This window comes from Heterodontus francisci, chromosome 8, assembly GCF_036365525.1.
Source record: "Heterodontus francisci isolate sHetFra1 chromosome 8, sHetFra1.hap1, whole genome shotgun sequence".
NCBI classification, from domain to species: domain Eukaryota; kingdom Metazoa; phylum Chordata; class Chondrichthyes; order Heterodontiformes; family Heterodontidae; genus Heterodontus; species Heterodontus francisci.
In genome coordinates, this window is record NC_090378.1 from 24953859 (window position 1) to 25242216 (window position 288358).

At 42.8% G+C, this 288358-nt stretch overlaps 3 protein-coding genes across 7 annotated transcripts in view; 2 read left to right on the forward strand and 1 right to left on the reverse strand.

The window, feature by feature from the left end:
* Positions 1-1431: 1431 nt before the first annotated feature.
* On the reverse strand, positions 1432-123600 carry LOC137372706 (rho GTPase-activating protein 29-like). Of its 5 annotated transcripts, none has more exons than XM_068036823.1 (23): positions 123476-123600; positions 121258-121606; positions 90681-90821; positions 76980-77073; positions 75212-75284; positions 74175-74235; positions 68206-68343; positions 61021-61085; positions 60466-60576; positions 59716-59796; positions 59376-59564; positions 58803-58940; positions 58426-58616; positions 57135-57310; positions 41723-41848; positions 36485-36583; positions 27658-27821; positions 14364-14552; positions 11639-11776; positions 11315-11547; positions 7367-7676; positions 4274-4382; positions 1432-3810 (listed from the first exon to the last, which is right to left on the reverse strand). In XM_068036823.1, the coding sequence occupies exons 2-23, from the start codon at positions 121517-121519 to the stop codon at positions 2906-2908; spliced, it is 3993 nt and encodes a 1330-aa protein (XP_067892924.1). In that variant the 5' UTR covers positions 121520-121606; positions 123476-123600; the 3' UTR covers positions 1432-2905. The 5 variants fall into 5 exon arrangements, with proteins under 5 accessions (XP_067892924.1, XP_067892922.1, XP_067892923.1 ...); XM_068036821.1 differs by having other exon boundaries at positions 123419-123600; XM_068036822.1 differs by lacking the exon at positions 123476-123600 and adding an exon at positions 122871-122956.
* Positions 123601-184892: 61292 nt separating this feature from the next.
* Positions 184893-286886, forward strand: abcd3a (ATP-binding cassette, sub-family D (ALD), member 3a). Its single transcript, XM_068036827.1, has 23 exons — positions 184893-185046; positions 198233-198266; positions 198376-198474; positions 226137-226225; positions 230024-230093; positions 230349-230446; positions 238527-238650; positions 240133-240189; positions 240545-240687; positions 241725-241794; positions 243954-244023; positions 247468-247565; positions 247727-247818; positions 260516-260607; positions 261201-261264; positions 261594-261657; positions 262285-262362; positions 262457-262522; positions 272163-272252; positions 276499-276618; positions 278260-278364; positions 281723-281779; positions 286394-286886. The coding sequence occupies exons 1-23, from the start codon at positions 184937-184939 to the stop codon at positions 286469-286471; spliced, it is 1968 nt and encodes a 655-aa protein (XP_067892928.1). The 5' UTR covers positions 184893-184936; the 3' UTR covers positions 286472-286886.
* Positions 286887-287622: 736 nt separating this feature from the next.
* The window catches only part of acp5b (acid phosphatase 5b, tartrate resistant), a 24423-nt gene continuing 23687 nt past the window's right edge, over positions 287623-288358 (forward strand). Inside the window, exon 1 of the mRNA XM_068036828.1 lies at positions 287623-288026. Within this exon, the coding sequence (XP_067892929.1) occupies positions 287957-288026 (70 nt within the window). The 5' untranslated portion in view covers positions 287623-287956. The remainder of the gene's footprint in view (positions 288027-288358) is intronic.

The window sequence follows — 288358 nt, forward strand, 5'->3', positions numbered from 1 at the left end:
CAGATTCCTTAACCAACCGAGGATTCTCCCTTCAATCACACAGGACACATTTATAACCTATTGTTTGGCACCTTGGTGAAAGCTTTTTGAAAAATAATCAAGATATACAATGTGTACAGGACTAACTGCAGGATAACAAAGATAGAATACCCCAGCAAAATATACAGGCAGCCTGAACAATTAGGCAACAGATTGGCTTTACAAACTTGATTACATTTAACTGCAACCAAGCAGCTTTCACCTCAAAAATGTTTCCATTCAGAGCCCCTCCGAACTCTCCAAAAGAAAATCCAAAAGAATTGTCATCAGACTGCGAGTTCCACATTAAGAGATATCCTCTGAACAAATTTTTGAAGTGATTTTACCTCCCAAATATTGAATTTAATAATTTATGCAGTTACCTTTTCTTAGGTAATTGTTTAACAGATAATCAAATCTATGTGTATTTACTGCATTCTCTGATGACCTTTCTCTTAACAAAACTATGTCAAATGGTTGAATCTACTTGCAAACTCCAAAGGCAACACTCTGCTCCTTTCAGTTATTACTAATCAGCGTTGGGAGTTGACCTGATACTATCATGAAGCCAGAGTTAATTATTTTGGATAACTGAATTCAGTACTGATGGAGACAATATTGACACCTGAGTAATTGCTGGGGAGCTGGAATTGTCCAGTGCTCCTAAAATGTACCTGAAGATTGGAGCTAATTTGTGGCCAAATGTTGGAGGATGTTGTTGGAACTAAAAAGTAAAAAGTCTTGCATTTATATAGCGCCTTTCACAACAACATCCCAAAGTGCTTTACAGCCAATTAAGTAGTTTTGAAGTGTAGTCACTGTTGTAATGCAGGAATTACAATAGCTAATGTCCACAGTCAGCTTCCACAAACAGCACTGTGATAATTATCACTTTAAAAAAAGTTAATCGAGGGATAAATATTGGCCAGGACACTGGGGATAACTCCCCTACTCTTCTTCATAATAGTGCCTTGTGATCTTTTACATCCATTCAAGGGGGCAACACTCCTCAGTACTGCACTGGAGTGTCAGCCTAGATTTCTGCACTCAAGTAGTGCAGTGGGACTTGAACCCACAACCTTCTGACTCACTGAGCCACAGCTAATACTAGCTAGGCACAAAACTAACACACTCATCCTAGCTCTAATAACAGATAATGAATAAATTTCTTTTGGCAAGAAGGAGGGATCATCTACAGATGAAGAAATGTTCTCCATTACATCCAAGTTGGGAGACCAGTGCAGTAAGAACTAAATTCAGCGACAGCAACTAGGACCCAAGTATGGCATTCAAGTAATTCTACCTATTATTTTTAAAAACTGGCTTTTCTTGTTGGAAGGTGTGGTAGTGGTGTGAAAGTGTTCAAAGAATATGGCAATCTCTATTATTGAGATGTGTTTTCACCAATAAGCATTCTAGGAAATAAAAACATTTATTGTAATCTAGTGCCATACAAGGAGGCTAGGATTCAGAATTTCAAATACTGCAATATAGTTGAATGATTAGGACAGAAAAGAGCAATCTGACTTAATTCACCAGCATTTTCACTGTCCAAAGATAGCTTGTGTCAACTGTAAAACGCAAGAGACTACATTTTAATACATACACCACACTAAAATGCTCACATAATGTCTAAGTGACCATGTTTCACCCTTCCTTCTTTCATTTGAGACCTTCATAAGATTTCAGGTCTCCCAGCTGAAGGAATATGGAGGACAGTGCATCTCTGTTAAAACTTCCTATAAAACACTGCAACACACAAATGCAAGGCAGAAAAGTAGACACATTCTTGGAGTAGTCATTACAAACATTGATGTGAAGCACTGTCATTTACATCTCAGTGAACTTTCATAAGGCTCAAGTAATCCACCTAAAAGCATTACCAGTACAAAAAACCCCAGAAAAAAAAATCATAACTGGCTTACATGACTGTATCCAGTTAGTTTACACAAATGTAACATTTATAGAATATACATATATAAAACCTAAATTTTAATAAATTACATAAGTCAACTTTCCAAAGGTCAAGACATTTTTCAACTCTACACTTCATAAACAAGAATTAATATATTTGCTTTAAGAAACATAGCTTAGTGTGACTTGTGTACAAAGTTATGTAAACAAACATACATGCAACAAAATGAAAAAGATATAAATAATAAACTGAAGCACAAATTAAAAAAGGTAATGCTATTCCAATTCATATTTCAAGACAGAGTTCCTAATGAGCACATCATTCTGGTCACCAACTATACTATATACATCAATATAAAATGAAGACTACAAGTTTTGCACTTTAAAAGTCTCTGTTTATAATATATGGCTAAAACAATATGGAAAAAATTCAGGGTTTTGCACATTAAAAACATGCCTTGTGGCTTGTTTATGCAGTTTTTAAAGATTGCTATAGTAAGTTATGATTGCACAATTAAGAATGGCAGAGGATGCAAAGCTTGTAAGACTTTGGATGAATACAGAAAATTCAACAAGTATCATATTACTACTGCCATTAAGTATGGCTATTCGTTATACTGTGCCACATATTTAGTCACTTTTATTGGGTAAACATACACTTCAACTTGTATATTACGTTAGGATTTAAAATCAACTCATTTAAAACTCAATATTAGTATTTCACACTAACTGCTTCAGCTTTCGGTAGAAAGCTAGGGTAGTTTCAGAAATATGAAAGTTGTAACTTTATGTTGCTATAGCTACCTAGAAGAACTTGAACTTCACTTCAAGGTGCATCTTCACAGTCAAAAGGTTTGTATTCCAGATTGCATTTATGGCACTGTTTTCTCAATTTAGAAAAATAAAACATTTCAAAATTGTATGAAAAAGTAACTTGATCGATTAACATTTCAAGAGTTCAGGTAATTGGCCTTTAAACAAAATGGGCTTCTCTGTATTCAAAGTCTGGTGGAATGCGTTTTGATCGCAGTCTTTGAAATGTCAGTTTAGGTTCTCCTTGGGCTTCTTTGGCTGTACTTGGTGAATTCTCCATTTCCTTAGCTACACCATTTTCATTATCCTCTACAGAATTAAATGTTCCATTGCCACCTTGTACCGAATCAGAGCAATCAGTTAATGCTGCGATAGGTTTGGGTAAAGAGTCTCCAGTATGCTTGATTGTATTAGAGGGAGGTTTGTAAAAAGTGCCAGGTGGAGGCTGCAAGGTTCTTGGAGGACGAAATACATAAAGGGAGGGAGATGCTAATGAGTTTCCATCAGTCTTTGTGGTCCTTATTGGTTTAACTGTCACCGTATATGGCTTATTAGGAAGTAAACTACTTGCAAAGCTATTGCCAGCACTATTGGCTAGGGGTGGTGAGAAAGAATTGTCATTGGTTTTGTTTTCTGGAGCAACATTTGCCATAATCATAGCTGTTTTTTGAGTTATATCGTAACATTTATACTGTCTGTCCCAAGTTCTACGTAATGACTGGCTATCATAGTATGAATGTCTGCAGCATGCAGGTGTACGTGATGAAATTTTCATCTCTGGTACTTCTTCAATAATAGGACTCCTTTCATTGTTTGTATTGCTGGATCCTTTTGAATTTTTGTCATTCAGGGAGTAAGAAATCCTGGTTTCAGAAACAGGTAAGCTTGCAGGTCTGGGAATAACTGGTTTCAACCTGGGTGGTCGCATATTAACTTTAACAAGCTGTTGACTAGTTTTGTCAATTAATGTCGACTTGCTGGTCTTGTGCACATCTGATGCTGGTGGATTTTGTAGGCCTTTCAGCAATTCAACAGGTTTTTCTACATTGACACACACATCTGGACCTGAAAAGTTATATAATTAATACTGTTATAAGTACTCAAAGTAGTGATTTAATAAAAGCTCAAGCTAAATAAATATTTGCATGATTTTAATGATTAACAATCATGAATCAGAGTCTACATTTTTTGATGACAAGCAAAGCATTGCTTCCTCATTACTGCATTAGGAGTGTCAAAATGTACTCAAATCTCAAGTGAGAACCTCTGATTGATGTGAGAATGCTACTGAGTCAAGGCCAACACTTATTTAGTGTATGGCTTACTTTCATGAAGTATTGCATCATAATTGTGAAACAATCTTATTGCAAACATGGTAGTAATATTACTGTGGCCTCATGCCACTGTCCCCTACTTAAAATCTTTTCTATCATCAAATTAATTTGAAAAAAAGTGGTTTTCTTTTACTCGACTCTTGAAATCTCAAAAACAATCACGATGTTTATAAATATATATTCTAGCTACAAACCGGATTCATTGTCTTTTCTGTTCCATTTGCGATCCTTCCCCCCATTTAGGGTCTTATTGGAAGATGCCATTTCTGAAGATCCTCTTTCACTTCCTGACAACCCAAAATCCTGTCAACATAAAGTATATTATTGTTACATTTGTAAGTTAGGGCAGTACTAATGCATTAAATAAAAGCATTGCATCTCCATTTCACGTCAATTTCATACAAAAAGTCAAGTTGTTATGGAAAATTTTTGAAACATTGAGGTATCACAGTGCTTACTATAGTATCCTGTACAACACTCAGGGATTTATGCAAATGCTTTTTTAATCTTATTCAAGCTTTAAAGACGGCTGTATATTAATAGAGTGCAGTTAACTGCACATGTGGAGTACTCATATAGCTAATGATATACATTACTTCTGGTGACCCATATTTTCATGGATTGTGCATGCTGCGGTCAAGTTTCACAGCTCCCATTTAGCAATGGGAATTGTTTTTCCAACTTGATTAGAAATCAGTGGCAGGACAAAGAGTAATTAAGGAAGATCGTTGTCCTCACTTGCCTCCACAGCTTCATTTCACCGTACTTGACCGATTTTCTCCAGCTTTACGTCTATCACGTACTCGACATTAATTCAGTTACAGATTATTCCACATTTTCTGTTTTAGTCATGGCAGTTACTCTGTTGATTTTGCCACCTCCATTCGAGCTTTTAAATAGTTTCTCTCCCTCTTGGCTTGCTCTTCAATATTGCTTTTGTCAATTCTCTTTCTTCCTGTTCATTCATCACCCCCAGCCCCATCTTAAGTGCTCTGAATTATATTTTAAAATATATTTGAAGTATTATAGGCAGAGGAAAAAGGCAAATTCTCAGAAGTACAACTTTCTTTCTTTAGCTGTAATTGGAGAGCCTGGATGAGTAGCCGGTGAGTTATTTTTCTGTCCAGATCAGGGTTAACCCCTTTTTCTGTTAATTTTAGCTAGTCATTTTAATAAATAGATGCATGACAGGGCACCTCAGTCCCTTCGAATGCACATCCTGTGCCATTTAGGAACTTCAAGACTCTTCTTGTGTCTTGGTCTATCACATGCACAGGAAGTATTATCAGCCGGCAGAGCTCAAGCTCTGGGCTTTGGAGCTTCAGCAGCAGCTGACACCACTGCAGTGCATCTGCGAGGCTGAGAGCTACATGGATAGCACGTTTCTGGAGGTGGCCACCTTGCAGCTCAAGTGTGTGTGGGCAGAGAGGGAATAGAGAACAGCCAGACAGACCAGGAGGACCAGTCAGGTAGTGCAGGAGTCCCCCAAGTAGATCTTTCTTTTTGATATTGCGTTTTGAATAGCAGCGAGGGAGATGGTTCCTCTGGATATACAGCCAAAGCCGTCCACAGCACAATCGGTGGCTCAGCTGTTTGGGGGGGGCGAGGGGGTAGGTAGGTGGGTGCTGGCACGGGAAGCAGATGGAGAAGATATGTCAGAAAGGCAGTAGTGTTACAGGATTCAATATTCAGGAGAACAAACGTGTTTCTGCAGTTGCAGACATGACTCCAGGATGATATATTGCCTCCCTGGTGCTAGGGTCAAGGTCATTATCCATATTAGTCCTAATGATATAGGTAGAAAGAGGGATCAGGTCCTGCAGGCAGATCTTAGGGACCTAGGAAAGAAATTAAAAAGTAGGATCTCAAAGGTTAGTAATTTCTGGATTACTCCTGATTCTACATGTTAATGAGTACAGAAATAGGTGGATAATGCAGATGCCTGCATGGCAGAGAGATGGTGCAAGAAGGAGGGCTTCAGATTTTGAGATTCCTGTATTGAAACTGGTTCTGGGGGAGATTGGATCTGTAACAAGGCAGACGAGTTGCACCCCAACAGGGCTGGGACCAATATCATGACAGGGAGATTTGCTTATGAGTTGGGAAGTGTTTAAACTCAAGTGGTAGGGTATGGGAACTTGAACATAGATTCAGAAGAGAAGCAAAGCTGGAAATGGAAGGCAGGAAATGAGTGAGTGAGTATGGAGGGCAGAGAAAGTAAGGGTTAAAATAAAAAGGAGTTGTTCAGGTGATTAGTTTTATTTACTTCAATACAAAGTGTCTAGTGAATAAGGTAGATGAGCTGAGGGCACAGATAGACACTTCGAAGTCTGATATCATAACTATTTCTGAAGTATGGCTAAAAGGACACAAATGGTAGCTCAAAATTCCATGTTACAGGGTTTTCAGATGGGATAGAGAAGGAAATAAAAGAGGGGTTTGGGGGGGTGGAGGAAAGTGTCATAATATTGGTAAAAGAAACAATTAATAAAAGCCGCCGCGAGGAGTGATGTGCTAGAAGGATCATCAAATGACATAATTTGATGAGTTGAACAGAGAAACAAAAAAGGGGCAATCACAGTGCTGCGAGTATACTCTAGACTCTCCCACCCCCCAAAACTGTCAAGAGGGAGATAGAAGAGCAAATATGTAAGAATATTGCTGAGAAGTGCAGTAATAGTAAGGGATTTCATAACCCTAACATTAAATGTGATAAAAATCAGTGTAAAAGGTAGAGGGCACAGAATTCTTAATATGCGTTCAGGAGAATTTTTCTTTGCAAGTAGATAGCCAGGAATGGAGAATTTTAGTTAAGAAGAAAGATTGGATAGTCTGGAGTTGTTTTCTTTAGAACAGAGGAGGCTGAGGGGAGATTTAATTGAGATGTACAAAGTCAGGATAGGCCTTGATAGAGTGGAAGGACTTATTTCCCTTAGCAGAGAGAGTTGAATAACCATTGGGCACAGATTTAAGTAACTGGTAGAAGGATTAGAGGGGAGTTGATGAGAAACTTTTTCCACCCACAGGGTGATGGGGGTCTGAAACTCACTGCCTGAAAAAGTGTGGTAGAGGCGGAAACCCTCATTGCATTTTTAAAAAAAACACTTGGATATGCACATGAAGTGCTGTAACCTATAGGGCTACGGATCAAGAGCTGGAAAGTGGGATTAATCTGGATGGTTCTTTTCAGGCTGGCATGGACATGATGTGCCAAATGGCCCCCTACTACACCATAAATTTTTTATGTTTCACTTGCAATTATTTTTCTAGTACTAACTAGCACTTACCTCTTTGTTAGTTATTAGATGATTTTTTTTTTGTGTGAAACCTTCCTCCTGTGATAAAGACATAATCTTGTCTTTTTCATCAATTAATACATTTTCAGTTTCTGATACCAATGATGGAATCAGTGAAGAAATAAATATTTTGCCATAGTAGGTTATGAATAGCTCCACCATTTGAGCCTGATATGGATAATCAACAAGAGAAGATAATGATGCAGTAGCATCTGTCTGCCTTGGTCGTAGGAGAGTGGGCCCAAAGATAATTCCAAGGTTGCTGGCTGACATTTTATTTTCTTCTTCCTTCTCTGCCACCCTATTGAGGAAAAATGTAAATGTACAATATTTAAACCATGCAGCTGGCTGTTTATCCATTCTACAGTTAACAAAAAGAGAGATTCACTTTTGTTAACTCTGCTTACAAACTATCCTTGATACACCACAGGATTGTCTTAGTTGCTCAACTCTTTTTTTTGTAAGGGATGGGAATTTCAGAATGATAGAAAATCAGACAGTTAGTTTAATCTAGTAACTATATCTTTAAGGTAAACTCACAGCTCTTTTCAGCCAATTAAATATTTAAAACTTCAGTATGCAAATACAATTTAAAAAATGTTAAGAGCAGATTTGATATAGGTTTTGAAAGAGTAAATGAGGAAAAATTGATTCCAGTGGCAGAAGGGACAGTAACCAGAGGACACAGATTTAAGGTAATTGACAAAAGAACTAGAGGTGATACAAGGGAAACAAATTCGGCAAGTTGTCATGATCTGGAATGCACTGCCCGAAAGGGTGGTGAAAGCAGATTCAACTGTAACTTTCATAAGGGAATTGGGTAAATACTTGAAAAAGAAAAAAAAATCCTGGGCTATGGGGAAAGAGCAGACGAGTGAGATTATTTGCATAGCTTTTGAAGAGCTGGCACAGGCATGATGGGCTAAATGGCCTCATCTGCTATATCATTCTATTACCAAAAAATGCCTATCAAAGAACTATTGACAGAGGATAATTTACAATCAAATTAAATTAAATTCAAGCCCCTCCTCATTTACTTATATTAGTTATATTGGAAAAAAAAACCCAGCAGGAAATATTCTAATAATGACGACAGAATGGTTGGCAAGAGAAGTTGATGAGGTGGACAACCAATAAGTAAGATCTTAATAAACAGAAGACCAGCACTGCTAGGAATGTAATTCATCTTTATTCTTTCATTCACCATATACTATACCAACCGAGGAAGAATAAAGAGGCCCCCTCTTGGATGACAGAAAACCTCTGCCATGGTCAGTTTCAATTGATAGGCCTGAAAAATATTTTTGAGATGTACGGATTAATTTATGTCACTATTCTGCCTACTGAAATTAGACCAAGGGGTTATGTTCAGCCTGGTGAACGTCCCTTAAATCAGCCTGAAAATTCCCTGCCTGACGAACTGTAGAAACGGACGATCCAACCCACCAACTATTTTGCCACACTTTGTTTGAAATGGCATCAGCTGTCGTTTAAGACCATACAACATGACATTGACAATATTTTAAAATATTGGCTGAAATTTTTCCTTGGCGGGCGGCAGCCATCCATCGACCGAAAAGTCGGTGGTGATCCTGCCCCCGCTGGGCCTGGAGATCCAGTCCGGATTTTATGGTTCCCAGGCCCTTAATTGGGCTTAGGCAGGACTTCCACCAAATTGAGGCAGGAAGCCCTGCCTAATGGAGCTGCCAGCCATTTAGTGGGCTGGCAACTCTTAGTCGCAGCAGCGCCACTGGGAGCAGTGGCCACTGCTGGGACTGCAATCCAGCTTCCCCAAGAAGAGGAAGGATGGGCCCAATTCGAAGGAGAGTTTTTGGGGCCTCGCCAGGGGTGATCGGTTGGGCCCCGGCAAGACAAGGGGGTGGGGGGGTCGATTGGGGGGGACAGCGGGCGTGCTGTGCTTTGGGGTTGGCCCTCCGTCAGGCGGCTTTTCTCAGGCCTGGGCCGCCCAACCGGCCAAGGGTAAAATCCCTGTGGCGGCGGGCAAAGGCCCTTAAACGGCCGTTAATTAGCCACTTAAGGGCCTTGATTGGCCTGGGGCAGGCTGGCAATTTCTCGCCACTGCCGCCCAGCGTAAAATGGCAGCGGAGGCGGGAGCAGGTCGGGAAGGGGGTCCCCCCCAACCTAGCCTCCCATTCTGTTTTATGCAACCCCCCGCCCCCATGCCGTTCTTTGGGGGGTGGGGCGTAAAATTCCGATCATTGTCAATCTATGTAAAAAAAAAAGAGCTCAGCTTGTATCGATAGAGTGGAAATTACTGCAATTCCAACAAATGAGGCAGAAAATATAAATGAACGTATAACAATGTAATGAAAAAGATAAAAATCCAAAAGCATCAATAAAAAAAACTTGGAAGTTTCAAGTGCTTTTAATTTCTGCATACCAAATAGGATTAATTTGATTGAACACCACAGCTTGTAATTTATTTTTGGCAGAAAAAATCATCAAGCAGGGTCTCCAGAGCTAAGCTATTTAAAAATTAGATCACGGAGGTCAAACACATTAAAAGTCAAAGTTACAATTTGATATGGATTCAAGGTAGCAATGAGGGCCCGTTCTGTTCAGATACCAATTGCCAGCTCTGGTTGCATTGCAGGAAAAAAAAGCCACCAGAAATCTTTGAAGGAGATTCCTCCAAAAAGAAAAAAAGTGGCCATGAAATTAACTCTCAGGCCTGTAGTAACAAGATAATCACTAATATTGGTTCATCAGGAGGCTTTCAACAGTTGCTGCTAGCACAGAAACTGAAATATCCCGCAAAATTGAAAATGCATAAATAGATGTCAGGGAGTCCTTCCACAGTCACAAGTAATTAAGATGTTCAAATGACTTCTGGAACTAAGGTGGAATCTGGGTTGCATAGCAGCTACCTATGACTAGCACTAATGCTGAGCAAACTGGAACAGGAAAATGAGAGATGTTGATTCTACCTTGAACCTGTAATGTAGTTAGCCTCAGATGGAAAAAATTACAAGTCCCATGCTGCTCACCTCCGGATTGGGACCATTTTCAGCAAGAGATGTTCTCTCCAAGCAGTGAGAAAAATCATAGGGTACCGGCACTCCTAAAAAGCTCCTTGCAGCTGATTACAAAAGGCACAAGTGAAAGGTAGATGTAGACTACACACAAATCGATCGGGATTTTACGTCAGGGCAGAGGACCCGCCCACCGGCTTAAATCATGCATGAGCCCGCTTCCGTCAGGCCTGGGAGCCACGCAGAAATTTTACGGGCCCTGGCCCTTAATTGGCCTTGGTTGGACTTCTCCCCCTTTGAGGCAGGAAGTCCGGCCTCCAGGAGGTGCCAGCCAATCAGGTGGCCACTGCTGGAACTATGGCCAGCTTCAGGAGGATTGTGGATGCCGGTGCCGAAAAAGTAAGTGGGGTCTTGGGCCTCACCAGGGAAAATCGGCTGGGTCCTGGTGAAGGGGGATTGGGGGTCAATCAGGAGAGCGGTGGGAGGTGCATGAGCTGCTGGGGGGGGGGAAACCTCCTCCACACACCTGCAAGGAGGCTGCCTGGTATTGCTGGGTGGCCTCCACAGCGGGCAAAGCGCCTGCCTGCCGCTGGTAATATATTTATATATTATTGTATACGGCAATTAATTGGCCACTTCAGGGCCTCAATTGGCCTGGGTCGGGTGGGCCATTTGTCACCTCTCCCACTGCTCATAAAATTGCAGTAAGGGCGGGAAGGCAACGGGAGCGGCACCCACACCCCCACCCCCCGCTCCTGCGGGTGGTGTAAAATTCCGGCCATCAACTCACAGCAAGATTTTTAAAGCCAGATGTATGAATGTAAATGAGAGACATGATTGGGGGGGTGGGAGAGGGAGAAGAGGAAGGGGAGGAACAGCAATGATTAAAAAGATCTCGACAATATAACAAATTGTAAAATGTCCAAATAGTTTTAGTCTTATATACCTGTGAAGATGGCTTATGAGGTACTGCAAAGTGTTGTAATTGGTTGGCGGTAGCTGCCGGAGTAGATCTTTGACCTTAAAAAGGATTCTCTTCATTCCTATGTTGGTTGACCATTTTGTGTGATCTGTCAGGCTGTTTGGTTTCTCATCATTTTCATTACTAATATTATGGCTTTCCTTGGCTAAGCCAATAAATTCATTGTAAAGGCGGAATGATATCAATGGCTCTGGGAGCTATTGGACAACAAACAGGTGATTACATTCCAAAAAGAAGGATTAGATTATAAATGAATGCTTTGCAGAGTCTTATCCTACATGGGTTTACCTGACGGAGGAACAGTTTTAGCACATTGCTGATATCATGAGCATATAAATCGGAGAGTTCCACTAAATCCTTCCCATTTTCGAAAGCTTGGCACAGCTTTTCAACTCGTGACTTTGCTCCATTCACCCGATAAATACCCTTGAACAGATAACAATCCCTTAGCAAATGAATTAACATTTTTCTTCATTAGTTTCATGCATGTAGGAAGTATAACTGAAGTAGACTATGGGTATTGCATTAGATAATGCAAATTTAATAAGATTGGTGTGAAGGCCAATCCTCGAGAAGCAGGTTCTGCCATAAGTGCCGCATGTGAAACTGCCAAGTGATGCTGTGAGTTGTTGTTTTTGACGTTGGCACCTGTTGCCAAGCTGCTGTAGCAACAGGTTGTTGTGGTAGTGCACACCAGTCCACAGGATGTGTCGCAGTTTCCCTCTTTCACCAGGTGTGATAGCTAACATTTAGGGCCTTCATGTCACGCTTGGAAGCATCCTTGATGGGGAGCTTTGGGTGCCTCGCTGGCCCCGGCTACCTCACCATACAGAAGTTCCTTGAGTATGCGATTGTCTTCTATCCAGTGGACGTGTCCAACTCACCGAAGCCAACACTAATCTCTTGGGGAGATAGTAGCACAGTGGTAATGTTACTGGGCGGCACAGTGGTTAGCACCGCAGCCTCACAGCTCCAGGGACCCAGGTTCGATTCTGGGTACTGCCTGTGCGGAGTTTGTAAGTTCTCCCTGTGACCGCGTGGGTTTCCGCCAGGTGCTCCGGTTTCCTCCCAAAGCCAAAGACTTGCAGGTTTATAGGTAAATTGGCCATTGTAAATTGCCCCTAGTGTAGGGAGGTGGTAGGGAATATGGGATTACTGTAGTCTTTTGGGCCTCCTTATCTCGAGAGACAATGGATACGCGCCTGGAGGTGGTCAGTGGTTTGTGAAGCAGCGCCTGGAGTGGCTATAAAGGCCAATTCTAGAGTGACAGGCTTTTCCACAGGTGCTGCAGAGAAATTTGTTTGTCGGGGCTGTTGCACAGTTGGCTCTCCCCTTTCGCCTCAGTCTTTTTTCCTGCCAACTACTAAGTCTCTTCGACTCGCCACATTTTAGCCCCGTCTTTATGGCTGCCCGCCAGCTCTGGCGAACGCTGGCAACTGACTCCCACGACTTGTGATCAATGTCACAGGATTTCATGTCGCGTTTGCAGACGTCTTTATAGCGGAGAAATGGACGGCCGGTGGGTCTGATACCAGTGGCGAGCTCGCTGTACAATGTGTCTTTGGGGATCCTGCCATCTTCCATGCGGCTCACATGGCCAAGGGATTACTGTAGGATTAGTATAAATGGGTGGTTGTTGGTCGGCACAGACTCGGTGGGCCGAAGGGCCTATTTCAGTGCTGTATGTCTATGACTATGACTAATAAACCAGAGGCCCAGGCTAATGCCCTGGGGACATGGGTTCCAATCCCACCATGGGAACTGGTGGAGCTTAAATTCAATAAGTTAATAAATTCAAATGAATTGAAAGCAAATGAAACTATCAATTGTTGCACAAAACCCATCTGGTTCACTAATGTCCTTTCGGGAATGAAATCTGCTGTCCTTACCAAGTCTGGCCTATGTGACTCCAGACCCACAGCAATGTGGTTGACTCTTAATTGCCCTCTGAAATGGCCAGTTGCCAAGGGCAATTAGGGATGGGCAACAAATGTTGGCCTTGATAGCATCACCCACATCCCATGAAAGAATTAAAGAAGAAAGCAACTTGGGAGCTCTGCCTTGATTTTGTGATTGTGTTCTCCCAGGATATACTCAAATGCGCCACTGACAGCAAAGATGAAAATTATTGAGCTTCTTTTCCTGGTAGCTGGAAGTCACTTTATGGCTGTGAAACATGGGCAAGGGCTGAGAACACAGGCCTTATAAACCATTAGCTTGGTCCTAAGGCTCAGCTTAGTTTTATCCCATGCACGTTTTGAAAGTTGGCCAAAGGTGGTAACTGCTTTCTCTATCTGTGTATTGAGCTCTGCATCACTGTCTCTCACCCAAGGTAGCAGAATTTGCTATTCACTACCAGTTGGTAATAGCCACAATACATATAGTGTTACCAGTGAAATTACTAACATTCCTATACTACTCTAAAAACAAATGCAATTTTGACAACTTAATTTAGTTGGTAATATATAGACACCAGCTGGTTGTTTCACATGGGAATTATATCTTTCTTGGTAAAATCCTAAGCTCAACTAGTTGGGAGCTCAAGATTTTATCAAAGTAAACAATTCCAATGTGAAAATATCACGGAATAATAGAATGGTTATAGCACAGAAGGAGTCCATTTGGCTCGAATAGCAAAATATCAAAAATTGCAGAGTAAATTCCATAGTTAGCCACGTGAAGAACTAACATCATTTCTAAGTAATAATACAAGATTTCTATCTACCACGCCACTAATATACTATATTTTTCTCAAGTTATCTGTAGTTTTCACGTAGGAAGTACATACTTTCATATTCCCACATCACTGGAAGGTATTATTGACAAAGCATGTGCTTAATTGAAAGTGTGTATATATTTTTAAGAAAGCAATTGAACTGGATTTAAAAAGGCTTCCATTTAAACAAAAATTTTCAAATGCAATTAACAGTCCAAATCTAATGATATGCAACCAATTAAAAATAAAAATAATGGCATGCGTGCAGGGCATATGCTTGGTGAATTATAATCTTACCTTTATATTTAAAGCTCGGCTTTCAATCTCAGAAGTGCACTTTTTAATAATGAAGGGAATTCCGTCCGAACAATTTTTTGCAGCTTGAGTGAAATCCACCCCAAACAGGTGCAGTCGACCATGAAGCTTCTTATGGCCACACTGTATAGCCAGAGTCTCAAGGCACTTTTTGTGGCATGCCAAAGTACACTGTCGAGAAAAATTCAAAGCAAATGTTAACTCAACGCTAATCTCAGTTTAAGACTTGAGCACGTAGGAGCCAAGTTTTCACTTTTTTGTTTTAAATAAGTCAGTGCAATCTGGACAGAAAATCGACCAAACCAGTGCAGACATTTTAAAAACAAATGATGGCCTAAACCACTTCTGATTGTGTTTTTCATTATCTTTTATGCCGGTTCAAGATTCAATTGCCCTAGATCAGACCCTGCCCACAAAACTGGCCATGAGCCTAGATCAAAACTGGGAGATTCTGCTGGTTGGGGAATGCGCTTCCAATTGCACTCATTTTCTTAGGTGCACTGGCACTATTAGTCATATTTTAAAAGTATTTTTATATCAAGAAATATTTAATTTACTAAGAATCTGCCTAATGTACACCAATGGAAATATTAAATGGTTCAGTATAGTTTTTTCCCCCCCATCATGTTCAGTGATTTTAAATCAGGCTACTCAGAGGTGGAGAAATGGGAACTCATTAAAAATACTTATTTTTGGTGATAAGCCCATTTTCAGCTGCATTAATAAAATTGCACTGTTAGTGGAATTCCATGATTATGGTCACACCAAAAGGGTTGTTAGTCCTGCAACAACAGCTTTGAGAGATTCTGGCCAGAGTTGTTTTAAACCATTATGTCTAAACGATACTATTCTTACACAAAAACAAGAAATGCTGGAATCACTCAGCAGGTCTGGCAGCATCTGTGGAAAGAGAAGCAGAGTTAACGTTTCGGGTCAGTGACCCTTCTTCGGAACTGACAAATATTAGAAAAGTCACAAATTATAAACAAGTGAGGTGGGGGTGGGGCAAGAGATAACAAAGGAGAAGGTGCAGATTGGACCAGCCCACATAGCTGACCAAAAGGTCACGGAGCAAAGGCAAACAATATGTTAATGGTGTATTGAAAGACAAAGCATTAGTACAGATTAGGTGTGAATACACTGAATATTGAACAGCAGCAAGTGCAAACCTGAAGAAAAACAACCTGAAAAAAACAGTGGGTAAGCAAACTGAACAAACTAAGATGAAATGAAATAAATGCAAAAAAAATTGTAAAAAATGTAAGAAGGAATGTAAAAAAAAGGAAAAAAAAAAAACTAAAAATGAAAGTAAAATGGGGGGGGGGGCTGTCATGCTCTGAAATTATTGAACTCAATGTTCAGTCCGGCAGGCTGTAGTGTGCCTAATCGGTAGATGAGATGCTGTTCCTCGAGCTTGCATTGATGTTCACTGGAACACTGCAGCAATCCCAGGACAGAGATGTGAGCATTAGAGCAGGGGGAAGTGTTGAAATGGCAAGCAACCGGAAGCTCAGGGTCCTGCTTGCGGACTGAACGGAGATGTTCCGCAAAGCTGTCACCCAGTCTGCGCTTGGTCTCCCCAATGTAGAGGAGACCACACTGTGAGCAGCGAATACAGTATACTACATTGAAAGAAGTACAAGTAAATCGCTGCTTCACCTGAAAGGAGTGTTTGGGGCCTGGGATAGTGAGGAGAGAGGAGGTAAATGGGCAGGTATTACACCTCCTGCGATTGCAGGGGAAGGTGCCCTGGGACGGGGACGAGGTGGTGGGGGTAATGGAGGAGTGGACCAGGGTGTCGCAGATGGAACGATCCCTTCGGAATGCTGACAGGGGAAGGGAGATTCTTACACAACTGTTCTACAGGATTACATTAAACGACAAGCAATTTATACAGCAACACACCAAGGCTCCTGTGACAGAAATCACACCTGCCAAATGGAAACATATTAATTTCGTCATATGGAACACTATTTGAACTTTTACTGGACATTGAATATAACTTGTTTAAAAAGACCACAGAGTGGAATGACTGAAAACATGGCTGTACATTTGCATTCTGAAAGACAGTTGCATAGAAAGACAATGGGAGTGCTCCCTGATTCAATTAGCCAGATGGGTTTTGTCAATAGTGATGATCAAAAGACATTGAGAGTCATTGGCTGTGTAAGAGCCATCACTCCACACCCCAACCAAGTGTGTGCAGTAAGCTTTGAAGAATCAACAATCCTCACAGGCGATACTGTTTCAAACAAAGAGCTGGTGACATGACTAACCTGCTGGCCAACCTGGGAACTAATTGAATTGTGCCTCACAGAAAAGTTTGGGGCAGACTGCAATTTTGAAGACCAAAGAGAAGCAAGGTCTCTCTCTCTCACACAAAGTTCCAGGGACTCACAGAAGCCACTTAAACCTCAAGACAGAAGACCCCTGCAGCCTTCTGGTACCAGCGAAACAAGTTTAAAAGTATGCACTGGGCCCCAACGAGAACTGCAAGACTTAACTTCAATCAAGGTCTTTACATCCAAACCAAAAAAACAGCAACTAAATTCCATCTACTACTTCAAACCTTCCCCCCTTTGATTCTTTCTCCTCCTCTGTATCTATTCGTGTGCATGTTTATCGCGTATGCATGCTAGCATGGTTGCGTCGTGTATTTTTTAGGAGTTTTAATTGAGTTAGAGTGTTAAGGTTAATAAACTTACACCTTTCTTGTTTAAACCAGAGAAAGCCTGTCTGATTGGTTCATTTACAATTACAATTAGAAAGCAGTTAGGACTCACTTAAGTGAAGCTGAATACACGGTTTTTAAAAAGTTAAACCCGGTTGTGGCCAAACCAGGAAAGGGGCGAGAGGGGAGCCAGAGACCCCTTCCTCACCCGGTCCTAACACTTTTTAGACAGCACCTTCCAAACTCGTGACCTCTATCATCTAGAAGGACAAGGGCAGCAGATGCATGGGAACACCACCTGCAAGTTCCCCTCCAAGCCACACCATCCTGACGTGGAACTATATTGTCGTTCCTTCACTGTCGCTGGGTCAAAATCCTGGAACTCCCTTCCTAACAGCACTGTAGGTGTACCTACATCCAAAGGTCTGCAGCGGTTCAAGGCAGCAGCTCACCACCACCTTCTCAAGAGCAATTAGGATGGGCAATAAATGCTGGCCTCGCCAGTGACACCCACATCCCAGGAACGAATAAAAAAAACCTGACAACTGTTTCCATAAGCAGACGTTCTTCTATGAACAGAAACCGGTGACCTTTATTCTTTTTCACAATTAGCGTAACTCGTAACAATTAATTCAATTACTGTAAATTGCTAATTGGAGAACAACTGGGATGCCCACTAGGTCTCGTCAAAACAAAGACTGAAAATACTGAATCTATATCATTTTGTAGACTAAAAACAGATTTACAATTAAAATGTGTAAGCAGAAGCAACGGAAAATATAGGCAAAGATAATACACTGCACAATACTTGTATAAGAACCGGAAATGGTGCAAGAGAGACCAAGCTATCTTTCCCAGAATGCTGCCATCAACTTTTAGTTTCTTGGAATGAAACAATTTTTTCAAATGAATTAGATGAACCTTCATTTATTAATTGGCAAGGAATATGCTGTCTTCATGTGTACCTTCTACATAAGAAATAGCAAGAGTAGGCCATTTGGCCCCTCGAGTTTCTTCCGCCATTTAATAAGATCATGGCGGATCTGATTGTGACTTTAACTCCACTTTCCTGCCTGCCTCCCATAACCCTAGACTCCCTTGTAGATCAAAAATCTAACACAGCCTTGAATATATTCAATCACCTAGCCTCCACCGCTCTCTAGGGAAGAGAATTCCAAAGATTAACGACTCTCAGAAGAAATTCCTCATCTCGGTCTTAAAAGGGAGACCCCTTATTTTTAAACTATGCCCACTGGTTCTAAATACCCCCACGAGGGGAAACCCTCTCAGCATCTTCCCTGTCAAGCCCCCTCAGAAACTTATGGCACTGTGGAACAGGAAGCCAATCAAGTAGGGGGAGCAAAAAGGAATGTAGTGGTAGTAGGGGATAGGAAAGTGAGGGGGATTGACACTGTTCTGTGCAGTCGAGAGCGTGAGTCCAGAAGGATGTGTTGCCTCCTCGGTGCCAGGGTTCGGGACATCTGCTCAGGGCTGGATAGTAACTTGAAGTGGGAGGGGGAGGATCCAGTTGTCGTGGTCCATGTAGGTACCAATAACATAGGAGGACTAGGAAAGAGGCTCTGCTTAGACAGACAGTATGAGGAGCTCGGCACCAAATTGAAGAGCAGGACCTCAAGGGTAATAATTGGCAGAGGGCACATAAGATTATTGAAATGAATCCATGGCTCAAAAACTTGTGTGGGAGAAGTGGGTTTCGGTTTGTGGGGCACTGGCACCAGTACTGGGGAATGTGGGGAGCTATACAGTTGGGACAGTCTGCACCTGAACCGTGCTGGAACCAGTCTTCTAGCAAACCGTAGAACTAGGGAAGTATAGAGGGCTTTAAACTTAACAAAAGGGGTGGGGGGAAGGGGGGGGAAAGAGGGATCAAGCTTGGGTCGATGTAGCAAGTCAAGGGGTAGGAGAGCAGAATAGTAATATGGGAAATGTAGGCCAGAGAATGACAGGAAGGGAGAGAGAGAAAAAAACTAAGAATACACCAACAGTCAAGACTAGGGGTCACAAAGATAACAAAAAGACAAAACTAAAGGCTCTGTATCTGAACGCATCTAGCATTCAGAACAAAGTAGACAAACTGATAGCGCACATTGAAGTAAATAAATATGATCTAATAGCCATTACAGAGATGTGGCTGCAGGAAGGCAAGGATTGGGTCCTCAATATTGAGGGGTATATAACATTCAATAAGAATAGGAAGCTAGGTAAAGGTGGAGGGGTAGCACTGTTAATCAAGGATGGCATTGGTGCAATAGTCAGAGATGACCTTGGTTCAGGAGATCAGGATGTCGAATTGGTTTGGGTGGAGCTGAGGAATAGTAGGGGAAAGAGGTCACTAGTGGGAGTGGTCTACAGGCCCCTGAACAGTAATCACAATGTAGGATGAAGTATACAAGAAACATTGGGTGCTTGTGATAAAGGGATGGCAATAATCACGCATAATTTTAATCTACATATAAACTTGAAAAATCAGACTGGCAACAGTAGCCTGGATGAGGAGTTCATGGAATGCTTTTGAGATAGTTTCTTAGCAGCACATTCTGAAACCAACCAGAGAGCAGGTTATATTAGACTTGGTATAGTATAACATTACAGGATTAATTAATGACCTCACAGTAAAGGCACCTCGAGGTATCAGTGATCACAATGAGTGAATTTAACATCCAGTTTGAAAGAGAGGAGTGGGTCTAAGCCTAGTATTTTAAACTTAAATAAGGGCAACTATATGGGCATGAAAGCTGAGCTAGCTGAAGTGAACTAGGTTACTAGGCTAGGAGACAGATCAATGGCGAAGTAGTGGCAGACATTTAAGGAGATATTTCAGAATAAATATATTCCTACTGTAAAGAAAAATTCTAAAAGGAGGACCCACCGTCCGTGGTTAACTAAAGAAGTTAAGGAAAGCATTAAACTTAAAGAAAAAAGCACATCATCGTGCAAAGATGAGGAGCAGGTCAGATGATTGGTCAGAATATAAAGAACTGCAGAGAATGACTAAAAGGTTAATCAGGAGAAATAAAGTGAGAGGAAGCTAGCTAGAAATGTAAAAACAGATAGCAAGAGTTTCTACTGGTATTTAAAGAGGAAAAGAGTAAGTAAGTGAATGTTGGTCCTCTAGAGAAAGGGAATAGGGAGTTAATAGTAGATAAAAAGGAAATGGCAGATGAAATGAATATTTTGCTTCTGCCTTCACTATAGAGGATACAAAAAACATTGCAGTAATAGCTGTAAATCAGAAGGTGGAAGGAACAGAGGAACTTGGTGAAATTATAATCACCAGGGAAGCGGTACTGACCAAACTGATGCTGCTGCGGGCTGACAAGTCTCCGGGTCCTGATGAGCTTCATTCTAACGTCTGAAAAGAGGTGGCTAATGAGGTAGTAGACACGTTGGTGTTAATTCTTCAAAATTCGCTAGATTCTGGAAAGGTTCCATCTGACTGGTAAGTAGCAAAAATGACTCCTCTATTCAAGGAGGTGGGGTGAGGGGGACGGGAGAAAACAGGTAACTACTATAAGCCAGTTAGCTTGACATCTGTCATGGGGGAAGGTGTTAGAATCGATCATTAAGGAGGCTATAGCTGGGCACTTAGAAAAACTCAAGGTAATCGAGAATAGTCAGCATGGTTTTGTGAAAGGGAAATCATGTTTAACCAATTTATTGGAGCTCTTTGAAGGAGTAATATGTACTGTGGATAAAGGGGAGCCCGTTGACCTACTGTACTTGGATTGCCAGAAGGCATTTGACAAGGTGCCACATAAAAGGTTACTGTGCAAAGTAGGAGCTCATGGTGTAGGGGGTAACATATTAGCATGGATAGAAGATTGGCTGGCTGGCAGAAAACAGAGTATATGCATAAATGGGCCCTTTTCTGATTGGCAGGATGCGACGAGTGGAGTCCCACAGGGTCTGTGCTGGGGACTCAACTTTTTACAATTTATATCAATGACTTAGATGAGGGGAGTGATGCCATGATAGCTAAATTTGCAGACGACACAAAGATAGGTTGAGTGGGCAAAAATCTGGCAGATGGAGTATAATGTGGGAAAATTTGAAGTTGTTCGCTTTGGCAGGAAGAACAAAAAAGAGCAGAGTATTACTTAAATGGAGAATGACTGCAGAACTCCGAAGTGCAGAGGGTGCATGAGTCACAAAAAGTTAGTATACCGGTACAGCAAGTAATAAAGGCGGCGAATGGAATGCTATCCTTTATTAAGAGAGGAATTGAAAATAAAAGTAAGGATGTTATGCTTCAGTGATACAAGGCATTGGTGAGACTACATCTCGGATACGGTGTGCAGTTTTGGTCTCCTTATTATGCGTTGGAGGCGGTTCAGAGAAGGTTTACTAGATTGATACCTGGAATGAGCGGGTTGTCTTCTGAGGAAAGGTTGGACAGACTGGGCTTGTTTTCACTGGAGTTTAGAAGAGGAGACTTGATTGAAGTATACAAGATCCTGAACGGTCTTGACGAGGTGTATGTGGAAAGGATGTTTCCTTTTGTAGCAGTGTCCAGAACTAGGGGGCACTGTTTTAAAATTAGGGGTCACCCTTTTAGGACAGAGGTGAGGAGAAATATTTTCTCAGAGGGTTGTGCAACTTTGGCATTCTGTGCCTCAAAAGGTGGTGGAGGCGGGGGTCATTGAATATTTTTAAGGGGGAGGTAGATTGATTCCTTTGCCTAACCAGAATCTAAGATTAATCGAAGGTAGATGAGAGTGTGGAATTCGAGTCAGAAACAGATCAGCCATGATCTTATAGAGTGGCGGAGCAGGCTTCAAGGGGCTGAATGACCTACTTTTGTTCCTAATTTGTATGGTTTCAATAAGATCACATATCATTCTTCTAAACTCCAATGAGTAAAGGCCCAACCTGCTCAACCTTTCCTGGGATGAAAGGGTTATCTTATGAGGAATCAGCCTAGTGAATCTTCTCTGAACTGCCTCCAATACAACTATATTCCTCCTTAAATAAGGAGATATAAACTGTATACAGTACCTTAGATGTAGTCTCATCAATGCTCTGTACAGTTGTAGCAAGACATCCCTACTTTTATACTTCATCCCCTTGCAACAAAAGTCAACATTCCATTTGTCTTTCTAATTACTTGGTGTACCTGCATACAACTTTGTGATTCATGTACAAGGACACCCAAATCCCTCTGTACCGCAGCATTCTGCAGTCTCTCTCCATTTAAATAATATTCTGCTTTTCTATTCTTCCCGACAAAGCGGGCAACCTCATATTTTCCCATACCTACCAAATTTTTGCCCACTCACAATCTATCTATATCACTTTGCAGACATTGTGTCCTCCTCACAATTTGCTTTCCTATCCATCTTTGTATCGTCTCTGAAACACTTGGTCGATTCATCCAAGTCATTAACAGAGATCATAAATAGTTGAAGCCCCAGCACGGATTCCTGTGGCACGCTCTAGTTACAGTTTGCCAACCTGAAAATGTCCCATTTATCCAGAGACTCTGGTTTCTGTTAGTTAGCCAATCCTCTATCCATGCTAATAAATGACCATGAGCTTTTATCTTGTGTAGGACGAGATGTTAAAGGTGGAATACAAAAGCTTTAAATGTTCAGAACTAAAAAAAAAAACCCAGCTGGACCTGGGTTATTTATTTCACTGGGCTTTGAAAAAACAAAACAAAGAATCTTTAAAGAAGTCAAAACAAAATTCTTCTCACCTGCATGAATAATAGCCTATAAAAGTTGTACTCACTTTCCTGCATTACAATAAGACTGGGTCAGCAATGGACAACTGGAAGTTACATATTAATCAGACAATTTTTTTATTCATTCATGGGATGTGAACATTGCTGGCAAGGCAGGATTTGTTGCCAATCCCCAATTGCCCTTCAGCAGGTGGTGGTAAGCTGCCTTCTTGAACTACCGCAGTCCGCTGTGGTGCAGGTATACCCACAGTGCTGTTAGGAAGGAAGTTCCAGAGTTTTGACCCAGTAACAGTGAAGGAACAGCAATATAGTTCCAAGTCAGGAGAATGTGTAGCTAGGAGGGGAGTTTGCAGGTGGTGTTCAGTGTGTCTAGCCACCCTTATTCGTCTATGTGGTACTGGTCGTGGGTTTGGAATATGCTGTTGAAGAATATTTAGCGAGTTTCTGAAGTGCTTCATGTAGAGATACACACCGCTCCACTGTGTACTGGTGGTGGAAGAAGTGAATTTTTTTTTAAATTCATTCATGGGATGTGGGCATCACTGGCTAGGACAGCATTTATTGCCCATCCCTAATTGCCCTTCAGAAAGTGGTGGTGAGCCACCTTCTTGAACCACTGCAGTCCATGTGGGATAGGTACCCCCAGGGTGCTGTTGGGAAGGGAGTTCCAGGACTTTGAACCAGCGACAGTGAAGGAACGGCGATATAGTTTCAAGTCAGGATGGTGTATGGCTTGCAATGGAACTTGCAGGTGGTGTTCCATGCATCTGCTGCCCTTGTCCTTCTAGGTGGTAGAGGTCACGGGTTTGGAAAGTGCTGTTTAAGGAGCCTTGGTGCGTTGCTGCAGATGGTACACACTGCTGCCACTGTGCGTCGGTGGTGGTGTGAATGTTTGTGGATGGGGCGCCAATCAAGCGGGTTGCTTTGTCCTGGATGGTATAGAGCTTCTGAAGTGTTGTTGGAGCTGTACCCATCCATGCAAGTGGAGAGTATTCCATCATACTCCTGACTTGTGCCTTGTAGATGGTGGACAGGCTTTGGGGAGTCAGGAGAGTTACTCGCTGCAGGATTCCTAGCCTCTGACCTGCTCTTGTAGCCACGGTATTTATATGGCTACTTCACTTCTTTCTGGTCAATGGTAACCCCCAGGATGTTGATAATGGGGGAATTCAGCCATCAGCAAGCATCCCCATTACTAACCTGATGACCGAAGGAAGGTCATTGATGAAGCAGCTGAAAATGGTTGGGCCTAGGACATGACCCTGAGGAACTCCTGCAGTGATGTCCTGGAGCTGAGATGCTTGACCAACAACCACAACCATCTTCCTTTGCACGAGGTATGACTCCAACCAGAGGAGAGTTTTCTGCCAGATTCCCATTGACTCCAGTTTTGCTAGGGCTCCTTGATGCCATACTTGATCAAATGCTGCCTTGATGTCAAGGGTGGTCACACTCCCCTCACTTCTGGAGATCAGCTCTTCTGTCCATGTTTGAACCAAGGCTGTAATGAGGTCAGGAGCTGAGTGTCCCTTTACTGATGATCAAGAGTACACGGATGGGGCAGTAATTGGCCGGGTCGTATTTTTCCTGCTTTTTGTGTACAGGACATACCTGGGCAATTTTCCACATGGCTGGGTAGATGCCAGTGTCGTTGCTGTACTGGAACAGCTTGGCTAAGAACACGACTAGTTCTGGAGCACAGGTCTTCAGTACTATTGCCGGAAGGTTGTCAGGGCCCATAGCCTTTACAGTATCCAGTGCCGTCAGTCGTTTCTTGATATCATGCGAGTGAATCAAATTAGCTGAAGACTGGCATCTGTGGTGCTGGGGACCTCAGGAGGAGGCAGAGATGGATCATCCACTCAGCACTTTTGGCTGAAGATTGTTGCAAATACATCTACCTTATCTTTTGCACTGATGTGCTCGCCTCCCCCATCATTGAGGATGGGGATATTTGTGGAGCCACCTCCTCCAGTTAGTTGTTTAATTGTCCACCACCATTCACGACTGGATGTGGCAGGACTGCATAACTTAGATCTGATTCGTTGGCTGTGGGATCGCTTAGCTCTGTCTATCGCATGCTGCTTACGCTGTTTGGCATGCAAGTAGTCTGGTGTTGTAGCTTCACCAAGTTGACACCTCATTTTGAGGTGCACCTGGTGCTGATCCTGGCATGCCCTCCTGCACTCTTCATTGAACCAGGGTTGATCCCTTAGCTTTATGGTAATGGCTGAGTGGGGGATATGCCAGGCCATGAGGTTACAGATTGTGGTCGAGTACAATTCTGCTGCTGATGACCACAGCATCTTATGGATGCCCAGTTTTGAGCTGCTAGATCTGTTTGAAATCTATCCCATTTTGCATGGAGGTAGTTCCACACAACACGATGGAGGGTATCCTCAATGTGAAGACAGGACTTTGTCTCCACCAGGACCGTGCAGTGGTCACTCCTACCAATACTGTCATGGAAAGACGCATCTGCGACAGGCAGATTAGTGAGGACGAGGTCAAGTATGTTTTTCCCTCATCACCTGTCGCAGACCCAGTCTAGCAGCCATGTCCTTTAGGACTCTGCCAGCTCGGTCAGTAATGGTGCTACTGAGCCACTCTTGGTGATGGACACTGAAGTCCCCCAGAGTACATTCTGCGCCCTTGCCACCCTCAGTGCTTCCTCCAAGTGGAGGAGTACTGATTCATCAGCTAAGGGTGGTGGTAGGTGGTACTCAGCAAGAGGTTTCCTTGCCCATGTCTGATCTGATGCTATGAGACTTCATGGGGCCTGGAGTAAATCTTGAGGACTCCCAGGGCAACTCCCTCCCAACTGTATACCACTATGCCGCCACCTCTTATGGGTTTGTCCTACCGATGGGACAGGACATACCAGGGGATGGTGATGTCAGTGTCTGGGACATTGTAAGGTATAATTCTGCGAGTATGACTGTCAGGCTGCTACTTGACTAGTCTGTGGGATAGCTCTCCCAACTTTGGCACAAGTCCCCAGATGTTAGTAAGGAGGACTTTGCAGGGTGGACTGGGTTGGGTTTGCCATTGAGTGAATTTTTAAGGATGAGGTGCTGATCAAGTGGCTGTTTTACCCTGATGGCATCGAGCTTCTTGAATGTTGTTGGAGCTACATTAATCCGGGCAAGTGGACAGTATTCCATCACAATCCTGACTTGTGCCTTATAGATTGTGTACATGCTTTGGGGAGTCAAATGGTGAGTTAGTCACCACAGAATTCCCAGCCTCTGACCTGCTCTTGTAGCCACAGTATTTATATGGCTGGTCCAGTTAAGATCCTGGTCAATGGTAACCCGAAGGATGTTGATGGCGGATGATTCAGCGATAGTAATGCTGTTCAAACATCAAGGGGGAGATGGTTAGATTCATGTTGGAGATGGTCATTTATTGGCACTTGTGTGCCGCAAATGTTACTTTCCACTTATCAGCCTAAGCCTGAATGTTGTCTAGGTCTAGCTGCGTGCAAACATGGACGGCTTCAGTATCTGAGGAGTTGCAAATGGTACTGTACACTGTGCAATCAGCGAACATCCCCACTTCTGACTTTTATGATGGAGGGAAGGTCATCAATGAAGCAGCTGAAGATGGCTGGGCCTAGGACACTACCCTGAGGAACTCCTGCAGTGATGTCCTGGGGCGGAGATGATTGGCCTTCAACAACCACACCATCTTCCTTTGTGCTATGTATGATTCCAACAGGTGGAGAATTTTTCCCTCCGATTCCCACTGACTTGAATTTTGCTAGGACTCCCTGATGCCCAAATCAATTGCTGCCTTGATGTCAAGGGCAGTCACTCTCACCTCACCTCACCTCTTGAATTCAGCTCTTCTGGCCAAGGCTGTAATGAGGTCTGGAGCAGAGAGGTCCTGGTAGAACTCAAACTGAACATCGTTGAGTCGGTTATTGTTGAGTAAGTGCCACTTGATGGAAGGTGTCGTTGACAGTGCTATCACTTTGCTGGTGATTGAGAGTAGACTGAGTGGACGGTAATTGGCCAGATTGAATCTGTCCTGCTTTGTGCGGACAGGACATACTTGGGCACTTTTTCACATTGTCGGGTTGATGCCAGTGTTGTGGCTGCACTGGAACAGCTTGGCTAAAGGTGCAACTAGATCTGGAGGACATCTTCAGTAGTACAGCCAGAATGTTGTCAGAACCCACAGCCTTTGCCGCATCCAGTACCATCTAATATCCCATGCAGCGAATTGGATTGGCTGAAGTCTGGAATCTGTGATGCCGGGGACTCGGGAGGAAGCAAAGATCAGCACTTCTAGCTGAAGAACGTTGCAAATGCTTCAGCCTCGTCTTTTGCACTGGCATTCTGGGCTCCCCCATCATTTGAGGATAGAGATGTTTGTGGAGCCTCCTCCTTCTGTTAGTTGTTTAATTGTCCACTACCATTCATGACTGGATATGGCAGGACTGCAGAGCTTTGATCTGCTCCATTGGTTGTGGGATCGCTTTGCTCTATCACATGCTGCTTTCACTGTTCAGCATGCATGTAGTCCTGTGTTGTAGCTTCACCAGACTGGTATCTCATATGCTGCATACATTAACATTCTTAAAAATTTATTTTACCCACTCTCTCAAATCAAAGGAACCTTCAATCAAGAGTCTCAGGTTCCCCACTTTGCAATTAGTAAGGCAGCAACTACTACTTTAAATCATAGTTATATAAAATATAAAACCAAGGATAAAAATTCCTACTGGGTCATAATACCATTGTAATTCTAGATATGAATTATTCTATATACACAAAATAAAATGCTGGTCTTTATAAATAGGTCCTTCCCTTCAATCATCGGAAATGCTAATTTCTTTTGTCTTTCTGAAATGTCAACATGGGAAATAACTATCCCATCAGTCAAAGATAATTTACCTCTTCACACTCAGCTCCATGAAACACAACAAGGCTGTCACATTCTCTACACTTCGATGGGGCTCGCAATTTTCGCAGCTTGTGCGTTTGTGCTGCCTTTGACATAACAGTATTGCGGAAGGGCCCTGGAGAACTTGTCATCTCTGCCACAATCTCATTTAAGCCTATGTTACAAAGAAAGGAGCAGAGCATAAATTAGCTTGTTATGGTGTTTCAATATTTTAAACTTGTAACATAGTACATCATATAAATAAGAGGGCCATGAAATTTGGATGTGTCCACTTTTGGATGATCTCGGTACTTGAATGGTGAGGTTTGAGAAGTCCTCAATTTGGGTTTTGACCCTTATTAACATCAAGGCAGGGTGGTGGATGGAGCTCGTTGAGAAGAGTGAACCAAGATTCGCTGCTGCTAACATTCAGCAGACCTCAAAAAAGTGAAGGTCAGATTCGGGAGCACGCCTGCTCATCTAAGCTCCACATACAGGTAAGGATAGGGGCCTTCCTGCTGGATACTGTCACATTATGCTGTGTGAGTTCAGTACGTAGTGAGCGAGCACTGTTGTGTTCAGAAATCGGAAATAGGCCCTGCATGAACTATTCTGCACTTAAAATGTTCATGGTGTGCTCTCCTACCACAAATGCATCCATCTTATCCAATATCTCTGGTCAGAACTGTGAGCATGTTTTCAGCCTGCCATATTGGGGCTTAGGAGACTATTTAGTACTTTTTTTTATTCATTCATGGGATGTGGGCGTCGCTGGCCAGGCCAGCATTTATTGCCCTTCCCTAATTGCCCTTGAGAAGGTGGTGGTGAGCTGCCTTCTTGAACCGCTGCAGTCCATTTGGGGTATGAGAAATGGGAACTGCACAGCTGAATTTCCAGGCCAACAAATCAAACAAGGTAACCATTAGCTTTTTCTTTTTAAAAACTAACTTCTCGGCGTGGAACACAACAGGAGAATAATATAAACTGAGAGCCAGCTCTCTGTATACATTTTTTTTTCGATTGCGGAGATGTGGGCATCGCTGGCTAAGCCAGCATTTATTGATCATCCCTAATGGCCCTCGAGAAGGTGGTGGTGAGCCGCCGCCTTGAACCACTGCAGTTCTTGGGGTGTAGGTACACCAACAGTGCTGCAAGGGAGTTCCAGGATTTTGACCCAGCCACAGCAAAAGAACAGCAATACAGTTTCAAGTCAGGATGGTGTGTGTTTTGGAGGGGTACTTGCAAGTGGTGGTGTTCCCATGCATCTGCTGCCCTTGTCCGTCTAGGTGGAAGAGATAGCAGGTTTGGGAGGTGCTGTCAAAGGAGGCTTGGCGAGTTGCTGCAGAGCATCTTGTATATGGTATACACTACAGCCACTGCACGTTGGTGATGGAGGGTGTAAATGTTGAAGGTGGTGGATGGTGTGCCAATCAAGCGGGCTGCTTTGTCCTGAATGGTGTCGAGCTTAGAGTGTTGTCGGAGCTGCACTCATCCAGGCAAGTGGAAAGTAGTCCATCACACTCCTGATTTGTGCCTTGTAGGTGGTGGACAGGCATTGGGGAGTCAGGAGGTGAGTTACTCGCTGCAGAACTCCCAGTCTATGGCTTACTTTTGTAGCCACAGCATTTATGTGGCTGGTCCAGTTCAGTTTCTGGTCAATGGTGACCCCCAGGATGTTGATGTTGGGGGATTCAGCAATGGTAATGCCATTGAACGTCAAGGGGAGATGGTTAGGTTCTCTTTTACTTGAGATGGTCATTGCCGGGCATGTGCGTGGAGCAAATGTTACTTGCCACTTAATAGCCCAAACCTGGATGTTGTTCATATGCAGTAAGATCTGGACATGGGCTGCTTCAGTATCTGAGGAGTTGTGAATGGTGCTGAACATTATGCAACCATCAGCAAACATACCCACTTCTGACCTTATGATGGAGGGAAGGTCATTGATGAAGCAGCTGAAGATGGTTGGGCCTAGGGTACTACCCTGCAACTTCTGCAGTAAATGTCCTGCGACTAAGATGATTGACCTCCAACAACCACAACCATCTTCCTTTGTGCTAGGTATGACTCCAGCCAACAGAGTTTTCCCCGATTCCCATTGACTGCACTTTTGCTAGGGCTCCTTGATGCCACACTTGGTCAAATTCCACCTTGATGTCAAGGGCAGTCACTCTCACCTCACCTCTGGAGTTCAGTTCTTTTGTCCAAGACAGCAATGTGGTCAGGAGTAGAGTGGCCCTGGTGGAACCCAAACTGAGCATCAGTGAACAGGTTACTGCTGAGCAAGTGCCGCTTGATAGGACAGTCCATGACCACTTCCATCACTTTGCTAATGATCGGAAGTAGACTGTTAGGGTGGTAATTGGCCGGGTTGGTTTTGTCTTGCTTTTTGTGCACAGGACATACCATCAGCAAATCTGGCTGTAGATGGATGCAAATGCTTCAGCCTTGTCTTTTGCATGGATGTGCTGGGCTTCCCCATCATTGAGGATGGGGCTATTTGTGCAGCCAACTCCTCCAGTTAGTTGTTTAATTGTCCACCACCATTCACGACTGGATGTGGCAGGACTGCAGAGCTTAGATCTGATCCGTTGGTTATGGGATCGCTTAGCCCTGTGTATTGCATGCTGCTTCCGCCGTTTGGCATGCCCTCCTACACTCTTCATTGAACCAGGGTTGGTCCCCTGGCTTGATGGTAATGGTAGAGTGGGGGATATGCCGGGCCATGAGATTACAGATGGTGGTTGAATACAATTCTGATGCTGCTGATGGCCCAGAGTGCCTCATGGATGCCCTTTTTAAGGTGCTAGATCTGTTTGAAATTTGCAGATACAAATTTGAATATTACTGTTTTTGCTAATGCGAATTATACAGCAGAATGTAGTTTTAACTGTGAATTTCCAGTGTATCTTTAATACTTGAACTTTAGAAAGATGAGTAGTTAATTGACAAATATATAATTTAGAAAAGACAAACAGAATAATACAATGCAGAACCTATCATCTACTTTTGGCTTAAAAATACAGGAATCAAGCATGTAAACAAACAGCAACTGGAAAACAAAATTACTAATTTATTTATGTTATTGCTGATCAACACAAGTATCCTTCAATCCATTTTAAAAATGAAAAATATTTATAAATGAAAGATTGCTGTCAAGTTAACTTTTCTGAACATTTTTCATGTCATATCAAGAGGGCTTGAATATACAGATCTGAGCTACATAAATGGATTTGTTAAATTAGTTACTTGGAAAACAATTTTAGTACAGTTTTTCTGCTGCAGGAATACAATATATATATATTCATAGAATCATACAACACTGAAGGACTCCATTCAGTCCATCATGCATGTGCTGGCTCTTCGAAAGCTGTCCAATGTAGTTCCACACCCCAGCCTTTTCACCATAATCCTGCAAATTAGTCCTCTTTAAATGCATGTCTAATTACATTTTGAAAGTTACTATGGAATCTGATTTCATCAGAATTTCAGATAGTGCTTTCCAGATCTTAGCAAGAAGAAATTGCTCATTTCCCCTGCACTTCTTTTACCAATTATTTTAAATCTATAACCTCTAGTTACTGAACCATTTGCTAGAGGAAATAGTTTCTCCCTACTTGCTCTATTCGAACCCCTCAGTTTTGAATACCTTTATTTGGCCTCCCCTTAACCTTCTATGTTCAAAGAAAAACAATTCCAGTTTCTCAAATAAAAACAAGAAATGCTGGAACCACTCAACAGGTCTGGCAGCATCTGTGAAAAGAGAAGCAGAGTTAACGTTTCGGGTCAGTGACCCTTCCGAAGAAGGGTGACTGACCCGAAAAGTTAACTCTGCTTCTCTTTTCACAGATGCTGCCAGACCTGCTGAGTGGTTCCAGCATTTCTCATTTTTATTTCAGATTTCCAGCATCCGCAGTATTTTGCTTTTATTCCAGTTTCTCAATCTCTGCCCATAAAATGAACTCTCTCATCCCTGGTAATTGCCCTCCGTATCCTCTCTCCAGAACGTTGAAATCCTTCCTAAAATGTGTGGTGCCCAGAGTTGTACACAATACTCCAGCTGAGGCCTAACTAATGATTTGCAACGGTTTGGCACAAATTCCTTGTTTTGTTTTCAATGCCCCTATTTAGAAAGCAAAGCATCCCATATACTTTCTTAACTGTCTTATCAACTTGCCCTGGGACCTTCAAGGATCTGGGAATATGCACTCCAAGCCCCTTTTATCTTGCACCTTCCTCAAAATACCATTTAGATTATAAAAACAAGAAACGCTGGGATTACTCAGCAGGTCTGGCAGCATCTGTGGAGAGAGAAGCAGAGTTAACGTTTCAGGTCAGTGATCTTTCATCACAACTTCTGACGTTAACTCTGCTTCTCTTTCCACAGATGCTGCCAGACCTGCTGAGTACTCCCAACGTTTCTTGTTTTTATTTCATATTTACAGCATCTGCAGTATTTTGCTTTTATTTTACCATTTAGATTATACTGTGTCTCCATGATGTTTCTCTCAAAATGCATCACTACACACTTAGCTGCATTAAATTGCATATATTTCATCAATCTATCTATACCCTTCTAAAGTCTGCTACTATCTTATTTACTATGCTATCAAGTTTTGTATCAACCACAAACTTCAAAATTGTACTCTCTATACCCAAGTCCGGATCTTTTACACAAAGGAAAAGCAATGGTCCTAATTCTGACCTTGTGGGACCCCACTGCATATTTCCCTCCAGTCAGAAAACATTTTGTTCACCACTAGTCCCTGCCTCCTATTCCTTTTAGACAATTTCACACTCAAATTACCACTGTCCCTTTCATACCATTCTCTATTTTCTGATTAAGTCTGTAATGTGGTACATTATCAAATGTCTTTTGAACATCCATATATACATCTAATGCACTAAACATTAACCTATTACTACAAAGAATTCAGTCAGGTTAGTCAGGCACAATTTGCTTTAAATAATTGTTCTGGCTAACCCCCATTAACCCATGCTTCTCCAAGTGAGAATTAATTTTGTCATCCACAATGATCTCCAACAGTTTTTCCACCACGGACGTTGGACTGATTGGCCTGTAGTTACCAGGTTTATATTGCTCCCCCTTTTTAGAACAGATGTGCAACATATGGAATCCTCCAATTCTCTGGCACCAGTCTAAAATCCAAGGAGGATTGAAAGATTGTGGTCTGGGCTTCTGCCATCTTCACCCTAGCTTCCTTCAGCACCCTAACATGCATTCCATCTGGACAGGGCAACATATTAACTTTTGAGTGATGCCAACCTCCTTTCTTTCTATTTTTAATCCTATTCAATATGTCTATGCCCCCCCACTCCTCTACTGTAACCCTAACTTCATCCTCTCGTAAAGGTACAATGTACCCATTCAGTACCTCAGTCATGCGTTCTCCCTTCACAAGATGATTTCCTTTTTTGTCCCTAATTAGCCCCTCCATTCCTTTAACTGTTCTTTTACTTTTTATACATTGATAAAAGACCTTTGGGCCCCCTTTTGTTACCCTTTAATGTTTTCTCATACTCTCTCTGCCATTCTTACATCTTTTTAAAATTTCCCCATTTTGCAATCAGCCTGGCTTACTACTCTATTTCATACCTGACATTTGTCATAACTTCCTTTCTCTGTTTCATTTTAATCTCCATTTCCTTTGTCATTCAGGGAGCTCTAACTTTAGATGCATTATCTTTCCTCCTTCCTACTTGGTTTGTACCCAAAATATTACCACCGTGAAGGTCTGACTGCTTATTATCTGTTTTGCAGGTCACTGTTCCAGTCCACCTGTGCTACATCCCTCCTCAGATCGCTGAAATTGCCTCCCTTGTTGGTTAATTTCAGTTGATTTTTTTGTTCATTTCCATAACTGTTTTAAACCTGATTATATTATAATCCCAATTATCCAGATGTTCTCCCACACATGCCACTTGCCTTACTTCATTCCCTAGAACTAGATCCAGCCCTGCTTCCTTCCTCATTGGGCTAGATATATACTGATTAAGGAAGTTCTCCTGTACACAGGTTATGAATTCTTCACTCTCCTTGTCGTCTCTGAAATTTGCTTACAGATTTTCTCCCATATCTCCTTCAAACTGTTTGGTCTACAAAAATCACCAGAAATGCAACAGCTACCAAATAGATTCAGTCTTGAAATTGCATCTAGATTGTCCCACTATAGAACTGCAATATTATCCTTGATCAATACTGCCATTCCCCTTCTTGTCTTTTTTCCTTCCATATCCCTCCTGAATGCATTGTAGTCAGGAACGTTTAATTCCCACTCCTGTCCATGTTTAAGCCAGGTTTAGTGAGAGGGAGGAACTGAAGGAAATCAGTATTAGTAGAGAAATGATGTTGGGGAAATTGATGAGATTGAAGGCTGATAAATCCCCAGGGCCTGATAATCTATATCCCAGAGTATTTAAGGAAGTGGCCCTAGAAATAGTGGATGCATTGGTGGTCATCTTCCAAGATTCTACAGACTCTGGAACAGTTCCTACAGATTGGAGGGTAGCTAATGTAACCCCACTATTTAAAAAGGGAGGTAGAGAGAAAGCAGGGAATTATAGACCAGTCAGCCTGACTTCGGTAGTGGGGAAAATTCTAGAGTCCATCATCAAAGATTTTACAGCAGAGCACTTGGAGAACAGTGGTAGAATCGGACAGAGTCAGCATGGATTTACGAAAGGGAAATCATGCTTCACAAATCTACTAGAATTCTTCGAGGATGTAACTAGTAGAGTTGATGAGGGGGAGCCATTGGATGTGGTTTATTTGGACTTTCAGAAGGCTTTCGACAAGTCCCACATAAGAGATTAGCGTGTAAAATTAAAGCGCATGGGATTGGAGGTAGTGTATTGTGATGGATAGAAAATTGGCTGGCAGACAGGAAACAAAGAGTAGGAATAAACGGGGCTTTTTCCGAACGGCAGGCAGTGACTAGTGGGGTACCGCAGGGATCGGTGCTAGGATCCCAGCTATTTACAATATATATTAATGATTTAGATGAGGGAACTAAATGTAATATCTCCAAATTTGCAGATGACACAAAACTGGGTGGGAGGGTGAGTTGTGAGGAGGATACAGAGAAGTTTCAGTGTGATTTGGACAAGTTGAGTGAGTGGGCAAATGCATGGAAGATGTAGTATAATGTGGATAAATGTGAGGTTATCCAGTTTGGTAGCAAAAACAGAACGGCTATAAACAGAGAGGGGAATATGCAACGAGACCTGGGTGTTCTTGTACACAAGTCGCTGAAGGTAAGCATGCAGGTGCAACAGGCGGTAAAAAAGGCAAATAGTATGTTGGCCTTCATAGAGAGGATTCGAGTACAGGAGCAGAGATGTCTTGCTGCAATTATACAGGGCCTTGGTGAGGCCACATCTAGAATATTTTGAGCAGTTTTGATCTTCTTATCTGAGGAAGGATCTTCTTGCTATAGAGGGAGTGCAGCGAAGGTTTACCAGACTGATTCCTGGGATGGTGGGACTGACGTATGAGGAGAGATCGAGTCAGTTAGGATTATATTCGCTGGAGTTCAGAAAAGTGAGAGGGGATCTCATAGAAACCTATAAAATTCTAACATTGCTTGACAGGGTAGATGCAGGAAGGGTGTTCCCGATGGTGGGGGAGTCCAGAACCAGGGGTCATAGTCTAAGGATACGGGGTAAACCTTTCAGGACTGAGATGAGGAGGAATTTCTTTACCCAGAGTGTGGTGAGCCTGTGGAATTCGCTACCAACAGAAAGCAGTTGAGGCCAAAACATTGTATGTTTTCAAGGAGTTAGATATAGCTCTTGGGGAGAAAGGGATCAAAGGATATGGGGGGAAAGCAGTAACAGGTTACTGAGTTGGATGATCAGCCATGATCATAATGAATGGCAGAGCAGGTTCAAAGGGCCTACTCCTGCTCCTATTTTCGACGTTACTATGTTTCAGTTCACCTTCTCTGTTTTTGTCTCAGTTATAGCCACTGTAACATAACCCCATGTGGCAACTTGCACCTGTAACTAGCCAACTTTATTTGTAATACCCCTCTCATTAACACATATGTATTCCACACCATGCTAGTCAGCTTTGCTTTTTCCTCATCTCATTCCTGCTCTTTCTACACTACTTTTTATCATGTTGCTGTTTGTCCCTCCTAGTTTTCAATGCACCTTATCTCGCTGCTGCTACTAAATTAGTTAAACCTCTCTCACAGCACGAGTGAACTTCCCTACAGAGCCATTGGCCCCAGCCCAGTTTAGGTACAATCCATCCAGTTTGTAGAGGTCCCTCTTGCCTCAGAAATGGTCCCAATTTGACATTCCCACACCATGCAGATGTAATTCCCCCCCCACTCCACCCCGCAATATGCTTAACCTGAACTAAGCAGTGTTCACAAAAATACACCAAATTCAGAAGGCTCCAAGTAATCTCAAAAATATACTACGAGCGCCATGTGAGAAGTAAATTAAGATTAAAAAGGGTCAGTTTTAGATTTATTTTAGGTTTTGGTCACTGAAGTGGATTATAAACACGTGAACATTTTGTTCTCCAAAAGGCAGGCTGTTACTTATGAGAGAAAGAGATGCAAAGTTTTATGAAATAGAAACCACTCATGAACATATTCCACTACAAAATTTGCTGATGAGTGGAACAGCAGCAGATCTCTCCCACAGATGCTGCCATACTTTTCAGCACTGTTTTTATATAAAATAAAAATTATTTTGCATTTCACACGATGACAAAATTTGTGATAGCAAACTGGGAAAATATTATCCTTCATCACACCTCACACCTACCAGAATAATGTAAATATGGAGTAACTTAATACACACCAATGTCTGATGGCGATGGTGGTTCTCTTTCATCTAAGTCATCTGCTGAAGACATGGTGCCTGTTGAGGGTGTTCGGGGCAGCCTTCGTTTGAAATCACCTGGATCAGCCAATAAAATAACCATATTTATTACTATGTGTTGCTCATGTAGCTCGGTACAAAACCTGTTCGGATTACGATGGAACATATTTGAAGCTTGAATGGATGTATCAAGAGAGTAGGTTATGCCACTAACTTCAGACACAACAGGCTAAGTAGACTGCACCAGATGCAATTAGGGGTAACTCTTCCTAGATTGCAATAGTGCATGGATGTATGTCCAAAATATGATCAGAATTTTATTTTTTTTCTTCAGCATTGCCAATGCATTAGTGTAGATAGTACAGTTGTGTCACCATACCACTGAAATATAGCAGGGCAGAAACTTTGTCCACCCATCTGGTCCTGCATAACCCCATTGCAGACCCAGGAATGGGATATTTAAATAGGAGTGGATGTGCTGCTCGTACAGGCACTACTGGGGCATTTTCAAGTGTTGCTTTGTGACAGAGGGATGGAAGTACCCTAGGCCAATCATCTTCAGCTGCTTCATCAATAACCTTCCCTCGACTATAAAGGTCAAAAGTGGGGATGTTTACTAATGACTGCAGTGTTCACAAGAACAGAAACAGGAGCAGGAGTAGCCCCTGCAAGCCTGTTCCACCACTATTCAATAAGATCATGGCTGTTCCTCTACCACAGCTACATCTTCCCGCGTTATTCTCATATCCCAATTCCTTTAGTAACCAAAAATCTTTCAATCTCAGACTTGAATATACTTAACAACTGAGTATCCACAGCTCTCTGGAGTAGAGAATTCTAAAGGCTCACAACTCTTTGCATGGAGAAATTTCCCCACCTCAGTCCTAAATGGCCAAACTCAATATGTCGTTAAAAAACTAGCTACACCTCATTGAACAAGGCTTAAAAAAAACATTATCTGAGGTTTTTAAAACAGCGATATTACAGTGTGTAAGGGGAAGTTCTCATCAGTTCAGTGATTTTAACTTGAATGCTGGCTGTTGGGACTTCAACAGCACAGCCTACGGAGGAGCAAGGAATGACTGACAGCAGCTTCAGAATTTTCACGTGTAACTGCAAATATGCAGATACCAGTTTTAGAGTTTATAATGATAGTGAACTCTGACAGCTCTGTTGTCGTTACAACTGCAAATTTTGGCTGTTTCAATGAGATCATCTCATCCTTTAAACTCTAGGGAATATAGGACTAGTTTATTCATAGGACAATCCCTCATCCTCGCAATTAGTCCAGTGAACCTTTGTTGCACTCCCTCTCTAAGCCTTAGGTTACGAGACCAAAACAATGCACAGTACTCCAGGTGTGGTCTCATGAAAGCTCAATACAACTGCAGTAAGACTTCTTCACTCTTAAGATGCTAATCACTTTGTTATAAAGGCTAACATACCATTTGCTTTCCCAATTGCTTGCTGTACCTGCATGTTAACTTTGTGGTGTGTACAAGGACACCTAGATTTCCCTGAATACTAACATTTCCCAGTCTCACCGTTTGAAAAAAAATTCTGCTTTTCTATTTTTTCCCCTAGTGAAGTGGACAGCTTCACATTATGTTCATCTGCCACGTGCTTGCGTACTCACTTAACCTGTCTATATAGTTTTTCAGCCTCTGTTTCCTCCTCAGTTTATTTTTCGACCTAACGTTGTATCGTCAGCAAACCTGCTCTCATTTAAGTCACTGATATAGATTGTAAATAGCTGTGGCCCAAGTACTGATCCTTGTGGTACCTCGCTAGTTATAACCTTCCAACCCAAAAATGACCAATTTATTCCTACTCTGTTTTCTGTCCGTTAATCAATCCTCAAGCCACACTAATATTATCTCAAATCCCATGAGCTCTAATTTTGTGTAATAACCTCTTGTGCGGCCCTTATCGAATGCCTTTTAAAAATCCAAATACACTACATCCACTTATTCCCCTTGTCCAGCCTGCTAGTTATAATCTCAAAAAAGCTAACAGATTTGTCAAACATGATTTCCCTTTCATAAATCAGTGTTAACTCTGCCCAACCATATTATAAATTTTCTCAGTGCCCCATTATCATGTCCCTAATAATAAATGTTAGCATTTTCCCTACTACTGATGTCAGGCTACCTGGCCTATACTTCCCAGATTTCTCTTTGCCCACTCCCTTTTTTGAATAGTGGGATAACGTTTGCTACCTTCGAATCCATGGGGACAGTTCTAGAATCTAGGGAATTCTGGAAGATCAAAACCAACGCATTCACCATCTCTGTAGCTACTTCTTTTAAAAGCAGTTCCATTCCATTTGCAAATCCTCAGATAATGAAGCAGGTCGTGCTTAAATGCAGCAAGACAACATCTGCTAAGTGACAAGTAGCATTCGCACCACACAAGTGCCAGGCAATGACCATCTCCGAAAAGAGTGTCTAACCACCTCTACTTGACATTCAATAGCATCATCATCATTGAATCCCGCACCATCAACTGCAGTTGTTGGATGTGGGGGCGAGGGGTGGGGGGGCGGTGTGGTGGGGGGGAGGTGGTGGTGGGCACCATTCACCTGGAACTGAACTGCACCAACCATATAAATGCTGTGGCTACAGGTACAGGTCAGAGATTGGGTATTCTACAGGAGTGACTCACCTCTTGACTCCAAAGACTTCCTACCATCTAGTCAGAAGTGTGATGGAATACTCTCCACTTGCCTGGATGAGTGCAGCTCCAACACCACCCAAGGCGCTCAACACCATCGAGGAAAAATCTGCCCACTTATCAGGATCCAATCCACCAACTTAAAACATTCACTCCCATCACCACCAGTGCAAAGTGTTTGCACTGTGCATCATTTACAAGGTGCAGCAACGACCAAGGCTTCTTTGACAGCATCTCCCAAACGACTTGCAGGTGATAGGTAAATTGCCCCTAGTGTAGGTAGGTGGTAGGGAATATGGGATTACTGTAGTGTTAGTATAAATGGGTGGCTGTTGGTCGGCACAGACTCGGTGGGCCGAAGGGCCTGTTTCAGTGCTGTATCTCTAAATAAAAATAAATAAATAAAAAAACCTTTACCATTAGAAGGACAAGGACACTAGGTGCATGGCAACACTACCATCTCCAAGTTCCCCTCCCTTGGACTTGGAAATATATTGCCGTTTCTTCGTAGTCACTTTGTCACAATCCCAGAACTCCCTACCTAACAGCACTGGGGGAGTATCTTCACAACACGGACTGCAACAGTCCAAGGTGATGGCTCACTACCAGCTTCGAGAGCAATTAGGGATCGGCAATAAATTCTGGCCTTGCCAGCAACGCTCATATCCCATGAATGAAAAGAGAGAGACAGGGCAACTTGGAGTTGATTCTGCTCTTTTGTTGATGGGGCCCAATCAGCAATTTCTTGAATTAACAGTTACTTGAATGCAGCACTGTGGGGCCCACATGTTCTTCTCTAATTCTTTTGCCTCTCCACACCCAGTGTGCAGGATTTACACTTTGTAATAGTGCAGAATTTCTAAGTTATTTTCTCTAGATGGTTGAGTGTTAAGAGTATGCTGCACAACACACAGTATTAGCAAAAAACAGGTGTAGGTTTGTAGCAGAAATCCTTCCCTTAAAGAGCTCATTAACAAATGTAAGAGACAAAGGGCTCTATAAATTTCCTTTATAAAATAAACAAATACCATGGATGCTGGAAATCTGAAATAAAAACAAAGTGCTGGAAATACTCAGCAGGTCTGGCAGCATCTGTGAAGAGAGAAACAGAGTTAAAGTTTCAGGTCGATAACCTTTCATCAGAATTGGCAAAAGGTTAGAAATGTAATGGATTCTGAGTAAGTGAAAGGGGTTGGGTTGAGAAGGACAAAAGGGAAGCTCTGCGATAGGGCAGAGGGCAGGAGACATTAAATGACAAAAATGTCATGGAACAAAAGGCAAAGGAAGTGGTCATAGTTGTAGTAAAAGACAAAGCATCTGTCCAGCGAGTGTTAATGGCAGAATAATGACTAGCTACTGAAAGCAACAACGTGAAAAACAAGTTTAAGACTGGGTCATGGCCTGAAATTGTTGGACTCAATATTGAGTCCAGAGGCTGTAAAGTGCCTAATCGGAAGATAAGGTGCTATTCCTCGATTTCATAGCTCTCCTCATAAGTCATTGATGGAAAAATGTCAATGGCTACTCCAGCAACTGCGGACACACACCAGTTCCACAGCTGACAAACTACACAAAGTGAACTAAGTGTTCCTGATGTCTGGAAGTATGCTGCAAGGCAGGACAGGACAACTGGCCTAAATATCCTTGGGTTAGAGAAATTTAAAGAAAATTCAGACACATTACCTGATTATGGGTGGGGGTGGGGGAAACGGGGACAGAATATGAGAAGTGATGATGATTTGGGGTGCGGTGGGGGCTGCAGGGAAAGAACAGAAAATCATACCGTTGCCTGAACCGGATTCACACGAGGCATCTTTTGTCATTTAATCTCTCCTGCCCTCTACCCTTTCACACACCTTCCCTTTTGTTCTCTTCCTCCCTTCACTTGCTTAAAACCCATGACATTTCTAACCTTTGCCAGTTCTGATGAAAGATCAGAGACCTGAAACATTAACTCCGCTGCTCTCCCCACAGATGTTGCCAGACCTGCTGAGTATTTCCAGCACTTCGTTTTTATTTCACCAAATATACTTGACTGCAATTCTAGCAAGAACTCCAGATAGTGATCATATGCAGAATACCTGCTGATATTTTTTAAACTTCTCTACCCAAAGGGTACTAATGCCAAGTGTACCATCCTATTAGTGCCCTGGTTAAGACTAACTGAGCACAGATCGAAATTAAACCCAATACTTTTGTCTGTACTGTACTTAATAACTGAATATTGAGGAAGAACTTCCTTCCAAATATTTTGAGACCAATAACTATGGAAATGATCCATGACCAAGTTGTTGTATTAGCATTATTTCCCCATATACTAGCAGAGATGTAACCACTCCACCTACTCAGTTTTTGTAACAACGTCCAAGTCTTCCTATCATTTGAAATAAACCGATAAAATTGGAGTTAAAGAATAACAGACTCTTTACTAGTCAGTGGGTAACACTAATTGATTAAACTAGTTACCCGAAGAATTATCTAAAACCAAACATCTCAAGGTCACCCAGAATACAGTAATTACAATAAAAGCTTTTGGTTACACACCTGGACTAGCAGAGGGTGAATCCATGGATCGCGACTCACTGCTTCCTCCTCCACTTTCTGAATCACTACACATACCACTCCCCTGGCTGCCCAAGGGCCAAGCTCTAAATGGCCCATGACTCCGGACTGTTGCAACAAAAACAGGGAAGGATTGGTAATGACATACAACTGATAATATTGCCTGATGAAGCCATATCTGTGACACAATAGACCATTTCATACCAGCAGGCAGTAAAATTATAAACCAAAGAACAAATATTTCCCATGAAATGGCAAAACTGAAAAGGGATATGCAGTAGCAATGGGCTGTAAATACTCAGTACCACACCATAGAATGATACACAATTGATCTTTCTGCTCAATCTGATTGGAGAGCTGTTAATCAGACCTTGAGTGGAAAGGAAATGTCCGATATGGAATTCCATCTTGGGCACTTCATGTCCCTAAGTGACTAACCAAAGGGGTACTGGAAGCGGTGTGAGACCAAGTCACCTCTTCAGTACCTAAGAAGAGGTTTGAGCCCATATGGATCAAAGAAACTCAGGGGTTAATTCAGTCAGGAAATTTTCAAAACAGGATTACTTATATGGTTTTAGGTGTAACAGTTTTCATTCTACAAATAAAATTATAATCTATACAAGTTAAATCTGGCAATTTAGTGGAATTTCATTTGATATATTTATCTCTTATAAGGAGATTCTGCATCAAGCACGTTTACATCAATGAAATGGATTTTAACTATCCAGTGACTAACCACTGGGAGCACACCTGTTATGACCCAGTAAGAAAGGTGTCTAGGAGTCCCTCTCAGCCTTCACCTGGTCTTACCATAACAGGGCTTAACTTTAAACACATTGTGTTTTTAGCTCCCCCTTGGTGAATCCTTGTTCACCGCTTTCCAATTATTAGGCAAAGAAACCAGCACAAACAAGCTTTCTTAGGTTAAAGGAAGAAAAGTTGACATTTATTGAACTTCCACTCTAATTCGGTGGATGCGTACGGATACACGAAGCGCCCAGGCTAGTACGCATACGTGATACACACATACAAATAGAGACAGAAAAGAAAAAAAAGTGAAAAGTTTGAGGCAATATTTGAAGAGTTTTTGTTATGGTTCTTTGAGCTCACTGTAGAGTCCTTGATTGTAGGTAGATCTTGCTTTTCAGTGGGGCCCAGTATTATTCTTAAACCTTGTTCGCTGTAGGAGACTTTTCTCTCTTGGGGTTAATGTGTCTTCAGTGGATTCAGAGGCTTGTGAAAAAGAGATGGGAGCAGACAGGAGATCTTCTCAGTCAGGAGCAAACAGACTTACTGTTCAAACTGTTCGTACAATTCAGAAAAACCCAGGTTGCCCAGCAGGTTAGTCATGTGACTGGTCTAGACACCTCTTGGATTGTATCACCTTAGCAGTCTCTGGAATGCTCCTCTTACACACAATACCTGATCAAGGTCCATTGTGGGTTGAATGTGTCAGGGAATGATCCTTTGTCCTTCCAGTCACCATTTGTTAAAATGCAAATGTCTTTTCCAGCCACAGCTGATCTGTTTAACAAGTCCTTTCTTCACTCTAGTAACAGTTTAAAATCAATGTTCATAACAAAATGAATGTGCCTCATTCTTGGCAGGTGGGGGCCTAGCGTGACAACACCCCATTGAGAGGTATGTGACAATCTGCAAACTGTTACGACCGAGGCAGGAGGAGTGCTATCTTTTCTAGTTCCACTTCTCTACAGGTCACAACATATATTTAAATGTTGACCCAGTTACTGGTACAGCCAATCATACACTATTCTTTATATCCCAGGATAAAATACACCAAACAGATTTCTTTAACAAACAAAACTATCAGTTTATTATAAAACAAGACTTAACCAGAAACAAAGCAAAGCATCAACACAGATTGAAATATGGAAGTTCCCTTTTAAAAATTCCCCCATTACATACACACAGGGGAAAAAAACAGAAATTCTCTGCAGAGGTCTGTTACAAAAAAAAAAGACAAAAAAAAAAAAACTACTTTGGCCAAATACTTGCTAATTCTTGATGGGAAAAGATATGGAATGATGTCAGTTGTCTCTTTTTTGGTATGGCATCCAGGTATATGGAGATGGGTCACTGGGATTGTGTCAGAAACAGTTCGTTCTGGAGATGTCGAGAATTATTCTAGTAGGCTTTCCAGGAGAAATGTGGCAAAGTTTTCCGCCAGCATACACTTAAATCGCAGGATTTTTTTTTCAACTTCTCAGGAGCTATGCAGCATCAGGGAATTTAGTTCTACCACACTGGGGGCTGAATTTTACCGGCCCTTCGACGGCATGGGTCGCGGCGCGGGGGCCGAAAAAATTCTGCGGGGAGAGGACCGCATCAACCTGTGACGTCAAGAAGGGCCTGCCGCAAATTACTGGCGGTGGGGGACCTTGGTGTGGCCACCGCACCCCCCCCACACATGGTAGCGGCACCCCAATTAGAATATGTTAAACGGTACTTACCTCTGCAGATTATGCAGCCCACCACCTCTCCATGGACATTTCCTGATCTTACTTTGAATGGGCGACCGTCACGTGCCGTCCCGTTCACTATTGGAAAAGCCGGCAGGTCATCGGTAGCAGGTTTCGTGACAGAAGGCAAGTTCCTTTTTCAGGGGTCCCACTCTGGATACTGGAAAGGAGGAGGTGGGGGGGGGGGGGGGGGGGGGTTGGGAGATACTCAGGGGTCTCACTCTGCTTACTGGGAGGTACTGTGTACTCTCCCTCTGTAAACGGTGTACCCTCTGCATTTGTTTGTGTTTGTACAGGATAAACTGCACTCTAGTCACCCAGTGTTTGGGGAGGGTGCCAGAAAGGGTAGGAGCGTTAAAGGTTATAAGGATGGTGGGGGCAATCGACACAGCTGGTAGGATCTTGATATGGTCATGCTGTGCCTCTGAGTGTTGGTCAAGATGGGCAATGCCATGCCAGGCCACATAGTTGATCCATGCTAGCACCTGATGTACCCGTCAACACCTTCGCATTAATGAAGGATACAACTTCATTTATCATATGGTAATGGGTCTGGCTCATCCTACAGCATGCAAGCCACTTCTGAGGATGTATATGCGCCAAACGCAAGGTCAACAGGCAGGTACAGTCCATGTAGAGGCCTCCAGTCGTGAGCTCCAGCCCCCAAAGGGAGCTCGCCATTACGGTGCATCTACAGGCCCCACATGACATGCCATCGGATGTCAGGGCACCAGTTTCAGAGATTGCACATGTAGAGAGGGTGGTGACACATCTCTGTGCCCTGCTTGATGACCTGCAGTGCATGGGCTTCAGTCGACATCCTATGCCTGCAGTCCTCATAGTGGCAACAGCTCTTAAGCTTGACGCCTATGCAGCATTTCAGAGGCCCACCAGAGACCACTGTGGGGTCACACAGTCAGCAGTGCACCACTGCATCAAGGAGGACACCATTGCCTGCACTGGAGGGTCAGTGAGTATGTCCGTTTCAGGACGGACCCTCATAGCCAGGCCAAGTGGGCCATCGTTCTCGGCACCATTGTTGGAGAACCATAGTCAGCACCCATGTGGCCAAAAGGCCTCCCGCCAGGATAACACCTGCAGACATTGCAATTAAAAGAATCCTCTCAATCTAGGTGCAGCTGGTATTTCATCACTGGAAATGCTTCATGCAAATCTGTGACCGCTTCTCAAGCAGCTGCCATGACACCTGCGTCCTACGCCAGTCCCAGCTGCCACTGCTGTTCACTGAACTGGCTCAGATAGAAGGCTGGCTTCTTGGAGACAAGGGCTATCCCTTGCAGACATGGCTCCTGACACCAGTGAGAGACCCCACTACTGCTGCAGAGGGAAAAAAAATGCCATCCAGAGCTGAAAGATCTGCCATTGAGCAGGCGATCTGCATGTTCTAAATGCGCTCCAGAGGCCTGGATAGATAGGGTGGTGTCCTGTACAACAGGCCAAAAATGGCATGACCTTTCTTTCCTGCTCGCAGTGGTCTGCACAAATACGCACCCAATAGGGGACACGCCTGGAATTATGAGGAGAGATGTCAACTGCATTCATCCTCAGTCTGAGGACAATGAGGACCTATAACAGGAAGAACATTAGAACTAGGCACAGGAGTAGGCAATTCAGCCCCTCGAGCTTGCCCCGCCATTCAATGCAATCATGGCTGATCTCATCTCAGTCTCAACTCCACTTTCCTGTCCGTTCTCCATAACCCTTCAATCCATTACTAATTAAAAATTTGTCTATCGCCTCCTTAAATTTACTCAATATCGCGGCATCTATTGCACTCTGGGGTAGTGAATTCCACAGATTCACGACCCTTTGAGAGAAGTAATTTCTCCTCATTTCTGTTTTAAATCTGCTACCCCTTATCCTAAAACAATGACCTCTTGTTCTAGATTGCCCTACAAGAGGAAACATCCTCTCTACGTCTACTTTGTCAATCCCCTTAATCATCTTATATACCTCAATTAGATCCCCCCTCATTCTTCGAAATTCTAGAGAGTAAAGACCTAAACTGCTCAATCTCTTTTCATAAGACAAACCCCTCATCCCTGGAATCAATCTAGTGAACCTCCTCTGAACTGCCTCCAACGCAACTACATCCCTCCTCAAGTAAGGGGACCAAAACTGTACGCAATACTCCAGGTGCAGTCTCACTAATGCCTTGTACAGTTGCAGCAACACTTCTCTACTTTTATATTCTATTCCTTTAGCAATAAATGCCAAAATTTCATTTGCCTTCCTTATTACCTTCTGTACCTGCATACTAACTTTCTGTGATTCATACACGAGGACACCCAGATCCCCCTGCACCGAAGCACTCTGAAGTTTCTCTCCATTTAGATAATAATTTTCCTTTCTATTCTTCCGACCAAAATGGAAAATCTCACACTTATCCATGTTAAACTCCATCTGCCAAATTTTGGCCCATTCACCTAACCTATCCAATATTCATTTGTAAATTTCTTATTTCTTTATTGCAACTTACTATCCCACCTATTTTAGTGCCACCCAGGCTCCACATGCAGGGCTAGCAGCGATCTAGAGATGAACGGCAGTGCCTGAGCAAAGGCTCCTTCCACCATATGAGCAGACATGAGCTCTGGAAGCTACACATCGGCCTCGCTCACCTGCTGTGCAACAGTCCACATCTGCTGCATGTCAGTGTAAACCCCATAGAGCCAGCAGCTGACTGAGCCAATTTCCATGTCACCGCATCCGTTGAGAGGCTGATGAGTTATGTGGCATGGCAATGAGTCAACTGCATACATTAGCGTCCCTGGAGGGCCAACGGAGCAAGGGATGCGACATTGGCACACACCATGCACACAAAAAAACAGGACATATGTTGGTGAATAAGATTTAGTGCAACGATTATTTACATTGCTGTGATACCCGTGCATTCCCATTTGTGTTAGTGTGTCCTCTGTAAACACTTGCGAGTGCCCCTTCTCGGTGCAACCTCTGTGCTAGCAGCCTGACTGGAAGGCGGCTGCTGATCGGATTGCCCTTTGGCTGTGGATGAGTTTGGTGCTCGTACCCTGTGCGCACGAGGCCTAGAGGGCCCCGGCTGGCTGGAGGAGTACTCGTTCATCCCTTTCCGGCATTGGACCCTTTGATACTGGATGACCCCATGGCTACTCACCTTGTCTGCCCTCTCCAGCCAGACTACCTTGTTCAGGTGGGAGGGCCTCTTACCATAGCTGGTGAAAAGAACCTCCCACTTTGCTCCCACAGCCTGGAGGAGAGTGAGCAGGGAGGATTCGCTGCACTGTGGGGCCACCCTAGAGCACCCCTCTGCCATCCTCAGCTTTTGGTGTGGTCCTTTAAATGCAAAGGCGACTCCACCATGTAACTGCTCTAACTTCTGGCTGCAAGGTTTGTCTTGCATATGTTTGAAAACCAATGCAGGACTAGTGAGGAAATCTGTGCTGTTGTCATGGTTTTTCAACTATTACACAACGACGCATGTTCCCGAACACTTTGCTTCTGTAGCAGCTGATCATATTTATTGGTGTAATATTTCTAGTTGGCAATGCAGTTAGAATATGAACATATTTTCCTGTTTTTTTAAACAAACATCACTTAATTGCAGTTACATGTATTTTCATATAACAGTTGGCAGAGAAATGAATACAGATTCCAAATGCATATTAGTCTGCAGCTTTTCACAGACCTGAAAGTTAACTCTGCTTCTCTCTCCGCAGATGCTGCCTGACCTGCTGAGTTTCTGCAGCACTTTCTGCTTTGCTGCCAGATTGACAGTAGCGCCACTCTTCAGCAGTCAGGTATTTCCTTTGACAGCTGTCAGGAAGCAGGTGCTGGGGCACTTTAAAGAGGGCCCCAGCACCTGCTGCACAGCTGTCAATAGGTCTCTCACTGCGCCGAATGTCCTGCCTCTCCCCATGTAATATGGGGGGGGGGGGGCTGGCTCAGCACAGTGAGGCTAATGAGCCCCCTCTCGAAATATTGCGGGGGCTCTGCTGCAGAGGCCGCTGAATGCGGGCACCCCACAGAGTTTAAAGGGCACCGCTGTGCAGTGCGGCACCAGAATAAAATTCAGGCCTGGATCTTGGCAGGATTTCTTCAAAGAGGTAGAGAAGGAGGTGAGCTGGGTGGTTTTTTTACCTTGGCAGGAAAACACCAACTGTCTCCAAACAGTTCACATCCCAACTAAACTGAAAACAATGTCCAAACCCCAAATAGAGAGTCGACCTCCTGACCTCCATAAACCTTGACATGTGGCTTCTCTGTAACCATTTTTCCCCAGGTCACCAAGGGTTCTCTTGTTTACTGAGCCCAAAGCACAGGTATTCCAGCACAGGCAGCTTTCAAACTATATCTCGTGTCCTTTCGGTGAACTTGATTTAAAAAAAACACATCCATGGAATCTTTTCAGTTTTAACACAAGTCCTCAAAAAGAATTTTTAAAAAAAATGGAAGCACATTTGTAACACCTCCATTCTTGGAGGAATGAAATGCCATTTCTAAAATGTGCTCCATCACAGAGTAAAAAAAAACAGATGAAAAACATTAAAACATATTTATACACTTGTTCTCATTCACTCTTTATCTGTAGCTAAGAACGTTAGCCTTCGTACCATCTTTGCACTCAGATAACTCAAAACAAAGTTAGATTCTAGACAAAGCATCTGCAATCACATAATTTTTTCCCGCAATGTGGATGCTCTTTAAGTGATAAAAGTTGCAACAGTAAACTCCATCGGAATAGTCTGGCATTCGCGTTTTTGAATTTTTCCACAAAGGCTAGGGGATTATGGTCAGTATATACCAGAGTCTCTCTGTAGTCAAGGCAGACATAGACTTCAAAATGCTTAAGAACTAGTAATAAGCCCAGGGTTTCCACAGTTGAATATCATTTTTTGGTGTCGAATAAGCTTTTTGGAAAAGTAACCTACTGGCCTTTCTATGCCTGACTCATCGTTTGTAACAGGACTGCACCGATTTCCAGGTCACCAGCATCAATTGCCATCTTTAAGGGCTTAGTGAAATTTGGAGCACCCAACACTAGTTCATTCATCAAAATGGCTTTCAGCCTCTCAAAAAAAATGCTTGGCACTCCCCTGAACACACTACCTTGGTTTTCTTTTTATGTAGCAAATCGGTCAATGGAGCAGCTATAGTACTAAAATTTGGTACAAACTTGCAGTAGAAACCACACATCCCCAAAAACTTCATGATTTTTAATTTAGTCTTAAGGGTAGGGAACTCCACCAACACTTGTCCTTGTCCTACTATATGCCCAAGGTAGGTTACTCTGGCTTTGCAAATTCACTTTTGGCAAGGTTTATCACTAAAATCAACCAATTCCAATTTTCGAAACAGAGCTTCTAGTTATTCTAAGTGGTCCTTCCAAGTGTCACTGTAAAGTGCCACTCGTCAAGGTAAACCACAGTTAGGACCACTGGCTACTACTTGGTTCATTAGTCTCTGAAAAGTGGCTGGGGCATTTTTTAGCCCGAATGGCATCACCTTGGCATTGGAAAAGACCATCTCGTGTGACAACAGACAATATTTCTTTAGCTAGGGGTGTTAAAGGAACCTGGCAGTACCCCTTTAACAAATCTATTTATGTAAGAAACGTGGCACTGCCCACTCTGTCAATAGTCTTCCAAGCGAGGAATTGGGTAGGAGTCGGCCTTTGTTACTGCATTATCCTTTCTTGTAGTCTATGCAGAATCTAGTTGAACCATCAGGTTTAGGCTCGAACACCACTGGGGAACTCCAACTGCTTTGACTGGGTTCAATTAAGTGGTTTTCCAACATGTATTGGATTTCTGCTTTCACCTGGCCTGTTTCTCCAGACTTAAGCGATAAGGATGCTGTTTTATAGGAAAGGATTCCCCTACATCCCCATCATGTATAGCTAAGTTGTACATCCTGGCTTGTCCCTACAGACTCCTTTAATTGCTGTGAGTAGCCTTGTTAGATGCAGAACGAGTACACCAAAGTATGAAAGCATAGTGTCCAATCTCCCTAACAATTCAGTATTAGCTAACTGGATAGTAGGAGTTTCAATTTGAGAATCGTCGAGGCCTCCTTCTGCCTCATCCTCACTACACCTTTCATCCTTCATTGTCCTTACTCCCTGACATACCTGTGCTTGCTTATCTTCCTCCCAGCGATAATACGGTTTCAACATATTGATATAATATAGCAGATTCTTTTTCCAGCAATCTGGGGTGTCAATCAAATAATTTACTTTACCAATTCTTCTGACCACTTTATATGGACTACTGAACTGTGCTTTCAGCAGTTCACCCTGTAATTCAGTAATACTAACAACCTCATCCCCTGGCTGAAGTGTTCAGGTCTTGGCATGCTTGACTGCCCATTTCTTCATAGTTGTTTGGGAAGCTTTCAGGTGTTCCTGAGTCACTTTACAGGCTCTCGTGAGCCACTCCTGGAACACATACATAATCTAACACAGAAGATTTGTCCTTCAGTTCAAAAAACTTTTCTTTGATTAGTTTTAGAGGACCTCTTACCTCATGTCCATAAACTAATTCAAAAGGACTAAAACCTGTAGACTCATTAGGTGGATCCCTAGTGGCAAACAGAAGAAATTCTAGCCCTTTCACCCAATCATGGGAATATTCATGACAGAACGACTGATCATCGTTTTGAGGTTCTGATGGTCGTGTTCTAAAGCTCCTGGTGTCTGTGAGTGGTAGGCTGAAGCCTTTAACCGTGTTATACCCAATTGCCCTTCAGCCCACTGAGTCTATGCCAACCATCAACCGCCCATTTATACTAATCCTACATTAATCCCATATTCCCTACCACATCCCCACCTTCCCTCAATTCTCCAACCACCTACCTACACTAGGGGCAATTTACAATGGCCAATTTACCTATCAACCTGCAAGTCTTTTGGCTGCGGGAGGAAACCGGAGCACCTGGCGGAAACCCATGCGGTCACAGGGAGAACTTGCAAACTCCGCACAGGCAGTACCCAGTCGCTGGAGCAGTGAGGCGGCGGTGCTAACCACTGCGCCGCTACCTTAGTGGAAACAGTTCTCAAGGGAATGACCTCTTGGAACCAAGTAGCCATATCCATGATAGTGAGTATACGTTTGTTTTCAGTAAAGGTCCAAGACAGTCTACCAACACCCTACTAAATGGTTCCCCAAAAACTGGTATGGGAATTAGAGATGCCAGTTTTAGGGCAAATTGCAGTTTTCCCACAATCTGACATACATGGCATGTTTCACAAAACTGCACCGCGACCTTGGAAAGACCTGGCCAGTAAAAATGTCAACCTATACGTGATGTTGGGATCTGGAAGACCCACATGTCCTGCAATAGAAATTTCACAGGCTATCCTTAATTCCCGGCGATATGACTATCTGCTGAACAAATGCCCATTCTTCGTCCGCAGGGCTGTGAGGAGGTCTCTACTTTCGCATCAGAATCCCATTTTTAAAAATAGTAGCCTTCTGGATCTCCCTTTTCTTCAGCCTCAGTTAGAACCGCTTGTGCCACTTTATGTAATTCTGGATCGGCTTGCTGAGCCTTGATCAGAGAAGACTTAAACATTTCCTTCGGATTATCCAGATCCCCAAAAGAAGTTTCAGATATTCGGCTATCTGTCTGTGGTGCCAATTTGACCTCTGACAATGGAACTTGTTTCGCCATTGCTCGGGTCACTACACAAGAAGGAAAAATACCTGGAACCTTTTCCTGCAACTGTTCTGTCTCTTAGACTTCAATTGGTCTTTCCGTGACTACTGGAGAAGCTACTACCTTCGCTCCAGCCAAATCATTCCCCAGGAGTAGGTCAACTCCGTCTACAGGCAAACTACGGACAACTTATACAGTTACCATTCCAGACATTAGGTCACACAAAGGTACAGGTATATACTCCCCGCCGGGATCATTCACGAAAACCTCGGCATTCAATGCACTCTCTGGTGGAAAAGTTCTGCTTTTCACCAGCATAAGAGTTTGGATTGCTCCTGTATCCCCAAGTAGAACTACAGGTTTACCTGCCTCACTTGAGGGATAAGGAATTACTTTTCCTTTTGACAAGAATTCCCTGTAACTCTCAGGTATCTTGTTCACATCCCCTGCACTCAACCGTTTTTGTACTTGGCCTTATAGCTGCAGTTAGATCTGGCGCACTCTCGGTCAGGGCCCCTTTTTCTGCATTGGCTTTGTGCACCCCAATAAATCCCATGGGTTTACCCCTCAACTTCCAGTGTTCTGCACAAAGGTGTTCCACATTGTGACAATGGTAACACTTAGGCTTGCAGACCTCATTTACACCCTCAGCACCTTCCTTTTTGGCCTGAAGAGGAGATCCCAGGGTGTTCCCAGCTGTCCTTTCTTGTCCCCGGCTACATTCCTTCCCTTCACCCTCCTACCTTCTATCTTTCTTGGTTTGTGGGGGGTGATGGACAAAGAGTTTGGGCTTGTAAACAAGCTTGCAATCATCAGCAATCTTAGCTGCCTGTCTGGCTGTTAAACTTTCTGGTTTTCTACATGGGTTCTTACTAACGGAGGGAGCGAATTTTTAAATTCTTCCAGGAGAATTATTTCCCCAAGGTTCTCCTACATGGCCTCGACATTTAGTGCCCACATCCAACCATCAAAATTAATTTGCTTTACCCTGTCAAATTCTATACAAGTCTGCCCAGGCTGTTTCCAGAGGTTCCAAAATCTCTGCCTGTATGCTTCAGGGACTAACGCATAAGCAGCAAGAATAGCCTTTTTTGCCATCTCAATTTGCAGAAGCCGCGTCAGAAAGCATGGCATAAACTTCATGCCTTCTGCCCATCAACATGCTTTGCATAAGCAGCACCAGATTTCCTTCAGCCACTTCATCTGTCTGACTATCTTTTCAAAAGAAATGAAAAATGTGTCCCTTTCCTCAATCCTCTGAGGGCTTGCACAAATTTAAACAGCTCTTCATGGGTCCTGGGCTGGAGTCAGATCTTTCCTCACCAATATTTTCCCTGGAGTCAAAACCACCCCTTTGTTTTAGTTCCATCTTTTTAAATTTGAATCCCGTTCCTTCTCTTTTACTTTCTCTTTGAAATTCTAGTTCAAGTTTTTTTCATTGTCAATTCTCTTTCCTGTTCAAGCTTAAGTTTTTCCAATTGCAACTGAATCCTAGCTGATTCAACTGCACTACTATCTGGTTCGCCTTTTTCTTCTTCCAATTTCAAAGGGTGTGCTATTACCACAACTATATTTGCTTTCTTAGCTCCTGGCTTTAACACAAACGCCAACTTTTCTGCCAATTCTTTTAGTCTAACCTTAACCAAGATTCTTAAATCACTCAGGGCTACATCCTCCTTCCCCAGAAAGGTCGTCATAACTGACAGACATTCCGGTAGCGTGCTTTACTTGAATGTACAAGAAACCTTTTTTTTTTACTTTTCCTCTTTTCAATTAGCATTACCCCATTTACAGCTGGACGTCGTCAGCTTTGGGTATGCCGGATGATGAGCCCCCCGATTATATGACTGAGGCGGGAAGAGTGCACTGTCTTTTCCAGGTCCACTTCTCCACAGATAACAATATTTAAATGTTGACCCTGTTACCGACAGTCATTCATACCCGCTATTTTTTATAGCCCCAGGATAAAATACACCAAACTAGGTTTCTTAATAAACAACAAAATTATCAGTTTATTATAAAACAAGACTTAACCAGTAAGTAAAGCATCACCACGCAGATTGAAATATGAAAGTTCCCTTTTTAAAATTCCCAATTACATTCACACAGACATACTGGAAAAAAAAAAGAAATTCTCTCTGCAGAGGTCACAACAAATATTTGCTCATTCTTGGTGAAAAAAAAATGAAAGGATGTCAGTTGTCCCTTTTTTGTCGGACATCTGGGTATACGGTGATGGGTCACTGGGATCATTTCAAAAGCAGTCAGTTCTGGAGATGTTGAGAATTATTCTAATAGGCTTTCCAGGGGAAATGTGGCAACAGGGTTTTCCGCTAGCACACACTTGAATCCCAGGATTTTAAAAAACTTTTCAGGAGCTATGCAGCACCAGAGATTTTAGCTCTCCCACACTGGATCTTTGCAGGATTTCTTCAAAGAGGCAGAGAAGGTGGTGATCTGGGTAGTTTCTTTTCTCCTTGGCAGGAAAACATCAACTGTCTTCAAACAGTTCCCATCCCAACTAAACTGAAAACAATGTCCAACCCTCAAACAGAAAGTCGATCTCCTGACTGCCATAAACCTTAACATGTGCCTTCTCTGTAACCATTTTTCCCCAGGCATCTGAGGGTTCTGTTGTTAACAGAGTCCAAAGCACATGACTTCCAGCACAGGTGGCTTTCGAACTTGGTTTAAAAGAAAACACATCCATGGAATATTTTCAGTTTTAACACAAGTCCTCAAAAAATATAGTAAAAAAAAAAGGAAGCACTTTTGTAACAAAATCTCAAATGGGCATCCACATGGAGCTCATTGGCTCCGATCCGAAGGCCAACCTGGCCATGAGAGACATAGGAAATATAGGACAGGGTAGGAGAGAGAAGAGTCCAGGGCTAGAGTAGCCCATATATTCTTGTGGAGTTCAGAGAAGCACTGGCGTTCCTCTTTGTTAAAATTATTTTATGGAACGTTTACCTTTCTCAGGCCTCTTCTGCTGTGTTGCTTATTATTAACCAAGCAGATGTGTCCACGGTGGACCCTCCACTCAGACACTGGGGTCTTATGGATGCATTAGGAGGCTGATTTAAATGGAACAACAAGGCGCTTGAATAATTGAGGTCAGCACCCAGTGGCAGAGCAGGAACTGAGCAGTAAGTATTTTTAATTTTTTTCTCGGAAGTTCATGAGTCTGTGGAAGACTCTTCCCCGGAGAGTACTGGAGGCAGTGTCATTGAATGTTTTTAAGGCAGAGGTAGACAGATTCTTGTCAAACAAGAGAGTCGAGGTGAATTGGGGGTAGGCAGGAAAGTGGAGTTGTGCCCACAAACAGATCAGCCATGAATGGCGGAGCAGGCTCGAGGGGCCGAATAGCCCATTCCTGCTCCTAGTTCCTATGTCCCTATGTATGCATGTTCCATTTTAACTCTGCTACTGCCCATTTCTGTTGGCATAGGGAGTTAAAATCTCCATCAATGATTTGGTTTCAGAGGTCCAATGCAAACTGATCAAATTTCCCGATGATATTAAACTACAAAGAGCAGTAAAATTAGCAGAGGCAGCTCAGAAGTTACAGAATGTGTGAGACAAAAATGTACAAGGGGGAGGAACAAATGAAAGTTTCTATTTCTTTGAAATTTGTATTGTGAATCAATGAGGAAAAGAAACCAGCCTTCTGGACTTTAATTGTAGTTTGGATACTCCATTCACAAGGATAACTTAACATAAATTATCATTCCCTGTGATAGAAGCATGAATGTACAAGACAAGAAAAGCATACTACACAAGGACAGACCTGCATTTGTGAAAGATATAAGGGAGATGTCAAAAGTTTCTTAGACCCAGGAATTCTATTATTTTTCCAACAAATTTTACAAGTTACTCTAGTTTCTGGAGGGCAAGCAAAGAAGAAATTCAAATTACAGGTAATGAAACCCAATAGCATCACATCGCTGACAGCATCTCAACTTATAGGGATCACTAACCTTTCCCCTAAATGTAGTTCTAAATTTCTGCCTTCTACCATCTTGTTTACTTAGCAACAATCGCCCAGATTTGTAGACACAGGGGGATGGGGCAGCGCATTGCTTTCGCCAAACACTTTAAGCTCTAAAGATGGCCAAGATGGGGTCTTAAGCTGCAATGTTTGTTTAGCCCACATTTCATACAAGACACCATCTTAGTAAAGGAGTTGGAGTCAACGCTAATAACGGCCACCTCAAGGATCAGTAAGGGACTGACTGACAATTAAATTGCCTGCTAGTGCTCATTAAAGAGGCCCCACATCATTTTGGTGGATATTGCTTCATTTAACGACCTCCCCTAACCAACGTTCCCTCTAAGCCACGCAACTGCACAGCAACATGAAACTTCCCGTGCAAGTCACATACAGGTCTGCTCCTTTAAGCTACGGCGTATGCACATGCATAAAAAATTTAAAAAGGACCTGCATACTTCAACAAATCAACTGCGCATTACAAACAGGATGTGCTTGGACGCTGGCATCTTACTAGTGGTCCCTCTTGGTCTGCAAGAGGAATGGAAGGAGACCAGGCATAGCAGCGGGGGACAGAAGGATGATGTAGACTGTTTTATTTGTTCATGGAATGGGAAAAAAAGAAAAAAAATCCAATCAAATCTCTGGCAAGGCAGGGATTTATTGCCCATCCCTATTTGTCCTCGAATAGGTGGCGGCAAGCCAACTTCTTGAACTACTGCTGTGTTAGGTACACACGCAGTGCTGTTAGTGTTTCCCCATTGCAGGTGCAGGACAGCCATTCTCCTCAACTGCGTCGGCCAGCTCACTCCACACCTTCAGTGGAAGTGACTGCATGGAGACACATAGACTGCGCCTTTGAAAATTGCATCTAATAAGCACTTGAATGCTAAACCCACAGGCGTTTGATTTAGTACCTCCAGGCAAGTTCAAATAATGGTAATCAGCAATTAGGACCAAAATGGTGCACTAAAACCAGACTCTCAAACAGGTGTGTCCGATTAGTAGAGCACCCCCTACACCAAAATAACTCCTGGATATTTAAATCAATCAGATAAAAACATTTAGCTGGAGAATTTATTTTCTGCAAATCTCCAAGCAATGAAAGGTGTTGAAAACCTAGTAACACATCATTGGGGCAGGATGAAATCTAGACACCAGAGATATAATTGAACCTGTAAGACTGAATGTAAAGCAATTCAGTATTCTAAAGTTATAAGGCACTGAACATATTGCACGCGAGGAAAAAAAAGTTCCTTTTGATTACCGTGCAGATCGGTGCTGCTATTTGACTGCTTCTCTCCAGTATTATTGGACCTAATGTGAAGAGGACTTTCAACATCAGTTGACTGAAGAGGAAGATCAGCTGAGGTACCTGAAGTCAATGACAAATTTCCTTGTGATGAATGAGGGCTGTTTGTTGCTCTTTTAATAAATGGAAGCCTACAGAGGAAAGAAAGCCACTGTGAAAAGGTATAATTTACACAGTTTTCTTGCAACCAATTTATTAGAAGTTTGGGAGGTGAGGAAGGTGGTGGGTGGGGTGGGGCGGGCGGAGGGAGAAAACACTGTAGGGAAGCCTCAGTTCATCCTTGATAAGCAAGGCTGAAATTAAGAACTGAGTGAGGGGTGGGGCAAAAGAATACAAGCAGAAACCTACATTGTGTATCTTTGTGCCCCAGAAGACGGCACAGTGGCGCAGTGGTTAGCACCGCAGCCTCACAGCTCCAGCGACCCGGGTTCAATTCTGGGTACTGCCTGTGTAGAGTTTGCAAGTTCTCCCCCTGTGTCTGCGTGGGTTTCCTCCGGGTGCTCCGGTTTCCTCCCACAGCCAAAACGACTTGCAGGTTGATAGGTAAATTGGCCATTATAAATTGCCCCTAGTATAGGTAGGTGGTAGAGGAATATAGGGACAGGTGAGGATGTGGTAGGAATATGGGATTAGTGTAGGATTAGTATAAATGGGTGGTTAATGGTCGGCACAGACTCGGTGGGCCGAAGGGCCTGTTTCAGTGCTGTATCTCTAAAAAAAAAATCTACTGATTAAAACATATCAACCTATTATCACAGGGCCTACCTGACAGAGTAAGACAATGATGACAGGCTGAGTAAATTGGGTCTATATTCTCTGGAGATTAGATGATCATTGAAACATACAAGATTCTGAAGGGGCTTGATAGATTTCCTCAGCCAGGGGAAACAACCTAACAAGACCAGGGGGAGGTGAGAAACAGTCCCAGGATGAGGGGCACAACATTTAGGACTGAGATGAGGAGAAATTTCTTCACTCAAAGGGTTGTGAATCTTGGGAATTCTCTACCCCAGAGGGTTGTGGATGCGCCATCATTGAATATATTTAAGGCTGTGATAGAGAGGTTTTTAGTCTCTCAGGGAATCAAGGGATATGGGGAATGGACAGGAAAGAGGACTTGAAGCCAAAGAACAGCCAGGATTGTATTGAATGGCAGAGCAGCTTCGATGGGCCATATGGTCTACCTCTGCTCCTGTTTATATTATGTTCTTCCCTCAACTTTAAGACTAGCACCCAATGCACTTACCCTCCATTTGCTGAAACCGAAAAGTGAAATAAGTATGGCTCCATAGGAACTTCCTCCTTTGGCAAACTTTTGACGAATTCTGAATACTGTTGCCCAGGCTCATATAACTTGGTATTTTCACAAAGAGATTGATAGTTAACAGGAAGGGAGACCACTTGGGCATGCTGCATCTGAAACAAGTTGACTGTCACCTGAAAAAGAGTCAATTATTTTTATTGAAGTATTTCCTGAAAAATATAGTAGTATGGCAACCTAAATTTCCATGTTTATAAATGTAACCAAATGATTTATATAAACTTAGCAATTCTAGTCTCTTAAGCTGAAACTATTTCATATGTTATAACTATGCAAGCATGACTTGCAGAACACAGTCTTACTGATTTTAAGGTGAGATCACACTGGTAGACTAGCTCACGTAGTTGTGTCAGTATATCACTCTTGATGTTTTCCATATTGCTTCGTTTTTCATTGGCATCCAATATAGAAGCTTTGAAATGTTCTTCTGCTTCTTCAGCCTGCAAAACAGATATTTTAAAAGTTGTAAATTCTGCATGGATCCAGCCATTATTGTCCTAATGTTAAAGTAATTGAACCATTAAAGGTAAAAATCACCCTACAGACAATTTTAACACTAGGATATTTAAATTATGGACATTTGGATGAAATCTTCATTCTACACCTTAACGACTGTGCATGTACTATTACTGTACAGAATGATGGATCAGTTAACATTTTAATCATCAAACTGGTGGCAACACATTATATGTTTGGCACAGTGCTGTTTATGCAGCTGGGTTAGTTAAATTTTGAAGCACATAATTCAAATCTTCAGTCTACATCCTTAAATTGTGTTAAAACATGCAGCATTCTTAAAACGAGCTACAAAAAAGTGGTTGCTTTTACTCTGGGAGAAAACATCCTGTAGGTTTTAAAATAGCTTAAAAAGTTACTTTTTGTGAAGCATCTTCTTCCAGTTTTCTTTTTTTTTCAAGGTGTCTGTTGTAATTTCCAGTTAGCCCACTACTTAAAGTCAAATGTTCCTCTTCTGCTCGAATTGTAGAAGACCTTGCCTTCTCATATTCTTCTTGGCGCTGGATATACAATAGATTTGCTTTCCTATGGGATGTTTCTGCCTCATGCTGTCAAGTACATAAAAGGATCTTAATATTTACAGGAAGTGCATTTTTTCAAAAAAAATTAATGGTGAATAAGTACAGCAGATTTAAGTTTTAAAATCTGTAGTTCTAGACAGGTTAAAGCTCATCTTAAAGAGCGTGTAGAACATAGTACCATTTTTCTTTGCTCTCGCTGCCACTGCTCTTTAATTTCTTTACGCTGCTTATCCAGTTCATTTCTTCGCAACAAAAGTGGCTGCAAACACATTCAATAACAAAAGTGCCATTTTATACAATAGTTGACAACCCTTTTGATTTATAAAAAAATGTTAACACCACAACGGATTTGGATGATCATATTTCAAGAGTCAAACTGCAATTTCAAATGATATATGCATCTGAAATAATCCCACATTCAAGGCTATACAAGCCAAGATGATAATTTTGCACACGTAATTCTCCTATAGAATACATGCTTAATCTTAATTAAACTACATGGATGAGGTGGTAAACAGGAAGGAGGGGAAAAAGAAACTGCTCACTTCCCATACTATTACTGTACGCCTTTGGGCAGATCACTTGGCTGCATACTCAAGGAATGGCATGTGGATGCCAAAAAGTACAGAAAGAAAGGGGAGACAAAAATAAAACAAAAATCATACATTCCCAAAATTACAGAGAATACGCAATGGTTTGATAAGCCCAGGAAGAACCAACAAGGTAATTAGGAAACAAACTCAAAACAAAACTTATGAGTCAGTATTCAGTGACTGCAAACTCCCCATGAGTTTGTATTTCAAGGCAACTGGTATCATGAAATACAAGTAAATTTGTATTTGCAGTAGTGAAATTATATCCGTTCTCTGCAGTGAGATTAGGCAAAAAGGATTTGGCAAAAGAAATACAAAACATACAAAAATCGCACCTGAATAAATTTATTTGATTGGAGGCCTGCTCCAGTTTGAAGAAGAGCCTGACTATACTCAACATCATATTCAAAAGCAGACACGTACACTGATTGAAATGGCATGTGTACCTGTTAAAAAAAAATAAAAATATTAACATATTTTGGTCAGAAGACCATTAACCCATCTAGCCTCCTCACCCAATTATATTTTTTCCTAGGAGGTAGCTTTATCAATTATAAAATTTAATAACCATAAATCTGTATTAATGCAAGAACTGATCTATTTTCCTTTTGACGCCACTTAAAAATCTCCTGTTCAACTGCCCCTCCTAGTCCAGTAATTTCTTGCATGTATTTATCGGCTGCCCATTCACTCAAGAAATTTGATCTGAATTGCTATTTATTTACCTTATCGTGAATCTATGCCCTCCTCCCCACCCCCACTTTTGTCTGTAAATGGCAGGCAAATGCTTCAGGATAAAATGGAAGTTGATAACTTGCTAAAACAGCTCATTTTGCAACAATACTTGAAGAAATAATACATTCCCTAACATTAGATGTTATGATATTTACCTGTTGTCCTATATATGTCTTAGCTGACTCTGCCAATTTTGAAAAGCTTCTTGCATATTCCATATCTGGATAAGTTTAAAAAAAAATTGGTTAGAAATATATTTCTTACATAAATAGTAATAGGACAGTCAAAGGAAGGGTGGGGTCAATTAGGGACCAAAAAGATCTTCTTGAAGAGGCAGAGAGCATGACTGAGGTACTAAATGAGTGCTTTGCAAGGATGCTGCCAGTGTCGCAATAAAAAGAATGTAGTACAGAAACCAGACAAGATAAAAATATATATAAAAAAAAAGCTGGTAGCACTCAAATGAAGGAATGTCATTCAGTCCAGATGGGATGCATCCTTGGTGGTGCAGGGAAACAAGAGTGAAAATTTCAGAGGCTCTGGTCAAAATCTTCCAATTCTCAGATATGAGAGAGGACTGCAGGATTGCAAATGTCACAAAAATGTTTTTAAAAAAAAGGCAGAGGGATTAGATAAAATATACAGTACAGAAACAGGCCATTCAGCCCAACTAGTCCATGCAGGTATTTATGCTCCATTCGAACCTCCTTCCATTTTTCCTCATTTAATGCCAACAGCACACCCCACTGTTCGCTTCTCCCTCACATGCTTACCTAACCTCCCTTTAAATACACCTATACTAGTCACTTCAACCACACCCTGTAGTAGCGAGTTTCACCTTCTCACCACTCTCTGGGTAAAGACATTTCTTCTGAATTCCCCATGAGATTTCTTGGTCTCTAGTTTTGCTCTTCCCCACAAGTGGAAACATAATCTCTGCATCTACTCTATCAAAACTGTTAATAATTTTAAAGCCCTGTGTATTAAGTTACCCCTCAGCCCCAGCTTTTCAAGAGAAAAGAGACACAGTCTGTTCATCATCTCCTGATAGGTATACCCCTGAATTTCTGGTTTCATAACTATTTTTTTTAAAAAATTAAACACCCTTCTAGTGCCCCTCTGAATTCAGCACTCCACACCTAAACTCAACAACTACAGTTCAGTCTGTCTAATGTCAGAGGTGAGGAAGCTATCAGAACAATCCAGGACAAAATTAATTAGCACTTGGAAAAGCATGGACTAATAAATGAAAGCCAGCACTTTGTTTTTATTTCAGATTTCCAACATCCGCAGGGGAGGCGGTGGCCTAGTAGTAATGTCACTGGACTAGTAATCTAGAGGCCCACGCTAATATTCTGGGGACATGGGCTTGAATCCCACCATGGCAGATGATGGCATTTGAATTTAATTAATAAATCTGGAATTAAAAGCTAGTCTAGTGGCAACCATGAAACCCTGCCCTGTTGACCCTGCAAAGTCCTCCTTAATAACATCTGGAGGCTTGTGCCAAAATTGGGAGGGCTGTCCCACAAACTAGTCAAGCAACAGCCTGACAGTCATATTTACAGAATCATACATTGCAGACAAGGTCCCAGACATCACCATCCCTGGTATGTCCTGTCCCACCGGCAGGACAGACCCACCAGAGGTGTCAGCACAGTGGTATACAGTTAGGAGGGAGTTGCCCTGGGAGTCCTCAACATTGACTCCACACCCCATGAAGTCTCATGGCATCAGGTCAAACACGGGCAAGGAAACCTCCTACTGATTACCACCTACTGCCCCGCCTTAGCTGAAAAATCAGTGCTTCTCCATGTTGAACACCTACTGGAAATAGCACTGAGGGTAGCAAGAGCACAAAATGTACTCTGGGTGGGTCCACCAGGAGTGGCACAGTAGCACCACTACTGACCGAGCCCTAAAGGATACAGCTGCTAGACTGGGTCTGCAGCAAGTGGTGAGGGAACCAATAAGAGGGAAAAACCTACTTAACCGTCCTCATCAATCTACCTGTCGCAGATGCATCTCTTCAGTATAGGCAGGAGTCACCACCGCACAGTCCTTGTGGAAACTTCACACTGAGGGTACCCTCCTTCATGTTGTGCAGCACTACCACCGTGCTGAATGGGACAGATTTCGAACAGATTTCTAGCAATGCAAAACTGGGCATCCATGAGGCGCTATGGGCCATCAGCAGCAGCAGAACTGTATTCAACAATAATCTGTAACCTTTATGGCCCGGCATATCCCCTGCTCTAACATTACCATCAAGAGGGGCACCAACTCTGGTTCAACAAAGAGTGCAGGAGGGCATGCCAGGAGCAGCACCAGGCATACCTCAAAATGAGGTGTCAGCCTGGTGAAGCTACAGCACATGACTACTTGCATGTCAAACGGCAGAAGCAGCATGTTAAGCGATCCCAGAACCACTGGATCAGATCGAAGCTCTGCAGTCCTGCCACACCCAATCGTGAATGGTGGTCGACAATTAAAACAGCTGGCAGGAGGAGGAGGCTCCACAAATATCTTCATCCTCAATGATGAGGGAGCCCAGCACATTAGTGCATAAGACAAGGCTGAAGCATTTACATCCGTCTTCAGCCAGAAGTGCAGAGCGCATGATCCATCTCGGCCTCCTCTTGAGATCCCAGCATCACAGATGCCAGTCTTCAGCCAATTTGATTTACTCCACTTGATATCAAGGAACAGCTGAAGGCACTAGATACTGCAAAGACTACGGGCCCTGACAACATTCCGCAATAGTACTGAAGCTTTGTGCTCCAGAACTAGCCCTGCCCATGACCAAGCTGCTCCAGTACAGCTACAACACTGGCATCTACCCAGCAATGTGGAAAATTGCCCAGGTATGTCCTGTGCACAAAAGGCAGGACAAATCCGACCCGGCCAATTACCGCCCCATCAGTCTATTCCCAATCACCTGCAAAGTGACGTAGGGGTCACAACAGTGCTATCAAGCGGCACTTGCTCAGCAATAACCTGCTCTCTGACGCTCAGTTTGGGTTCTGCCAGGGCCACTCAAATCCTGACAGCCTAAGTCCAAACATGGACAAAAGAGCTGAACTCGAGAGGTGAGGTGAGGTGAGAGTGACTGCCCTTGACATCAAGGCAGCATTTGAACGAGTATGGCATCAAGGAGCCCGAGCAAAACAGGAGTCAATGGGAATCGGGAGAAAACTCTCCGCTGGTTGGAGTCATACCTAGTACAAAGATGATGGTTGTGGTTGTTGGAGGTCAATAATCTCAATCCCAGGACATCACTTCAGGAGTTCCTCAGGGTAGTGTCCTAGGCACAACACCTTCAGCTGCTTCATCAATGACCTTCCCTCCATCATAAAGTCAGAAGTGGGGATGTTCGCTGATGATTGCACAATGCTCAGCATCATTTGTGACTCCTCAGTTGCTGAAGCAGCCCATGTCCATATGCAGCAAGAACTGAACAACATCCAGGCATGGGATGATAAGTGGCAAGTAACATTCGCACCACACAAGTGGTGGGCAATGACCATCTCAATCAAGAGAGAACCTAACCATCTCCCTTTGACATTCAATGGCATTACCATCGCTGAATCCCGCACTATCAACATCCTAGGGGCTACCATTGACCAGAAACTGAACTGGGGTAGGCATATAAATACAGTGGCTACAAGAGCAGTCAGAGGCTAGGAATCCTGAGGCGAGTAACTCGCCTCCTGACTCCCCAAAGCCTGTCCACCATCTACAAGGCACAAGTCAGGAGTGTGATGGAATACTCTCCACTTGCCTGGATGGGTGCAGCTCCAACAACACTGAAGAAGCTCGACACCATCCAAGACAAAGCAGCCCGCTTGATTGGCACCCCATTTACAAACATTCACTCCCTGTACCACCGACGCACAGTGGCAGCAGTGTGTACCATCTAAAAGATGCACTGCAACAACGCACCAAGGCTCTGTAGACAGCACCTTCCAAACCCGCGACCTCTACCAACTAGAAGGACAAGGGCAGCAAATGCATGGGAACACCTCCACCTGCAAGTTCCCCTCCAAGTCACACACCATCTTGACTGGGAACTATATCGCCGTTCCTTCACTGTCGCTGGGTCAAAATCCTGGAACTCCCTTCCTAACAGCACTGTGGGTGTACCTACCTCACATGGACTGCAGTGATTCAAGGCAGCAGCGCACCACCACCTTCTCAAGGACAATTAGGGATGGGCAATAAATGCTGGCCTGGCTAGCATCGCCCACATCCCCCAAACGAACAAAAAAAAAATTTTGCTTTTATTTTAGAGAGGGTGAGGGGTTTAGAAAGGAAATTCCTGAACTTACAGCCCAGGCAGTGGACAGCTCAGCCACCGATGGTGGAACAATTAAAAATCGAGAATGCTCAAGGGACCAGAATTAGAGGAATACAGGTATCTCGAAGGGTTGTGGTCTGGAGGCAATTACAGAGATAGGGAGGGGTGAGGTTATGAAGAGAATTGAAATTAAGCATGAGAATTTTAAAATTGAGGTGTTGCTTAATTGTGATTCAGTCAATGTAGATCAGCAAGCACAGGGATAATGGGCGAACGGGAACTGGTGCGAGTCAGGGCACGCGCCGCAGAGTTTTGGATGATGCCAGGTTTAAGGAGGGTAGAGTGCAGACGGCCGGCCAGGAGTCATTGAAATAGTTAAGTCTAGAGGTAGCAAAGGCATGGATGAGGGTTTCAACAGCACATGAGCTGAGGCAGGGGCGGACTCTGTCAAGGTTACAGAGGGGGAAACAGGCATTCTTGAGTGATGGCACTGGCATGTGGTTGGAAGCTCATGTCAGGGTCAAATATGACACCAAAGCTGCGAATAGTCTGGTATGGCCTCAAGATAATTGTTAGGGAGAGGGATGTAGTCAGTAGCTCAATATCAGAGTTTGCAGCAGGGACCAAAGACTACTGGGAAGATTGAAGCAGTTATTAGTTGGACGAAATTTCTGCTCACCTGGTACTGGATGTCAGACAAGCTGTCTGCCAATTTACATACAATGGTGGGGTTCAGAGAAGTGATGATGAGGTACAGCTGCATGTAGACAAAGTACATGTGGAAAATAATGTACCTTTTTGGATGATGTCGCTGAGAGGCTCCACATAGAAAAAATGGAGGGGGCCAAGGACAGATTTTGCAGGAGCAGGAAGAGAAGCTATTGCAGGTGATTCTCTGGCTACAATTAGATCGAGAAGGAACCAGGCGAGTGCAGTCCCATCCAGCTGGATGACGATGGAGAAGCGTTGGAGCAGGATCATCTGTTCAACCATGTCAAAGGTTTAAGAGGTCGAGAAGGATGAAGGGGAGATTATGTACCTTTGTCACAGTCACATAGTCTGTTAAGAGCTGTTCCAGTAGTGTGACAGGGATGGAACCTGGATTGGAAGGATTCAAATATGGAGTTCTGGGAAAAACAGGCACAGATTTGGATGGGGAGGGGGGAGATGGGGTGCAGGGAACAGTGACATGTTCAAGGACTTGAGAATAAAGAGTGGTTGGAAATGGGATGGTAGTTTACAAGGACGGAGGTGTCAAGGGATGGTTTTTCTTGAGAGGTGATGGCAGATTTGAAGGAGAGGAGTCAATAACTGAGGAAAGAGAACCATTATCAGATAGTTCAGGAAGGGAAGCTGGGTGGTCAGCAGTTTAGTGGGAAAAGAGTCAAGATAGCAGGAGGTGGGTCTCATGGATAAGATGAGGATGAAAGGGCATGAAAGGAATAGAAGAGAATCTAAAGAAAGATACAAGTTCAGGGCCAGGGCAGCAGGGAACCTTAGAGGAAATTTGTCCCTGCGAGAATGGAGGAGACAGAGGAGAAGAGTTTAAAAAGATGGTTTGCAGTAGGGAAAAGCAACCAGGAGTTAGTTTTGCATTCCAGCATCATTTTAGCAGACAAGAGCAGGACCAACTTTATGTTGTCCAAAATGAGGAAAAACACCTTTCATGCAGTGAGTTACAATGATCTAGAATATGCTACCTGAAATGATGGAGGAAGCAGATTCAATAATAACTTTCAAAAGGGATGGGATAAATACTTGAAGTACAAATTGTTCAGGGCTATGGAGAAAAAGCAGGGAGTGGGACTAATTGGACAGCCTTCTCAAAGAGCCAGATCAGGTATGATGGGCCTCATGTCCTTCTGTTTTGCATCATTCTATGATTTTTGATAAACAATTACATCACCTCATGAATAATTTTGTAGCCTGAGTAACTCGAATGCAGAAGGTTAAACAATTAGCCAGTATTATACAAAAGCAATGAAGTTCTAAAATGGCACCAAATATAAACAACCATGCACATGTACAAATTAGGTAAGCTGCCATTTATTTCTGCAATAAAGTTACTGAATGTGTAAGTGACATTAGGAACATTGATACTGTAGCATAATTCAGGCAAAAGATTTACAATTGGTCATAGAATCAGTTTTACAGCACAGAAACCGGCCCTTCGGCCCACTGTGTCCGTGCTGGCCATCGAGCACTTATCTATTCTGATCCCATTTTCCAGCACTTGGCCCGTAGCCTTGGTGTTTCAAGTGCTCATCTAAATACTTCTTAAATGTTGTGAGGGTTGCCACCTCTACCACCCCTTCAGGCAATGTGTTCCAGATTCCAACCACCCTCTGGGTGAAAATTTTTTCCTCAAATCCCCTCTAAACCTCCTGCCCATTACCTTTGTATACCTTTATCAGGTCTCCCCTTAGCCTTCTCCACTTCAAGGAAGACAACCCTAGTCTTTTCAGTATCTCTTCATAGCCGAAATGCTCCAGCCCAGGCAACATCCTGGTGAATCTCCTCTGCACCCTCTCCACTGCAATCACATCCTTCTTATAGTGTGGCAACCAGAACTGTACACAGTACTCCAGCTGTGGAGTAACTAGCGTCTTATACAGCTCCATCATAACCTCCCTGCTCTTATATTCTATGCCTCGGTGAATAAAGGCAAGTATCCCATATGCCTTCCTAACCACCTTATCTACCTGTGCTGCTGCCTTCTGTGATCTATGGACAAATACACCAAGGTCCCTCCAACCCTCTGTACTTTCTAAGGTCTTACCACCCATTATATATTCCCTTGCCTTGTTCGTCCTCCCAAAATGCATCACCTCACACTTCTCGGGATTAAATTCCATGTGCCACTGCTCTGCCCATCTTACCAGCCCATCTATATTGTCCTGTAATCTAAGGCTTTCCTCCTCACTATTTATGACACCACCAATTTTCGTGTCATCTGTGAACTTACTGATCATACCTCCTATATTCATGTCTGAATCATTGTACATTCATTTTGATAATTAAGGCAGTACAGTGAAGAACTTACCCAGATTGAGCCGTTTTTCCAGCCAGGCTAGAATATCTTTGGTATATTTTGACCAAGTTTTTGCATACATTAGAGCCGACTCTATCCCACTGTCATTTTTAAGCAACATGTTGTCAACCTCTTCTGCTCGGAGAGCCCCTGAAAAAAGAAAGTGAAATATAATGTAATGAGGATGAGAAATTAATCAAGTTTTTCAAAATATTGAGGGGAACAGATGGTTTCTATCTACCCTATTTCCACTGGTTTTAGAGTCCAGGACTAGGGGAAAATTGTCAAAAAATCAGAGCTAGGTTTTTCAGAAATGAAATTTGGAAACACTTCTACATACAAAGCTTGGAGCCCTTCTGCAATTGATGCTCCATGAATTGTTATTTTTAAGCCTGAGACACAAATCTTTGGGATCAAAGGTATTCAGGAATATGGGGCAAAGGCATGAATACGGAGCTCAGTCATCGATCAGCCATGATCTCACTGAATGACAGTATAGACTTGAGGGACTAAATGGCCTACTTCCGTCACTAGGTTCCAGCAACAAATCACAATGTCTGGACTGAAAAGCTACTGTGACCTTGAAATATGCCTTAATGCAAGGTGACACTAAATAATATGTTGGTACTGTAGAGATGGGGCAGGAAAGAGAATGGAGTAGGAAGGAAAATACCTGCAAATTAATCTTCTGCATTACTGGCAGTGTAAAATATTTTACACTCATTGGGCTGGATATTGTTTTCCTGCTGCTGGCAGCGGACAAAAGAAATGGTGGCCCGGATGCCACCATGATCTTCAACGTGGCGATTCATTTAAACATACAGACTGGCAGCCCTCTCTCCCCGCTCCCAAACCCCCCCCCAACCAAATCACATAGTGGGGGCAGCCTCAGCAATACCATGAATGGAGATAGCGGTTTCTGCGCGGGCGCTAGCGCCATTTTTAAAGGGCTACCAACCCTGCTCAGAGAATGCAGAGTTGCCCCCCCCCCCCCACCAAAAATAAATGTTTGGACTTTCCCCCCACCACCAAAACTAAATGTTTGGACTTTCCCCCCCCACCACTAAAAATAAATGTTTGGACTTTCCCCCCCCAATACACTGAAATTGCCCTCTTCTCCCCCACAAATGCACAAAGTGCAGAGGTCACCCCTTCTGCACCCCCCCCCCCCCCACCACATTAAAAATGCTCTGATCCCCCCTTCCCCACCTTGGTGGCATTCGCTTTCCCTGGACGGGAAAGTGAAGGCGTGCAAGGGCTGCCTGTCGCACTAAAGATCCGGATCAGACGGTAAAATAGTGTGGAATTAGATTGAAAATGTATGCATAAAATTAATTTCAGTATTTAAAGCTGGATCCTGTCGCCGAGGCTGCCACAGAGTCTTGCTGTCGCCAGGAAGATCGGGCCTAGCAATCCAGGCGTCGGGCTCCGTGGCAGGCCTCTGTTGTTGCGATCTTCCGGCCCCCTCCCTACCCCACTCCCACCATGGAGCCAGACATCAGGAGCTCAACAAAATCCAGCCCATTGGCTGCTCAGCCTGCAAAATAAGGCAATTATATAGTTAAGTTCCTAGATGATAGTCATCTCCTTATGTAAAGCTTGCATTTCATTAAGGCATGCAATGTATATACTATTTATACATTAACTGTTTTCTCTATGTATAATATATATTTGTCATGTATATGTTTTCTGTCCTTAAGTCAATTTTTTATCCAAGCTGACACTGATCCTTCTATTCCATGATTTTGTTAACCAGCCTTTTATGTGATACTTTGTCTTGCGCTTTGTTAAACAGAAAACATCCATTGCTTTCACTTCATCAACCTTTTGTTACTTCATTAAAAAATTAGTCAAGCAAGATCTGTTTTTTACAAATCTGTGCTTGCTCTCCTTAATTAATTCAAACTTCAAGTGCCTGCTGATTTTTTTTCCCCATTATTGTTTCTAAATCCTTTCCTACTACGGATGCTAAACTGACCGGCCTGTAGTTACGAAGAATGTCCTCACACCCTTTCTTGAATAAGGGGGTCACATTTGCCATTCTCCAATCCTTTGGCACCTCTCCTATATCTAGGGAAGATTGTAAGATTATGGCACGCCCTTCTGCTATCTCCACTCCCACTCCCTTCAGTATTCTGGGATGCCAGCCATCCAGACCAGGTGACTTATCCACTAAGCATAGCCAGCCTTTCCAGTACATCCTGCCTATCAATTCTCACCCCATCCATTACCTCTACCAATATTTTGTCAGCACCCTCCTCCTTAATAAACACCGATACAAAGTACTCATTAAGTATTCTAAGCCTTGTCCTGCACCTCGAAGCATATATTACCCTCTTTGTCCCCAATAGGCACCACGCAGCCTCTTATTACTGACTTACTATACATGCGGATAGAACATTTTTGGGTTCCCTTTTATGTTAACTGCCATTCTACTCCCATATTCTCTCTTTGCCAGTCTTATTTTCCTCTTCATTTCCCTTCTCAACTTATTATATTTGGCCTGGCCCGGTTCTTGCTTGAAGAATTCACCCGGCATACATCATACACCCTCTTGTTTTTTCATCATATTCATCATCTCCCTCATCATCCAAGGAGCCCTGCCTTTGGTTCCCCTACCTTTCACCCTCGTTGGAATGTACCTAGCCTGTACATGAAACATATCCTCAAAGTTCATCCGTTGTTCCATTACTGTTTTTCCTGTCAGTCTTTGGTTCAATTTTACCCTAGCTAGATCCCCTCTCATCCCATTGAAGTTAGCCCTTTTCCAATTTAGAAGTTCTACTTTAGATTGTTCCTTGCTGTTCTTCATGCCTTATCTAAACCTCATGATATGATCATTCTTAGTCCACCTCATTTCCCAGCACCAGGTCAAGCAATGCCTCCTTCCTTGCTGGAACAAAATATACTGACCAAGGAAGTTCTCCTTAACACATTTCAGAAATTCCTCCTACTCTTTACCCTTTACTATAACATTATCCCAATCGCTATTTGGGTAATAAAAGTCCAATATCATCACTCTATTGTTCTTGCATATCTGATTTCCCTGCAGATTTGCTCCTCCATCTCTCTCACGATTTAGAATAGAATACCCGGAACATGATCATCCCCTTTTTGCTTCTCAACTCGAACCAAATTGATTTTGTCCTTGCCCCCTCAAGGATATCCTCTCTTTCTAACACTACAATGTATTCCCTAATCAGTACTGCCACCCCACCTCTTTTTTTCCTTCCCCATCTTTTCTGAACACTTTGTATCCCTGAATATTAAACACCCACTCTTCATTTTTAAGCTACCTTTCTGATATTGCCACTTCATCATATTCCCACAAAGCTATTTGTGCTTGTAGCTCACCAACCTTATTCACCATACTTTGTGCATTTACATTCATACATTCTTGTCCTTGTATTCCTCGTAGTCTTTCTTAGTCTGCTCCTATCTAATATGGTACTCTTACCTTCTCTAGTATTAACCAACACTCACTTCTTTATGCACTTTATTCTTCAACTTCTATATGCTGGTGCCCATCCCCTTGCCAATTTAGTATAAACCCTCCCCAATCACAATAGTGAACCTCTCTGTGAGGACATTGGTCCTATTGACACCCAAATCCCTTGGCTCTACCACAGCTCCTAGGCTCTTGCTGTTCAGAAAATATTCCAATTTACCTTTCTCAAATCCAAAGTAGATAACCACACTTTTCCTCACACTGAATTCCACTGCCATAGTTTTCTTTACTGTCACCTGGTCTGTATGTGTCCCTTTGTAATTTCCTGCTCCCATCTACACGACTTACTGTGCCTCCAACCTTTTGCACCTCAGACAGCAAATCTATTCATATAGAATTCTAACCTTATACTTCACTATTCTGTCTGCCAACAGCGCATTATTTTAATAGCCTCATGATGATCTGAGCTAACTGATTTGGTATTCCAAAGTTTCTCATTTGTTTTAGCTGAACCTATCTAACCAACTCAAATTAGTTTGTTTTCAGGCAAGTCATCACTTAGAAAATTATAGAACTGCATACTGGCTGACACCTGGTGGCAGTTGGAGGAAGAAAACGGTATCTAGTGTATCTTGCTGTGATTGGGTCCCCGATACACCAGTGATGCATATCAAATCATTGTACATCTTAAAACGAAAGAACTTGAATTTATATGGCGCCTTTCACAATCTCAAAATTTCCCGTACAGCCAATATAGTACTTTAGTGTAGTCGCTATAAAAATATAGGGAACTATGGCCAATTTGCACACAGCAAAAGTGACAGATAAATGACCAATTAATTTTAATGGTGCTAGTTGAGGGATAAGTTGAGTGGTCAGGATGTGAAAAGTACCATAGAATCTTTTATGTCTACCCAGGGGTCAGGTTCAAGCTCAGCGTGCTTAAATAAATGTTAATCTCAGAACATACCATGTGCAGTCTTCTCTTACTATTCGTCCTGTCCATCCAAAGAAATGAACATTTACTCTCCGTGGAATGATCAAATATGGCTCTTCACTTGCATCCAAGGGGTGAAATGAAATTAAATCACTGGGGCGGGGGTAGAGGGAACAGCAGGTTTCCTCATTCTGTCTTCTTACTCATAAAATCCTTGGAGGGGATGTTTTGTAACCTGACCAAACTGTTGAAAGAGAAAATAACCATCCATCTATGGGCCCTTGAAATCCAGGTCCAGTTAAAGGGAGTGTCAATACAGGGAATGCTTTAAAATTATGATATGTAAGCAAATAAAATCTGCTTTAATATTTTCTTGCCTGCAAACAGCAACCCCACCGTTCTCCATTGCCAGTCTGGGGAAAACCTAAAAGAGGTCCCAAGACACATGAAGCAACATTTGGATAATTGTCCTAACATGTGGCTGAAGATCACCATGATAGACTAATGCACAATGTTTTCAACAGCCAATAATATATTATACAGTGCCTTTAAGATGTCCATCAAGAAAAGGAATCTGAGCAAATTAATTTTGGTGGAGAGTAAACAAATTAATACTTGAACCCGACAGGAAACTATCCACATCTAGGATGGAATCGTGCATACAACTTCTTGATCCAAGCACTGCTTAAGCTTTGACTTCTTGGTAGATGCTGAGTGATTTCATTGAAGTGTATGCTTGCACCTAAACCACCACCAGGAGTGGCTAAATGGGGCCTATCCAAAATCCTGCTGCATCCAGTATGGCTCACATGTTCTGGATGAGATTGCTATGGGTTGCAATATAGTAATTGTCCGATATGAATTTTTCGGCCAACTGCATGGTGGGGAAAGAGCAGGCTAGAAAGAGAGGATGGCAGATAGCAAAATCCATTTGATCCAGGATGTCACTCCTGGATTGCAGCCAATGGACTCAAGATGAGATATGATGAAGGCGCTGTTATTGCAAGATGCACATACGGAATCTATATTGTGCTCAGGATAATCTCAGTGACAGATAGTGGCCATATGGTCCTGATCCAGGCACTGGAGCCATGGGTCACGATTAGGTAACCAAAACTTGCAGAAGGTTCCAAGGCAACAACTCCATCAGCCAATTTAGCTCCGAATGAACATGTGTTTTACTGCACTCAACTCCTCCTCACGCGATCGATAAAGATGGTCTAATTGAACTGAATTCTGAAGAGGTGTGAATAGGAGGAAAAAAAATAAATTGGAACCATCTCAAGCACCAAGCACTTGGTAGACCCCAAACTTATAAGTGCTTTTTTTTTTTCTTTATCACAGGATCATAACAGTGAAGTGAAAATTTCTAATAGATTTGCAAGAACAGATATTGTGGGGGTGAAAGAAAGAAAACTAGTATTTATGTACTGCCTTTCACAGCCACAGGACATTCCAAATGGTCAATTAAATATCTTTTAAAGTGTATTCACTATTGTAATGTAGGAAATGTGGTAGCCAATTTGTACATGGAAAATAAAACTTCTTGGAATATTAGATTTTAAAAGTTTTTAAAAAAAAAAAACTAATTGGTACCTTGTAGGTCATCCTTTTCCTGAATTGATCCTCCAGATCCCACAGACAGATTTTCATAAGACTTTTAAATTAAAAAGAAAGAAATTAGTCATCATCACTAATTTTACAGAGCTGAGAAGAAGCACTTCATATTTGAACAGTCAAAGTCCAAATTAACAGAACCATCTGTCAGCAGGCAAGTTTTAAATAGTTTTTCATTTAACAGCTAAAGCTCCTTTAACAAGTGTTCCTTAAGCCTGTAATAGATGTATGACATATAAACAGTATGAAAATAAGTATGCAAAAACAATACCAAGCCATCAAGTTGAATCAAATTTTAGTTTCTGCATCAGGTATGATGTAAACAATGGACATGGGTTATCTAATAAATGCTCAAGCAACAATTACACATTCAGCATACACATTACGTACATACGTATCTTTTGGGCTGAAGTATGCTAACCAAACTTCATAGAAAGTGGCGTGTATATGCCAGTACAGTGCAATAAACACAGTCAATATCTGAAAGTGCTTTCTGATCATGCTCCAATCAGGACAGGTCTGTTGCCTAGAGAAATTGGAATGGTTCTCCTTTGAGCAGAGGTGGTCAAGGGGAGATTTAATAGAAGCATTGTATTTGATAGAGTAAATAAGGAGAAACTGTTTCCAGTGGCAGGTAACCAGCAGAGACCGCTATAAAAGTAATTGGCAAAGGAGCCAGAGGTGAGATGATGAGTTAAAACAAAACACACAGCAAGTTATGATCTGGAATTCACTACCTGGAAAGGTGGTGAAAACAGATTTAACAGTAACTTTCAAAGAGAACTGGATATATACTTGAAGGGGAGAAAATTGCAGGACTAAAAGGGAATGAGCAGTGAAGTCAGACTAATTAGGTAGCTCTTTCAAAAGTAGTATGATGGACCAAGAGGCTGCCTTTGGTGCTTTAAGATTCTATAATCCTATAAACATGCCACTTTTGATTTAGCAAACGAATGTCAGCATCACGTCCTATATCAACTGTGGATCACAACTGCTTCTAGTTATTGTGAACTTACGCGGCTTCTCCCATTCAGCGGGAGTCCCATAGATGAACTATAGTCCACGTCCCCCATGAGAAAGTCTGAAATGCTGCAAGTTAAAATTGTTTGATTAAAAGATTTGAGTTATATTTTCCTTAGTTCTTTAAGCAGACTTTCAATTTTCTTCATTCCCTTGCTTCTGAAAAAGTCAGTAACTTATACAACTACATAATATATCTTGCAAAGCAGTACACAACAAAGTGCGAGACAAAATTTTAATCATGCTCCCTTTTAGAGTTTTATACAGCACCCTCAAGTATTCCCTTTTATATTTTCAGCTAAACTGCTCAGCGTCAGTTATACTTTTCAAATACTTTGGACACCTCCACAATTCCAAATTTCACTTCTCTAATCAGTGATGCTGAAAGAATTAAAAGAAAGGTGTGCATGTGTATGGCATGATGTAATATTTTCATATTACACTCTTTAAAGTGAAGATTCATTATGAATATAGTTTTGGGCATTCTAAAGTTGGGATGCCAGAGAGCAATTTGAGCAATATAATACTAGGGTGAGATAAAGTATGTCCCTGGTAGAGACAGTTTTGGAAACATTGAATTAAGAGTGGCACAATAGCACTAATACATTACACAAACCAAGTGCCAACAATGGTAATCTACAGCCTACGTTTGGAACTAAATACATTTACAAAACCAGAGTGCTTTTTTCAGTAATTGGAAATTTTAAAATTAGACTGCTCACATTCTGTGTGGTTTAACTACAGCTCTAAGCTACCAGAGGATTTGTTGCATGACCCAGCCATTTTAAATTTGCAGCTATAAACAGGATATGGTAAAGCAACAACCCTAAGGCAGTTACAAAATGCAGATATAAAATCAAAATGAAAGTGAGGATATTCTTGCAAAAAAATCCTTTGAGCTTTGATGCTCTGGTTATAACATTTGCTTTACTATTCACGTTAAGCACAAATTGTGTTTCATAAAAGAGACTGAAAAAACAAATTTATTCTCATAGTAGCTCATGAAAAAGGTACTTCAAAAGGTTCTAGTAATCCTAGAAAACAAAAAGTACACAAAATGTCACCTTTAACATTGAAGCATCAATTTCACCTGATGCTCATTTGCAATTTCCATGTCTAAACCCTCTTAAAAACACAGAAATGCAGTTGCCTTAATAGTTTAGTGGATAAAAGCGCCACGCACAGCATTAAATCTTACAGGACATAAGGCTCCAGGTTCATTTTGCAGTCTGTGCTGAATTGGTTTTATGTTTTAACCTCGATAGTGATTAGGCTACTACAATTGACGAGACATAAGGATGGGTTGAAAAAAAAAAAACAGTTGGGGTTTACATTGCTAATCACTAACCAGTGACTAGTTGTAAAGTGCTCATAAGCAGATGTAGCCTGAGCACAGGATTGGGTTTGACTGCAGTAGCTGAATAGCCTGCTGAGATTCACAGTATAAGTTCACATTATACTTCGGGAAATGACTGCAGGGCTATTAATGCTCGTGGACCTACATTCTAACAAGAACTGACAGAACAAAAAAAATGGAAGTAGGAGATGAGAAGCAGCGGAAAAACACAACTGCTAACCTGAACAGTTAAATGAGACAACTGATGCAATGAGATTTTTCATTTTAATTATTTTTTTTTTTAAAAAACATACTTTCAGACATTATTTCAGCTTTATCAACATTATTTGAGCCTAAAATATCCATAAATAGGTACACACAGGTTAGAAAAGGAAAGTCAAACCTACACTAAAGGTTGTTTTACTTACACATTACCAAATGTGAATGCCAAAGTGTCAATAGAAGCAAATATTTCACTGAAATGCTCTCTTTTGTCTTCATTTACTTCATTGTAGTTTGCACCTGAGGGGAAATATAGTTCATTATAACAGTACAAGGTAACTATTAACATTCATTCCATGAATATACAGTAAAGACTAACCAATCAACCTCACTGAACATACACCAATTAAATAAGCACTGAAGCATTTTCAACTTTAAATATGCATCTACAAAATTAGCTTACTGTAACTTCATGGAGAGTCTCAACAAAAAAACCTATCAAAAAGAGAATATATAACTAAGTGGATCATACCAACACAGTTATAACAAAATCCACTGATAAAATGCACAAATCATTCTTCCTCCAAGAATAAGTAAAATGCTCAGATCCACTCGGAACTTCTGTCATACTGAAATTAGGACTGCAATCTTGTCAAGGCACCAGTTTCCTGTGTCACTGAACACACTAATGGGTGAACAGTAATGTAAATAAGCACAACCAAGTACTCTTTAATTAACTTCCTCTGAAGGATCTACAATGCAATCATTACTGAACAAAAGGCAATGCTGTAGGGAAAGAAAGATTCTTCAGGTCTATAAACCTGTATAAAAATTTACTGTAAAGACCTCACATCCACAGGAGCTGGCTACTACAATCTAATGCTTACTTCCTTCCTCTCCCCCTACTACCCCACAGGAAGAGCAAACTTTGAAGTTTGGAATAAAACTCAAAAATGTACCACAAATTGCCTGAATACTCACTCGCCTTCATAAATCACTTACCCTTAGTAAACTACACAAGAGCTTATTTGCTCAATCTCATTTCATTAATAATTATGCAATAATGGTTCACTGTAAAGAGCTCAGGTGGATCGTAAAAGCTGTTGCCAAAACTCCTAATTTGGCACCTCACTTACAAATGTTACCAGTCAAACTGCAGAATAAGTAAACTGGGAGACTTTTTTTTCCTGCAGCAGGAAGGCTTCTGTTAGAAGTTTTTGCTTTTAGTCCTTTGATCTCAACAAGTTTTGCTTTAAGGAAACAAACTTCCTGCAGTTTTTATTCAGATGTGTGCAATCTAAGCTACAAGCATAAGCATTACGCCTGAAAAACAACTTCAATTTGAATTTTTTTTTTTTAAAGGGAAAACTGTAATTTGTGGTTAGATATTTTGTCACATCTTCACAACTGCCAAAACTTATTTAGCAGACATCCAAAGCTTCCAGCAACTCCCTGCAAATTTTTCCATAACTTCCTGAGTAGCATAGAATCTTTGGCCAAATTCATAAACATAACCACACCCAGTTTTCTTTTAAAATATATTTAGAGTACACACAAAATTACCAGCAGTGGTTTATGGATTTCAGATACCACTTCTGGAACATCATTCACCAAGTCTGCCCTATTCTTGGCCTATTCCCACTTTGCTTTGTTCCATGTTTCTGGTGTAAATGGAGGAGCATGACTGCAATGGATTACAGACCTATTACATTAATACAAACAGTACTTTTTTTTAAAAAAAAAAAAGAGGCTTTTAGAAATCATATCTTCTATCTACATACAAATTCAAAAAATCTTGCATCAAGTGCTTTGTCCAATGCATCACACTTTTCTAATGATCTCAGAAGCTTCACACCTAAAGTGTCACATTTTGGGTATCATACCTGAAAAAGTTTGCCTGTATGCAGAGCAGAAAACACAACTGGCTCAAATGACTGATTATCTGCTGTTACCCATATCTGATTGTTGGCTAAGTGCAAGTAAATCAAAGTTGCAAAAATACTATTGAGAAATGATCAAGTCTTATTTCTTTACCTCAAACCTAAAATCGCTCATTTACCAGCAAGACAGACAATATCAACTTTGCCAAAATGAGGGCACAGGAATACAAACATTTAAAAATGTAGCACACAAAAAAGGACAGAATTCTTAAAGTCACTAAACTTTGAAGCAAGTTAGTAATAAAAATGTATGCAAGTTTCATCCACGTAGAGGCCAAAGGCTTGATTTTGGTTTATAACTTCCAACAGACACAGACATGGAGTGCAGATAGAATGAAAATCATAGTCAAACCAAAGTTCTCACTGAACAAACATAGGTGTCCTCAAACAATGGTTTGAGTGTGTGGAAAGATCCATGCAGTATAGCCGTGAGCAAGTCTCCAGATTTGTAGTGGTTTGCTGCATGCTACACAACTATGCCACTCACAGGGGTGAAGCACCACAGGAGGAAATAGTGCAGGAGCAAGATGAATAGGGGATGAGGAAGACCAAGGTAAGCAGCACCATCAGCTGCCAGAGCTACAACCCAAGTTATTTTAGAGATTTTCCTCTGCAAACCAGTACACCAACAGTCTCAACATTTGACCCACTCTTGTTACCAATCTTCTGAATACCTCAACACTTCTACTTCATTGGTCTTCCTCTCTCAGAACTATGATTATGAAGACAAATATCAGTACAAAGCAAATATAATCTCTTCAAATTGCACATATTGTAGATTTACAACTTCTTCCTCCTCTTAATATTGAAGTAAAATTGCCCTAGCACAATCCCATAGTGCCTGGCCTTTGTGCTTGCTTACATTTTTTAGGGTTCCTTGCAGATAGTTCCCCTGTCGCAGGAGCCTGGGAGGTGAAAGGCTGATAATCATTCACTGGAGGCACTTAATTTGGCCACAGTAAGTGGCATCGCAGCTCTGGGCCTTGAGAGTCAGCTACAGACTGCTGTGTTGGTATGTCCAGGGCAGTCTGGGCCAACTAGCTATGTGGAAGCAACAAAGGCACGGGGTCAAACTCTAACAGAGGAGCAGTCAGGCTATCATCCGGAGAAGGGACAGCATGAGCCTCTCATTACGGGGCTGCATCTCTACACTCCAAATGCTCAGTCAGTGTGAGAACAGAGCGTCTGTCTGTAGTGATGCTCTGGAAGCCCACTATCTATGCTCTACTTCATGGAGTGAAAGTTGAGGAGATGTTAGACCCCAGAGCCAAAATGGTAGCAGTCTGAGCTCCCAACAAAACTGCCACTGGTGACTCCATCATTCACTTCCTACAATCGTCTGCATGGTCTGAATGCATGCTGGACAATCCCACATAATCCAGAGCTGAACTCCTCCAAGCTCTGTGCACACTCTCTCTGGCAGGTTGCCCAGTGCACTCGAGTAGGAATTATTGAGTCTGTAGGCTTTGCCCTCGAGATCTTCAACTGTGCTTCTGCAGCAGTGCTAAGATACAAATTCTCTCTTCGACAAGCTGCCTGGATGGATTGGCCCACACCCTCTGCCCATGCTCCAGTGTTTGGTGAATCGCCCAGTGCAAAACCCTCTAAGCTTGTCCTTTAATGTATATGTAGTACCAGTCTCTGAGCTGGTGCTTGCTAATGTAAGGTTGAGTGATGCTGTACCAGCTTGACTGATTCTTTTTATCTCCTCCACTGCCTCTGGCTGTTCTATATTTCGTTAAACTGCAAATGAAGAGAAGGGCAATGATTAGCTTTTAGTGCTAAGGATAAGCAGATACAGGGGAGCGGCTGCTGGAGGGAGTTACACTTGGTCATGCATTGTGTCCTGTTATTTCAGGACAGCGTAGGACGCATTCTTTCAGCTTTGCCACTTGCAAAACCCCTGATGCGACCTGCCCCCACAATCTGCATTACTTCCTCCTTGATTGGGGAAAGAGGACCTGAATAGATGCTTTTTCTCCTCCTGCCCTCCACTAGTATTCACTAGCTTTGCCTGCAAGAAATAAAAAAAGGTTAGTAGTAGCTAAGCAATACGACAAGGGCAATTAGGGATGGGCAACAAATGTGCGAGATCGAGCAAAAGAGCTTGCAGGAGAGCGAGAGAAGATGCTTTAAAAGGTTGTTTCAAAGTTGAATAATGGTTCTGCTGTATGAAGGGAGGCAGAGTTGAGAGGAAGGCATAATAGTGAAGAGATGTGTGAAGCATAATGTGCTTCAGTGAACGGAGAAGAGTGCTGGTAATGGGGGAAGGGAAAGTTAGTATTTTAGATATTACAGGGTTATGAGAGATAGGAGTCAGGAGTTTTACCTTAGTATCCCTGGGCAAGGTCATTAAACTTCTTTTAGCATTGCAGTCAGACCCATGGTGCGATACTCATGGCACGGATGTCCCCTGGCAGTTGGCTCACTGCTGCCAAGAGGTTGGGCAGGATATCTTCCTGCTGCTCGATAGGAAGAGCACATTATTTCTCCTGTTGACCTCCTCAATCAGGGCCTTCATTGCAATCCATAACACATGGGGTCCTTGAAGCATCATTCTGCTATCTCCGGAGTTGCCTTCCAGTTGCCTGTAGGCAAAGTGCATCTCCCTTTAAGAGATGCTGGATGTCTTTAACATCATTAGGAATGCTGGATAATCAAGCCCCAGATTGGACAAATTGCCAGTTGATAATGGAAGCAGCACTGGCAGCTTGCCTATTTCATGATAACGAAGGCCTCTGGCCAATTTCACTTCCTAGTTCCACTTATGTGATCAGATGTGTGCACTGCCAATTCTTGGTCTGGCAACTAACCCACAGGAATTGCTACTACAAGAAACCTGAACACAACTTGAAAACAACTACCCTAATATCAACTGGGATACAAACTGTGTGAAGAGCACAGAGTGCACAAAATTCTTGAACTGTATTCAAGAGAACTATTTTAGCCAGCATGTAACAAGCCCAACGAGATGGGGCGCAATTCTAGATTTAGCCTTCGGTAATGAAGCTGGGCAAGAAGATGAAGTAGCAGCGGGTGACCATTTTGGAGACAGTGACCATAATACAGCTAGTTTTAGCATAATCATGGAAAAGGACAAAGATAAAACAGGAGTAAAAGTTCTAAATTGGGGGAAGGCAAATTTTATGAAACTGAGGGGTGATCTGGCAAAAGTAGACTGGATACAGCTACTTGAAGGAAAATCAGTGGCAAGCCAGTGGGAGGCATTCAAAAGTGAGATTCTACAGGTATAGGCATGTCCCCACAAAGATAAAGGGTAGTACTGCCAAATCTAGAGCCCCCTGGTTATCTAGAGGCTTACAGGGCAAGTTAAAGCAGAAAAAGAAAGCTTATGACGATCACAAAATAACTTAATACTTGAGAAAGCTTAGAGGAGTATAGAAAGTGCAGGGGTGAAGTAAAAAAGGAAATTAGAAAAGCAAAGAGAGGACATGAAAAATTGGCAGGCAAAAATCAAGGAAAACCCAAAGATATTTTATCAATACATTCAGAGCAAGAGGATAACTAAGGAAAGGGTAGGGCTCATCAGCAATATACAAGGGAACTTCTGCGTGGATACAGAAGATGTGGGCAGGGTTCTTAATGTGTTTTTTGTCTCTGTCTTCATAAAAGGAGAGGGTTGATGTAGACATTGTAGTAAAAGAGGAGTGTGAAATATTAGATACGATTAGCATGATCAGAGTGGAAGTATTAGAGGGTCTGACATCCTTGAAAGTGGATAAATTGCCAGAGCCGGATGGATTGCATCCCAGGTTGTTAAAGGAAGCCAGGGAGGAAACAGCGGATGTGTTGAGTATCATCTTCAAATCCTCACTGGATACGGGCGAGGTGCCAGAGGATTGGAGGTCTGCGAACGTTATACCATTGTTTAAAATGGGTACGAGGGATAGGCTAAATAATTATAGGCCGGTCAGTCTAACCTCAGTGGTGGGTAAATTATTAGAATCAATTCTGAGGGACAGGATAAACTGTTACTTAGAAAGGCACAGATTAATCAGGGATAGTCAGCATAGATTTGTTAAGGGACGCTCATGTCTTACTAACTTAATTGAGTTTTTTGAGGAAGGAACAAGGAAGATTGATTAGGGTAGTGCAGTGGATGTGGTCTACATGGATTTTAGTAAGGCATTTGACAAGGTCCCACATGGCAGACTGGTCAGAGAAATGAAAGCCCAAGGGATACAAGGGAATGTGGCAGGATGGATCCAAAATTGGATCAGTGACCGGAAACAAAGGGTAGTAGTTGATGGATGTATCTGCAAATGGAAAGCGGCTTCCAGTGCCGTTCCACAGGGCTCAGTGTTGGGTCCCTTGCTGTTTGTGGTATATATTAATGATTTGGACTTAAATGTGGGAGCCAGGATTGGGAAATTTGCTGATGACACAAAAATTAGTCATGTAGTTGATAGTGAAGACGATAGCTGCAGGCTCCAGAATATCAATGGTTTGGTTGAGTGGGTGGAAAAGCAGCAAATGGAATTCAATCCAGAGAAGTGTGAGGTAATGCATTTGGGGAGGGCAAACAAAGTGAGGCAATACACAATAAACAGGAGGGTATTGAGAGGGGTAGAAGAAGAAGTGAGACACCTTGGAGTGCATGTCCACAGGTCCCTGAAGTTGGCAGGACATTTAGATAGAGTGAAGAAGGCATATGGAATGTTTTCTTTTATTGGTTGAAGTATAGAATACAAAAGCAGGGATATAATACTGCAACTGTATAAAACGCTGGTTATGCCACAGCTGGAGTATTGCATACAGTTCTGGTCACCACATTACAGGAAGGACATAATTGTTCTGGAGAGAATACAGAGGAGATTTACAAGAATGTTGCCAGGGCTTGAAAGTAGCTGCAATGAGGAAAGCTTGGCTCGGATAGGGTTGTTTTCCTTGGAACAGAGAAGGCTGAGGAGTGACTTAATTGAGGTGCACAAAATTATGAGGGGCCTAGATAGAGTAGACAGGAAAGAGCTGTTTCCCCTGGCGGAGAGGTCAATTACCAGGGGGACAGATTTAAGGTTATTGGTAAAAGGATTAGAGGGGACATGAGGAAAAACCTTTTCACCCAGAAGGTTGTGGGTGTCTGGAATTCACCGCCAGGAATAGTGGTGGAGCCAGAACCCCTCAACTCATTTAAAAAGGTACCACGACATGCACCAGAAGTGGTGTAACCTGCAAGGCCTATGGACCAGGTGCTAGAAGGTGGGATTGGATTGGGCGGCGAGATTTTTCAGCCGGCGCAGACACAACAGGCTGAATGGCCTCCTTCTGTGCCTTAACATTTCTACAATTCTATAATCTGGGCTGAAAGTTCAGTGCATTACTAATCATACCATTGGAAATACCATCTTTTGGATGAGATATCTGATCTCTCAGGTGAATGTAAAAGATACCATGCACTATTTGACATTTAGTCTTCAACCAACACCAGCAAAAATATATTATCTGGCTATTCCCTCACTGCTGCTTGTGGGGCCTCACTGTGCACAAACTAGCTGCCATTGTTTGGTATAGTACAATACAGATTGCGCTTCAAAAGTACTTTATTGGCTACTAGTATTTTAGGGCAGCCTGATGACATTTTTATTCTTTCATGGGATGAGAGCATCATTGGCAAGAGCAGCATTTGTTGCCCACCCCCAACTGCCTTAGAAAAAGGTGGTGGCGAGCAGCCTTCTTGAACTGCTGCAGTCCATCTGGTGTAGGTACACCCACAGTGCTCTTAGGGAGGGAGTTCCAGGTTTTTGACCCAGCGACAGTGAAGGAATTGCAATACAGTTCCAAGTCAGGATGATGTATGACTTGTTGCTGCAGTGCAGCTTGTAGAGGTACACCCTGCTGCCACTGTGCACCGGTGGTGAAGGGAGTGAATGCTGAAGATGGTGAATGAGGCAATCAAGCGGGCTGCTTTGTCCTGGATGGTGTTGAGCTTCTTGAGTGTTGTTGGAACTGCACTCATCCAGGCAAATGGAGTATTCCATCACACTCCTGATTTGTGCATTGTGGACAGGCTTTGGGGAGTCACTTGCCACAGAATTCCCAGCCTCTGACCTGCTCTTGTAGCCACAGTATTTATATTGCTCATCCAGTTCAGTTTGGTAACCCCCAGGATGTTGCTGTGGGAATTCAGTGTTGGTCATGCCATTGAATGTCAGGGAAAATGGTTAGATTCTCTCTTATTGGAGATGGTCACTTCCTGGCACTTGTGTGGTGCAAATGTTAATTGTCACTTCTCAGCCCAAGTTTCACTGCATGTGGAGAGGGACTGCTTCAGTATCTGAAGAGTCGCAAATGCACAGTTTTCAGAATCAGTGAACATCCCCACTTCTGACTTTATGATGGAGGGAGGGTCACTGATGAAGCAGCTGAGGTTAGTTGGGTCTAGGACACTACCCCAAGAAACTCCTTCAGCAATGTCCTAGGGTTTAAATGTATAGCTACCAACAACCACAAACACCTTGCTTTGCAATAGGCATGACTCCAACCAGTGGAGAGTTTTCCTTCTGATTCCCATCAATTTATATTTCACTAGGGCTCCTTGATGCCATACTCTGTCAAATGCTGCCTTGATGTCAAGGGCTGTCACTCTCACTTCGCCTCTTTAATTCAGTTCTTTTGTCCATGTTTGAGCCAAGGCTGTGATGAGGTCTGGAGCTGAGTGGCCCTGGCAGAACCCAAACTGAGCATTGGAGAGCAGGTTATTGCTGTATAATGCGACTTGACAGCATTGCTGAAGATAGCTTCAATCACTTTGATGATCAAGAGTAGTCTGATGGGGCAGTAATTGGCCAGATTGGATTTGACCTGCTTTTTGTGGACATGGAAGACACCATGTAAATGCAAGTCCTTTCCTTTCCCCAAGTGCTGCTGTGAAGCCTCAGACTAGATTATGTCACAGAATCACAGAATAATAGTGAAGAGGCCCTTCGGCCCATCGAGTCTGCACCGATGCATTAAAAACACCTGACCTGTCTACCTAATCCCATTTGCCAGCACTTGGCCCATAGCCTTGAATGTTATGATGTGCCAAGTGCTCATCCAGGTACTTTTTAAAAGGATGTGAGGCAACCTGCATCTACCACCCTCCCAGGCAAGGCATTCCAGACAGTCACCACCCTCTGGGTAAAAAAGTTCTTCCTCAAGTCCCCCTTAAACCTCCCGTCCCTCACCTTAAACGTGACCTCTCGTAACTGACCCTTCAACTAAGGGGAACAGCTGCTCCCTATCCACCCTGTCCATGCCCCTCATAATCTTGTACACCTCGATCAGGTCACCCTGGCGTGTGACTTGAACATGCAACCTTCTGAACTAAAGGCAAGAATGCTATTCCACTGACATATATAATTGTTGATTGAAGGGTAAAAATAGCAGCTGAAAAGCTGATCTTGCAATCAAATCACTTAAAATATTATTTGCATGATTGCCTCAAATTTAAAAACAAAATCAAAGCAATTTAGAAGTGCAGTATTCGAGCACACTTCCTGTCGAAATATTAAGCCAAGTCAGTATTTTGTCAACATTTATAATGCAAATTCCTTACCCCCCACCCGACCAATAATGGACATCAGGATTTGACACCAATCCACTAGGTGGTGCTATTTTAGCTCAACTACACTTCTTAGTTGACTACCTCGAACCACACAAACCACCTTTTGTAGCTTTCCCAAACAGACGCATTCCACTGTTTTACAACATTAACAGGAAATAGATTGTCATCTATCTTTACAGAAATAAAAAAATTAAATCTGCTTGCACTTTGTCACCTTTCTCAATTCTAAATTCCTATATTTACACATTTATAATAGAAACTTCCTATATAACTTGTCAGGTTACAACTGCAGCCACTTGCCAGCATTGGTGCTGCACTCCATTATAAATGCAGACATAAGAATTTAGAATATAAAAACAGAATCTATGATTTAAGAATGGGTACCAAAATGCACACATGGTTCTGTCTGCTTGTGCATCAATCTTTCAGAACAAGTCATCTGTAAACTCTACAGCCTTGAAATTGCAAAAGACAAAGGGTGGTTGCAGCATGAGCAAGGGGGTGTGGGCATGGGAGGGAGCATTGCAGCACGAGACGCACAGCATGAGAGAGAGGGGGCTAGGTGAATGGAAAGCAGCTCAGCTAGAATTTTACAGGAATGTATACTGTGCTTTCAAATAAATCAATGCTCTTGTGACGTATGCACAAGGTATACTTCAAGCATTTAACAGAACCTCAAAAGTAGTAATCTCCGAATTACTCCCAGTACCACACACAAGTGAGTATAGAAATAGGAGGATAGTGCAGATGAATGCGTGGCTGGAAAGGTGGTGCAGGAGGGAAGGTCTTTAGATTTCTGGGACACCGGGTCCTGTTCTGGAGAAGGTGGGACCTGTACAGGCTAGACAGGTTGCACCTGAACAGAGCTGGGACAAATTTCCTTGCGCTAATGGGGAGGATTTAAACTAACTTGGCGGGGTGTGGAAACCAGGAGGAAATATCAGAGAGGAATACCATGGTGCACAGAATACTGGGAGACAGATAGCAGTAGAGTAGAGAATAGTAAGTTATTAGGTGGGTCAGAGTAAGGGAGAAAGTAATAAAGTCTAAATCAGGAATAATGTGCATGTAGGTGAATGCACGGAGTGTTGTTAATAAGATTGGTCAGTTACAAGCGCAGATTGAAGTGTGGAAATATGATGTTGCGGTTATAATAGAGACCTGGCTCAAAGAATGGCTGGACTGGGTATTGAATATTCCTGGATACAAAATGTTCAGGAAAGGTAGGAAAGGGAAAAAAAAAAGGGGGAGGGGTGACAGTATTGATTAAGGGGTGCATTGCAGTGCTGGAGAAAAAGGATATCCCAGAGGGGTTGAGGACAGAAATCAATTTGGCTGGAGCTAAGGAACAAAAAAAAAAAGTGTAGTTACATTACTCGGTGTTGTCTATAGGCCACCAACTAGTGGGAAGGACGTGGAGGAACAAATTTGCAAGGAAATTACAGAAATGCGCAAAAATTATAAGGTAGTTATAATGGGGACCTTAAATATTCAAACACAGACTGGGACAGTAGTAGTGTAAAGAGCAGTGAGGGGCAAGAGTTAATAGACTGTGTTCAGGAAAATTTTCTACAGCAGTATGTTTCTAGTCCAACGAGAAAGGAGGCACTGCTAGATCTGGTTCTTGGGAATGAAGTGGGCCAAGTGGATCAAGTATCAAGATCATTTAGGGGACAGTGATCATTGCATCGTAAAGTTTAGGCTGACTATGGAAAAGGACAAAGAACAATCCAGAGTAAGAATAATTAACGGGGGGAAAACCAACTTCAATGGGGTAAGAATGGAGCTGGGGCGAATAAATTGGAGTCAAAGGTTGGCAGGAAAAACAATAGCTGAACACTTCAAAGGAGATAGTTCAGGCACAGTCAAGGTATGTTCCCTCAAAGGGGAAAGGTAGGGTAAACAAATCCAGAGCTCCCTGGATTAAGATAAAGAAGAAAACATGTGCACATGCCAGGTAGAAAATACTATTGAGAACCAAGCTGAATATAGAAGGTCCAGAGGGGAAGTGAAAAAGTAAGACAAGCAAAGAGAGAGCATGAAAAGAAACTGGCAGCTAACAGAGGTAATTCAGACACTAGAAAGGTTTAAACTTGATGAGGAGAACATATTAGATAGGCGGTCAGTACTTAAAGTGAATAAAGCACCAGGACCAGATGAGATGCATCCAAGGATACTGAAGGTGGAAATCGCAGAGGCACTGCCCATAATTTTTCAGTCTTCCTTAGAGTCGGGGATGATGCCAGAGGACTGGAGAATTGCAAACATTAAACCCTTGTACAAAAAAAGGTGTAAAGATAAGCCTAGCAACTATAGGCCAGTCAGTTTAACTTTGGTGGTGGGGAAACTTCTGGAAAAGAATAATTCAGGACAAAATCAAATCACATGAACAAATGTGGGTTAATTAAAGAAAGGCAGCATAGATTTCTCAAGGGAAAAATCATGTTTAGCTTGCTGGAGTTTTTTTGAGGAGGTTGATGAGGTCAATGTTGGTGTGGTGTACGTGGACTTTCAAAAGGCATTTGATACAGTGCCACACAACAGACTTGTGAGCAAAGTTATAGCTCATGGAATAAAAAGGGACAGTAGCAACATGGATATGGAATTGGCTGAGTGACAGGAAACAAAGAGTAGTGGTTAATGGATGTTTTTCAGGCTGGAGGAAGGTTTGTAGTGTAGTTCCCCAAAGGTCAGAGTTGGGACCCTTGCTTTTCCTGATATATCTCAATGACCTTGGCTTTGGTGTACAGGGCACAATTTCAAAGTTCGCGGATGATACGAAACTTGGAAGCATTGTGAACTGTGAGGATAATGTAGAACTGCAAAAGAATATAAACAAGTTAGTGGAATGGACAGACAGGTGGCAGATGAAGTTCACTGCAGAGAAATGTGAAGTGATTCATTCTGGTAGGAGGAACATGGAGAGACAAGAAAAATAAAGGGTACAATTCTAAAGGGGGTGCAGGAGCAGAAGGACCTGGGTGTATATGCACATAAGTCATTGAAGGTGGCAGGACAAGTTGACAGAGCAGTTAATAAAGCATACAGGAGTAAAGAAATCTTGCTGCAATTGTATAAGAGCTTTGGTGAGACTGCACCTGCAGTATTGTGTACAGTTTTGATCTCCTTACCTAAGGAAGGATATAATTGCCATAGGAGGAGCGCAATGGTGGTTCACCAGATTAATCCCTGGGATGGCAGGATTGTCTTATGAAGAGAGATTACAGAAACTGGGTCTGTATTCTCTACAGTTTCAAAGAATGAGAGGTGATCTCATTGAAACTTACAAGATTCTTACAGGATGTGACAGGGTGGATGCAGATAGGATGTTTCCCCTGGCTGATGATTCTAGAACCAGGGGCCGTAGTCGCAGAATAAGGGGTAGGCCATTTAAGACTAAGAAGAAGAGTAATTTCTACACTCCGAGGGTGGTGAATCTTTGGCATTCTCTACCCGAGAGGGCTATGGAAGCTCAATCACTGAGCACGTTCAAGACAGAAATTGATAGCTATCTGGATACAAAATGACCTCAAGGGATATGGGGATAATGCAGGAAAGTGGTTTTGAGGTAGTTAAATCAGCCATGATCGAATTGAATGATGGAGCAGGCTGGACAGACTGAATGGCCTACTCCTGCGCCCATGTTCATTACAATATCCTGGGCTTTATTAATAGGGGCATAGAGTACAAGAGTAAGGAAGTTATGTTGAACTTATAAAAGACACTAGTTCGGCCTCAGCTGGAGTATTGTGTCCAGTTCTGGACGCCGCACTTTAGGGAAGATGTGAGGGCATTGGAGAGTGTACAGAAAAAATTCACGAGAATGGTTCCAGGAATGAGGAACTCAGTTACGAAGATAGATTGGAGAAGTTAGGGATGTTTTCCTTAGAGAAGAAGGCCGAGAAGTGATTTGATAGAGGTATTCAAAATCATGAGCGGTCTGAACAGAGTAGATAGGGAGAAACTGTTCACACTCGTGAAAGGATCGAGAACGAGAGGGCACAGATTTAAAGTAATGGGTAAGAGAAGCAAAAGCAACATGTGTGAAAAAGTTTTTCCTCAGAATGTGGTTAAGGTCTGGAATGCGCTGCCTGAGAGAGTGAGTGTGATGAAGTCAGGTTCAATTAAAGCATTCAAAAGGAAGAATATGCAGGGGAGAAGGCGGGGAATGGCACAAAGCTGAATTGTTCTTTCGGAGAGGCAGTGCAGATACGATGGGCCGAATGGCCTCCTTCTGCAATGTAACAATTCTGCAAAATCTATTCCTGGAACCATCCTCGTGAATTTTTTCTGTACATTCTCCAATGCCCTCACATCTTCCCTTTCGACAGTTTAAGTTAAATCATTTGCTATACTGTTTTACATACTTCGGTGCAGTTAAAAAAACTGTTCGATCTTACCTTTTACTTTAGAAATGACTGTCCCTGTTGCACTTAGAATGTCCACTGAATTTAACGACTGATGCTTGTTAATCACTACCTTTAACACTCTTAACAGCTCTCCGAGACGTTCATGGGCCATATGATGTAAGCTTTTATTATCTGAAAGAAAAACATTAATACTTCAACAGTTAAGTTTGCTTCCTTAAAAAGTTATGCCATTCAATATCATAGCTGATCTTCTGCCTCAACTCCATCTTCACATCTGCTTCCCATATCCGATTTCCAAATGACCAAAAATCTGTCCATCTCAGCCTCAAATATATTCAATGACGGAGCATTCGCAACCCTCTGGGGGAGATAATTCCAAAAATTCACAACCCTTTGAGTGAAGAAATTCACTTCATTTCAGTCCTAAATGATCAGCACCTTATCCTGAGACTGTGCCCCCATGTCCTAGATTCCCCAAGCAGGGGAACCACCTATCAAGCCCCTTCAGAATCTTATATGTTTCAATGAGATCACATCTCATTCTACAAAACCCCAGAGAGTACAGCTAATATACTTATTTACTCATACTATAATCAATCATAGGTCAACCCTCTCATCCCAGGAACCAATCTAGCGAATCTTCTCTGTACTGCCTCCAAGGCGAGTATATCTTTCCTTACAAATGGAGACCAAAATTACTCCAGGTGTAGTCTCACCAAAGTCCTGTATAATTGTAAAAGCAAAATACTGCGGATGCTGGAAATCTGAAACAAAAACAAGAAATGCTGGATTCACTCAGCAGGTCTGGCAGCATCTGTGGAAAGAGAAGCAGAGTTAACGTTTCGGGTCAGTGACCGAAGAAGGGTCACTGACCCGAAACGTTAACTCTGCTTCTCTTTCCACAGATGCTGCCAGACCTGCTGAGTGAATCCAGCATTTCTTGTTTTTGTTCCTGTATAATTGTAGCAAGGCTTCCTTGTTCTTGTATTCCAGACCCTTACTATAAAGCTAACACACCATTTACCGTCCAAATTGCTTTTTTTCATATTTGTTCATGGGATATGGGTGTCACTGGCTAGGCCAGCATTTATTGCCCATCCCTAATTGCTCGAGAAGGTGGTGGTGAGCTGCCTTCTTGAATCGCTGCAGTGCTTAAGGTGTAGGTACACCAACAGGAAGGGAGTTCCTGGATTTTGACCCAGCAACAGTGAAGGAATGGTGATATAGTTCCAAGTCTGGATGGTATGTGGCTTGGAGGGGAACTTGCAGGTGGTGGTGTTCCCATGCATCTGCGGCCCTTGTCCTTCTAGGTGGTAAAGGTCATGGGTTTGGAAGATGCTGCCTAAAGGAGCCTTGGTGCGTTGTTGCAGTGCATCTTGTTGACGGTACACACTGCTGCCACTGTGCGTCGGTGGTAAAGGGAGCGAATATTGGTGGATGACGTGCCAATCAAGTGGGCTGCTTTGTCCTGGATGGTGTCGAGCTTCTTGAGTGTTGTTGGAGTTGCACCCATCCAGGCAAGTAGAGAGTATTCCATCACATTCTTGACTTGTGCCTTGTAGGTGTTGGACAGGCATTGGGGAATCAGGAGGGGAGTTACCCACTGCAGAATTTCCAGCCCCTGATTTGTAGCCACAGTATTCATGTGGCTTGTTCAGTTCAGTTTCTGGTCAATGGCAATCACCAGGATGTTGATAGTGGGGGATTCAATGTATGCAATGCCACTCATCAGTCTAAGCCATGGATGTAGTCCAGGTCTTCCTGCATCTGGACACTAGCTGCTTCAGTCTCTGAGGAGTTACGAATGGTATTGAACATTGTGCTATCATTGCTCCTTGTACAATGTACCCAAGTGTCTCTGAACATCAACATTTAAAAGTTTCATGCCTTTGAAATAAATATCCTGCTTTTCTATTCTTATTACTAGGAAAAAGGTGGAGGAGTGGCTCTATCAATTAACGATGGTATTAGCACAATAGAGAGGGATGACCCACGTTCAGGAAACCAGGATGTAGAAGTAATTTGGGTTGAGATGAGAAATGATAAAGGCAAGAAGTCACTTGTGGGTGTGGTGTACAGGCACCCCAACAGTAACTACATGGTCGGACGGGGTAATAAAGCAAGAAATAATGGGTGCTTGTCAGAAAAATAGGAACATAATCATGGGGGATTTTAATCTACACAGTTTGGAAAAATCAGATGGGCAAAGATAGTCTAGATAAGAAGTTCATAGAATGTTTTTCAGGATAGTTTCTGAGAACAGCACATTCTGGAGCCAACCAGAGAGCAGGCTATACTAGACCTGGTATTGTGCAAGAGATAGGATTAATTAATGACCTCATAGTGAAGGCACCCCTAGGCAGCAGTGATCATATGATGATTGAATTTTACATTCAATTTGAGGGAGGGAAGAGTGGATCTAAAACTAGTATTTTAAAACTTAAAATAAAGGCAATTATGAGGGCATGAGCTAGCAAAAGTGAACTGGCAAAGGAGATTAAGGAATAGGTCAATAGAGATGCAGTGGCAGACATTTAAGGGGATATTTCAGAATACACATTCCAACAAGAAAGTTAAAAATGGGTGGCAGGTCAGAAGTTTGGACAGAACATAAAAAGCAGCAAAGGATGACTAAAAGATTAATAATGAGGGAAAATTAGAGTGAGAGAGAAAGCTGTTAAGAAATATAAAGACAGATAGTAAGAGTTTCTATAGATATTTTTTAAAAAGTGAGTGTTGGTCCTATAGAAAGTGAGTCTGGGGAATTAATAAGGGAAAATAAGGAGATGGCAGATGAATTGAACAGATGTTCTGCATTGGTCTTCACTATAGAGGTTACAAGTAACATCCCAGAAATAGCTGTTAAATCAGGAAACGGAAGGGAGGGAGGAACTCCCAAGAAAATTACCATCACCAGGGAAGTAGTATTGAGCAAATTGTTGGAGCTGCAGGCTGACAGGTTCCCGGGTCCTGATGGACTTCTTCCTAGGGTGTTAAAAGAAGTGGCTAGTGAGATAGTTGGTTTTGATTTTCCAAAATTCCCTGGATTTGGGGAAGGTTCCATTAGATTGGAAAATAGCAAATGTAACTCCTTTATTCAAAAAGAGGGGGAGGCAGAAAGCAGGAAACTTCAGGCCAGTTAGCTTAACATCTGTCATAGGAAAAATGTTAGAAGCTATTATTAAAGATGTTATAGCAGGGCACTTAGAAAAATTCAAAGTAATCAGGCAGAGTCAACAGGGTTTTGTGAAAGGGAAATCATGTTTAACCAATTTATTGGAGTTCTTTGAAGAAGTAACGTGCTGTAGATAAAGGGGAACCAGTGTATGTACTGTACTTAGATTTCCAGAAGCCATTTGATAAGGTGCCACTTCAAAGGTTATTGCAGAAAATAAAAGCTCATGGTGTAGGGTGGGGCAACATTTTGGCATGGATAGAGGATCAGTTAGCTAACAGGAAACGGAGAGTAGGTATAAATGGGTCATTTTCTGGTTGGCAAGATATAATGAGTGGTGTGCCACAGGGATCAGTGCTGGGGCCTCAATTTTTTATGATTGATATAACTGACTTAGATGAAAGGACCGAAGGTATGGTTGCTAAATTTGCTGATGACACAAAGATAGGTAGGAAAGTAAGTTGTGCAGAGGACATAAGAGTCTACAAAGGGATATAGACAAAGATCTGGCAAATAGAGTATAATGTGGAAAAATGTGAAATTGTCCACTTTGGCAGGAAGAATAAAAAAGCATATTATCTAAACGGTGAGAGATTGCAGAGCTCGAAGATGCAGAGGGATCTGGTTGTCCTAGTGCATGAATCATAAAAGGTTAATATGCAGGTTCAGCAAGTAATGAGGCAAGCTAATAGAATGTTATCATTTATTGAGAGGGGAAATGAATACAAAATTAGGAAGGTTATGCTTCAGCTATACAGGATATTGGTGAGATCATATCTGGAGTACTGTGTACAGCATTGGTCTCCTTATTTAAGAATGTAAATGCAGTGGAAGCAGTTCAGGGAAGGTTTACCAGACTAATACCTGGAATGGGCTTATTGTCTTAGGAGGAAAGTTTGGACAGGCTAGGCTTGTATCCACTGGAATTTACAAGAGTAAGAGGCGACTTGATTGAAACACAAGATTCTGAGGGGTCTTGATAGGGTAGATGTCGAAAGAATGTTTCCTCTTGTGGGAGAATCTAGAATTGGTTATCATTGTTTAAAAATAAGGGTCGCCCATTTAAGACAGGAGATGAGGAGAAATTTTTTCTCAGAGGGTCATGAGTCTTTGGAACTCTCTTCCTCAAAAGGCGGTGCAAGCGGTGTCTTTGAATATTTTTAAGGCAGAAGGAGATAAATTCTTGATAAGGTTTTCAGGGTAGGTGGCAATGTGAAGTCAAGGTTACAATCAGAGCAGCAATGATCTTATTGAATGGTGGAGCAGGCTCGAGGGGCCAAGTGGCCTAGTCCTGCTCCTAATTCATATGTTCGTACCAAATTAATAACCTCACACCTCCCCACATTATACTCCATCTGCCACCTTGTTGCCTAATCACTTAACCTATCTATATCTCTTTGCATTGTTCTCACATTTTGCATATCCACCTAGCTTTGTATGGTCAGCAAACTTAGATACATTACTTTGTCCAAGTCATTAATATAGGTTATAACTAGCTGAGGCCCCAGCAGTGATCCTTGTGACACTTCACTAGTCACGGTCTGCCAACTTGAAAATTCCCTGTTTATCCCTACTCTCTGCTTCCTGTCAGTTAACCAATCCTCTATTCATGCTAATATATCATCTCCAACTCCATGAGCCCTTATCTTAACCTTTATTAACCTTTTGTGTGGCACCATAAAGGCCTTTTGGAAATCCAAGTATACTACAGTTTCTGGTTCCCCTTTTACCCTACCAGTTACATCTAGAAAAAAAACTCTAAAATTTGTCACAGGATTTCCCTTTCGTAAAACCACGAGACCACACTTGGAATACTGTGTGCAATTTTGGTATCCATCTTCAAGAACTTGCTTTGGAGGCAGTAAAAGTTTACTAGATTGACACCCAAGATGAGGGATGAGAGCGTTGTCCCATGATTAGAATCTGAGTAAATTGGGTTGATATTCTAGAGAGTTTAGAAGAATGAGAGGTGATATCATTGAAACATTCAAGATTATGAAGGGGCTTGATAGGTTAGATACTGAGACGTTGCCACTGGCTGGGGAATCTAGAACAAGAGGGAAGCAGTTTCATAATAAAGGGATAATCATTTAGTACTGAGATGAGGAGAAATTTCTTCACTCAAAGGGTTGTAAATCTTTGGAATTCTCTACCCCAGAGTGTTATGGATGCTCCATTGTTCAATATATTTAAGGCCAAGATAGACAGATTTTTGGTCTCTCAGGAAATCAAGGAATATAGAGAGAGTGGGCGAGAAAGTGAGTTGAAGCCCAAGATCAGCTATGATCATATTGAATGGTGGAGCAGGTTTGATAAACAATCGGAGCATATGGCCTATCAGATGTTCACAATGTTACCAATAGCTTACAAAAATTTAACTAGAGACATTTAAAAAAAAAAATCATTCTTGGGATATGGGCGTTGCTAGCGAGGCCACATTTATGGTCCACCCTGATGTACCCTTCAGAAAGTGGGGGTGAGCTTTCTGCTTAAACTGTTGCAGGCCATGTAGTTAAGAATTCTTCTACAAAACTGCTAGATAGGGAGTTCCAGGATTTTCATCCAACGACAATGATAGAACACCAACGTATCAACAAATCAGGATGGCGTGAAAGGAACTTTCAGATGTTGTTGTTCCCATGCACCTACTGACTTCAAGGTGGCAAAGGCCACAGGTTTGGGATGTGATGTCGCAGAAACCTCAACAAGTTGCTGGGGAGGCAGTGGCACAGTGGTAATGTCAGTGGACTAGTAACCCAGAGCCCCAGGCTAATGCTCTGGGGACATGGGCGCGAAACCCACCACAGCAGATGGTGGAATTTGAGTTCAATGAATAAATATGGAATTAAAAAGCTAGTCTAGTGGTGGCCATGAAACCACTGTCAATTGTAAAAACTTATCTGGTTCACTAATGTCCTTGAGGGAAAAAAACCTGCCTTCCTTACCTGGTCTGGCCTACATGTGACTCCAGACCCACAGCAACATGGTTGATTCTTAACTACCCTCTGAAATGGCCTAGCAAGCCACTCAGACTTTGTAGCTGTTTGATACAACTAAGAACAGGAATGAAACTGGACAGACCACCCAGCATTGACCTAGGCAAACCCAACCCTGTCGACCCTGCAATGTCCTCCTCACTAAAATCTAGGGGCTTGTGCCAAAATTGGGCGAGCTGTCCCACAGGCTGTTGCTGGACTAGTCTGACAGTCATACTTACAGAATCATACTTTGCAGACAATGTCCCAGACACCACCATCACCATCACAGGACAAACCCACTAGAGGAGGTGGTGGCACAGTGGTATACAATTGGGCGGGAGTTGCCTTGGTAGTCCTCAACGTTGACTCTGGACCCCATGAAGTCTCATGGCATCAGGTCAAACATGGGCTAATAAACATCCTGCTGATTACCACCTACCGCCACACCTCCCCACCCCGCCCCCCACCCCACCTTGGCTGATGAATCAGTGCTTCTCCATGTTGAGCACTAATTGGAAGAAGCAGAGGGTAGCAAGGACGCAGAACGTACTCTGGGTTGCGGACTTCAATGACTTGGTAGCGCCACTACTGACCGAGCCCTAAAAGGACATAGCTGCTAGACTGAGTCTACGGTAGGTGGTGAGGGAAACAGCAAGGAGGGAAAACACCTACTTGACTTCCTCCTCACCAATCTACCGGTCAAAGGTGCATCTGTCCATGACAGTCTTGGTAAGAGTGACCACTGCACAGTCCTTAAGCAAAGTCCTGTCATCGTGTTGTGTGGCATTACCACTGTGCTAAATGGGATAGATTTTGAACAGATCTAGCAACTCAAGGTCTAGCATTCAGGAGGCGCGTGGGCCATCAACAATGCAGCAGAAATTGTATTCAACCACAATTTGTAACCTCATAGCCCAGCATATCCCCCGCTCTACCATTACCATCAAGCTGGGGACCAACATTGGTTCAATGAAGAGTGCAGGAGAGCATGCCAGCAGCAGCACCAGGCATATCTAAAAATGAAGTGTCAGTCTGGTGAAGCTACAGCACAGGACTACATGTATTCCAAACAGTGGAAACCACATGCAACAGACAAGGCTAAGCAATCCCACAGCCAACGGATTAGGTCTGAGCTCTGCAATCCTGCCACATTCAATCATGAATGGTGATGGACAATTAAACAACTGACAGGAGGAGGAGGAGGAGGAGACTCTACAAATGTCCCCATTCTCAATGATGGGGGAGCCCAGCACGTTAATGCAAAAGACAAGGCTGAAGCATTTGCAGCCAGAACTGTCAAGTGTATGATCCATTGCAGCCTCCTCCTGAGGTCCCCAGCATCACAGAAAGAAGTCTTCAGCCAATCTGATTCACTCACAGGATATCAACAAACAGCTGAAGGCACTGAAGACTGCAAAGGCTATGGGCCCTGACGACATTCGGCAATAGTACTTAAGACTTGTGCTCCAGAACTAGCTGCACCCCTAGCCAAGCTGTTCCAGTACAGCTACAACACTAGCATCTACCCGGTAACATGGAAAATTTCCCAGGTACATCCTGTGCACAAAAAGCAGGACAAATCCAGCTCGGTTAATTACCGCCCTATCAGTAAAGTCCCGATCATCAGCAGTGATGGAAGGGGTCGTCGACAATGCTATTAAGCAGCTCTTGCTCAGCAATAACCTGCTCAGATGCTCAGTTTGGCTTCTGCCAGAGCCACTCAGCTCCTGACCTCATTACAGCCTTGGTCCAAACATGGACCAAAGAGCTGAACAGAGGAGAGGTGAGAGTGACTGTCAAATGCTGCCTTTGATGTCAAGGGCCGAGTATGGCATCAAGAAGCCCTAGCAAAACTGGAATCGATGGGAATCAGGGGGAAAACTCTGTTGGTTGGAGTCATACCTAGCACAAAAAAAAAAGGATAGTTGTGGTTGTTGGGGGTCAATCATCTCAGTCCCAGGACATCACTGCAGGAGTTCCTCAGGGCAGTGTCCTAGGCCCAACCATCTTCAGCTGCTTCATCAATGACCTTCCCTCCATCATAAAAGGTCAGAAGTGGGGATGTTTGCTGATGATTGCACAATGTTCAGCACCATTCACGACTCCTCAGATAATGAAGCAGCCTGTATCCAGATAATGAAGCAAGACCTTGAAAATATCTAGGTTTGGGCTGATATGTGGCCAGTAACATTCACGCCACACAAGTACCAGGCAATGACCATCTCAAACAAGAGAGAACCTAACCATCTCCCTTTGATATTCAATGGCATTACCATTGCTGAATCTCCCACTATCAACATCCTGGGGGCTACCATTGACCAGAAACTGAACTGGAGTAGCCACATAAAGGGTGTGGCTACAAGAGCAAGTCAGAGGCTGGGAACTCTGTGGCGGACCACTCACTTGTCCCCCCAATGCATGTCCACCATCTACAAGGCACGTCAGGAGTGTGATGGAATACTCTCCACTTGCCTGGATGAGTGTAGTCCGAACACTCAAGAAGCTCGACACCATCCAGGACAAAGCAGCCGCTTGATTGGCGATCCAGCACCTTCAACATTCGCTCCCTTCACCACTGACGCACAGTGGCTGCAGTGTGTACCATCAACAAGATGCACTTCAGCAACTCACCAAGGCTCCTTAGACAGCACCTTCCAAACCCACGACCTCTACCACCTAGAAGGATAAGGGCAGGAGAAGAGGCATAGGACAAACACCACCTGAAAGTTCCTCTCCAAGCCACACACCATCCTGACTTGGAACTATATCGCCGTTCCTTCACTGTCGCTGGGTCAAATTCCTGCAATTCCCTTCCTAACAGCACTGTGGGCGTACCTACATCCTAACGACTGCAGTGATTCAAGAAGGCAGCTCACCACCACCTTCTCAAGGACAATTAGGGATAGGCCTAGCCAATGACACTCACATCCCCCGAATGATTAAAAAAAACAAATTCCTGTAGATAGTGCACACTGCAGCCATAGTGCATAGGTGGTGGAGGAAGTGGTTATTTAAAGTGATGATTGGCAGCCTATCAAGTGGACTGCTTTGATTTGGATGGTGTTGAGCTTCCTGACAGTTGCTGCAGCTGCACTCATCCATCACACTCCTGAATTATGCCTCATAGGTGCTGGACAGGCTTTGGGGAGTCAAGGACATTGATGGTGGGAAATTGGCAATAGTATTACTGGAATGTCAAAAGAGGAGGTAGTCAAGACCCTTTCTTGATGGAGATGATCAATGCCTGGTACAATTGGCATGAATATTACTTGGTACTCATCAGCTTAAGTCTGGATGTGGCCAAGGACTGTTTCATTATTAGGAATTTCAACTGTGCAATCAACAGCCCCAATTCTGATCATATGATAGGAGCAAAGATCATCAATGAAGCAGCTGAAGACAATTGGGCCTAGGACACTACCCTGAGGGAAGTCCTGCAGCTATGCTCTGGGGCTCAGGTGATCAGCCCCCAACAACCACACCCATCTTCCTTTGTGCTAAGTACGACACTAGCTGCTCAAGAGTTCTCCCCCTATCTAACTGACCATTTTACTAGCGCTCCTTGATGTCAGAATCATTTGTATGCTGCCTTGCTATCAAAAGCAAGCACTCTCACCTTACCATTGGAATTACTCCATTTGCACGAGAACAAGAGCAGCATGGCCCTGACAGAACCCCAAACTGAGCAGAAAGCAGGCTATACTGTTTGATAGTACTGCTGACGATACCTTCCATCACTATGCTGGAGGGGTAATTGGGTAGATTGGATTTGACCTGCTTTTTGTGGACAGCACATCAGGGCAATTTCCCACTTTGTCAGGTAGCTGCCAGTGTTGTAAGAGTACAGCCACAGCTTGGCTAGAGACAGATATTTCTGGAGTACAAGTCTTCAACAATACAGCCAGGATGTTATCAGGGTCTATAACCTTTGCTGTATCCAGTGCATTAGTTTCCTGACATCATGTGGAGTGAATCAAATTTGAGACTGACTTCTGCAATGGTGGGGATGTCAGGAGGAGTCACGAGAAAGGTCAGCTACTCGCTTCCTAGGTGAAGATGGTTGGAAATGCTTCTGCCTTGTCTTTTGCACTCACATGCTGGGCTCTGCCGTCATTGAGAACAGCAATGTTCATGGAGCCTCCTCCAACTATTAGTTGTTTATTTGTCCACCACTATTCATGACTGGATGCAACAGGACAACAGAGTTTTAATATGATCATTCGTTGTGGGACTGCTTAGCTCCATCGACTACATGCTCCTTTTGCTGCTAAATATGCATGTAGTCCTATATTGTAGCTTCACCAGGTTGGTACCTCATTTTAAGGCATACTTGGTGCTGCTCCTGGCATGCTCTTCTACACTTATTCAACCAGGGTTGAATCCCTGTGATGATAATTAATAGCAGTGAGGAACGTGCCAGGCCACGAGATTACAGACTGCGGTGAATACAATTTTGCTGTTAGATTTGTTGCATCAATCCCATTTGGTGTGGTGGTAGTGCGTAGACGGGATTTCATCTCCACAAGGACTGTGCAGAGATCACTTCAACAAATACGGTCATGGACAGATGCATCTGCAACAGGTAGATTGGCAAGGATGAGGTCAAATGGGTTTTTCCATCATGTTGGTTTTCTTATCACAGGCCAGTGTGGCAGCTGTGTCCCTCAGGTTTGGCCAGCTCCGTCAGTAGTAGTGTGTCACTCTTGGTGGTGGACTGAAGTCCACTACCTAGAGTACATTCCGTGCCCTTACTATCCTCAGTGCTTCTTCCAAGTAGTGCTCAACAAGGAGGAGTACTGATTTATCAGTTGAGAGTGTGCTGAAGGTGGCAATCAGCAGTAAGTTTCCTTGCCCACATTTGACCTGATGTCAGGAGACTTCCCAGAGTACAGTAGCATAGCGATTATTTTACTGGGCTAGTAATCCAGAAGCCAGAGATGTGAATTCCAATCACACCACAGCTGGAGCATTTAAAATTTAGTTTAATAAATCGGGAATTAAAAGCTAGTATCAGTAATAGTGACCATAAAACTATCAGATTGTCATTTAAAAAACTCATCTAGTTCACCCAGTTGTATCAAAACTGCTACAAAAATATTAGATTTTGATGTAGAGGACTCCTATTGCCACTTCCTCCCAGCTGGTCTATCCTGCAGCTGGAACAGGACATAACCAGGAATGGTGAAGCAGGAGTTTGGAATGTTGGCTGAAAGATATGATTCTATGAATATCATTACATCAGGCTACTACTGGACTTGTCTGTGGGACAGCTCTCAAACTTTGGCACAAGCGTCCAGATGTTAATGAGGAGGACTTTGCAGGATAGACCCACCAGAGGTGGCACCACAATGGTATCCAGCTGGGAGGAAGTGGCAATAGGAGTCCTCAACATCAAAATCTAATATTTTTGTAGCAGTTTTGATACAACGGAGTGAACTAGATGAGTTTTTAAATGACAATCTGATAGTGACCATAAAAATATGACTGATACTAGCTTTTAATTCCTGATTTATTTGACTGAATTTTAAATGCTCCAGCTGTGGTGTGATTGGAATTCATGTCTCTGGATCATTGGTCCAGGCTTATGGATTACTAGCCCAGTAAAATAATCACTATGCTATTGTATTCCTCCTTGCACAATGCATTTTAGTTGCGTAAAAGGGCAATTGGGAAAAAGTGCGTTGTACAGCATAATCAGAGGACCTGGATTCAATTTGAACTTGCTACAGGAAATAGAACAGTCACTGAATAAATGTGTGCCTTAAGCTAAAGACAACTTTAGCAAAGCATCATAAGCTTTTTGCCTTAGAGATGATGCCTGTTATGTACAAAGACACTAAGCTAACCTTCCTCTCAAGCCTCAAAGCAGTATTATCTCTCTGCTGTCAGTGTGTGCAGCAATCCAATATTAGCCTATGCCCTTTGAAAGAGCAGCTAGATATGGTTATGATTTCAAAAGCAAGATCAACTTTAACAGGAAGCATTTAATAATTAAGGACAATGGCAACTAGTTTAGAAAAAAAAAGACAGGAGCATGCATGTTGGTCTTAAAGCTCTCAAAAATAGACCTTAATCCTTGCCAGACTATCAAGAGGATACTAGGGATAAAAGTTCTGAGTTACAAAGGAAAAGCAAGAGCAACTAGGGCTGTGTTCTTCCAAACAGATTAAGGAATAGGGAATTTGATAGACCTGTTCAAAAGGACAAAAGCAATAGATAAAAAGGTAAACAAAAGATAATTTCCATTGGTAGATAAATTAAAGATATGGGGCCAAGATCTGAAGAGATGCACTATATGCAGAGCGAGTAAGAGAGCAAGAAAAACTTTTATGCACAATTATCAGAATGTATAATGTTTTAGCACAAGTGATTTCTTCTAAAATCAATTATAGCTTTCATGAAGGTACAGAAAATTACTCAATGTATAAAAGGGTATAGGGGAAAATAGCAGGAAAATGAGACTGTGTAAAACCAGTGCAAAAGGAGCCTAATGCAGGCAAGAATGGCCAAACAGCCTCATGCTAAAACTTTCAATGCTGAAAAAGGGAAGGGAAAAAAAATCCTAAAGTTCAATGCAAGTGCTTAGATAGACTTAGTACAGTTGCTGTACAGAATACTGAAACTCATTTCTCTCTACATTATTGCAGCAACATTTCAAAAATACTTCATTAGCTGTGAAGAGCTTTCAGACGTCTTGAGGTTGTGAAATGCACTATATGAATGCAAGTTCTTTCTTTTCATGCATTTAATCCAGATCAACAGACACCTTGTTCTTAAACTTTGGTACAGGTCAGCTATTCACTTCCACCTTCTTAAATCCATACTGTGCAGGTTACCAAATCATATTAGCTCAACATGTTATTGTATTTTATAAAACATCTATACCAGTGGCACACCAGGCCCTCTGGAGTCATATGCTGTGCTACGGCAACATCCTCATTCCCGATCAGCTGATAGCAAACATAGTTGATAAATAAGTTACCAGTTTTTCAATTAAAAATTAGCTTCGTTTCAATAGGAACACATATGGAAGAACTGGCAGCAAGATTTGCTAGCACAATTAACAGACTGTCCTGCATTTTGACACGTCAACTAAAATGTTCACGGTGCTTGTAAGGGTATGAATAAGCAGATTTTGCAATGAAACAAAATTGGTCCTATGGGGGTATTGCTCAGTAAGATCTTGTACATTTCCTCCGGTTGGATGCAAACTATTAAGCAACTTTTAACCTAAAAACCTACACACACAGACACACACATACACACCACCATTCTGTGGCATTGCTTGTATCAAGTTGAAAGATATGCCGTTTTGCAAGGATGGTACGCGTGCATTGAACTGCTGCATGCAGAAGGCACTTACATAATAAGATGGTGTTGTATCACATTGTTCATGGCAAAAAAAATGTGTAGTGGGTGGGATGGAAGTGAAGAAAGAAGAAGTTGGTATTTGGCATTGTTGGAGGAGAAGTGAAGGCAGAAAAGGCGCACTTACCAAAATGAATCCTTCAATAGTAATGTTATGCAGTTCATGCAATACATGGTTGTGCTACCCATACCCACACAAACAGCTTAGATGAAGCTTGCGACTTATCCACTAATCACTGTGATGTTATACAGGTTGGTCGTTCCAACATCATGAATATTTACAATCCACCAAGCAAAACCTGGAAAAACAACCTCTTCCCATCTCTTTCTCATCCAGCCATCTTTTTTTTTATTCATTCATGGGATATGGGCGACGCTGGCCAAGCCAGCATTTATTGCCCATCCCTAATTGCCCTCAAGGTGGTGGTGGTGAGCTGCCTTCTTGAACCGCTGCGGTCCATTTGGGGTAGGTATACCCACAGTGCTGTTAAGAAGGGAGTTCCAGGATTTTGACCCAGCGACAGTGAAGGAATGGCGATATAGTTCCAAGTCAGGATGGTGTGTGACTGGGAGGGGAACTTGCAGGTGGTGGTGTTCCCATGCATTTGCTGCCCTTGTCCTTCTAGTTGGTAGAGGTCACGGGTTTGGAAGGTGCGGTCTAAGGAGCCTTGGTGCGTTGCTGTAGTGCATCTTGTAGATGGTACACACTGCTGCCACAGTGCATCGGTGGTGGAGGGAGTGAATGTTTGTAGATGGGGTGCCAATCAAGCGGGCTGCTTTGTCCTGGATGGTGTTGAGCTTCTGGGGTGTTGTTGGAGCTGCACCCATCCAGGCAAATGGAGAGTATTCCATCACAATCTTCACTTGTGCCTTGTTGATGGTGGATAGGCTTCGGAGAGTCAGGAGGCGAGTTACTTGCCTCAGGATTCCTAGTCTCTGACCTGCTCTTGTAGCCACGGTACTTATATGGCTACGCCAGTTCAGTTTCTGGTCAATGGTAGCCCTTTGGATGTTGATAGAGGGGGAATTCAGTGATGGTAATGCCATTGAATATCAAGGGGAGATGGTTAGATTCTCTCTTGTTGGAGATGGTCATTGACTAGCACTCGTGTGGCACGAATGTTACTTGCCACTTATCAGCCAAAGCCTGGACATTGTCCAGGTCTTGCTGCATTTCTACACAGACTGCTTCAGTACCTGAGGAATCACAAATGGTGCTGAACATTGTGCAATCATAAGCTAGCATCCCCACTTCTGACTTTATGATTGAAGGAAGGTCATTGATGAAGCAGCTGAAGATGGTTGGGTCTAGGACACTATCCCAAGGAACTCCTGCAGTGATGTCCTGGAGCTCAGATGATTGACCTCCAACCACAACCATCTTCCTTTGCGCTAGGTATGACTCCAACCAGCGGAGGGTTTCCTCCGATTCCCATTGACCTCAGTTTTGCTCAGGCTCCTTGATGCCATACTCGATCAAATGCTGCCTTGATGTCAAGGGCAGTCACTCTCACCTCACCTCTTGAGTTCAGCTCTTTTGTCCATGTTTGAACCAAAGCTATAATGAGGTCAAGAGCTGAGTGGCCCTGGCAGAACCCAATTTAAGCGTCACTGTGCAGGTTATTGCTAAGCAAGTGCCGCTTGATGGCACTGTTGATGACGCCTTCCATTACTTTACTGATGATTGAGAGTAGCTGTACTGGAACAGTTTGGCTCGGGGCGCGGCATGTTCTGGAGCACAGGTCTTCAGTACTATTGCCAGGACCCTTAGCTTTTGCAGTATCCAGTGCCTTCAGTCATTTCTTGATGGCACGCGGAGTGAATCGAATTGGCTGAAGTCTGGCATCTGTGGATGCTGGGGACTTCAGGAGGAGGCGGAGATGGATCATCAGCCAGAAGTGCCGAGTTGAAGATTGTTGCGAATGCTTCAGCCTTATCTTTCACACTGATGTGCTGGGCTCCATCATTGAGGATGGGGATATTTGTGGAACCACCTCCTCCAGTTGGTTGTTTAATTGTCCACCACCATTCACGGCTGGATGTGGCAGGACTGCAGAGCTTAGATCTGATCAGTTTGTTATGGGATTGCTTAGCTCTGTCTACCGCATGCTGCTTACGCAGTTTGGCACGCAGATAGTCCTGTGTTGTAGCTGCACCAGGTTGACACCTCATTTTGAGGTATGCCTGGTGCTGCTCCTGGCATGCCCTCCTGCACTCTTCATTCAAGCCAGGAGACCAACCCTGGTTCATGGTAACGGTAGAGTGGGGGATAAGCCGGGCCATGAGGTCACAGATTGTGGTCGAGTACAATTCTGCTGCTGCTGATGGCCCACAGTGCCTCATGGATGCCCAGTTTTGCATTGAGAGATCTGTTCCATTTAGCACAGTGGTAGTGCCACACTAAATGATGGAGGGTATCCTCAATGTGAAGGCAGGACTTTGTCTCCACAAGGACTGTGCGGTGGTCACTCCTACCAATACTGTCATGGACAGATGCATCTGCGGGAGGCAGATTGGTGAGGACGAGGTCAAGTATGTTTTTCCCTCTTGTTGGTTCCCTCACCACCTGCCGCATACCCAGTCTAGCAGATATGTCCTTTAGGACTCAGCCAGCTCGGTCAGTAGTGGTGCTACCGAGCCACTCTTGGTAATGGACATTGAAGTCCCCTACCCAGAGTACATTTTGTGCCCTCGTCACCCTCAGTGCTTCCTCCAAGTGCTGTTCAACATGGAGGAGCACTGAGTCATCAGCTGAGGAAGGGCAGTAGGTGGTAATCAGTAGGAGGTTACCTTGCCCATGTTTGATCTGATGCCATGAGACCTCATGGGGTCCAGAGTCGATGTTGAGGACTCCCAGGGCAACTCCCTCCCTACTATAGACCACTGTGCCACCACCTCTGGTGGGTCTGTCCTGCTGGTGGGACAGGACATACCCGGCGATGGTGATGGCAGTGTCTGGGACATTGTCTGTAAGGTATGATTCAGTGAGTATGACTGTCAGGCTGTTGCTTGACTTGTCTGTGGGACAGCTCTTCCAACTTTGGCACAAGCCCCCAGATGTTACGAAGGAGGACTTTGCAGGGGTGACAGGGCTGGGTTTGCTGTTGTTTCCGGTGCCTAGGTCGATGCCAGGTGGTCCAGCCGGTTTCAATCTACATTGGTCAGTTTAATAACTATTCTTTAAACTTGGATTACTCACAACCCAATAAAGAGGGTGATCGGTTACATAGTTGGGTCCCTAGTAATGACCTTGTGCCGATCAATGATTCTAAACAATGTGACCAGGGAAGGAAAAAAAATCCTAAAAACAGTGAGAGAGCTATTTACTAATCGTATTGTGGGTGGATTAAAACCTTTAACATTTATGTAGTCTGGAAATTTATCAACTTTGCCCTAGCTTTCCAGGCTAAAGAACTTCAGGATATTGAGAACAAAGTGATTCCTGACAACACAGTGGCCTGCTGACCACATCAGAGCGTTCCAAGCTGCGCACATGTGCAAACGGTCTCTTACTTGGAGAGAGATGCTGCGCATGCGCAGCCTACCATCTCAGCCCTTGCCAGGACTAGGTGGCGCATGCGCAGGAAAGCAATCCCCGTCACTCACTTCCCCCAACTCAGCTACTTGCTCCCGCCCCACTGGTCACTCTTCCCCCTCAGCAACACGTTCCAGGCCTCGACGCTTCCCTTCCCCACCCCACCACCCACTCCCTTCTATCAGCAGGCAGCACTACCTGGCACAGGCAATCAGTGCCATGCCCTCTGTGCCTACTTTCAGATGTTAACCGATTTCTATAACCTTGTATTTATGTTCAGGAGAACTGCAATTTGTATGCTCAGAGGTTGATTTTCATTGAAGATGTCCTTTCTAAGACCAAAGATTTCAAGAACAAAGTAATACTGGAAAAATCTTCTTTGAAACTGCATTGGAGTATGGCGAATTAGGAAAATATTGTTCCCACCTGGAGATAAAACGAACTGCTACTCCAACATACACTTAGTACTCTTGTACTGCAGAATAATATGCATCCTATGAGGTCTGACATAATTTGCATCATATGCTGATATCAAAAGCATCATGGAGGTAAGCGACATAAATTTAGATTCCTCAGAATATGCATTTAGGCTGCCTTACTCCCGTGGTGGCTTACTCCATGGCTTAGTTGGTTAAAGCACCCATTTAGTAAACAGTAGATCCTGTGTTTGAATCTCAGTGGTGCCTCAGCACAGCTGGCATTTTAATGGAACTAACTCAGACACATAACCCTCACTGGTGAGCTAAGATGACCTCCTTTAAAGGGAAGGTGGCGGCATAGTGGTAATGTTGTTAAGCTAGTAATCCACCGGATTGGATTGGAAAATCCTTGAAAAACTTGGATGCCCACCCAGGTTCCTGGCCATGGTGAAGCAGTTTCATGAAAAACAGTACGGACAAATCAAGCAGAACAGCGACCTCTTGATCCCTTCCAAATCTCCAATGGAGTGAAGCAGGGATGTGTGCTGGCCCGACCTTATTCACCATCTTTTTCAACATGATGCTGCAACAGGCAACAGAAGATCTTAAGGAGGGAGTTTACGTACGCTTCTGGACCGATGGAGGCTTTTTCAACTTCAGGCATCTCAGGCTCACAAAAAGATACAAGAAAAATTCATCCGTGAACTTCTTTTCGCCAATGACTGTGCTCTCCTGGCTCACAGTCAGCCAGACCTACAACATATAACACATTTTTCCAAAAGCAGCACAACTCCTCAGATTAAAAATCAGTTTAAAGAAAACTGAAGTCCTGCATCAGCCTGCACCCAAAGAATATAGACCACGAAACAGTCATCGAGGGAACCAAGCTGAATGCAGTCAGGCAATTTACTTATTTGGGGAATGTCACCTCGGTTGATGCCTCCATAGACAAGCAAGTGGACAAAGGGCTCTCAAAAGAAAACAGTACATTCGGCAGACTCTACAAACGAGCATGGAGCAACCACAGCCTCATAGCACAGACCAAACTCAATTGTACAAAGCTGTAGTCCTCACCATCCTTCTGTATGGCACCGAGTCATGGGTCCTATACCGCCGTCACGTACGCCTTCGAGAGCACTTCCATCAGAGCTACCTCGGCAGCATCCTCAAGATCCGCTGGTAGGACCGCATCACAAACACTCAAGTTCTCGAAACAGCCAACATCACCAGCATCGAGGCCATCCTTCTGCAAAGCCAACTGCGTTGGGTGGGTCACGTTGCCCAGATGGACGACAGTCGCCAGCCCAAGCTAGTGTTGTATGGAGAGCTAACCACTGGTAAAAGGAACAGAGGGGCCCAATGCAAACATTTCAAGGACTCCCTGAAGAAGTCCCTCTCTGTGTGCCACATTGACCATCATCAGTGGGAAGCACCGGCTATACATAGTGATGCCTGAAGATGCTACATCAGGAGGGCTACAGACAACTTTGAGATGAGCTAAGAACCAGCATGAAAAAGAGAAAAAGAGCAGAAGGATAGCTCCAATTGCTCCCAGCAGCAACTACACCTTCACTTGTAACCGCTATGGGAGAATCTGCCGGTCACAGATAGGTCTGACTAGCCACCAGCGGACCTGCAACCGATGAGTACAACCATCCCAAAATCTTCGTCCACAAAGACATGACAAGAAAAGAGAAAAATCCACAGGCCCTGGGGACATGGGTTCAAATCCCACCATGGCAACTAGTGGAATTTAAATTCCACTAATTAATAAAAATTTGGAATTGAAAGTCAATTTCAGTAATAGTACAATGAAACAATCAATTGTCACAAAAACCTATCTGGTTCACCGATGTCCTTTAGGGAAGGAAGTCTGCTGTCCTTACCTGGTCTGGCCCACACGTGACTCCAGACCCACATTGCTATTATTTAAAAGAATGCCAGGGCTTGAAAATTGCAACAATAAAGCAAGATTGGATCGGCTAGGGTTGTTTTCCTTAGAACACAGGAGGCTGAGGGGTGACTTAATTGAGGTGTAAAAAATTATGAGGGGCCTAGGCACAGTAGACAGGAAGGGCCGGTTTCCCCTAACGGAGAGGTTAATTACCGGGGGGGCACAGATTTAAGGTGACTGGTAGAAGGATTAGAGTGGACATGAGGAAAAACCTTTTCACCTAAAGGGTGGTGGGTGTCTGGAATTCGCTGCCTGGATCAGTGGTGGAGGCAGAAACGCTCAACTCATTTAAAAAAGGTAGCTGGACCTGCACCTGAAGTGCTGTACCCTGCAAGGCTACGGACCAGGTGCTGGAAGGTGGGATTAGACTGGGCAGCCAGTATTTTCAGCCGTGCAGACACAATGGGTTGGATGGCTTCTCTCTGTGCTGTAACCTAAGGTTCTATGGTGTGGAGGATACCGTCTGAAGCAAAAACAAAAAAAAAAAAAATGCCTATCATGTCCAGCCATTACTGATCTATATCAACAGATCCATTTCAAAGTGACTGATAAAAGGTTTCCAATTTCAAACATGCTATGACTTGCCAAAAAAATCAGATTCATCATTGAATAATAACTGCAATATGCATTAGTGTCAGTTTAAAAACTCTGCGCATCAGGCATATTTTTCCTTGAAGGACGAGATTTATTTTTTAATTTGTACCAGTTACCACATTTCAAAACGAAGTGTTGGCTTAAATGATTGGAAATCACCACAAACAGGGTGAGCTCCATATCCTGAGTTGAGATTTTAAATGAAAATTGTTTAAAAGGTCTACACTCAAAACAAGGATTATTATATGCTGAAAACCAAATGTGAAACTATATTTAATGCAAATGAACCAAATTGTTGTGTGTTTAGAAAAAATGTCAAAGCAGAAACATGAAACCCAAGATACAAATGTCAAGTTAATGACTAAAATATCACTATAGTAATAAAACCTGAACACCCACTGAATCCTTATAGTGCGTCAGAATAAATCTTAGAATGATGAGTATTAGACAATATGAAATGCAATATAAACGGCATAATTTACCACAAAAGGAGTACTACTCATTGGGATGGGGAAAGAGAATTTCTCTCTCCTTTCAGTGTTTGTCCAGTGACTTCATTTCCCCACAATACATCTTGTGTTGTTCCCTGTCATAATCATTCATTCTCTCTCACACTTCTCATTGAGATGGAAATGATAAAAATGAAAATGGAAATGATATACTCAATTCTCCAATAATTTCCAATGTCTTAAGGCACAATGTTTCATAGTCAGATAGAAAGCAACACACACCAGGTAGGAAGCTGGGGCATTGAGGTGCTACAATGAGGCTGGTTGGGAAAGGAGGTTGTGGGGAGGGGGGGTGGGGGGGAAAAAAAGAGAGGAGGACGACTTGGATTGTGGCAGTATTAAATTTACTCGAGAGGCAACTGGAAATGCTAACGGTGGGTCAGAAATGACACACACATACACAAGGCAGCTCACATACATTTTGTAGTAGCTGATTACAAAGGGAATCCAAGTGATCACAGCTTGCCCTTCATTTCGCAAAACAATGTGCATTATGCGAGGAGCAGGGAGTGTTTTTTTTTAAAAAAGCAAAGTCTGCCACACCCTCCATTTTGACCAAATCTGTGTAGATTAAAGGTGCCATGGATTCCAAATTCCCTTGTACACAGTGTCCCCTGCCGCATCACTTTTGTAGGGTGCCTTGCACTGTCAGACACTTCCTGCACAATGTTTTTAAGGGTGCATGTAGGGGCATCCCCAGCGTACTCCGGAAGGCCTCACAATTATGCTATCCTGACCTCACCGCCCAACCAATGTGATGCCAGATATCAAATTTGGACTAGGCAACAAATATGTAGATCACTTAGCAATCAACAAGCATTCTGTTGCAGACAGACCCTTGTTATTTAAAAGGGCAGGCATCCAACTTGCAGGCAAAATAATTTTTAAATAATTTTTCCTATTGTAAAATGTCTGAAAGTACTCAAATGTTTGTGGAGATGTTGTGGCGAGTTACTAGATTTGCCCGGGTGTGTTGCTGTATCCTGTCAGGGAGAGCACAGGAGTAAGTGACCTGTCCACACAAAGGCTGCAACAAGTATGGGGGCAACAGTGGCAGTGCCTCTGGGTTGCACTGTGCTTGCCACAAATAAATAGCTGGAGGTATCTGGAGGCAATGAGAGGCAAGCGTGAGGTTAGTAGCACTGGAAGGTGTGCAAGGGCAAGGGAGTATCTAGATACGAGTCTGAGTGCCAGGGACAAGCGCTGGGTGAGAGTGATGGGGTGTGGTGCATTGAAGTGAGAGAGATGTTGATTGTGTTGTTACGGTCACGTGGTGAGGGGCGTGGGTGTCTCCCACTGTTCAACTCCCACTTGACTGCAGCAAGTATTTCTTATTATTAGGGTTTAACCCCTTTGTGGTTTATTTGTTAAATAAACAGAGAGTGATATTTTCCTGTAGGTTTAAAACAAAAAGTTTATTTATTTATTGAGCAATATGCCTTATCCTGAGATTAATCGCAACCATGCATGCACACGCACGACAGACAGAGGAAAAGGGGGTAAATGGTTTTCAGTGAAGTAGGGTATTGGGGTTCACGATAAACCGGTTGAATTTTCTCAGAAGTCAAGTTCTCAATGGTTGCAGGCCTGAGGTGTTTTCAGATTTCTCTCTTGGTTGAAAGTTCAGTTTGAAGACAGAGAATCACTTCCAATTTCACTGCTGCACAAGTTAAAAATTTAGAGTTTTCAGCAGGGAGCCCCCCTTATGGTTTGCTGGTTTTTTCTCCCAGCCCTTAGTTGGGCAAGCTGTTTGGTAATGTTTCTTTCTGGGTCTCTCTCTCTTTCCAAGGGCTGCCTTTTTGAGGTAAAAAGTTTGACATAATCTTCTGGTAGGAAACACTTTGGTCTCTCCCCCATGGTGATCACACAATGGCCCAGGACGAGATTAATCCGGTTATGATGTTTTCACTTCATACCTTCTTTGTTTCAGTAGAACCCATTCAATTCAGGAATGTTTCAGGATGACTTTAGGATGGGCGCAATTAACACCTCTTAGCTTTGTTTAAACAGAGAGTGTTGCAATATTCCAATACACATGCGGCCATCTTTTGCAGCACTGTCCATTTTCTTGCAAGTGACAAAGTCAATTTTTATAACGCTTCAATTTTAGTCTGTAATTTTTCATCATCGCACTTCTTGTATGTGGGACTGTGTGGTGAGTAGACGTCATGAAGATACATTGACTGACCTTGACCACCCGCATGAGATTATTCGATTTCTTGGGTGCACTGCTGCCAAGTCCTCAGGGCCAGACTCCAGATGTTGACCCCCCTGGCCACCTGCTCCTATTCCCTTCTGAAGGTGGTCTTTGAGGGCCTCCTGCACCCCCCCCCCACAAAACCATGATATCACTCCTCCTGTCTACCTCCACCACTAGTGCCTGAAGCATCGCATCAGTCACCCTGCAACCCTCTCTCTATCCTGGTGTTCATTTTGTCATCAATTAAATTGCAGCAATATTCTTCAGTGCAGCTTCCCTTTAAGAGGAAAAGTCTGCCTTTAAAGAGCAGGCTGGCTGCACCATGGTGATTTCTAAACACTACTGGGCTCCCCCACGAGTGCAGAGGGAGCATTAAGATGGCAACAGCCATGCAGCACCCGCTCAGCCAATGCTCCATTTATGCAGATGAGGTGGATGCACCAAATTGAAGTGCAGCCCACCTCGATCTGAACAGGGCCAGGCAACTCGTGAATCATGACTCCTGCACCCAAAAATCAGGGTAACCAAGTTTCTAACCCTATATGTCTGAACTTTTAATCATTATTTCAATTTCTCAACAGTTTCAGGATACAAATAGTTGTTTAGTAGTACAGAACTTGAGTATTGCTGAAAATAGACACATGTTGTCAAAGTTTTTCGTCTTGCACTCATCAGGACAATCGCAAGAATAACCAACAGAAGGGAAAACAACAACTTATACTGCAGGAGAAGAGAGAGTGCTGATTGGTTGGCAAGTGAACTCTGATTGGTAGAGACGTTGCGTGACAAATGCACTAGTTCACAGTGACTGACCGTTAACTGCCAAGCTTTGTTTAAAATTTAAACCAGGCAGTTTGACTGATTCCTCTGGGCTTTGCCTTGACCAATGAATCAGCAAATGACCATCACTTATTTTGTTCCACTGAAACATGCGACATGAGTGTACATATTCTTTCTGTCTGCAAAGAACAGGGCCCAGTGTATTAATAGATTTAGCCAAATGCACCACACTGTAAACCCTACTGAATCTTAAATTGGTTGTCAGCGTAATTCTTAGCACACTGTGAATTTAGCAAATGTTGTCCAATTATGGAATCACATCCAATGTTGGACACCATGTTTTGGGTTTTGCAAGCATGGGCTGGTTGAGTACGGCCCGTACCTTGCCCGTTGCGAACAGCAGAAGGGACATGTTGTTTGATACGATCCGCCAGTCTTTGGGACGTACAGCCTACATACCTATCATATTGGGCATTGAAATTCATATATCACATTACTCATTTGTGTGATAGGCAGAACGTCTTTTTGGCTTCACAGCAACATCCTGTTAGTGGCGAACACCACACATGTTGCTACTGCATAGTAGCAGCGTGAAACAGCTAGCTTTACCTGCTGCTCAGATTTTTGGGATATAATACCCTTCCAAGGTAATTTGTGGGAGACTGGGCAAGGGCCAAAGAAGATGGCCTTAAGAGGGTGGGGAAAAAAGACAGTGCTAGAGTTGGGTTAGATGTCTGACCAGAGCAGCTTTTGTATTCTTTATTTTTGTAATTACACAACAGATGTTGTAAGTAATCCCTATCAATCTCATTGTTCGGTTTTACTCCATGTGGAATAAAGCAGCTTGCGATGCAAACCAAAAGAAAATGTTGTCACGCTGCGTTGATAGACCCACCTTCAGATAGACTGAAGGAAGGAGTACGCAAGCATAATACAGGAAAATCCGATTCAGATCACAAGGCAGTTTCATACTCCTAAGCTCACACATTACCCAGTGCTTGCTGACCTACAATGGCTCCCAGTCAAGCAATGCTTCAATTTTAAAACTTTCAACTGTTTTCAAATTCTTCCATGGACTTGCCCCCCCCAACATCTCTAATCTCCTCTAGGTGCACAATCCTCTGATAACTCTGGGCTCCTCTAATTCTGTCCTCCTGAGCATCCCCGATTTTAGTCGCTCCACCATTAGTGGCTGCGCCTTCAGCTGCCTAGGCCCCAAGCTCTGGAATTCCCCCTGCAAATCTCTCCACCTCTTTCTTCCTTTAAGGCCCTTCTTAAAATCTAACTCTGACCAAATCATTGGCCATCTGCTACCCTAATGTCTTGTGGCTTACTGTCTAATTTTGCTTTACAGTGCTTCTGTGAAGTGCCTTGGGATGTTTTAGGACTTAAGGCGCTACATAAATAAGTTGCTTTTGTTGTACTAGTACCGCACAAGTAGATATATGAAGTTAACCTGCATAAAAAAGTAGATGCTCAGATGGCTTTAAAAAGGACGAGATAAAATATTGACAGCATTTACATGATGCTCTCTTAAAAATAACACTGAGCTCATCAGCAGGCTTTGCATTCCTCAGAATGCCCCTACTTGAACTTCGTAACCATCAGATAAATTCAGTTTGGGACACTGAATATTAATTATTACATAGAATGGAGGAAGAGCATGAAGGATATAAAAGTCTCAGCAACGAAGTTAGTAAGCTACACATGATTCTACATTTCAGGAAATGGTATAAATATAGAATTGTGCATTTACCCAATGTGTTGGGAGGATGAAAGCAAAAGGTAAAAAAAAAACCTTGAAATGAAGTGATCGTGGATTTTCACGTGGATTTTCACGTGCATCTAGTTCAACATCAATTCATACATTCCAAACTGACATTTCAATGCTAGCTACGTAGGCAATGAACTAAGACACCTATGTTGCAATTGGTGTAGAAGCAAAAAGCATTTCAAAATATCAAGAGCTAATCCTACTAGGTTACTCAACACTATTTTCTTTTTGAATACTTATGCTTAACATTAACAGTACCAAGGAATTAATTCAGTCTTAAATAGTTACGCGACCCCCGAGCAACTCTGCTTCTCTCTGCACGGAATGCTGCCAGACCTGCTGAGTATTTCCAGTATTTCTTGTTTTTATTTCAGATTTCCAGTATCTGCAGTATTTTGCTTTTATTTTAATTAATTCTGTCTCCCTCGTCATACCCAACACACATACATTTTACAACTGGTGAGAATATCATACATTGGCCTAGGTCAGCTTTAACCCATTCAGTGCTACAGACAAATTTACTGGTCTGTAGCACTGAGGTTCTGGGGCGAGTAAACCAGTGTACTTCATCAACAGGTTTTTTGCTGAGAGTAGCAAAACCCAAATATTGATTTTTTTTTTTTACCCAGTCTTGGAAATTGACAGTTTTTCATCAATAAAATTCAGTTTTTAAACAAACCTCCAAAATGACTCAAAAGCAATAGGCAAAAATATGGCAGGCAGTTTTAAACTTGATGGGAAAAAAAAAGTGTACGCATGCAAAAGGTCTGAAAGATAAAAAGAAAAAGGGTAAATGGAGACTGATGTTCAAACAAAATTGAAGTAGTTCAGCTTACTTTTGGTTAAATTGTTTCCCGATCACAAGTTGCTCATGACTCAGAATACTATTACATATAATTACAACACAAAAACAGGCCATTCTGGTCTTTATCCTCCACATGGGCAATAATCCTAATCCCTTTTATTCCCTGTTCCCATATCCTTTTCTTCTCTTCTTCAAGCAGCTAACAAAAATCTTAAAATTTTGACAATCACCTATAGAGAGCTGTGAAGCTGTTGATTCCACAACTTCGCAAACGTCTGTGCAAAAAAAAAAATAGCCTATCCTCTACTTTAAATCTTATACTTAGTCTTATATCTATATTCTCTTGTCCTAAATCCCTCAACCATTGAAAACAGTTTGTTTATACGGTTTTTCAACCAAAGCTCAGGAATATACAGGTTGACATGATTAAATCAGCTCCTGAAGCAACTTTGAACCCAAAACACTTGACAACCTCATCATCTGCAGCCCTGACAACATAAGTATACCCCAATAAGATGACACATCAGTTCCAATCCAAAGATTAGCATCTAACTTTAGGAGTACATCCTACTGCAATATACTATTTTCATTATTTTGCAATCATTCATGTGGCCTAAGTAAGGTCAATTTTAATAGAAATATGTTGCATTTTGTCTCAATTAATGCAAGAAGGGTCACGAGCATCTCACTTTGAATATTTACTGATTTCCATTCACATAGCTGAAAATTGACTAAGGCAGAAATGTACTGAGTTCTGGAATGATAGCTGAATGGTTATGGCACTAGGCTTGCAACCCAGAGATCATGAATTCAAATCCCATCATGGCAAATTATGAAATTAAATTCTCTGGTAATTTTCAGGCTAATACTAGAAAAACAACCACGAAGTAGAACTGTCATAAAATCCCAACTACAAGCTACAAAGTTCAATAATTTCTCACCCAACACTGTTGTGGGACCATAACAAAGACTGCAACACTTCAAGAAAGCTCAATAGCCACTTCTCAGGGAAACTAGGAATGGACAATAATTGCGGCCTTGCAGGCTACATCAAAAAAGCAATCTGTCCTTTAATAATCAATATCCAGCCTGGGTTAGAGGAGGAAGGGAAAGATGGACTTAATACAACATGTCACTGACGACTGTCAAGCATCCTGAGAGGGCTCGACAGGGTAGATGCTGAAAGGCTCTTTTCCCCTGGCTGGAGATTCTAGGAGTAGGGAATCATAGTCTCAGGGTAAGGGATTGGCAGATGAGGAGAAATTTCTTCACTCAAAAGGATTGTGAATCATTGTAATCTGTGGACGTTCAGTCGCTGGAGTACATTCAAGACTGAGATCTATAGATTTTTGGGCACTAAAGGTATCAAGGGAGATGGGGATAGGATGGGAAAGTAGAGTTCAGCCATGATTTTAATTGAATGGTGGAGCAGGCTCAAGAAGCTGTATGGCCTAATCCTTCTATTTCTTATGCTATGTTACATGCCTGGGTTATGCTATTGTACAAGTGGATAAACTTTCTAAAAGTAAGTGGAGAAAATTATGCCACTAAACCCAAGAAGGTATGTTAAAAGTAAAAGTGAGGTTACACCACTGGTTGCCTCTGGAGCTTAAACCAGTAGGAGCAATCATTATCTTCTCTGGTCACAGACAGAGCCTTAGCCAATTTGTGATAACTTGTTTTTAAAATTGATATGTGTACTCTTCAACCAACAGAGCAGGTTCAGTGAGCAAAATTATTGAAAACTATGACTTATGCAGTTGTTTGTTTTTTGCTCCTATGCAATGGAATTTCCCCCTCACCCACAATAGAAAAGAGCGCCTTGGTAAAAGTCACCCAAGCAATTCTGTAATATAAAGTGGGTAGCAGAGGAAAGATCTGTAAATGTAATCAGCTTTGTCTTTTGACTTGTTGATTCTACTATGCTGAAACACACCAACATCTTTTTTCAATTATGAAGACTTGCAGTCAGCTTTAGTCTCGTCATTCAATCACAAGGTTCTGCTACTATAAACCACTGCATCTTTGTTCTTGTGGCTTATGACTTCAGAATGTGTTGAACCAGGACAGTTATTTGCTCAGCAAGGGAAAAAATAGGAAGATGTGTTCTCCCTGCCAAAAACATGGACACTCAAAAGTTTTAACACAGCTGACTAATTTTCCCTACACAAGGAACAGTTGTCATCCAATTTGTTTCTGATAAGCTGCAGGTATTAAGTGATGTTTTTATTGAACAAAAAGCTAAAGTTGTAGATTGATCACATGATAGACTGCTTTATAAAGTGGCCTATAAAATGGCAATGAACTTCATCCAGCCACCCACTTGGACAGAGTTCTGCATGGAAGAGCAAGATGCTTCCATTATTTTGGATGCATGTGAAGTTTTCAGTAAGCATTCAGCAACTTTCAGGTTCAACAAAGTTCAATTACCAATAGACTGTGGAGGTTGAAGTCCACAAATAATGGGTATATGATACTACAACAAAGTGTCAATTCTTATGGGGGTGGGGAAGGAAGAAAGGGAGAGAAGGGAGGTCAGTGATATCAGTCAGATGGTATGGTATACATTAATCCATGGATACAGTTTACAAAAATACATGCTGAGAAAGGGAAGCAAAGAATTTTGTATACATATGAAAATGACACTATTACAGATGGTTAGTGTCAAAAATTGACGACACTACTCAACTGTGAACTAGTATCAGACTTAATTTATGTTCATAGCAGAACACCTACCATAATTTCTAGCATTCTCACACAAGAAGTTTACTAGATTTAAATCTGAACTTGGCAATGATCAATGCTCATGTACTAATTAAAGATGTCAGGCAAGGACCCTTACTACAAATACCATCTCCAGAAATTTTAAAATCCAAGTAGTGCAAAATTTCATCTCAAAATATAAATTTCTCAGTACTGGGGTAAAATACCCAAGATGCAAATAACAAAAAAAAAGGAGCATGAGTAGGCCACTTGAGCCAATCAAAAAGATCATGGCTGATCTGATCATGGTCTCAACTCCACTTTTGTGCCTGTCCCCCCCATAACCCTCGACTCTCTTGTAGATCAAAAATCTGTCCAACTCAACCTTGAATATATTCAATGACCCAGCCTCCACTGTGCTCTGGGGGTAGAGAATTCCAAAGATTAAAACAACTCTCAGAAGAAATTCCTCCTCATTTCAGTCTTCAATGGGAAACCCCCTGTTCTGAAACTATGCCCCCTAGTTCTGGATTCCCCCATGAGGGGAACATCCTCTCAGCCTCAACCCTATCAAGACCTCATGCACTTCGTTCAGTGTGCTGAAATGCCACCTTGTCCACAGCCTACCTGTCACCAACATACACTATGCCAATTCCTATTTCTGTAGGCTAAACAGTACATTTGAATTTTATTTGTGTTTATGCTAAATGGGGCAGCTAGGAAAATCCATGCTGAAATATTGCACTCAGGAGCTCAGATTTGGGGGTGACACAAGCAGTTTAGCTTTAGGAATTAAGACATTAATCCCAAACCTTGACACCAAATTTCAACTCAAACATTTTTCACAGTTCTAGGGCACGTATGCAAGCACAGGCACAAAAACAAATAAACATTATACAACTGCCATTCTCATCATTGAACTGATTGTGATCAAGAACACACAAGAAACAAGTATCACACAAACTTTTTAAATCACCAAATAATTCTGCAATAATGTTTGAGTTCTCAAGCCATTTGCTTTCGCAGTTTATCATCTGAACTGCTCACTTAAGATACACTGCAGAAACCACAGCTTTGTCAGCAGTACCTAACATGCTGGTAAGTATTAAAAAAAAACTTAACTGAACTGGAAGTCCGGACGAAACTGAGTCTGCGCAGTAAGCGAGTGACGTCACTATGATGTCTTGCGCATGCGCTGCAGCTTCTTGCAGGTTCGACGTCAGGAAGGCAAGTAAATGGATGGTCGGATCAGGCTCGGGTCAGGCCGAGTAGTGGCGGGTTCAGGTTGGGTCAGGCTCGGTGCAAAATCAGAGGGACTCGGGCCGGGTCAGGCTCAGGCCCGATGTGGTTCGGTCGGGTTCTTTTTCCTGACCTAAAGCAGGTCTCTACTTGGAACTTCCTACAGAACAGCATTCAATCACATAGACTGCAGCTCGACAAGGCAGCCCACCATCTAGGCCAACTAGGAATAGATAATAAATTCTGGTCTTGCCAGCAATACCCACATTCAGAGGGTGAAAAAAAACTCTTCACTTCCAAGTGTTTTTTATATTTCTAATCAACATTAGATGGGTTTTATTATTGAGCATTCTATGTGAAAGATTAAGACATATAGCAGCCCAGCACCAATACATGATGCTTTAGAACAGAAAGGATCTTCTGTACAACAAAAATGTAACACTAATCCTTTATTCAGGCTATAGGCAGAGTCAAAACTTCCAAAAATTTGTCATGGCCACTATTCTTATTTCAAATTACTAAATGAAGTTGATACTTAGGAAATTAAGAGATAAACATTAAGCAAATGACACACCTTCTGAAAGAAAGGCTTCTTTTAAATGTTCCAGTACATCTGCAAACTTCCTGACATCATTCACCAACTGCATTATGTATTCTGGGTCCACAACTGGACTGTCATAACAATCCGAGTTAGAGCTGATGCTGGTGACAGAGTCACTTTTGGTACTTCGGCCCATACTCCAGTTTCCTGAGCTGGGCAAGGCAAAGAAATTTGAACTGGAGAAACGGGCAAAACCCAAACCACGTTTATTACTTCCGACAGTCTGCCGCAACATCCCAGCTGTTGCACTGCTTGCGAACTTCTCAGGACAATCTGTTGATAAGGCTAAAAGACCATCTACAAAAGTTTAGGATGACAGATCCTGGAACAAGAACAGAAAACAAAGATTTAGTTAACACATTCAAGATAACTTCAATACTTTTTTTGCTTTTACTGAATGTTAAAATAATCCTTTCCAACAATAACTTGCACTTACGTAGCACCTTCATTTACAGAAAAGTGCAATTCACAGAGGAATAAAAACATTTTGGCGAGCAATGAAGAGCAGTCATTTCCCTCATCCCACAACTCCAATCTTGCTTCATAAAAGAAAAATTATTCCAATCGTTTCCTTTGGGTACAATGCCTCCCTAATTTACTGTGCAAGGCTCAATCACTTGTCTACTGCAATATCAGCAGTGTACTGGAGTGGTTAGCACTGAGGCACTTGCCACATCTCAAGCTTTTAGTTCTAGTTTTGCAGCAGAGTAATACTTCAAATCTCACAACTAAAGCACTGTATGGTAGTTTTGTTCTCTATTGCAAAATACTTCAAAAATATAACCCTAGTTCTAATGTATCAGATTCATCATAATATTAACACAAAGAATTTACATATCAAAGATTATAAAAAAGGCATTTACAATGAGCCGAGTGCACAGCCTAGGGTGGCTGGGAATGTCAGCACATTACAAGAGATGTCAAGAGGTCAAATAAAACAGATTACAAACTCATTATATAGCACTAATTGACACATTAGGATAGGACAATAGTTAAAAAAAAACATTCCTGTGGTAAATTCGGAACATAGGAGCAGGACGAGGCCATTCAGCCCATCGAACCTGCTCCGCCATTCAATTAGATCATGGCTGATCATCTACCTCAACGCCATTTGCCCACACCATCCCCATAATCCGTTGATGTCATTAATATCCAAATATCTATTGATTTCTGTCTTGAACATTAAACAATTTTTATTTTTCTAATTTGATAATCCACAACATCAATACCGCAACTTCTGTCGCAACAGACTTTCCTGTTTACTTCTGAGAACAGTAACATTATGAGCAAGTTTCATTTTCAAGAGGGCGTTCTACCAGTATTTCACCACACGTTTATACTGTTCAGCAGGAAACAGTACCGATAGATAATAAAACGCAGTATTGCTCATTTACATATATTGATCACTGGGGTTCGAGTCACACTTCGATTCAAAAGGCCAAGCACATCTCCGAACCATATAAACTTTGTTTTTCTGGTTTTGCTAATCTCCCACAGAGTACACGCACTGGTGCTCAGCTGAAACAAGTGCAGACGTGGTGGTTTTCAGTTTTGAAAAAAACAGATCCATGACTGATAACCCTTACTTGTGACGTGCGGTGCTCTCTTATCGTGCAGTGAATTTCTTGCATTCCTTTAAGTTAAACAGCTCCACACCCATCCACGACCCCCGCGGCCCCCCTCCCAAACCAACCCGACCGTCGAACCCAGCCCTTCCTCAATAGGGTATGTAGTTCAGTTTGAAAAGCCACTCTGAGCAGAGTAGGCAGTCTGAACCCCGCGTGCTCTCAGGGTCTGGGTGGGGGGGGGGAGGCCCCCCCCCGGTGGGGGTGGGGGGAGGGGCATCAAAAGCCCGCCGCGAGCTCACCCGGAATGGGTGCGCGCGCCACTCGGCAGAGAGCGAGCCCCGGAACCCAAGTAACGGTCACTGTTTAAAAGGATAGAACGGGGCAAGCGGCCGTCGGAGTAACGCCCTCAGAAGTTTCAGAAAGAAAACCCTCAAAAATTCCGACTGAACTCTTAAAAAACGCCGATCTGTTTTCTTCACGTTTCTTTTTGGGAAGCAGGTTGTGGGGGGTCATTTCCTTTTGCAACTGAGCGAATAGAGCATCAAGAGAAATCAAAGTGAACGCACCCGCCTGAAGGTATCGCAGTCAGATTTCGTTAATCGTCTTACGATCATTGTTTTTACCGGTTTTGCTTCCCACACGCTAGCGCAGCCGCTTAGAAGCACACTTTAACGCCTTTCCCTCCTCCGTCGCTGCTCGATATGAAAAGCCTATCCGCCACCGTTTACCTTCACACTTAGCCAGTGTCCGCCCCGCACCACGTGAGCAAAAGGCTGGCAGCCAATTGGCCAAGTGCCGCGAAGAGCCCCGCCTCCTCCCCACCCCCTGCCCCCAACCCAAGAATCTGGCTCCAGTAGCAACGACAGGTGAAGCTTCAGGGAAAACGATCAGGTTGCAATGGTGGGGTAGGGAGCTGGTGGGCACATTTTTGGGTTTTAAGTGGAAGTTGTGAGTGCCTCCACGTCTGAGGGGAGCAATCCAATCAACATGCAACCATTTAGTAAAACTGCACTACCGAAGCCGTGCACAATCTCATTCAGTGCAAATAAATGAATTGTTCATCTCCCTGCACCATGTACTTTTAATGGATTTAAAACTTAAAACACCTATCAGGAAAGGTGCAGTCGCGATCAAAGACTTGGCTGTTGGTTTACACTAGTAATAAATAATATTGTGATCGTACCTGCCACATTTCATCCCAAAATATGCCATTCGTAATGGTCTAGACGTTCTGAAGCAAAAAACTAGTTGTCATTTATATGTCTATAAAGAATAGCACAATGGTATTACCGTAGAATGAGGCATAGATTTGTGCTTGCGAACCTTCATGCTGTTAAGGGTGGGGATAGAAGGTAAAACTAGACAGAAAGTAATCACTGGAAAATTCTCGCGCGCGTTGCTGACTACTCAAGAGCGGCTTTGGTGAAGGTCTACAAACGAATGCTAGCTAATGCCGTCCTCTTGTCCTGAACTGAAGCATATCCTAGGGTAGACCAGAAAAAAGTGAGAAAACATGATAATCTGTAGAACATCTCAGTATAAAATGCAAACACATCTTTTGAAGAAACGGAGCCGTTTTCGTCTGATATTTAGTGATGGGGTATTATGCATTTTTTCACTGTAAAATAGAGATCACTAACAAACAGTAATTTTCCGACAGTGTTTCTCTTTACCTGTGTCAGGCGATTCGACTTTTGAAATGAAAGATTAACTTTTAACTAATTTGTTGGACCAATAGAGCATTCCATCTGTCCTGAAACGTAAGATGAAATTCTATGTGCAAACCACGTACTTGAGGTAAGCCGCGCAGTCTATGAAACACTAATTTACTGTTCTGCAAGATGACAGGAATGTAAAGGCCCTTTGATACGTTTTTGGTTCCAAGAGGAAGAAAATGTTGATGTCTTATAAACATATTTATCAATAGCTTATTCATAATTTATGTTATAAAATATTCACAGAAGTAATGTCACTGAAAAATATCTTCCTCTGACGCTGTGCAGATAGCAGTCTTGTAAATAGCAACAGACGTAAATGAATTTGCTATTTGGAAAAAGCACTTAAAATATTGCCATGTTAAAAATCTAGCAGCAGGTTTATCATAAAATATAAATAATCGAGATGTGATAATCAACCAAAACAAATAATTTCAAAGTGATTTAAATTAAGAGTATGTTCCAGGGTTTATTTTTTATTTAGAGATACAGCACTGAAACAGGCCCCAGAGCCCACCGAGTCTGTGCCGACCAAGAACCACCCATTTATACTAACCCTACAGTAATCCCATATTCCCTACCACCTAGGGGCAATTTACAATGGCCAATTTACCTATCACCTGCAAGTCTTTGGCAGTGGGAGGAAACCAGAGCACCCAGCGAAAACCCACACAGTCACAGGGAGAACTTGCAAACTCCACACAGGCAGTACCCAGAATTGAACCCAGGTCCCTGGAGCTGTGAGGCTGCGGTGCTAACCACTGTGCCGCCCCAGGTTGACTACACCTCCAAACATTGTTTTGTTTTTAAATAATGTACAAAAACTTTGAGTAGTTTTCTGTTGCATTTTAAAAGCCTTTTTTGGAATTGTCTTAGTTGCCTATTTTTTTCACTTGTGTGGCACTTCATTGTGTGCCTGGAAATGTGAATTTTATTGAACATGATGCTACACCAGGCTTATGCAACAGAAATAGGAGAGAGTTTTATTGAGAAATAATGTACCCTGGATATCTGTGGTCTGGAAGTGGGAACTGGGTTCAAATCCAGCTCTGACTGATGGGATGAATGGAACCTATGCAAAATGAATTTGTGTCATCTTAATCCAGTTCCTGTCAGGCCACAGCACCTATTATAGCCATTAAATTGGCAGGCTCACTCATAGACGTGAGAAATGGAAAAACATCACACTGGTGCAATTTGTGGTGTTCTGAGGTTGAGACACATTTTTGAGGCAGAGTGGAGGAAACTAACCCTGCAACACCTGACCTGAGAGTGCTTTCTGCTGCCCTCTGTTTGAAATGAGAAATGTTCCATTGCCTGCAGTAACATCCCTCGACTTTATGAGCACAGAAGCAAACCTCAATTGAAATGAATGTTCTCCTTTTCCAGAGCTGTATGGTTCTATATATATATATATATGCCAACTGTGCAACAGCCCCAACAAACAAATTTCTCTGCAGCACCTGTGGAAGAGCCTGTCACTCCAGAATTGGCCTTTATAGCCACTCCAGGCGCTGCTTCACAAACCACTGACCACCTCCAGGCGCGTATCCATTGTCTCTCGAGATAAGGAGGCCCAAAAGATATATATATATATAGTACACGGATTATGGACTTGAATTAGTGGCACTATTTAGTCTTATCTGAGGGAATTGCAATGTTAATCGATCACTTAACCAAATAACTTCATTCATTTTGTGATGTCACAGTATATAAGAGATGACTTCCATTCATGAGTAGTCATGTTATTTAAACTTAGTAAAACATTTGAACAAAAATTGTATGATTTTTATATAATTATATCTTTTATCATATATTGAAAATCTTATATTTGCATACACATGCTGTCTACAAAACCTTAATTCTTGTTGTCACATTTTTGATCAGCTGTTCCCCTAAATTCCTATGTGCACATTTAGAATGGAAACTGCCTGTGTAAACTATTGTACCCTCCTGTTAGTGGTGACTGAAGCACTTTAGTTTTGCATCTCCCAATTCCTCATCCTGTACTGCAGAGAAACTGTTGACAAAAAACCAAGACACTGGGGAGGAGGTAAATTTTGAATTGGTTAGAAGTGAGATGAGTGAGATAATAAATAAAAGGAAAGTATTAGAGAAGTTAATTAAGTTAAAGGACAAAACATTGCCAGGACCTGACAACATACATGAATATCCCAAGGGAAATGGTGGAATTATATTTTGGAGTTTTATTGAGAGTCAATGTGTGCCAGAGGATAGCAGAGTGGCCATTGTAGTACCCATTTTCAAAAGGGACAGAGCTAACCTGAGTAATTACAGGACAGTTTGTTCAACATTAGTGGTAGGGTAAATTTTTGAATCTTTCATTAAAGATAAAACGCTATATATCTGATTTATATCTGATAAAGATGAAGAAAAATTAATTAGATGCATCCAACATGGAATTTCAGAAAGGAAGTTAATGCTTGCTGAATTGGTAGAGTTCTTTGAGAGGTCATGGACATGGTGGATGGGGAAATGTAGTGAATATGCTGTAAATGGACTTACAAATAGGCTTTGATAAGATACCACACAGGAGATTTGGAAAAGATTAAATTAGGAGGGAAACAGAGTAGTAATTATGGGCAGTTTCTTAGAGTGGTTCAAAGTGGACAGTTGTGCCCCACAGTGCTTTGTTCTGGGATCACTTCTATTCACTGTACATGTTAATAATTTGAATATAGGGCTTGAGAACGTGCTGCCCACATTTTCAAATGATACTAAAATAAGAGCCATAGTAAATCTTTCTGAGTGTCAAGGAGTACAGCACAGAATTACTAAGATGCTGAGGGGTCTTGATGGGGTGGATGTGGAATGGATGTTTCTTCTTGTGGGAGAATCTAGAGCTAGGGGTCACTATTTAAAAATAAGGGGTTACCCATTTAAGACCGAGATGAGAATTTTTTTCTCTCAAGAGGGTTTTGAGTCTTTGAAACTCTTGTCCTTAAAAGGTGGTGGAAGCAGAGTCTTTGAATATTTTTAAGGCAGAGATAGATAGATAGATTCTTGATAAGCAAGGGGGTGAAAGGGTATTGGGGGTAGAGTTGAGGTTACAATCAGATCTTGTTGAATGGCAGAGCAGGCTCGAGGAGTCAAGTGGCCTACTCCTGCTCCTAATTCATATGTTTATATGTATGCTGCCTGGTATAAGGAAATACAAATATGAGAAAAGGCTAGAAAAATTTGGTCCATTTTTTATTAGAACATGTGAGCAAAATGGATTATGATATTTAGGACAGAGCAGAAGAAACATTTTTATGCGGAGGGTTGAGATTGTGAAATGCACAATTAGTGATTGAAGCAGAGACCATATCAAAATTCAAGAATGGGTTAGTTAGGTGGTTACAGGAAAAGAGAATGAAGGGATATCGGAAAAGGAAATAAATGATCATGGATTAGAACTACTGATCGTGGAGAGGATTGCCTGCGTGAACTTGTCTGGCTTAGGTTACAACAAATGGTATTGACATGCTGCACTGCCATCATTTGTAAGAGGGTGTAATTACAGCATGACACATTTACGCAGGCAGTTTTCATTATGAATGTGAGCATGGGAATTCATAATGGAAATATAAAAATAAAACAGAATATATGATTTTAAAATGGGGCAGAAACAAATATGCAATCCCTGGTCTAATTATACCCTATCTCCTATCCTATTCCAAGATCATCCTGGAATGCAAAGATAACCCCCAGCTTCTTTACTGCAACCTGTCATCTTAAACCCCTCTCCCCGTCTCCTCTACCCTCATCTGCAACAATAAATGCGAGGAGCTCATGGACTTTTTGTCACTAAGATCAAGTCTATTAATCAGCTCTGCCGCGACCCTCCCTTCCAACTAGCCCACCAGGCCACGCTTCTTCTAAGGTTCCCTTCTGCCCTAGCCCTGCACTCGCATCTTTCTTTAGTTTCTATCTTCCCTCATGCCCTCTCCGAGCTCATCTTGTCCATGAGATCCATCTCCTGCTCCCTTGAACTTTTTCCCACTAAACTGCTGACCATCCAGCTTCCTCTTCTGGTACCCATGTTAGCCAATTATTGTTAATGGTTCCCTCTCTTCAGGTGTTGTTCCTCCAGATTTGCTGTCATCACCTCCTCTTCAAAAAACAACCCTAGACCACACCTTCCTTGCAAACAACCGCCCCATATCCAACCTCCCTTTCCTCCCAAATCCATGTCCATCTTCCCCGGAACTCCATGTTTGAATCCCTCCAATCAGGTTTCTGCCCATGCCACAGTACTAAAAACAGCTCTTATCAAAATCATAAATGACACCCTGTGTGACTGTGACAAAGGTAACCAAAACTATCCCTCCTCATCCTTCTCGACCTGTCTGTAGCCTTTGAGATCGTTGACCACACTATCTTCCTCCAACGCCTCTCATCCACCTGCCACCCCCACCCCCACCCGTCATCCAGCTGGGTGGGACTGCTCTCACCTGGTTCCATTCTTATCTATTTAAGCTTAGCCAGAGTATCACTTGCAATGGCTTCTCTTCCTGCTCCTGCACCGTTATTTCTACTGTCCCCCAAGGACCAATCTTTGGCTCCCTTCTATTTCTCATTAGCACGCTGCCCTCATTGACATCATCCTCACTAATGCACAATATTAGTTTTCATCCATATGCTGACATAACCCTTGTCTACCTCACCACCACCTCTCACGACTCCTCCATTTTTGCCAAATTATCAGACTGCTTATCCAACATCCAGTACTGGATGAGCAGAAGTCTCCTCCAATTAAATCTTGGGAAGACTGAAGCCATTGTTTTTGGTCCCTGTTCCAAACTCTCATCCCAAGCTACCGACTCCATCCCTCTCCCTGGCAACAGTCTGAGATTAAACCAGCCTGTTTGCAATCTTGGTGTTATATTTGATCCCAGGGGTGGGCTTTTGACCACGTATTCATGCCATCATTAAAACTGCCTATTTCCACCTATGTAACATTGCCCCACTTCATCTCTGTCTCAGCTCACCTGCTGCTGAAACCCTCATTAATGCCTTTGTTTCCTCTAATCTTGACTATTCCAACACACTGATGCTGGTCTCCCACATTCTACCCTCCCTACACTTAAGGTCATTCAAAACTCTGCTACCCATGTCTTATCTCGCACCAAGTCCCGTTCACCTATCACCACTGTGCTCGGTGATCTACATTGGCTCCTGGTCAAGCAAGATTTAAAAATTCTCATCTTTGTTTTCAAATTGTTCCATGGCCTCATCCCTCCCTACCTCCAGCACCTACAACTCTCTGAGAAAACTGCTCTCATCTAATTCTGGCCTCTTTAGCATCCCCAGTTTTAATTGCTCCATCATTGGTGGCTGCACTTCAGTTGCCTAGGCTCTAATCTCTGGAATTCTCTCCCTATGCCTCTTTGCTTCTCTACCTCACTTTCTTTTTTTAAGGCAGTCCTTAAAACCAACCTCTTTGACCAAGCCTTTGGTCATTTGACCTAATATCTCCTTATGTGGCTCGGTGTCATGTTTTGTTTTATAATGCTCCTGTGGATGTTTTATTACATTAAAGGCGCCATATAAATATAAGTTGGATTCGTGTTCCGTGGCGGTGGAGAGGGTGGGAGGGGGATGGGTGGTGCCTGATGATGGCTTCGGATGAGGCCCACCATAGACCTCGACACTGGGAGGGCCCTGCCCAATCCTACCAGTGGCGGTGAGGCTCCGTGGCAGCCCCTCCGCCTCTAGGCGACGGAACCACAATTGAAATATTGAAATGAATAAATTTAAATAGATTTACCTCTGATCTTGAGGGCCCGCCGTGATCTTCGGTGCGGCGGTTGGCACTGCCGCGCCTTTAGATCCCCATCCAGGGAAACGAGGTGCCACATTGGTGGGGAGGGGGGAGGAGGTAAGTTTATCAGTGTGGGGGAAGGGAGTCAAATACACATAATGAGTGTAGGGGCTGGTGGGAAGAGTTGAACCTTAAACTTTGTGCAGTTTGGCGGGGGTAAGGTCAGATGTAAAAGGTAAGTGTTTTGGGAGGGAAAGGGCAAATAGCTGTTATTGTGGGGGGTGGTGTGGTGGTGGTGGGAAAGGGGCATTAGAAATTTATTTAATTTTGGGAGTAGGATTTAAAAATTCAAATTGGGCAGCAGGGCTGGCTGCCCTTTAAAAATGGCGGCAGCGCCTGCGCACAGGCAGCTGACGCCATTGCCGGGGACAGATAGCTTGCCCCTTCCACGAGATTGGAGGGGCGGGCTGCCCGAGCATTTTAAATGAACCGCCGTGCTTAAGATCGCAGCGGCTCTTTGGTGTGCAGTCCACCCTTTTTTTAGCTCGCTGCCGAGATTGGTGGTGGGCTCTTAAAATTCAGCCCCCTGTGTGTAGTACCATGGGAAATTAACTTGTTTTTATAAATAAAATAACCAGTTTCTAGGCAGTTATACAAATCTTGGGGGTCAGATAATGTTTGCCAATGAGTATAATGGCTTGTTAATCTCTATGTTAGTATGTCAAATTTCAAGAATGTGGTTAGTATGAGACAAAGCACAGTTGTACAATTATACCTAACCCAAGTGTGCAAAGCTAGGTGCAAGTGTACTATGCCGCCAAGCCCACAAACAAGATAAATACTGCACCATCTATATTTTCAATTAGTTAGTTCTATTGCAGTTTTTGATGTAAGTTTCATTCTATTTGTATTCAGTCAGGCAGGGACTTATCAGGCAGATTTTGTTGGATTATACTTGTTGGACAAAAATATGCTCGTTTGACTCTGGAGGTCAGGTTGTTCTGATTTGGCAAATAGTGTTTCTAGATGAAGCAGTACCAGCAAGAGTTTTGCGGCTTTTTTCCCCCTCTGGCCTATTGGTCTTTTTTGAGGGGCTACTATGTATTCTTGTAAAATAATAAAGCGTGGAATTAGAAAAGGCTATTTGATGTATAAAGCCAATTCTTTCCACAGACAATGCATAATCTGCACTGTCAAAGATTCTTTCCAACGCTCTAAATGTCCTGAAGAAAGATTTGTCTTAAGTTCCTGAGGATCAAGTACCAGTAGGAGAGCATTTAGGGGATAGTGATCATTTTATCACAAGGTTTAGGCTGACTATGGAAAAGGACAAAGAGCAATCCAGGAAAAGAATAATTAACTGGGGGAAGGCCAACTTCAATGTGGTAAGAATGGAGCTCGGGCAAATAAATCAGAGTCAAAAGCTGGCAGGAAAACCAGTAGATGAACAAAGAAGAGATCGTTCGGGCACAGTCAAGGTATGTTCCCTCGAAGGGGAAAAGTAGAGCAAACAAATCCAGAGCTCCCTGGATGACAAAAGAGGTAGAGAGTATGATAAAGAAGAAAAAGTGTGCTTATGACAGATGCCAGGTCGAAAATACTATTGAGAACCAGGCTGAATATAGAAGGTCCAGAGGGGAAGTGCAAAGCAAATAAGAGAGAGCATGAGAAGAAACTGGCAGCTAGCATTAAAGGAAATCCCAAAGTTTTCTATAGGCATATAAGTAGTAAAAGGGTGGTAAAAGAAGGAGCGGGGCCGATTAGAGACCAGAAATGGAGGCATAGGGCAAAACTGAGGTATTAAATGAATACTTTGCATCTGTCTTTTCCAAGGAAGAAGATGCAACCCAGGCAATGTTGAAAGAGGAGGTAAGTCAGACACTAGAGGGGTTTAAAATTGATAAAGAGGAAGTATTAGATAGTCTGTCTGTACTTAAAGTGGATAAAGCACCAGGGCCGGATAAGATGCATTCAAGGATACTGAGGGAAGTGAGGGTGAAAATCGCAGAGACACTGGCCATAAATGTTCAGTCTTCCTTAGACTCAGGGGTGGTGCCAGAGAACTGGAGAATTGCAAATGTTTCACTCTTGTTCAAAAAAGGGTGTAAAGATAAGCCCAACAAATACAGGCCAGTCAGTTTAACTTCGGTGGTGGGAAAACTTCCAGAACAAATAATTCGGGACAAGATCAATAGTCACATGGACAAATGCAAATTAGTTAAGGAAAGCCAGCATAGATTTCTTCAGGGAAAATCATGATTAACTAACTTGCCGGAGATTTTTGAGGAGGTAACAGAGAGGGTTGATGAGGGCAATACTGTTGATGTGGTGTACTTGGACTTTCAAAAGGCATTTGATACAGTGCCACACAACAGACTTGTGAGCAAACTTGTAGCTAATGAAATAAAAGGGACGGTAGCAACATGGATACAAAATTGGCTGAGTGACAGGAAACAAAGAGGATGTTTTTCAGGCTGGAAGAAGGTTTGTAGTGGAGTTCCTCAAGGATCAGAGTTGGGACCCTTGCTTTTCCTGATATATATTAATGACCTAGACTTTGGTGTAAAGGGCACAATTTCAAAGTTTGCAGATGATAAGAAACTCGGAAGCATTGTGAACTGTGAGGAAGATAGTGTAGAACTTCAAAAGGACAGAGACAAGTTTGTGGAATGGGCAGACAGGTAGCAGGTGAAGTTCACTGCAGAGAAATGTGAGGTGATTCATTTTAGTAGGAAGAACATGGAGAGACAATATAGAATAAAGGGCACAATTCTAAAGGGGGTGCAGGAGCAGAGGGTATATATGTGCATAAGTCATTAAAGGTGGCAGGACAGGTTGAGAGAGCAGTTAATAAAGCATACAGTATCCTGGGCTTTATTGATAGGGGCATAGAGTACAAGAGCAAGGAAGTTACGTTGAACTTGTATAAGTTTGGTTTAGTTTAGAGATACAGCACTGAAACAGGCCCTTCAGCCCACCGAGTCTGTGCCGACCATCAACCACCCATTTTTTTAAATACTAATCCCACACTAATTCCATATTCCTACCACATCCCCACCTGTCCCTATATTTTCCCTACCACCTACCTATACTAGGGGCAATTTATAATGGCCAATTTACCTATCAACCCGCAAGTCTTTGGCATGTGGGAGGAAACTGGAGCACCCGGAGGAAAGCCACGCAGACACAGGGAGAACTTGCAAACTCCACACAGGCAGTACCCAGAATTGAACCCGGGTCGCTGGAGCTGTGAGGCTGCGGTGCTAACCACTGCGCCACTGTGCCACTGTGCCGCCCACTAAGACACTAGTTCGGCCTCAGCTGGAGTATTGCGTTCAATTCTGGGCGCCGCACTTGAGAAAAGACGTGAGGACGTTGGAGAGAGTACAGAAGAGATTCATGAGAATGGTTCCAGGGATGAGGAATTTCAGTTATGAAGATAGATTGGAGAAGTTAGGACTGGTCTCCTTGGAGAAGAGAAAGCTGAGAGGTGATTTGATCAAGGTATTTTAAATCATGAGGGGTCTGGACAGAGTAGATAGAGAGAAACTGTTCCCACTCATGAAAGGATCAAGAACGAGAGGGCACAGATTTAAAGTATTTGGTAAGAGAAGCAAAAGTCACACGAGGAAAAACTTTTTCACGCAGTGAGTGGTTAAAGTCTGGAATGCACTACATGAGAAAGTGGTGGAGGCAGGTTCAACTGAAGCATTCAAAAGGGAATTAGGCAGTTAAATGAAAAGAAAGAATGTGCAGGGTTATGGGGAGAAGGCAGGGGAAAGGGACTGAGGGGATTGCTCTTTCAGAGAGCCAGTGCGGACACGATGAGGCGAATGGCCTCCTTCTGTGCTGTAACAATTCTATGTTTCTATAATGCAGTCTAACCTTGCATTAGGATATGTATGCAACTTTGAATAGGAACATAGGAGCAGGAGTAGGCCATTCAGCCCATCAAGCCTGCCCCCGCCATTCATGGATGATCATCCACTTCAATGCCTTTTCCCCATACTATCCTCATATCCCCTTATGTCATTTGTATTTAGAAATCTGTCAATCTCTGCTTTAAACATACTCAATGACTGAGCTTCCACAGCCCTCTGGGGGAGAGAATTCCAAAGATTCACAACCCTCTGAGTAAAGAAATTTCTCCTCATCTCTATCCTAAGTGGCTTCCCCCTTATTTTGAAATTGTGTTCCCTGGTTCTAGATTCCCCAATCAGGGGAAACATCTGAGCTGCATCTCCCCTGTCTATCCCTTTAAGTATTTTGTATGTTTCAATGAGATCACCTTTCATTCCTTGAAACTCGAGAGAATACAGGCCCAGTCTCCCCAATCTCTCTTCAAAGGACATTCCTACCGTCCCGGGAACAAGTCTGGTGAACCTTCATTGCACTCCCTCTATGGCAATAATATCCTTCTTAAGGTAAGGAGACCAAAACTACACACAGTACTCCAAGTGCGGTCTAACCAAGGTTTTATCCAATTGCAGCAAGACTTCACAACTCCTGTACTCAAATCCTCTTGCGATAAAGGCCAACATAACATTAGCCATCCTAATTGTTTGCTGCACCTGCATGCTGCATTCAGTGATTTATTGACAAGGACACCAGGTCCCTTTGTACATCTGTACTTTCTAATCCCTTACCATTTAAGAAATACTCTGCACATCAGTTCCTCCTACCAAAGTGGATAACCTCACCTTTTTCCACATTATATTCCATCTTCCATGTTCTTACCCACTCATTAAGTCTGTTCAAATCCCCTTGAAGCCGCTTTGCATCTTCCTCACAACACACATTCCCACCTAGTTTTGTGTCATCCACAACCTTGGAAATATTATATTTGGTCCCCACATCCAAATCATTGATGTATATTGTGAATAGCTGGGGCCCAAGTACTGATTCCTGTGGTACCCCACTAGTCACAGCCTGCCAACGCGAGAATGACCCATTTATTCCTATTCATACGAACATACGAATTAGGAGCAGGAGTATGCCACTCGACCCCTCGAGTCTGCTCCGCCATTCAATAAGTTCATGGCTGAACTGATTACTCCACATTTCCACCTACCCCCGATAAGCTTCCGCCCCCCTTGCTTATCAAGAATCTATCTACCTCTGCCTTTAAAATAGTCAAAGACTCTGCTTCCACTGCCTTTTGAGGAAGAGAATTCCAAAGACTCGTGACCCTCTGAGAGAAAAAATTTCTTCTCGTCTCTGTCTTAAATGGGCGACCCCTTATTTTTAAACAGTGATCCCCTAGTTCAAGATTCTCCCAGAAGGGGAAACATCCTTTCCACATCCATCCTGTCAAGACCCCTCAGGATCTTGTATGTTTCAATCAAGTTGCCTCTTACTCTTCTACATTTCCAGCAGATACAAGCCTAGCCTGCCCAATCTTTCCTCGTAAGACAGGCCACCCATTCCAGGTATTAGTCTAGTAAACCTTCTCTGTACTTCCTCCAAAGCATTTACGTCCTCCCTTAAATAATGATATCAGTACTGTACACAGTACTCCAGATGTGGTCTCACCAATGCCCTGTACAGCTGAAGTATAACCTCCCTACTTTTGTATTCAATTCCCTTGTGATAAATGGTAACATTCTATTAGCTTTCCTAATTACGTGCTGTACCTGCATACCAAACTTTTGTGATTCACTAGGACACCCAGATCCCTCTGCATCTCAGAGTTCTGCAATCTCTCACCCTTTAGATAATATGCTTTTTTATTCTTCCTGCCAAAATGGACAATTTCACATTTTCCCACATTATACTTCATTTGCCAGGTCTTTGCCCACTCACTTAACCTATCTATATCCCTTTGTAGCCTCCTTATGTCCTTTTCACAAGTGACTTTCCTACCTATCTTTGTGTCATCAGCAAATTTAGCAACCATACCTTCGGTCCCTTCATCTAAGTCATTTATACAAATTGTAAAAAGTTGAGATCCCAGCACAGATCCCTGTGGCACACCGCTCGTCACATCTTGCCAACCAGAAAATGGCCCATTTATGCCTACTTTCTGTTTCCTCTCAGCTAGCCAATCTTCTATCCATGTCAATATGTTACCCCCAACACCATGAACTTTTATTTTCTGCAATAACCTTTGATGTGGCACCTTATCAAATGCCTTCTGGAAATCTAAGTACAATGCATCCACCGGTTCCCCTTTATCCACAGCACATGTAACTCCCTCAAAGAACTCCAATAAATTGGTTCAACATGATTTCCCTTTCACAAAACCATGTTGACTCTGCCTGATTACCTTGACTGTTTCGAAATGCCCTGTTATAACAACTTTAGTAATAGCTTCTAACATCTTTCCTAAGACAGATGTTAAGCTAACTGGCCTGTAGTTTCCTGCTTTCTGCCTCCCTCCCTTTTTAAGTAAAGGAGTTACATTCGCTATTTTCCAATCTAAAGGAATCTTCCCTGAATCCAGGGAATTTTGGAAAATTAGAACTAACGCATCAACTATCTCACTAGCCATTTCTTTTAACACCCTAGGATGAAGTCAACCAGGACCCGGGGACTTGTCAACTCGCAGCTCCAACAATTTGTTCAGTACCACTTCCCTGGTGATTGTAATTTTCTTGAGTTCCTCCCTCCCTTCCATTTCCTGACTTACAGCTAATACTGGGATGTTACTTATATCCTCAATAGTGAAGACCGATGCTTTCACTTGTACTCTAATTTTACCTTCTCTATCAATCTTTTAGTACTTCTTTGCTGTTTTTTATATTCTGTCCAATCTTCTAACCTGTCTCCCATCTTTGCACAATTATATGCTTTTTCTTTAAGTTTGATACTATCGTTAACTGTTTTAGTTAACCACGGATAGCGGGTCCCACCCTTGGAATTTTTGTTTCTCGTTGAAATGTATCTATTCTGTGTATTTTGAAATATCCCCTTAAATGTCGGCCACTGCATCTCCATTGACCTGTCCCTTAACCTGATTTGCCAGTTCACTTTAGCTAGCTCTGCTTTCATTCCCTCATAATTGCCCTTATTTAAGTTTAAAATACTAGTCTTGGACCCATTCTTCTCTCCCTCAAACTGAATGTAAAATTCAATCATATTACGATAGCTGCTACCTAGGGACACCTTAACTATGAGGTCATTAATTATTCCTATCTTGTTGCACAATACCAGGTCTAGTATAGCCTGCTCTCTGGTTGACTCCAGAATGTATTGTTCCAAGAAATTATCCCGAAAACATTCTATGTACTCCTCATCCAGGCTACCTCTGCCCATCTGATTTTTCCAGTCTATATGTAGGTTAAAACTCCCCATAATTATTGCTGTACCTTTCTGACAAGCTGCCATTATTTCTTCTTTTATACCCCGTCCTACAATGTGGTTAATGTTAGGTGGCCTGTACATCACTCCCACAAGTGACTTCTTGCCTTTATGATTTCTCATCTCCACCCAAACTGCTTCTACATTCTGGTCTTCTGAACTTAGGTCATCCCTCTCTATTATGCTGACACCATCATTAATTAACAGAGCTACCCCTCCACCTTTTTCTAGCTTCCTGTCCTTCCTAAATACCGTGTATCCTTCAATATTCAGGTCCCAATCTATGTCGTCCTGCAGCCATATCTCTGTAATTGGCTATCAGATTGTACTTATTTATTTCTATTTGCAATCTCAATTCATGTGTTTTGTTTTGAATGCTATGTGCATTCAGATACAGTGCCTTTAGTTGTGTCCTTTTATTATTTTTGTAACCTCTACCCTTATCTGTTGATTTACTCTGAGATGTGTACGCTCTGTCCCTTCCTGTCACAGTTTCTTTATTATTTCCCATATTAATACCTTTCTCTCTTGCCTTGTCTCTACTCCTTGATTACCACATCTTCCCAGATTTGATCCCTTGCCCCCACTACTCAGTTTGAAACCCTCTCTACTTCCCTAGTTATGCGGCTCGCTAGAACACCGGCCCCAGCATGGTTCAGGTGTAGACCATCCCAATGGTACAGCCACCACTTTCCCCAGTACTGGTGCCAGTGCCTCTGCTTTCTGCCTGTTAACCAATCCTTAATCCATGGCAGTATATTACCTCCTATCCCATCTGCTTTAATTTTGCTAACCAACCTCCTGTGGGGGACTTTATCAAAAGCCTTCTGAAAATTCAAGTATACCACATCCACCAACTCCTCTTTCTTAATTCTGTTAGTAACATCCTCAAAAACCTCCAACAGTGTCTTCAAACATGATTTCCCATTCATAAATCCATGTTGACTATGCCCAATCTGATCACTATTATCCGAGTGTCCATTTATCACATCCTTTAGAATAGATTCAAGCATTTTCCCAATGACTGATATAAGGCTAACAGGTCTGTAATTCCCTGTTTTTTCACTCCCTCACTTCTTAAATAGTGAAGTGACAGTTGCGACCTTCCAGTCTGCAGGAACCGCTCCAGAATTGATAGAATTTTGGAAGATGATCACCGATGCATCCACTATCTCCATAGCTACCTCTTTCAACACTCTGGGATGTAGGATATCAGGTTCTGGGGATTTATCAACCTTCAGCCCCATTAATTTCACCAATACAACCTTCTTACTGATACTAATTTCCTTCAATTCCTCATTTCCCCTAATCCCTTGGATCTCTAATTCTGGGAGATTTCTTGTATCTTCCTCAGTGAAGACAGACACAAAGTAACCATTTAGCTTCCCTACCATTTCTCTATTCCCCATTATAAATTCTCCTGACTCTGCCTGTAATGGACGCACATTTGTCTTAGCCAAACATTTCCATTTTATGTACCTGTCGAAGATTTTACAGTCAGTTATATTTTTTGCTAGCTTACATTCATATTCTATTCTCCCTTTCTTTATCAGTTTCTTGGTCCTCCTATGCTGTATTCTAAAATCCTTCCAATCCTCCAGTTTACTACTATTTCGGGATACTTTATAGGCCTTTTCTTTTAATCATATACAATCCCTAATTTCCTATGTTATGCACGGTTGACTGCCTTTTATTTTGGGGTTTTTGTGCCTTGAAGGAATGTATCGTTGCTGTAAACTATGTAATATTTCTTTAATGATTGTCCATTTCCAATGTACTGTCGTACCTTTTAATGTATTTTCCCAATCCACCTCAGCCAATTTGCCCCTCATTCCTTCATAAAATCACTTTCTAATTTTTCTTGCCCCATTTTGGGATTGCAAGTCACCACTTGGCATTTTTGGATAGCCAGCCAAGCTACAGAATGACCTATTGATTGGTATTGTGATGAGTTATGCTACAATCCTTTATGTAGCACATCTTTTTCAAAACCAATACCTGAAGCAGATAATATCACTGTACATGTGCTTTGTTATGTAGAGAGGCAGTAGGGAAGCGGGATGTTGGATGAGGGAGTTCACATGAAATTAATTTTAACCTATTTGCTTCATGCTGTTTTAAAATCTGTGCCAGGTGGTGGACAGTGCAATCTAAATAATATGGTAAGCAAATTTACAGTGTTAAGAACAAATGGAATTAACAGCTTTCCTGTAAGTGGGTCTACTGAAACACAGTGTCTCATTAGTTGACCTTCCCCAAACAACTTTTCGATTGAGGGTTAGTGGTGAGTCATAAATTAAGTTAAGTGAACAGTCTTTGTTAAATTCTATTAGACTAGCTGTAATGATTTGCTTTTTGGATTTTTTTATAGATACAAATATTCAGCCTCATTGGCACCCAATCACAATCATAGCCAACATTGCTGTTCATGAGTGGTTTAATGATATTCAGACAGAGGAATGTTTAATGAGATTAACATTCTGAAACATTATTTTGTCCTTGTACTTTCAAAAGTATTGTTCAAAATTCTGTCATAATTACCAAATTGTTTCATCCTTATCACTTCTCTTCATAAAAATGTGAGCTATTTGTTGGGAGTTATCATAGTGCTTGTGTGTGGGACTGTTCTATGAGCTGTTATGAATTTGTTTGCTTTTCTAAAGATGTTTTATGTAGAGACAGGAGTCCTGCTTAGTGGTATGCGAATAATTTAGTTGGTGCATACTAGGATTTCAAAATGTGTACTGAAAATATGATTTGGTTGAGGTATTTTGGTATGCAGGCATGTAACTTAATGTTCTAGATACTTTGTTTTGTATTGTTACCAGGAACTTTTGCACTCTGTGAATTTGAGGAATAAAAAAAGTCTGTTTTATTTTTAAAATCCCTCAAATTGATTTAAAAAAAATTAAACAACAGGTTTATCATTCAGAGCAGATCCTCCCACTGCTGTGAACCCCCATCGGAATTTTTTTTCAAAATATCTTAAATTCTCGCCAGCTTGCTTGGCCACATGATAGGCATTGCTGTATCTGTCTATTCTTCAGTCAAGCTTGTTGAGAGTGTTGGTCTCTTGCGTGAGCATCTAATTCGGTGATACTATATTTAATTTGTAATTCAACTGATCTAATTATTAAGCTTGTTGAATTGTACTTTATTTTGATGACATCAAATTTGAATCTAATTTTTTTTACATTGAAACTATTTTTACCTTGACACTTCAGGATTAAAAAAAAAAATCTTTCTTGACTTAATCTCCTCTCCTCTCCTGAAAGTACTAACTCATGCTGCGGTACCGTTCCATCAGTACCAGCCTGGTGTGTGACCATAATTTATTTGTGAGTCCGGGAAATGATTATTTGATGTAGAGCCACTGTGATTATGTTGTCACTTGCTATCCAATTTCACTTTCCAGCAGGAGTTCTTAGATAGTAATCAGAGGTCACAAACCTGGTTCTTGTTTATTTTCTTACCTCTTTAACCCAGGTGCATCAAGGCCAATTGTAATACTCATTTTGCTGACTTGTTTGAAATCAGATAATTCAGCACAAACTACAGATGGATTACTATATTGGTAAGTCAACTAGCCATGTATAAAGAACCTAATCTGTAAACTGTGAAGTCAAGAAAAGACCAGCAACAATTGATGAGGTGTAGTTTTTTATAAAATGGGTTGATTTGGCAAGACCAGTATTTATTGCCTATCGTTACGTGCCCTTGAGAAGGTGGTGGTGAGTCCAGATGCTATAAGTATATTCACAGTGCTGGAGCGAGGTCCAGGATTTTAACAGTGAAGGAATGGTGATACAATTTCAAGACAGGGTGGTGTGTGAATTGAAGGGGAACTTGCAGTTGGTGGTGTTATAATGAAAGTACTTCCATTTTTTAATGGCTGGAATTTTTAGTTGGGCAGGGGGGGGGCCCAGTCCACCAGCCGAAAAGTTGGTGGCGAGCCTGCCTCTGCCGAGCCTGGGGATCCAGACTGGATTTTACGCTCCCCAGGCCCGTAATTAGTCTTGGGCGGGACTTCTACCTCATTGAGGCAGGAAGTCCTGCCTAATGGAGCTGCTGGCCAATCAGCGGTCCGGCAGCGCTTAGTCCCAGCAGCACCACTGGGAGTGGTGCCACTGCTGGGACTACACCCAGCTTGAGGAGAAAGATGAAGGAAGGAAAAACAAGAAATGCTGGAATCACTCAGCAGGTCTGGCAGCATCTGTGGAAAGAGAAGCAGAGTTAACGTTTCGGGTCAGTGACTGAAGTTCCAAAGAAGGGTCACTGACCCGAAACGTTAACTCTGCTTCTCTTTCCACAGATGCTGCCAGACCTGCTGAGTGATTCCAGCATTTCTTGTTTTTGTTTCAGATTTCCAGCATCTGCAGTATTTTGCTTTTATTTAAGATGAAGGAAGGCCCTGGAGAAAAGGCAAGTTTTTAGGGCCTCGCCGGGGACAATCGGTGAGGCAAGGGGGTTCGGTTAGGGGTGTGTGTGTTGTGTGTTGGGGCAGTTAGGGCTTCGGGGCAGCCCTCCATGGGCACAGGGTGCACGATCAGGAGGTACCTCACCAGCCCACAAGAAGGCTGTCTAGTTTCATCAGGCGGGCTTTCTGAGGCCTCAGCCGCCCGCCAGAAGATGGTAAAATACCCATGGCGGCAGGCCAAAGCCCTGACGTGCCAGTTAATTGGCCACTTAAGGGCCTTGATTGGTCCCACGTAAATTTGCAATGGAGGCGGGAGCAGGTCAGGAAGGGCCCCTCCCAGCCTCTCACTACATTTTATGCCCCCAGCCACCCCCCCCACCCTGCCACCAGCCCGCTCTTTTGGGGGCATAAAATTCTGGCCAATATTTTTTTGAGGACTCGTGTTTGAATTGTGAAAATGGATCTTTTGGAGGACTGAAGAGATTACATAGATGCTGGACATATTTTTTTAAAAAGGGTCACTGGGATTTGGTTTAGAAACACACTTACTGGAAGTCACATGTCTTCAGCTAAGAAAACAGCAAGAGCCTTAGTGACTAGGAGGAGTTGTTTACAGAGAAGGCTTTTGGGCCTCCTTATCTAGAGAGACAATGGATACGCGCCTGGAGGTGGTCAGTGGTTTGTGAAGCAGCGCCTGGAGTGGCTATAAAGGCCAATTCTGGAGTGACAGGCTCTTCCACAGGTGCTGCAGAGAAATTTGTTTGTTGGGGCTGTTGCACAGTTGGCTCTCCCCTTGCGCCTCTGTCTTTTTTCCTGCCAACTACTAAGTCTCTTCGACTCGCCACAATTTAGCCCTGTCTTTATGGCTGCCCGCCAGCTCTGGCGAATGCTGGCAACTGACTCCCACGACTTGTGATCAATGTCACACAATTTCATGTCGCGTTTGCAGACGTCTTTATAACGGAGACATGGACGGCCGGTGGGTCTGATACCAGTGGCGAGCTCGCTGTACAATGTGTCTTTGGGGATCCTGCCATCTTCCATGCGGCTCACATGGCCAAGCCATCTCAAGCGCCGCTGACTCAGTAGTGTGTATAAGCTGGGGGTGTTGGCCGCTTCAAGGACTTCTGTGTTGGAGATATAGTCCTGCCACCTGATGCCAAGTATTCTCCGAAGGCAGCGAAGATGGAATGAATTGAGACGTCGCTCTTGGCTGGCATACGTTGTCCAGGCCTCGCTGCCGTAGAGCAAGGTACTGAGGACACAGGCCTGATACACTCGGACTTTTGTGTTCCGTGTCAGTGCGCCATTTTCCCACACTCTCTTGGCCAGTCTGGACATAGCAGTGGAAGCCTTTCCCATGCGCTTGTTGATTTCTGCATCTAGAGACAGGTTACTGGTGATAGTTGAGCCTAGGTAGGTGAACTCTTGAACCACTTCCAGAGCGTGGTCGCCAATATTGATGGATGGAGCATTTCTGACATCCTGCCCCATGATGTTCGTTTTCTTGAGGCTGATGGTTAGGCCAAATTCATTGCAGGCAGACGCAAACCTGTCGATGAGACTCTGCAGGCATTCTTCAGTGTGAGATGTTAAAGCAGCATCGTCAGCAAAGAGGAGTTCTCTGATGAGGACTTTCCGTACTTTGGACTTCGCTCTTAGACGGGCAAGGTTGAACAACCTGCCCCCTGATCTTGTGTGGAGGAAAATTCCTTCTTCAGAGGATTTGAACGCATGTGAAAGCAGCAGGGAGAAGAAAATCCCAAAAAGTGTGGGTGCGAGAACACAGCCCTGTTTCACACCACTCAGGATAGGAAAGGGCTCTGATGAGGAGCCACCATGTTGAATTGTGCCTTTCATATTGTCATGGAATGAGGTGATGATACTTAGTAGCTTTGGTGGACATCCGATCTTTTCTAGTAGTCTGAAGAGACCACGTCTGCTGACGAGGTCAAAGGCTTTGGTGAGATCAATGAAAGCAATGTAGAGGGGCATCTGTTGTTCACGGCATTTCTCCTGTATCTGACGAAGGGAGAACAGCATGTCAATAGTCGATCTCTCTGCACGAAAGCCACACTGTGCCTCAGGGTAGACGCGCTCGGCCAGCTTCTGGAGCCTGTTCAGAGCGACTCGAGCAAAGACTTTCCCCACTATGCTGAGCAGGGAGATTCCACGGTAGTTGTTGCAGTCACCGCGGTCACCTTTGTTTTTATAGAGGGTGATGATGTTGGCATCGCGCATGTCCTGGGGTACTGCTCCCTCGTCCCAGCACAGGCATAGCAGTTCATGTAGTGCTGAGAGTATAGCAGGCTTGGCACTCTTGATTATTTCAGGGGTAATGCTGTCCTTCCCAGGGGCTTTTCCGCTGGCTAGGGAATCAATGGCATCACTGAGTTCCGATTTGGTTGGCTGTATGTCCAGCTCATCCATGACTGGTAGAGGCTGGGCTGCATTGAGGGCAGTCTCAGTGACAGTATTCTCCCTGGAGTACAGTTCTAGGTAGTGCTCAACCCAGCGGTCCATCTGTTTGCGTTGGTCAGTGATTATGTCCCCCGATTTAGATTTGAGGGGGGGGATCTTCTTGATGGTTGGCCCAAGAGCTCTCTTCATGCCATCATACATTCCTCTGATGTTTCCGGTGTCTGAGGCCAGCTGAATATGACTGCATAGGTGTTGCCAGTAGTCGTTTGCGCAACGCCTAGCTGTTCTTTGTGCAGTACTTCTGGCTGCTTTAAGTGCTGCGGATGTTAAATCGCTGGGGGCTTTCTTGTAGTTCAAAAGTGCAATGCGCTTAGCGGCTATGACAGGTTCCAGCTCTTCATTATGAGATTGAAACCAGTCTGCATTTCTCTTCGCACTTTTGCCGTAGGTGGTCAAAGCTGACTCATAGATGGCGTCTCTGATGTGGGCCCACTTGGTCTCAGCATCCCCTGTGGGAGTGTTTTGAAGGGCTGTTACAAGTGAATTTAGAAATTTTTGTAACAGCTGTGGGTGAGAAATTCTGCTCGTGTTGATGCGCGGATGGCCCTTCTGCTTGGAATGATGCAACTTCTTTGGTCTGAGTCTAACCTTGCTGCACACCAGGGAGTGGTCGGTGTCGCAGTCCGCACTGTGGAAGCTGCGTGTGATTTGAACACTGTTTAAGGCGGCTCGCCTTGTGACAATGAGGTCTAGCTGGTGCCAACGACGTGATCTTGGGTGCCTCCATGAAACCTGGTGACAGGGTTTAGTGTGAAAGAACGAGTTGGTGATGCAGAGGTTATGATAGGTACACAACTCAAGCAGTCTCTGCCCGTTCTCATTCATCCTTCCAACGCCATAGCGCCCAAGGCAGGAGGGCCATGAGTCATGGTCGGCCCCAACCCTGGCATTAAAGTCCCCCAGCAGGAATAGGTGTTCGGTGTTGGGGATGCTGCTAATGATGTTATGGAGTTGTTCATAGAACTGGTCTTTAGCTTCAGGTGCGGAGCAGAGTGTTGGAGCATAGATGCTGAGTAGGTGTACTGGACCAGAGGTGGTGAGCAGTCGGATGGACAGTATGCGTTCCGAGCCATTTGAGGGAGGCTCTATCATGCTGAGCAAGGAGTTTCTGATGGCGAAGCCCACTCCATGCTGTCTTGGTTCTTCAGGATCCCTGCCCTGCCAGAAGAAGGTGTAGTCTTGCTCTGCTAGAGAGCCACTCGCGGGGAGGCGAGTCTCCTGAAGTGCTGCAATGTCCACATTGAATCTACTGAGCTCGTTGTTAATGATGGCGGTCTTCCGAGAATCGTTGATTTGTGTAAGGTCTTCCGACAGGCCAGGACACATAGTTCTGACGTTCCAACTTGCAAAGCGAAGGGCTGGTACCTTCTTTCCTTTTTTCATGTTGTTTGGTGCGGTGTATCAGTCCACCTTTCGGGCAATGACCCTGAGCTCCAAGCACCCATTGAAGCAGGCAGACTGTGGCGGGACAGAACCTTATTGACCGGGGGCTGCCCGGTTTGAGGCGGGCGGTAGCTGTCCAGTGAGGTGCAATGACCTCTCCCACCGACAAAGGCAACCCGTGGCGCCCAGTTTCTACGCCAATTTATCTGGACTTATAACCCGTAACTGCTGCCTTCCGTGTTGTTTTAGTCGCTGTGAGGCAACTATGGAGTGACCTCTCCATGGCGCATGCCTGGGCAAATTTATGGAGGTTGAGAATTGCCCAGTCGTCAAAACCCCCCTCTCGGCCTTTCTGGTGGGGTCCAAAGGAGTGCAGGACACGACGTTTGGCACCAGTATGGCTGCAGGAACTGCCGGAAACATGCCAAAGGTGACACATGGGGCCCCTACACAGGTGTAGGATGGTGCCGGTGGGAGGAGGGGATGCAAGGGGGAGGGGTAGAGGGAGGGGGTGGAGAAGTGACCTGTCAATATTTATGGTGGTCAAGAGCTGGTTTCATTTTGCATATTGTTTTGAGTCAGTTGGGGGGTCAACCTGCGAAGAGAGAAGACAACAGTTCATCCTTTCACCACCTCTCTGAGAAACTCTTGAGAATTCAGTGTGATAGCTGAAACCCCTGATGCCGCATTTCTCCTGGAAAGCCTGCCAGACTAATCCTTGACGTCGCCTGAAGACAATTGTTGAAAAAGATCCCAGTGACAGCCGTCTATGCATATTTGGGATGCCAGAATAAAGGGACGACTGACATCATTCTGTATCTTCTCCTTTTCCTTCAAGAATTAACAAGTCTTTGGCCAAAGTTCCTTTTTTAGCTTTTTGTCAAGAGATCTCTGCAAAGAAAATTTCATTTTTTCTTTAACCTTTTTCTTTAAAGTGTTAAATCTGTTAGATTGGAAAATAGCGAATGTAACTCCTTTATTCAAAAAGGGAGGGAGACAGAAAACAGGAAACTACAGGCCAGTTAGCTTAACATCTGTCTTAGGGAAAATGTTAGAAGCTATTATTAAAGTTGTTATAGCGGGGCATTTAGAAAAGGTCAAGGTAATCAGGCAGAGTCAACATGGTTTTGTGAAAGGGAAATCATGTTTAACCAATTTATTGGAGTTCTTTGAGGGAGTTACATGTGCTGTGGATAAAGGGGAACCGGTGGATGCATTGTACTTAGATTTCCAGAAGGCATTTGATAAGGTGCCACATCAAAGGTTATTGCAGAAAATAAAAGTTCATGGTGTTGAGGGTAACATATTGACATGGATAGAAGATTGGCTGGCTAAGAGGCAGTCCCTTGGGAACGAGGATGACTTTCTTCCACTCCAGGGTTGTGGGTCCTTAGGTGACTGAATAGTCCAATTCTGGATCCACACACTCTGCCACAGGTGGGGCAGGTGGTGTTTGGTGTGACGAGTGAATGGGATGCGCGAAATTCCGAACGCTCCTTCTGCTGTTTGCACTCAGTCACTGCCTGGACATGTCGACGTTGTTCAAACTGGCTGGCACCTTCGTGGATGCTTCTTCTCCATTTGGGGCATCTCAGGCAAGAGATTCCCATGAATCAATGGAGATGTCATATTTTTTCAGGGAGGCTTTAAGGACATCCTTGTAGTGTTTCCTCTGCCCTCCTGGTTAGCTCTTGCTGTGATGGAGCTCAGAGTAGAAAGCTTGTTTTGGGTGTCAGGCATGCGAACAATGTGGCCCACCCAGCATAACTGACTCGCCATGACCAGTGTCTCAATATTGGGGATGTTGGCCTGAGAGAGGACACTGATATTGGAGCGCCTGTCCTGCCACTGAATTTGCAAGATCTTGCCGAGGTACTGCTGGTGATATCTGTCCAGGGCTTTGAGATGTCTGCTGTACAGTGTCCATGTTTCCGCGCATGCAGGAGGGCAGGTAACACTGCGGCCCTATAGACCCTGAGCTTGGTGCCAGATTAGAGGTCTTTGTTGTTAATTGTCTGATTATATGTGTTAATTGTGTCAGTGAAGGGAGTTAATTGGGGTTTTAGTTGAGCACTTAAAAGCTGACACTCACTGGGACTGGGAGGGGAATTTGTATGAAGAGCTACATTACAAAATCCTTTTAGTCTGCACAATAAATGTGAAACTGTGTAAATAGTTGCCTTTAAATACCAGCCTTATCCTTCTACAATAAGCTTTCTAGAGTTGACCATGGTAGCAGAGGATGGTTGCCAAAGCTGAAGGTTGGAAAATAGGAATTTTTTTTTGGATAGAAAACTGAAGTCTCAAGGGTCATTGTGAAAATTATAGCAGAAAGCAAGTGCAAATTGTCAGGGTATGATTACCCTCTGGTGTTTTTGGAGTCTGAACCGTATGACCAGTGGAAGAATGAGGTGGATATGTGGACATGGGTTACATTTGTACCAAAAAGGTAACAAGGCCTTGGCGTTGTCACTTCCTACCAAAAGTAAAATCAGAAGTAAATTGTTGGCTGAACTGGATGCTCGTCAGTTGGATACTGATGAAGGGTTGGATCTTCTGTTCGAATTCTTGAATTAAATTTACAAGAAAGATGACCTATTGAATGCGTATGAGGTATGGTCAGACTTTGATAAATTTCGGAAAACAGATGATTATTCAATGGAGAAATCTATCATGGACTTTAACAGACTGTATAAAAGATTGAGGAAATTCAATTTGGAGATCCCAGGTTCAGTGCTAGCTTTTAAATTGCTAGATTGTGCTCGGGTGTTGCGTATGGACAGGCTCCTGGTTCTAACTGGGGTTCTTGGACAAAGACTCACTGTTGGGCTAAATGTCTGCGGCCTTAAAAAAACATTCCTGGGGAAACAATCATTTCCCGCAGTCCTGGTAGAACAAGCAGGACATTCTGCGGTGACACGAAGAATTGAGGACTCAATGTTTACAAGATTTAGAAACAATTCAGGTACTGGAAGCAGGCGTAAGTACAATGGAAGAGTTAAAGACAAGAATGATGATGAAAGCACCTTTAGCAGGTCTGAATATTACAGTGGAAGTAAGAATTGGAACAGCAATCATAGGTGAATGAATCCCAGGAATGGCCAAGGAACAGTTAATAGGTGCTTCAGGTGTGACTCAAAGTATCATTATGCAATGAACTGCCCTAAGCGGAGGGGCAGAGTCTTCGAAATAACACATGACGCAGAAAATTGTGAGGCAGAAGAGGAAGATACTGATGGATCTGAAGGAATTGTATTAGTCACAAGGAGTTTCAGTCCTGTGATGAATGTGTTGGTTGCAGATTCGTTCAACTGTGCGGTACTGGATAATGCTTGTACATCGACAGTATGTGGAACTGATTGGTTACAGTTGTTATCTGGATTCACTCAGTAGTGAGAATCGACGCAAGGTTAAGGAGTATAAAAGTACTACCAGCTTCAGGTTTGGTGATGACAACACATTGAAGTCACTGAAGAGAGTAGTAATCCCATGTAAAATAGCTGGGGTAAGCCACTTTATCAGCACTGATGTAGTCTCCAGTGAGATACCTTTTACTCTTGAGTAAGCCGTCAATGAAAAAGGCACAGATGAAACTTGATACGGAGCATGATACGGCAATTGTTTTTGGGAAGTCAGTGGATTTGCAATTTACCCAGCCAGGGCATTTTGGAATCCCCTTAACAAAACCTAATATTTCTAGTTAGAGAAGTGTTGATGGCATCAGGTGTTACGAATCAGAGAGATAAAAGGCAAATTGTCTTAAAGGTGCACAGGCAATTTGCTCACTCTTTTCATCAGAGATTAAAACTCTACTAAAAGATGCAGGTGTGATTGACGGAGAGTATACAAGGATAATGGAAGAGATTAGTGAAAAGTGTGAGATTTGTAAAAAGTATCGGAGAACACCATCACGTCCTATTGTCAGTCTTCCATTGGCATGTGATTGTAACGAGGTAGTTGCCATGGATTTAAAGGTATGGGACAAAGACAAGAATATTTTCATTCGACATTTTATAGACATAGCAACTAGATTTAGTCTTTCTACAATGATAAATAGTAAGGACAAAAGGGTGATTACAGACAAAATTATGGAAAAATCGATAGGAACTGGACTTGGGTCTCCAGCTAAGTTTCTGACTGATAATGGAGGGGAATTTGCCAATGACGAGTTCAGGGATATGTGTGAAAACATGAACATTGCGATTATGAATACTGCAGCTGAAAGTCCATTCAGCAATGGGCTTTGTGAAAGGAATCACGCAGTGGTGGATGAATGTTACATAAGATCTTGGCTGACCAGCCAAACTGCAAGTTGACAACTGGCTGTTTCATGTGAAGAATTCACTTCAGATGGTGGGAGGATATAGTCCCCATCAATTGGTCTATGGTCAGAATCCCAAAATGCCTTCTGTACTATGTGACAGTCCTCCTGCTCTAGAAGGTACTACAATTAGTTCAATTTTTTTCTACACATTTGAATGCTTTACATGCAGGGAGACGGGCTTTCATCAAGGCTGAGGTCTCTGAGAAAATTCGCAGAGCTCTGAGGCATCGTATAAGGCCATCTGAGGTGGAATTTAGTTCAGGAGGTTTGGTCTATTATAAAAGAGAGGGCCATAGGGAATGGAAGGGTCCTGGTAAGGTAATCGATCGGGATGGTAAGACATTAGTTATCAAGCATGGAAATCAAACTGTTAAGGTTCATTCTTCACGATTAACCGGGGTTGATTACAAAATCTCAGAAACTGAGCAGCTGATAGAGGGAGCAGAGGCACCTTGTACCTCAAATACTCGTGTGTTTTATGATGAAGGTCCTGAGGCACAGGTAGATCAAGAGTTGGATAGTAATGAAACCGATCATGATGCACAGGAAAGAGCTATCGCATCCAAAGGCCAATTGCCTCGAGTAGTGACATACTCCAGTGACATATATTCCAGAGGGATCTGATAGATGGAGGGATGCGCCAATTGTGGGGCGTGCTGGAAAATCTACAGGCAAGTTTAAATATTGGTTAAATGTTCAAGATGATAGCCAAGAAGCCAGAGCCATGGACTGGCAGAATGAGGTGAAAGAGTGGAGGGTAAGAAAGCGCAGTGCAAGTTTTGATAGTGGGTCTGGAAGTGACTCTTGCCTCAGGAAGCAATCATGTACAGGAGAAAGAGCCTCTGATAAAGTACGAGGGAGATATTCTAGCAGTAGTTCCAAAAGACATCAAAGTGCTAATAAAGGCTGTAGTTTGAACAGAGCACACAATGAAACAAAGGCTAGAGGGCAGTCTTGGAATAGAACGTCCTCATGATTGTGAAGTTTTAGTGGTTGCCAATAAACTTGAGGATAAATTAATAAGAGAAGCAAAACATAAGGAATTGGAGAGTTGGAGAGAGTTTGGAGTCTATTCTGAGGTACCAGATAGGGGACAGCCAGCCTTGTCACATGGATGAATTTGTACTGAAAAAGTCCTTCCCGAAGGAACTTATAAGGCTAAAGCGAGGTTAGTTGCGAGGGGTTTTGAAGAGTGATTGGGTGATACCGATGTTGGAGTAGACTCTCCCAAAGCTGAAAAGTAATCTTGAAAATCCTTTTGGCTCTTTTGGCCACATATTCATGGGAATGTAGATCAACAAAGAACAAAGAACAAAGAAAATTACAGCACAGGAACAGGCCCTTCGGCCCTCCAAGCCTGCGCCGATCCAGATCCTCTATCTAAACATGTCGCCTATTTTCTAAGGGTCTGTATCTCTTTTCTTCCTGCCCATTCATGTATCTGTCTAGATACATCTTAAAAGACACCATCGTGCCCGCATCTACCACCTCCGCTGGCAACGCGTTCCAGGCACCCACCACCCTCTGCGTAAAGAACTTTCCACGCATATCCCCCCTAAACTTTTCCCCTTTCACTTTGAACTCGTGTCCTCTAGTAATTGAATCCCCCACTCTGGGAAAAAGCCTCTTGCTATCCACCCTGTCTATACCTCTCATGATTTTGTACACCTCAATCAGGTCCCCCCTCAACCTCCGTCTTTCTAATGAAAATAATGCTAATCTACTCAACCTCTCTTCATAGCTAGCGCCCTCCATACCAGGCAACATCCTGGTGAATCTCCTCTGCACCCTCTCCAAAGCATCCACATCCTTTTGGTAATGTGGCGACCAGAACTGCACGCAGTATTCCAAATGTGGCCGAACCAAAGTCCTATACAACTGTAACATGACCTGCCAACTCTTGTACTCAATACCCCGTCCGATGAAGGAAAGCATGCCGTATGCCTTCTTGACCACTCTATTTACCTGCGTTGCCACCTTCAGGGAACAGTGGACCTGAACACCCAAATCTCTCTGGACATCAATTTTCCCCAGGACTTTTCCATTTACTGTATAGTTCACTCTTGAATTGGATCTTCCAAAATGCATCACCTCGCATTTGCCCTGATTGAACTCCATCTGCCATTTCTCTGCCCAACTCTCCAATCTATCTATATTCTGCTGTATTCTCTGACAGTCCCCTTCACTATCGGCTACTCCACCAATCTTAGTGTCGTCTGCAAACTTGCTAATCAGGCCACCTATACTTTCCTCCAAATCATTAATGTATATCACAAACAACAGTGGTCCCAGCACGGATCCCTGTGGAACACCACTGGTCACATGTCTCCATTTTGAGAAACTCCCCTCTACTGCTACTCTCTGTCTCCTGTTGCCCAACCAGTTCTTTATCCATCTAGCTAGTACACCTTGGACCCCATGCGCCTTCACTTTCTCCATCAGCCTGCCATGGGGAACCTTATCAAACGCCTTACTGAAGTCTATGTATACGACATCGACAGCCTTTCCCTCATCAATCAACTTTGTCACTTCCTCAAAGAATTCTATTAAGTTGGTAAGACATGACCTTCCCTGCACAAAACCATGTTGCCTATCACTGATAAGCCCATTTTCTTCCAAATGGGAATAGATCCTATCCCTCAGTATCTTCTCCAGCAGCTTCCTTACCACTGAAGTCAGGCTCACCGGTCTATAATTACCTGGATTATCCCTGCTACCTTTCTTAAACAAGGGGACAACATTAGCAATTCTCCAGTCCTCCGGGACCTCACCCGTGTTTAAGGATGCTGCAAAGATATCTGTTAAAGCCCCAGCTATTTCCTCTCTCGCTTCCCTCAGTAACCTGGGATAGATCCCATCCGGACCTGGGGACTTGTCCACCTTAATGCCCTTTAGAATACCCAACACTTCCTTCCTCCTTATGCCGACTTGACCGAGAGTAATCAAACATCTGTTCCTAACCTCAACATCCGTCATGTCCCTCTCCTCGGTGAATACCGATGCAAAGTACTCGTTTAGAATCTCACCCATTTTCTCTGAGTCCAAGCATAACATTCCTCCTTTGTCCTTTAGTGGGCCAATCCTTTCTCTAGTTACCCTCTTTCTCCTTATATATGAATAAAAGGCTTTGGGATTTTCTTTAACCTTGTTTGCTAAAGATATTTCATGACCCCTTTTAGCCCTCTTAATTCCTCATTTCAGATTGGTCCTACATTCCCGATATTCTTTCAAAGCTTCGTCTTTCATCAGCCGCCTAGACCTTATGTATGCTTCCTTTTTCCTCTTAGCTAGTCTCACAATTTCACCTGTCATCCATGGTTCCCTAATCTTGCCATTTCTATCCCTCATTTTCACAGGAACATGTCTCTCCTGCACGCTAATCAACCTCTCTTTAAAAGCCTCCCACATATCACATGTGGATTTACCTTCAAACAGCTGCTCCCAATCTACATTCCCCAGCTCCTGCCGAATTTTGGTATAGTTGGCCTTCCCCCAATTTAGCACTCTTCCTTTAGGACCACTCTCGTCTTTGTCCATGAGTATTTTAAAGCTTACGGAATTGTGATCACTATTCCCAAAGTAGTCCCCTACTGAAACTTCAAACACCTGGCCGGGCTCATTCCCCAACACCAGGTCCAGTATGGCCCCTTCCCGAGTTGGACTATTTACATACTGCTCTAGAAAACCCTCCTGGATGCTCCTTACAAATTCTGCTCCATCTCGACCTCTAACACTAAGTGAATCCCAGTCAATGTTGGGAAAATTAAAATCTCCTATCACCACCACCCTGTTGCTCCTACATCTTTCCATAATCTGTTTACATATTTGTACTTCTATCTCACGCTCGCTGTTGGGAGGCCTGTAGTACAGCCCCAACATTGTTACCGCACCCTTCCTATTTCTGAGTTCTGTCCATATTGCCTCACTGCTCGAGTCCTCCATAGTGCCCTCCTTCAGCACAGCTGTGATATCCTCTTTGACCAGTAATGCAACTCCTCCACCCCTTTTACCTCCCTCTCTATCCCGCCTGAAGCATCGATATCCTGGGATATTTAGTTGCCAATCATGCCCTTCCCTCAACCAAGTCTCAGTAATAGCAATAACATCATACTCCCAGGTACTAATCCAAGCCCTAAGTTCATCTGCCTTACCTACTACACTTCTTGCATTAAAACAAATGCACCTCAGACCACCAGTCCCTTTACATTCATCATCTGACATCATCAGATCCATTGACATAAAAGCTGCATTTCTGCAAGGTGATACACTTCTCTCTGAAAAGTATCTGAAACCACCTAAAGAGGCAGCAGATACAGAAGGAAAACTATGGAAATTGAACAAATGCATCTATGGCCTTAATGATGCTTCCACGGTGTGGATGAGATCTGTTTTGTTGAAAATTGGTTGTGTTCAACTAAAAGCAGAATCTGCGATGTTTTATTGATATCATAAAGGGAACTTTTAGTCATTTTCATGATGCATGTTGATGATTTCTTATGGGGTGGTACTGTGGATTTTGAGAAATATGTTATTAATATGATTAAGGCAGAATTTAAGATTGGGAGTCAGGCTTGTGGGGCCTTTAAATGTATTGGTTTAGATATTAAGCAGAATAAGTCTGGAATAATTTTGAATCAACAATCCTATTAGGAGAGTGTTATTCCCATCCCAGTTAATCGTGTTAGATCATCACAGAAAGATAATGATCTATCTCAAGCAGAGATTGAGCAATTGTGATGCCTTGTGGGTCAATTAAACTGGTTGGGCTCTCAAACTAGGCCTGATGTTAGTTTTGATGTGCTGGAGTTAAGCATGATGATGAAACATCCAAAAGTTGAGAATGTTTTAAGGGCAAATAAAACACTGAAAAAAACTAAATCTGGAGAAATGTGTATTGAAGTTCCCATCCTTAGGTGACCCAAAGAGCATGAAGCTAATAATTTTTAGTGATGCTTCACATGCCAATCTTGCTGATGGGTATTCGAGTGCAGCTAGCTTCATAATATTTCTGATGGGTGAAAATGGGAAATGTTGTCCTTTAGCTTGGGAGGATAAAAGAATAAAACGGGTTGTTAAAAGTATGTTAGTTGTGAATACACTCGGTCTTGTGGAGGCAGTGGACAGGGGGTTCTATTTGTCAAATATTTGGGGTGAAATTCTGAACAAGGGACATCCTGAAGATAGGATACCCATTGAATGTTAAGTGGATAATTGTTCTTTGTGGGACAATTTACACTCTACAAAAAGTGTGAGTGAGAAAAGATTACATATTGATCTCACTGGATTGAAACAAATGCTGGAGAGAAAGGAAATCTCCAAACTCAAATGGGTAGATGCAAGTCATCAGCTATCCGATTGTTTCACAAAGAGATATGCGAGTGCAAAGAGATTGTTGGAGGTGCTAGATGAGGGGCGTCTCACAATGTAAAAAAAAACTTTGTGCCCAATATGGAATTTAATTTTGATTTATTTTGAAATATTCTTTGAGCATTTTAATCTAAGTTGTATTGCAAAAGAAGGGAGTCTGTTAATTGTGTGATTATATGTGTTAACTGTGTGATTATATGCAGGTGAAGGGAGTTAATTGGGATTTTAGTTGAGCACTTGAAAGCAGACACTCACTGGGACTGGGAAGGGGATTTGTGTGAAGAGCTACATGTTAGTAATCCTTTTATTCTGCACAATAAATGTGAAACTGAGTAAATATAGGCTCCAGCTTATCCTTCTACAACAAGCTTTCTGGAGTTGAACATTTGTCATCACTCTTTTCCTCAGATGACCGCTGGCACACTGGAGGCGATGCTGAGTTTCATTGTTGATGTCTGCCCTTGCTGAGAGGAAGCTCCCAAGGTATGGGAAGTGATCCACATTGTCCAAAGGTTTGTCGTGGATCTTGATAGTCGGGGGCAGTGTTGCACTGCGGGAGCAGGCTGATAGAGGACCTTTATCTTCCAGGTGTTTAGCTTAAGGCCCATTCTTTCATATGCCTCCATGAATGCATCGACGAGGGTTTGAAGCTCGGCCTCTGGGTATGCCAGCATCGTCAGCATACTGCAACTCGATGACAGATGTTGGAGTGGCCTTGGTTCTGGACTGGAGGCGACATAGGTTAATTAGTTTGTCGCTTGTCCTGTAGAGTACTCCAACAGGGAGCTTCAAGATGATGACATGGAGTATTGTGGTGAGGAAGATAGAAAAGAGCGTTGGTGAGATGGCACAGCCTTGCTTGACCCCAGTTTGCACTCAGATTAGGTCAGTGGCAGATCCGTTGGCAAGGATTACAGCTTGCACGTCATCATGCAACAGGTGGAGGATGGTGACGAATTTCTCTGGGCAGCCAAATTTGAGGAATATGTTCCATAATCCCCCTCTGGTTGACAGAGTCGAAGGCCTTTGTGAGGTCAAAGAAGGCCATGTATAAAGGTTGCTGCTGCTCCCTACATTTTTCTTGCAGTTGTCTTACTGCAAAGATCATGTCCACTGTGCCTCTTGAGGGACAGATTCTACATTGTGATTCTGGTAGGAGCTCTTCAGCCACGAGGAGGAGGTGGTTTAGAAGGACTCTTGCGATGACCTTCCCTGTGGTGGACAGCAGAGATACCCTCTGTAGTTACCGCAGTCGGTCTTGTCGCCTTTCTTGAAGATGGTCACAATTACAGCATCTCAGAGATCCCCTAGCATGCTCTACTCCTTCCAGATGAGGGAGATGAGACCATGTATTTGTGTCAAGAGTGCCTCTCCGCCGTATTTTAGAATTTCGGCTCCTCCTGCTCACGCAAACCCAGAAACAGCACGCCACAGTCGTCAGCGCATACGCCCCAACCCTGGAAGCAACAGATGAGGCCAAAGAATTCTACTCCAGCCTTGATCACTTGCTGTCCCGTGTTCCCAGGAAGGCAAGTTGATCCTCTTCGGAGACTTCAATGCCAGAGATGGGAGGGACACAAACCTTTGGAAAGGTATGATTGGCAAGGAGGGAGGGGCTAACACCAATGGAGTCCTTCTTCTGACGAAATGCTTTGAACATGGCCTGATCATAACAAACACCCTATTTCATCAGAGACAAATACAAGACCTCATGGCAGCACCCACGCTCCAGGCATTGGCATTTGCTTGACTATATCACTGTCCGAGCAAAGGACCACAAGAATGTTCGCATCACCTGTGCCATGATAGGAGCCAATGACTGCTGGACTGACCATCACCTAATTCAAGCAACTATCTCCATAAACTCAGTCCAAAAACGGCAGCGGCAACAGAAGCACTGCCGCAGGAAAATCAACATCGATGGTGTCAAGGACTCTGCGAAGAAAGACCTACTCAAGCAATGTCTTACAAGCAGCTTGCTCAACGAACAGGAACTACAGAATGTCCACAATGCCTGGAATGCCCTCAAAGCTACCACAATCAGCACTTGCAAAGATACTCTTGGTTTCTCGACCAGGAAACATCAAGACTGGTTTGACGAGAACAACCAGAAGATCCAGGAGCTACTAAATCGCAAGCGCAAGGCGTTCCTAAACTGGAAGCATCACCAAAATTCGAGGGGAGAAAAAGCAGGTCTACAGACAAGTGAAGGCCAAGGTTCAACAAAAAACTCATGACCTAAAGAACAGCTGGTGGGCTGAAAGAGCGCAGCAAATACAGCAGCTCACTGACCATCACGACATGCGTGGATTCTTCAGCGCAGTCAAGTACCCAAGGACCTACCCCACTGAGAGCAAAGAATGGAGAGGCGCTGATCAAGGACAGAGAGGCAGTCAGTGCTCCTTGGAAGGAGCACTTCGAAGATCTTCTCAATTGCGATTCAGTCCTTGATGTGAGCGCCCTTGACCACATTCCACAGCGTGCTACCCGCCACAACCTCGGCACAACCCCAGCCCAACATGAGATCTAAAAGGACATCCGATAGCTAAAAGAGAATAAGGCCGCTGGCATTGTGTGCTCCTGGCAGCCAGCTCCCTCGGAAGCTCCTCACTCATGGCTATCCATTGCCATCCGCTACCATCCATTGCTCCTTTTCTCCCCACTAAATCCTCTCTTCTCTTCTGCTGTTTTAAGTTCCCCTGATTCTAACAGTGGGTCCACTTTTAGCCCAAACTTCAAGTTAACTGCTAATTTAAACAGCCTCTGTCTGCTGGTACAAACCCCATTCCCCCGACCTTAAGTTCTGGATAAGACCTGGATGTGATTTCTCTCTCAAATGTGGCTTCAAATTCCTGGCTTTACTGGACATCAAGATCATGCTTCTGCACTGGACTACATTGGAAAAATGTAAATGTGGCCTAATGTCTGGAAAAGTAACCATAGGAGTTATCCATAATTTGCCTATAGATGGAGTTGATCTACTCCTGGGGAATAATTTGGCCAGAGCGAAAGTAGTAGCTTCTCCAGTAGTCATGGAAAGATGAAGTGAAGTCAAAGAGACAGAGTAGTTGCCGGAAAAGGTTCCAGGAATTTTTCCTTCATGTTTAGTGACCTGAGCAATGGCTAAACTGGTTGTTATGACCAACCGCTCCAGTCAAAACCCCCAATCAATATATACAATTCTGATTGTGGTGGGAGAAACACTCTGTTAGGCAACCTGTGGAGGGACAGGATTGAATTAACATATCGTTTTAAACTTTCCAAATTACAGAAAGACCCAGCCAAATTCTACTATCTATTAACCTCCAAATGAGACTAACCAAACCAGGTGTCTTTAAATTAACAAATTAACTGTTTAATTAGAAAAACTAAATTCTTAAATGCTACTAAGACATAAACAACATTTAAAATAGAAAAAATTAGTGTCTTTGCAAATTTACAGTCCAATGTTGCTTGAAGTCCTCACAGCCGTCCGATGGGGGAAAAAAGGTTCTTCCACAGTAGAACAGTCCATAGTCTAATTCCAGCAGTAAGTGATGCTTTCCTTCTCCAGTGAATTTCAACAATTAATGACTTGCAAACACTTTTTAAATGAATCAATTTGGCTTTAGAATTTTTGAGGGATAAAAGATTGTCACAGTTTAACTTCCCTTCCTTCAGTTTAAATTACCAGAGATCTCTGTTTTGGCTTGACTTTTTTTAGAATTTTGAGAGCTAATACTCAAACAGGCTAAAATTATCTTCCTTCAGTTTAAATGGCTGAGAGCTCTTTGTTCAGGTGCTAACACCAGCTGTCTGTCTGTGTTCTCTGTTAGAACAGACTGTCTTCAACTAAAAGCCTATTCAAAATTGAATTGTAACAAATGTATCGCATGATGCTCAATCCAAGTGGCTGTATCCATGGTAACGAGAATGCACGCTTTGAATCGCAGTCTCCGAATGGCTGTATCCAAGGCAATGAAAATGCACATTCTCAGTAACTCCGAAGGCCTGCTGGTTCTTAAAGCAGTACTGATCCTTTGCAAGCCTTAAAGATACACCACATACTCCCGGGGAAAAAAACTGCAGGACCATGACACAGTTCCATTGTCGGAGGTCAAATTGGCACCACAGACAGATAGCTGAATATTTGAAACTTTCTTTGGGGATTTGGATAATCTGAAAGAAAGGACTTAATTGGAACTAAGTGTAGTATAATGAGTATTCATGGCATATAGATGAAGGAAAAGCTGCAATCTGCCACAGTGCAGGGGTAGCCCCGCAACGCCGCAAACACGCCGCCGACTTAATTTTGGTAAAACAAATCCCACCGTCGGAAATCCGAGAAAACAACTCACGCCGAATGCTAATTTAATCACCCCGCACGCCACCAAATCTGCTCTTAGAGGGCCCATAAAATTTCATCCACTGTGTGTAAAACTACAGGTGATTGACTAGTTAATATATTAAAAATTTGCATCTGTTTGTATTTCTTACCATTTTTTAGTGTTATAAATTCCTGTGTCCACCTTTATAATGAAAACTCTGAATAAACCAACCCCCTTGGAGACACTACAGTGTCACCACTGGAGGAAGGGTACCATTTTTGTGTAACATGTGTCCATCTTTCCTGTGCTGGCTCTTTGTAAGGGCTATCCAGTTAGTCTCACTGCCCTCCTCTTTCCCTTCAGCCCTCCAAATTTTTCCTTTAAAGTATTTATCCAATTCCCTTTTGAAAGTTACTATTGACACTGCTTCCACCATCCATTCAGGCAGTGTATTCTAGGTCACAAGAACTCACTGAATGATAAAAGTTCTCATCTTCCTTCAGGTCCTTTTGCCAATTATCTTAAAATATATGACAGAGGACAAGTGAAGAGGGCAGTGACTGACAATCTGTCCCTTGATGCAGAGCTCGATACATGCACAGGGAAAACAGCTACCACCTTTGGTCGACTTGAGAAACGCACATGGGATAACACCAAGCTGACCCTTAGGACCAAGCTCATGGTTTATAAGGCCTGTGTTCTGAGCACCTTGCTGTATGGCTGTGAAACATGGGTGACTTACAGCTACCAGGAAAAGAAGCTCAATAATTTCTATCTTTGCTGTCTGCGGAACATTATGGGTAAATCCTGATAGGACAAAATCACAAATGTGGCAGTCCTCTCAAAGGCAGAGCTCCCAAGTGTGTTGGCATTAACGTGTTATTTCTGATTTTCCCGACCAATAATGTTGAGCAGGCATGATGACAACCCATATGAGTCAATTTCAAATACAGTATTTAAAGGGATATTGCAAACATGAAATTGGATAGATTCAGGAGTTGGGAGCAGTGCACAAGGAAGTGACAGAATGGAGTGCACGTGTTCAAACCCTGCGCTTTGGTTTATTAACACCTCCCTGAATTTGCTGCAGGGGACTGTAAAAACCCACAGGAAGATTCTGTTTTCTATTGACAGGAGGAAGAAACCTGCCAGTGAAACCAAGAAGGTGTGGCTGGAGGTAGCGGAGGAAGTCCACAGCAGGAGTGTGGTGCCGGGCTCCTGGATACAATGCCAAAAGTGATTCAATTACGATAATCTTGGGGGATTTTAATCTACATACAGACTGGAAAAATCAGATGAGCAAAGGTAGCGTAGATGAGGAATTCATAGAATGTTTTCCGGATAGTTTCTGAGAACAGCACATTTTGGAGCCAACCAGAGAGCAGGTTATACTAGACTTGGTATTGTGCAACGAGATAGGATTGGTTATTAACCTCATAGTGAAGGCACCCCTAGGCAGCAGTGATCATAATATGAATGAATTTTACATTCAGTTTGAGGGAAAGAAGAGTGGGTCTAAGACTAGTATTTTAAACTTTAAATAAAGGCAATTATGGGAGCATGAAAGCAGAGCTAGCAAAAGTGAACTGGCGAAGTAGGTTAAGGGATAGGTCAATAGAGATGCAGTGGCAGACATTTAAGGAGATATTTCAGAATACACAGAATAGATACATTCCAATGAAAAAGAAAAATTCCAAGGGGAGGACCCTCCATCCATGGTTAACTAAAGCAGTTAAAGATAGTATCAAACTTAAAGAAAAATCATATAATCGTACAAAGATGGGTGGCAGGTCAGAAGGTTGGACAGAATATAAAAAGCAGCAAAGAATGACTAAAAGATTAATAAGGAGGGAAAAATTAGAGTACAAGAGAAAGCTAGCGAAAAATATAAAGACAGATAGTAAGAGTTTCTATAGATATTTTTAAAAAAGTTAACAAAGTGAGTGTTGGTCCTATAGAAAGTGAGTCTGGGGAATTAATAAGGGAATCTAAGGTGATGGTAGATGAATTGAACAGGTATTTTGCATAGGTCTTCACCATAGAGGATACAAGTAACATCCCAGAAATAGCTGTTAATTAGGAAATGGAAGGGAGGGAAGAAGAAAATTACAATCACCAGGGAAGTGCTACTGAGAAAATTGTTGGAGCTGCGGGTTGACAAGTCCCTGGATCATGATGGATTTCATCCTAGGGTCTTAAAAGAAGTGGCTACTGAGATAGTTGATGCGTTGGTTTTGATTTTCCAAAATTCCCTAGATTCGGGGAAGGTTCCATTAGATAGGAAAATAGCGAATGTATCTCCTTTATTCAAAAAGACAGTGAGACAGAAAGCAGGAAACTACAGCTTAACATCTGTCATAGGGAAAATGTTAGAAGCTATTATTAACGACATTATAGCATAGCACTTAGAAAAATTCAAGGAAATTAGGCAGAGTCAACATGGTTTTGTGAAAGAGAAATCATGTTTAACCAATTTATTGGAATTCTTTGAAGAAGTAACATGTACTGTGGATAAAGGGGAACCAGTGGATGTACTGTACTTAGATTTCCAGAAGGCATTTGATAAGGTGCCACATCAAAAGTTATTGTGGAAAATAAAAGCTCATGGTGTAGGTGTAACATATTGGCATGGATAGAGGATTGGCTAGCTAACAGGAAACAGAGAATAGGCATAAATAGGTCATTTTCTGGTTGGCAAGATATAACGAGTGGTGTGTGTTACAAGTGAGGTGGGAGAAGCACATTGTTAATTCAGTCCCACTTCTCCACAGGTCACAATAAATATTTAAATTTTCCCACTTATCGAAACAATCAATCAGATACTCGACTTTTTCCCAGAATAAAGCACACCAACCAGGTTTCTTTAATAAACAACAAAATTATCCATTTATTATCAACTAAGTCTTAACCAATAATGAAGTAAAGATACGCACAGATTGAAATATTAAAGCTCCTTATTGTATCCTAGCCCTCACGCACACATACATACATACAAAACCGGTTAACCGTGAAAAAAAGGGATTTTTGTTTACAGCTGTTACAAAGAAATAGGAGGAATGAAAAAATCTTATACTGAAAAGTAGGTATGGAAGATATTCTTGGTTTTGGTGAGGTGTCCCAAAGGCAAATAGGCAGCTGCCACAAGGATCTCCCGAGAACAGTTGCTTCCAGGCGTGATTGAAGATCAGTCTGTGTAGGCTTTCAAGAGATGCAGCTACAGAAGGCTTCACATAGGTCTTACATCAGAGGTACAGCATCAAAGGTTTCAATTCTCACACATTCGACGCAAAGTTCCTTCAAAGATGCAGGATTTCTGCAAACATGCAGGATTTCTTCAAATACAGAAGGCAACAGTACAACTTGATGCAGGATTTGCTTTTCAGGAGAAAGATGGGCTGGCTGGATCTTCTCCTAGCTCAATAAGCAAGCTCCAACCTTCTGTTTTTTTTTCAGGCCAAAGACCAACTGGCTTTTTAACAGTTCAAAATGAAACTAAAACTGTTCAGCAGCAATCCTGTGACCTCTATAAATGGTGGTCTGTCATTTCCTTATAAACATCTGTCCCTTCAGGTCATAACACAACCCCCTGCTGGAATCTTTGCAAACAGGTGCTTTCCAGTAAAACTTGTTTACATTCAGTCCAAACCTTCTGGTAACTTCTTTTAAGAAAACACCCAAAGTTCAGCTTCTTCAAGATTCCAGCATCCATGGAATCCTTTTCAGTTTTTAAAATATAGATTCTCAAGTTTTAACAAAAAATGGAAACCCTTTTAACCACAGGGATCTGTGCTGGGGCCTCAACTTTTTACAATTTATCCAAATGACTTGGATGAAGGGACCAAAGGTATGGTTGCTAAATTTGCTGATGACACAAAGATAGGTAGGAAAGTAGGTTGTGAAGAGGACATAAGGAGGCTACAAAGGGATTTAGATAGGTTAAGTGAGTGGGCAAAAATATGGCAAATAGAGTATAATGTGGAAAATGTGAAATTGTCCATTTTGGCAGGAAGAATAAAAAAGAAGCATATTATCTAAATGGTGAGAGATTGCAGAGCTCTGAGATGCAGAAGGCTCTGGGTGTCCTAGTACATGAATTGCAAAAGGTTAGTATGCAGGTACAGCAAATAATTAGGAAAACTAATAGAATGTTATCATTTATTGCGAGGGGAATTGAATACAAAAGTAGGGAGGTTATGCTTCAGCTATACAGGGCATTGGTGAGACTACATCTGGAGTACTGTGTACTGTATTGGTCTCCTTATTTAAGGAAGGCTATAAATGCGTTGGAAGCAGTTCAGAGAAGGTTTACTAGACTTATACCTGGAATGGGCTCGTTGTCTTATGAGGAAAGATTGGACAGGCTAGGCTTGTATTCGCTGGTGTTTAGAAGAGTAAGAGGCGACTTGATTGAAACATATAAGATCCTGAGTGGTCTTTACAGGGTGGATGTAGAAAGGATGTTTCCCCTTGTGGGAGAATCTAGAACTAGGGGTCACTATTTAAAAATAAGGGGCTGCCCATTTAAGACAGAGATGAGGAGAGATTTTTTTTTCTGTCAGAGGGTCGTGAGTCTTTGGAACTCTCTTCCTCAAAAGGCAGTGGAAGCAGAGTCTTTAAATATTTTTAAGGCAGAGGTAGATAGATTCTTGATAAGCAAGGGGTGAAAGGTTATCAGAGGTAGGCGGGAATGTGGAGTCGAGATTATAATCAGATCAGCCATGATCTTATTAATTGGCAGATCAGGCTCAAGGGGCCAAGTGGCCTATTCCTGCTCCTAATTCGTATGTCCGTACATGTGCATAATGATCACTTCAAACATTCTTACCTAATTCATGTCATTAATCTCCTACAGGCCTTCAAGCGTCCTGCAGGAGGTGGTGTAGGAGGACAATGGTGATTCCTCAGGTGATGTCACTCACACTGAGGGTGCACCATCACAGGACTCATGCTAACCATGCACTAGCTCAGATCCTAACACTATGATGGGATCAATAAAGGGGGTATTGGTGTTTCACATGGTGACTCACACTGAACAGGTGAGCAAGAGCAGATAGAGAAGACAGGCACCAGTGGAGAGTCCGCGTCAAAGCCCGCAGGACACTCCAAGTCTGTTCAGTTGCACCCAGATGCTGAACCACCTAAAAGAATGCTCCATGATTAGATTCTGTAAAACACATCTATATACGTACCTTACAGTCTACCAAACTCTGGTGATTTTTGAATGTCATTAGAGAAGATGAATACAACTTTTCAAGATGCTGTTTCTAATTTACAGAATCTAATCATGGAGCATTCTTTTAGCTTTGCTATTTTAGCTTCTAGGTTGTCCAAGGTTAAGTATTGTCTATGTCTCTGTGGCTGTTAATGAAGATTGATTGAGTTCCTCATGGGTGTCATCAGGCATGTTTTAATAGGGTATCCCTTGTTTCCGAGCAGCCAGCTGGGAAATCTGCTTCAAGGTGCGAAGAGCTCAAGGAGGATTTTTAATATTTTATTCGTGGGATGTGGGCGTTGCTGGCTAGGCCAGCATTTATTGCCCATCCCTAATTGTCCTTGAACTGAATGGCTTGCTAGGTCATTTTAGAGTCAACCACATTGCTGTGGATCTGGAGTCACATGTAGGCCAGACTAGGTAAGGACAGCAGATTTCCTTCCCTGAAGGGCATTAGTGAACCAGATGGGTTCTTACAACAATAGGCAATGGTTCATGGTCACCATTAGACTAGCTTTTTAATTCCAGATTAATTGAATTCAAATTTCACCGTCTGCTGTGGTGGGATTTGAATCCATGCTCCCAGAGCATGAGCCTGGACCTCTGGATTACTAGTCCAGCGAGATAACCACTACGCCACCGCCTCCCCATGGCAGCTGCCCAGGCATCTTGCGCAGATCTGCATTAACATCTTTTTATGTTTGCACACCAGCTGTACAAGGAATGGAAGCCTTCTGAATCATCTGGGGTGCCTTGCTTGCAATGCATGTGGTTGCTGACACCTTGCATCTGCTGGAAGTTGGCTAGAGCCGCAAACCCAAGTGCCTGGTCACTCTGACAGACATTATCAATGGCAAAGTAGACATAATTGCCTTCCCTGGTAAACAAGCCATCAGTCAATGCATTAGTCATTGGGGACTCCATAGTTAGGGGAACAGATAGGAGGTTCTGTGGTGAACGAGAGAGACTCACGGTTGGTATGTTGCCTCCCAGGTGCCAGGGTTCGTGATGTCTCGGATCGTGTTTTTGGGATCCTTAAGGGGGAGGCGGAGCAGCCCCAAGTCGTGATCCACATAGGCACCAACGACATAGATAGGAAGAGAGATGGGGATTTAAGGCAGAAATTCAGGGAGCTAGGGTGGAAGCTTAGAGCGAGAACAAACAGAGTTGTTATCTCTGGGTTGTTGCCCGTGCCACGTGATAGCGAAGCGAGGAATAGGGAGAGAGAGGAGTTGAACACGTGGCTACAGGGATGGTGCAGGAGGGAGGGTTTTGGTTTCCTGGATAACTGGGGCTCTTTCTGGGGTAGGTGGGACCTCCACAAACAGGATGGTCTTCACCTGAACCAGAGGGGTACCAATATCCTGGGGGGGAGATTTGCTAGTGCTCTTCGGAGGGGTTTAAACTAATTCAGCAGAGGGATGGGAACCTAAATTGTAGTTCCAGTGTACAGGATGTTGAGAGTAGTGAGGTCAGGGATAAGGTTACAAGGATGCAAGAGGGCACTGGCAAGCAAGAACCTGGTTTAAAGTGTGTCTACTTCAACGCCAGGAGCATCCGGAATAAGGTGGGTGAGCTTGCAGCATGGGTTGGTACCTGGGATCTCGAAGTAGTGGCCATTTCGGAGACATGGGTAGAGCAGGGGCAGGAATGGATGTTGCAGGTTCCGGGATTTAGATGTTTCAGTAAGAACAGCGAAGATGGTAAAAGAGGGGGGGGTGTGGCATTGTTAATCAAGGAGAGTATTACAGCGACAGAAAGGACGTTTGAGGACTCGTCTACTGAGGTAGTATGGGCCGAGGTGAGAAACAGGAGAGGTGAGGTCACCCTGTTGGGAGTCTTTTATAGACCTCCAAATAGTTCCAGAGATGTAGAGGAAAGGATAGCGAAGATGATTCTCGACAGGGGCGAGAGTAACAGGGTAGTTGTTATGGGGGACTTTAACTTTCCAAATATCGACTGGAAATACTATAGTTCGAGTACTTTAGATGGGTCAGTTTTTGTCCAATGTGTGCAGGAGGGTTTTCTGACACAGTATGTAGACAGGCCAACCAGGGGCGATGCCACATTGGATTTGGTACTGGGTAATGAACCCGGCCAGGTGTTAGATTTAGATGTAGGTGAGCACTTTGGTGATAGTGATCACAATTCGGTTAGGTTTACCTTAGCGATGGGCAGGGACAGGTATATTCCGCAGGGCAAAAATTATAGCTGGGGGAAAGGAAATTATGATGCGATTAGGCAAGATTTAGGATGCGTAGGATGGGGAAGGAAACTGCAGGGGTGGGAACAATCGAAATGTGGAGCTTATTCAAAGAGCAGCTACTGCATGTCCTTGATAAGTATGTACCTGTCAGGCAGGGAGGAAGTTGTCGAGCGAGGGAGCCATGGTTTACTAAAGAAGTTGAAGCGCTTGTCAAGAGGAAGAAGAAGGCTTATGTTAGGATGAGACGTGAAGGCTCAGTTAGGGCGCTTGAGAGTTACAAGCTAGCCAGGAAGGATCTAAAGGGAGAGCTAAGAAGAGCAAGGAGAGGACACGAGAAGTCATTGGCGGATAGGATCAGGGAAAACCCGAAGGCTTTCTATAGGTATATCAGGAATAAAAGAATGACTAGAGTTAGATTAGGGCCAATCAAGGATAGTAGTGGGAAGTTGTGTGTGGAATCAGAGGAGATAGGGGAAGTGTTAAGTGAATATTTTGCGTCAGTATTTACAGTAGAGAAAGAAAATGTTGTCGAGGAGAATACTGAGATTCAGGCTACTAGGCTAGATGGGATTGAGGTTTACGAGGAGGAGGTGTTATCAATTTTGGAAAGTGTGAAAATAGATAAGTCCCCTGGGCCAGATGGGATTTATCCTAGGATTCTCTGGGAAGCTAGGGAGGAGATTGCAGAGCCTTTGTCCTTGATCTTTATGTCGTCATTGTCGACAGGAATAGTGCCGGAAGACTGGAGGATTGCAAATGTTGTCCCCTTGTTCAAGAAGGGGAGTAGAGACAGCCCTGGTAATTATAGACCTGTGAGCCTTACTTCGGTTGTGGGTAAAATGTTGGAAAAGGTTATAAGAGACAGGATGTATAATCATCTTGAGAAGAATAAGTTCATTAGCGATAGTCAGCACGGTTTTGTGACGGGTAGGTCGTGCCTCACAAACCTTATTGAGTTTTTCGAGAAGGTGACCAAACAGGTGGATGAGGGTAAAGCAGTGGATGTGGTGTATATGGATTTCAGTAAGGCATTTGATAAGGTTCCCCATGGTAGGCTATTGCAGAAAATACGGAAGTATGGGGTTGAAGGTGATTTAGAGCTTTGGATCAGAAATTGGCTAGCTGAAAGAAGACAGAGGGTGGTGGTTGATGGCAAATGTTCATCCTGGAGTTTAGTTACTAGTGGTGTGCCGCAAGGATCTGTTTTGGGGCCACTGCTGTTTGTCATTTTTATAAATGACCTGGAAGAGGGTGTAGAAGGGTGGGTTAGTAAATTTGCGGATGACACTAAGGTCGGTGGAGTTGTGGATAGTGCCGAAGGATGTTGTAGGGTACAGAGGGACATAGATAGGCTGCAGAGCTGGGCTGAGAGATGGCAAATGGAGTTTAATGCGGAAAAGTGCGAGGTGATTCACTTTGGAAGGAGTAACAGGAAGGCAGAGTACTGGGCTATGGGAAGATTCTTGGTAGTGTAGATGAACAGAGAGATCTTGGTGTCCAGGTGCATAAATCCCTGAAGGTTGCTACCCAGGTTAATAGGGCTGTTAAGAAGGCATATGGTGTGTTAGCTTTTATTAGTAGGGGGATCGAGTTTCGGAGCCATGATGTCATGCTGCAGCTGTACAAAACTCTGGTGAGACCGCACCTGGAGTATTGCGTGCAGTTCTGGTCACCGCATTATAGGAAGGATGTGGAAGCTATGGAAAGGGTGCAGAGGAGATTTACTAGGATGTTGCCTGGTATGGAGGGAAGGTCTTACGAGGAAAGGCTGAGGGACTTGAGGTTGTTTTCATTGGAGAGAAGGAGGAGAGGTGACTTAATAGAGACATATAAGATAATCAGAGGGTTAGATAGGGTGGATAGTGAGAGTCTTTTTCCTCGGATGGTGATGGCAAACACGAGGGAACATAGCTTTAAGTTGAGGGGTGATAGATATAGGACAGATGTCAGAGGTAGTTTCTTTACGCAGAGAGTAGTAGGGGCGTGGAACGCCCTGCCTGCAACAGTAGTCGACTCGCCAACTTTAAGGGCATTTAAGTGGTCATTGGATAGACATATGGATGAAAATGGAATAGTGTAGGTCAAATGGTTTCACAGGTCGGCGCAACATCGAGGGCCGAAGGGCCTGTACTGCGCTGTAATGTTCTAATTCTAATTATGCATTTCTGCACTGTTGACTGCAAGATTCTGTAAATGTCTCCAGCAGATCTCTGGAAGGAGCCAGAGGCAGAGAAGTTGAGGTTGGTGGTGACTTTGACAGTCACTGGTAAAGTGTGCCCACGAGGTCCACTTGGCAGCAGATCTTGTTCTAGCAGGCTGCAAATGTTTGCCACCACCTTACATGAGACCCTGAGACACTGGTGTTCCAACATGTCAAGGAAGCTTATCCTCTGCCCATACACCCTGTGTTGTGGGTATAGCCTCCTGTGAGCTGCACCTCTCTGTTCATCCCCTCTCTTCTGTGCAGCTTTCAAAGTCAAAATTTGACACTGAGCCACATAAGCACTTTTGCTGTTGGTGTTCCTGCTGGTGCTCTTCCTGCTGCTGCTTGTGGTGTTGATACTGCTGGTCATCTTGGTCCTCCTACCTGAGGTCCAAAGTTAAACAGCATAAGCAGCACACATGCTGATCAGACAGATCAGAGCTCTAAAGTGAAAATCAGACATAGAAACCTCCAAAGTTGTGAAAGTCACCTCCAAAGTTAAGAAAGTAACCTCTATAGTTGTGAAAGTAACATCTCAGAAAAAGTACTATGAACAAAGCCATTCACATAATCAGGCAAGAAAGCTGTGAGATTTCAGTAGTGATTGGCATTTTTCCTTATCATGTCTTCAGCCCCCTCAATTGCTGCTGTTTTTTCGCCTTCTATCACTGACGAATTCCAGGAAGCCTAGGAAACCCAAGCAACAGCAATTAAATTCTAAAAGCTATATTAATATTGCTCTAATTGAGCGATTAACATATTGAAATTGACAACCTGTCTCTGCCAAGGGGATTGCTCGCATGCAGCCTAAGTCGCTGCAGGTAAATGTGGAAGTTGGTAGGTTGGAGCTGGATTCCCAATATGCTGTTGATTTCTGTGCTTTAACACCTCCCCCGAACCCCGGCTCCCAAACCCATGAACACCTGTACTTTAAAATTTACTCTAAGGTGTAATGTCATGAAAGATAAACTGGTATTGGCAAGTAAAGGTTGCAACATTTACATCATTCCCATTCATTTTCTATTAATGCTAGTGAACCTTTAATGTGGATTCCTGTTAATTGTTCATAAAAAATAAGTCTTAAGTGTAAAAGTGGCTTGTGCTCCAAACATTCTGACTGGTTTATGAAATTCTATATAAAGCACAGGAAGGAAGGGTTCAGGAACAATCTTCTTGGTGCTAAAATAAGCCCAGAGCATGTCCGTTAATGCAAATGTCAATATAATAAGGAGATTAGAAACAGCATCTTGAAAAGTTGTATTCATCTTCTTGTATGACATTCAAAAATCACCAGTTTGGTAGAACTGTAAGGTGAGTATATAGATGTGTTTTACAGAATCTAATCATGGAGAGTTCTTTTAGCTTTGCTATTTTAGTGTAGTTTAGCCTTAATTTGATCATTTTCTCCAGTTTCTAGATTGTCCAAGGTCAAGTATTGTGACAACCGGTAGTCTATTGTCTATGTCTCTGTAGCACATACCAGTCACGGAAATATGGGGTCAGGCTGCAAGGGGACTGGGAATGCACAGCTGCAGCTTCCTAAGCTGGCGAGATTCCAAGGTAGTGGTCTTAGTGGATGAACTGAAACAGTTCCTTCTCTTTTCATTGTGTTAGCCCATACTCTGTGGAATAAACAGGAACTTCACACAGCTCACGTACTATTCCAATGACTCATCCTTTAAAGGAGTACCTTCCAAAATTAATACCACCTACAGTATAAATATACACTTTGGTTTAGAATCACTTTATCAACTGCATCACTGTCAAATCTGATATTAGCCAGTTAGATCTCTTAAAAGTATCTGTTTTAACAGTTAATCAGATCTGCTTGTGCCCTCTAGTGACACATACTCAAAGTTGCACTGTTAATGACTGCCTTTGAATTAATTTGCTAATGTGTTAGTGGAATCACATCATCATAATATCACAAATTAATCTACTTTTATTGGTGAACTGAGTTGCTTAATAATTTTAGTATTCATTACTTTTGTTTTTTTAGTAAATAAGTAAGGCAACATATTTCATATTACTATTTCCAATGTAAAGGATTTCTTCATAGATAGAGTCATCGAAAGATACAGCACTGAAGCAGGCCCTTCAGCCCACTGAGTCTGTGGCGACCAACAACCACCCATTTATATTAATCCTGCATTAATCCCATATTCCCTACCACCTACCTACACTCGGAGCAATTTACAATGGCCAATTTACCTATCAACCTGCAAATCTTTGGCTGTGGGAGGAAACCAGAGCACCTGGCGGAAACCCACACGGTCACAGGGAGAACTTGCAAACTCAGCACAGGCAGTACCCAGAACTGAACCCGGGTTGCTGGACCTGTGAGGCTGTGGTGCTAACCACTGCGCCACAGATGTGATGTTAATATTTCTCACATTTTAAAAAAAAGTCACAATTGTAACAGAATTGTCTACAATATTTCAGGATAGGACGAAATTGTTGCTTTAGAGTTTTCTTATGAAAAATATAGCTCCCGTGATTCAAAAGAAACATTATTGTTTTTTTCTAATTAAAACCCTTAAGGCTAACTGCAAAACTAGAGCTGCCATTTTCACAGAGATAAGTGAGCTGAGATTTAACATGACACTATTTAGTTTAGTGCATAGCACACCAACTGTTATTCAAACATTTTCTACAGAATATTTTAAATAATATAAATTCAGACACAGTTTTAAAAGTGACTGAGAGTGCTGTGAGGAAAAAGATTGAATTATGAAGGTTGAGAAACTCTCACTAGGTGTTGCTACATCTGATTTAGGAAATTAGGAGTTGGGCACGGGTAAGAAATTTTAAATTATATCAAAACCCAGCGTTTTATTTTACATTATCAGGTTAGGCTTTTAATAAGCAATTCAATATTAAACTATTATTGAGTTTGCTTCTGGAATGTGCCTTTAAGATAATGTAGAAATAGATGTGGAGAAAAAGGCAGTTCTGAACAAAAGACTTTTATATTTGTTTGCTTTTTTAATCCAGTACATATACCTCCATTAGTCAAAGAAATAGGCATCTGACCTATATATGGGCTTCTGCAGTAGTCTCTTGAACTAGTATGTAAATAATGCTGATTTCATAACTATTTGAAAAAATCAGGAGGTTCAGTGGAAGTGAGGATTCACGTACAAGGCCCTGCAATGCAGTGGTTGACTAGTATTGATTCTTGTCTGAAATTCTTCACACTTTATTCCTTATTTTTTCTTAATTATCGGAGGCACAGGGGGAAGAAACTAAATAGCGATGAGATACAATGAACCAGTGCTTCTCTTTTGCTTCTGGACTGGTGAGTCCAATGCTCTAGCAAGTGGCTGGCTTTACTCTTCCCTAGTAGTTGTAAACACCCACCCATTCACTTTTGATTTTCAAACTCCAACTGAATATCAATAAGGCCAGGACCAATAAAATCCATATATTGCAATATTTGCCTCTGGAAGTATTGGTAAGCCAACTTCTTAGGAAGTGATTAAAGTGGAATTGGTTGTGAGGACTCTTACCTCTCGCAAATAAATATAAAGATTCAGGGTTAAAAGACTGAAAAAATATTTTGTAACCTTCTGATCAAAATCTTTCTCACTACTCCATATTGCAAGAGAACAGAATTTCAGCTGAGCCTTTGTTGCCACGTACCTTCTTTTGAATTATAGTTTTAAAAGAAACTTGCAATTATATAATGCCTTAACAAGAAGTAGATTTTTGTCTTCACTGCCTGAATGGTAAATTGGTGATGTGGATCATTCGCCCTTTATAGAACATGTTGTTACATCCCAAACCTGGGCCTACCGATTTCACAACTGAGTATTTGATGTCTCTGATCAGGTTACAGCCTTGCCACAGCACCAAAACAATCTCAACTAAAGTTCCAAGCAACATGCGTGTAATATGCAACACCTCTCGCTCTGCTTTCCTGCTATCAAACTGTATGAACTGAAATATCTGCGAGTTAAACATTGGGAAAACCAATGAGAGAAGGAAGGTCTCTCCCTGTCTCTGTCTCTCTCTCACACAGAATTCCAGGGACCCATGGAATTAACTCAAGCCTCAAGACTGAAGACCATCGAAACAAGTTTGAAAGTGGGCCTCAATGAGAACTGCAAGACTTAACTGCAATCAAAGGCTTTACGTCAAACCTAAAGCCAGTAACTGAACTTTAGCTATTGCTTCAAACCTTTTCTCCTTTGATTCTTTCTCCTTTTCTGTCTCTATTTGCGTGTGTGTTTATCGTGTATGCATGCTAGCGTGGTCGTGTCGCGCATTTCTCGTAGTTTTAACTGAATTACAGTTTTAAAGTTAATTAACTTATACCTTTCTTGTTTAAATCTGAGAAAACCTGTCTGGTTGATTTCTTTGCCATTACAATTAGAGAACAGTGAGCAAGGACTCATAAGAGGGAAGCTAAAACACAGTGTTTTAAAAATTAAACCATGTTACAGCCAAACCAGGAAAAGGCTGAGAGGGAACCCCTAGACCCCTTTCTCACCAGGTCGTAACAATATCTAGTCCAAATGTTAAACTATTAATCAAATTTATAGTAAGATGATCTATGCATGTGTAGTAGAAATTCTTTCATTTAGCTCCCTGAAAAAAAGTTTGCAGTCTAAAACTAAACTATTCTTTGTAAATTATCTGTATATACAAAACTTTTCATTTTGCATTTCTTATCACTGCAAGAATTGTGTGCTAGGCTGAACTATATCTCCTGGATATTCCAAACTGATTCTCTGATTTGAACAGCTATATCTCCTTAAATATCCCGGAAACCAGTTACTGAGACATTTTAGATTTGCAAAACTTTGCCACGTGAAAGTAAAATGCTGCCACATAACTGGACCAATCACACAGTCTGTTTGTTGAAAAGTAGTTTGGCATTTTCCTTAAACTTTCCAGACAACCAACAAAAATTGCAACAGTTGTACTGAGTGAAGCGTGGGGTGAGATTCTGACTGTAGCAAGATTTTTAAAACTCTTTATGACTAATGACTAAATTAAAGGAACCTCTGCTATACTAAAACAAAGACCAAATGCTTCAATCTTATTGGCAGGCACCACATGACTTTTATACTTGCTTTATTTACATCTTTTCTTTGTTTTTTTTTCCTTTTTGATGTCTTTCCTACTATCTATGAAAGTTGAGAATAAGTCTCAGGGTAATGAAAGCTTGCTCATATTGCTCTGAGTGTGAAAGTTCTGTGTGATTTAGTGATTATATGTAGTTTATTTTTTGCCAAGAAGAATCAGTAAAAAATGCTGTGTGATTTATTGATTATATGTAGTAATTCTTTGCCAAGAAGAATCAGTAAACTCTACTTCCATTACAAAGATAAGTACAAATGAGGGAGGTCATTCAGCCCATTTAGCCAGTCCTTTCATAAAAACTTGGCATCTAACTGCATCTTAAGGGCTTCCAGAGTTGTTGAATGCACCACCTTAACTGGAAGACTACTCTTGGTATTAATTACTCTTTGTGTGCTGTGCTTCACTGATTATACTGACATTAATATAAACATGATGCTCTCAATTTGTTGCATTATTAGAGGAGAAATAATAATGAGTATACTATACCAATGTTAAAGTTTATGGGCTAAGCACTCACTTGCACCCGAAAATGGGCCTGGAGATTGCGATGCGTGATTTATCTGCTCCTGTTCAAAGTAATGCAGGCAACACGCAAACTTTCTGCTGTATGGTAATTACAATGATAGCTAAACGCACTGCTGAATGGCTGCATGCCTCAGCAGGGGGCCAAGCGCTTGCGAAACTAGCACCACTTAGTTAGCCTGCAGTACTTAAAGTCAGCTTGCACCTCTGAAAGATAAAGAGCATTCTGGCTGCAGCAGGTGGTGGAAGTCATTGTGGAAGAGTTTATGAGCAGAAGGAGGAGTGCAAATGGCAAAATAGGCCAGAGAGCATGCCACAAGATTCTATAATGCAGCACTGAGAGGCCTTGGTGCAGGATGTGGACAGAAGGAGAGAGGTTCTTTTCCCGGGGGGGGGGGGGGTGGGGGGTGGTGCAGGAGGTTCTCCTGACAGGCATTAGAAAGGCAATGGGAGCAGAAAGCTGTTGTGGTCAATGCCAGAAGTCTAGCTGTGAAGACCTGGATGCTAAAGCCTGGCTTGGGTATAAAATTAAAACCCAACCCGGGCCCGACCTGACAACAGCCAACCCGAACCCGACCCGGGCCCGAGTCCTTTAATTTTTTTAATGCCCGACCCAACCCGAAAATAAGAAACATATTAATGAAACAGAAAAAAATCGTAGAATAAAACAAAAACAATACAAACTAAAACAGTACAGTCCAGCCTGACCCGACCGAGCCCGAATGCTGGACGCAGAATACAGACCCAACCCAACCCGAACCTGACACAAGATTGGTTGGGTTCGGGTCGGGTAGCCAGGCTTTACTGGATGCATGCCACAAAATAGTTCAATGACCTCTCATGAGTTGTCAAGGTCGGTGAATGCATCTTCACATGCCATATCCTTACCAATGAACTACTAGCTTTACTCACTGCTCAATTCACCACCCTCACCTCATCACTCACCTCTCAGCAGTCTCTATCAAGCACAACTCAAACCCAACATTCATAGCCTCACCTCACACACACTTAGTACCGCACTGCAAGCCTCACACTCGCATCTCACAGTTTTCACACACTGCCAGCTGTTCAACTATGACAGGCACATCACCCACACACATTGCACCACACTCACTGACACATTTGCAGAACAAGGTGGCCCATAATCAGAGGTAGCAGCACCTAACAGGTGGGAGACAGGCATGGCTGCATGCCCTTACCCTGTTGGAGGATACAGTGTTGGCAATCATTAGTGCAGCCATGGCTGAGGCCACGGCCAGTGGAGGGGTTGAAACCATAGAGGATGACAGTAAGTTCCTACCTAATCCACCTCATCACATCACATCACATTTTCCCCTCATCGCAAAATCTTTTCTGATGTACAAGCTACAGATGGTGCCCCACTTGCTTTCCCCTTCTTCCCTCACCCCAACCCTACTTTTATCCTTTTCAGATACCCAAGAACTGCCACCTGGTTAAGAACTGGTGCCGGAGTCTGAAATTCCAGAGGAACAAAAGACTGATAAAGAAGAAGGCAGCGTTTGCTGACAACGCAATCACTAGGTGGCGCAGTACTTGCACATGCGCAAATGCAGGCTGTTTAACTGGAACGTCAGTGTCTGCAACATTCAGGCAGCTGCCACGATTAAAGATGGCGTTGCTCAATTTATCACAGGAAATGCTTATGGCTAGATCGTTCTAGCAAACGAACTTTACATTAAGTTGGATGGAAGCCCAGTAATCTACTAGTATGTAGTTCTTGGATACTAACTGTAATCCTCAGATCCATTTCATATTCCAGTAATCTTATTAAATATAAAAGGAATTTTATGATTGAATTTCCATTGGATCGAAAATCGGGCAGAGTATAAAATATGCTGCCAATTCGTTATTGTGATTCGTTTATATGACTGACCAGGACTGATTTCACCCAAACACAGCTACTAGCTCCCGCCCCACTGGCTGCTCTCCCCCCTCAGCAACTCGCTTTCTCCCCCTCCTCCCCACCGACCGCTTCCCCCCCTCAGCCACTAGCTCCAAACCTCGCTGCTCCCCCCGCCACTCCCCTGGCCAATTGTTCCCCGCTTGCACCACCCTGCTCTTCGGTCGCTCCCTGCCCCCTCCAGCCGCTAGCTCTAGGCCGCGTTGCTTCCCTTCACTCGGCCACTCGCTCCCACGTTTGATCAGTCTCCACGCGCCGTCCGAAGAAGCAAGGCGGGCCGCAAGGGGTGACAAGGCGTCGTAGGAGCGACTGACCAAGCGGAGGGAAGCGGCACGGCCTAGTGCTAGTGGCTGGAGGGGAAAGCGGGGAGCGAGCGGCCGTAGCGGTGTGGCGTGAAGCAAGGAACAATTGGCCAGGGAAGTGGGGGGAAGCAGCGAAGTCTGGAGCAAGCGGCTGAGGGGAGGAAGCGTCGAGGCCTGGAGCGAGTTGCCGAGAGGGGAGAATGGTGGGAACGAGTAGCGGGTATCAAGCTCCAGTCTCAAAATCTCCTAATTCAGATGCTTCCTCCAGCCGAGTTGGGGGCTGGATAGCCAATGACGCTTTATCGCGCATGCGCGAAGTTGGACCAGGCTTGGATGCGCAATGACATCATCCTACACATGCGCCACTTAGTCCTGGCAAGATGTAGTTGCGCATTTGTGCATCTTGACGCACACTGATGATGTCAGCCGGCCGCTGCGTTGTCAGGAATCACTTTGAAAGAAGAAACCCTATCACTCAATCTCACACTTGCAGACACCAGCTCAGATACTGGGCACTGCACGCACTCTAGAGTGCAGCATAGAGGTGGGATCTGCATGTGGTGAGTCATCAGTGTTAATTGTGTGTCAATGGTTTGATTATATGCAGGTGAAGGGTGTTAATTGGGGTTTTAGTTGAACACTGAAAAGCAGACACTCATTGGGACTGGAAGAGGTTTTGAGTGAGGAGCTACATCTTTTTACTCAGTACAATAAATGTGAAACTGGCTAAATATATGTTCCAGCATTATCTTTCCATAATACGCTTTCTGGAATTTAACAATCAGGCATGAGTGGCTTGCAGCAAGGGCTGGGGGAAAGGATTAAATGGGTGCCAGCTCCCTTGAGGTCAAGGTCACACTAGAGTTCTGCTGCAGAGGACTCAGATGAGGACTTCAATGGGGTGGAGTCAAGAAAAAGGCTTTTGGGAATGCACACAGAAATGCTTGCTGAATTGGCAGGTCTGCCAGAAAAGCTGCTGTCACTGTCAAGGAGCATGGAGGAGTCCAGCTCAAACTTGACATAGGGCTTTGTGCAGAGCTTGAGCCCATCCTTTCCAGTGTGGAAGTGGTGGCCAACTGCATGAGAACACAATTGTGATGCACCGTCTGATAGCTGATGTCTCAGTTTCCATTGCAGCATAGGCAGAAGCCACCCAATGTCTGAGTGCTGCAGTAAAAGCTCAGACTGAGGTCATGCGATCTAAGTTTGTTGCCATGCAAGCCTAGCTTGGTGCCCTGCAGGCTCAGACTGCTGCCAACATGGCTGCAGATGCCGGTGTTCAAAGGCGCTTTCAGGGTCTTATAGTGTCCAGCAATCTCTGTTCCAGCAGATTACTAGAAATGCTGAGGTGCCGCTCTGGGGGAGTTACAGTTGCCCAGTGGAGCACGGACCTGCTGTCCTCTCTCAGGATGGCAGAATTTCCCAATCCATCACTCCACTCTGCCAGTACCCTTGCTGTTGCCTGTTAGCCCAGACTGATGTTGCCATTGCCAAGGTGATGCAGTCCAAAGTCTAGGCGTAGAGCTGCTCAAGGGCGACCTCCAGAGCCATTTGCAGTCTCCCCCCGAAAGTCAGTACCCTGCCACCAGACATGATGCAACCACTGAGGTAGCACTGTATAGGAGCACTTGGACAGGCAAAGGCACTTGCAAGAGACACTAAGGGTGATTAGTTGATGTTTTTATGTATTATTGGATGGTTTGTTGGATAAAGTTGGTTTGGTATGTTTGTTATATGGTGGCTTTTATTTCAGCATTGTGGGCAAGAGGATGTGTGATGGTCTGTAACAGAGGGCTGATAAGCTATTTGACTGTTGAATGAAGATTTGGGGTTGCGTTCAATGGCCTGTAGTCAAATGAGGTGATCACAGACAGTCTGGCTGGAAAGGTACTGTGCCAGTTGCCTCCTCCCTTCCACCTTCTCCTCTCCCTGGTTCTCCTCTTCCTGAGCTGCTCGCCATATTCCATCTGTGTCTGTTGAGTTCTGATGAAAGGTCATTGACTTCAAACATTAACTCTGCTTTTCCCTCCACAGATGCTGCCGAACCTGCAAATATTTCCAGTATTTTCTGTTTTTGTTTCAAATGTACTTCAGACATGTATGTTTACTTAACAAACACCACTCACCATTCAGAAATCAAGGAAGCAATCCCAACAATTAAAAAATACTTGCACACTCTGCTTTTTATCTATTTTACCAATAAATGTACAAACTACAAACAGGATAAAGCACTCATGCATATGCCATGCAAATATGAGTATTGAGATAATTTACCAACAATAGTGTCTATTACTCATTTTTATTTACTATCATAAGCACAATTAGGTGTATCTGGACTCTCAAATTAGAGACATGTTAGGCACTTTATGTTAATATTATAGTAATTGTATAGCAATTGATGGGAATTAACTGGGGATTCGCTTGTGCTCTTATAAATAGGAACAGACTGAAACTGTGGCTGTTGGGTTAGGAAGTGCAAGGTTGTAATGTGTATCTCTGTAAATAAATGCTTATAAAAGTGAGTAAAGATTGGCTCCAGTTTGATCCTTCATCACGACTTTCTAGAATATCACATTGTGTACTTATAGAGGTTAGTGACACGAATGAAACTGGCAGCAGAAGATACCAATTGGAATTGCAGCTTATTTGAGAATCAGCCCTCCATTATAAAAACCTCTGAATAGAGCGTGTATATGCCTTCGACAGCACCTTGCAAACCCGCGACCTCTACCACCTAGAAAGACAAAGGCAGCAGACATCTGGGAATACCATTACCTACAAGTTCCCCTCCAAGCCACACACCACCCTGATTTGGAACTATATTGCCGTTCCTTCACTGTCGCTGGGTCAAAATCCTGGAACTGCCTCTCTAACAGCGCTGTTGGTGTACGTACACCACATGGACTGAAGCGGTTTAAGAAGGTGGCTCACCACCACCTTCTCAAGAGCAAATAGGGATGGGCAACAAATGCTGGCCTTGCCAGCAAGGTTCACATTCCATAAAAGTATAAAAACAAATAAAAAAAGCTCTCCATCTGCTTTCCAAAGGCTACAGTATCTGCCACAACCACCGAAAGCTGAATCTCTGCTTAGTTTAATTCTGCACAAATTGTTGCAAAATCCTTTAGCACTCAAGGCATTTATGTATTTCTAGCTTTGGTCTTGGTCAAGAAAATGGGTATTTTAATCTTTTTTGTAGTTTAAATCAATCATCTCATCTGACATGAGGATCTGCAATCTACATCCATGTTCCAGATGATTAACAGTTGTTTGAAATTTCCAGGAGGTCTCTTACATAACTGGATTGATTTCCTGATGTTTTCAGCTTCCTCCACATACCAGTTGAGCATTCTCCTGATATCCATATTGTTCCACCTTTGTGTGTTAGCTGCTGGAACTTCAACAACAAAAAAATGAGAGTAAACTAGTCAGCAATATAAAAACAGATTATAAGAGCTTTTATAAGTACATAAAAAGGAAAAGAGTAGCTAAAGTAGATGTTGGTCTCTTAGAGGCAGAGACAGGAGAAATCATCACGGGGAATGAAGAAATGGCGGAGGCATTGAACAAATATTTTGTGTCTGTCTTCACAGTAGGAGACACAAGTTCCATACCAGAAATAGACAGTAACCCAGGGGATAAAAAGAGTGAGGAAATTAAGGATATTGATATCAGCCGAGAAAAAGTATTAGAGAAACATGAGGGACTAAAATCTTGACACGTCCCCAGGACCAGATGGCCTCCATCCTCGGGTTCTAAAAGAGATAGCTGCAGAGATAGTGGACGCGCTGGCTATGATTTTCCAGAATTCCTTAGATTCAGGAATGTTGCTGTCAGATTGGAAGTTGGCAAATGTTACACCACTTTTCAAGAAAGGAAGTAGGGAGAAAACAGGGAACTACAGGCCAGTTAGCCTAACATCAGTTGTTGGGAAGATGCTGGAAACTATTATTAAAGAAGTCTTAACATTGTACTTCGAAAAGCATAGTATGATTAGAACAAGTCAACATGGTTTTACTAAAGGGAGATCCTGTTTGACAAATTTATTAGAGTTTTTTGCGGATGTAACTAATAGGGTAGATAAAGGGGAACTAGTCGATGAAGTATACCCGGATTTTCAAAAGTCATTCGATAAGGTGCTACATAAAAGATTAATAGGCAAGATAAGGGCTCATGGTGTTGGGGATAATATATTCGAGTGGATAGAGGATTGGTTAACAGACAGGAAGCAGGGAGTGGGCATAAATGGGGCATTTTCAAGTTGGCAGGCAGTGAATAATGGGATGCCACAACAATCAGTTCTGGGGCCTCAACTATTTACACTCTTATATTAATGACTTGGATGAAGGGACAGAGAGTAATGTATCGAAGTTTGCTGATGATAAAAAGCTCAGTGGAAAGGTAAGCTGCGGGGAGGATGTAGAGAGGCTGCAAAGAGATATAAAAGCAAAATACTGCAGATGCTGGAAATCTGAAATAAAACAAAAAGTGCTGGAAATACTCAGCAGGTCTGGCAGCATCTGTGGAGAGAGAAGCAAAGTTAACGTGTCAGGTCTGTGACCTTTCATCCGTTCTAATGAAAGGTCACAGACCTGAAATGTTAACTTTGCTTCTCTCTCCACAGACGCAAAGAGATATAGACAGGTTAAGTGAGTATAATGTAGGGATGTTTTGGTTGTAAAAATAGAAAGCAGAATATTTTTTAAAAGGTGTGAAACTGGTAAGTTTTGATGTTCAGTGAGACATGTGGATACTTATATAAGGAACACACAAAGTTAACATGCAGGTGCAGCAGGCCATTAGGAAGGCAAATGGCATGTTGGCCTTTATGGCAAGGGAACTGGAATACAGGAATAAAGAAGTCTTACAAAAATTGTACAGGGCTTTGGTGAGACCGCACCTGGAATACTGTGTGCAGTTTTGGTCTCCACATTTAAGAACGGATATACTTGCATTGGAGGCAGTGCAGCAAAGATTTACTAAATTGGTCCCTGGGATGAGGGGGTTGTCCTATGATGAGAGGCTGAGTAAATTGGGCCTATAGTCTCTGGAGTTCAGAAGAATGAGAGGCGATCTAATTGAGACGTACAAGATTCTGAAAGGGCTTGATAGGGCAGAAGCTGAGAGATTGCTCCCACTGGTCAAGGAATCTAGAACACGGAGACACAGTCTCAGGTTAAGGGGCCAATCACTCAGGACTGAAATGAGGAGAAATTACTACACTCAAAGGATTGTGAATCTTTGGAATTCTCGACCCCACAGGGTTGTGGATGCTCCATCATTGAATACATTTAAGGCTGGGATAGATAGATTTTTGGTCTTGCAGGGAATCAAGGGATATGGGGAGCGGGCAGGAAAGTGGAATTGAAGCCCAAGATCAGCCACGATCGCATTGAATGACGGAGCACGCTCGATGGGCCATATGGTCTACTTCTGCTCCTATTTCTTGTGTTCTTGTGCCACATTGTGAGACAACTATCAAACTGGAAATATACATTAATACAAAAGCTAACAGACGTCAAACCTGCACACATATATTCATGACCGAGATGTTAACCGAAACAAAAACTGAGAATCAACTTAAAGTACACCGACACACAAAACAAATATTATGAGCCATAGTTTGCTGTAGCAGGATGTCTAATGGTGTTTACTATTTATGAATTAGACTTTCCCTTGCACATTTGGATTTTTAACATTTTAGTGAAGTGACATTGTTGCAGCAAGGGAAACCGAACATCTGGGATCTGAGTCAAAAGGGCAAGCAACTGTGTAGCTCCTTAACCAATCAGATTGAAGGATTGTGAAATTAACAGCACAAGGACTAAGAAAGGAGTGCAAATTAGAGCGGTTGAATTCAATGTCAAAGAAGGAAAGGTACAGAAAGAGGGAAAGATTGAATTAAGAGATAGTGAAAAAAAGGCAGAAAAACTAAAAATACTTTTCTATTTAATTTTTTAAAATTATCCAACAACCATTAAAAGCTAAAGGAATGAGACTCCACACTTGTAATAGTTAATTTTCAGTGCCAGAGAGGTTCGTCGGCAGTAATGGCACTTTTTACATCATTAAAAGAATATTTGGTCAGCATATAACATCCTCCAGGCCCTGTGGAAAAAGATGGTGGATCCTGTTGGATGGTCCTCCAAGCAGACTGACAAAGGCCTCATCAACAGAACTTTCAAACAAGCACCAAGATGTAGCTTGACCCTCCCCATCAGATCCTTCATACCCGGTATCTCAAAGCCACTGTACAATGCCCTTGAGGCAGCTGCAGTGGGGAAGAGACTGTTACCCACCTTTGTTAAGGTTCATCCTGAGCAGCTCCTTAACATAGGACTCTTATGGACTGGTCCCAGGGACACACATCAAGACTAATATCAACTGTTCCTGGTAGGCCATCAACTCAGTGAAAGATGTTCTTTCATCTGCCTGAAACTTGTTGGTCTCCAGTGCAAGGAGCTGTCCACAGCCAAGTGTTACAGACTGGCACATTCCAACAGTGCTAAAGCTTGGTGCACCCACCGCAAAGGCTCAATTGGAAAATGCCAGTTTAGGACCTTCCTGCCATAGTACACCAAGTAGCTGCAACAGCGCAAAACCCCTTGGGCTGTATCTATCCAGAAATGTTCAAATGAAATGATGTAGATGCAATCAGTATTGCAAGTGGAGTGAAGCACCCACATACTGTATTTAACCAAATTAATCTATTGTACTGTGAATTGTCATATTTGAATTGTACTGGAATGTACCTTTACAAATTAGGTATATTTTTGGGAAAAAATTCTGACAGCGAATCCAGCCGTAATTAAATATGCATGGACCGTAAATGGCTTCAAAACAAGCTCCTTGTATCACTTCAAGCCAGCCATAACTTTCTGTACCGAGTTTAGTTTGTATCTACAGCACAAGTACAGCAACTTTGCATTTCAATGGTGAGCCTGATTTGGAACAGCCATTTCGATGAGGCTCACAGAGTCATAGCACATCTCGTACAGCAAATTTTAAATTTCTGCGTTTAACCTAACTCTTCTGATGGGAAAACCACTGACCACCTCCAGGCGCGTATCCATTGTCTCTCGAGATAAGGAGGCCCAAAAGAAAGAAGAAGATGGGGAATGCTATGAGCTTCAACGTTATTTTGACTGCAAATTATGGGCATATATATATAAAACAAAAATATTGTCCAAGGATGCATACTCTGCCAGATCTCACCATGGCGGTCCTCAAGGCAGAGGCAACCGAAAGAAAATCTTGAGCACAAATAGTGGGCTGGCCGGCGTGTTGGAACTCTGTGTGAACAACAACACGGGGTTTTAATGCATATACAAACTGGGAAATGCATTGTGCCCTCCCCAGACTTAGCAATGCAAAGGTTAAGATTAAACGGAATAATCCGGGGTCTTGTACAAATCCTTTGCGTGACCTTTTGCCCGGTTATTGGCAGTCAGGTCAAAGTCATTGCTGCGCTGACAGTGCAGCCGTTTTGCGGCTGCAAATGTTGATTGACAGCTGGAGTGACGTCTATCCCGACAACGCTCGCGCCGCGGCCCGATTGCGTCCTCTCACCATGGCGGCTCTCAGCAAACTGGTGACGGCCAAACACTCGGCGCTCGGAGCTGCCGCCGTCTTTGTACTGTTTGCCCTGAGCAGAAGACGGGGCAGAAACACTTGGCACAGGTATAGGATCGGGATTTATTCCACCGACAGGCTGAAGTCTGGATCGCGCTAATTGAGGCCGGGGATTTAAACCGGCCTAGTAACCTTTGTGTCGGAAGAATCTGATGACAGGAGATGACAAGCCTAGCATTACAGTAATTGAGGGAAAGGGCACCCGAGATCCGCTGTAATATCGAGATCTTCGTTGGGAGATTTGTTTTACTTTATAGGATTGGGAGTTTTTTTTTAATGAGTTATTGCTTCTGGGGCGAAGCTACCGTCAAAAAACATCTTAAATTATTGTTTTAATTCATCTTCCCTTGGGAGCACCTGAATTGAGGAAACTGACATTTGTGATGCTTTGTTCGTGATTAGTGCAAATTTACTGCTTTTTAATATGGTTAAATTTCCTCGTTAATTTAGGGATCTGAATATCCCATTTCATATGTAAATTTTAATACAGGTCACAGAACTGTTATTTTCCGGTCCTCCATTTTTGGTTGTCACTTGATAAATTTGGAGTGATTATGGGCTGAATTTTTGTTCCGGGGTCAGGACCCTGACATCGGGTGAATTTATAGGTTCCAACACCATGCTGACATGATTTTTTGACAAGCAGGCCACTTAGTGGCACGCTCACCATCCAATTTTGGAGGCAGGTTCCTGAGGCTGGAGGGCCAAAAGGAGGACCGCCAACACTGACAGATCAGCAGCCCCACTGTCAGAGGTTGGCGCTGATGATGCACGTAGGTGTGAGAGGGCGCCTCAAGAAAGCTTTCAAGTTAAAAAAAATTCTGAACATTAAGTAGGTCACAGCTGCTAGGCCGTCATCATGGAGGGGCAACCGCTCCATTGGACGGCCAGTGGCTGCATCTGTGGCCTGACGTCCATGGTGGATACGGGGGGGCGGGCGAGCGGGCGGATGAGTTCTTTAGTTGGTTGGAGCACTGGCTCTCCCTCGGTCTGCTGCCGGGAAGGTTGCCTCCATCTCTTGGCCATTTTTCAGCCTCAGTGGGGATCCCGCATGCTGCCTAAATAAACCTTTTAATTGGCCGAGTGGCTACCTGCGTCTTTTTTTAATTCATTCATGGGATGTGGGCGTCGCTGGCCAGGCCAGCATTTATTGCCCATCCCTAATTGTCCTTGAGAAGGTGGTGGTGAGCTACCTTCTTGAACCGCTGCAGTCCATGTGAGGCAGGTACATCCACAATGCTGTTAGGAAGGGAGTTCCAGGATTTTGACCCAGTGACAGTGAAGGAACGGCGATATAGTTCCAAGTCAGGATGGTGTGTGACTTGGACGGGAACTTGCAGGTGGTGATGTTCCCATGCATCTGCTGCTCTTGTCCTTCTAGGTGGTAGAGGTCGCAGGTTTAGAAGGTGCTGTCTAAGGAGCCTTGATGCGTTGTTGCAGTGCATCTTGTAGATGGTACACACTGCTGCCACTGTGTGTCAGTGGTGGAGGGAGTGAATGTTTGTGCATGGTGTGCCAATCAAGCAGGCTGCTTTGTTCTGGATGGTGTCGAGCTTCTTGAGTGTTGTTGGAGCTGCACCCATCCAGGCAAGTGGAGAGTATTTCATCACACTCCTGACTTGTGCCTTGTAGATGGTGGACAAGTCCTGGTGAGTCAGGAGGTGAGTTAGTTGCTGCAGGATTCCTAGCCTCTGACCTGCTCTTGTAGCCACGGTATTTATATGGCTACTCCAGTTCAGTTTCTGGTCAATGGTAGCCCCTTGGATGTTGATAGGGGATTCAGCGATGATAATGCCATTGAATGTCAAGGGGAGATGGTTAGATTCTCTCTTGTTGGAGATGGTCATTGCCTGGCACTTGTGTGGCGCAAATGTTACTTGCCACTTATCAGCCCAAGCCTGGATATTGTCCAGGTCTTGCTGCATTTCTACACGGACTGCTTCAGTATTTGAGGACTCGCGAATGGTGCTGAACATTGTGCAATCATCTGCGAACATCCCCACTTTTGACCTTATGATTGAAGGAAGGTCATTGATGAAGCAGCTGAAGATGGTTGGGCCTAGGACACTACCCTGAGGAACTCCTGCAGTGATCTCCTGGAGCTCAGATGATTGACCTCCACAACCACAGCCAGCTTCCTTTGCGCTAGGTATGACTCCAACCAGCAGAGAGTTTTCCCCCGATTCCCATTGACTCCAGTTTTGCTAGTGCTCCTCGATGCCATACTCGGTCAAATGCTGCCTTGATGTCAAGTGCAGTCACTCTCACCTCACCTCTTGAGTTCAGCTCTTTTGTCCATGTTTGAACCAAGGCTGTAATGAGGTCAGGAGCTGAGTGCTCCTGGCGGAATCCAAACTGAGCATCACTGAGCGGGTTATTACTAAGCAGGTGCTGCTTGATAGCACTGTTGATGATCCCTTCCATCACTTTACTGATGATTGAAAGTAGACTGATGGGGCGGTAGTTGGCCGGGTTAGACTTGTCCTGCTTTTTGTGTACAGGACATACCTGGGCAATTTTCCACATTGCCGGGTAGTTGCCAGTGTTGTCGCTATACTGGAACAGCTTGGCTAGGGGTGTGGCAAGTTCTGGAGCACAGGTCTTCAGTACTATTGCCGGAATATTGTCAGGACCCATAGCCTTTGCAGTATCCAGTGCCTTCAGTCGTTTCTTGATATCATGTGGAGTGAATCGAATTGGCTGAAGTCTGGCATCTGTAATGCTGGGGACTTCAGGAGGGGGCCGAGATGGATAATCAGCTTGGCACTTTTGGCTGAAGATTGTTGCAAATGCTTCTGCCTTATCTTTTGCACTGATGTGCTGGGCTCCCCCATCATTGAGGATGGGGATATTTGTGGAGCCACCTCCTCCAGTTAGTTGTTTAATTGTCCACCACCATTCATGGCTGGATGTGGCAGGACTGCAGAGCTTATATCTGATCCGTTGGTTATGGGATCGTTTAGCTCGGTCTATTGCATGCCGCTTACGCAGTTTGGCATGCAAGTAGTCCTGGGTTGTTTTTTCACCAAGTTGACACCTCATTTTGAGGTATGCCTGGTGCTGCTCCTGGTATGCCCTCCTGCACTCTTCATTGAAGCAGGGTTGGTCTCCTGGCTTGATGGTAATGGTAGAGTGGGGGATATGCTGGGCCATGAGGTTACAGATCATGGTTGAGTACAATTCTGCTGCTGCTGATGGCCCACAGCGCCTCATGGATGCCCAGTTTTGCATTGCTAGATCTGTTCGGAATCTATCCCATTTAGCTCAGTGATAGTGCCACACAACACGATGGACGGTATCCTCAATGTGAAGGCGGGACTTTGTCTCCACAAGGACTGTGTGGTGGTCACTCCTACCAATACAGTCATGGACAGAAGCATCTGCAGCAGGCAGATTGGTGAGGACGAGGTCAAGTATTTTTTTCCCTCGTGTTGGTTCCCCCACCACCTGCCGCAGACCCAGTCTAGCAGCTATGTCCTTTAGGACTTGGCCAGCTCGGTCAGTAGTGGTGCTACCGAGCCACTCTTGGTGATGGACATTGAAGTCCCCACCCAAGAGTACATTTTGTGCCCTTGCCACCCAATGTGCTTCCTCCAAGTGGTGTTCAACATGGAGGAGTACTGAGTCATCAGTTGAGGAAGGGCAGTAGGTGGTAATCAGTAGGAGGATACCTTGCCCATGTTTGACCTGATACCATGAGACTTCATGGGGTCCAGAGTTGATGTTGAGGACTCCCAGGGCAACTCCCTCTCTACTGTAGACCACTGTCCCGCCACCTCTGCTGGGTCTGTCCTGCGGGTGGGACAGGACATACCCGGGGATGGTGATGGCAGTGTCTGGGACATTGTCTGTAAGGTATGATTCCGTGAGTATGACTATGTCAGGCTGTTGCTTGACTAGTCTGTGGGACAGCTCTCCCAACTTTGGCACAAGTCCCCAGATGTTTGTAAGGAGGACTTTGCAGGGTCGACAGGGCTGGGTTTGCTGTTGTCGGTGCCTAGGTCGATGCCGGGTGGTCCGTCCGGTTTCATTCCTTTTTATTGGCTTCATAGCGGTTAGGTACAACTGAGTGGCTTGCTAGGTCATTTCAGAGAGCATGTAAGAGTTAACCACATTGCTGTGGGTCTGGAGTCACATGTAGGCCAGACCAGGTAAGGACAGCAGATTTCCTTCCCTAAAGGACATTAATGAACCAGATGGGTTTTTACAACAAGCGACAATGGTTTCTTGGCCATCATTAGACTATCTTTTTAATTCCAGATTTATTAATTAAATTCAAATTCCACCTTCTGCTGTGGTGGGATTCAAACCCATGTCTCCAGGTCAATACCCTGAGTCTCTGGGTTACCAGTCCAGTGATAATACCACTACGCCATCGCCTCCCCATCTTGCGGGTGAGTAGACATCCCCATCTCTGCCCTTCCCCCCCCACCCACCCCCCCCCCCCACCAATTCTCCTGTAACAAAAATAGCTCAGAGGTGGGAGATCGGCACACCGGCCGGTGGCAGGAAATTGGGGGTCCATCCACCTCCGGTCCCGCTTGAAAATTCGGCTCTATGTCTTTTCATTTTGGACGTCTTCATGATATGTGTATCTGCAGCATCCTGGCTGTTGGCATCTGCTACAGCGTGTGATGCTGACATAAGGACAAAACACAGAATAAAACATTGCCATGGACTCCACATTATGTAGATTGTGGAGAAAAAAACATAGTGGAACACATGATTTTCCCCAGAGTGGCCAATCAATGGTCTGTGAGCGGGCTTGCCATCCAATTAAGGATGGCAGTGAGCCCTCGAAGTTGGAGGACCAATAGGAGGCCTTCCAGCTTGAAAGCAGCCGCGGAATGCCATGGCAGATAAGTGAGGGAGAGGGTGCTTCAAAATAGAGGCGCCCTCTCGCCAACCTTTTCAAACTTTAAATTAAAAATGCACTTTGCAGCTGGGTCACCACTGTTGGGGGAAACCCCTTTACAGAGCTGCTGCTGCACCCAGGCAGATGTGGAGGGCCTCTAAGCCTGCCTGGAGTGCTGCCCCCCTCCTCCGCCGCTCGGTCTGCTGCCGGGTGGCTGCCTCCAAGTATCTAAGCTTTCCCCTGCCCAACTGCGGGGGCCTGGAGGCAGACTGGAAAATCTCGCTTGGCCTCCATTAATAGGCCTTTAGTTGGGTCAGTTGGTTGGCTGATTGCAGGCAGGGAGCGCTGCTGCACCCCCATCCCGCCTCCAGGAAGATGACCAGGGGGCAAAATGGAGCTGGGGAATTGGCATGCAGGCTGGTGGTACAAAATTGTGGACCCGCCTGGCTCTGTTTCTGGCCCAGAAGGGGGTTAAAAATCCAGCCCAAGCTCCTGAGTGGGCTCATTTACATATTTTTGATAAAGTACCACATAAAAGACTGGTTAACAAAATTGTGGCTCATGGAATAGCAGGGTCAGTGTCAGCTTGGATAAAAAATTGGCTAAAGGACAGAAAACAGCAAGTCGTAGTAAATGGTTGTTTTTCAGATTGGAGGATGGTAGACAGTGCTTTCCCCAAGGATCACTGCTAGGACCACTGTTTTTATTGCTGTATATAAATGATTTGGACCTTGGACTACAGAGTAGAATTTCAAAATTTGCTGATGATACCAAACTTGGAGGAGTGGCAAACAGTGAGGATGATACAAACCACCTGCAACAGGACATAGATAGAATGGGCAGAAAAGTGGCAGATGGAATTTAATACGGAGAAGTGTGAGGCGATGCATTTTGGCAGAAGGGAAAGGCAGAGGCAATATAGACAGTGGCACAGTTCTAAAGAGTGTGCAGAAACTGAGAGACCTGGGGGTGCATGTGCATTGATCTTTGAAGGTGGCAGGACATATTGAGAGAGTAGTTAGCAAAGCAAATGGGGTCTTGGACTTCATAAATAGAAGCATTGGGTACAAAAGCAGGGGGGTTATGCTGAAACTTTATAAAGCTCTAGTTAGGTCCCAAATAGAGGATTGTACCCAGTTCTGGTCCCACACCTTAGGAAGGATGTGAGGGTCCTTGAGAGGGTTCAGAGGAAATTTACCAGAATAGTCCCAGGGACTGGTGATTTTAGTTGCAAGGTTAGGTTGGAAAAGCTGGGGTTATTCGCCCTGAAGCAAAGGAGATTGAGGGGAGATTTGATAGAGGTGTTCAAGATTATGACAGACTTGGATAAGTTGGACAAGTAAAAACTGTTCCCGTTAAGTGACGGTACAAGGACTAGGGGACACAGATTGAAGGTTTTGGGCAAGAGGGAAATGTGAGAAGCAGTTTTTTACACAGCGAGTGGTAATGACCTGCAACTCGCTGCCCATGAGGGTGGTGGAAGCGAAGACAGTCAATAATTTCAAAAGGAAATTGGATGGGCGCTTGAAGGAAATAAGCTTGCAGGACTGCGGGAATCGAGCGGGAGAGTGGGACTGACTGGTTGCTCTGCAGAGAGCCGGCATGGACTGGATGGGCCGAATGGCCTCCTTCAATGCCAAAAGTATGACAAGTATTAATTATGCTGTAATCTTCTTTTGGGGCTCAGAATACTGTTTAAACTTTGCTATTATGGTTCATGACGCCATCTGAGCCATTGGCCCAGATTGCTGCTTTCTAAACACAATAGTATATGTTCTTTTAGCAAATTATCAGATTACTACGGTCAGATGGTTTGGAGGGTGGAAGTACCATATTAGTCTGGTTTGTGACTGGATGGGTTATGTAAGTACCAGGAAGCATTTAAGTAGTGTTTGAGGTGATGCTTTGCAGTCAATTCCCAATCTAATTTTGATTTTACACATCACCAAGCATACTTGCTTTCATCTTTGCAATATCACCAGCCTTCTAAATTACCTTCACTACTGCCAAAACCCCTATTCACACTCTTAGCTTCTCTTGACGATTTCTGTACGTGCCTACATGCCGCTGTCCTAACCTCCAGCTCCATAATCACCAATTCATCCAACATTTTGTCACCCACATCCAGTCCCACATTTACCCTACTTTACCATTACACCCATACTTGCTGACCTACATTGGTTTTCTGTACCCCAGTGTCTCCTCACTTGTATTGGAGCACTGCTGCAGGCATTGTGGTGCCTGTGGCAGTAGAAATAGAACATGGCATTGTAGCAAAACTAGCATCAGTAGAGATGCAGAATTCTGCTTTTTTGAAGTTTTCTCTGAACTCTATTGAAATCTACAAATAAGGACCTTTTTGGGATTTCATAGAATCATACAGTGCAGAATGAAGCCATTCAGCCCATCGTGCCTTTGCCGGCTCTTTGGAAGAGCTACCCCATTAATCCCACTCCCCTGGGCTTTCCTCATAGCCCTGCATTTTTTTTGTCTTTTCATGTATATATCTAGTTCCCTTTTGAGAGTTACTTTTGAATTTCCTTCCACCACCCTTTCAGGCAGTGCATTACAGGTCATCATAACTAGCTATGTTTAAAAAAGTCTCCTCAACTCCCCTCTGGTTCTTTGCCAATTATTTTAAATCTGTGTCCTGCAGTTACTTGCCAGTGGATATAGGTTTGCTCTATTTACTCTATCAAAACTCCACTTAATTTTAAAAACATCTGTTGAATCTCCTCTTAACCACCTTTGCTGGAAGCAGAACAATTCCAGCTTCTCTGGTCTCCCTATAACTGAAGTGCCTCATCCCTGGTACCATTCTGGTAAAACTCCACTGTATGCTCTCCAAGGCCTTGACATTCTCCCTGAAGAGTGGTGTGCAAAATGCAACAGCTGAGGCTGAACCAGTGATTTTTAACCAGTGATTTCCACTCTTACTTCTGTCAGCTGCCTTGGATGACATTGGCAGCATCCTCTTGTGGACAGGTGCAAAGTACTCATTCAGTACTTCAGCCACGCCCTCTGCCTCCACAAGATTATTTTCTTTTTGATCTCTAATTGGCCCCACCCTTCCTTTGACTACCCTTTTGCTCTTTATAAAATCCTTTAGCGCTCCCTTTATCTGATAAAGTCTCTTAATTGCATCGCCAGACATGTAACATCCACCAGTTATTGGTCAATAGCTAAATGCCACATTATTTTAGGTCTGCCAAAACGCCATACATAATTGACCATATTCCAGTAGGTGGCTGCAGTTATTTTGATCTGCCTGTGACAGTTGGTATGACTTTGTAAAATCCCCACAGGAATTCAAAAGTATCTTTCTTCTTTTGGGCCTCCTTATCTCGAGAGACAATGGATACGCGCCTGGAGGTGGTCAGTGGTTTGTGAAGCAGCGCCTGGAGTGGCTATAAAGGCCAATTCTAGAGTGACAGGTTCTTCCACAGGTGCTGCAGAGAAATTTGTTTGTCGGGGCTGTTGCACAGTTGGCTCTCCCCTTGCGCCTCTGTCTTTTTTCCTGCCAACTACTAAGTCTCTTCGACTCGCCACACTTTAACCCCGTCTTTATGGCTGCCCGCCAGCTCTGGCGAACGCTGGCAACTGACTCCCACGACTTGTGATCAATGTCACAGGATTTCATGACGCGTTTGCAGACGTCTTTAAAGCGGAGACATGGACGGCCGGTGGGTCTGATACCAGTGGCGAGCTCGCTGTACAATGTGTCTTTGGGGATCCTGCCATCTTCCATGCGGCTCACATGACCAAGCCATCTCAAGCGCCACTGACTCAGTAGTGTGTACAAGCTGGGGATGTTGGCCGCCTCGAGGACTTCTGTGTTGGAGATACGGTCCTGCCATCTGATGCCAAGCATTCTCCAGAGGCAGCGAAATGCTGTAACTGATCACCTTTATAATACAGGTTGAACAAATAAAAGTCATGTATCAAGCACATTTTTTCATTGATTAGCAAACAGAATTTAATGTGGAGAAAAGTCTTGTTAGATGCAATTCAACATTATGTTACACAGTACCATCCTTTAATACATTGTGCCAGAGTGAGTGGAAAAAAGTTTACACACATGTGCCAAAAGATTTCTATCTCTGGTTGTACTTTTGGATGAAGTGCTGAAGGCATTTTCTTTCCGGCTCTTAGGATCAACATAACAGAGAAACCCAAAAAGTAGGAGAGAAAATAAAAGGCATCAAAAGTAAATAGTATCTTTGTCCCCTCTGATTTGTTAAGACATCTTGTGGAATGGAAGTATATTTCTGCCAAAGATCAATTTTTTTTTGTGTGTGTATGCTCATTCTATAGTGTATTTAGTTTAATGGAACACTTGTTATTTGGACTTCAGTAACACCGTGTTCCAAATGTTACAGAATTTTGTAAGCTGTATGTAGATTGTTGTACTTTGGCACATTTTCTATATTTTGCAATCAACTTTTTCACAGTTCTGATTTCATTTAAAAGCTACACTAACATTTTACAATTTTTTGGAATACAAACATTAGATTATTCACAAGGGTACAAAACTAGTGTTAAATGAATATGCTGCTAAAAACAGCCTCTGCAGAAAAAATGCTGCAAAATAATACATGAATATTTTAACATGGTAATTAAAAAATTGAATTCTTTAGCTTCTTTACACAACCTTGATATTTCTTTTTGAGTTCTAAAACTTTTCAAATTTTCATTTCTTGTCTACTTTACTCCTTAAATTTAATATTCTACATATTTTGAAATTTGAAATGTTAATTTGTCATCCTACATAGATGAGGGAATACCAGTGGGAAAAATTACATTTCTATTTTTATGAATTTGCAGAAAAAGCACTCACTAAATATTCTTGCTTCTACTCGATGTATAAGATGCTACAAGTTTCAACATTGTGAACCACTGTAAACCTTTCAAGACACAATAATGCATTTGTGACTTCACTAAGATGACGGCAATGCCTTTGAGCCTGCTATTAACTAAGGATCATTTCTTCCTTTTCCAAAAGATATTGGCACATCTGCTGTTCCAGGAGCCAGAAATGTACATATCTCCCCCTTGCTCTCACACTCCATGCATATCTCCCTCACTCCCAGATATGTGTAATAGAGGTGGTAAATGACTTATGGTTGCAAGTGCTGGTGTAATTGATCCAATAAAAACTGCACTTTATTAGGAATTATGCATGAAATGCATAACGGCTGATATGAAGGAACATCATGTGAAAGATTTGCATTTATAATGCACCTAAGAAAGACATGCATTTATGTAGTGCCTTATCGCATCTCTCAGTAGCATCCGAAAATGCTTCACAATGGCATACTTTTTGAAGAGCATTGATTATAGACAAAAGTAGTAGCCATTTTCCACACAGCAAAATAAATGACCAGTTATCTGTTTGTGAAGACATTGATTGTCCGGGTCTCTGGGAAACTTACCTTGAATAAGACTATGGAGGTTTTCATGCCCACCTGAATTATTGGGAGAAGGTCTTCAGCTTCCATGTCTCATCCAAAGGACAATACCTCCAAAAATGTATTCTCTCAGTATTATACAGAAATATTAGCTGAGATTATGTGCTCGCGTCTTGGAATAGGGCTTGAAGCTACAACCTCTGACTCTAGAGATGAGAGTACTACTAATCAAGCCAGAACAAAGACTGGATAGTACTAATGGTTGGATTGTATGCTGGAAGGTTTCAGCAGGCTGTACAAGTGTGATGAGTTTTGATTGTGTCGCATTTCCTGCTTTTTGATCACTTTTAACCTTTGGTTGATGATGTATGATAGAGTTAAAGTACAATATCTGAAATTATTGCTTGAGATTGATTTATTACTTGTACTTTGAATCGTCTTGCGAGTTTTGAACTTATTACTTTGTGGAAGAAAGCAATCTCGGTTAGAGTTTAACATGGATAGATTTGATGTCTGAAGTGCAAACTTTCTCCACGTTTGGAGGCATTGTAAGTCATATAGATGGGTGCAGGAAGTTACAAAGGGACACAGACAGACTAGGTGAGTGAGCAAAACTATGACAATGGAATTTAATTTGAGGAAGTGTGAGGTCATCTACTTTGGATTTGTGAAAGGCAAATTGGAATATTTTCCTAATGGTGAGAGACTAGGAGCAATGGTAGAGCCAAGGGATTTAGGTGTCAGTGCACACATCACTAAATACTAATACACAGTAGAAAATGTAATCAAACGGTGAATGGAATGTTGTCCTTTATCTGAAGAGGATTGGAAACAAAAATGAGGAAGCAGTGCTTCAGTTGTATAGAGCCCTACTCAGATCTCATCTTGGACTCTGTTTTGGATATCCAACCTCGGGAATGATAAATTGGCTTTGGATTGGGGACAGCGCAGGTTCACCCAAATGAAACCGGGCTTAAACAGTTACATTAGGAGAAAACCTAGTTTGTATTCATTTGAATTTAGAAGATTGCGGGCTGGTCTAATTGAGGTATTTAAAATGAATAAAGGATTCGATAGGGTAGGTACAGATAAACCATCTCGTGTGGGGGGTATCCAGAACAAGGGGGCCTAATTTTAAAATTAGAGTTTGGCCAATTAAGAGTGAAATTAATCAGCAATTTTCCACAGTGTAGCAGAAATCTGGAATTCTCTAAACCCCTACCCCCACCCCTCGCCAAAAGGCTGTGGTTGATTGTGTCAGATGAAACCTTTTCAAGACTAAGACTAATGGATCTTTGTTGAGTAACAGTATTGAGGGTTGTGGAACAATGGCGAGTAAGTGGGGTTGAAATACAGATCAGCAATGATCTAACAGGTTGAACAAGCTTGATGGTCTACTCCAGTTCCTACTGGGAAGCAAATGCTAAAGACTTCTGTTAATTTTATACTAGGTGAAAATAACCTCTGCATTTTGTTTGTATGGGTGGGGTAATGGAAAGTGTTAAAAGTACCTAAAGTTGTCTTCTGTCTACTTTGGCACCTTGATCAGAAAAATATAATTGTTTTTAAAGAATTAATACTTAGGTTGGAATGAATTACAGTTGCTTGATTGTATTACTACCTTGCACCTTGGGTACTGCTCCTGTTTGTTACAGTTACACCAATGCAGTGTTCCCTGTAAACTGCGCGGATGTGCAACTGTGCAGCAATTGGGAATGTGCCGCACAGTGCAAAAAGTCATCTGCGCACTGCAAACAGTAGTTAGAGGAAATATTGCACCTATGTCACGACTTTTTTCACACTTTGTGTGACAGCATATATCACTTAGAATTCCTTTAATACTGCAAAATTTCTGTAGATTTCTATAATTAGCATTACTTATATTTCTAGTTCTTTTTTTGAGATACAGCACTGAAACAGGCCCTTCGGCCCACCGAGTTTGTGCCGACCATTAACCACCCATTTATACTAATCCTACACTAATCCCATATTCCTACCACATCCCCACCTGTCCCTATATTGCTTTTTAAAGCACTTATGTGACTATAGGCTATTTATAGCTTAGGTTATTGCTGGGAAATCAGCTTTGTAGTTAATCATAGGGAGTGGAATGGCAGAGAGCAGAGCTCAGGAAGACATGAGAGGGAATCAGGGTAAGGGGAGCCATACGGGGTAAAAATGGAAAGGGACAAAAGGATGGGCAGGAAATAGATTAAAGAACAGTGGATGAGAGGAAAAGGGATGGAGGAGTTAAGGTTGGAGGAACGAGGATGATGGAAATCAAGTGGGAGGGGTTGGAAACAAGTCGCGAAGGAATGGGAAGGAAACGGGGGTAGTTATGGAGATGTGGGGGGAGGGAGCATATGGGGGCTGATGTGGTGGAAATAGAAGGTAAAGTGGACGGGGAATGGAGGTATGAGGGAAGATGAAGGGAAGGTTAGAAGAAGTGAGGGACAGTGAAGGTAATGAAAACTAAGGGTAGTAGCAAGGGGTAGGGGCGGTGATTGGAGTGAGGTAGTAAGGAGAAGCAGGAGACAGACAGGGGAAGGGAGTGAGGTTAATGGGAAGTGACAGGGGAGTGACGGGCAAGGGAGACGACAGAGTGCAAAAGCAGCAAGGTGGAAAAGGAGCAAGAAATGGAGGGGTTAAGATGCAGTGTAGGGTTGGGAGCGCAGAGACTGGACAAGGGGACTGAACTGCCACTTGCTTGGCACTACTTTCCATTGCTACTTTGGAAGTGCGTTTCTGAATGGGATGGATGATCACAAAAGGAACGAAATAATAAAACAAGAAATAAAGGCACCATATTACAGCTTTTGGCTGTGTGAATCCATTCACTTTGGATACATGAAAATAATGTTAAGGGTGAAAGAAGATAAATCAGTTCCTTTTTTTGGCTTACATGATTTATTCCTAAATCTAAATGAACTTTTCTGTGTAACACCTTAATTGTTAAATTTTTTCATTACAGTAAGAATGATGGAAAAGTTTCTCTTCAGAATGAGGTGAGTATATCATGAAAATATATTGCAATTTTAGTTATTCATTTAAATAATGCTTTTTTTTGCTGAATACAGTTGCTTGGAGAAAATGTGCCCCTCATCTTTTTTTCAGAAAGAAGGAAGAAAAGAGAAAGCAGTTGTGGATGGTGCTTTCTTTGCAAGGATCTGGCGAATTTTAAAAATAATGGTGCCTGGAATGTTTTCACAGGAGGTAGGCATTATATATTTATTCAAGAGAAGACTGATAATTAGTGATTTGTAAATTGTGCATATTAAACAGAAAGAAATCAAAATATGACACCAAGCAGAGGTGAGAGACCTTCTTCAGAAAGAAGGGAAACTCGAAGGTCAATTAGCTTGTGGCATTTATGTTTCCCTTGCAGCTGGTTAGGGAACACCAAGCTCTTTGGTGCAGGTTACCTGCCGTGGAAACCAGGAGATGGTTAAAGTTAGTGGCTGAGAAAGAGGAAGAGACCAAATTATAAGGAAGGAAAAAAATTCAGGTTGAGCTTCATACAATTTCAACATGACTCACCTGTCAAATTAAAATTTGAACCAGTTAATAGAATCCTGATAAAACAGCAAAATACTGGGAATGCTGAAAATCTGAAACAAAACCAGAAAATGCTGGAAATACTTCCACAGCACCTGTGGAGAGAAAGAGGAGAGAAACAGTGTTACCTTTTATGATCAATTATCCTTCATCAGAGTTCTGACAAAGGTTCGTCGGCCTGAACCATTAACTCTGTTTCTCTTTCCTCAGATGCTGCCAAACCTGCTGAGTATTTCCAGCATTTTTATTTTTATTACAATAGAATCCTGATTTTGGATCTGGGCTACTTGAAGTTTAACTCCAGATGTTCATAATTGAAACAATTAATTGAAGAGAACTGAATTAGTTTCAAGAACGTCTTGAATGTCATCATTTTTCAAGCTGTATATATTCTGGACTGCCAACAAAATCAACCAATAAAGGGTTTTGTAAAACAATGTTGATTAAAAATATAGCATATGGGGGAAGGAAGTCCCAGCTGCTCCCTCACTGAGGTTAGCATACCATATAGACATATAGAGCAGGCAAGTCCAAGGTCCATTTGCTGCTTTATGTCAACATTGAATGATGTCAGCCAGATACTAATAGGCACTAATATAAGTTTTGGTGTGCCTAGGCTATAGAGGGTGGAAGAAATCTGTTATGCTCCCTGCTTTGGATTGCTATCCTACTGTAAAATGTGCACGTTTGTGTTGAGTGAGGTGATGATCAGGCTTGGCTGAGATGCTTCCCTCTCCTTTTCTTCCTTTCCACCATCCAATAGAAATTTATATCTTCAAAGGAGGCTATATGAAATTTGAAAAAAATTTCTGCCCAGACCAAGATGTCATATTTTTGATTAGTGGCAGTGAATAGAATCTCACAGGGAATTACAAAGGGATCGTAATTTCTCAGCTATTTCTGCTATATCATTATAGTTATGCTGAATGTTGTATTGCTGGAGACTTGGGAGTACTACCTACCAGTTCTTCTTTGTGGTACATAATAAAAAAAATACAACCTCAAGGCTTCCCAAAGCACTTTACAGCCAATTAAATACTTTTTGAAGTGTTGTCACAATTGAAATGTAGTAAAAGTAACAGCCAATTTTCACATAGCAAGCTCCCACAACAGCAATGAGGTAATGACCAGATAATCTGTCTTAATGATGTTAGTTGAGGGATAAATATTAGCCAGGACACCTGGCCCTACTCTGCTTTGAAATAGTGCCATGGGATCTTTTACATCCCCCTGGGAGGGCAGACGGGGCCTCAGTTTAACACCTCATCTGAAAGACAGCACCTCTGACAGTGCAGTACTCCTTCAGTAGCTGGAGTGTCAGTTAGATTATCTGCTGAAGTCTCTGGAATGGGACTTGAACCGACAACCTTCTGACTCAGAGGCAAGAGTGTTACCAACTGAGTCATGGCTGACGTGCCACGGCGTTGATCCTCAAATTTAATAGATGTATATGTCACTTTCACTCATGCCTCACCTTTTCAGTAAAAAAAAAGTAACCTAGATTGTGATATTGTACATAAAAGCACTTGTGGAGTTCGTTGGTGTCGAGTTTTAAAAATCGACTCAACACCATTAACAGCATTCTTCAAACTTTCAGTTCTCATTTCATTGTAATAATAGGAAATAGAATTGGCCTTTATAGCCACTCCAGGCGCTGCTTCACAAACCGCTGACCACCTCCAGGCGCGTATCCATTGTCTCTCGAGATAAGGAGGCCCAAAAGAAAAAGAAAGAAGAAAATAGGAAATAGTAGTCCAAGGTTGAATTCTTCCTTTCATCAGCTCTCCCTTAAAGGGTCCTTCACACTTATTGTTTACAGTAATCAAAGCAGCAAAAAAAATTCAAGAACTACCACTCGTTGCAACCTGTACTTCATTTTGAAGAATGCATCATAAAAGTTCCTAATTTCTTCTTTTAATAGTACAAGCAGCTTTTTTTTTAATAAGATCACAACATAGTTACAAAAGCAAAATGTCATTTGGCCCATTTTGGTTCATCCATCCAGGATGACCCTAAAGTCTTGCCTTTGCAGCATCCAGTTTTATTTTATTTTATTTAGAGATACAGCGCTGAAACAGGCCCTTCGGCCCACCAAGTCTGTGCCGACCAACAACCACCCTACAGTAATCCCATATTCCCTACCACCTACCTACACTAGGGGCAATTTACAATGGCTAATTTACCTATCAACCTGCAAGTCTTTGGCTGTGGGAGGAAACCGGAGTGCCCGGCGAAAACCCACGCAGTCACAGGGAGAACTTGCAAACTCGGCACAGGCAGTACCCAGAATCGAACCCGGGTCCCTGGAGCTGTGAGGCTGCGGTGCTAACCACTGCACCGCTGTTGGTTCTTAAAATAATTCCAGCATTCTTGCTTTCACTACCCTATCCAGGAGGACATTCTGAATATATTATGCGAAGAATAATTTGATGATATCCAAAGGGATCGTTCCCTCCGCGACACCCTGGTCCACTCCTCCATTACCCCCACCGCCTCGTCCCCGTCCCATGGCACCTTCCCCTGCAATCGCCTCACTATCCCAGGCCCCAAACACTCCTTTCAGGTGAAGCAGCGATTTAATTGTACTACTTTCAATGTAGTATACTGTATTTGCTGCTCACAATGTGGTCTCCTCTACATTGGGGAGGCCAAGCGCAGACTGGGTGACTGCTTTGCGGAACACCTCCGCTCAGTACGCAAGCAGGACCCTGAGCTTCCGGTTGCTTGCCATTTCAACACTCCCCCCTGCTCTCATGCTCACATCTCTGTCCTGGGATTGCTGCAGTGTTCCAGTGAACATCAACGCAAGCTCGAGGAATAGCATCTCATCTACTGATTAGGCACACTACAGCCTGCCGGACTGAACATTGAGTTTAATAATTTCAGAGCATGACAGCCCCCCATTTTACTTTCATTTTTAGTTATTTTTTCTTTTTTGCTTTTTTACATTTTTTACAATCATTTTTTTGCATTTATTTCATTTCATCTTCGTTTGTTCAGTTTGCTTACCCACTGTTTTTTTTTCATGTTTGCACTTGCTGATGTTCAATATTCAGTCCGTTAACACTTTATCTGTACTAATGCTTTGTCTTTCAACACACTATTAACATATTGTTTGCCTTTGCTCCATGACCTTTTGGTCAGCTATGTGGCCTTGTCCAATCTACACCTTCTCCTTTGTTATTTCTTGCCCCATCCCCACCTCACTTGCTTATAACCTGTGACATTTCTAATATTTGTCAGTTCCGAAGAAGGGTCACTGACCCGAAACGTTAACTCTGCTTCTCTTTCCACAGATGCTGCCAGACCTGCTGAGTGATTCCAGCATTTCTTGTTTTTATTATTATTGATGATATCAGTTTTAATTTATCTTTTATTAATTTGAATCTGTAGCCCCTTGCTTTACTCTTGTAATTTAAAATAATTATCCACATTTGGTAGATGGAGGAAAGATAGTGCATGTGGACTTTAGGAAAGCCTTTGACAAGGTTCGACATGGGAGATTAGAAGATTAATGGGTGTGGAATTAGGAGGACGATAGCAAACTGAATCAAAAATGGGTTCGAAGGGAGAAAACAAAGAGACATAATGCAGTTTTTCAGAGTGGTTGGAAGTGGGTAATGCCCTTCGTCATAAAGTTCTGAAGCCACTTTTGTGCACTGTATATAGCAATGATTTGTAATGGGAATTGTGTTGAAATTTGGAGATGATAGCAAAATTGGAAGTATATTTAATTCTTTAGAAGCCCATAGGAAATTGAAATGGAATATTAATAGGATGGGGGAATAGGCTAAAAAGTGGTAGATAGAATTCTATATCAGTAAGTGTGAAGTGTTGCATTTTGATGAAAAGAAATAATAAATAAGTATCAATTAAATCAGGATTGTTGCTATGGAAGAGCAAAGTGACTGGGGTACAGCTTCACGGAATGTTAAAGGCAGCATCTCAGGTTGATAAGGATGTTTTTTAAAAAATGAATACAATTCAAGATTTTATTTTGAGGTATAGAATATAAAAGCCAACAGGTAATGATGAGCCAATATAATCAGACTTCAGAGTACTGTATGGAGTATTGGGCTCCACACTATGGGAAAGATTATGAGGTTTAAGAGCAGATACAATGCAATTTCACTAGGATGCTACCTGGTATGAGGAAATAGAAACACGAAAAAAGATTTGAAAAGTTGTGTCTTTTTTGTCAGAACACAGATATTAGAATCATAGAAAGTTTACGGCACAGAAAGAGGCCACTTGGCTTTTTGTGTCTGCGTTGACGGAAAAACAAGCCACTTAGCCTAATCGCACCTTCTAGTGTCTGGTCTGTAGCTTTTCAGGTTGCAGCACTTGAGGTGCATATCCAGACACCTTTTCAATGTGTTGAGAGTTTCTGCCTCCACTACCCTTTTGGGCAGTGAGTCCCAGACCCCCACCATTATCATAGATATATTTAAAATTATGAAAAGCATGGTCAGTATATAGAAGCAGACTGTTCCATTAATTGGACAATTCATTCCATAATAATACTTTGAGTTACACCTGAAGCACCTATTAACAGTTCCTTGGACATTCCTGGGATTCATTTGCCTATTATTGCTGTTCCAATTCTGTCTTCTGCTGTAATAACCAGATATGCTAAAGGTGCTTTCATCCTCATTCTGCCTGTCGGTAACTCTTACATTTACTGATGCCTGCGTCCAGTATCTGGACCATTTCAAAATCCGGCAATCATTGAATCCTCTATTCTTTGTGTCACTGCACAGAATGTCCCATTTGTTCCACAGAGGCTGCAGGAAATGACTGTTTCCCCAGAAATTTTTTCAAGGCAGCAGACATTTGATCCAATAGGGACTCTCTCTCTTTGAGAACCAAAAATCAGTTAGAACCAGGTGTCTGTCCCTATGTGACACCTGAGTACAATCCAGCAATTTAAATGCTAGCAATGAGCCAGGAATCTCTAAATTGAACTCCCTCAATCTGTTAGACAGTCTGTAAGAGTCCATGATATAATCCTCAATTGAATAACCATCTTTTTCTGAAATCTATCAAAGTCTGACCGTGTTTCATAGGCATTTAATAGATCATCTTGCTCGTAAATTTCATCCAAGAGCTCTAATAGAAGATCCAAACCTTCATCAGTATCCAACTGATACTGATACATGCGATAAAGGAACACCTGTAATTATGGGCGACTTTAATCTGCATATAGATTAGGCAAATCAAATTAGTCACAATACCGTAGAGGAGGAATTCTTGGAGTGTATGCGTGATGGTTTTCTGGACCAATACGTGAGGAATCAACTAGAGAACAGGCCATCCTAGACTGGGTGTTGTGTAGTGAGAGAGGACTAATTGACAGTCTAGTGGTGCGAGACCCCTTGGGGATGAGCGACCATAAGATGATAGAATTTTTCATCAAGATGGAGAGTGACATAGTTGATTCTGAGACTAGGGACCTGAATCTTAGTAAAGGAAACTACAAAGGTATGAGGCGCAAGTTGGCTATGACGGATTGGGGAACGTTACTTAAAGGAATGACGGTGGATAGGCAATGGCAAACATTTAAAGAGCGCATGGATGAACTACAGCAATTGTTTATCCCTGTCTGGCGCAAAAGTAAAACAGGGAAGGTAGCCAAACCATGGCTTACAAGGGAAATTAGTGATAACATTAGATCGAAGGAAGAGGCATATAAATTTGCCAGAAAAAACAACAGACCTGAGGATTGGGAGCAGTTTAGAATTCAGCAGAGGAGGACCAAGGGATTGATTAAGGAGGGGAAAATAGAGTACGAGAGCAAGCTTGCAGGGAACATATAGGTATGTGAAGAAAAAAGATTGGTGAAGACGAATGTAGGTCCTTTACTGTCAGAAACGGGAATTTATTATGGGAACAAAGAATTAGCTGACCAACTAAATGCATACTTTGGTTCTGTCTTCACAAAGGAGGACACAAATATCATACCAGAAATGTTGGGGAACACAGGGCTTAATGAGAGAGAGGAACGGAAGGAAATCAGTATTAGTAGAGAAATGGTGTTGGGGAAATTAATGGGATTGAAGGCTGATAAATCCCCAGGGCCTGATGGTATGCATCCCAGAGTACTTAAGGAAGTGGCCCTAGAAATAGTGGATGCATTGGTGATCATCTTCCAAGATTCTATAGACTCTAGAACAGTTCCTACAGATTGGAGGGTAGCTAATGTAACCCCACTATTTAAAAAGGGAGGTAGAGAGAAGGCAGGGAATTATAGACCAGTCAGCCTGACGGCGGTACTGGGGAAAATTCTAGAGTCCATTATCAAAGATTTTGTAGCAGAGCCCTTGGAGAACAGTGGTAGAATCGGGCAGAGTCAGCATGGATTTACGAAAGGGAAATCATGTTTGACAAATCTACTAGAATTCTTCGAGGATGTAACTAGTAGAGTTGATGAGGGGGAGCCATTGGATGTGGTTTATTTGGACTTTTAGAAGGCTTTCGACAAAGTCCCACATAAATTAAAGCACGTGGGATTGGGGTTATTGTATTACGATGGATAGAAAATTGGTTGGCAGACAGGAAACAGAGTAGGGATAAATGGGTCTTTTTCCGAATAGCAGGCAGTGACTAGTGGGGTACCGCAGGGATCGGTGCTAGGACCCCAGCTATTCACAATATACACGAATGATTTAGATGAGGGAACTAAATGTAATATCTCCAAATTTGCAGATGACACAAAACTGGGTGGGAGGGTGAGTTGTGAGGAGGATGCAGAGAAGCTTCAGGGTGATTTGGACAAGTTGAGTGAGTGGGTTAATGCATGGAAGATGCAGTATAATGTGGATGAATGTGAGGTTATCCACTTTGGTAGCAAAAACAGGAAGGCAGATTATTATCTGAACGGCTATAAACTGAGAGAGGGGAATATGCAGTGAGACCTGGGTGTTTTCGTACACCAGTCGCTGAAGGTAAGCATGCAGGTGCAACAGGCAGTAAAAACGGCAAATGGTATGTTGGCCTTCATAGCAAGAGGATTCGAGTACAGGAGCAGGGATGTCTTGCTTGGTGAGGCCACACCTGGAATATTGTGTGCAGTTTAGGTCTCTTTATCTGAGGAAGGATGTTCTTGCTATAGGGGGAGTGCAGTGAAGGTTTACCAGACTGATCCCTGGGATGGCAGGACTGGCGTATGAGGAGAGATTGAGTCGATTAGGATTATATTTGCTGGAGTTCAGAAGAGTGAGGGGGGATCTCATAGAAACTTATAAAATTCTAACAGGACTTGACAGGGTAGATGCAGGAAGAATGTTCCCGATGGTGGGGGAGTCCAAACCAGGGGTCGTAGTCTAAGGATACAGGGTAAACCTTTCAGGACTGAGATGAGGAGAAATTTCTTCACCCAGAGAGTGGTGAGCCTCTGGAATTCACTACCGCAGAAAGCAGTTGAGGCCAAAACATTGTATGTTTTCAAGAAGGAGTTAGATATAGCTCTTGGGTCTAAAGGGATCAAAGGGTGTGGGGCGAAAACGGGAATAGGTTACTGAGTTGGATGATCAACCATGATCATAATGAATGACGGAGCAGGCATGAAGGGCTGAATGACCTACTTCTGCTCCGATTTTCTATGTTTCTATGATGGGCATCCAGTTTGCAAAATATTTATTTCTGATTTTACTTCTGGTAGGAAGCGACAATGCCAAGCCCAAACCTTGTTTCCTCTTTGGTAGGAATATGACCCTATCCACAGATCCACTTCATTTTTTCCACTGGTCATGTGATTCCGGCTCCAAGATACTTGGAATGAGCGGATTGTTTTATGAGGAAAGGTTGGACAGACTGGGCTTGTTTTCACTGGACTTTAGAAGAGTGAGGGGAGAGTCATAGAGATTTATAGCACAGAAACAGACTCTTTGGCCCAACGCGCCTGTGCTGACCATCAAGCACCTGGCCAATCTAATCCCATTTTCCCGCACTTGGCCCGTAGCCTTGTATGCTATGGCGTTTCAAGTGCTCATCTAAATACTTCTTAAATGTTGTGAGGGTTCCTGCCTCTACCACCCCTTCAGGCAGTGTGTTCCAGATTCCAACCACCCTCTGGGTGAAAACATTTTTCCTCAACTTCCCTCTAAACCTCCTGCTGCTGACCTTAAATCTATGCCCCCTGGTCATTGACCCCTCCCCTAAGGGAAAAAGTTCATTCCTATCTACTGTATCAATGCCACTCATCATTTTGTATACCTCAATCCGGTCCCCCCTCTGCACTCCAAGGAAAACAACCCCAGCCTATCCGGTCTCTCTCCATAGCTGAAATGCTGCAGCCCAGGCAACATCCTGGTGAATCTCCTCTGCACCCTCGCCACTGCAATCACATCCTTCCTATAGTGTGTGACCAGGACTATACACCGTACTCCAGCTGTGGCCTAACCAGCGTTTTATACAGCTCTAACATAACCTCCCTGCTCTTATAGTCTATGCCTCGGCTGATAAAGGCAAGTATCCCGTATGCCTTCCTAACCACCTTATCTACCTGTGCTGCTGCCTTCAGTGATCTATGGACAAGTACACCAAGGTCCCTCTGACCCTCTGTACTTCCTAGGGTCCTACCATCCATTGTATATTCCCTTGCCTTGTTAGTCTTCCAAAGTGCATCACCTCACACTTCTCAGGATTAAATTCCATCTGCCACTGCTCCGCCCATCTTACCAGCCCAACTATATCGTCCTATAATCTAAGGCTTTCCTCCTCGCTATTTACAACACCACCATTTTTCGTGTCATCTGCGAACTTACTGATCATACCTCCTATATTCACGTCTAAATCATTAATGTACACTGCAAACAGTAAGGGTCCTAGCACCGATCCCTGCGGTACCCACTGGTCACAGGTCTCCATTCGCAAAAACAACCCTCGACCATCACCCTCTTCCTTCGTCCAGTAAGCCAATTTTGGATCCAATTCACCAAATTACCCTGGATCCCTTGGGCTCTTACCTTCTTAACCAATCTCCCATGCGGGACCTTATCAAAACCCTTACTGAAGTCCATGTAGACTACATCAACTGCTTTACCCTCATTTACATATCTAGACACCTCCTCGAAAAATTCAATCAAATTTGTTCGACATTATCTCCCCCGACAAAGCCATGCTGACTATCCCTGATTAATCCCTGCCTCTCCAAGTGGAAATTAATCCTGTCTCAGAATTTTTTCCAATAATTCCCTAACATTGAGACTTGATTAAAGTTTATAAGATCCTTAACGGTCTTGACAAGGTGGATGTGGAAAGGATGTTTCCTCTTGTGGGTGAGTCCAGAACTAGGGGGCATTGTTTTAAAATTAGGGGTCGCCCTTTTAGGATAGAGATGAGGAGAAATTTCTTCTCTCAGAGGGTTGTGCGACTTTGGAACTCTCTGCCTCAGAAAGTGGTGGAGGCGGGGTCATTGAATATTTTTAAGGTAGAGGTAGATAGATTCTTGTTGGGCAAGGGAGTCCAGGGTTATCGGGAGTAGATGGGAGTGTGGAATTCGAGACAGAAACAGATCAGCCAGAAAGTTAGTGGGTGAAAGATAGTACTAGACCCACTCTTTATGCATTTATTTACAGAGTAAAATATTACAAATATACAAGGCATTAGTACTAGGGAAAATGGGAGCTGTACTGTTGGGACGGTCTTCACCTGAACCATGCTGGGACCAGTGTTCTGGTGAGTCGTATAACCAGTGCGGTAGAGATGGCTTTAAATTAAATAGTAGGAGGAAGGGATGATGAGAGAGGAGATGTGGTAAATCAAAGAGAAACAACAAGGTAACGATTTGGGTAATGATAACCAGAGTGTGGCAGGAAAGAACAGGGCATACAAATTTAAGAGTGCACCAGCAAATAAGGCCAGAGATTGTAGAAATGGTAAAAAGACAAGCGTTAAAGGCTGTTGTGGAATTGAAGCCCAAGATCAGCCATGATCGTATTGAATGGTGGAGCAGGCTCGATGACTATGTGGTCTACTTCTGTTCATATTTCTTGTGTTCTTGTGTTCTCTGTACCTAAACGCATGCAGCATTTGTAACAAAATGGATGAATTGTTAGCACAAACAGAAATAAATATAATGACCTGATAGTCATTACAGAGACATGGTTACAAAGTGACCAAGGCTGGAACCTGAATATTGAAGGGTATTTGACATTTCGAAAAGACAGGAATCTGGGAAAAGGAGGTGGGGTAGCTCTGTTAGTTAAGGATGTCATTAGTAAAGTAGTGAGAAATGACCTGAGCTCAAAAGAGCAAGATGTAGAATCAGTTTGGATCGAGATAAGAAATATGAGAGGTAAGAGGTCGCTTGTGGGAGTTGTTTATAGGCCCCCTAACAGTTGCTACATTGTAGGACAGAGTATACAGGAAGAAATAAATGAGGTGTGTAAGAATGGTACCACAACAGCCACTGGTGACTTTAATCATGTAGATTGGGTGAATCAGATTGGCAAAGGTAGCCTGGAAAATGAGTTCATATAGTGTATTTGCGAATATTTCTTATAGCAGTATTTTCTAGAGTCAACCAGGGAGCAGGCTATTCTAGACCTGGTAATGTGCAATGAGACAGGATTAATCATAACGTCATGGTAAAGGAGCCTTTCGGCGACACTGATTGTAACATGATAAAATTCCATATTCAGTTTGAAGGGGAGAAGTTTGTGTCGAAGACTAATGCTTTAAACCTAAATAAAGGTAATTACAAGGGTATGAAGGCAGAGCTCGCTAAAGTGAACTGGAAACTAAGTTAAAAGGTGGGACAGTAGAGATGCAGTGGCAGACTTTTAAGTAGATATTTAATAACTCTCAGCAAAGATTTATTACAGTGAGAAAGAAAGATTCTTTGAGAAGGATGCATCATCTGTGGCTAAATAAGGATGTTAAGGATAGTATCAAATTGAAAGAAACACTGTTCCTATGTACCTCCTAACTCAACCACACCACAATTTCAGTAAGTGTCGCTTTTAAGGTTTCAGTTGAGCACATATAATTAACGTCCTCCACGTACAAATAATTAAATATACTTGATATACAATTAACAGCAAGTGGTCTGGTTAAACCTCAGGCAGGGGAGTTTGTGGCAGGGACCAAAGCCACTGTCTTTGGTCTTCCCAGTAATTAGTTGGAGGAAATTTCTGCTCATCCAGTACTGAATGTCGCATAAGCCGCCTGGCAATTTAGAGACAATGGAAGGGTCGAGAGAACTGGTGATGAAGTAGAGCTGGGTGTCATCAACTTACATGTGGAAACTGACGTGGTTTTTCAGGATGGTGTTACCGAGAAATAGGAGGGGGCCAAGGATAAATCTTTAGGGAACACCAAAGTAATGGTGCAGGAGTGAAAGAGAAGTCGATGCAGGTGAGTGTCTGGCAGTGACTGGATAGATAAGAATGTAACCAGGTGAGAGCAGTACCACCGAGCTCGATGACAATGTAGAGGCTTTGGAGGAGGATGGTGTGGTCAACCATGTCAAAGGCTGCAGACAGGTTGAAAAGGACAAGGAAGGATAGTTTACCTTTGTCGCAGTCACCTGTGCCATTTGTGACTTTCGTAAGAGCCATTTTGATATTGTGGCAGGTGCAGAAACCTGACAGGAGGGGATACAAACATGGAGTTCCGGGTAAGATGGGCACGGAACCGACAACAATTTAACGCTACTTGAGTGGCCATCTTGCGTGACTTTGTTCATTTTCTAACTTCTCTCTCCTCTATTCCATTTGTCTTACAGCCCTTTGCTACTTGACCTGTCTCCAGATTTTGTAGCTTTCTCTGTTTTTAAAAGCTTGACTACATTTTCAGTTTTAAGTCAAGCGAACTATCCCACTAGTGGCTTTATTTGCAAATAACCCTTACTGAGTTCTGATGAATAGAGTTGTCACAGCAACAATAATTGTGAACAATGAATGGAATGTCAAACGAACCTCCATCGTTTCTAGCACACTGTTTCAGACAACCCGCCTGAAATTTGATCTATACCTCTAAGTCCTGCTTTGCTGTGAATGTAATCCTCTGAGAACTAAGTTTAGCTCAGTAGTAGCATTTTAGCATATAATATGCAAATGTTTCCCATGGCAACATAAACTGAAATTACAAAACATGACAATGCTGTAAAAATAATGCTTTATTTGTAGTTGCTAATCTATGTGCAGCAGTTGCACCATCCAAAAACTTGCCTGATGTGTACAATCTTTTCATTGTTGAAAATCAGAGCATTTGCCAGGATGCTTATAAACTTAATCCATGATTTAGGATTGTCTAAAAATTTCCAACATCTTTATTTATTTAGAGATGCAGCACTGAAACAGGCCCTTTGGCCCACCGAGTCTGTGCCGACCAACAACTACCCATTTATACTAACTCTACAGTAATCCCATATTCCCTACCACCTACCTATACTAGGGGCAATTTACAATGGCCAATTTACCAAGTCTTTGGCTGTGGGAGGAAACTGGAGCACCCGGCGAAAACCCACGTGGTCACAGGGAGAACTTGCAAACTCCGCACAGGCAGTACCCAGAATTGAACCCGGGTCCCTGGAGCTGTGAGGCTGCGGTGCTAACCACTGCGCCACTTTATTCACTTGAAAATAAAACTTCTGTAAAATGCCATTTTGTTAAATCTCAAATAAATTTGTGTTTCCTGGAATGGTAATAAATTGAATAGCTCTTCCATACAACTACCTCTCTCTTTTACTTATATCCCTAATTTCCTAGTGCCTCCTACCTCCATTGGAAAATGTTGGAAAAAGCACCTCACATATTTTTGTATCAGTTTAATTACTACTAACAGTTTTGTATAACTAAGATACTTAGTCATTTTTTTTGTTGATTTAAAAACATTTAGATAAGAAATTGGGCTCATCAGCATCTGTTTTTTGGGGGTTACAAGTGCCCATAGAGCTCCAAAATGAAATACTTCACATGCATGTAGTGAACACCCATTAGAAGTATGCTGGGAAGGCTGATCATGACATCATACTGATTTGACATCAGAGGTGTCATTTTGGAGTTCAACACTCCCCGTTAAGCAGCAGGAAGGATCAACCCCCACCCCACCCCTTCAGTGCTATTGAAAGGAATCATCAGCTACTTACAGGTTAGTTGCTGCTTGATTTCTTCTGGCTTTTGCTATGATTCTACAAGTGTTTGGTGCTTTTTATAGTTGTTTCAAGTTGCAAAATTCTATAGGGAATGGTGTGGCAGGTACACGAGGAGTTTTTGCTGACCTGCACAAGCCAGTTGCTCCCAGACATGTGTGCACTTTCCCCTTAACATGTAGCATAACATGGAGAAGGAACAGAGACCACACAGAGCAGGACAAGCTGCTGGAAGAGAGAGGAGGAGCAGGGGGTGGTGGGAAAGCAACCAACTTGTAAATCTGCAGCCTGTAAATCAGAAAATGTGTGATGAGGGGTAAGTGGGATGTGAGAAGGAAGGGAGATTAAAGGGAGATGGTGTCTTAAGTGGTAATGTTACTGAATTTGTAATCCAGAGGCTCAGGCTAATGTCCTGGAGACATGGGTTCAAATGCCACCACATCAGCTGGTGGAATTTAAATTCAATTAATTGATTTTAAAAAATCAATAAATTAATAAAATCTGGAATTGAAAGCTAGTCTCAGTAATGGTGCTATGGTACTATCATCGATTGTTGTAAAAATCTATCTGGTTCACTAATGTGCGTTAGGGAAGTAAATCGGCCATCCTTGCTGATCTGGCCTATTGTGACTCCAGACCCACAGCAATGTGGTTGACTCTTTTCTGCCCTCTGAAATGGCCTAGCAAGCCACTCAGTTTTCATGGGCAACATCTGTTGCCCTTGCCAGTGATGTCCACATCCCAGAACTGGGAACACAATCTCAGAATAAAGGGAAAGCCATTTAGGACTGAGATGAGGTGGAAAGTCTTCACTCACAGGATGGTGCATCTTTGGAATTCTCTGCCCCAGAGTGTGGTGGAAGCTCAGTCACTGAGTAAGTTCAAGACAGAGATTAATAGATTTCTAGTTACTCATGACATCAAGGGATATGGGGAAAGTGTGGAAATATGGGGTTGAGGTAGACGATCAGCCATGATCTAGAATGGCGGCGCAAGCTCGAAGGACTGAATGTCCGACTCCTGCTCCTATGTTTCTAAAAAAAAAAGTAAAGGGATCATCGATGGTTTCAGCCCTGCTCTGGCCACGGCCTCAGCAATGGGTGTCCTAATAATGGCCAGCACTGTCTCCTCCATGGGGATTAGGCATGCCTGTCTCCTCCTCCAGTTCGAAAAAAAAGAAAGACCTGCATTTATATAGAGCATTTCAGGACCACAGAGTGTCCCAAAACACTTTACAGCTAATTGTGTACTTTATTGTAATTTAGGAAATGCAGAAGCCAATTTGCATGCAGCAAGCTCCACCAACAGAAATATACTAATGACCAGATAGTCTGTTTTTTGTGATTTAATGAAGGGATAAATATTGGCCAGGACACTGAGGAGAACCGCCTGCTCCTCTCCTTTGCTGTGGGATCTTTTACATCTACCTGAGAGGGCAGACAGGGCCTCAGTTTAACATCTCACCCAAAAAACAGCACCTCCAACAGTGCAGCACTCCCTCAGTACCACACTGGAGTGTCAGCCTGGATTTATGTGCTCCAGTCCTGGAGTGGGACTTGAACTCACAGCTTACTGACTCAGGCGAGCGTTCTACCGACTGAGCCATGACTGACACTCCTCAGCTCCTGTTGCTTCCAGTTGTTCACCATCTTGTCCTGCAAGAGAGAGGGAAGTGTATCAGTGAGTGTGATGCAGTCTGTTTGAGTATTGTGGCGTCTTAGTTGATTGATGCAGGTGTGAGACTTGCAGCAGTTGTGTGTGTGAGAGGGTGAGGTGAAGCATATGAATGTTGGGTATGAATCCTGTTTGATAAAGATTGTTGGTAATTTGAGTAGTGTCTGAGTCTAGTGGTGCTGTTGTTAGGATATGACATTTGAAGATGTATTCACTGACCTTGACTTCTTGTGTGAGGTCATTAAATTTCTTGTGGCACTGCCTCCAGGTCCTCGGGAATTGACTCCTTACATTGATCTCCATGACTATCTGTTCCAATTCACTTTTGAGCATGTGACTGGAGGGCCTTGAGGCCCTTGCGGTTTCAGGACAACTATACTTTACACCTCCTGTACAAAGGCCTCCAAATCTTGAAGTCCGCTCTCTCCCATGATGTGCTATTTTTCACTGTTTCCCAGTTTCAGTTCCTTCACGACTGCCAACACCTAATGCAACCACAATGTACCTGCACTTTAAAAGGTGCAGGCTAGCTTTACGCAGTGCAGGCTTGCTTTAATTAGTGTTGGAAAGTTACGATTTTGGGTCCCCTGTTGATGTGTAAGATTAGATAAGAGTTGGGGTTTTTTATACCCCCTTCTATGGTGGGAACAAATTTGGCAATACAAAGGTTCCCACATGGGAGACATATCAAGAAAGCAAATGCACATGGGATACAAGGTAACTTGATAAGGTGACTTCAAAATTGGCTTAGCTGAAGGAGACAGAGAGTGATGACAGACGGCTGTTTTAGTGACTGGAAGCCAATGTCCAGTGGTGTACCACAGGGATCTGTGCTGGGTCCCCTATTGTTTGTCATTTATATAAACGACATAGATGACCATATGGGGGGGTAGGATCAGTAAGTTCGCGGATGACACAAAGATTGGCCGAGTGGTTAACAGTGAGGTGGAGTGTCTTAGGTTATAGGAAGATATAGACGGGATGGTCAAATGGGCAGAAAAGTGGCAGATGGAATTTAACGCTGAAAAGTGTGAGGTGATACACTTTGGAAGGAGTAATGGGACACGGAAGTATTCAATGAATGGCCTGACTCTGGGAAGTTCCGAGGAACAAAGGGACCTTGCGTGTTTGTCCATAGATCTCTGAAGGCAGAAGGGCAGGTTAATAGGGTGGTGAAAAAGGCATATGGGACACTTGTCTTTATCAATCGAGGCATAGATTACAAAAGCAGGGAGGTCATGTTGGAGTTGTACAGAACTTTGGTAAGGCCACAGCTGGAGTACTGTGTGCAATTCTGGTCGCCACATTATAGGAAGGATGTGATTGCATTGGAGGGGGTGCAGAGGCGATTCACCAGGATGTTGCCTGGGATGGAACATTTAAGCTATGAAGAGAGGTTGGATAGGCTTGGGTTGTTTTCGCTGGAGCAGAGAAGACTGAGGGGTGACCTGATTGAGGTGTACAAGATTATGAGGGGCATGGACAGGGTGGATAGGGAGCAGCTGTTCCCCTTAGTTGAAGGGTCAGTTACGAGGGGTCACAAGTTTAAGGTGAGGGGCGGGAGGTTTAAGGGGGATTTGAGGAAGAACATTTTTACCCAGAGGGTGGTGACGGTCTGGAATGCCTGGGAGGGTGGTAGAGGCAGGTTGCCTCACATCCTTTAAAGAGTACCTGGATGAGCACTTGGCATGTCATAACATTCAAGGCTATGGGCCAAGTGCTGGCAAATGGGATTAGGTAGACAGGTCAGGTGTCTTTAATGCATCAGTGCAGACTCGATGGGCCGAAAGGCCTCTTTTGCACTGTATTATTCAGTGATTCTGTGAAAGGTTGTTGTGAATCGACTTTATTGCGATAAAAGTAAAGACAAGTTTGTTAAGTTTTCAGATAAACCGTAGTCACAAACTCAGGCAGTGGTTCACAGCCTAATACAGATATTACCTGTATTAGAGACTGGACGGCAGAGTGCACAATTCTTTCTCTTGCAGCTTTTGGTCTTCAAGTTTTTGTTCAGTGTCTCTCTCGTCTCTTGTCTGAAAATTCTCTGCTGGACAGTGTCAAAGACAAGACTTCTTTTATCCTGCCAGATTTCCAATTAACCCTCTCCTCTACCAATCAGTGATTAGTCTTGTATTAAAGAATGCCGTTCTTCATTAACCAAGGATCATTTTGTGATGGTTGTGATTTGCGCAAGTAGTACCCCTTTGTGTTGACTACTTTATCTCGATGCTTTTACATTCCGAGGTTCCTATCTCATTATGAGAGAAATCTACACAGAAGCTGTTTTCAATGTCTGCTCTCAAGGTCTCACCTTTTACTGCAAGTAAGCATTTTAAAACTTGACATAATCTCCCAGAATCCCTCTACCTTGACATCTTGTCTTTACTGTGCCCTAAGTTTTTCCATTTTAATCACACTACAAAAAAGGGTTCTAATAAAGCTAAATGTTAGTTTATGATAAGTTACTTGTTCATTTATAATAGCTGGATTTTAACAAGTAGTACTCTGGTTCGTAACTTGCAGATGCATGCAGCCATTGGACAGCATGGTTATCATTGGCTGCACACAACAGTCATGCTGTCTGCATTATATTGAAGACGTGGGATAATCATGCATCATGATTCCTGATCCTGTTTTTGGGGGCAATCCAATTTAGGCCCCTTAGTGTTTTATAGGTTTTATTCTTAGCATTAAAAAGTTGGGGAGGGGGAAATTAAAGGGCTAATTTAGAGAAAATCAATTTTATTTTGAACTTCAGTGAACTTCAAGTGATTAACAATACACAGTTAATCATCGGCATGGTCCTGTTGAGCCGAATGGCCTGTTTCTGTGCTGTAGTAATACTATGTATATTTACACAGCTGACAGACACCACTTTTATGGGCTTCAGTGGCACTTACAAAAGTTTTGGCCAGCATGCATATTTTATCCAATTTTTCCTTATTGTGTACATTTACCTTATCATGCATGCCAGATGATTTTAGCTTGTTGTGTACTCTGTATCATTTAAACTGGTCATGTACTCTAGCATTCTTATTTTTTCAGACTTTGGAATGTGCAAAGTATACTTACTTGAGTTACCCACCTATTAAGTTCTTTTCTACTTTGACATGGTGAGGTGAGAGTGCCCTTGACATCACGGCAGCATTTGACAGAGTATGGCATCAAGGAGTCCTAACAAAATTGGAGTCTGTGGGAATCGGGAGGAAAACTCTCCGCTGGTTGGAGTCATACCTAGCACAAAGGAAGATGGTTGTGGTTGTTGGAGGTCAATCATTTCAGTCCCAGGAAATTACTGCAGGAGTTCTTCAGGGTAGTGTCCTCGGCTCAACCATCTTCAGCTGCTTCATCAGTGACCTTCCCTCCATCATAATGTTAGAAGTGGGGATGTCGCTGCACAATGTTCAGCACCATTCACGACTCCTTCAGATACTGAAGCAGCCCGTATCCAGATGCAGCAAGACCTGGACAACATCCAGGCTTGTACTGATAAGTGGCAAGTAGCATTCGTGCCACACAAGTGCCAGGCAATGACGATCTCAAATAAGAGAGAATCTGACCATCTCCCCTTGACGTCCAATGGCATTCCCATCGCTGAATCCCCCACTATCAACATCCTCGGGTCACCATTGATCAGAAACTGAACTGGACCAGCCACATCAATGCTGTGGCTACAAGAGCAGGCTGGGAAATATGTGACGAGTAACTCACCTCCTGACTTCCCAATGCCTGTCCACCATCTACGAGGCACAAGTCAGGAGTGTGATGAAAGATTCTCCACTTCCCTGGTTAGGTGCAGCTCCAACAACATGCAAGAAGCACGATATCATCCAGGACAAAGCAGCCCGCTTGATTGACACCCCGTCCATCACCTTCGACATTCACTTCCTCCACCACCAACGCACAGTGGCAGCAGTGTGTACCATCTACAAGATTCAGTGCAGCAACTCACCAAAGCTCCTTTTGACAGCATCTTCCAGCCCCGCGATCTCTATCTAGAAGGACAAGGGCAGCAGATGCATGGGAACACCACCACCTGCAAGTTCCCCTCCAAGCCACACACCATCCTGATTTGGAACTATATCGCCATTCCTTCACTGTCGCTGGGTCAAAATCCTGGAACTCCCTTCCTAATAGCACTGTTGGTGCACCCACACCTTAAGCACTGCAGCAATTCAAGAAGGCAGCTCCCCACCACCTTCTCAAGGGTAATTAGAGATGGGCAAGAAATGCTGGCCTAGCCAGCGATGCCCACATCCCCTGAATGAATAAAAAAAATTTTCTGAAAGTTCCAGTTATATTTGAGATTACATGGGATTGGGATGATCAGTACTTCAGTTTGTCTTTTTGTTTTTAAATAGTCTATGAGCAATATCAGTAAATATCTTGTCTCAAATTCCCTTCCAGAGTTTGGCATTGAAAGTCTGGTCGAGGGATCCATTTGCATCATACCTTTTGCATCATCATGCACATTATGCAATATGTCACTAGCACAATGCATGCTCATCTCAGGATCCACTGGGGAGAGGAAGAATTCTTATCTTAAAGTTGCAAAGAAATTGTTTTTTCTTTAACTGATCCACCAATCAGGAAAAATCTTGGAATATATTGGTAGATTTTAAAATGATTTTAATTATCTCTGCAGTGATTCTATGGTGATGTTGCATTGTGCCAACGGCAGGCTTTAATTAATGGAATTGCTCCTAAAATTGTTTGTAACTGCTTTGTTGATCCAGAGCCAAAGTATTGCAGACAGAGTATGCTGTATGGTTGATCTGTGCTGTTGCACCTTTTGTGTTTATATGCCACTACAATATAGTGGCATGTCCATGTCCATTTATCTCAAGTAGACCTGTAACAAAACCTTAACAGTTTCTTTATAATGACCAAGTTGAGGCAGCATATTAAGTCCAGGTCTCAGTCGGCAGGGGCTGTTTAGGGCAAAGAGAGAGAAGTTAGATGATTTTTACTAACGGAGTGATAATTAAAGACCAAGCTGCATTAAGAAGGTCCAACAAAGAGTAACTGGAATTATTCCAAGCCTTCGTCAACTAAGTTATGAAAAAGGTTGATGCAAGCATTTTCACTGGTGAAAAAACTGGGGAGAAATGTGATACATGTTAAAATGAGCAAGCTGTTTAACTTTCAAAAGAAGCTTGAGTCTCAAGGAAGATTCACAAGCCTTGAGCACGGTTAGTGAGATTAGAAAAATATGTACCCACAGGATAGTGGATGGGTAGAACAAATTTTCAAAACTAATTTACAGCTTTTAATAGCAGGATCAATATCTATAGAGATAGTAATAGTACTGTTTGATTTGCCTTTGTATCTGGGGAGGTAGTTTTCCTTAAAGTCGCGGTGTGATGAGGGTGAGATTAAAACAAAGAGATGGAATAACAATATATGGACACTGGAGTAGGGGTGAAAACCTGAGACCTTTACTTGCTCCAGACATAATGAGATGACTTTTACAGAAACCCCCCCCGGATATCGGGGGATTTGGCGGGGTGGGGGGCTGGAAAATGCCTCCGGCAGAGGGCCGCCACGCGCCCCGACACCGGGAAGGCCCGGTCTGATAATGCCAGCGGTGGCAAGGCCTACTGGCAGCACCCACTCGGCGACCAGACTGCCATTTAAATATTTAAATAAATTAAAATTAATGAATTAATGAGACCTACGTTCCCGCCATCTGTCCCGGTGCGATCTTTGTGCTGCTGGCTGGCACTCCCATGCCTTTGGATCCCTGTCCAGGGAACCAAGGCGAAACACTGGTGGGGAGGGGGGAGAAGGTAATTTTTTCAGTGCGGAGGGGTTGGGGGTGGTGCAGGCTGGGGGCACGTTCTATCACAGATAAGTGGCTCCAATGTTAATTTTTGGACTAGAAAGGTGGTTTTGTTACAGTTATTTTAAGCTTGTACAGATCAGCAACAAAGTAAAAAATGGAAGGTATGTTAACTGATGGTCAGGTCGGACACGGGAAAAAATGGAAGGACTCGGGCTGGAAAGATGTGGTTCTGTCGGGCTTGGGTCGGGTTTTTTTTTGCAGACCCAAGTAGGCCTTTAGGGTGGCGGGGGGAAGGTCAGGTGGACAAGGTAAGTGTTTTGTGGGGGAGAGGGCAAATAATTAATTTAAGATTATTGGACGAAAGGGAGGGGGCAAAATAAATAGTCATAGAGTACTGTAACAGGCCCTTCGGCCCACTAAGTCTGTGCCGACCAACAACCACCCATTTATACTAATCTGATATTCCCTACCACATCCTCACCATTCTCCTACCACCTACCTACACTAGGGGCAATTTACAATGGCCAATTTACCTATCGACCTGCAAGTCTTTGGCTGTGGGAGGAAACGGGAGCACCCGGCGGAAACCCACGCGATCACATGGAGAACTTGCAAACTCCGCACAGGCAGTACCCAGAACTGAACCCGGGTCGCTGGAGCTGTGAGGCTACGGTGCTAACCACTGTGCCGCCCCAAATGTATTTAATTTTTTTAATTAAGTGTTTCTTTAAATATTTAAATTGAACGATAGGGCTTGAAGCCCTTTAAAAATGGCATCAGCGCCTTCACTCAGGCAGCTGATGCCAATGCCAGGGACAAACAGCCCTCCCCCTCCACGCCATTAGTGGGGAGGGAGGGGGATGGCAGCGGCCCACCCCGGCTATTTAAATGAGTCGCTGCACTTAATATCGCAGCGGTCCGCATGGACGGGTCACCATTGTTTTCCCCCGCCACCAATTTTGGCAGCAGGAGTATAAATTTCAGCCCACCGTTCTTGTGTTGTTGAATCCTTATTGCTATTGTGAACCCTCCTCATCAGCAGTCATTTGGGAAAGCAATGTGAAAGCCTTTTGTTACAACCAAGTGAGAAATGTGTCTAGGGGTCTTTTGCTGTCTTTACCTGGTCTTGTTATAGCATGGTTTAATTTTAAACACAGTGTTTTGAGCTGCCCCTTTGTGAATCCTTGCTCACGACCTTCCAATTGTAAGGCAGAGAAATGAGCACAAACGGGCTTTCTTTGGTTTAAAGAAGAATGATGAAATTTATTAAACCTTAAACTTAAACTCTAATACGCCTACGGATATATGACGCGCCCACGCTAGTATGCACACTCGATATAAACATGCAGATAGGGACAGAAAAGAGCAGAAGAAAAGGTAAGTAGAACAGTTTGAGGCAATATCTTGTTACTGTTTCTCAAGATCGTTGTAGTCCTTGATTGAAGGTTAATGGTCTTGCGTTTCGTTGAGGCCCTTTCGTCTTCTTAAAACCTTGTTCATATAGGAAACCATTTTCTCTTTGAGTTTCACGTGTTTTCACAAGATTCAGTTCTGTGGGAAGAGATGGAGGCAGGCAGAGAGGGTTCTGCTTCAGTTCCAGGAGCACAGCCTTCTTCACTCCATGAGCACACAGCTTTCTGTCTGTTCCAATTCCTTTGTTGGGAGTTCAAATTCAAAAAAACTCCCAGGTTGGCCAGCAGGTTAGTCATGTGACTATCTCCTTGTATGGAGCAGTCTCTTCAAAATCTTTTGTTGAAAGTTCAAATTCTCTGCAACAGCCAGTTAGTCAAGTGACTGAAGCTGGTCTGACCACTTCTGTGTATTGGGGAAGTAACTGCTGGATCCCCATTGTTTCAACATTGGTACTATGCAAATGTCCTTCCAGTCAGGGCTTGCAATTTTAGTTCATGTGACGACATAATGTGTGCCTCAGTCTTGGCAGGTGGAGGGGGGGGTTGCTTGACACCTATAATGGAGTCACAGTTTCCTTAACTAAGAACAACTGTTACCCAGAGGGAGATATTGAAGGTAATAAAAGAAAACTTCAAACTCTCCCCTAATCCGTGTTTTTTTCCAAAAATCTTCTCTCCTGTAGTGACTAATGTTTATGGTACTGTTCACTGGATGCAGGCACAGAACTGTACCTGAAGTATTAATAACTGCATTCAGTTTCCCTGGTCCATTATTCCAGTCGAAGTGGTCATTATTCGGGAAGCATGGGTTAGAATCATAGAAAGTTTAAGGCTCAGAAAGGGACCACTTGGCCCATCGTGTCTGTGCCGGTCGAAAAAGGATCCACCTATTCTAATCCCACCCTCCAGCATTTGATCCGTAGCCCTGCAGATTACGGCACTTGAGGTGCACTCCTTTTGAATGTGTTGAGGGTCTCTGCCTCAACTACCCTTTCAGGCAGTGAGTTCCAGAGCCCCAACACCCTCTGGGTGAAAACGTTTTTCCTTATCTCCCCTCTAATTTTTCTACCAATCACTTTAAATCTATGCCCCCTCGTCACTGACCTCTCTGCTAGGGTGAATAGACCCTTCACCTCCACTCTATCCAGGCCCTTCACAATTTTGTATATCTCATTCAAATGTCCCCTCAGCCTTCTCTGTTCCAAGGAGAACAACCCCAGTCTATCCAATCTTTCCTCATAGTTGCATTTTTCCAGTTCTGGCAACATCCTCATGAATCTCCTCTATAGCATTTCTAGTGCAATTATGTCCTTTCTGTAATGAGGTGGCCAGAACTGCACACAGTACTCAAGTTGTGGTCTACCAATGAGTGATACAGTTCCAGCATATCCTCCCTACCCTTATATTCTATACCTTGGCTAATAAAGGAAAGGATTCCAAATGCCTTCTTAACCACCTTATCGACCTGTCCTGCTACCTTCAGGGATCTGTGGACATTCACACCAAGGTCCCTCACTTCCTCTCCACTTCTCAGTATTTTCCCATTTACCATGTATTCCTTTGCCTTATTTGACCTCCCCAAATGCATCACCTCACACTTCTCCAGGTTGAATTCTATTTGCCACTTTTCTGCCCATCTGACCAGCCTATCAATATCTTCCTGCAGCCTACATCTATCCTCCTCGTTATCTACCACACGGCCAATCTTTGTGTCGTCTGCAAACTTCTTGATCATGCCCCCTACATTTACATCCAAATCGTTAATTTATACCACAGAAAGCAGGGGACCCAGTACTGAGCCCTGCAGAACACCACTGGAAGCTAAATCACCTGTCAACAATTACCCTTTGTTTCCTGCCACTGCGCCAATTTTGTATCCACCTTGCTGCATTTCCCTGGATCCCATGGGATTTTACTTTTTTAACCAGTCTGCCATATGAGACCTTGTCAAAAGCTTGGCTAAAATCCATTTAGACCACATCAACTGCACTACCCTCATCTATCTTACTTGTTACTTCAAAAAATTCGATCAAGTTGGTCAAACAAGATCTTCCCTTAACAAATCCATGCTGACTATCCTTGATTAATCTATGCCTTTCCAAGTGACAGTTTATCCTGTCTCTCAGAATAGATTCCAATAATTTGCCCACTACTGAGGTTAGACTGACTGGCCTGTAATTATTTGGTCTATCCTTCACTCCCTTTTTAAACAGAGGTACAATGTTAGCAGTTCTTCAGTCCTCTGGCACCACTCCTGTATCCAGTGAGGACTGGAAAATGATGGTCAGACTTTCTGCTATTTCCTCTCTTGCTTCTTTTAACAGCCTAGGGTACATTTTATCTGGCCCTGGTGATTTATCAACTTTCAAGGATGCTAGTCCCATTAATACTTTCTCCCTCCCCATGTGTATCACATCCAATACTTCACACTCCTCCTTAACTACAATATCTGCATCGTCCCCCTCTTTTGTGTTGACAGTTGCAAAGTATTCATTAAGAACCATACCCACATCTTCCGCCCCGACACATAGGTTACCTTATGGTCTTTCATGGCCCTACTCTCTCCTTAGTTAACCTCTTACTCTTAATGTATTGATAAAACTTCTTTGGGTTCACCTTGATTTTTCTTGCCAATATTCTTTCATGCCTTGTCTTTGCTTTCTTAATTTCCTTTTTGATTTCACCCCTCCACTTTCTATATTCCTCTCGGCTTTCTGTAGTATTGAGCTCTCGGTGTCGGACATAAGCTTTCCTTTTCTGCCTTATCTTACCCTGTAAGCTCCTTGACAGGCATGGGGCTCTAGATTTGGCAGTCTCACCCTTTTTCTTTGTGGGTTCATGTTTACTCTGAACCCGTTGAATCTCGTTTGAATGCCTCCCACTTTTCTGACTGATCTACCTTCAAGTCCCTGTTTCCAGTCCACTTTCACTAAATCACTCCTGAGTTTAGTAAAATTGACCTTGCCCCAATTGAGAACACTAACTCCTGTTCTATTTCTATCCTTTTCCATAATTGTGTTAAAACTGACTGAATTACGAACACTACCACCAAAATGCTCTCCCACTGCCACTCCTTCCACCTGTCCATCTTCATTTCCTAAAACTAAGTCTAAAACTGCGCCCTCTCTTGTTGGACTTGCTATATACTGGCCAAAAAAAGTTCTCCTGAATGCACCTCAAGAATTCTGCTCCCTCAATTTCTTTCACACTGAAACTATCCGAGTTAATATTGGGGTAGTTAAAATCCACTAATGTTGCTGCCCTATTGTTCTTGCGAGTCAAAAATTCACAGCTGAGCCTGAATTTGTTTTCACTCTACATTCACATGCATCTTTGAGCAGAATTACTGAAAGCTGACGAGGGAGCAGTAACTGTGGATGTTTTTTTTCCATTTGCGGTACTCTTTACACTAGGTTTATTGTATTGCCTCGCCTAAAACTGCAATCAGCTATCCCAGCTCAGATCAAGGAGATCATCCTGGTCTGTTTAGTTCAATACTGCCCGTTGCGCATTTACCGATGAATCCTACGATGGGGTATTGATCCCGTCCTATAGAAATTCCATTGATTTATCCACAAACACATATATATATATACATACATATATATATATATATATATATATATATATATATATAATATATATATATATAGAGTTCTTCTTCTTCTTCTTCTTTGGCCTCCTTATGTCGAGAGACAATGGATAAGCGCCTGGAGGTGGTCAGTGGTTTGTGAAGCAGCGCCTGGAGTGGCTATAAAGGCCAATTCTCGAGTGACAGGCTCTTCCACAGGTGCTGCAGAGAAATTTGTTTGTCGGGGCTGTTAAACAGTTGGCTCTCCCCTTGCGCCTCTGTCTTTTTTCCTGCCAACTACTAAGTCTCTTCGACTCGCCACACTTTAGCCCCACCTTTATGGCTGCCCGCCAGCTCTGGCGAACGCTGGCAACTGACTCCCACGACTTGTGATCAATGTCACAGGATTTCATGTCGCGTTTGCAGATGTCTTTAAAGCGGAGACATGGACGGCCGGTGGGTCTGATACCAGTGGTGAGCTCGCTGTACAATGTGTCTTTGGGGATCCTGCCATCTTCCATGCGGCTCACATGGCCAAGCCATCTCAAGCGCCGCTGACTCAGTAGTGTGTATAAGCTGGGGATGTTGGCCGCCTCGAGGACTTCTGTGTTGGAGATACGGTCCTGCAACCTGATGCCAAGTATTCTCCGGAGACAGCGAAGATGGAATGAATTGAGACGTCGCTCTTGGCTGACATATGTTGTCCAGGCCTCGCTGCCATAGAGCAAGGTACTGAGGACACAGGCCTGATACACTCGGACTTTTGTGTTCCGTGTCAGTGCGCCATTTTCCCACACTCTCTTGGCCAGTCTGGACATAGCAGTGGAAGCCTTTCCCATGCGCTTGTTAATTTCTGCATCTAGAGACAGGTTACTGGTGATAGTTGAGCCTAGGTAGGTGAACTCTTGAACCACTTCCAGAGCGTGGTCGCCAATATTGATGGATGGAGCATTTCTGACTTCCTGCCCCATGATGTTCGTTTTCTTGAGGCTGATGGTTAGGCCAAATTCATTGCAGGCAGCCGCAAACCTTTCGATGAGACTCTGCAGGCACTCTTCAGTGTGAGATGTTAAAGCAGCATCGTCAGCAAAGAAGATTTCCCTGATGAGGACTTTCCGTACTTTGGACTTCGCTCTTAGACGGGCAAGGTTGAACAACCTGCCCCCTGATCTTGTGTGGAGGAAAATTCCTTCTTCAGAGGACTTGAACGCATGTGAAAGCAGCAGGGAGAAGAAAATCCCAAAAAGTGTGGGTGCGAGAACACAGCCCTGTTTCACGCCACTCAGGATAGGAAAGGGCTCTGATGAGGAGCCACCATTTGAATTGTGCCTTTCATATTGTCATGGTATATAGTATTCACAATAATACATCGATGTGTGCTTCTATTACAAAGTTTTGATACAGTGTAAATGAATTTTCCCTGCTCTTTGATTTTCTCCCATACTGTGTGCATTTCCCTAGCCAAGAGGGATGAATGGAGAATGTTCCCCAAACCATTTGCCAGTGGGGTTTTCAAATTAGTTGCTAGCCTGTGGACTGTGGTTATTTTTCTTTCCTTTTCTCCTTCCTCCCAAATGGCCTGTTCTTGGTATCTCATTGTTGCAAGGTGAGGAATCAGAGGAGAAACTGTGTCCTCTGTGGTACCAACGTGCTACAGTGGCATGCATTTGTAAGATAGAAATAGTCAAACAATGATGAAATGAACCTTTGCAACTATTAGAGGGGAATATGTCTTTTGTGAATCTGGTAAACATGTTTAAATACTTGTTTTTCTCATTCTAGACTGCATATCTGATTCTCATTGCGGTAATGCTTGTTGCTCGAACCTACTGTGATGTCTGGATGATTCAAAATGGGACCATGATTGAAAGGTATGTTTACAGATCTCACTGTTCATTATATCTCAATATCTGCATATAGATATAGGAACAACAGGAATGAGAATTTTCACAGCAAGAAACTTCAGTATTGTTCCTAAATCCAGGTTCTTCTCAGTTGGGAGGGTAGAGCTGTATAAAGGAGATGGGGATGAATTTCCATGGGTGAGTTGTGCTGCTTTTGCACCGATGGAAAACCATTTTCACCCAATTGTGGTCTGGAGAGGTACTTACAGCAGAGTTAACGTTTCGGGTCAGTGACGCTTCTTCGGAACTGACAAATATTAGAAATGTCACAGGTTATAAGCAAGTGAGGCGGGGGTGGGGCAAGAGATAACAAAGGAGCAGGTGTAGATTGGACAAGACCACATAGCTGACCAAAAGGTCATGGAGCAAAGGCAAACAATATGTTAATGGTGTGTTGAAAGACAAAGCATTAGTACAGATAGGGTGTTAACGGACTGAAGATTGAACAGCAGCAAGTACAAACATGAAAGAAAAAGTGGGTAAGCAAACTGAACAAACTAAGATGAAATGAAATAAACTTAAAACAAAAATGGTAAAAAATTTAAAAAAGAAAAAATAACTAAAAAATAAAAGTAAAATGGGGGGCCCGTCATGCTCTGAAATTATTGAACTCCGGCAGGCTGTAGTGAGCCAATTCGGTAAATGAGATGCTGTTCCTCGAGCATGCGTTGATGTTCACTGGAACACTGCAGCAATCCCAGGACAGAGATGTGAGCAGGGGGGAGTGTTGAAATGGCAAGCAACCGGAAGCTCAGGGTCCTGCTTGCGGACTGAGCGGAAGTGTTCCGCAAAGCGGTCACCCAGTCTGCGCTTGGTCTTCCCAGTGTAGAGGAGATCACATTGTGAGCAGCGAATACAGTATACTACATTGAAAGAAGTACAAGTAAATCGCTGCTTCACCTGAAAGGAGTGTTTGGGGCCTGGGATAGTGAGGAGAGAGGAGGTAAATGGGCAGGTATTACACCTCCTGCGATTGAAGGGGATCTTTTCTCCGCTGGTCCAGTCTGTTCCCATCTACATCCGTGATCCTTCTGACGCCCTACGTCATTTTGACAATTTCCAGTTTCCTGGTCCCAACCACCACCTCTTCACTATGGACGTCCAATCGCTCTATACGTCCATCCCCCACCAGGATGGTTTGAGGGCTCTCCGCTTCTTCCTTGAACAGAGACCCAACCAGTCCCCATCCACATCCACCCTCCTCCGCCTGGCTGAACTTGTTCTCACATTGAACAACTTCTCCTTCAACTCCACTCACTTCCTTCAAGTAAAAGGTGTTGCTAGGACCTGCATGGGTCCTAGTTATTCCTGTCTTTTTGTGGGATATGTCGAGCATTCTTTGTTCCAGTCCTACTCAGGCCCCCTCCCCCAACTCTTTTTCTGGTACATTGATGACTGTATCGGTGCTGTTTCCTGCTCCCGCCCAGAACTGGAAAACTTTATCAACTTTGCTTCCAATTTCCACCCTTCTCTCATGTTTACATGGTCCATCACTGGCACAGTGGCGCAGTGGTTAGCACCGCAGCCTCACAGCTCCAGGGACCCAGGTTCAATTCTGGGTACTGCCTGTGTGGAGTTTGCAAGTTCTCCGTGTGACCGCGTGGGTTTTCGCCGGGTGCTCCGGTTTCCTCCCACAGCCAAAGACTTGCAGGTGATAGGTAAATTGGCTGTTGTAAATTGCCCCTAGTGTAGGTAGGTGGTAGGGAATATGGGATTACTGTAGGGTTCGTATAAATGGGTGGTTGTTGGTCGGCACAGACTCGGTGGGCCGAAGGGCCTGTTTCAGTGCTGTATCTCTAAATAAACTTCCCTTCCCTTCCTCGACTTCTCTGTCTCCATCTCTGGGGATAGGTTGTCTACTAATATCCATTATAAGCCCACCGACTCCCACAGCTACCTCGACTACGCTTCTTCTCACCCTACCTCCTATAAGGACTCCATTCCATTCTCCCAGTTTCTCCGTCTCCGACGCAGCTGCTCTGATGATGCTACCTTCCATGACGGTGCTTCTGAAATGACCTCCGTTTTTCTCAACTGAGGATTCCCCCCCCACTGTTGTTGACAGGGCCCTTAACCGGCCCATTTCCCGCACCTTTACCCTCACCCCTTCCCCTCCCTCCCAGAACCATGACAGGGTTCCCCTTGTCCTCACTTTCCACCCCATCAGCCTCCATATCCAAAGGGTCATCCTCCGCCATTTCCGCCACCTCCAGCGTGATGCCACTAACAAACGCATCTTCCCCTCCCTCCCCCTGTCAGCATTCCGAAGGGATCGTTCCCTCTGCGACACCCTGGTCCTCTCCTCCATTACCCCCACCACCTCGTCCCCGTCCCATGGCACCTTCCCCTGCAATCGCAGGAAGTTTAATACCTGCCCATTTACCTCCTCTCTCCTCACTATCCCAGGCCCCAAATACTCCTTTCAGGTGAAGCAGCGATTTACTTGTACTTCTTTCAATGTAGTATACTGTATTCGCTGCTCACAATGTGATCTCCTCTACATTGGGGAGACCAAGCGCAGACTGGGTGACCGCTTTGCAGAACACCTCCGCTCTGTCCGCAAGCAGGACCCTGAGCTTCCGGTTGTTTGCCATTTCAACATTCCCCCCTGCTCTCATGCTCACATCTCTGTCCTGGGATTGCTGCAGTGTTCCAGTGAACATCAATGCAAGCTCGAGGAAAGCATCTCATTTACCGATTAGGCACACTACAGCCTGCCGGACAGAACAATGAGTTCAATAATTTCAGAGCATGACGGGCCCCTCATTTTACTTTTATTTTTAGTTATTTTTTCATTTTTACATTTTTTCCAATTTTTAAAAAAAGTTTATTTCATTTCATCTTAGTTTGTTCAGTTTGCTTACCCACTGGTTTTTTTTCATGTTCGTACTTGCTGCTGTTCAATCTTCAGTCCGTTAACACCCTATCTGTACTAATGCTTTGTCTTTCAACACACCATTATCATATTGTTTGCCTTTGCTCCATGACCTTTTGGCCAGCTAAGTGGCCTTGTCCAATCTACACCTCCTTTGTTATCTCTTGCCCCACCCCCGCCTCACTTGCTTATAACCTGTGACATTTCTAATATTTGTCAGTTCCGAAGAAGGGTCACTGACCCGAAACGTTAACTCTGCTTCTCTTTCCACAGTTGCTGCCAGACCTGCTGAGTGGTTCCAGCATTTCTTGTTTTTATTACTTACAGCAGAGTTTTCTGAATCAGCTCATTTGACTATCTATCAGAGTTGTAATTGGTACAAATTCCATTTAAAACAGGTGTACTCTGCTGGAATGCATAGAAATTAGAATGCAGCCTTCATAAAGGCTGGATAGCCAAACCACACCTCGGGTCATTATCTTTGGTAACAGGGTTTAAGCTTTGTCACTTAGAAGCCATCTGCTTACATGTTTTTCCCCTGAAAAATTCTTGGTAGGCCAGATTTCGAAAGCTGAATGCATAGTGACAACTTACAGTATAGCTAGCGTTGACCAGTAGGATCCTCTGCATGTTGTTACACACCAGCTGTACATTGAGTGAGTGGATGTACTTCCTGTTGAGATCGTTCAAGGGTTGTTCTGTGGGGAGCTTGAAAGCAACATGATGAAAGAACAGTGCAGGCAGATGAGTGTGGCTGAGGATCCTCATATATTTTATTTAAAGGCTTTTTCTAGGAGTATTTGGAGTGAAAGTACACATGTATTTTGATCAAGCTTGCATTGCATAATTTTGTCTCTGATCTCAGTCTCTATGCATGTCATGGTTTGCAGTGCAATTATTGGTCGGAGCACCAAAGATTTCAAGAGATACTTATTCAACTTTGTTGCCACAATGCCAGCTGTAAGTTTGTTTTATGTTATTTGTTATATCAGCAGTTTTAGATAGCTAATACTGAATTGATAGTCTTATGTGGGTACATGCAGTATCTGCATTACCTAATATACTGTTTACCTTGTAAATCGATCAGTTGTAGAGGTTACAAATTAAAGTTGGATGAGTATTTCTATTAAGATACTCTTGTTAGTAAAAAACAAAAATTGTGCTTCTTAAATTCTGTTTTGTATTGATACTAATTTGTAATTTATATCACTTCAGATATCTCTGATAAATAATTTCCTGAAGTTTGGCTTGAATCAACTAAAACTTCAATTCAGAGTAAGACTCACCACTTACCTGTATGAGGAGTACTTAAAGTAAGTCTGTCTATTGGAACAATATAGTATGGTATAATGAATGTGTATAGTTACTGAGAAATCAGAAAAAAGATAGTCTTGTCTGTATATTCTGACTATGTTAGAATTAAAGATGAAATATACATGGGCCTCAAGTTTGAATATGGTATCATCCTGTTTGCTCGTTATCAAACAACAATATTATTTAAATTAATTTAGAACAGCTATCTGGCTGCCTGAAGAAGCGGGGGTGGGGGGGATAAAGTAGCAGCTATTTGACGGGTCGGAAAGGAAGTTCAGGGCGCCTGAAGCCAGTACCAAAAGAAGATTTGCCAGAAAGAAGACACGTCATTCGGAAAGAGGTCTCTGGAAGGTCTGAAGACAAGGCAAGCTGCAATTTTACTTTCTTTCCACCTGCTCAAAGTATTCTGAGGAGCCTGCTGGAAGTCCCTGAGCAGGGAAGCTGCTACAAAGGAAAGATTTTCACTTACCTTGCAGGACCTCTTCATCCATCTAGACAACCCCTTGACCTGCTTTCACCTAGAGGGAAAGCCATTCCAGCTTCCTCAGTCAGGCCTGGGTTAAAATGCAAGCAGGATTCCATTGATATACTAGGACCTGGATTTGCATTAATTCATGAGGCTGCTATCTGCTTCCAGTAAGCGCCTCCGCCACCTGACTGCGATGAGCAGTTAAAATGATGGCCAGTGTGATTGCAATACGGCCTAATACACCATTTTAAGCCCCCCTCCCCATCCGTCCTGTTCCCGCCAGGCAGGGTTTGTTAAAATTGCATTTAAAATTTTTAGTAATTGGTGGGTTCTGGAGGAGACGGGATTAAAGATATAAGCTCTGATTTTGAAGGACAGGGCAAAATGTAGTTATGCAAGCTTAATGAGCAGACGCATGTGCCCAAATCTCTGTGGGAAGTGTCAGGCAAGCCCCCCCCCCCCCCCCCACCTGCCAAGAATGAGGAAAATTAATTTCACCACATGAACGTTGATTTTAAACTGCTGATGGTGAAGAAAGAACTTGCTTTAAAAAAACAATTGGAGACTTTGGCTGGAGAGAGACATTAGCATGTCCACAGATAGTACTTCGAAGGAGAAAGGGACCATTCCCTGCTCCAATTTAATCCACAATGGACTTTTGATTACCAGACGTTGAAGGTGGAAAGGCTAGCATTCCAGGTTAACTGCTAAGATGGCCGAATACACAAACAGACATGGTTGGACTGGTTTGGACACATGGCTGGCTGACTGTTGGAGTTTTTTGAATTTGAACTTCCAACAGGGAATTGAAAATCAGAAAGCTGTTTTCTCCTGGACTGAGAACACCTCTCTCCTGATTGCTCTTATCGTGCTCTCACCAGCTTCGGAAATGATTGAAAGCATATGAACATCAAGAGAGAGAAGTCTCCTACAGTGAACAAGGTTTAAGAAGAATACAGGGCCCCAATGAAAAGTAAGAGCTGTCTACAATCAAGGACTCTACGTCGAGCTAGAAACACAGAAGCAGTAACAAGAAACACACTTTAGAGACTGCCTCAAACCTCTTCATTTTATTTTTTCTTCTCTTTTCTGTCCCTAATTGCATGTGTGTATCGTGTATGCATGCTAGCATGGGCGCTGCATGTATCTGCAGGCATTAACCCAATTAGAAGTTTAATTAGGTTTAATAAATTTCACTTTTCTTCTTTAAACCTAAGAAAGCCTGTTTATGCTAATTTCTTTGCCTTCTAATTGGAAAGCTGTGAACAAGGATTCACCAAATGGGGAGCTCAAAATGCAGTATGTTTAAAATTAAGCCCTGTTACAGTAAGACCAGGTGAAGGCTGAAACGACCCCTCGACACCTTTCTCACCTGGTTGTAACAGAAGTTTGGGTGCTGGCATGCAGACTTTTACTCACAGACAAACGAGTGAACTTGGAAGTGGGAAGCCAAATTGTTCCCAATCAAAAAGAGCAAATTTCAAATCGGGTTTTCTTGTGGTTGTATGTGATTGAATACTAACGTGTCTGCAACTGAAGCTAGTAGTTCTCCAAGCCAGGATGAAGTAACTTGGGAGGAGCTGAGAAGAATGGCGAGCAGTGTGGGATCACTGTTTGTGGCAAGGCTAGGAAGTCTGAACTCCTAAGACTAGTGGCCAACCATTTTTCTCTTGAATCTGAAGATGCAGAAGCAGTGTTAGAAGCAGATCTAGACAGGGTACTGCTGGCAAAGCTACACTTGGAACAAAGGAAACTTGAATTAGAAGACAGGGAGAGAGAGAAAGAGAGAAAGAATATTTCGAAAAGAATGCAAAGAAAGAGAGTTGATGCGGCTTGAGTTAACTAGGGGGGCGCAGAGTAACCCCAGTGAAAGCATGGCCAATACGGAGGAGCATAATTCAGGGCTGGTACAAAATTGCTAAAACTCGCTCAATTAATTCTAAAATTCAGTGAGGAAGGTGTAGAAGAATTTTACGTCTCTTTTGAGCAACTGGCAAGGCTGCTAAAAAGGCCAGCTGAGACCTGGTCTCTTTTAATACAGAGCAAGCTAATTGGAAAATCCCATGAGGTTTATTCCTTATTGCCAGATGAGAGTTCATCAAATTATGAACTGACCAAAAATTCTATCCTTGGGGCATATGAATTAGTACCCGAAGTCTATCACAAAAAGTTTAGAACCCTCAAAAAGCAAGCTAATCAAACTTATCTGGAGTTTGAAAGAAGTAAGCAGCTGGCTTTTGACCAGTGGCTGAGGGCTTTAAAAATACAGCTCAGCTATGAGACTCTCAGAGAAGTAATTCTGTCAGAGGAATTTAAAAACTCTCTCCTCTTCTCAATAAAGACCCATGTGGAGGAGCAGCGGGTTCAGGGAGCCTGGCAGCAGCCATTCTGGCTGATGAATTTGCTTTAATTTATAAGTTGGTTTCCCAGGAGAGAACTTTTCCTAATCACCCCACAATGGGGATTTGAGGAAAAAATTTTCACCCAGAGGATGGTTGGAATCTGGAATACACTGCCTGAAGAGGTGGTAGAGGCAGGAACCCTCACAACATTTAAGAAGTATTTAGATGAGCACTTGAAACGCCATAGCGTACAAGGCTACAGGCCAAGTGCTGGAAAATGGGACTAGAATAGCTTGATGGCCAGCACAGACACGATGGGCCGAAGGGCCTGTTTCTGTGCTGTATAACTCTATGACTAAATCTGAAAAGGACAAAGGATGGGAAGGTTGATATCCACCCAGGCAGTCCTGGAAGAGAAAGGAAAGCAGGAGACACAGGGGGCACTCTTCCAGCCAAAAAGGAAGAGGCTGTGAGCAAGCGTGAGACTCGGAGACCAGTGTGCTTCCATTGTAATAAGGCAGTGCATTTAAAAGCTGACTGCTGGAAACTAAAGGGAAAACTGGTAGGGTTAATCAGGGCACACCCGCTCAGTGAAGACAGGACCCTGATGGAAAACACAGAACAAGCTGTCGCTTTAAATGCAGTAAGAATGCAACCCAGGAAGCTTACTGCGGCCAGTGCAGGAAAAGTTATCAGGGTTTTGTGTCTGAAGGGAAAGTAAACCCCAAACCCCTTGTTTGCCTTGGGGCAAACAAACCCATAGTGATTCTCAGGGACACAGGGTCGACTAGATCCCTTTTATTGGGAAAAGGCCTGACCTTTCCCCCAGAGAGTGCCGTGAACACCAAAATAGTGGTGAATGGTATTGGAGGGCAGTGTATACACCGGGTGCACCTGGGGTTGGGACCGGTGACTGTAGGGATTGTCCCTAATTTGCTGTGAACGGGGTTGACCTGCTCCTAGATAATGATCTGGCAGGGGTGAAGGTGGTAGCCCCCCAGTAGTGAAAGAAAGACCGCAGGAGTTCAGAGAGACAAGGCAGTGGCAGGAGACGGTCCCCTGCAGAGTCCCTGAATGTATAATGGATCAGGCCATGATCAAACCAGCTCCCCCAGAGGAGACTGCATTGGCACTGCAGGTTGATGACGATGAGGTCTGCCTGTCCGAGCCTTTCTTTGGAAAGTTGGAAACCCAGGGAATGAATTAAATGGATTCTCCCTAAGTGAGGCCCAGTGAGCCGACCCAGTATTGCAGGAGTTAGCACAGGCTGCCCTGTCTGAAAGTGAAGCAGAGGGAGTCCTTGACTGCTACTATTTAAAGAATGAGGTACTGATGAGGAAATGGAATCCTCCTCACAGACCTGAGGGCTAGAAGTGGACAGTAGTTCACCAGTTAGTGGTGCCACAGAGGTACTGGGGAGATATATTAAGAAGGGCCCACGAGACTACAATGGCTGTACATGTCGGTATATGAATGACCAAAGCCTGCATAAGACAGCAGTTTGACTGGCCAAAACTCCACAAAGATGTGGTGGAGTACTGCAGGAGTTGCCATATGTGCCATGCTGAGGGGAAACCCCAACCTACAGTGAAACCTGCACCGCTAAGTCCTGTACCGGTGTTAGGAGGACCCTCGAGCAGAGGGCTGATGAACTGGAAGGGACCCCCGCCGAGAACAAAAGGGGACAGACAGGCACACAGCTGGCAAAAGTTTAGAAAGAGATAGGGAAAATGTGATCCAAAGGGCAGGTTAAAGGAACTCCGGGAAGAATCCTGGATGAAAACCCCTACTGTCCTGTCAATCAACCCCGAAAAATGTGAAAAGTTAGACCCCACCTCCTATGTAAATGCAGACTCTAGAAACACCCCACCAGAGTTGCTAACAGCATTTTCAGGAACCTGCAGAGGAAAAGAGAGACCTCTGGGGGGAACAGAAATCATGAGGGTGCTGCCTCACCTAGTCAAAGTGTCACAGGAGAGTGCAGTCAAGTCTGCACAAATACCTGCAGGTAGGAGTGTCCCAGGGAACAAAGGGGAGAGTAACAACGATTCCTCCCCCACAGTCAGAGGAAAAGTGAACCACCCATCCTCTGAAGTCAAAAGTCTTTGCATGACTCAGAGAGTTTAAGATAGACCCACCCATTATTAACTGTCCTGAGGAAAAAAAGGGGAAGTTAAAACAGCCCTGGTACCCAGAAAATACCATTTTTAATAAGCTTTAAGATTGGTGAATGAATGGAAATGAATGAGAGAATTGCATGTTTTTTCTTTCTGTATCTTATATTTCTCTCAAACTCTGCAATGAAATGTGCCTTTTTTTTAAATCGCATTTCATTCCCCTGGGTATGGAGGTGGCAGGCAAGCCCCCCACCTGCCAAGAATGAGGAAAATTAATTTCGCCACATGAATATCGATTTTAAAATGCTTTCAAAAACAATTGGAGCCTTTGGCTGGAGAGAGACATTAGAATGTCCACAGATAGTACTTCAAAGGACAAAGGGACTGTTCTCTGCTCCAATTTAATCCACAATGGACTTTTGATTACCAGACGTTGAAGGTAGAAAGGCTAGCATTCCAGGTTAACTGCTAAGATGGCTGAATACACAAACAGACGTAGTTCACCTCTCTCATCTCACTCTCACCAGCATCGGAAACCATTGAAGACATATGAACACCAAGAGAGAAAAGTCTCCTACAGTGAATAAGGTTTAAGAAGAATACTGGGCCCCAACAAAAAGTAAGAGCTGTCTACAATCAAGGACTCTGCGTCGAGCTGGAAACACAGAAACAGTAACAAGAAACACCCTTTAGAGACTGCCTCAAACCTCTCCATTTCATTTTTTCTTCTCTTTTCTGTCCCTATTTGCATGTGTGTATCGTGTATCCATGCTAGCGTGGGCGTGGCATGTATCCGCAGGCATTAACCGAATTAGTGTTTAAGTTTAATTAGGTTCAATAAATTTCACTCTTCTTTAAGCCTATGAAAGCTTGCTTATGCTCATTTCTTTGCCTTATAATTGAAAAGCTGTGAACAAGGATTCACCAAATAGGGAGCTCAAAACACAGTGTGTTTAAAATTAAACCCTGTTAAAATAGGACCAGGTGAAGACTGAAAAGACACCTTTCTCACCTGGTCGTAACAGAAACGTATACTGAATTTTGCAATATAGCCTCTGAGTGTTCTGCATCCCTCACCCTCCTATTTGAATAAGCTACAGTTACAAGAAAAGCCTAGAGACGTTGACCTGTAACACTTTGTGGAAAATCAAGTATGGAAGCAGTTTGTAGGCTGAAGAGTTGCAACTTGCCATAAAAGTTGTTAAGGTAACAGAAACATTGTTCAGAATGGCATAGCAGAGAAGTATAGGCAACTGTGATCCCTTTTGATGTTGTTAGATTGGAGGTCCTGCTGCAGGGATTACACTGAAGTAAGATGGCCTTTTTATGGGCTGAAGGCCACTCTGTTGCAAGCAGCTGATGGAAAAGAAGTCACTGACCTAGTAACTGCTGTCACCCATCTTCCCAGTACTTGGCTGCGAATGAGGTGCTGGTATCAGGAGCTCGATGAAGGCTATTTTGTAATGTGTTGCCAAAAACTGCAGATAGTACTCTCAACTGTGGCTCAAATATTACCTTGTATAAATTTATCAATAACTCATTGCTGTTGCACAGTATGCCCTGGTTATAAAACTTAAAACTTCATTGGCCTTTTATGGCTAAGCCTATTTACGCTCACACTTTAATTAAATAACTTGCAGACTCGGGTTCATTCTATTTAGTGTTTTCCCATTGAATTTAAACTCCCATTCCTTATTTTTTCTTGCAAAATCCAATTTAAGTTCATCCGCATTAAATTTTATCTCTAACCCATTTATATCCTTCTACAGACCTCTTTTACAGACCTCCTTTGGTGTTTGCCAAACCTACTTTTGTGTTGTCACCAAATGTTTGATTATATGCATTCTTTTGAAATCAGTGACATGTTTAAAGGACTGAAGACTAAAAAATCAGGCAAGCCAAATAGTGCACATCCTAGTCTACTGCTGGAGACTAGGGAGGAAATTTATGGGGCACTGGCTACAGTATTGACTTGATTCATTGGGCATGGAAATAATTCCAGAGATTGGAAGCTAGCAAATGTTCCTGTATTTAAAATTGGGAACAAATCTTCTGCAGCTAACTGCAGAGCAGGTTATCCTTGCATCAGTGCAGTGTAAAATAATGAAAATTATACTAAGGTGTAAGGTGGATGAGTACCAATCTCAGCTCTCCTTGGAGCTATTTTTTTTTATTTTTATGTGCACAATTATGTGCCCTGCACACAACTGGCACCAACTTCCAATTCTCTTCCAGTTCCTGCTTTGATCGGCAGGAACTTGAGTCAAAGCACTAGAATCACATTTTACATATTAAGATACATTGTGGAATTGATTTCTACATTTAAAATAATATTGAACACTCTTTGCAAGAATGTAATATATGGAAGTGAGGTATTTGATATTAAACCTTAGATTGAAGAGTGGAGAATTGAGCTCTAAAATCATTAAAGTGGGCTTACCACCACATTTTCGCTATGTTCTTGCACCCCCCCACCCCCTCCCCATTTACACTTGCCTGAGTTCAGAAATGGGAATGGCACCCGGGGGGGGTGGGGGGGCGTGGGGGGGAAACGAATTTATAAGATAGTGCCACATCCCAGTGATATCATTGGGACGTGCATACCATTTTTAAGTAAAATTCACCAACCCACAAGTATAAGCTGGCAACAGCATTGATCTTGGCCACTGGAAGCCTAGTTAAGTGAATTCAATTTTTTTTCCAACAGATTTATTGTGGGCCAGGACGAGCACGAGTTGGTCCTTGGCAGCAGCTACCAATTTAAACTCCTGCCTGCCAGTGATGATGCCATCGCACTGGCTCAGGCAAAGTCTGTATCGAGGCTTTTTAGTGAGACCCCAGAGTTAAAATGTCACTGGCCTTGAACTCCGGAGGGTCAGAGAGTTTGCTGCCTGCTTCACCTCCCAATTCCCCCTACCTCCACCCCTGAGTAAATTTTAGCCCAATTGTTTTGTTCAGATTCATATCTTTGATTCTATTTACATTTGCCACTCACTTATAAAGAAACCAGTCGAGTCCAAAAGTCTGTTGTGCAGTTTATTTAATTGACAAAATTTAATCAACTACTAGAAACTACAGTATTAAGCCAATTTTATTTATTAATATTTACATGAAATTTTTCACTTAAATGGATATGATTTTGTTTTGACAGAAGTTATACATATTATAAGATGGGTAATCTTGACAACAGAATAGCAAATGCAGACCAGCTTTTAACACAAGATGTGGAGAAGTTCTGCAACAGTGTAGTGGACTTGTATTCAAACCTCAGCAAGGTGAGTAATGCACATCACTTCCTTTATCCTCCTCTAGGAGTTACCACAAATTACAAACTTAAAATGAGATGATTCTATTACATAATCCTATTACATGGACTTTTCCAATGTTCTTGTGATTGGTATCCTACCTTGCACCCTCTGTAAACTTGACCTCATCCGAAACTCTATTGCCCAAATCCTGACTTGCACTGTCCTGTTTACTTTAGCACCTTTGTGCTCACAGATCAACAAAAATAGTAGCTACGAATGTTATTTTCTTCTTTTAATAAAGGGGAGGAGCTTCAAACAGAAAATACTCCCCTCTAGACATTCTTTGTCATTTAAACAATAATCTTGACTGTTAGTGTATATTTTATGTAGGAGTTTCCTATATGAAGTATACACTAAGATCTCACAGCACTAAAATGGCCCTAACCAAGGTTACAATTGTCCTCCTGTGCTGCTTTATCCCTCCTCGACCTCCGTGCAGCCTTTGGCATGACCCTCCTTCAACACCTTTCTTCCATTGTGCACCTCAACGAGACTGCCGTCGTTTAGCTCAGTTTTTACCTATCTGATCATAGAATTTCTCCAGCAATGTCTTCTCTTCCTGTCCCCATACGGTTACCTCTGGTGTCCCCAGGGATCTGTATTCTCTCATCTACATGCTGCTTCTTGGCAATATATGCAGACATGGGGTCAGCTTTTACGAGTGTGCTGACGACCTCCAGGTCTGCCTCACCACCCCCCCCTTGACTTCTGCACTGCCGTTGTGTTGTCAGACTGATCTGTGTAATATCCAATCTTGGACAAGCTCCAGTTTCCTCTGGTTAAACATTACTGGCACCAATCCCAGGAGCCATACTTTTTGTCGTCTGCTACTAAATCCATACCCATGCCACTTATTCTATCTCTGTATCAGCAGCTGTCTTGGACTGAGCATGACTGTTGGCAATCTCATCTTCCTGACGTTCTGAGCCCATATCCTTTTCAACACAAGAAATGCCTATATAAGTGCAAGACTCTATCTCCATAATGTTGCCCATCTCCGTTGCTACCCCAGCCCATGTACTGCCAAAACCTTTTTTGACATCTCCAGATTTGACGATTCTAATACTTTCCATCCTCCCTAATCATCTGCTCATCCAAATTTCTGCTGCCCATATGTTGTTTTATAATCTCCATTGCATAAGTTTCTGAATTTATTCCAGAAATTGCAGATTATTTTATTATTTTCTCTAGATTTTTAAGAAAAAAAACTGATCCACAAATAATGCTCTATTCTGAAGAAGCATCTACATACAAAACATAAACTTGCTTGTTCTATTCACGGGCATTGACTGGTCTTTTTTTTGAAAGATCTTCTGTTTTTGGTTTAGATTTCCAGCATTGCAATATATACACATTTTATAAGTAATATTGTGATTTTAATGTTGATTCACTGTACTCTTTTCACATCACTTCATAAGCTAATTTATGACTTGTGTTTTTCTTTTTCAGCCCCTTTTGGACATCTTTCTGTATATATTTAAATTAACAAGTGCAATAGGTGCTCAGGTGAGTTGTAAATAAATTAGTGAGCTAATTTTAACTGATAAGGTACGAACGAGATTCTTTTAACTTTGAAAATACATGAGAGAAGTTTTCTGCTAACAATTCTTTCTGGTGGCATAATTATGAAGACGTCCGACCAAAAGATTTCCTTGGTATATAATACTCTCTGAATTAACTAAAAATGATAAAATACTTTGGATTTTAATGAAATATTAATGCAGCTAGTTGGATAATTTGTTTTGGTTGTAAATCTTTGCTCCTTTTGTTATATGTGTATTTTGAGAATATGTCATATTGATACTGCAAAAATGGAAAAGTGTATATATATTTTTAATATCAATTACTGCGTTCTCTTTAGGGCCCTGCAAGCATGATGGCTTACCTGATTGTTTCAGGTCTGTTTCTGACTCGACTTAGAAGACCAATTGGTAAAATGACAGTGTCGGAACAAAGATATGAAGGCGAATACAGATACGTCAACTCACGTCTTATTACAAATAGGTGAGAAAGCATTTGGTAAAATCAGTGGTTTTATAAAATGCAAAAAAAAACCTTCTAATTGTAATCAATGGAACTGTTGCATTGGAACTTTTCAGTGGAAGGATGTGTGATGTTTCTCAACAACCTCCTGCTTCCCCCCACCATCCCTCCCCTATTTTCAGTTTTCCCCAACTGTAAAAGGTTTGCAGTTTATGTGAGTAGCCTGTGTTGGCTTGCTATTTTATCATTTAAAGTTTTAGCTATGCCTTTTTAATGACATATCTGAAATCCGGGTAGTCTGGGGCCACGCCTACACTCTTCGGCTTTCTGTGGGACAGCCTCTTAGTGACTAATATAGTGCTTGATTGAAGTGTGAAAATGCTTAAAGCTAAATATAAAGGATCTGATATTTGTGGAAAAGGCATGGTGGAAACTGAAATCGACCAAAGAACTCTGAGGCCATGAACATGAAGGTCCTACTGAACTTAACAGCAGGACCTCATCATTTTCCTTCCTTTGTTTCCTGCCTGCCAGCCAGCCAAATTGACAACCTGGCCAGTGTCTTGGGGAGTGGGGAAGTTGGTGATCACAGCAGGGGAGGAAATAGTTCAGTAGGTTGAGGAGAGGCTGAAGGTTTCCTTGAAGGGCTGGAGGAGCATACCTGCTACTCCCAGCCCACAAGCAATGATGAAAAAGGTACTTGTCTTGTGGAGCTAACAGTTCCCACTTCCCTTTCACTGCTGAGTTTCCTGACCTTGGGAAACCTGCACAGCAACTGTAAAATTTAAATCAGACTCCCAATTGCACTGTGGGAGCCTGATTTTAAATATGTTAATGAAGTGCTCCACTTCTCCAGGGCATGACACTCACACACAGAACCTGCTGCTGTAAAAATGAAAACGGGTGCATATGCAGCAAGTTGTGATCGTGTTTCCCATTTTTGTTTCATTTTTAACCTTCTCCTGTCCTCCCTGAAAGGGGGGAATTAATGGCAAGGCCAAAGCGTAAGGTTACAAATAAAGAACCAGAATAAACTATTGGTACTTGTGTTCTTACAGTGAAGAAATTGCCTTTTACAATGGGAACATTAGAGAGAAACAGACTATACATACTACATTTAAAAGGCTGGTAAGCAATCCTCCTTCATTCTGTGCAAATCTTTGGTAAAATTGTGATTCAATAGTTCATGAAGTTAGTTTTAGACTTGCATATGGTGGTAAGTCATGAGATGAGAGAATTCTAAATATCATGACCAACTCTGATAAAATTAAATGAAAAATCAGACCTTTTAGAGATTACTGTATTTATAATTACATGCTGAAATAGCAGGTATGTTCTATGGTAGTGTAGTGGTAATGTCACTGGACTAGTAATCCAGAAGCCCAGGCTAATGCCCTGGGGACACTGGTTCAAATCCCACCACAGCAGCTGTTTGGAATTTAAATTCAATTAATTAATAAATTCAATTCAATTCAATTTTTGTTATAAAAACCCATCTTGTTTATTAATGTCCTTTTGGGAAGGAAATCTGCTGTCCTTACCTGGTCTGGCCGACATGTGTCTCCAGACCCACAGCAATGTGATTGACTCTTAAACTATTGTCTGAAATGGCCTATCAAGCCATTCAGTTCAAGGGCCATTAGGGATGGGCAACAAATGCTGTCCAGCCAGCGATGCCCACATCCCATGAAAGAATGTTAAAAAAGATTGGGCAGTAATTTGATATTGTTCTACTTCTCATTAAAATAAATACCAAACCCAGTTATATACCACTATAAAAACAAGAAATACTGGAACCACTCAGCAGGTCTGGCAGCAGCTGTGGAAAGAGAAGCAGAGTTAACGTTTCGGGTCAGTGACTCTGCTTTTTATTTCAGATTTCCAGCCTCCGCAGTATTTTGCTTTTATTATATACCACTATAGTCTGATGTCACTTTCTAGTGATTCTCTTATGTTTCATATCATTTTATATTTCACAGTTGTTGAGATAAAGGTTTATAGTGAGCCATTCTATGTTCTCAGTTAAATGTTGTCCTTCTCTATTAAGTAATTTAGTCCATAACAACCTCCTCATAACCATGGAAGCGTGCAACACAGAAGGAGGCATTCAGCCCATCATGTTTTAGTTGGCTTTTTGCTATTGTAGTCGAAAACTAATCCCACTGTTCTGCCCACTCGCAATAACCCTATATCTTCTGCTTCAAATATTCATCTACTTTTCATTTTAAGAGATGTAGTGGTCTCTGTCTCAACCATTTCTTGTGGCAAAGCAGCTATGCTTTAATAACTCTATAAGAAATTTCACTTGACCCCTCTGTCCAGTGGCCATTTGAACTTGATGACCCATCATTATTGACTCTCCAGCCAAAGAAAATATTTATTATATCCTTATTCACACGATCATGATTTTAAATGTTTATATTAAACCTTCTCAGCTTTCTCTCCTCCAGTGGGAATAGTTTCAGTATTTCATTTCTCTCATTTTATACAAGTTTCTCATCCCTATTTATCATCCTGAATGTTTTTAATAGTTAAAATGATAAGAAAAAAAATGTAGGCTTGGGGAAAACATTTCTAAGTTTAGTTCTTTAACAGTTATTTTTGAAATTATCTGAAATATGAACTGGGCTATACATCATAAATCTGTATGCCCTTGCCTGTGTTAATTGTGGCAATACTTCCTTTTGAGTAAAAAAAGTACATATTAAGTGATATGCAACTACTTGGGTACTGGCATCAATAATTTATACAGCTATTACCTGTTCTAAATAACCGTTATATTTTTGATACCGATGCTGCATGTGTAACACGTTATTACTATAATGCTAAGCTTGAGAGTTAGGCAGTATGTGTGAGAATTATTTTGGTGGTATAGCACATTCTGTGTGATTTGTACTTAATACAACATAATTTTGTGATTTCATAGAATGGCTAGTAACCCATTTATTCAATATAAACTCATTTTTTCCGACACATATACATTATTCACACTGAGTGGCATTCGCGTTGTATGTGTTCTTTTTTGTGTTTATATACCACAGTAGTTATACTTTAATTTGCAAGGCCAATCCAAGATATGTCTGTTTTAAGTGTAGTCATCTAGACACTAGCCCATTTGCATGAGTTTCTAGCAGGTTTCACACTGTTGTAATTACTTTTAACCCATCTCATTTTATTTGCAAGTTTGATTATCTGTATTTTATCATCTGTGCTAACTTATCACTGGGATCTCGTTGCATCTTTTAATTTTATTAATACAGCAAATTTTATATATTTTTTCTCATTAGGTGGATCACCTGCACAATTTCATTGTTTTCCGCTTCACTATGGGATTTGTGGACAGTATAATTGCCAAATGTAAGTATATACACTGTCAAAAAATTGTCTTATTTTAATATAATCACCATTCTACAGGTGCAGAAAAGCACGCTTATCAAAATTTAAAACGTCTTGTACTTTATTAACTTTCAATTATTGTGCCAATGTGCTTTGAGGGCTATGTCGGAATTTTTGTTCAAAGACATTTAAGAACATAAAGTCAAGGATGAGAAAAGTCAGGGTCGACCCTCTGGTATACAATTCACCTATCCAGTATTAAATTGCATCTCAAGCTCCCCTAGTATCTTTGCTCCACTACCTTAGCTGGCAGAACATTCCAAATACTTCTTGCCCTTTTGAGTAAAGATTTCTAAGGTTTGTTTTAAATTTACTTTTCATTCATTTAAAATTAGATCCACTTATTCAGCTAGTCCTCTTTTCATTGGAACTGCCTGCTGGCACACATTCAGAAAGTCTTGCCAAGTGATCAACCTGCCATTATACCAGGAAATCGTATTATTCTGTATTGATTTATACTGTAGAGGTAGACTTAATGGATCCCAATCTAAAATCTGTTTTGTGAATAAATTAGTTGGAATGCAGTAGGCACTCAGTTTATTTTGATTATGTTGTTTACACCTTATGTTTGTGGTTCTACTTCTCTAGCCAACGCAAGTAATCCAGAACTAGGAAATCACTGAATGGCAAACCAATGTACACAAACTGCCATGTTAAATGAACACTATACAGTATGCTGTTGCATAATGAACAGAAATAATCAAGGGCCTCAGACACATCCCAGAAGTTGCACCTGAAATTGTGTCCAAAGCGGTGTTCATTTTGCTGATGTCAAATTACACCTTAGTTTCCTCCTAATCTTATCAGAATCCGTTTGCAAAGTTGAATTGCCATTATTGGCTTCTCTTCCCATTTCCACACAGTTATCCCTGGTATCCCCCAAGGATCTAATCTTGGCTCCCTCCTATTTCGCATCTACATGCTGCCTCTTGGCAACATCATCCGAAATATAACATCAGTTTCCACTTGTACGCTGATGCCACCCAGCTTTACCTCACTATCACCTGTCTCGGCCCCTGCACTGTCTCTAAATTGTCAGATGCTTATCTGACATTCAGTACTGGATGAGCAGAAATTCCCTCCAATTAAATATTGGGAAGACTGAAGCCATTGTCTTCGCTCTCTGTCAAAAACTCCACTCCCTCGCCACTGACACCATCCCTCTCCGTGGCAACTGTCTGAGGCTGAACCAGACTGTTTGCAACCTTGGTATTATGTTTGGCTCCAAGATGATCTATCAACCAAATATCTTCACCGTCACTCAGACTGCCTATTTTCACCTCTGTAACATAACTCGTTTCTGCCTCTGCCTCAGCACTTCTATTCCTGAAATCCTCTTTAATGCCTTTGTCACCACCAGACTTGAATATTCTAATACATTCCTGTCCAGCTCCCACATTCTACCCTCCATAAACTTGAGGTAATCGAAAACTCTGCTACCCGTGTCCTAACTCGCACCAAATGCCATTCACTCATCACCCCTGTACTCTCTGACCTACGCTGGCACCCAGTTAAGCAATGCCTCAATTTTAACATTCTCATCCTCGTTTTCAAATCCCTCCATGACCTGGCCCCTCCCTATCTCTGTAATTTGCCCCAGCCCTACAACCCTCTGAGGTATCTGCTCCGCTAATTCTGGCTTCTTGAGCAACCCCAGTTTAAATTGCTCCACCATTGGTGGTTGTATATTCAGCTGTCCAGGCCCTAAGCTCTTGTATTCCCTTCCTAAACCTCTCTGCCTCTCTAACTCACTTTCCTCCTTTATGACATTCCTTAAAACCTAACTCTTTTACCAAGCTTTTGACCATCTGCCCCATTCTGTCTTTATGTGGCTTGGTGTCATATTTAGCTTTATAGTGCCTCTATGTAGTTTTGGGACATTTTGCTATGCTAAAGGCAGTATATAAATGCAAGTTGTTTCGAACAGCACAATTGGAGGATACTCCTATCCGAGAGTTGGGGACATGGTTAATTTTGTAAGCAAAGATTTGTTTGGACAGAGAACTTGATAGACATAAGAGACCAAAGAAACTTGAGTGTATTGTCATTACGTGTGCAGCTCACTTAAAATTTAAATTTAAAATATAATCTAATTGACGTCAATGGCCAGGACAAGATCTCATTTCCTGTTACTTTTTAAAAACTGTTTTACTTTTTTAAATTTCCTATCACTGTCAGAAGAGATCAAGATCTTATTGCAATGAAGTTGAGAAAGGATATTAATGTAATTTCTGAAGTTTTGTTGCAGGCTTTCCAGAGAACAACTCTATATACAGTACATATATAAAGAAATGCTCAGATAAAAAGGGAGGTGTAGCTTTAAACAGTTCAGGGGTACAGATGATGCCCTAACCCAACACCGAGCTTGATCAAGAAATATTATTTGATCTGTGGCACTGTTTTAAAGTCAACTCCTTGCCTTCAATTTCGTATTTGTCCTTTTTTTGTTTCCTTTAAGCACTGGATGTAACCAGTAGAAAAGACATGTAAAGATGCAAGTTTTACACATTTGAAATATTGTTGGATTTTCTTCTATTGAAATATTTGGTTGGCAAAAATTTTTGTATTTGCTAACATTGATGCATTGACTAGATTTTCGACAACGGTTTGTTTTTAAATGAAATGTGAGGTGATGCGTTTTGGCAGAAGGGGTAGGGTAAGGCAATATAGATTTAATGGCGCAGTTCTAAGCAATGTGCAGGAACAAAGGGAGCTTGGGGTGCATGTGCATTGATCTTTGAAGGTGGCAGGACATATTGAGAGAGTAGTTAGTTGGGCTTCATAAATAGAAGCATTGAGTCCAAAAGCATGGAGGTTATGGTGAAAATTTATAAAGCTGTTGTTAGGTCCGAAATAGAGTATTGCATCCAGTTCTGGTCCCAACACCTTAGGATGGATGTGAGGGTGCAGAGGAGATTTACCAGAATGGTTCCAGGGATCGGGGATTTTGGTTGCAAAGTTAGGTTGGAAAAGCTGGGGTTGTTCTTCCTGAAGCAAAGGAGATTGAGGGGACATTTGATAGAGGTGTACAAGATTGTGACAGGCTTAGATAAGTTAGACAAGGAAAAACTGTTCCCAATAAGTGATAGTACAAGGACTAGGGGACACAGATTGAAGGTTTTGGGCAAGAAATGCAGAGGAAATGTGAGGAAGAACTTTTTTTACACAGTGAGTGGTAATGACCTGGAACTCGCGACCCGTGAGGGGAATGGAAGCATAGACGATCAATAATTTCAAAAGGAAATTGGATGGGCACTTGAGGAAAGAGGCTTGCAGGGCTGCGGGAATGGAGTGGGGGAGTGAGACTGAGGTGGATTGCTCGACAGAGAGCAGGCATGGACTCGATGGGCCGAACAGTCTCCTTCTATGCCGTAAAATGACTCTATGACTTTAAATTTATTACAGATCTTGCTACTGTTGTTGGTTATCTGGTAGTAAGCCGACCTTTCTTGAATCTCGCTCATCCTCGCCATCTGAAAAGTAGCCACTCTGAACTGCTGGAGGTAAGTGTTGATTAGGGTTTCACTGCTGCATATAAATATCAAAAGGGGCAGTTTATTGCTTGCAAGTACCAAAAAAGTCTGGTATTGTTCATTTCAATGTGGTTAAGAATAAAACTCAATTTATTCTTTAAAAACTGATTCGACTTTGCTTTCTTTCTTAGGACTACTATCAAAGTGGTCGTATGTTACTGAGAATGTCTCAGGCACTTGGAAGAATAGTGCTGGCTGGTCGCGAGATGACAAGATTGGCTGGGTAAGATCAGTGTACCAAACTAGATTTATAGTTCTTACTCTCGGTCTTTTCCATTAGTTTCCTGTCCATTCAAAATTGAAGTTGGTGCAAGATTGCTTTATGTTTTCGGAGAAAACTTATACGATAGACTGAGGACATATTCTATCCAGTGATATCTTAACACACAAATGTAAAGGAAAATTTATTGTGCATTGTGAATAGGAGTAGGCCAATCAGTCCTTTGAGACTGTTCCTGCCATTCATTCAGATCATGGCTGATCTGTACCTCGACTCCATTTACCACCTTTGTGCCTCAGTGCCCTTACCAAAACATATGTCAATCTCAGTCTTGAAAATTTCAATTAACTCAATATCCACAGGCTTTTGGGGGAGAGAATTCCAGATTGCAGTGAATGTCTTTACTAATTCTGTCCTAAATTGCCTAGCTCTAATTTAAGATTATGTCCCCTAGTTCTAGATACCCCATCAGAGCAAATGGTTTGTCTGGTATCTACCCTATTAAATCCTTTTATAATTTTAAGCACCTCAATTGGGTCACCCTTCAATCTTCTACACTCAAGGATTCCAAGTTTGTGCAACCTCTCATCATAATTTAATCCTTTAAATTCAGTATCATTCTGGTGAATCTGTGCTGTAGCCTCTCCCAATCTGCTATTTTCTTCCAGAGCTATGGTGGCCAAATCTGAACACATTATTCGAGATAAGATCTGATCAGGGCTCTGTACAACTTGAGCATAATTTCCTTCCCTTTGTATTCCAGTCCTCTTGAAATAAAGTGTAACATTCCATTAGCCTTTTTCATTACATTTTGTACGTGTGCACAAGATTTTAGTGATTTGTGTACATAGACACCCAAATCTCTTAGCACTCCACAGTTCCTAGTCTCTTGCATTTGAGAAATTATTCCTATTTGGATCCATAGTAGATAACCTCACACTTACACCCCGCCACCCCTGACACATAGAACTGCACCTGACACAGTTTTATTTATTTAGAGATACAGCACTGAAACAGGCCCTTCGGCCCACCGAGTCTGTGCGACCAACAACCACCCATTTATACTAACCCTGCAGTAATCCCATATTCCCTACCACCTACCTACACTAGGGGCTATTTACAATGGCCAATTTACCGATCAACCCGCAAGTCTTTGGCTGTGGGAGGAAACCGGAGCACCCGGCGAAAACCCACGCGGTCACACGGAGAACTTGCAAACTCCGCACAGGCAGTACCCAGAATTGAACCCAGGTCCCTGGAGCTGTGAGGCTGCGGTGCTAATCACTGTGCCGACCACTTACTCAATTTGTTTGTGTCACAGTTCGTAGACGACACGAAAATTGGTGGCGTCGTAAATAGTGAGGACGAAAGCCTTAGACTACAGGATGATACGGATGGGCTGATAAGATGGGCGGAGCAGTGGCACATGGAGTTTAATCCTGAGAAGTGTGAGGTGATGCACTTTGGGAGGTCTAACAAGGCAATGGAATATACAGCGGATGGAAAGAGTACAGAGGGACCTTGGGGTGCTTGTCCATAGATCACTGAAGGCATCAGCACAGGTAGATAAGGTGGTCAGGAAGGCATACAGGATACTTGCCTTTATTAGCCGAGACATAGAATATAAGAGCAGGGAGGTTATGATGGAGCTGTATAAAACGCTGGTTAGGCCACAGCTGGAGTACTGTGTACAGTTCTGGTCGCCACACTATCGCAAGGATGTGATTACAATGGAGAGGGTGCAGATTCACCAGGATGTTGCCTGGGCTGGAGCATTTCAGCTGTAAAGACAGACTGGATAGGCTGGGTTGTTTTCCTTGGAGCGGAGAAGGCTGAGGGGGGACCTAATTGAAGTATACAAAATTATGAGGGGCATTGATAGGATAGATAGGAAGAAACCTTTTCCTTTAGCGGAGAGGTCAGTAACTAGGGGACATAGATTTAAGGAAATGGGCAGGAGGTTTAGAGGGGAGTTGAGGAAGAATTTTTTCACCCAGAGGGTGTTTGGAATCTGGAACACACTGTCTGAAGGGCTGGTAGAGGCAGGACCACTCACAACATTTAAGAAGTATTTAGATGAGCACTTGAAACGCCATAACATACAAGGCTATGGGCCAAGTGGGGGGGAAATGGGATTAGTTAGGACGGGTGCTTGATGGTTGGTGCAGGCGCGTTTGGCTGTAGGGCCTGTTTCTGTGCTGTAAAGCAGGACAAGTCCAACCCGGTCAATTACCGCCCCATCAACCTACTCTCAATCATCAGTAAAGTGATGGAAGGTGTCATCAACAGTGCCATCAATCGGCACTTGCTTAGCAATAATCTGCTCAGTGACGCTCAGTTTGGGTTTCGCAAGGGCCACTCAGCTCCTGACCTCATCACAGCCTTGGTTCAAACATGGACAAAAGAGCTGAACTCAAGAGGTGAGGTGAGAATGACAACCCTTGACATCAAGGCAGCATTTGACCGAGTATGGCATCAAGGGGCCCTAGCAAAACTGAGGTCAATAGAGTTCAGGGGGAAAACCCTCCGTTGGCTGGAGTCATACCTAGTGCAAAGGAAGATAGTTGTGGTTGTTCGAGGTCAATCATCTGAGCTCCAGGATATCACCTGCAGGAGTTCCTCAGGGTAGTGTCCTAGGCCCAACCATCTTCAGCTGCTTCATCAATGACCTTCCTTCAATCATAAGGTCAGAAGTGGGGATGTTCGCTGATGATTGCACAGTGTTCAGCACCATTCGTGACTCCTCAAATACTGAAGCGGTCTGTGTAGAAATGCAGCAAGACCTGGACAATATCCAGGCTTGGGCTGATATGGCAAGTAACATTCGCGCCACACAAGTGCCAAGCAATGACCATCTCCAACAAGAGAGAATCTAACCATCTCCCCTTGACATTCAACAGCATTACCATCGCTGAATCCCCCACTATCAACATCCTAGGGGCTACCATTGACCAGAAACTGAACTGGAGTAGCCATATAAATACCGTGGCTACAAGAGCAGGTCAGAGGCTAGGAATCCTGAGGCGAGTAACTCACCTCCTGACTCCCCAAATCCTGTCCACCATCTACAATGCACAAGTCAGGAGTGTGATGGAATACTCTCCACTTGTCTGGATGGGTGCAGCTCCAACAACACTCAAGAAGCTTGACACTATCCAGGACAAAGCAGCCCGCTTAATTGGCACACCATCTACAAACATTCACTCCCTCCACCACCGATGCACAGTAGCAGCAGTGTGTACCATCTACAAGATGCACTGCAGCAGTGCACCAAGGCTTCTTAGACAGCACCTTCCAAACCCGCGACCTCTGCCAACTAGAAGGACAAGAGCAGCAAATGCATGGGAACACCACCACCTGCAAGTTCCCATCCAAGTCACACACCATCCTGACTTGGAACTATATCGCCGTTCCTTCACTGTCGCTGGGTCAAAATCCTGGAACTCCCTTCCGAACAGCACTGTGGGTCTACCTACCCCAAATGGACTGCAGCGGTTCAAGAAGGCAGCTCACCACCACCTTCTCAAGGGCAATTAGGGATGGGCAATAAATGCTGGCATAGCCAGTGACGCCCACATCCCATGAATGAATAAAAAAAAACTCTATGACTCGAGAACATACGAATTAGGAGCAGGAGTATGCCACTCGGCCCTTCGAGCCTGCTCCGCCATTCAATGAGTTCATGGCTGAACTGATTACTCCACATTTCCACCTGCCCCCGAAAACCTTCTACCCTGTTGCTTATCAAGAATCTATCTACCTCTGCCTTAAAAATATTCAAAGACTCTGCTTCCACCGCCTTTTGAGGAAGAGAATTTCAAAGACTCGCGACCCTCAGAGAAAAAATTTCTCCTCATCTCTGTCTTAAATGGGCAACCCCTTATTTATAAACAGTGACCCTTAGTTCTAGATTCTCCCACAAGGGGAAACATCCTTTCCACATCAGAATCTTATATGTTTCAATCAAGTCGCCTCTTACTCTTCTAAACTCCAGCGGATACAAGCCTACGCTGTCCAACCTTTCCTCGTAAGATAGCCCACCCATTTCAGGTATTAGTCTAGTAAACTTTCTCTGTACTGCCTCCAACACATTTACATCCTTCCTTAAGTAAGGAGACCAGTACTGGACACATTACTCCAGATGTGGTCTCACCAATGCCCTGTATAGCTGAAGCATAACCTCCCCACTTTTGTATTCAATTCCCCTCGCGGTAAATGATAACATTCTATTAGCTTTCCTAATTACGTGCTGTACCTGCATACTAACCTTTTGCGATTCATGCACTAGGACACCCAGATCCCTCTGCATCTCAGAGCTCTGCAATCTCTCACCATTTAGATAATATGCTTCTTTTTTATTCTTCCTGCCAAAGTGGACAATTTCCCACTTTCCCACATTATACTCTATTTACCAGGTCTTTGCCCAGTTACTTAACCTATCTATATCCCTTTGTGGCCTCCTTATGTCCTCTTCACAGGTGACTTTCCTACCTATCTTTGTGTCATCAGAAAATTTAGCGACCATACCTTCGGTCCCTTCATCTAAGTCATTTATATAAATTGTAAAAAGTTGAGGCCCCTAAACAGATCCCTGTGGCACACCACTCATTACATCTTGCCAACCAGAAAATGACCCATTTATGCCTACTCTCTGTCTCCTGTTTGCTAGCCAATCTTCTATCCATGCCAATACGTTACCCCTTACACCATGAACTTTTATTTTCTGCAATAACCTTTGATGTGGCACTTTATCAAATGCCTTCTGGAAATCTAAGTACAATGCATCCACTGGTTCCCCTTTATCCACAACACATGTAACTCCCTCAAAGAACTTCAGTAAATTGGTTAAACATGATTTCCCTTTCACAAAACCATGTTGACTCTGCCTGATTGCATTGAATTTTTCTAAATGCTCTGCTATAACATCTTTAATAATAGCTTCTAACATTTTCCCTAAGACAGATGTTAAGCTAACTGTCCTGTAGTTTCCTGCTTTCTGTCTCCCCTTTTGAATAAAAGCATTACATTCGCTATTTTCCAATCTAAAGGAACCTTCCCTGAATCCAGGGAATTTTGGAAAATTAAAACTAACGCATCAACTATCTCACTAGCCACTTCTTTTAACACCCTAGGATGAAGTCTACCAGGACCCGGGGACTTGTCAACTCGCAGCTCCAACAACTTGTTCAGTACCACTTCCCTGGTGATTGTAATTTTCTTGAGTTTATCCCTCCCTTCCATTTCCTGACTTAGAACTAATACTGGGATGTTACTTCTATCCTCAATAGTGAAGACCGATGCAAAATATCTGTTCAATCCATCTGCCATCTCCTTATTATCCATTATTAATTCTGCAGACTCGCTTTTTATAGGGCCAACGCTCACTTTTTTAACTCTTTTTTTAAAAATATCTATAGGAACTCTTACTATCTGTCTTTATATTTCTAGCTAGCTTTCTCTTGTTCTCTAATTTTACCTTCCTTGTCAATCTTATAGTCATTTTTTGCTGTTTTTTATATTCTGTCCAGTCTTCTGACCTGCCTCCCATCTTTGTGCAATTATAGGCTTTTTCTTTAAGTTTGATTCTATCTTTAACTGTTTTAGTTAACCACGGATGGTGGGTCCCACCCTTGGAATTTTTCTTTCTCGTTGAAATGTATCTATTCTGTGTATTTTGAAATATCCCTTTAAATGTCTGCCACTGCATCTCTGTTGACCTATCCCTTAACCTGATTTGCCAGTTCACTTTAGCTAGCTTTGCTTTTATACCCTCATAATTGCCCTTATTTAAGTTTAAAATACTAGTCTTGGACCTACTCTTCTCTCCCTCAAACTGAATGTAAAATTCAATCATATTATGATCACTGCTACCTAGGGGCGCCTTAACTATGAGGTCATTAATTAATCCTATCTCATTGTACAATACCAGGTCTAGTATAGCCTGCTCTCTGGTTGGCTCCAGAACATATTGTTCCAAGAAATTATCCCAAAAACATTCTATGTACTCCTCATCCAGGCTACCTCTGCCCATCTGATTTTTCCAGTCTATATGTAAGTTAAAATCCCCCATAATTATCGCCGTACCTTTCTGACAAGCTGCCATTATTTCTTCCTTTATACCCCGTCCTACAACGTGGTTAATGTTAGGTGGCCTGTACACCACTCCCACAAGTGACTTCTTGCCGTTATGATTTCTCATCCCTACCCAAATTGCTTCTACATCCTGTTCTCCTGAACTTAGGTCATCCCTCTCTATTAGACTCATATCTTAGGCCTTCTTGTCTCGAGAGACAATGGGTAAGTGCCTAGAGGTGGTCAGTGGTTTGTGGAGCAGCGCCTGGAGTGGCTATAAAGGCCTATTCTAGAGTGACAGACTCTTCCACGGGCGCTGCAGATAAATTTGGTTGTCGGGGCTGTTACACAGTTGGCTCTCTCCTTGCACTTCTGTCTTTTTTCCTGCAAACTGCTAAGTCTCTTCAACTCGCCACTCTTTAGCCCCGCCTTTATGGCTGTTTGCCAGCTCTGGCGATCACTGGCAACAGACTCCCACGACTTGTGGTCAATGTCACAGGACTTTATGTTGCATTTGCAGACGTCTTTAAAGCGGAGTCATGGACGGCCGTTGGGTCTGATACCAGTGACGAGCTCGCTGTACAATGCGTCCTTGGGGATCCTGCCATCTTCCATGCGGCTCACATGGCCAAGCCATCTCAAACGCAGCTGGCTCAGTAGGGTGTATATGTTGGGGATGTTGGCCGCTTCGAAGACTTCTGCGTTGGAGATACGGCCCTGCCACCTGATGCCAAGGATTCTCCGGAGGCAGCAAAGATGCAATGACTTGAGACATCGCTCTTGGCGGACATACGTTGTCCAGGCCTCGCTGCTGCAGAGCAAGGTACTGAGGACACAGGCTTGTAACACTTGGACTTTTGTGTTCCGTGTCAGTGCGCCATTTTCCCACACCCTCTTGGCCAGTCTGAACATAGCAGCGGACGCCTTTCCCATGCACTTGTTGATTTCTGCATCGAGAGACAGGTTGCTGGTGATAGTTGAGCCGAAGTAGGTGAACTCTTGAACCACTTCCAGAGCGTGGTTGCCGATATTGATGGATGGAGCACTTCAGGAGACACGCCTCCCTGCGAGCGGATCTCTAAGAAAACAAGACTTCACCTTCTACTGGCAGGGTAGGGATCCTGAAGAACCAAGACAGCATGGAGTGGGCTTCGCCATCAGAAACTCTTTGCTCAGCATGATAGAACCCCCTTCAAATGGCTCGGAACGCATACTGTCCAACTGACTGCTCACCACCTCTGGCCCTGTACACCTACTCAGCATCTATGCTCCAACACTCTGCTCCTCACCTGAAGTTAAAGACCAGTTCTACAAGGAACTCCATAATATCATTAGTAGCATTCCTAATACCGAACATTTGTTCCTGCTGGGGGACTTTAACGCCAGGGTTGGGGCTGACCATGATTCATGGCCCTCCTGCCTTGGGCGCTATGGCATTGGAAGGATGAATGAGAATGGTCAGAGACCTTTGCATCACCAATTCGTTCTTTCACACTAAACCCTGTCACCAGGTTTCATGGAGACACCCAAGATCACATCGTTGGCACCAGCTAGACCTCATTGTCACAAGGCGAGCCGCCTTAAACAGTGTTCAAATCACACGCAGCTTTCACAGTGCGGTCTGTGACCCCGACCACCCCCTGGTGTACAGCAAAGTTAGATTCAAACCAAAGAAGCTACAGCACTCCAAGCAGAAGGGCCACCCGCGCATCAACACTAACAGAATTTCTTATCCATAACTGTTACATAAGTTTCTAAATTCACTTGAAAAAGCCCTTCAAAACACTCCTGCAGGGATGCAGGCCCACATCAGAGGCGCCATCCATGACTCAGCAATGATCACCTTTGCAAATGTGAGAAGCAGAGTGCAGACTGGTTTCAATCTCACTTTGAAGAGCTGGAACCTATTACACTAATACCATCATTAATTAATGGAGCTACGCCTCCATCTTTTCCTAGATCCCTGTCCTTCCTAAATGCCATGTACCCTTCAATATTCAGATCCCAATCTATGTCGTCCTGCAGCCATGTCTCTGTAATGGCTATCAGATCGTAATTATTTATTTCTATTTGCTCTCTCAGTTCATCTGTTTTGTTTCGAATGCTACGTGCATTCAGATACAGAGCCTTTAGTTGTATCCTTTTATTATTTTTGTAACCTCTAGCCTTATCTGTTGATTTACTCTTAGATTTGTGCACTCTGTCCCTTCCTTTCACAGTTTGTTTATCATTTCTGCACAGGAAGGGGGAAAGAGAGGAAGAGCAATAGTAATAGGGGATTCTATAGTCAGGGGAACAGATAGGCGCTACTGTGGCCGTCAACGTGACTCCAGGATGGTGTGTTGCCTCCCTGGTGCCAGGGTCCGGGATGTCACTGAACGGCTGCAGGGCATCCTGAAGGGGGAGGGTGATCAGACAGAGGTCATGGTACATGTTGGTACCAATGACATAGGTGGAAAGAGGGATGAGGTCTTGCATCAAGAATTCAGGGAGTTAGGCAGTAGACTAAAAAGCAGGACCTCTCGGGTTGTAATCTCTGGATTACTCCCAGTGCCAGGTGCTAGCGAGTATAGAAATAGGAGAATAGCACAGATGAACGCGTGGCTTAAGAGTTGGTACAGGAGGGAGGGTTTTAGATTCCTGGACCACTGGGACCATTTCTGGGGTAGGTGGGACCTGTACAAGCGGGACGGTCTACATCTGAACCAGAGGGGGACTAACATCCTTGCTGGCGGGTTTGCCAGTGCTGTTGGGAGGAGTTTAAACTAATTTGGCAGGGGGAGGGGACGCAGACTCCGAGCAGAATAGGGACACAGCTAAACGCAGGAAAGCAAACAAGTCAGAGGGAATACAGCGGAAGTAAGTTTCAAGGGAGTAAGACCAGGATGGAAGGCCTCTACTTTAATGCCAGGAGTATTGCAGGTAAAACGGATGAGTTAAGGGCAATGATTGACACGTGGAACTGTGATATAATAGCCATCACGGAGACATGGTTGAGGGAGGGGCAGGATTGGCAGCTCAATATCCCAGGGTATAGAATCTTCAGGCGAGACAGAGGAGGGGGTAAAAGAGGAGGGGGCATTGCAATATTAGTTAAGGAGTCAGTTACTGCAGTAAGGAGAGATGATATCTTGGAGGGGGCATCAAATGAAGCTTTATCGGTAGAGTTTAGGAATAAAAAAGGGACAGCCACGTTGCTAGGTGTTTATTATAGACCCCCAGATAGTCAGCGGGAAATTGAGGAGCAAATATGTGCGCAATTTGCAGAGGTGTGTAAAAATATTAGGGTAATTATATTAGGTGATTTCAACTTTCCTAACATTAATTGGGATAGTCATCGTGTTAAGGGCTTAGATGGAGTGGAGTTCTTAAAATGTATACAGGAGAACTTTTTAGCCCAATATGTAGAGGATCCAACAAGGGAGGGTGCAGTGCTGGATCTAATTCTGGGGAATGAAGCCGGACAGGTGGTTGATGTGTTGGTGGGGGAGCATTTTGGTGATAGTGACTATAACATGGTACAATTTAAGCTTGTTATGGAGAAAGAAATAGACAAGTTGCAAAAAAAGGTTTTGGATTGGGGGAGAGCGAATTTTAGTAAAATAAGGCAGGATCTGGCCAAGGTAGACTGGAAAGAGTTACTTGTCAGGAAATCTACAGAAGACCAGTGGGGGGGCATTCAAAAAGGAAATGGGGAGGGTACAGGCGCAATATGTTCCCTCTCGGGTAATAGGTAGGAGCAACAAGCCCAGAGAACCATGGATGACCAGAAACATTCAGGGTATGATGAGAAGGAAAAGAGAGGCTTTTAAGCAAATACAAGGAGAGCAAATCAATGGAAGCATTAGTGGAATACAGAAAGTGTAGGATGGAGTTTAAGAAAGCAATTAGGAGAGCAAAGGGGGGATATGAGAAAGCTCTAGCTGGTAAAAGTGGGGAAAATCCCAAGATATTCTATAAGTATATCAATGGGAAGAGGATAACCAGGGAAAGAGTAGGACCCATTAGGGACCAAGGGGGAAATTTGTGGGTGGAGCCAGAGGACATTGGTAGGATGTTGAATGAATACTTCACATCTGTCTTCATCCAAGAGAATGAGGATGTAGATATGGAATTTAGAGAGAGAGACTGTGAGGTTCTTGAGCAAATTGTCATAGGGAGTGACAAGGTATTGGAGGTTTTGGAAGGCTTAAAAGTGGACAAATCTCCAGGTCCGGACGGTTTGTGTCCAGGATGCTATGGGAGGCGAGGGTGGAGATTGCAGGGGCTCTGACCCTAATTTTTAATTCCTCTCTGGCCACGGGGGAGGTGCCAGAGGACTGGAGAACCGCTAATGTGGTCCCACTATTTAAGAAAGGTTGTAGAGATAAGCCAGGGAACTACAGACCAGTGAGTCTCATGTCTTTGGTAGGGAAACTATTGGAGAAAATTCTGAAGGAGAGAATCTATCTCCACTTGGAGAGGCAAAATTTGATTAGGAATAGTCAGCATGGCTTTGTCAGAGGGAGGTCATGCCTAACAAATTTGATTGAATTTTTTGAGCGTGTGATCAGGTGTGTAGATGAGGGTAGTGCAGTTGATGTAGTTTACATGGATTTCAGCAAAGCCTTTGACAAGGTCCCACATGGGAGACTTATCAAGAAAGCAAATGCACATGGGATACAAGGTAACTTGATAAGATGACTTCAAAATTGGCTTAGCTGGAGGAGACAGAAAGTGATGACAGACGGCTGTTTTAGTGACTGGAAGCCAGTGTCCAGTGGTGTACCACAAGGATCTGTGCTGGGTCCCCTATTGTTTGTCATTTATATAAACGACAACGATGACTATGTGGGAGCTAGGATCAGTAAGTTCGCGGATGACACAAAGATTGGCCGAGTGGTTAACAGTGAGGTGGAGTGTCTTAGGTTACAGGAAGATATAGACGGGATGGTCAAATGGGCAGAAAAGTGGCAGATGAAATTTAACGCTGAAAAGTGTGAGGTGATACACTTTGGAAGGAGTAATGTGACACAGAAGTATTCAGTGAATGGCCTGACACTGGGAAGTTCCAAGGAACAAAGGGACCTTGGCGTGTTTGTCCATAGATCTCTGAAGGCAGAAGGGCAGGTTAATAGTAGGTTATGGGACACTTGTCTTTATCAATCGAGGCATAGATTACAAAAGCAGGGAGGTCATGTTGGAGTTGTACAGAACTTTGGTAAGGCCACAGCTGGAGTACTGTGTGCAATTCTGGTCGCCACATTATAGGAAGGATGTGATTGCATTGGAGGGGGTGCAGAGGCGATTCACCAGGATGTTGCCTGGGATGGAACATTTAAGCTATGAAGAGAGGTTGAATAGGCTTGGGTTGTTTCGCTGGAGCAGAGAAGACTGAGGGGTGACCTGATCGAGGTCTACAAGATTATGAGGGGCATGGACAGGGTGGATAGGGAGCAGCTGTTCCCCTTAGTTGAAGGGTCAGTTACGAGGGGTCACAAGTTTAAGGTGAGGGGCGGGAGGTTTAAGGGGGACTTGAAGAAGAACTTTTTTACCCAGAGGGCGGTGACGGTCTGGAAGGCCCTGCCTGGGAGGGTGGTAGATGCAGGTTGCCTCATATCCTTTAAAAAGTACCTGGATGAGCACTTGGCACGTCATAACATTCAAGGCTACGGGCCAAGTGCTGGCAAATGGGATTAGGTAGACAGGTCAGGTGTTTTAATGCATCAGTGCAGATTCGATGGGCCGAAGGGCCTCTTCTGCACTGTATGATTCTGTTATTTCTCATATTAATACATTTCTCTCGTGCCTTGCCTCTACTCCTTGATTTATCATATCTCCCCAAATTTCATCCCTTGCCTCCACTATTCAGTTTGAAACCCTCTCTACTTCCCTAGTTATGCGGCTCACTAGAACACAGGTCCGAGCCTGGTTCAGGTGTAGACAGTCCTAACGGTACAGCCACCACTTTCCCCAGTACTGGTGCCAGTACCCCACGAACCAGAACCCGCTTCTATCACACCAGTTTTTTTGTAACATGCTTTCAGCGACACAAACCACTGTGCCTCCTAATTCATGAATTGAAGTTTCTTCGTGTCCCACTCCCAATTCTACAATTTTATTGAGCCTATAAGGGCAGTTTTGCAAGAATGGGAGGCCAGCCGTTATGGTTGAACAGTTGTGGGCATCACACAATAAAATGTTTGATGCGTGCTGTTAGAAGCTGAGACTCTCCACTACCAGTGTAGGCTTGTAAAATTATCCCTTGAATGTTGATATGTTTCAGCAAACACAAATGTGAAGCAAACTTTAAATGCTAATAATCCTAGTGCTTGTTGTCTTATGACATCAGCATTACTTCAGTGTAACATTGACTTTCCTTCATTAATACTTGTGGAAAAAGTCAACATGAGTATCGAGCAGGTTTTAGCTAACCAACTCTGGTCAAGTACTAAAATGTGGTTTAAATAACATGTACTGAATACAATTTTTTGTGGCTTTAAAGGGAGTTAATGATCTTTGCACTTAATATTCACTATTGCTAGTCCTTCTTTAATATTTTTCTTGTATCAGTTCTATTAAAAATGACAGCCTTTAGATCAAACTGCAGAAATCTACTAAACATTTCAAATATGTTATTTCTATTTAGCTTCACAGCTCGAATCACTGAATTAATGCAGGTTTTGAAAGAATTAAATAGTGGAAAGTACGAACGCACAATGGTTTCTCAACAGGATAAGGGTGAGTATTCCAACAAGTATGGCACACAAGGTTTTTGTCTATATAGAAGAGAACCGGTTTACATCAACATAAACTTGACATAAAACTTTGGTTTTTAATCTGATATACTTTGAGTTGTATAGAAATTAGATATCTTTTTGGTTCCCAATCCTTGATCTATGCTTAATTCGTAGATCTCAGCCAAGATGACAGTGGGATGCTACGGCTGGCTTTGATGACTTCTTAGGTTGGGGAAATAAACAATTAGCTAGGGTGCACATTACTGATTGTTATCCAGTGATCACTGCAAAAATGTACATATTTGTGAACACGAGGCAAGGAAAGGATCAATTTCCAGAGTGGATTAACCTCTGCAAAGCCATTTTCTAGGTATAGAAATGACCTCTTGAGCAAAGTACAATTCACTGCTGGCCTCTGCAGAACCATATTGCAACACAAGTTGCTGCCCTCAGGAGAGGACAAAATTTGGGGAGCAGACAAACCAGTTACCCACAAAGTACCATAATTCTTCCATGTATTATTCCCTTTAACATGCACATTCAAGATATATTGTTGCATAAAGTTTATACTCGATCTCTAATTTTCCTATTAAGGTTCTAAAAATCAGCCTTTGATACCTGGGAGTGGGGAAATCATTATTATGGATCATGTTATCAAGTAAGTGTAATGCTGTATAGTTAACTTGTGGACTGCAATGCAAATTTATATTTTTCACCAACCCTGGCCAACTGTTGGCTTTTTCCAGTTGATTGTGAAGAGTTGTTTCATAATTTTGTATAAAAATCCTTTTCTATGCACCTCATTTACAAATCATTTTACAGTTCTATTTGTCCATCAGGAAAGAAAAACTGAAATCTAAGTTCATTGATTTTGTTAAAGCTGACACAGAAGTGTGTGGCAGAAAAGGGTTAATAGAAAAAAAGTTCCTGTTACTCTGCTTTTCTAACATCATAGAATAGTGATGTAAGACATTTTTTTCTCTTCAGATTTGAACATGTGCCATTGGTGACACCAAATGGAGACGTTTTGATTCCAGACCTCTCCTTTGAGGTAAAGAGTATATCTTTTATACTTGATTACCTTGTATTGTGATACCTTTGATATTGTGCAGTTCAGTAATTCTTATCAACTAAACTGGGATCAAACTAATACAAAAGTAAAATACTGTGGTGCTGGAAATCTGAAATAAAAACTGAAAATGCTGGAAATACTCAGCAGGTCAGGTAATGCCAGTGGAGAGAGAAATCAATCGAAACCTTGTAATGTTTGGCTTGCACTGTGATCTACATAAAAGTGTACTCCTTAGTCTCATTTGTGGGCTAGATGATAACTAGCATAAGAATGATTGAGGAGATTTGATAGACAAGCTTCACATGCTACTGTACAGCACATCCTAATGAACAGTAGTATAATAATATAGGCAAAAGTATTGAGTCTGATTATTGGCCAGCTAATAGTAATGTAGAGGAGCTAACACTTTTCAAAGTTGCATTAACCTGTAGTTTTAAACAGATGGACTACGTTTTGCTCTTTGGGATGAAAATTGTCTAAAATATAAAGCAAACATTGAACATTTTAATTCTGAAAAAGCAAAACATTTGATGCATTATGCGCAAAGTGTTTTTGAAAATGCATTAGTTCAAGAATACTTGCTTTAAACTTGTTCTCATTTTTCAGGTAAAATCAGGGGCAAACGTCCTCGTCTGTGGTCCAAATGGGTGTGGGAAGAGCTCACTCTTCCGTTGCTTAGGAGAGGTAAGTGCAGATACATTAAAAATTATATTGAATGTTCAAATGCTGCTTGTCCCCAAGTAGCACTAAGTTAAACTCTCATTTTTTATATTGATAGTTATGGCCCCTATTTGGAGGACGTCTGACCAAACCAGATAGAGGGAAGCTGTTTTATGTACCTCAGGTAGGTCTGGCTTACCCTTTTGCATCTTGATTTTATTTGACTAGATAGTTAATTTACTTTCACACACCAATTTTCATCTAGCCCGATGGAATGTCTATCTGCAGTAACTTGCAATATATGTGTAATAATATCAGCCCCTCAGATTTTAGGTGGAATCAATATTATATTACTCTTTACAAAGAATCTTCAGTTTTTCAGTTTGATTGGGTCCTATGATAAAATTCCCTTCATGTCAAATAAAATGTGAGAAATAAATTGTGAATTAACAATCTAATAAACACACATGCAAAGGCTCATGTCTCAACATATGTAAAATAGAAGGGAAATTTTTGTATGTACACTTGCCTTTAAACTGCTTAATATTTGTACATCTTGGTAGGATTATTCCAAATTTACAAGATTAAGGCACAATTTACAGAACATTCATTGGTGTTCCTGCGTTTATAATAATGGTTCAGTCAACTTCAGATAATGAGTTCACAGTGCCTGCCATCATTAGTGCATAAAAAATTCAGCAGTTTGTGGCAAAGAAGAGATGCGGCATGAGATCTGATTGACCATAAGTTGTTAGGCAATTTGTGCTGCTCCACTGTCGGACTCACCAGCACAAAAGAAATTACCATCTCACGTGCGGTTCCCCATTATGTGTCATGCAATTGTTGGATTTATGCCATTGTTACAAATTAATCTTGCTGCAGCAATTTAGGATTGGTACCTCATGTCCTAAGGACCCTGTTATAGTCCTGACATACCACTCAACCTTGGAGGCCCAGTCAGGGAACTATGAAACTGTGGAGACTAATTCCTGTAGGTAGTAAATTGTTCCCGGTGTTTCTTTTAAATTTAAATTTGTGCATTTTTTCCTTTCTGTCTTTCTCCTCTCTTACTCCACTCTTTTCTTCTTTTTATTCTTTCTATGTCTAATTTGACTTTAATTCACCATATTTCCTTTACCGTCATTTGCTCAATTTCTTGATGTATCCTTAAATTTAATTGGTTAAGGAGCTAGACCATTGGACCTGGTGTTCACATGTTCCCTGGTGATGTATTGTCATTACTGCGCTGTTATCGATATGCATTTCCAGCAATTTAAGGCACAAAAATATGATCTGAATGGTGAGGAGAAAAATCTAATTTGCGACGCTCGCTGCGAGGTGCTCTGCTCCATTAATTTCTGGGCTAATGAATAAGTTGCAAAGACTGTGAGGTATGTGATAAATGTGAAAGGAATAGTTTGTTGCATTCCTCCTTGGTGGTAATGACAACTTCCTCTGCTTCTGTAATATTGCTTAAGAATTGCAGGTTTTGTATGCCAGCCAAGGTAACATGGCACAACCTATGGAAAACGCATCTTGGGTCACCTACTTTATTATTCGAATAATACAATGTGGGCTGAATAAGGCAGCCAATTAACTCTGGCAAATACTTCTTACATAACTGAAGAGAAGACAAGGTAAGGAGAGGAGGCGGTGGTGTAGTGGTAATGTCACTGAACTAGTAATCCAGAAGTCCAGGCTAATGTTCTGGGGACATGGAGTTTGAATCCCACCACAGCAGATGCTGAAATTTCAATTCAATTAATTAAAAAAAAATCTGGAATTAAAAAGCTAGTCTAATGCTGACCATGAAACCATTGTCGATTGTTGTAAAAACCTATCTGGTTCACTGAGGTCCTTTAGGGAAGGAAATCTGCCGTCCTTACCTGGTCTGGCCTGCGTGTGACTTTAGACCCACAGCAATGTGGTTGACTGTTACATGACCTCTGAAATGGCCGAGCAAGCCACTTGGTTTCTTAAAGGGCAATTAGGTAGGGATGGGCAATAAATGTTGGCCTAGCTAACAACACCCACATCCCATGAACAAATAAAAAAAAAACTCATTAGTTAATCCCTGAATGAACAGTTCACTTGTTTTGAAATAGAACCAAGGAGAAACAGGAGCTAAGGTCCATTTTGTGACCAACATTAAATTCTGATTTTCCTACATGTAACTGCTGAACAGATACAGCATTAGTTTTATGTCAAAGGAATACTTGGTGTCAAACATCTTTTGCACTTGCAGAGAATTCTACCAGGCCTCCTGTACCTCATGGGACTGTGGGTCAGCTTTAATGGTGGGGTCAGAATCTTTAACAACATGAATGAGGATCTTTATATGTGCTGTGCAGATGGCAGAGGTGGGTCTAATCTGCATGATCATCCCTAAAGAGTAAATGTCTATGATTCAGCTGGGTGGGTCCAAAAGCCAAAATATTCTTCTTAGTTTATTTCAGCATTTTGGCAGATTGCAAAATTAGCTCAAAAGTGGCAAAACTTGAATAGTCAAGTATAAGGTGCGTGTCATCAAGTGAGGTCAGCTTTAATGAGAGTGGCAGAAAATTTAAAATGTGTGAAAATGATAGGGGAAAATGTTGACTTTTTAGTTTGTTATGTGTATTGCAGATTTAGTGCTAACTTTTCAGATTCCGAACAAAATAATGTTGGAGTATTGAGCATTATTTTAACAAAAGACGTTGCATCTATTTTATATTTATAAGCTTTATAGGTATCTCCAAGTGGAAAACAAACTGGCTTGGATAGCTGAGGCAAATTTGGAGAAAGGGTCTAGATATCACCTTCTCATTAGAGGAAGGTACATACCTCAGCAGGAAAGACTTGGACCAAGTGAGTTTAATGGCCTGGAGTTTGCGGTCAGTGGCGATGCAAGGACACTCGCCGCTGACCTTGAAGAAAGCCTCAGCGAGAACCTTAACTCTCCTGCCATACAGTGGATGGTAGCATTCTTTAATGGGGATTTCCAATGAGTAGTTGCACTTATGTCATCAAGAAGTCCAATCAGCCAGTCACATTAAAGAATTCTCAGACAGCCAACCAGGAAATGAAAAGCACTAAAATCAAATAATGTTTAAAAATTTTACGTAGAATAATTTAAAGATCGGAACACATGGATGGGATGAAGGTCGAAGCTGAAATATCATGAAAAATCTTTAAAATTATCTCAAATAATTACATTTTAAAAATCTAGTAATTAATCATAATTGAAGCATTTAACAACACTCCACAGATAGTGGTGAGGCGGTGGTGTAGTGGTATTGTCACTGGACTGGTGACCCAGCGTACTGTCCTGGGATCATGGGTTCGAATCCCACCATGGCAGAAGGTGGAATTTGATAATAAATAAATTTGGAATTAGAAAAGCTGTTTTGATGATGGCCACGAAACCATTGTTGATTGTTGTAAAAACCCATCAAGTTCACTAATGCCCTTTAGGGAAGGAAAACTGCTCTCCTTACCCAGCCTAGCCTACATGTGACTCTGGACCCACAGCAACGACTCTTAACTGCCCTCTAAAATGGCCTAGCAAGCCACTGAGTTGTATCTAATGGCTACAAAGTCAATAATGAATGAAACCGGACGGACCACTTGGTATTGACCTAGGCACTGGAAATGACTGTTGACCCTGCAGAGTCTTCCTTACTAACATCTGGGGGCTTGTGCCAAAGTTGGGAGAGCTTTACTCTGGGTGGGGGTCTTCAATGTCCATCACCCAGAGTGGCTTGATAGCACCACTACTGACTGAGCTGATCTGCTAGACTGGGTCTGTGGCAGATGGTGAGGGAACCAACAAGAGGGAAAAATATTCTTGACCTCGTCCTCGCCAATCTGTCTGCTGCAGATGCATCTGCCCATGACAGTATTGGTAGGAGTGACCACTGCACGGTCCTTGTGGAGACAAGGTCCCTCTTCACATTGAGGATACCCTTCATCCTGTTGTTTGGCACTACCACCGTGCTAAATGGGATAGATTTCAAACAGATCTAACAATGCAAAACATGAGGCACTGTGGACCATCAGCAGCAGCAGAATTGTACTCAACCACAATCTATAACCTCATGGCCCGGCATATCGCCCACTCTACCATTGCCATCAAGCTAGGGGACCAACCCTGGTTCAATGAAGAGTGCAGCACCAGGCATACCTCAAAATGAGGTGTCAACCTGATGGTGCTGCAACCTAGGACTACTTGCATGCTAAGCAGCATGCGATAGAGCTAAGCAATCCCGTAACCAATGGATCAGACCTAAGCTCTGCAGTCCTGCCACATCCAGTCATGAATGGTGGTGGACAATTAAACAACTAACTGGAGGACGTAGCTCCACAAATATCCTCATCCTCAATGATGGGGGAGCCCTGCACATCAGTGCAAAAGATAAGGTTGAAGCATTTGCAACAATCTTCAGCCGGAAGTGGCGAGTGGATGATCCCTCTCGGCCTCCTGCTGAAGCCCCCAGCATCACATGTGCCAGTCTTCAGCCAATTCGATTCACCTCGCATGATATCAAGAAATGACAAGGCACAGGAGACTGCAAAGGCTATGGGCCCTGACAACATTCCAGCAATAGTACTGAAGACCAGTGCTCCAGAACTAGCCATGCCCCTAGCCAAGCTGTTCCAGTACAGCTACAACACTGGCATCTACTCATCAATGTGGAAAATTGCCCAGGTGTATCCTGTACACAAAAAGCAGGACAAGTCCAACCCAGCCAATTACCGCCCCATCAGTCTACTCTCGATCATCAGTAAAGTGATGGAAGGTGTCGTCAACAGTACTATCAAGCGGCACTTGCTTCGCAATAATGAAGTCAGTGGGAATCGTGGAAAACTCTCCGATGGTTGGAGTCGTACCTAGTGCAAAGGAAGAGGTTTGAGGTTGTTGGACGACAATTCTCTCAGGCCAGGACATCACTGCAGGAGTTGCTTAGGGTAGTGTCCTAGGCCCAACCATCTTCAGCTGCTTCATCAATGACCTTCCTTCAATCATAAGGTCAGAAGTGGGGATGTTCACTGATGATTGCACAATGTTCAGCACCATTCACGACTCCTCAGATACTGAAGCAGTCTATGTAGAAATGCAGCAAGATCTGGACAATATCCGGGCTTGGGCTGATAAGTGGCAAGTAACATTTGCGCCACACAAATGCCAGGTGATCACCATCTCCAACAAAAGATAATGTAACCATCTCCCCTTGACATTCAGCGTCATTACAATTGCCGAATCTCCCAATAGCAACTTCCTGGGGGATACCATTGATCAGAAACTGAACTGGAGTAGTCATACAAATACTGGGGCTACAGGAGCAGGTCAGAGGCTAGGAATCCTGTAGTGAGTAACTCACCTTCTGACTTCCCAATGTCTGTCCACCATCTACAAGGCACAAGTCAGGAGTGTGATGGATACTGTCCACTTGCCTGGATGGGTGCAGTTCCAACGACACTCAAGAAGCTTGAGACCATCCAGGACAAAGCAGCCTGCTTGATTGGCACTCTTATCTACAAACATTCACTCCCTCCACCACTGACGCACGGTGACAGCAGTGTGTACCATCTACAAGATGCACTGCAGCAATGCACCAAGGCTCCTCAGGCAGCACCTTCCAAACCCACAACCTCTACCACCTAGAAGGACAAGGGCAGCAAATGCATGGGAACACCACCACCTGCAAGATCCCCTCCAAGCCACATACCATCCTGACTTGGAACTATATCGCCGTTCCTTCATTGTCACTGGGTCAAAATCCTGGAACTCCCTTCCTAACAGCACTGTGGGTGTGCCTACACCACATGGACTGCAGCGATTCAAGAAGGCAGCTCACTACCACCTTCTCAAGAACATAAGAATTCAATACGATCATGGCTGATCTCATCTTGGCCTCAACTCCACTTTCCTGCCCGTTCTCCATAACCCTTCAACCCATTTGTAATTAAAAATCTGTCTATCTCCTCAAATTTACCCAAAGTCCCGGCATCCACCGCACTCTGGGGTGGTGAATTCCACAGATTCACGACCCTTTGAGAGAAGTAATTTCTCTTCATCTCTGTTTTAAATCTGCTACCCCTTATCCTAAAACTATGACCGCTCGTTCTAGATTGCCCCACAAGAGGAAACATCCTCTCTATGTCTACTATGTCAATCCTTTAATCATCTTATGTACCTCAATTAGATCTCATCTCATTCTTCTGAACCCCAGAGAGTAAAGGCCTAAACTGCTCAATCTCTCTTCATAAACCAAGCCCCCCTTCTCTGGAATCAATCTAGTGAACCTCCTCTGAACTGCCTCCAATGCAACTACATCCTTTCTCAAGTAAGGGGACCAAAACTGTACGCAATACTCCAGGTGTGGTCTCACCAATGCCTTGTACAGTTGCAGCAACACTTCCCTATTTTTATACAGTATTCCCTTTGCAATAAATGCCAAAATTCCATTTGCCTTCCTTATCACCTGCTGTACCTGCAAACTAGTTGTCTGTAGCTTTCTTTTGGGGTTCTATATACAGCGATGTGAGAGTTATAAAGGAGAAGTACTTGCCATATCAACTGACTTTACTGATTGCTGGCTCTGGAGGCAGAGGGTGAGGGTCACAGCGTAGTCTATGGCGGAAGAATTAGTGACAGACTGCAGCTTCAACATTTCTGTGTTAATCAGTCCATACGCTAAATCCTGAAGTTGCGGCCAGTTTCAGAGGGATTTTCAGAGACCATTGGAAACCCTCTCAAAATTTGAGCCAGCATTGAATACTACACAGTATACACTGGGCACCGGTGCTAATGGTATGCTAGGATTGATGACGATTTTGAAAGTAAGGCCCTTAATCTCATGTCTTATTTTGTTGCAAACTTGGGTGATTTTTAGGTAGTCTGTTTTAAGCTCATTCGTAGTTGACCAGAAGATTCCCTGTGACCAGAGCGCTTGGATATCCATAGCACCTCAAGACCAATTTCTGCAGCAACCTGAAACAATTTATGGGAATTGGGAATTTAGATTTGGCTAGGGTGGTTCACCATCCTGGGATTGTCCTGGAATCTCTGGCAATAAAAGATTAATCGCTACTTTTGCGAGCACCCTGAGGGAAAAAAGTCATAGGACTATTGAAAATAAATGGTGATGGGGGTTGCAAAGGGAGAATAAAGCAGTTTAATAGTTAAGAATTATCCAATTGGCTAACAAAATGTATGTTAGAGCATGGCTACCCGACCCGAACAAGATGGGACCCAACGACATGTTTCAGGTCGGGGGTTCGGGTCGGGTCGGGCCAGGTCAGACACACTCTAACAGCCTTGCGTTACAATTGTGTTAGTGAAACACTGGAAACCGCAGATCTTTTGAAGTGTGCTTCCTACTCTGCTTGCTATTTCAACTTACTGTGTACTAATCAATAAACGGCTCCTGTGTACATTGTAGCAGAACTCAGCCCGTGGCTCATAATTATCCGGTTAGCCCTTTCTTGCCCTTTCCTGATTCTAGAGATGTTGAAGGTCTTTGCCGTTTTAATCTTAATGAGATATTTACAATGTAATCAGTTGCTGCACTATTATGTAATAAGATGTTTTTAATGAGTTCAGTTTTTCATTGACACAAATTTAACCTTTTGTGTTTTGGTTTATCTCCTGGTTTGCCTTAGCGCTTTGCATTCTTGGTGACAAAAGCAGTTTAACAGCTTCAATCTGCATTAATAGGAACTTGCCCCTTTTCTTTATTTGCACAATTTTCAAATGAATTGACTGCATCCTGTTAGGGGTTGGCAAGACTTCTCGTGCCTGCCTCAAAACACATTGTATTGAATAAAGAATGTAAAGTAAAGGAGGCTTGTAAGGTAAGTTAAGAGATTTAAAGGGGAAAGACAACGAATTATGCTCTGAATTTGGAATATATTTAATTAATTAAGTGTCAGACCTGATAAATCGCTGCTTTTAGTTTAATGTGGCCTCAGTGTTTATGGATAATTAATGAAATGAAGAGGCATTTTTTATATACAAAGCTGGGCATTAGTACTTAATAGTTGATATATAATTTTGAATATATTTTAATTTCTTAATTTATGTGACACCGCTAAATACGAAGCAGTCTTAAATCAGTTAATATTTTCATTTGTAAAATCTGACCTACCAGATTAAAATATTAAATCAAGGAGAAACATTTCAAAGATTACTGGACTAGTAACCCAGAGGTCTGGACTCATGATCCAGTGACAGCCAGGACGTCAAAGCAGGAACCACTCCGCACTAGTCTGTAGTGAGCAATTCCATCGAAGTTAGAACACAACCTCTTTAATATAAGAATGTATATTTTATAATAATTAATCACTCAGGACCTTTCTGGTCTCTGCATCTCAGCTGCTCACTGGATAAACTTGCAGCAAATATTTCAACCTGGAAAGCAGGAGTCTAGGTAATGTATAATATTTTCTGAGCCTTTGGACAATGCTGTGTTTATTTTAAGCAATATATATACTGGGACAGTGTGGGACAACCTGTCTGGGCACAACTCCATAGGTTCTGTTTAACTAATGACCAAACAATCATTAACTTCTATGGTAACAATCTTCGGCTCACCACCTCTGGTACGTGGCTCCAATCTTAATGTACTTTTTAAACAACCTTTCTAGTCCAGTTACAGTTTTTGTTGCTTATCTGCACAAGCTTACAAAGTGAAAAACAGAAGCTAGGTTAACTGAACATTCCGGTGGTCGGGTTGGGTCGGGCAAGGAAAAAATAAAAGGACTCGGGCCGAATCGGGCTCGGGTTGGATGTGGTTCTGTCAGGCTTGAGTCAGGTTTCATTCGCAGACCTGAGCAGGCCTTTAATGTATGTTCACTTGCCTGTTGGCTCAAGAAGGCAGTACACAGGTCAGGCAACCATTGATGAGAGTATTGGTCAGGCATTTAGAGGTGGGAGCTCATGTGATGAAACTTCCCAGAATACGTCCAACCGGAGTTAGCAACCCTAGATTCTGTAGCAAGTCTGTCTGAAGTTTGGGAATACCGCAACCAGAGTATAATAAATATACTGTTCAAAACTGTGCTAAGCAAGTAGATTTTATTTAGAAAAAAATATATATTGTAAACTGTTTAAAAGAAGTTTACTGTGTACATCTTCAAAATCCTCAGTCGCAGCTGCCACTTAACACCCAACTGTATCACTTGACTTTTACCTAGAACAGGTGAATAGCTCTTAAATTGTAGCTCAGTATTAAGTAGCACATAACGAACACCTGATATATCAATAACTTGCTGAAACAGAATGGTATCAGTTGACACAAATCTTCTAATCTCCATTGATTTGCATTTCACGAATCCCCTTTCATTTCACATTTTGCTAAATTAAACTAGGAGCTTCTACAAAACCAGCTGTTAAAGAAATCAAGATCAGTGGCTGTATATAATTACCATACATGTCACACCTTGCAGAGTTCAATTGCAGGTTTGCCTACACAATAATTGTGTTTATACTTCAAAAAAGGTACATCAAATGGAGAAGGTGTGATAAGGCACGACGTAAACTCAAGGTTTTCTAAATTGTAAAAAATGCAAATTCCAGTGGAAAATTCAATACCGAACTTCTAAGTTTAAAACAGAAGAAACTTTTTAACTCGCTGCTTATAACTACTGGTCATCCATATCTGAGTTTCTTTTTAAGTGTTTGTTTGTTTGTGTGTGTGTGTAGCTACAAAATCTAAAACTTGAAAATTAGAGTTGTCTTCCTTCAAATTAACTTTTGAATCCTAAGTTAATAGGTTTCCAAGATTCCAATTAATCCATTTTAGATTCTCAAATTAAAATGGCGTGTATTTATTATTTTGCAGCGACCATATATGACCTTAGGAACTCTGAGAGATCAGGTGATCTACCCTGACACACTGGAAGATCAGAGGCGGAAAGGAATATCGGATCAGGTATAAAAATCTTATTGCCCAATGAAATTAGCTGCCCACGTTATGCTTTTAGCCCCTCTTGGCTTATTTACCATGCCTGGGTGTGGTAAGTAATTAGGAAAGCGAATAAAATGTTATCATTTATTGCAAGGGGGATTGAAAACAAAAGTAAGGAGGTTATGCTTCAGTTATACAGTGCATTGGTGACCAGGTTTACTAGACTAATATCTGGAATGGGTGGTTTGTTTTATCAGGAATGGTTGGACAGGCTAGGCTTGTATCTGCTGGAATTTAGGAGAGTAAGAGGTGACTTGATTGAAACATATAAGATCCTGAGGGGTTCTTGACAGGGTAGATGTGGAAAGGAGGTTTCCTCTTGTGGGAGAATCTCGAACTAGGGGCTGAATTTTACCAGCCCCTCAACGTTGTGGGTCGTGGCGGGGGGGCCAGTAAAATGCTCGCGGGAGCGGCCCGCCACGACCCACCACGCCGAGAAAGCCCCGCCAGATATTAGTGGCGGCGGCGAGTCCTTGGTGCAGACCCCCCCCCCCCCCCCCCCCAACCAGCCTACATTAGAATGGTGAAATTAGGTAAATATAAATGCGAATGAACGGCTGCAACTTGCACGCCTTAGTTCCATGGTGAGACACTGGCTGGGGGGGAGGAATAAAATTATCAGTGGGAGAGCGGGGAAAACTATTCCTATTTCTTGTGGGGATGAAGAGAAGGGGTTGAGGGTCAAAGATACTGAAGTTCAGGGGAAAGTTCAGAATTTCAAGAAGTGTTTTTTTGGAGGGATAGGTCAATTTATGTATTGAGGACTCAGTGTGGGAGGGTGGGAGAGGGGATTCAAAGTTAAATTAACCTTTCATTGATTTTTTTAATGACACTGGCACCTTTAAATATTTAAATCTCTCCAGAAAGGCTTTAAACCCTTTAAAATTGGCACCGGTGCCTGTGCGGTGACGCCAGACCCTGTTGCTGGGGATGCAGCGGCCGTCCCCTCTACGTCATCTTGGGCAGCCGCTCTGCCGCCTCCATTTAAATCAGTCCCCACGCGTAATAGCGCGGGGGCTATGCAGCGGCACTTATGTGTCGGAAGGCCACCAACTTCACAGCGCACTGATAAAATTCAGCCCTAGGGGTCACTGTTTAAAAATAAGGGGTCGCCCATTTAAGACACAGATGAGGAGAAATTTCTTCTCTGAGTCGTGAGTCTTTGGAACTCAAAGGGCAGTGGAAGCAGAGTCTTTAAATATTTTTAAGGCAGAGGTAGATAAGATTCTTGATAAGCAAGGGGGTGGAAGGTTATCGGAGGTAGGTGAAATGTGAAGTTGAGGTTACAATCAGATCAGCCATGATCTTGTTGAATGGCGGAGCAGGCTCGAGGGGCCGAGTGGCCTACTCCTGTTCCTAATTCGTATGTTCATACGTAAGTATTAATGTTGGAGTGGACTGCATGATGAGGAAAGAATTATGGAAAATGTAGCATCAACTGTGAAACTGAGAAAAAAGGCTGCCTAAGCTATTTGTGATTAACTTGAAGATATCCTGCAAGGGCACAAATCAAGCTCCTGTTTTTATACCATAGCAATCACCATTGCCATCCGTGTCTCAATTTTCCCTACTTTTGTGCTTACGTTTCATTTCCCCTCCTCTCTTCTCCGAAACAATTTATTGGATTCCAGGCTCAGCACCTACTTGTTGCATTCCACTAAAGAAATTTACAGAACATTAGTCAATCTCCCATGGGGTTGTACATGCTAAGTCAGAGAATGAGGTCACGATTTTGTGTGTCTCTAATATCTTTGTGTTGCTGTTTTCTTCTGTCTCTTCCCACATGCTCTGATTCTTCTCCACATAACTCTTTTCCTTCTCTGTTCTGTCCTCAACTGTTTTTCTCTATCTTTTCTTTCCTATGGAGGTCTATGGTGTGGTATGCAAATTCAATCTGCATTTTTCGTGGAAGTTATGAGAAAAATATGGTCCTCAACAGTTCACTACCAATCCTTTCCCCAGCCACTTATGCTTTATCTTCCCCAACATGTCCCCTACCTTTTCATGCTCTCACTAAACCATTCCCTTTCATACTACCCCCTCACTGTTATCACTATTCTTACCTTCCCCTCCCTTTGAATAACCTAAATCTCTGCATCCTCCTTGTTTCGCTGTCATTCCCCTCACCCATAACCCTGCATCCACTCCATCCAAACCTATTTGGCTTCAGGTGAGGTCCCAGAGGACTGGAGAATAGCCAATGTTTTCCTTTTGTTTAAGAAGGGTAGCAAGGATAATCCAGGAAATTATAGGCCGGTGAGCCTTATGTCAGTGGAGGGAAATTATTAGAGAGGATTCTTCGGGACGGGATTTACTCCCATTTGGAAACAAATGAACTTATTAGCGAGAGGCAGCACGGTTTTCTGAAGGGGAGGTCGTGTCTCACGAACTTGATTGAGTTTTTTGAGGAAGTGACAAAGATGATTGATGAAGGAAGGGCAGTGGATGTTATCTATATGGACTTCAGTAAAGCCTTTGACAAGGTCCCTCATGGCAGACTGGTACAAAAGGTGAAGTCACACGGGATCAGAGGTGAGCTGGCAAGATGGATACAGAACTGGCTCGGTCATAGAAGACAGAGGGTAGCAGTGGAAGGGTGCTTTTCTGAATGGAGGGATGTGACTAGTGGTGTTCCGCAGGGATCAGTGCTGGGACCTTTGCTGTTTGTAGTATATATAAATGATTTGGAGGAAAATGTAGCTGGTATGATTAGTAAATTTGCGGACGACACAAAGGTTGGTGGAGTTGCGGATAGTGATGAGGATTGTCAGAGGATACAGCAGGATATAGATCAGTTGGAGACTTGGGCGGAGAAATGGCAGATGGAGTTTAATCCGGACAAATGTGAGGTAATGCATTTTGGAAGATCTAATGCAGGTGGGAAGTATACAGTAAATGGCAGAACCCTTAGGACTATTGATAGGCAGAGACATCTTGGCGTACAGGTCCACAGGTCACTGAAAGTGGCAACGCAGGTGGATAAGGTAGTCATGAAGTCATATGGCATGCTTGCCTTCATCGGTCGGGGCATAGAGTATAAAAATTGGCATGTCATGCTGCAGCTGTACAGAACTTTAGTTAGGCCACACTTAGAATATTGCGTGCAATTCTGGTCGCCACACTACCAGAAGGACGTGGAGGCTTTGGAGAGGGTACAGAGGAGGTTTACCAGGATGTTGCTTGGTCTGGAGGGCATTAGCTATGAGGAGAGGTTGGATAAACTCGGATTGTTTTCACTGGAACGACGGAGGTGGAGGGGCGACATGATAGAGGTTTACAAAGTTATGAGTGGCATGGACAGAGTGGATAGTCAGAAGCTTTTTCACAGGGTGGAAGAGTCAGTTACTAGGGGACATAGGTTTAAGGTGCGAGGGGCAAAGTTTAGAGGGGATGTGCGAGGCAAGTTCTTTACACAGAGGGTGGTGAGTGCCTGGAACTTGCTGCCGGGGGAGATGGTGGAAGCAGGTATGATAGCGACGTTTAAGAGGCATCTTGATAAATACATGAATAGGATGGGAATAGAGGGATACGGTCCCCGGAAGTGCAGAAGGTTTTAGTTTAGGCAGGCATCAAGATCAGCGCAGGCTTGGAGGGCCGAATGGCCTGTTCCTGTGCTGTACTGTTCTTTGCTCTTTGTTATCCTCAAGCATCGGCATTGAGTGTACCATTCCCTCACTACTGCAATGAAGTGTCAGCCTAGGTTACATACTCAACCCTTCTGCCCACTGTCTTGGTTTCAGCCAAGCTGTTCAAAACCTTAGCGAGCTATCTGACCCATGAATTGAGCTTCCAACTCTTTAGTCTGTCTATCACAAAGGCTAACTCATTGAAGTCATCCTTGCAAAATTGACTGTGATGTCTTAAATATGCATATTTATGCATAGCGAAGATGCAGGGAAGTGGAATTAGTATAGATCGTTCCACTTCAGAGTTATCACCAGCACAAGCGGGATGAATCAGATGGCATCTCTTGTGTTGAAATTTCTATCAGTCTCTAAATTCCTTAATTACACCTCATCCTATCTGAAAAATGTGGTAATGAATTAGGTCTTTTTTTGTCCATGCCGTGTCTAACAAGTTAATGTATTCATATATTAATATGTGCTTTTGGATTCTTGAAATATACAGAAAAAACATTGAAATCTTATACTCTGTTCAGTAACTTTATTAATGTAAATGGTACATTCCACTTGATGGTATTTGTCAACAGGTACTGAAGGAGTATCTAGATAATGTCCAGCTTGGCCACATTCTGGAGCGTGAGGGAAACTGGGATTGTATTCTGGACTGGATGGATGTACTCAGCGGAGGGGAGAAACAACGAATGGCTGTATGTCTTACAATTCACTTATAATTTTAAAAGCTCTGAGAGAAAAAATATGTATGTTGTTACATATTTGAGACTTATGTCACCAGAATGGAATGTGAAACTGTTCCATAATATTCATGGGTTCCATAACCTTTTATACTTTCTTTAATGATTTGATATTACAACTACTGCATAGTTTTCAATTTAAAAGAACTTTTTTTTTGCTGTGTAAGTTTTTGCCATATGGTATAGAACAACATGAAACATATTCAAAAAAATCCAAGTAAATAACCCATGAAATGTCAAGCCATTTTAACAATGATGCTGAGAAACCTGCAAGCATTGAACTTACAGGGATGAAAGTCACCCACCATTCAGCACATTGTGGGTAGAGGAGTGAGAAAAAAGGCTGGTGTTTGGAGGAAATGAGTGAACTCTGAAAGGCCAGATTACTAGGAGAGCAGTTCCTACATAGCTTTTTAATTTAATTTGTTGGCATAGTGGTGTTCGATGATTTTTAGCAAGTCTTTCATTGTTTCTGCAAAATATATTTTGTTATTGATATAATAAGCTCTGTTGTTTCCTCTTGTTATTAAAATATTTTACCTGATATAACTGATATATAACAATATTTTCTTCTCCTTCTGTTGTCCCTGTGTTGAATAATTGCTTGTGTCTCGTAATCTCAACTGACGAAACTTCTGAAAGTGGTAGCTGATAAGTCATACAGATTTTGCTCGAAAAGACTCACTGGTGAAGAAAATCTCTGTTGCCTTTTGGATAATTCCTAATAGTAATTTAACAACTTGGGTATTTGTGCTTTTTTTTTCTTTTTCTCATCATTTTGACAATTTTCTTTTCCCCCTCCTCCTGAAAGCATATGTCAGCCCATAACAGTATTGATAAATATGCTTTAAAATATGCCAGTTATCTGCACTGTCAGTTGGTGGATAATGTATACCTAAATAAATCTAAAAATTTGGAAAATCTTGTTAATTAATTTATTTTTGCCTTCTTTAAATGCTTTCTTTCCGCCGTCCTACCTTTAAAGGTAATTTTTCTGCCAATGTTATCTTTCTTCCTGTTTCCTGATCTCAAAACACAAGACAAAAAAATGGTTCTATGTATTCGCTGTTTTGTACAGAATGCTAGGAGATGGTCTGCTTACATTTTCCCTCTCTCTTCCTCCACGTTAAAGTGCTTACCCTGCTCTGTTGACCTAAATGAGATCAGGAACTGCATGGTGAATTGCAGACACAGAGCATGTTCTACCAGCTAGTGGTAGAGTTCCTCAGCCCATCAGCCCACTGTGCCGTTCAGATTTTCCTTCATCGTAAAGGAGTTTTCTCCAGGAAGATCTATTGACTATGTTATCTATTTTAGTGTCTGTCTGAAATCTCTCTTTTCTAGTACAGTTTCACAGTTCAACCTATACTAGTCTAATTTTTTGCTGTAAGACATAAGTGTTTTATCACTGGTCATTTGCATAATTTACTTCTTCAGTTATAATGCTGTTGTATTTTCAGGAAATTTGTACCTCTAGCTTAATAAAGTCAGACCAGGCTAACAGCTAGTTTAATCAAAAGGAATATCCACTTAAAGAGGAAATATTGGCTTCTATGAGCCGCTGCTGATGTGTTGTTTCATTTTTCTTAAATGCAGATGGCTCGATTATTCTACCACAAACCACAGTTTGCTATTTTAGATGAATGTACCAGTGCGGTTAGTGTGGATGTTGAAGGCTATATCTACAGCCACTGCAGAAAGGTAAGCCATACTACTGGAGGGAAACACAAATTGCAATTCCTGGACACTTAATAAATATTAGTAAATGCTAGAGTCTTAGTAAATTCATTTTTTAAAAACCTTAAAGAATTCTGTTTAATTGTAAATAAAACGTCTTGCATTTAGGATTGAATTCTGTAGAAATTGATGTGTTGCTTATAGAATGTACTGAAAAATTAGAGCAAAACTCAGGCAAATGTTACAGGGTACATTTTGTGAATGAAGGGAGTTTCACATGCCAGGAGTACTTTGAGGAATTTCAGGCACAGAGATCAACAAGCCCCACAAGTTTTTCTGTTCATTTGGGGCATATGTTGGGAATAGCAGAACTCAGCAGCACCCACAAGATTTTCTTCTGCACCCAAATTTCTTGGTTCAAGTAATCTCCTTAGGTGGTTTTGATTGCCTTAGGGTGTCGGAGAGGAATTTTCCAGATTATTTTTTCCCTTATTAGCCCTGGGTTTTTTCTCTTTTTTTTTGCCTGTCCCAGGAGATTACATGGCTGCAGTGGAGGGGTTTGGCTAGGAAGTGTCAGGTCATGATGCTCCTCAATCATGGTGCGGGGCAAGCTGGATGGCTCAGCTGGTTTTTCCTGCCCGTCAATTTTGTCTACCACATATGCAATTTTTGCATCTTAAGTTCTGCCCAGGAAGAACGAATTTGTAAAATCCACCCTGGTGTGAATGCACATTACCACCTCTTTCTGGAAGTGGACTTCAGTGATTTTTCTTTTTTTTATATTTGTTCTTGGGATCTGAGCGTCGATGGCAAGGCTCAGCATGAATTGCCCATCCCTAATTGCCCTTGAGAAGGTGATGGTGAGCCTCCTTCTTCAACCACTACAGTCCATGTGGTGTAGGTACACCCACATTGCTGTTAAGCAGGGATTTTGACCCAGCGACACAGGGAACAGCGATACAGTTCCAGGTCAGGATGTTGTGAGCTTGGAGGGGTACTTGCAGGTGGTGGTGTTCCCATGCATCTCCTGCCCTTGTCCATCACAACAGGATATGGCAGAGCTTTGATCTGATCTGTTGGTTGTGGGATCACTTAGCTCTGTCTATAGCATGGTGTTTCTGCTGTTTGGCATGCAAGTAGTTCTTTGTTGTAGCTTCACCAGGTTGACACCTCATTTTTAGGTATGCCTGGTACTGCTCCTGGCATGATCTCCTACACTCCTCAGTGAACCAGGGTTGTCCCCTGGCTTGATGGCACTGGTACAGTGGGCGATATACTGGGCCATGAGGTTACAGATTGTGATTGAATACAACTCTGCTGCTGCTGACGCCCACAGCCTCATGGATGCCCAATTTTGAGCTGCAAGATCTGTTCGAAATCTATCCCATTTAGCAGAGTGGTAGTGCCACACAACAGGATGGAGGGTGTCCCCAGTGTGAAGATAGGACTTAGTCTCCGCAAGAAATGTTCGGTGGTCACTCCTAACAATCCTGTCATGGACAAATGCATCTACGACAGGTAGATTTGTGAAGACGAGGTCAAGTAGGTTTTCCCCCTTGTTGTTTTTCACACCAGCTGTCGCAGGCCCAGTCTGGCATCTAGCATCCTTTAGGACACAACCAGCTCGGTCAGTCGTGGTGCTACCGAGCCAGTCTTGATGATGACTTTGAAGTTCCCCCACCCAGAGTACATTCTGTGCCCTTGCTACCCTCAGTGTTTCTTCCAAGTGGTGTTCAGTATGGAGGAGCACTGTCTCATCAGCTGAGTGAGGGCAGTAGGTGGTAATCAGCAGGAGGTTTCCTTGCCTGTGTTTGACCTGATGCCATGCGACTTCATGCTGTTTCTTGACTAATCTGTTAGACAGCTCTCCCAATTTTGGCAAACGTCCCAGCTGTTAGTGAGGAGGATGTTGCAGGGTCGACTGGACAAGGTGTGCCTTTGTCGTTTCTGATGCCTAGGTCGATGCCAGATGTTTCATCCATTTTTATTCTTGTTTGGCTTTTCTGTTGCTGTTTGGTACAACTGGGTGACTTGCTAGGCCATTTCAAAGTGCAGTCTGGAGTCAACCACATTGTTGTGGGTCTGGAGTCAGCTGAGCCAGACCAGGTAAGGCCAGCAGATTTCCTTGCCTGATGGACATTAGTGAACCGGATGAGTTTTTGCGATAGTTTCATGGTCATTATTTAAATTTAAATTTCCCCAGCTGCCATGGTAGGATTTGAACTCAAATCGCCAGAGGAATAGTCCAGACCTCTGGATTGCTAGTTCAGTAACATTACCACTATGCTACCGTACTGTAGACATGCTAATAGATCTCTCATGCAGCAATATATTATTTGCAAGTTCGTGCTACACAGAACAAATTTAGAGAATGTTGGAGCAGGGACAAGCACAAGTTATATAAGTAAAAATAATTGGTGATAATGCAATACCTTTGGTCAAGCCATCAGGGACATTACAATGCACGAGGCAGCTGAGTAACTGTAAAAGGTTTTCTTTCCTTTAGCTTTCAAGCTGAAAAAAAGATGCCAGGGATGAATTTGGTCTTTGGCAAAACTGCAAAATGAACCAATAGCAAATAGGCAGCCTGTTTTACAGCATGTCCGATTTTCTTTTCTGGTCACTGTAAAAAAAAAAAAAATTGATTTTGGTCTAAGATGGCTGCCAATTCACTGTTGCCTGTTCCACAGTATCGCCGAAGACTAGTTTTACCCCTGACGTTTTTCTAAATCTGAAATGGTAATGAATCCAAAATGTCAACCGTTTACAATATTGCAAAAATAGTTTTAGGTTATAAATTCATTGTTGCAGATTTTTTGAGTAAGCAGTTTTTAAAAATTGTTTTCTCATTTTTCATGAATGTTTTCCATTCCCAATGGCATTCACTCCTTGGCCACAGTTCCATAGGCCACAGTCATCTCTGCATTTTTCTCTTTTTTGCTGTTATTTAAACAACAATGTTTTATTTACTAGTTCTAAGTTATGTATTTGGTGTCCCATGTCCTTAACCAAGAGCTTAGATAAATGACTTTCAGGGCTGTTTTCGAACCAGTTACAGACTGATTCAGAGGTGGCTGAAAGTGGTCCAAGATACACCCTCTCTCTTTCCCTATTGAATTAACACTTGGGCGCCTCTGTGATTGGCACAACTGGGATCATGCACTTACTTTGTGGACACTGCAGATGTAAAGCTATGTGGTACCACTCCAGTCCATCATGCTTCATCTCCATTGCTCTGCATTCATGTATAGACACCTGGCTGTGATATGTGCCTTCAGAACATGCTTTTATACTCAGAACTGTGGACAGCCTCTCTAGGATGGACACCCCTGAATAATGTGCCCTTTGTGTTGACTGTAATCTATACCATTTTTGTTAAAAGGTTGGCATCACTTTGTTCACTGTGTCACACAGAAAATCTCTCTGGACTCACCATGAGGTTAGTACTGTAATGCTGGGTGACTGGATTTGTATTTAGAAATGAAATAAAATACATAAAATAAATGGGTTAATGCTTCCACTATAATAACAAGGAAAGGATCTTCACACGAACACATTAAGCATTTGTACAGTATAATTTTAAACAATTGCATTTCGAGAGATACTATCTAGGGGAGAGAACTGCAGACAGAATGAGTTATGTATAAACAGTTTGTTTCTGAACGTAACCGTAGAGTAGAATTGAGTTCGATCAGATTAATATTACAAAGACAGAAGTGTCGGCAGGCCGTTTAATTGTTCGTGAATCAAACTGTTTTTAAATACACTGACACACTCAAGCTGCATATTGTCAAAATGCATGTTAGCCTTACATAGCCAAACTAATATTATCTTCAGATAGCAAATATTAAAACCTAGCTGGATGGCATTTTTTCTGTATGGTTGGCTTTGACCTGAGAGACCAGATTTCCACATCTGTGTCAAGCTCATATGCCTTTGCACATGGGAAATGCCTGCTGGCCAGAAAAGGAGAGCTGTGTCAGATTTATCAAAGTTGAACACTAAAACAAAATATTGCAGATGCTGGAAATCTGAAATAGAAACAGAAAATGCTGGAAATACTCAGCAAGTCAGGCAGCATCTGTGGAAAGGGAAACAGAGATAATGGATTGAATTTTCATTGGGCTGCAGAAGTGGGACCGGAGGAGGGTGGGCCAGCAATTTCCCATTACTGGCCAGAATGCCAGTTTGTCGGCATGTTCCCGCTCTAGGCCGTTTTGGAGCAGGCTGTTTCGGTGAGGGGAGGGGTGGTGGTGACGGCTACCAGCCCCCAAGCGGCGGGTAGCCATTTAAGCCAAATAAAAGACCTATTAAATGCGCTCTTCTGATGCCGACTGAAATTTTCTCTCTTCACAGTGGCAGATGTGGCCACTTTTTATTTTAACAAAGCTCAAGGAACAGCACCTCATCTTTTTGTTAGGCACTTCACAGCCTTATGGACTCAACATTGAGTTCAGCAATTTCAGACCTCTGCCCCTATTTTGTTCGTTTTTCTTTGTAGATTTTGTTTTACTCTTGTTTTTGCTTTTGGACTGCAGCTGCTCATTCTGCCATTTACATCTCCTCTACACACACATTTTGTTTCTTTACTTGTCCCAATACCACTACCTTTGGTCCTTTAATCGGTCTATCATAATATCCGTTAACGTCACCCGACTTCACCCTTGTCTCAGCTGCTGAAACCCTCATTGCTTTTGTGTTCAACTTTGATAAACCTGACACAGCTCTCCTTTTCTGACCAGCAGGCATTTCCCATGTGCAAAGGCAGTGTGAGCTAGGCATAGATGTGGAAATCTGGGCTCCCAGGTCACAGCCAACCACATAGAAAAAAATGCCGTCTAGCTGGGTTTTAATACTTGCTCTGCATTGGAGCTACTCTTTGCTATCTGAAGATAATATTAGTTATCTCTAGACTTGACTATTCCAATGCACTCCTGGCTGGTCTCCCACAGTCTACCCTCTGTAAACTTGAGGTCAACCAAAACTCTGCTGACTGTCTTAACTTGTACCAAATCCCATTCACCTTTCACCCCTGTGCTCACTGACCTACACTAGCTCCCAGTCAAGCCGCATCTTAATTTCTAAATTCTCATCCTTGTTTACAAATTCCTCCATGCCTCACCCCCCTCCCAATCTTTGTAATCTCCTCCAGCCCCACAACCCTCTGAGATATCTGCACTCCTCTAATTCTGGCCTCTTGTGCATCCCTGATTTTAATTGCTCACCATTGATGTCTGCGCCTTTGGTTGCCTTGGCCCCAAGCTCTGGAATATCCTCCCTACACCTCTCCTCCTCTCTACCTCGCTTTCCTCCTTTAAGACACTCCTTAAAACGTACCTCTTTGAACAAGCTTTGGTCATCTGACCTGATATCTCCTTATGTGGCTCAGTGTCATATTTTCTTTTATAATGCTGCTGTGAAGCACCTTGAGACATTTTATTATGTTAAAGGCACTATATAAATATAAGTTGTTATTGTTTCTCTACCCTATCACAGACCTTCCCTTTTGTTCTTTTTCCACCCTTCCCCTTTCACTTGTTTCAAACCTATTACATTTCTGCCTTGTCCCAGTTCTAGTGAAAGGTCATTGACCTGAAATATTGGGTGGAGTTTTGTGCTGACGGCAGGGACTCGACGTCGGGGGAAACCGATGACGAGATCCCTGCATCGGCTCTAGTACAGAAGGCCCGCTGAATTTAGTGCCAATTAGGCACCTAACTTGACAGCGGTGGGCCTTCCATACGATTTAGGACCCCGCCACCGGAAGTCCCGGCCTTGCAGAGCTGCCGGCCAATCAGAGGCCGGCAGCTGCTGCTCCACCGCAGAGGCAATGGCTGCTGCTCTGGCTGCAGCAACCAGACACCGAGGAGCGTTGCTGGAAACAGGCTGAAGGTAGGTCAGGGCGTGAGGGATCTCGCGGAGGTGGGTTGGCAGCAAGAATAGGCGGGGTTGGGCCTCAGCAGGCCCCCCCCCCCCTTCCTGATACCGAGTCCCTCATTCAGGCACTAAGTACCTTTGAACAAGACCCCGTCCCATGGCTGGGAAGCAGCCCACATAGTTTTTCATGCCATGCTTCCAGTGTGGCGACAGGGACGCCCACTGCATGGGTACTTGCGGCTGTGGCAGGAAGAGGCCCTTAATAAGGGGTTAATTTGCCAGTTAAGGGCTTCAGTTGGCAGCGGGGCAGGCCTTCCCGCCCCAGAATAAATTTTAGTGGAGGTGGGATGGTGGCGGTGTTCCCTCCCACCACCATCCCACCCAATTTTATGTTCTCTCCGCCTCCAAGCTTGCTGCAGGGGAGAGCATAAAACTCCACCCATTAAGTGTGTTTCTCTCTCTCCACAGATGCTGCCTGACTGCTGAGTATTTCCAGCATTTTCTGTGTTTTATCAAAATTGAAGTTCATTGTTATGATCAAGTCAGTGTTAGTCTAAGGTGCCCAACTTCTCTAACTTTGAAGGGACATTGTGTTCATTTTGTACAAAAGTTGGGATATTCTGTTTGTTATCCCAGGGGTTGTCCAAAGTGAATAAAACAGAATGTAGTATTTTAACATTGCTCTAGTTTTCTGAAATTCTCTCTTTGTGTCAACAACAATATAGATTTATATAGTGCATTGAACTTGGGGAAAATATTCCTGGCAATTTTCTGTATTTTGACAGTTCTCAGCCTTTTAAATTTGCATTTGAGAGTCAGCTTTGGCAAGGAGCTGGAATGATGGTGATGTGAAGGATGAGTTTCTGATCTAAGTTGGAGTCCATCAGAGGGAGACAGGACAGAATTGAGAGTTTCCGCTAAGTTAAAGAGAAGCAGACTTATTCTGCTCTCATGTACTTTCTGGTGGACAGTAACAAAATGGTGCAGGAGCAGGCAGGATATATTTTCGACTTTCTCAGTCATGAGGCAGTGAGGGAGCACGTCAAAGAATGGCAAGAAAACTGAGGGGAGGAGGTAACTTTGAGTATAAGTGTTGTGTGTCATTTGGTTTTTTTAAAACAATGAAAATCCAGGAATATAACAGGATCAAAATAATATTTTATGGTAAAAGATCAGACTCAAAAAACACAGCACATTTTCTATTCTAAAACTTACTGCTTTTTGCTAATTTTCCAAAATCTCCCCAATCTCTCATGAATTTGACTTCTCAATATCAAAATAATGCTCTCATTTAAACATATGACACATGAAGATCGTATTGTTACAATTGTTAGAATCCCCGAATTTTGGTTTCTGCACTCCGAATTGCAGACCTAAATACAGGCATGTTGGACCTTCTAGTTTCATAAAAGTTGAAACATTGTTCAAGTTATAGGCGATTTGGTATGCAAAGCCATCCATTGATACTTCCAAATTCTTTTTAAATTTGAGAGTACAACTTTAGATTTGTACGAAAAATTTTAAGCGACATAAATTCTTACTGCACTTATTGCAAGTATGAGTTGCCATGTACCTTTACAGATTGGAAACCGCTGTTATTTTGGAATTTGAGTAAATAGTGATGCTAGGATGGGGCTGCATTATGAAATGTAACATGATACAGTAGATAGTTATGTGCATGATTAATAAGTATTTCAGGCCACCAATACTGCACTCTGGCACAGTGGCGCAGTGGTTAGCACCGCAGCCTCACAGGTCCAGCGACCCGGGTTCAATTCTGGGTACTGCCTGTGTGGAGTTTGCAAGTTCTCCCTGTGTCTGCGTGGGTTTCCTCCGGGTGCTCCGGTTTCCTCCCACATGCCAAAGACTTGCTGGTTGATAGGTTAATTGGCCATTATAAATTGCCCCTAGTATAGGTAGGTGGTAGGGAAGTGTAGGAACAGGTGGGGATGTGGTAGGAATATGGAATTAGTGCAGGATTAGTATAAATGGGTGGTTGATGGTCGGCACAGACTCGGTGGGCCGAAGGGCCTGTTTCAGTGCTGTATCTCTAAAACTAAAACTAAATTCATTATTGCTGATATCAGTATTTAAAGTCAATTCCTTTTAAGCTGCAAATTTTGTACAATTGCTACTTTCAGATGATTCATTATGTAATATTTCTTTCTGTTTGCAGCATTACCTGCACATGGATGGCAGAGGAAGTTATGAATTTAAGCCAATTACTGCGGATACAGTGGAATTTGGTTCTTAAGCTCCTTCTGTCAGTCTGTTTATGACAGAAGCAGACGGAATTGCAGAATAAATCTGTTCAATATGCATTCTCTTGTACACTAACTTAATATTTCAACTTGTAATTATTGTCAGTTTTAAAAGGTACTGTACAAACTTAATAATTACATTGATTAATTTGTAGTCTTGTTGAAAGCTGTACATTTGGAAATATTAATATGAAGACTCGTACATGTAGTAAAATCCATGTAGGAAATGTTTGTTTGAGTTAATACCTTAATTAAGATAAATTAAAATGTTTTATGTACAATACAGATGAAGTAACCTAGGAATGCACTACATGATGGCATGTTCTTGATATGCAATAATTTGATATCTGCAAGTAATTTCCTAATGTTTTACAGAAAAAAAATAAAGATGTGAAATGTTAACATTTATGTTTTATGTTGTATGACTAATTAATTGCATTTGTGGTCAACGTAGTGTTAGTTTGGGGTATTGCATCTAGTTTGGACCACTGATTGTGAAAACAGTTCACTCATTTGGAACAGCATCTGTGAAACAGTTGGGCACAAGACATATTCCGAAGAAGGGTCACTGACCCGAAACGTTAATCTGCTTCTCTTTCCACAGATGCTGCCAGACCTGCTGAGTGAATCCAGCATTTCTTTTTGTTTCAGATTTCCAGCATCCGCAGTATTTTGCTTTTATTTACAAGACATATGATGTCGTCCTTAAAACAAACCTCTGGCTGAAAGAAATCTGTTTTTCTCTCCATCACTGTAAACCAGACACAAACATCTCAGCAGTCAAACTTAACACAAAATACAAGCCGCTGTTCTCACCAGGTGTCACGCATGCAATTTTTTTAAATTTTAATATAAATAAAAATAAGAAAATCAGTAATTTCCTAGAATCAGAAAATACCTTCCAATTGATCTCAGGATGTTCCTATTTATAAGGGTTCAGAATCAATAGCTTGACTGAATTTATAATTCGACGCTAAAATGGCTTCTGACAGTGAAAGTTGAAGAGATATGAAGGGTTGCTCAGAACAGGATGGAAAAGCTGACAATTCATGACACCATAAACTAACGTTCTTTCGCTTTTGGTCATTGGAGCCTATTGCAACATCCAATTATGATGCAGTGTTCTGTGAACCGCAGGGATGACATTTTATAATGTAATGAGAAATTCCTTAGTTGCATTTTTAAGTTTACCATTTTGGTAACTATACTATCGCATTTTTGGTTGACAAATTTTGAAAGGAAAAACCTCTTTCAACAATGTCTTTCCGGAAGTCCTGTCACGACACTCGCAAGCAGGCGTGATGCAAGATTCAGGCTATTGGCTCACACTGATCTAGAGTTTATAGAACGGCTGCTGTCTTCTATTAAATACCGCGCTACAAATTTCTGCTTTGGGAAAAAAACTAAAACTACGCTAGAAGTGGGACTTGAGTTATATCACAGGCGTTTTGATCAGTCCGTTTTACGGAGGTTTGATCATGGGCCTGTTTAGACGACTGCTTCAAGTAATAGCTTATTTTCAGCTAGTGGTGCCCTATCCACAAGAAGGTAAGTTGTATTCGTTTATTGTAACCCTATAATTTATTTATTTGGTATCCTGTACATGTGTGTGCTATCTTTTTAATAAAGTATTGCAAATTATTGTTGCCACATTCGGAACTGCTTCGTCCAAAGAAAACTGCACAAGGTTAAGAAGCCATTTGCCTCTTGAGTGAAGTAATTGTAAAATATTAAATGACTGCATGAAATATGTAAATAAAAGTACAAAGTCCTTAATGGACAATTAAATTAGCACGTGTTCAATGTCAAACGAGTAACATATAAGGTTACATTTTGGTTAGGTGATTTGCAATGTAATAATGCTTCGTTTTCATCGCCTT

Coding starts and splice junctions, on each gene's coding strand:
- LOC137372706 (XM_068036823.1), bottom strand. CDS start 121,519: ATGTTGCGGCAGACTGTCGGAAGTAATAAACGTGGTTTGGGTTTTGCC. Junction 57,311..58,425: donor TCGGTTTCAGCAAATGGAGG/GTAAGTGCATTG, acceptor TTTCCTCTGTAG/GCTTCCATTTATTAAAAGAG. Junction 41,849..57,134: donor TAGCAGCACCGATCTGCACG/GTAATCAAAAGG, acceptor TTGTTGCAACAG/TCCGGAGTCATGGGCCATTT.
- abcd3a (XM_068036827.1), top strand. CDS start 184,937: ATGGCGGCTCTCAGCAAACTGGTGACGGCCAAACACTCGGCGCTCGGA. Junction 198,267..198,375: donor AAGTTTCTCTTCAGAATGAG/GTGAGTATATCA, acceptor TCTTTTTTTCAG/AAAGAAGGAAGAAAAGAGAA. Junction 276,619..278,259: donor GGGAGAAACAACGAATGGCT/GTATGTCTTACA, acceptor TCTTAAATGCAG/ATGGCTCGATTATTCTACCA.